Genomic DNA, 254,163 nt, shown 5'->3' with positions numbered 1-254,163 from the left:
AGCTGCCCTGGAGGGGTAGCCTCTCTTACTTCCCCTGCCCCTGCCTGGCCAAAGTGGCTTCTGAGGGCACAACTCTGCTTTGGGGTCACCTACCAACCTGGGCTGCCCCCCACCCAGATTCTGTGGGCTCCTCCCACCAGAAGATGTGGAAAAGGCCTCTGACTTTAGGATAACTGAACACAGCTACCCTGAGTAGCAGTGATCAGAACCACCCTACTGGGCCCCCGGAGGCACTCAGATTTAGGCAGGGTGACCAGGGTGCAGGCTGCCAGGGGCACACTGAGGGAGCGGGAGGACACGGCCCTCACCTGCAGGGCTGCGGTGAAGTGGCTGGTTTGGTGTCCCGGATGATGTGAAACTCGCTACTCGTGTTCATGGCCGACTGGATACCCCATCGCCACTGTGGGTAGGTAGCCCACCGGTGTTCTTGTCCAGGGTCCAAGCCAGGTAAGGCCAGGTCGGATTCCGCTCAACGAAACTGCAGAGCCCAGTTGGTCGTCACAAAGCTGGAAGGACAGGGGCAGAAAGGGTTCTGGGTGATGCCCGGCTCTCAGCTGTTCGTGGCCCCTTCCTTTCTGCTAAGACCCTGCTCACATCGCATCCATTACCTCTGGGCCACCCACAGCATGGAAAGCAGGAGGCCAAGCCTCTACATAAGAGGGAGATGGAGGGTGACTCAGTGGAGTCTTTCTGGCTGATCGCTCTCCATCCCACTCATTCCAACTGTGGCCACACCCAGAGAGGCACCTGAATGTCTGTTCCCCAGCAGGGGAGCCAGTCCGGCTGCAGGTTAGAATCACCTGGGAGGCTCTCATAGTGGGTCGCACACTAGAACCATCTAGAACAGGGGTTCTCAACCTTGGCTGCACATTAGAATCACCTAGGAATCTTTTTAAAATCCTGACTTCTGGGCCTCATCCTCCGGAAATTCTGTTTCTTTGTTATGGGGTGGGGCCACAACATTAGTAACAAAGAAACAGAATTTCCGGAGGATGAGGCCCAGAAATCAGGATTTTATTTTTTTAAAAATATATTTTATTGATTTTTTACAGAGAGGAAAGGAGAGGGATAGAGAGTTAGAAACATCGATGAGAGAGAAGCATCCATCAGCTGCCTCCTGCACACTCCCCACTGGGGATGTGCCTGCAACCAAGGTACATGCCCTTGACCGGAATCGAACCCGGGAACCTTGAGTTCAAAGGCCGATGCTCTATCCACTGAGCCAAACCGGTTAGGGCTAGAAATCAGGATTTTAAAAAGATTCCCAGGTGATTCTAATGTGCAGTCAAGGTTGAGAACCACTGATCTAGAAAATGCTGACAGTGGGCTCCTGCCCCAGGTGCTGTGGTCAGAGTGTTAAAAGCTTGCAGGAGACTAAATGTGCAGCAGAGTTTGAGACCCACTACCCAGAGCTCACCCCAGACAAATTAAGCCAGAATGTCCGGGTGGGGCCCAGGCAGGAAAAGTGCCCATGGGATTCTGATGCATATCCCCGGACTGAAGCTAGTTGAAAAACTGGTGCACAAAGTCCTCACTTAATGTCCTCGATAGGTCCTGTGACTCTTAAGCTACATGACATATAATGAAACCAGTTTAACCACAGGCTAATGGAAACAAACAGGAGTTAAGTTCCTATGGCATCTCCTTAGTGTTATAATGAAACAGTGGTGAAAGATGCAACCTTATGCCAGCACCTGCCTCACAGTAAGCCATTCCAGGAAGGCCTCTGAAGTTGTTTCCAGGGAGCCAGCCCCACCTTCTGGTTAAAAAGGGGTATTTCATTTCAATAGCAAGGAAACACACCACTTGACTCAAGGTGTTAAAAAGGAGAGCAAACAGGGTGTCATTGTTAACAGCCCCCTCCCCTCGCCGCCCCCCCCCCACTCCCCACACACACACACACTAGATTGCCTAAATTTAGTTTCTTCATCCTAAGCTCTGGAGGTGTCACTTTTGCAATTAAAATAATAAACGTGATAACTCTGATCATATTCCTACTCACAGACTTCCAATAGCTCCAAGGCAATTGAGTTAGCTCTACCCTCCCCAGGCCCCAACCCAACCTTTCCTCATTTCACTCCTCCTCAAGTCGCACCAGGAGGGCGACCAATGTTTCCTGCTTTAGTCACACTGGGAAGGGGAGTAGCAAGCAGGAAGAGAGATAATGTCACAGTGACATTTAAAAGAACCAAAATATAAAGAGCCAGATCCGTTTATTTTTATCCAGCATGTCCTAGAGACAGACTGGCAAGGCAGGCCTGCACAGGGAGACCAAGAACATTCCACAGAGCATTTCTGCCTTTCTCGGGCCGGTTCCACACCAATTTGGACTCACAAGGAAGTTGGCCCTGGGATTAGAGTACCCTAAGATCAGACACTGCACATTGATGAACGAGTGTCCTTGTTTATATCTTTAATCAAGTCTGCTAAACTGGAGGCTATGATGAAATTTCCACGCCTGCAGAAGCTGATGACAAGCTAGTCCTAGACCCAGGTGACCGCTCTGTGGGCACTCTGAGGCGCAACTAGAGGAAATGGCCAATGGATTTTCTTCAAAGAAGTGTCTCCTCGTGTGTTGGATCTTCAGAATGCCCTGCTCTGCTTGCTCAGACGAGGGGTTGGGGCAGGGATGTGCACTTTTAGTCAGCATCAGAGGTGACAACCCTAAGCAGACAAGGTCAGGGCCATGCCGACTTGTATAGAAGACACTGTTCACCTGATGCTCTGGTTAAAAGTATGAGTCCTCCCGGGCCAGTGTTGCTCAGTGATTGAGCACCAACCTATGAACCAGGAGGTCACAGTTCGATTCCCAGTCAGGGCGTATGTCCAGGTTGTGGTCTCAATCCCCAGTGTGGGGCATGCAGGAGGCAGCTGATCAATGCTTCTCTCTCATCATTGATGTTTCTATCTCTCTTCTCCTTCTCCCTTCTTCTCTGAAATCAATAAAAATATATTTAAAACAAAAAAATAGGTGGCATTTTTATACACCACTAATGAACTATCAGAAAGAGGCATTAAGAAAACAATCCTATTTACTATTGCAACAACGACAAAAAAGTACCAAGGAATAAACTTAACCAAGATGATAACAGACCTGTACTCACAGAACTATAGGATAATGAAGAAATAAATTGAGGAAGAAACAAACTAGTGGACACATATACCGTGTTCATGGATGGGGAGAATTAACATCATTAAAATGTCCATAATACCCAAAGCAATCTTTGGATTCAATGCAATTCCTATGATAATACCAATGGCATATTTCACAGATCTAGAACAAATATTCTAAAAATTATATGGAACCAAAGAAGACCCCAAATATTCTCAGCAATCTTAAGAAAGAACAAAGTTGGAGGGGTCACAATACCAGATATCAAACTATACTACAAGGCCATGTAATCAAAACAGCCTTGTACTGGCATGGGAACAGGCATATAGATCAATGGAACAGAACAGAGACCCCAGAAATCAACCCACATCTCTATGGTCAATTAATATATATCAATGGAGTAAAAATGATCTCTTCAATAATTGGTGCTCAGAAAATTGGACAGGTACATGAAAAACAATGAAACTAAATCACCAAATTACACCATACACAAGAACAGAGTCAAAATTGATAAAATGCAGGGCATGAGTAGGGGGGTTGGGGAGTGATAGGGAGATAAGGACACCTATGTAATACATTAATCAAGAAAAAAAAATTTAAAAAGAAAAAATAATAAATTTTAAAAATTGATAAAATGACTTAAATATAAGTCACAAAACTATAAAAATCCTGGAAGAAAACACAGGCAGTAAAATCTCAGACATCTCTCACAGCATTACGTTTGTTGGTATAGCTTCTAGGGCAAGGGAAACAAAGGAAAGAAATGGGACTACATTCAACTAAAAAGCTTCTGCACAGCACAGGAAACCTTCTAAAAGATGAAAAAGGAACCCACCTTATGGGAGAACATATTTGCCAATGATATATCTGATATGGGGTTAATTTCCAAACTATATAAAGAGCGTATATAACTCAACACCAGGAAGACAAACAGCCCAATTAAAAAATTGGCAAAGGACCTGAATAACACTTCTCTAAAGAGTACTAGTATATACAGATGTCAATAGACATATGAAAACATGCTCAAGGGGACTAATCATCATGGAAATGCAAATTAAAAGGACAATGAGGTATCACCTCCCACCTGCCAGAATGGCTGCCATCAATGAATTAATAACACCAAGTGTTGGTGAGGATGTGGAGAAAAGGGGAACCCTAGTACACTGCTGGTGGGAATGCAGAATGGTGCAGCAACTGTGGGGAACAGTATATGGAGTTTCCTCAAAAATTAAAAATGAAACTGCCTTTTCACCCAGTGATCCCACACCTGGACATATATCCTAAGAATCCTGAAATATCATTCAGGAAGAATATATGCACCCCTATGTTCATAGCAACATTATTTGCAATTGCTAGGATCTTGAGACAGCCCAAATGCCCATCCATAGATGAGTGGATAAAAAAGCTGTGGTACATTTACACCATGGGATATTACACAGCTGTAAAAAAGAAGGAACTCTTACCTTTGCAACAGAATGGATGGACCTGGAGATAATTATGCTAAGCGAACTAAGTCAGTCAAGTATCATATGATATGGTATTAATATGTGGAATTTAATGACCAAAATATACTGGTGAACAAAATAGAGCCAGAGGCACTGATACATGGAACAGCCTGACAAATGTCAGAGGGATGGGATGGGGGGACTGGATAAAAGAAGGTGGAGATTAGCCAAAGAACATATATGCGTAGCCCCTGGACCCAGACAACAGTCAAAGCATGCACACAAAAAGGTGTAAGACCGGGGGTGGAGGTGGGGGGAGGGGGAGTGGCTGGGTGGAGGTGTGGGCAATGCTGGTGGGGGGAGAAGAATGGGGACATCTGTAATAGTGTCAACAATAAAAAAAGAAAACAAGTGTTGAGGATGTGGAGAAATTGGAACCCTCATATGTTGCTGATGTAATATAGTGCAGATGCTTGGAAAACTGAAGGTTCCTAAAAATAATACTGCATAACCCAGGAAGCTCTCTCTTAGGTGCATAACCATGAGATAGAAAACATATCCACACAAAGACCTGTCCGTGAACATTAAGCACATTATTCATAACTAGAGGCCTAGCCTGCACCCTCTCCAATCCGGGACACTTTGGGGGATGTCTGACTGCTAGCAGTTGGACATCCCTCTTGCAATCCGGAACCACTGGCTCCTAACTGCTCACCTGCCTGCCTGCCTGATAGCCTCTAACCATCTCTGCCTGCCTGCCTGATTCCCCTAACTGCTCCCCTGTCAGCCTGATCACTCCTAACTGCTCTCCCCTGCTGGCCTGATCACTCCTAACCACCTCTGCCTGCTGGCCAGATCATCCCTAACCACCTTTGCCTCAGCCCCCACCACCGTGGCTTTGTCTGGAAGACATCTAGTCTATCTGGTCTAATTAGCATATTACCCTTTTATTAGTATAGACTAGAGGCCCGGTGCACAAAATTCGTGCACTGGGGGGTGGGGTTCCCTCAGCCCAGCCTGCCCCTCTCACAGTCCGGGAGCCCTCAGTGGATGTCCTACTGATGGCCACAGTCTGGCAGCAGAGGCTTGGAGCAGGTGTCCCGTGTGTGTGTGTCTGCTAGGGCCTGCCCCAGCCACGCCACGTAGGCTCAAAGCAGTTGCCGTGTGTGTGTGTGTGTGTGTGTGTGTGTGTCCCCACTGGGGGTCTGCTCCCAGCTACATTGGAGGTTCAGAGCAGGCACTGTGTGTGTGTGTGTGTGTGTGTGTGTGTCTGTGTGTGTGTCTGCTGGGGGCCTGCCCCTGGCCACACCATAGAGGCTTGGAGCAGGAACCCCTCTGTGTTGATCTCTCAGGCTCCAGGCCTCCACTGTGTGTTGTACTCTCCCTTAAGCTATGGCCAGGATGGGGGTGCTGCTTGCAAGCCAGGATTTCCTGCTTCTGGATCGCCATGGCAACTGGGGAGCAGGCCCAGCTGTGGGCTGCCCACGGGATGGGCTTTCCCTCTCCCAGGTCTTTATGGCAACCGGTGAGAAGGCCCAGCTTGGAGCTGCCCGTAGGCCGGGCTTGCTTTCCTGCTCTTGGATCCCCATGGTGACCGGGGAGCAGGGAAAGTTTGGGGCTGCCCGCAGGCCAGGCTTGCTTTCCTGCTCCCGGATCCTCATGGCGACCGGGGAGAAGGCACAACTGGGGGCTGCCCACAGGCTGAGCTTGCTTTCCTGCTCCTGGATCAGGCGCAGCTGGGGGCTGCCTACAGGCCGCACTTTTCTACTTACCGATGGCCGGATCACCACAGCGACCTGGGGCCCAGCAGAATTTCCTGCTCTCCAATAGTCATAGGGTCCCGGCTGGGGGTGGGGCTTAGCAGTGCGGGGCTTAGGTGGCATGGGGGGTACCGGCTGGGGGCTCAGGTGGCACACAGGGGTCCAGGCTGGGGGCGGGGCTTATGCCCTGCTATCCAGGGCTGCACATGGGGCCCGGATGGCAGCTCGCGCTGTCCCGCCCTGCCTGTAGTATAGGATAGAGGCCTGGTACATGGGTGGGGGCCGGCTGGTTTGCCCTGAAAGTGTCCCAGATCAGGGTGGGGGGTCCCGCTTGGGTGCCTGGCCAGCCTGGATGATGGGCTGATGGCTGTTTGCAGCTGGTCACACCCCCTTCAGGGTGGGGGTCCCCACTAGAGTGCCTGGCCAGTCTGGGTGAGGGCCTAAGAGCCATTTTCAGGCTGGAGGGCAACTTAAGCTCCCAGCCTCTCCTTTTTTTCTTTCTTTTTTAATTCTGGGATTTATTTACCTTCTATAGCTGTCACTGGAGCTGAGGGCTGGCTCCAGCTCTGAGGGCTGAAAGCAGGTTTCTGGGTCTGTTTGGCTTCTATAATTGAAACTCTGTTGCTGCCGGGAGCCGGTCCATCCTTGCTGTTTCAAGGGACCTGGCATATATGGCATACGGTTCTTAATATGTTTGCTCACCTTCTTGGCGCTGTGTTTTAACCAAGGTCACCTCTCTGAGAAAGGTTGTTTCCCTAGGTAGGGATTTTTCCCTGAAGTTAGGGAGGGGATGAAACTCCTTAACTAAGTGCCAGGCGGGTAGTTAATCAATTTAACTACAAACAATCATGCTTAAGCTACATAATCTTTACTCCCTGGAATGGAGATAAGAAACGCCCTAACCTTTATAATAGAAATTGACAGGATTAAAATCAACTGGTATAAATACAGATGTAAGAAGACAGAAAGACACAGAACTTAGAACACAGGGCTTGGAAGACAGGACCAAGAGAGACAGAGCCTAGGCACAGAACCTACACAGAACGTTCTCTAGGGACAGAAGAACTTCGCTGGCGAGAGCATGCCGGAGGATCCTGGACAGGGACTGGCCTCGGAGCCTGGAGGCGGAGCCTGGCAAGAGAGCATGGCAGGGGATCCTGGACTAAACCTGACTGCGGAGATTGGCAGGAGAGGCTGACTAGAACCTGGTGACTGGACCTGCCTGGAGAACCTGGACAGAACCTGGCTGGAGATCCTAAGCAGAACCTCTCTGGAGATCGAGACCCGAACCTGGCTGGAGATCCTGGCTAGGCTGCTGATCAATTGAACACTGTCTCCGTGTCCTTCCTTCTTCGCCGACTCCGTCCACACCTTTGGGAACCCCTGGACCCGCTGGGGTTGGACCCCGGCATGTTGCCATCACAGCAGCTCTAAGCTCTGAGGCTGAAGCTGGCTGAAAGCAGGTCTATGGAGCCTGTTTAGCTTCTATAATTGCAACATAGTTTCTTAGAGTGCAGCTCAGGGCTGGGCTGCGGCAGGCGGGGAACCTTGGCTTCCTCCATCACTGAAGCAAGCAAGCCTCCTGTTCTCTTCAGCTGCATGGCTGCCGGCCGCCATCTTGGTTGGCAGTTAATTTGCATATCCTGCTGATTAGCCAATGGGAAGGGTGTCGGGGTTATGGTCAATTTGCATGCTTCTCTTTTATTAGATAGGATAGCCAAAAAGTAGGAAAAAAAACCAAATGCTTGTCAACTCATGAGTAGATAAACAAGACACATTATGTCCACACAATGGCATTTAATTTGGCAATAAAACGAATGAAGTACCAATACCTGCTATAGTATGGAAAACCTTCAAAACATTATGTAAATGAAAAAAGCCAGTCACAAAAGACCACATATTGTACAGTTGCTTTTATGTGAAATGTCCAGAGTAGGCAAATCATAGAAACAGAAAGTTGGTTAGTAGTTGCCGAGGGTAGGGCATTAGGCATGTGGAGGAGAATGGGAGTGAATGATTGGTAATGTGCATACTGTTTCTTTTTGGGTGACAAAATGTTCTAAAATTGGGTTGTGGTGATGGTTGCACAACTGTGAGTATAATAAAACCCATTGAATTATACTCTTTACATCGGTAAATTATATGGTATGTGAATTATATCTTTAAAAAGCCATTGAAAGGGAAGGAGGGAGGGAAGGAGGAACTAGAGTTTTCACTCAAAGGAAATTATTTGAGGGACAAGAACAAAGTGTGTGTATTCTCAGTACCAGAGAACACCACAGACAAATAGACCCTGATGTGTACAAATAAGAGAAAGAACATTCATTAAATAAATGAGAATAATTAAATAGAGTGTTGTAAAGGTATAAAAGTGTAAATGTGTCCCACTTTACACCAGAGCACTGTAGATTGCTTTGGAAAATTAGTTTGGTATTCTGATGAATCTGGTTATCTTGTTCAGAATTGAGAGATCTGATATTGCACTTCTGAATCACCTTAGCATTTACTAAACACCTACTTACATTTTCAGCATAGCAAAGATGGAAAAACTTAAAAACTGGGTGTCTGTATTATATCTGATGAAAAAGCAAAAAAGCATTCAGTGGGGACCTAGCTACATACGCTGTCACCTATGCCACATGTACTTAAACTAGAGGCCTGGTACAAAAAATTCGTGCACTCAGGAGGGGGTGTCCCTCAGCCCAGCCTGCACTCTCTCGTAGTCTGGGACTCCTCGCTCCTTACCGCCTGCCTGCTTGTTGCTCCTTACCACTCGGCTCACTGCTCCTTAGCACTGCTGGAGGTGGGAGAGGCTCCCGCCACCACTGCTGCACTTGCCAGGTGTGAGCCCTGCTTCTGGCTGAGCGGCACTCCCCCTGTGGGGGTGCACTGACCACCAGGGGGCAGCTCCTGCATTGACCGTCTGCTCCCTAGTGGTCAGTGAGCGTCATAACCACCAGTCATTCCACTGTTTGGTCTATTTGCATATTAGCCTTTTATTATATAGGATACTACTTGTCATATACAAAGCACTGTTTTGAGTAGAAGAAGGCTGGGGATAAAGATAAAAATGGGTAAAACTTCATATTCCTTCATTTCAAAACATTCCAAGTCTATTAGAAAGTGAAAGCATGTACACAAATAGATGTAATACAAGGAATTGTGTGATAAATGCCTAAAAAGGTAAATATTTTCATGGAAAGTCAGAGAAGGGTAAAATAATCTGGGGCTGATGGGATAGAGAAGACACAAAAACTTTCTAGCTATTTATCTGATTCTCACCTTCTCTCTTAAAACAAAAACTTAGTATTTATGCATTTAACTTTATCAAAAGTAAAAAAAATTCAAATAAGCTCTACAAGGTTATCAAAATAATTGTTTGAGTCAGCCTCATTCCCACTGATGAATTTTTCCCTCCCAAAGACAACCAGTTTTATGTGACTGTTTTAGTATCCTTTTCTCTAAGTAAGACACTTATATCACTATGTCTTGCTTTTTCAGTTCTAGGCATTATCAATTGGCTCCTCACTATGAAAGAAGAGAATTTACCTTTATTTCTTTCCCAGGCCTTTATGACACATTGCTTCTTTCCCATTCCTTCATCCTGTCCTTAATTAATTTTGTAATTTTGCTTAGATGTATAGTCAGTGCTTACATTATTAAGACTCTGAAGCACTATTTATAATTGAGCCATCTGTAAACCTTGGTTAATTTTTCCCTCCCTGAACTGGTTTTTGTTTTTCCTATCTTGTTTTTCATTTGTTTGATCTCCTAACCCAGGGGTGGGCAAACTTTTTGACTCGAGGGCCACAATGGGTTCTTAAACTGGACCGGAGGGCCGGAACAAAAGCATGGATGGAGTGTTTGTGTGAACTAATATAAATTCAAAGTAAACATCTACACTAATAAAAGAGAAAAATGGTAATTGGCGTACGACGATACCCTTTTCATTGGCTAATCAGGGCTATATGCAAATTAACTGCCAACTAAGATTGGCAGTTAACTGCCAACTAAGATTGGCAGTTAACTGCCAACTAAGACTGGCAGTTAACTGCCAACAAGATGGCGGTTAATTTGCATATGTAGGCACAATGCAGGGAGGCGAAAGGGAAAGCAGGAAGAAGCCCCCTGCCACTGACAGTGATCGGAAACCCAGGGGGGAGCTAAGAGCTGGGGGTCAGGGCAAAGGCGGCCCTGGGGCCGCCTTTGCCCTGCCCCCCAGCCATGATCGGAGAATCAGGTGCCTTTTCCGCCCTGGCCAGTGATAGCAGGAAGTAGGGGTGGAGCCAGCGATGGGAGCTGGGCACGGTCGAAGCTGGCAGTCCCAGGAGCTAGGGGTCCCTTGCCTGGGCCTAAAGCGAAGCCCACGATCGCGGGGCCGCTGCAGCTGCGGGTCCCCGCTGCCCGGGCCGAACGCCTCAGCCAGAGGCATCCTGCAGGGGCGGGGGCGGAGCCCGCGCGATCGCGGCGCCCCTGCTGCCACTGCAGGTCCCCGCTGCCCGGGCCGGACGCCTAGGCCAGAGTCGTCAGGCCTGGGCAAGGGGCCGATCCTACGATTGGAGGGTGATGGGGGTCAACGCCTGAGGGGTCCCAGTATGTGAGAGGGAGCAGGCTGGGCTGAGGGACACCCCCCCCCCGCCCCACACCCAGTGCACGAATTTCGTGCACCGGGCCCCTAGTCATTACATAAAAGGGTACAGTCTTTTTTTTCCAATAGTTTTATTCATTTCAAACGGGCCGGATCCGGCCTGCGGGCCGTAGTTTGCCCACGGCTGTCCTAACCCATACCTGCTGAGGACTACCAAAACTTTTCTCCAGCCACATTTCCCCTCTTGAATCTCAAACCCATAGATTTCTGTATTAGTTCCACAAATAATAAATATATCTACTATCTACTCTATATCTGACATTGTACAGAGACTAAGTATTATAGGTCTATTATCTTGGTTAATCCACATGATACTATTTTAAGTTGGGTTCCATTATACATATACCTTTAACAGATGAGGAAAATAATGTAAAGCTTAAATGCTAATTTGATCAAGTACACAGCTAGGAAGTATGAAGACATGATGTAAAGTCAAGCAGCAGGACTCTAGAGCCTATGGTCCTAACCACCTATACGCTCTACTCTTTCAGTGAATATATGTCAACAAGAAGCCACCATGAGTCTGGCATGGTCTGTACCATGAAAAGTAATCAGTCTTTCATGAAGTTCACCGCCTAGCAGGTATGACTCACAAACAAGACCATACAATAAGAATGCAATGAAGCACACAGGATAAGTTATAACAAATAGAATATATAGAAATTAGACAAGAAACAGGAAAACTTTAATTTTTTTAAAAAAACAAGTATTTATTAAGCACATACTATGTGACAGGCACTGTGCTAGGTGCTGACAACGCATTTTTAGCCAAACAAGACTTTTCCAGGTTGGAAGGGAGACTGGGAGAGAGAGAAATGAGTGATCCAGGCAGAGGAAAGAGCATGTGTAAAGGTCAAGAGATGCAAGAAAATAAACTGTTCCAGGTATCAAACACAATTCAGAATAAATATATATTTGTAAAGTGGGTGGGGAGCAGTATGAAGCTGAAAAAAATTAAAAAATAAAGAACCAAATCAGACAGGTGAAGGCAATCCTATATAATAAAACCCTAATATACAAATCTACCAAACAGCAGAACAACTGGTCACTATAACACGCACTGACCACCAGGGGGCAGACACGCAATGCAGGAGCTGCCTCCTGGTGTCAGTGTGCTCCCATAGGGAGCCAGGCTCATGGCTGGTGAGTACAGTGGCTGTGGCAGGAGCCTCTCCCACCTTTGCTGCAGGTGGGTGGTAAGGAGCGAGGGGTCCCAGACTGCGAGAGCTACGTCTGCCTGCCAGCTTAGGCCTAATTTCCCGGGGGGAGCGGGCCTAAGCTGGCAGGCAGGCAACCCTCGAGGGGTCCGACTGCAAGAGAGTGCAGGCCGGGTTGAGGGATTCCCCACCCCAGTGCACGATTTTCATGCACCGGGCCTCTAGTGTTAAAAAAAGAGTTTGGACTTTAGTCTAATTTGTAAATTTGGTACTCACAGGCTACGTGTGCAGAGAGAGATGTGATCGTATTAGTGTTTTAAAACTACTACTTTGATTACAGTGTGGAGAACGAATTAGACCGAGAGAGTGAATAGGAGATTGTCATATCATTCTAGAGATTAAGATGTTACTATGGTTTGGATTAAAGTGAGAATAGAGAAAAGTAGATTATTTCAAAGATATTTAGGAGATACTATATTTTTTAGGAATTGGGTACAATTCGTTCCTTCATTTCAGGGTTGGAAACATCTATAAGGCCCAAGAAATGATTTGGTCAGGACCTGCTAAGGCATTAGGGGTGAGTTAAATGTTTGACCACATATAGTAGGCTAATTTTTAAGTTGATAATTTTGTATGGCCCGTTAATGATGTTATAAATACCCAAATGGCCCTTGGCAGGAAAAAGGTTCCCCACCCCTGCTTTATTTGTTCCATAAGTATTTATAGAATACCTAGTATGTACCAAGCATTGTGCTATATCCTAGGAGATACAATGGTGAAGACAGATATGATTCTTTGCCCTGATGGATTTTATAGTACAGAAGGAAAGACAGATATTAGACAAATAATTACACAAAAAAATCAATTACAACTAAAAGAGAAATACTAGACACTTTTGCAGGAGAACCTGACCCAGTCAGACCAATGCTAGGAGTCAAAGAAATTTTGAGAAAGTGGCTTTTTCATAAATTGTGGTAAAATAACAAAATTTAACATTTTATTAACTGTTTGAAATTGTACAGCTCAGTAGCACAATGCAGTACAACTATTCCCACTACCTAGTTCCAGGACTTATTCATCACCCAAACAGAAACCCTGTGCCCACTAAGCAGCCCCCACCAACCCCCATTGCCTCTGGCAACCACTAATCTGCATTGTCTCTATGAATTTGCCTATTTGAAGACTTCAAATGAATGGAATCACAAACTATGTGGGTCTTATCTCTGGATTCTTTCACTTAGCACAGTGGTTCTCAACCTTCCTAATGCTGCGACCCTTTAATACAGTTCCTCATGTTATGGTGACCCCCAACCATAAAATTATTTTCGTTGCTACTTCATAACTGTAATTTTACTACTGTTATGAATCATAATGTAAATATCTGATATGCAGGATGTATTTTCATTGTTACAAATTGAACATAATTAAAGCATAGTGATTAATCACAAAAACAATATGCTATTATATATGTGTTTTCCGATGGTCTTAGGAAATTCCTGTGAAAGGGTCGTTCAATCCCCAAAGGGATCGCGACCCACAGGTTGAGAACTGATGACTTAGCACAATGTTAAGTCATTCACAGTTATGACTGAGAATATTCCATCATAGGGATGTAACATATTGTGTTGATCCATCAATCAGTTGTTGGACATTTGGGTGGGTGGTTTCCAATTAGAGCTAATATGGATATTCATGTACAAGTGTTGTTTGAGCACATTTTCAGTTCTTTTGGGTATATACCTAGAAGTTGAATTGTTGGGTCATATGTTAACTCCATGTTTAACTTACTGAGGAACTGCCAAACTCTTCCACAGTTGCCAAACCATTTTATATTTCTACCAGCAATGTGTGAATTTCTCCACATCCTCATTGATACTTGTTATTATCATATTTTCCATTCTAGCCATCTTTCTGTGTGAGGCGTTATATTATAGCTTTGATCTCAATTACTCTAATGACTAATGACATTGGGTGTCTTTTCATGTGCTTATTAACCATTAGTATATCTCCTTTGGAGAATGTCTACCCAAGTCCTTTGCCCATTTTTAAAATGAGTCATTTTTTATGGTTGGTTTATAAAAATTATATATTCTAGATACTACACCATTACCAGATATATGATTTGCAAATATTTTCTTCCACTATTTGGTTGTCCTTCATTCACTTTCTTTGTAGTGTCTTTTGATGCACAGGTTTTTAATTCTGATGAAGGCCAATTTATCTATCTTGGAAGTTGTTTGTCATTTAAGTCATATTTAAGAAACAATTATGAAGTCCAAGGTCATGAAGGTTTGTCTGTATGTTTTCTTTGAATAGTTTAATAATTTTAGCACTAAAATGTAGGTATATATTTCATTTTGAGTTGATTTTTGTAAGTGGTGTGTGGTAAGGGTCCAGCTTCATTCTTTAGCATGTGGTTTTCCAATTGTCCCAGCACCACTTGCTAAAGGGACTGTTTTCTTTTCCCCCAGTGAATGGTCTAGGCACCCCTGTTGAAATCAATTGACCATGGAAGTATGGGTTTACTTCTGAACTCTCAATCTATTCTATTGATCCTTGTTTATCCTTATGTTAATACTACATTATTTTGGTAACTGTAGTTTAGCAGTAAGTTTTTGAAATTGTAAATGTGGATCTTCCAACTTTGTTCTTCTGTTTCATGATTGAGCTATTCTGGGTCTCTTGAAATTCCATATGAATATTATGATTGGCTTTTCCATTTCTGTGGGGGGGAAAAAGATGGACTCCATTGGAATTTCAAAATGAATTCTTTTTAATCTGAAGATGGCTGGGAGGAACATTGCCATCTTAACAATATTTGGCTCCCAGTCCATGAACACAGGATGTCTTTCCACTATTTAGGTTTTCTTTAATTTCTTCAATATGTAGGAGGAAGTGACATTTAGGTTGACTAAATTGTGCAGTGAGAAGGGAAGGGAGTGACTTTTAATGGCATCTGGGCTAAGGATTCAGGCATCTGACATAGTATCTATGTGGGAAACAAGGGTAGAGACTGCAAGAGGACGCATTGTTGAATTTAGTTTAGATGTACTGAGACTTAGTGCCTGTGAGATATTTAACTCACAGGGTTAACAATTCTCTTTCAAAACACCCTTACTTCAGCAAGAATGGATGTTTTGCATTAAACATGACATTTCAAAGTTGAGAGCTCTTTTTCAGATTTCTTTGTTATCAGAGAAAAAATATGTATTGTGCATTTTATTGCATTAGGTGATCTCAACCTTATCAATAGGTTAATATATATTTATATCATGTAACATGAATCTGATTTAAAATAATGAATGTCTTTAAATATAATTATAAGAAAAAATCTTTTCTTTGAGTTTAACATAGAATACAGTTGAGGTTTCCCTACCTTTGGATAATATTGGCCCCTTTATACTTACCAAATAATTTTCCTTTTAAATATTCGGTAACTAATGGCACAAGTCAAGTACAGTATACTTTTAATCAAGTATGGAAATATTTGCTTACATACTTCATTCTTATTTATCTCATGCCCTTTTCCCGACATACTGCCCTCCACATACAACATGTAAAGTATGTGTGACAGGTGACACTCAGCTCCTTGTCAGGTCATCTAGGAGGTGGACAGATTAAAATTAATGTTGTAATGACATAGTGCTCAGGTCATTGCATCACTAGCAAAGGTTAATTTTGCATATTTATTAATACATTATTTAATATTGGCACCAACAACTTTTTTTAACCAACAACTCTTTGTGTATTATTGTCTAAAATGTTTATAAAAGGACATCATATTTTAAATTATTCAATTTTTAAACCAATCTGTAATGAGAGTCTTAAATTAGCTGAATAAACCTCAAGGTTTTTAAATATCAAACTAAAGTAAATATGTAGTATGGCCTTATGGTAAAATATCACAGTGTTAATGATTAAACAAGACCTAAACCAGGGACCTATCCTTCATTACTGTAGTCATACTGAATAGTGACTGTATACAATGAGAAACTGTCTACATCCTATGAATACTATTAATGACAGATTTTTTAAAATAAATGGCAAGAATACAAACAGCTAATGTTAGTAAAATGCATTAGTGTTCAGACTCTTAATTCAAAATCAATGGACAGAAAAAGGAAGAGATTTAGGCAATTTTAGTGGAAATGAGGAAAGATCACTGGACTTACTCTATATAACGAATACCTACCACAGGCAAAAAATAAAAAATAAATAAAATGGCAATTAAGTTGATTGCAGTACTTTAATGTTTTAAAGTAAACTTATTAAAAATACAGATTTAAAAAAATCTTACATTCTTGACAGATATAGCATCACCTGCCTTTCTAAAAACAGTATGGGTAAACACAATTGCAGAAATGTATGTTAATCAGTGGTACAACATTATGGTTTTAAAAATCCTGACACACTCCTATTATCTGCTGCTTTGAAGTCAGATTATGGCCTGGAATTTATGTCAGGCTGGATCCAAAGTGGCATATTGGGACCCAGGCCAGGATCAGTAAACTGTGCCTATTTTGGCAAAACTTCTCCAGCCAAGAAAGGATAAATAACAAAGAAAAAAACCCATCCAATTATATGAGAGACCAAGAAAGGAAAGAAAATCAGTTTTGTAAAGAACACTTTTTCTTCTTTTTACAAGCTTCTTTATTTACTCCGGATAGTTAACATAACAGTGTTCAATAGTGAAGTAAGTGGATTTTACACTCACTATTACTGTATGGGTAGAAAGAGCCACATGCATTTTTGTTTTATAAGTCATCTCTGATCACTGCAATATGGCACATGAGAACAGAAATTCAGAGGCACAAAGTTAATATATACATTTAACATTGTCAAGGATTCAAAAGATAAATGCAATCATATAGCAAAAAAATCAGATTGACATTTTGACCTTTCCCAAGGATGTGAAGAATCTTTTCGCATATCAGAAATCTCTATAGCAAAGATTCCTATGAGAGAGAAGAAAATTTGTGCAGATTAACATTTTTAATTCCACGATTTCACCATGTATAAAATTAAACTCTAACATTACTTTGGCAATACTTATGATTTTTCTCCCAGCTTCTGTGAAGAAAAACAGATACAATGTGTTTTTTTGCTCAGTTTTTATAAACTGTAATACATCCATATCTTGGAATCATATCAATATTAAAAAGGAAATCAACTATTATTAAATACAACTTGAATGGATCTCATGGGCATTGTGTTAAATAAAAAAGTCAATCTCAAGAAGTTAGATAGTGTTTGTGATTCTATTTATATAACATTCTCAAAATGACAATTATAGAGGAGAAGAAGAAATTAATATTTTCTTGGGGGGACTGTATGTGTGTGCTTTGACTAACTATAAAGTGGTATCATGAGAGAGTGAGTTCCTTGGTGCTGATGGAACAATTAGGTGTCTTGATTGTGGCGGTGAAATATGGGTCGTGTATAAAAAAACACACACTATAAATACACATAAATGAAAACATGGAAAAACAAGTGAAAACTGAATATGAGTTAAAATTAACTGTATTTTACCAATGTTAATTTCCTGGTTTATAAGATATTACCTTGTAAGCTGGGGGAAGGATATGGGGAACTCCCTTTTTAACTATTTTTCTAACTCCAGGTAAGACTATAATTCTTTCCAAGTAAAAAATAATAAAACAAAACTGGTAGATCCCTACAGTAGAATACTTTTCAGTGGGTAAAAGGAATATTCAACAAGATCTGATGCATACAACAACTTGAAAAAATCTGAAATATATTATGTTGGGTGAAATTTAGCCACTAGAGGCTACATATGATGATTCCATTTTTATGTCATCTGGAAAAGGCAAAACTATAGGGACAAGAAACAGACCAGGTACACTCTTAAAGAGCCAATACACAAAATCTTGTTCACAGCTACACACCCTGAGCACCGAGAGAGGGAGGGTAAAGCAGACTAGAGTCCCATGAGGACAGACTGGGGTTTGTGGCTCTGGGGAGAGAGCTGAAAAGACAGCCACCAGGATCTCTGTGCTGAGTCCCTTTTCCACACTGTAGATGCCATCCTTCCTCAGGGGAGGACTCCTCTCCCTATGGCATCAGCCTGGGTGAATACAATAGCCCCATCCTCTGGATTTCCTGCTGAGGAGCATCTTTCTGGGCCAGGGTGCAGATGTATGAGCTGACTCAGGGACTGAGTTGTGTGGCTTTGTGGCGGGTCCATTCCCCCCACTTTCCCATGAAACTGACCAGTGCCTCCTCTCACAGCAGAAACATTAGCCCCACACTCTAGGCTCCAGGTGCTCCTACCCCCATGACTCCAGGCAGCTCCCCCCTGCCAAGGAGGTCTGGGTAGGATCTAGGACAGACTGTGTTGTGTGTCGCACTAGGACAGGGTCATTTTTTTCCCTTGCATGCCAAACTGGTGCAGAGCCCTTCCTTTAACAGCCAAATCTTGGTGTGTTTGGACCTGATAAAATCTACTATCCTCATGCTGATGGCTCCCTGAGACACCACCCCACCACAAAAGTCTATGGGTACTTGGCAGGGAATATCTAGGTTTAGTATAACCTGGGGCATTTGCCGAGCGGCCTCAGTCCCAGCATTGGCATGAGTTTTGACCTACATCAATATGGTGAGCACCACTCATCCCCACCGAGAGGCTCTTTTAGTGACTGAACCTAACAGGCAGCTGGCAGGTGAAGGCTGGCAGAGATGGATCTCTGGGCCCTTTATGCCATTTGCTGACCTGCCCCCGGGCTCAGTAGTGGTGGAAGCCAGACGTGGTGCACATACTGATCCATCTCACACACACCAAGGCCCAGCAGAGTTAGCCACAAACTGGATTGCTTTGTAGCTCTAAAAAGGTTGCCCAAGGCAGGTCACAGGCAGTGTCTGACATTGACCAGGGTACCTCCCAAAAGGCACCAGAATAGACATACCCAGTGGACAACTTCAGATAACATCAAAGCAGGATACAATTAGCTTAACAAGTATCATAACCAAAGGCAGATCTCAGTAGGCATCAGATCCTGCTGGTTCACATGGTCAGCACCTGCACAGCAGCTTGTACACTGGGGTCAAGATGAATATTCATAGTCATCAAACTTGAAGATAAAACACACACACAAATAGGACCATAGCAAACTCAACACTCAATTATGACAAAAGAGCTCACATAACATACACAAGAGATATTACTGGAGTACCCGGCTCACGTGATCAAGGAGACTGTGCCATTAAGTTCCACAGGACACCATCCTACCAAGATTGGGAGACATAGCAAATCTACCTAATACACAGAAACAAACACAAAGAGGCAGACAAAAATGGGGAGATAAAAAGACAAACTAAATGAAAGAACAAGAGAAATGCCCAGAAAAAGAACTAAATTAAATGGAAACAAGCATTGTACCAGATGAAGAGTTCAAAAAAATGGTTATAAGGATGTTCATGGAACTTAGTGATAACTTAAAAAAGAGATAGCTAGCATTAAAACAACAACAACAACAAAACATAGAAACCATAAAAAAGAACCAGTTGCAAAAGAACAATTTGATATCTGAAATTAAAAATACACTGGAAAGAATAAACCATAGATTGGATAAAGCTGAAAAGCAAATCAGCAATTTAGAAGACAAGGTAGCAGAATATACTCAATTAAAGGAGCAAAAACATTTTTTTGATATAAGGACAGTTTAAGAAATATTTGGAACAACATTCAGCTTCTCAACATTCGCAATATACAGAGAAGAGCAAAAGCAGTTTCAAAAACCTATTTGAAGAAAAAATGGCTGAAAATTTTCCTAAGCTGATGAAAAAAAAAATACATACAAGTACAAGAAGCACAGAAAGTACCACACAAAGTCAACCCAGAGAGGCCCACACCAAGACACATAATAATTTAGATAGCAAAGTTTAAAGACAAAGAAATAATCTGAAAACCAGCAAGAGAAAGACAGTTAGTTACCTACAAGGGAACTCTTATAAGACTGTCAGCTCATTTCTCAACAAAAATTTCAGGCCAGTAGGGATTGGCACAAAATATTCAAAATAATGACAAGCTAGGACCTTCAACCAAGACTACTTTACCCAGTAAGGCTGTCATTTAAAATTGATGTAGAAATAACGAGCTTCCCAGACAAGAAAAAGCTAACGTAGTTCATTACCACTATACTAGCATTATAATAAACTAGAGGCCCGGTGCACAAAATTCGTGCAATTGGGGGGGGGAGGGTCCCTGAGCCCAACCTGCATCCTCTCACAGTCTGGGACCCCTCAGGGATGTCTGATTGACAGCTTAGGCCTACTCCCCGGGGGGAATGGGCCTAAGCCGTCAGTCGGACATCCTTAGTGTTGCCACAGAGGCAGGAGAGGCTCCTGCCACCACTGCTGTGCTTGACAGCCGTGAGCCCAGCTTCTGGTGCTCACCACCAGTTGAGCATCTGCCCCCTGGTGGTCAGTGCACGTCATAGCGACTGGTCGTTCTGCCATTCGGTCAACTTGCATATTAGCCTTTTATTATATAGGATGTTAAAGGATCTTCATGAAGAAGAAGCAGAAGGAGCAGAAGAAGGAGGAGAAGAGGCACATAATAATAAAGAATAAAATCATAATAAATTTGTACCTTACAATAATCACTTCAGATGAAAATGGCTTAAATGCTTCAATCAAAAGACATTGGGTGGCTGAAGAAATAAAAAAAAATCCATATATATGCTGTCTACAAGATACCTCAGAATGAAAGGTACACAGAAAGCAAAAGTAAAAGAATGAACAAAGATTTGTCATGCAAATAAAAAAGGGGGGGAAACTTGGAGTAGCAATACTTATATCTGACAAAATAGACTTTAAAACAAAGGCTATAATAAGAGACAAAGGAGGACAATATAATGGTAAAGACGATATAACCCTGTAAACACTTATGAACCCAACATAGAAGCACCTAAATATATAAAGAAAATCTTGAGGGACATAAAGGGAGCAATCGACAATAATATGGTCATAGTAGGGGATTTTAATACCCTAATTACATCAAGAGATACATCTTCCAGACAGAAAATCAACATGGAAACAGTGACCTTCAATGACATAATAGATGGAGTAGATTTCATTGATATCATCAGAGCATTTCACCATAAAGCAGCAGAATATACATTCTTATCAAGGGCACATGGAACATTTTCTAGGACAGACCAAACAAGTCTCAAAACAAGTCTCAATAAATTTAAGAAGATTAAAATCATATAAAGAAAATTCTCTGACTATAATGGTATGAAACTAGAAATCAATCACCAACTGCCCCCCCCCCCGCCCTCCCTCCTCTGCCCAAATCTGAATAGCACGCAGAGACACAGAGGCAAAATAACGAATGGGTTAAAATGAAATCAAGGATGATTTCTTAAGATACCTTGAAATAAAAGAAAATGAAAATCAACAACCCAAAATCTATGGGACATAGCAAAAGCAGTCTTAAGAGGAAATTGCACATTACAAGCCTATCTCAAGAAATAAGAAACATCTCAAATAATCTAACTTTACACTTAAATAAACTTGAAAAATAACAACAAACAAAGCTTAAAGTTAGTAAAAAGAAAGGAATAAAGATTAAAATAGAAATTTTAAAAATAGAGTCATATAAAGGAACTCAAAAGATCAATGAAACTAGAGCTGCTTCTTTGAAATAATAAGCAATATTGACAAATCTTTAACCAGACTCATCAAGAAAAAAAGAGAGAGTACCCAAATAAATAAATTCAAAAATGAAAGAGGAGAATTAACAACTGACACCAAAGAAATATAAAAAAAGTGTAAGAAAACATAGACAACTATATGCCAACAAATTGGACAATCTGGATGAAGTGGATCTATTCCTAAAAACATACAATCTTCAAAAACTGAATCAGGAAGAATCAGAAAATCAGAATTGACTGGTTACACTTGATGCAACTGCAGCAGTAATAAAGAATTAAAAAAAAAAAAAACCTCCCATCAAACAGAAGTTTTGAACAGGAGGGCTTCATAGGTGAATTTTACAAAACATTCAAAAAAGAATTAATACCTATACCTCATAAACTATTCTAAGAAATTCAAGAGGAGGGAAGACTCACCAGCTCATTTTACGAGGCCAGCATTATCCTAATTCCAAAACTAGATAAAGATATTTCAAAAGAAGAAAATTAAAGGCCAATATTCCTGGTGAACATAAATGCTAAAATCCTCAACAAAATAGCAAACCAGATCCAGTAATATATTAAAAATTAAAATACATTAAAAATATCATACACCATGGTCAAGTGGGATTTATTCCAGGGATACAAGGTTGGTACTATATCCACATCAATAAACATGGTACACAACATTTTTAAAAATGGGTAAAAAACACATGATCATACCAATACATGCAGAAAAAGCATTTGATAAAATCTAGTACCCATTTATGATAAAACCTCTTAGCAAAGTAGGAATAGAGGGATCATACCTCATAATAAAGGCCACATATGACAATCCCACAGCCAGCATTATGCAATGGGCAAAAACTAAAAGCATTTCCCTAAAGGTCAAGATAGAGATGTCTGCTTTCACCACTCTCATTCAACATGGTATTGGAAGTCCTAGCAACAGCAATCAGACAAGAAAAAAATAAAAAGCATCCAAATTGGAAATTAAAACTACCACTCTTTACTGGTGACATAGTACGGTACATAGAGAACCCTTAAGATTCCACCAAAACACTACTAGAACTGATAAAGGAATTCAGTAAAATAGCAGGATACAAAATAAATATCCAGAAATCAGTTGCATTTTATACACCAATAATGAACTACCAGAAAGAGAAACTAAAACAAAAACAAAAACAAACAAACAAAAATACACACACAAACATAAATCCCATTTACTATTTCATCAAAAAATATGTATGTACATGTATAAAAATATGTATGTATCACCGATAAGGGTTTAATCTCTAAATTTACAGGGAACTCATATAACTTAACAAAAGAGAGATAAACAACCCAATCAAAAAATGGAAATGGACCTAAATAGATATTTTTCAAAAGAAGACAGAGGGAAGGCCAAGAGACATATGAAAATACGCTCAAAGTCACTAATCATCTGAGAGATGCAAATCAAAATGACAATGAGGTACCATCTCACACCTGTCAAAATGGCTATCATCAACAAATCAACAAATGACAAGTGCTGGCAAGGATGCGGAGAAAAAGGAACTCTCATGCTCTGCTGGTGGAAATGCAGACCGGTGCAGCTATTGTGGAGAACAGTATGGAGTTTCCTTAAAAAACTAAAAATGGAACTCCCATTTGACCTAGTGATCCCACTTCTAGGAATATATCTCAAGAAACTAGAAACACCAATCAGAAAGGATATATGCACCCCTATGTTCATAGTGGCACAATTCACCATAGCTAAGATTTGGAAACAGCTTAAGTGCCCATCAGCAGATGAGTAGATTAAAAGACCGTGGTACATCTACACAATGGAATACTACGCTGTGGTAAAAAGGAATTCTTACCATTTGCAACAGCATGGATGGAACTGGAGAGCATTATGTAAGCGAAATAAGCCAGTCAGAGAAAGATAAATATAACATGATCTCACTCATTTGTGGAATATAATGAACATCATAAACTGATGAATAAAAGCAGATCCAGAGACAGAGAAGCATTGATCAGACCATCAAACCTCAGAGGGAAGGTAGGGGAGGGTTGGAGTAAGGGGGAGAGATCAACCAAAGGACTTGTATGCATGCATATAAGCCTAACCAATGGACACTGACAACAGGGGGGTGAGGGCATGAGTGGGGGTGAGGGGGATAAGGACAAATATGTAATACCTTAATCAATAAAGAAATTTAAAAAAAGAAACCATCAACAAAATAAAAGGAGCCCACTGTATGGGAGAACATATTTTCCAATAATACATCTCATAAGGTCTTAAATTCCAAAATATATAAAGAACTTATATAACTCAAAACCAAGAAGACAACAACTCAATTAAAAAATGGGTGGTGTGGCTCAGAATTGAGTGTCAACCTATGAAACAGGAGGTCACAGTTCAATTCCCAGTTAGGGCACATGCCTGGGTTGTGGGCTCAACCACTTATGGGGGGTGTGCAGGGAGCAGCTGATCAATGATTTTCTCTAATAAATGATGTTTCTATTTCCCTTTCATTCTCCCTTCCTAAAATCAATAAAAACATTTTTTTTAATGGGCAAAGGGAGGATTCCTACATGGTGGCTGGCAGGACCGGAGTGGGGGAGAGTGTGAGTGAGTGAGTGAGTGAATGAGTGAGAGGGTAAGTGTGTGGATGTGCATGGGTATGTGCGTGTGTGTGTGAGGGACAATCCAATTGTGCCGGAGTCTCAGGGTGGGCTCTCCTGGCCAAAAAGCCCTTGCTACTGCCACAGGCACTCCCCTAGTGTGGTTCTGGCTTGGAAACCATGCCATCTTGAAGGGTTTATCAGGTTCTCCTGGGGAGGAGGCCTTACAAGATAGATCAGGTGAATCTAACTGATATTTACAGAACATTTCATCCCAACACAATAGAATATACATTCTTCTCAAGCACACAAGGAACATTCTCAAAGACAGACCACATTTGAGGGCACAAAACAAGTCTATACAATTAAAGAAAATTGATATAATATCAAGCATCCTCTCGAAAAACAATGGCAAGAAGTTAGAAATCAACTACAATAAAGAAACTCAAAAACACTCAATACATGGAGGCTAAATAGCATATTATTAAACAATGAATGGGTTACCAATGAGATCAAGCAAGAAATTACAAACTCCCTGGAAACAAATGAAAATAAACACACAACCACCCAAAACCTATGGGACATGGCAAAAGAAGTCCTGAGAGGGAAGTGCATAGCATGCATTTCCATAGCATTTATTTCAGGACTAGCTCAAGAAATAAGAAAAAGCACTAATAAACTATCTAACTCTACAACTAAATGAATTAGAAACATAGCAGCAAGAAAAGCCCAGAAGAAGTAGAAGGGAGGAAATAATAAAGATCAGAGTGGAAATAAATGATAGAGAGAGAGAGAAAAAAAAATAACAATACAACAATATAAAAGATCAATGAAACTAAGAGCTGGCTCTTTGAAAAAATAAACAAGACTGATGAATCCCTAGCCAGACTCATCAAGAAACAGAGAGAGAGGACCCAAATAAATAAAATCAGAAATTAAAGAGGTGATATAACATCAGATACCACAGAAATAGAAAGAATTGTAAGCAAATACTATGAATAACTTTATGCCAACAAACGGGACAACCTAAGCAAAATGGACAAATTCCTAGGAACCTATAATCTTCCAAAACTCAATTAGGTACAATCAGAAAACCTGAATAGGCCAATAACAACTGATAAAATTGAAGCAGTAATTTAAAAACTCCCAGCAAACAAAAATCCTGGACTGGATGTATTTATAGGAGAATTTTACCAAACATTCGAAGAAGAACTAACATCTATCCTCCTCAAGTTATTCCAAAAAAATTCATCAGGAAGGAATACTTCCAAGCTCTTTTTACAAAGCCAGCATTATCCTAATTCTAAAACCAGATAAAGACACTACAAAGAAAGAAAATTACAGGCCAATATCCCTGATGATATTGGACATACAATGGAGTAAAGACAGTCTCTTCAACAAATGGTGTTGGGAAAACTGGACAGACACATGCAAAAAGATGAAACTAGACTACCTTTATCTGAGAGGAGGATGAGGAGAAGGAGTAGGAGGAGGAGGAAGAGGAGGAGGAAGAAGAAGAAGAGGAAGAGAAAGAAGAGAAAAAATAAGAATAAAATGTCAACATACATGGCTATCAACAATTGAATCTAAAAATCAAATGCAAAATAAAGTGGAATCAGAAGCACAGGAGCATGGAGCAGACTGATAATCTCAGAGGAAAGCAGGGAGGGCAGAGTGGGAAGAGATTAACTAAAGATCTGGACACAGATAGTAGGGTGGTGAAGGCCTTGGGTGGGGCTGGAACCGGGTGGAGGGAGGTAATGGGGTTAAAAAAGGGGACATCTGTAATATTCTCAACAATAAAGATTAAACACACACACACACACACACACACACACACACACACACACAAAACACCCCAAGTGATGAAAAACAAGGACCTACAACCAATATTACTCTAGCCAGCAAAGCTATCATTTAGAATAGAAGGTCAGATAAAGAGCGTCACAGACAACAAAAAGCTAAAGGAGTTCATCACAACCAAACCAGTACTACATGAAATGTTGAAGGGTATTCTTTAAGAAGAGGAAGAAGAATAAAAAAGAAAAAAATAATATGAACAATAAAATGGCAACAAATACATATCTAACAATTGAATCTAAAAATCAAAATAGGAGAAACCAAGATGGCGGCATAGGTTAACGCTGGAGATTGCTGCCTCGAACAACCACTTCAAAAAACAACTAAAAGACGGAACGGACATCATCCAGAACCACAGGAAGGCTGGCTGAGTGGAAATTCTACAACTAGGAGGAAAGAGAATATCATACCCAGACTCAGAGGAGGCGCAGTGCTGAAGTGAAATACTAAGGTGCGGAGTGCGCACGGAGCGGGCTGGTGGTGGAGGGCGCGGTTGTTGTTTTCAATCGGGAGGGAGTTTCAGACTCTGAGCTCCAGATCCGGGCAAGTCTCTAGGGACCCAGACTCAAATGGGAGAAGCGGGACTGTCTGGTTTCGGTTGGAACTCGAAGGCAGCTCTCTCTCCGAGGTTTGCAGCGGTTGCTGGGACTCTGTGAGGCAGAGCCCCTAGGGACGGAACTGAGAGCAGCCATAACTGCCCGCTCCGGCCCGCCCTGTAGATCCCCGGGGACCCGCCCCACCCAAGCCCTGCACAGAGCCATTTGCCGGATAGCCTCAGGCAAACGCTAGATTAGCACCACCCTAGAGATCCAGCACAGAAGCTCTCCCACTGCAGACACAGCGGGACTCTCATAGCCAGTTAGCCTGGAGGTCAAATCACCCCCGGTATTGCCGACAACAATCAAGGCTTAACTACAACAAGACTGCGCACAAAGACCACTAGGGGGTGCACCAAGAAAGCATAAAAAATGCGGAGACAAAGAAACAGGACAAAACTGTCAATGGAGGATATTGAGTTCAGAACTACACTTTTAAGGTCTTTCAAGAACTGTCTAGAAGCCGCCGATAAATGCAGTGAGATCCTCAAGGAATCTAATGAGACCCTCGATGTTGTGATAAAGAACCAACTAGAAATTAAACATACACTGACTGAAATAAAGAATATTATACAGACACTCAACAGCAGACCAGAGGAGCGCAAGAATCAAGGCAAAGATTCAAATGCGAAGAAGCAAAAAACACCCAACTGGAAAAGCAAAATAAAAAAAGAATCCAAAAATACGAAGATAGTGTAAGGAGCCTCTGGGACAGCTTCAAGCGTACCAACATCAGAATTATAGGGGTGCCAGAAGATGAGAGAGAGCAAGATATTGAAAACCTATTTGAAAAAATAATGACAGAAAACTTCCCCCACCTGGTGAAAGAAATAGACTTACAGGTACAGGAAGCGCAGAGAACCCCAAACAAAAGGAATCCAAAGAGGACCACACCAAGACACATCATAATTAAAATGCCAAGAGCAAAAGACAAAGAGAGAATCTTAAAAGCAGCAAGAGAAAGAAACTCAGTTACCTACAAGGGAATACCCATACGATTGTCAGCTGATTTCTCAACAGAAACTTTGCAGGCCAGAAGGGAATGGCAAGAAATATTCAAAGTGATGAATACCAAGAACCTACAACCAAGATTACTTTATCCAGCAAAGCTATCATTCAGAACTGAAGGTCAGATAAAGAGCTTCACAGATAAGGAAAAGCTAAAGGAGTTCATCACCACCAAACCAGTATTATATGAAATGCTGAAAGGTATCCTTTAAGAAGAGGAAGAAGAAAAAGGTAAAGATACAAATTATGAACAACAAACATGCATCTATCAACAAGTGAATCTAAGAATCAAGTGAATAAATAATCTGGTGATCATAATAGAATCAGGGACATAGATAGGGAATGGCCTGACTATTCTTGGTCGGGGAAAGGGGTGTGGGAGATGCGGGAAGAGACTGGACAAAAATTGTGCACCTATGGATGAAGACAGTGGGTGGGGAGTGAGGGCGGAGGGTGGGGTGGGAACTGGGAGGAGGGGAGTTATGGGGGGAAAAAAGAGGAACAAATGTAATAATCTGAACAATAGAGTTTTAATTAAAAAATAAAGATCAAAATAAACAGACAAGGAATCTAATGAACAAAATAAACTGATAAATAATAAAATAGAATCAGAGGCATGGAAATGTGGAACAGACTGATGAATCTCACAGGGAAGAGGGAGAGGAGTGATGGGAAGAGATTAACCAAAGAATTTATATGCATGGACACAGACAATAGGGTGGTGAAGGCCTGGGGTGTGGGGGGAAGAGAAAGAGGGTAGAGGGGGGCAATGGGGGAATAAAGAGGGACATCTGTAATACTTTCAACAATACAGATTTAAAATTAAAAAATAGTCACTTTTCCAAATAGGATATGGCCAATAAACATATAAAAAAATTCTCACTGTCAATATTCATCAGGTATGCATATTAAAACTATAATGAGATATTATCTCACACCTATCAGATTGATTACCATCAATAAATCAACAAACAACAAATGCTGGTGAGGATGTGGAGAAAAGGGAACCCTAGTGCACTGTTGGTGGGAATACAGTATGGTGTAGCCACTGTGAAAAACAATATGGAATTTCCTCAAGAAATTTAAAATAGAACTGCCTTTTGACCCAATGATCCCACTTCTAGGAATATATCCTAGGAATGTCAAAACACGAATTCTAAAGAATGTTTGTTCCCTTATGTTCATTGCAGCATTATCTACAATATCCTAGGTCGGGAAACAGCTCAAGTGCCCATCAGTAGATGAGAGGATAAAAAAAGCTGTGGGACATTTACACAATGGAATACTATGTGGCTGTTAAAAAAGAAATTTTACCTAATGCAACAGCAGGAACAGACCTGGATATTATTATGCTAAGTGAAATAAGCCAGTCAAAGAAAGATAAATAAAACATAATCTCACTTATATGTGGAATCTAATGAACAAAATAAACTGATGAACAAAATGGAAACAGAGGCATGGATATACTAGTATGGAACAGACTGACAGCAGTGAGAGGGGAGGAGTTTGGGGGACTGGATGAAAGGTGAAGGGATTAAGCAAAAAACATACAACACAAAGATGCAAACAACAGAGTGGTGATAGCCAGAGGGAAAGGGAGTTTGTGGGTAGTTGGAGGTAGGTAAAGGGTGGGAAATTGTGGATAAAAAAAGACTTTTCTTGGGGTTGTTGGTGATGAAACAGTATTCAGATGATGTTTTATTGAGTTGTACACTTAGAACCTATATGGTTTGTGAACCAATGTTACCAAATAAAGTCAATTAAAAGCAAAAGAAAATAAAGATAAAAAATAAATAGTAAAATTTTAAAAATAAAATAAAGGTAGCCACTATAATAAAACACAGTCCTTCCTGAATATCCAAACAAATGTTTAAAGGCAAAGAAGTATAAACAAATTGAGAAATACAGTCAATGTCACATAATAAACACAATTATCCTAAGATGATATAACAGAGTTGAGACCAAATTTAACATTCATCTCAATAATGTGAAGGAGCTTAACTCACTTATTTTTTTTAAAAAAAAGAATTTCAAAATGGCCCAAACCGAAAATTCAAATCCATACTATCTATATAATAAAAGGGTAATATGCTAATTAGACTGGGAGACCTTTTGGACAAAGTCATGGTGGCGGGCTGAGGCAGAGGTGGTTAGGGGTGATCAGACTGCTGGGGGGGGGGCAGTTGGGGGCAAGCAGGATCAGGCTGGCAGTGGTGGGCAGTTGGGGGTTATCAGGCCAGCAGGAGGGGGGCACTTAGGGGGGGTGATCAGGCTGGAAGTGGGGGTAGTTGGGGGTGATCAGACCGGCAGCCAGAGTGGTTAGGGGCGATCAGGCAGGGAGGCAAGTGGTTAGGAGCCATCCCCCAAGGGGTCCCAGATTGGAGAGGGTGCAGGCCAGGCTGAGGGACAACCCCACCCATGCACAAATTTTGTGCACTGGGCCATTCGTCCTATATAATAAAGAGTTAATATGCAAATGGTTGTCACACCCTCATGCTGTTACACCATCATGCCGTAATAGCTCAGACACTCAACACTGGGGAGAAAGAAATGGGGACCAGCCAGGCACAAATGAGCTTGTGAGAGAGGAATGGGGACAAGCCAGGCACAAATGAACTTGCAAGAGAGGAATGGGGACCAGCCAGGCAAAATTAGCTCGTGAGAGAGGAATACAGACTAGCCAGGCTACAGTCTAAAAGAGGGACAAACCACCTGCCCAGCAGTCCCGGGAGCCAGTGGCTGCACCTGTGCCTGGAGCCCAGGAGAGGGACAAACCACCTACCCCGTGGTCCCAGGCACCAGCAGCTGGGGCTGCAGCCCGGGAGAGGGACAAGCCACCCGCCCAGCGGTCCTGGGTGCCAGCAGCTGCACCTGCGCCTGAAGATCAGGAGAGGGACAAGCCGCATGTCCCGCAGTCCCGGGCACCAGCAGCTGTGGCTGTGGCCCAGGGAAGGAACAAGCCATCCGCCCCGTGGTCCTGGAAGCCAGTGTCTGTGCCTGCACCTGCGTCCTGGGAGAGGGACAAGCCACCCGCCCCACGGTCCCGGGCGCCTGTGGCTGCGGCCTGGGTGAAGCTGCCCACCTACAGTCCCCTGTGGCTGCAGCCAGTGTGGGTGAAGCCGGCCCAGGTCCTGGGTGCCTGCGGCCTGCTAGAGGGAGGGAAGCCCGGGTCCCAGGTGCCTATGACTGGCCAGAGGAGGGAATCCTGGGTCCTGGGTGCAGGGAGAGGCAGAGGCAGTTAGGGGCGATCAGGCCAGAAGGGGAGCAGTTAGGGGCAATCAGGCAGGCAGGCAGGCAGAGGTGGTTAGGGGCGATCAGGCAGGCGAGCAGTTAGTAGCCCATGGTCCCAGATTGCGAGAGGCAGTTGGACATCCCCCAAAGGGTCCTGGATTGGAGAGGGTGCAGGCCAGGCTGAGGGGTCCCCTCACCCCGTGCACGAATTTCATGCACTGGGCCTCTAGTACTACATATAAGAGAGATACTTCAAATGCAGTGATTGAAAAACGTTAAAAATAGAGTTGGACAAAGCTTTACCAAGAAAATGAAGACAATAAGGATACCGGAGTTGTAACTCTAATAACAGACAAAGTAAATCTACAGTCCCTACCCCCTCCAAAAAATAAATGTATCAGAAAAGGACACTTCATAAAAGAACCACATTCCATAATGAAGGTATGATAGTTCAGAATATCTATGCAACAAATAACCACCTTGTTTTACACAAAATAATACAAAATTTGTAGGAGATACAAGAAAAAAAGTACAAAAAATAGATTTTAAAACACCATTCTTAGTGAAGCAGGTCAAGTGGACAAAAATTAAGCATCAATATAAAAGAGCTAAATAAAATTTAAAAGGTAAATCTTTTAGATATATACACACTATACATTGAGAAGAAAGACTTTATCTTTTTAAGTGAACATGAACTAGTCACAGAAATTGATCATGTAGTAAAGTACAAAGAACATATCAATAGTTTCCATTAAATAGAAATATTATAAACATATTCCCTAATCACAATGCAATAAAACTAGAAATTGAAAATGAAACCAAAACACAAAAACAGACCTTCTCAGTGGAGGGGTGGAATAGAAAGCACATCTGAGAGAGTGACACTTTGCGTATTACTTTTACAAAGTTTTGACTTTTGAAAGCATATCAACCTACAAACTCAAAAATTAAATCAAATCAAAGATACTAGGAAGAAAAAAAAATGAAAACAAACTGAAACAAAGAAATCTAATTATATTTCAAATATATATACCATATCCACAGAGAAAGAAAAAAAAGTAATTGAGTAATCTATTAAACCAACCAGAGGCCCAGTGCATGAAATTCATGGACTGGTGGGAGGGGTGTCCCTCAGCCCAGCCTGCACTCTCTCCAATCTGGGACCCCTCAGGGGATGTCCGACTGCCGGTTTAGGCCCGATCCCTGTGCGGGATTGGGCCTAAATCGGCAGTTGGACATCCCTCTCGCAATCCTTCTCATATCCCTCTCATAAACTGGCAGTAGGACATGCCTCACAATCCCTCTCATAATCCCTCTCACATCCCTCTCACAAACCAGCAGTAAGACATCCCTCTCTGAACCATTCCCCTGCCTGCCTGCTTATTTGCCCCTAACCGCTTTTGCCTGCCAGCCAGATCACCCCCTTACCACTCACCTGCCAGCCTGATTGACGCCTAACTTCTCCCCTGCTGGCCCAGTTGCCCCTAACTGCCCTCCCCTGCCGGCCTGGTTGCCCTCAACTGCCCTCCCTGCAGGCCTGGTCCCCCCCAACTGCCCTCCCCTGGAGTCCTGGTCCCCCCTAACTGCCCTTCCCTGCAGGCCTGGTCACCCCTAACTGCCCTACCCTGCTGGCCTGATTGCCCACAACTGCCCTCCCCTGCTGGCCATCTTGTGACCACATAGGGCAGCCATCTTGTGCGAGGGTATGGCAGTCAATTTGCATATCACCCCTTTATTATATAGGATATCAACACTAATAAAAGAGAAAAATGGTAATTGGCGTACGAGCTACCCTTTTCATTGGCTAATCAGGGCTATATGCAAATTAACTGCCAACTAAGATTGACAGTTAACTGCCAACAAGATGGCGGTTAATTTGCATATGTAGGCACAATGCAGGGAGGCGAAAGGGAAAGCAGGAAGAAGCCCCCTGACACTGACAGTGATCGGAAACCCAGGGGGGAGCTTTTGCCCTGCCCCCCAGCCATGATCGGAGAATCAGGTGCCTTTTCTGCCCTGGCCAGTGATAGCAGGAAGTAGGGGTGGAGCCAGCGATGGGAGCTGGGCACAGTCAAAGCTGGCAGTCCCAGGAGCTAGGGGTCCCTTGCCTGGGCCTAAAGCGAAGCCCACGATCGTGGGGCCGCTGCAGCTGCAGGTCCCCACTGCCCGGGCCGGACGCCTAGGCCAGAGGCGTCAGGCCTGGGCAAGGGGCCGATCCTGCGATTGGAGGATGATGGGGGTCAACGCCTGAGGGCTCCCAGTATGTGAGAGGGGGCAGGCTGGGCTGAGGGACACTCCCCCCAACACACACCCAGTGCACGAATTTCGTGCACCGGGCCCCTAGTTTAACTATATGCCTGCAAGACTTAGGCCTTAAGACATATGGGGATAGGAAGGAAGAGTTTCAAACAGATCCTGAACTTTTAAAATCCTCATCCCAGGATATTTTATTCCTTTTTTTAATTTTTTTTGAGAAAGTGGAGGAGAGGGAGAGGGAGAAGAAAAGACAGAAACATCGATATGACAGAGACACATCTATTGGTTGCCTTCTGCATGTGGGGCCTGAGGATCAAGCCTGCAACCAAGATATGTGCCCTTGACTGAAAATCAAACCTGCCAGCCTTCTATCTCTGGGCCAATGAGCAACCAGCCAGGGCCAGATCCTGAACTTTTAAAAAATGTTGGTCTGCTTATTGTAGTAACATAGGTGAGAAATTTTGAAACATTTTTTATGCATTCTGGGATTAAAGAAAGGAGTAACTATGCTGATATGGAGTAAATGTGTTAATGAGCCAGCGTACCGTATCACTGTAGAAGAAAGGACTTACAAATACAGAATGGAAAAAGGCAAGGTGAGGATGGTTTGGAACTTGAATTATTGTTTTTTTGGAAAAATGTGGGTATGGAGAGAGAGGGAGCATGTGCAAGAGTGTGAATGTGTGAGACAGCACATGTATTGTCTCCAAGACATAAAAAGCAAATTTGGTAAAATTTTAACAATAGAGAATATGGGTAAATGGTATACAGATGTCCATTGTATTATTTTATTTTTATTACTGCTTGTAAATTTGAAATTATTTCCAAATATAAATGTTATTATAAATTTGTGACATATAGAAATGTATCTAAAATCTTGCCTCTAATATTATTACTTTCATAAAGCATTCACATTTCAGGTGGTATAAAAATAAACCAATATTTTATTAATCAAAGTTAAATTATTTAATTAATTTATCAATTAAAATTAATACAAATTGATGTAGAAATAACAAGAAAATCAGATTTAAAATATATAATTATGTAATCAGGTAAAATAGAGATCTTTCACTTTAGAATATTTATTTAAAACTAATAGTCAAAATACTTTCTTTTTATGTGAACATAACTAATCATGTTTCAATAGCATTATTCCTGACAGACTGTTACTGAGTTTCCTTACATCCTCAAGTAGTCACTGCATATATTGCTATATGGTCCCCAGAGAATGGACCCTAAACCACTCACTCTTCTAGAGATCGATCCAGGCCTCGGTCAGGAGATCGGTGGTGAGCACGTTCCGGTGAATGACATTTTGTAATTGGCTTTATTGTAGAACTCAAATGATAAGCATTACTTGAGTAGTTCTGGCGGCGAAGTTCTTGCACAGCCCTATCCCTAAAGCAAAATGTTTAAAATAGAACTTCTTAAACTTTATATCCAGTGGCATTATTAATCCAGTGGCAAAACTGAAGTTCAATTCACACTTTAAAACCTAGCCATCATGGAATAACCAGCATCTGTTGTTATCTAAGAAAGAATGCTCCCAGCCTAAATACTGGATAGAGACCAACTTACCTTTCAAAGCGCTCGGTCCCTAGCTGTCTTTTGGTAATGTCTAAATCAGCTTCCAGTTGCGTGACGACATTCCTGAACTGGGCCACATCTCTACTCTGGATGGCCCTGTGTAAAAGAATGTAAGAGAGAGAGTTGATTAGACTTTTAAACGTCTAGAACTTCTGAACCATGTTGGCAATGTTCTCAGCTGGATCCAAGCCAAACTGATCTTTATGGACATATATGCCAATTTTAGGTGTAGTAAATGTACAAGGTAGCCTACTTGAAAAGCTTAAGGTGTGCCAATCACACTCAATTAGTTAAACTTTGTGTCAGTTTCTTTGTGCTTACATGGAATAATATTATCTATTATCAATCTCTATTACCTATTTACTGCACATCTATATATATATAAGTCTAAGGACTGGCCGACCAGCCGACCTTTCGACTGGCTAACCAGTGGCTATGACGCGCACTGACAACCAGGGGGCAGATGCTCAAAGCAGGAGCTGTTGAGTGCAGTGACTTGGCAGCTGCGGTTCTTGGGTGATACACCTGGAACCATAGAGGAGGGAGCCCGATTCTGGGGTGCATCACCTGTGACCCGCCCTCTCACAATCTAAGACCCCTCAGGGGATGTCAGAGAGCTGGTTTCAGCCCGATCCTCACAGGCCAAGCCGGCAGACCCCACCAGTGCATGAATCCGTGCACCAGACCTCTAAGCCCATTGGCTCCCTACTTCGGGTCTGGCTCCCCACTGGGCCTCTAGCCCATTGCAGAGGTCGTGGGTCTGACCCTTACAGTAACTTTTTGACTCAATTAGCTAAATAATGAGCTATGCAGGGCTTACTAGCTGTGGCCCCGACGTCTGGTGCCCGCACTGGCCCATGTGCTTAATATCGATTTCCAGTGGAAGCAGTGAATTTTCCCACTACCATTCTCAGCTGGGAAACTGGCTGCGGCTTCCCTCCTTCTAGGTGGACAGTAGCACCAGCAGGCAACCTCAGAGGAGGGAAGGAGGCGAAGGAGCAGCTCAGTTGGGAAGAAGGAGGTTCCCACCCCCACAGGACTCCACCTGGGCGGAAGGGCCAGGGCAGGAGCCTGACATTGAGCAGGGTCCTGCCCTAGGCTGACTAGATTCCAGGTAAGTAAATCCTGTTAGCTAAATAATTGCATTTTACAGCTAAATGCCCACAAGTTGTCAGTTACCAACAAACTTAGAGTAAAGTGAGATGAAAGAAGCGAGACAGATACAGAGAGAAAGTGACATAATATTGGGAGAAGAGAGGAGGGAGTCTGATTCTGGGGTGTGTCACCTGAGAACTGCCCTCTTGCAATCCGGGACCCATGGGGGATGTCAGAGAGTCGGTTTTGGCCTGATCCCCACAGGCCAGGTTGAGGAACCCCACCAGGGTACGAATCTGTGCACTGGGCATCTAGTTATTTTTATAGAAGTACTTTAAAGTATTGTACTCTTAAGTAATGGTATAACCATATAATCAAAACTGGAATTCACTAGCACCATGATTCATATGGTCTGTTATATATTAGATCAACCAAGTGCTTTATGTACACTCAGAATTAAATCTGATATTCCCACGCACACTCTCCTCCATTTAACGGGATCTCCTTTAGGGCTAAGCCATGCCATAAACACCCATAACACGGCGCCCTGTCATCAGGAAGATAACGACGGAGACGAATGCTGCCTGTACGGAGCGCTCCCCTCTCTGCTTGTTCCCAGGACAGCACTCTAGAACACACAGGCTGATCGCGTTTACCAGGGTAAGGGAAGTACTGATCAGCCGGTCTAAAACAGAAGGTAGTTTTTAAGGTTACATTCTTAAGAGATTTCCACCTCTGGCTTGAGAAAGTGACCTGGCAGAACTGGTTAAAGGTAGCACAACAGCCCAGCGGCAGTGACTAAGGACTCAGTGACAGCTGCCATAACCTGGAAACAGTTTCTGAAGGAACTGGCTTTGGCTTTACAGGTTGGGCTCAGTCAGGGGCTCCTGTGAGTGGCTGATTCCTGAGACCATGATTCCTGTCCCTCCCCAGACCCCATTCTCAGACAGGAGGGCAGAGTTGAGGCTGGATGAAAAAGTGTTATAGAGGAGACAGGTAAGAACAGAGGCTGGGGGTCCCCATGCCTCTGCTTTTGGTGAGAGGTGACCAAGTTTACAATAGAACATTCAACCTCCAGGCAGGCATTTCCACCCACCCTTCCAGCAGAGTCATGGAATAAGCTGCTAATGGTGCTGGGATGCAGCCACAATCATGCTCTAAGGGAAGTCTTCAGTATTCTGTGAATGCAGGCGTCCTTGCAGGTACCTAGTATGTACAATTATAGGTACACAAGCAAATAGAGTGTGACAAATGGAAAGATTAGGGAGCAACACCAGGTGGGTTCATATATAGAAAAATTCTTCTGGTTTCAGAAGTGTATATTTTTCTAATCTGGTTATAATATTTCCTAAAGACAGTATTTTAGACCAGACATCTTATTATACCCAAAGCTCTATTGGAAACAACCAACACAATGGTTAAACTTAAATTTAAATCAATTTAGCTAAACATATAATAGAAACTAGCACTAAATTTTTGGCAAATCACAATATTTCTGGTGCTCAGTTTAATTAATGGCTAATGATGGATGCTTAAATTATATAAATTCCAGCTTTAAAATCCTACTAACCAATAAAGTATCAAAAATGTAAGGAATATGACTTTGTTATTATACTGCTAACAAACTCACATTTTATTTTCTGCCAAACACAGGTGTTCTTTAAGCAGCTGAATTTCAGATTCTTTTTCTTGCAGCGCTATCTGAGACTGATATTCTTTGTCTCGATTGGCCACCAGCAAAGCTTCTAGATTCTGCATGGAGATTCTCTCATTTGTCATCTGACTTCTGAGGAGTTCTATTTCAGAACGAGCAGAATCTAACTCATTCTCCATCTGTACAATAATAGGAAGATATCTATAATTATTCCCATTCATCACTTAAGTAATAGATTATCAAAGACTTATATAATTTCTGTATTATGTAATAAGAACCCCCTTTAATTTCTTTCTTTTTCAAAATCGTCAACTGATATGTTTTTTATTGACTTTAGAGAGACAAATGTGAGAAAATGAGAGAGAGATAAACTTTGATGTGAGAGTGAAACATTGATCAGTTGCCTCCCATTTGCGCCCCACAGGGAACAAACCTGCAACCGAGGTATGTGCCCTGACTAGGAATCAAACCCACAACCTTTTGGTATATGGTATGATGCTCCAACCACCTGATCCACCTGGCCAGGGCCCTTTTAATTTCTTGAATAGAAATATTGTCCTCCTCTGTACAAAATACACATACACATACAGAGTTTCATTTCTTCCAACTTTTTGATCATATCAGAAAATTCATTAAGTAATGAGTTATTTACCTCAAACTGCAAACAATTTCCATTTCCAGCTTTGATATTTATTTATATATTTCTGCATGACTGACATGGTGATACCTGTGACTACTGCTTTTACTCTGTTAGGTGAGTTACAAACATCCAACTACATTATGGAGTGTCATTGCACTCCATTGTTAAGGAGGACAAGGTGTCATTACACATTCCCTCTCTTGCATAAACCCTTGGAAAGTTTCATTTTTTTGAAGGTTATCTTGAACCTGAAATACACTGTGTAAGCCAAATGTTTCTCCAAAAGAAAGAAAACCAGACATTACTATTTAGTAAAAAAAGTATTCCTAAAATTATCTCATAATACACATTATAATAAACTAGGGGCCCGGTGCACGAAATTCGTGCACTGGGTGTGTGTGTGGGGGGAGTGTCCCTCAGCCCAGCCTGCCCCCTCTCACATACTGGGAGCCCTCAGGCGTTGACCCCCATCACCCTCCAATCGCAGGATCGGCCCCTTGCCCAGGCCTGACACCTCTGGCCTAGGCATCCGGCCCGGGCAGCAGGGACCTGCAGTGGCAACGGGGGGCGCCGCGATCGCGCGGGCTCCGCCCCTGCCCCTGCAGGACGCCTCTGGCTGAGGCGTCTGGCCCGGGCAGCGGGGACCCACAGCTGCAGCGGCCCCGTGATGGTGGGCTCCGCTTTAGGCCCAGGCAAGGGACCCCTAGCTCCTGGGACTGCCAGCTTCGACCGTGCTCAGCTCCCATCGCTGGCTCCACCCCTACTTCCTGCTATCACTGGCCAGGGCAGAAAAGGCGTCTGATTCTCCGATCATGGCTGGGGGGCAGGGCAAAGGCGGCCCCAGGGCCGCCTTTGCCCTGCCCCCCAGCTCTTAGCTCCCCCCTGGGTTTCCAATCACTGTCAGTGGCAGGGGGCTTCTTCCTGCTTTCCCTTTCGCCTCCCTGCATTGTGCCTACATATGCAAATTAACCGCCATCTTGTTGGCAGTTAACTGCCAATCTTAGTTGGCAGTTAATTTGCATATAGCCCTGATTAGCCAATGAAAAGGGTATCGTCGTACGCCAATTACCATTTTTCTCTTTTATTAGTGTAGAGATTATATATGCATTTAAAAAGTTGAATGTGGCCCTAGCCAGTTTTGCTCAGTGGATAGAGCGTCGGCCTATGGACTGAAGGGTCCCAGGTTTGATTCCAATCAAGCACACATGCCGGGGTTGCAGGCTCAATCCCCAGTAGGGGTTGTGCAGGAGGCAGCCAATCAATGATTCTCTCTTATCACTGATGTTTTAATCTCTCTCTCTATCTCCCTTCTTCTCTCTGAAATCAATAAAAATATATTTAAAAAATTTAAAAAATGAGATTAAAGGAGGAGGGGGAGGCAGCTGGGGGGAAAACTTCCTGAACTATATACAATTAAAAAGTGATGTCTGACCAAACAAAAACATATTGATAGTCTATATAAAGCTTAAAATTTACAAGAAAACAACAGGAAGAAAAAAAACTCAGTAAATAAAATAAAGAGTTAACATCTTACTAATATAAGAAACTCATGCAAATTGAGAAATGTGAACAGAAACATAAAATATATCTAATTATTAAACATAAGGGAAATTAACTTTATGAATAATCAAAGAAATATAAATTAAAACAAAATGCTATTTCTAGTTTCTTAACCTTGACAGTAGCGACCTTTTGGGTTGGATGAGTATGTGGTGTAGGGAGCTGCCTATGCCTCACAGTGTGCTTACAGCACCCCTGACCTCTACTAGAGGCCAGTGGCATCCCCCACCCTAGCAGTGACAACCACAAGTGTCTCCAGACATTGCTGGATGTCCAGGGGGAGCAAAATCTCTGATCCAGTTTAACAAATTGGTAAATTTCTTAGTGTGTGTTGATTAACTTTAAAATGGGCAATAGTAATTTCATACACCCTGCAGGAATACAAAATGGAGCATCACTTTTTTTGGCAACAGCTTTATTGAAATATAATTCACATACCATATATATCTCATTTAAAAGGTACAATTCAATTTTTTTAGTATATTAAGAGAGTTGTGCAACCATACCATAACTAGAGGCCCGGTGCACAAAAATATCTGCACTTGGGGGATGGGGGGCGGTCCCTCAACCCAGCCTGTGCCCTCTTGTAGTCTGGGACCCTGCAGGGGATGACCACCTGCTGGCTTAGGCCTGCTCCCCAGGGGATTGGGCCTAAGCTGGCAATCAGACATCCCTTTGGCAGCCCGGCAGCCCTCGGGGAAGGTCCACTTGCTAGCGGGGAGCAGGCCTAGCTGCAGTCAGACATCCTTAGCGCTGCTGAGGCAGGAGAGGCTCCCACCACCACCACTGTACTGGCAGCCATCAGCCTGGCTTGTGGCTGAGCAGAGCTCCTCCTGTGGGAGCGCCCTGACCACCAGAGGGCAGCTCCTGCATTGAGCATCTGCCCCCTGGTGGTCAGTGTGTATCATAGTGACCAGTCATTCCCAGTCCTTCTGCTGTTAGGGTCAGTTTGCATATTACCCTTTTATTATATAGGATAGAGGCCTGGTGCATGGGTGGGGCCGGCTGGTTTGCCTTGAAGGGTGTCCCGGATCAGGGTGAGGGTCCCGCTGGGGTGCCTGGCCAGCCTGGGTGAGGGGCTGATGGGCGTTTGCAGGCTGGCCACACCCCCTTCAGGGTGGGGGTCCCCACTGGGGTGCCTGGCCAGCCTGGATGAGGGGCTGAGGGCCGTTTTCAGGCTGGTCAAGCCCCCCGGCGACAGAAGCTCCCAGCCTCTCCATTTTTTTTCATTCTGAGATTTATTTACCTTCTATAATTTAAGGTAAATTATAGCCTGAGTGGAGCTCAGAGCCAGCCAAGGCGGGCGGGAAGCTTGGCTTCCTCCATCGCCAGGGGCAACCCAAGCCTCCTGCTCGCTCCAGCTCTGTGGCCATGGCCGGCTGAAAGCAGGTATCTGGGGTTTATTTATCTTCTCTAATTAAAACTTTGTTGCCTTGAGTGGAGCTCAGAGCCGGCCGTGGCAGGCGGGAAGCTTGGTTTCCTCCATCACTGGAGCAACCAAGCCTCCTGCTCGCTCCAGCTCCGTGGCTGCCGGCCACCATCTTGTTTGGGTTAATTTGCATATAGTCGCTCTGGTTGGCTGGTGGGCATGGCTTAAGGTGTACCAAAGGTATGGTCAATTTGCATGTTTGTCTTTTATTAGATTAGATTGCACACTTTAGTGTTAGAATTTTTCATCATCCATAAATAAAATCCAGTACCCATTAGCAGTCTCTCCAAACACCTACTGTCCACCATCCCAGTATCTGCCTGAAACAATCCCTAATCTACCTTCTGTTTCTATGATCTGTCTTATTCTGGACATTTCATACAAATGGAATAATACAATGTGTGTGTGGTCTATTGTGACTGGTTTCCTTCACTTAACCTAATGTTTTCAAGAGTCATCCATGTTTTAGAAGGTGTATTTCTTTACTACACTTATTGCCAAATAATATTTCCTTGCATAGATGTAGGGACACTTGAGTTATTTACTTTTTCTGGCTATCCTACATAAAAAGAGCCTAATATGCTAAATGTCTGGTCCTCTGGTCAGCCATTCAACCAATCAAAGCATAATATGCTAGTGATATGCTAAGGCCACTCAAATCGCTTGCTATTCTGTGCACTGACCACCATTGGGCAGATGCTATGACTGGTAGGTTAGCTTGCTGCTGGGGTCCGGCTGATCAGGACTGAGTGACACGGGTTGGACATGCCGTGGAGCCCTCCTGCGGTCCCTTCCTGGCTGGCCAACCTCCCATGGAGCCCTCCTGCGGGCCCTCCCTAGCCCTGATTGTGCACTGATGGGGTCTTCGACCTGGCCTGTGCCCTCTTGCAATCTGGGACCCCTCAGGGAATGCTGGAGAGCCGGTTTCTGCCCAATGGCAGAATGACTGGTCGCTATGATGTGACTGACCACCAGGGGGCAGATACTCAACGCAGGAGCTGCCCCCTGTTGGACATCCTCTGAGGGCTCCTGGACTGTGAGAGGGCACAGGACAGGCTGAGTCCCCGCCCCCAGTGCATGAATTTTATGCACCATGCCTCTAGTTATAAATAATGCTCTAAGAACATTTATGTACAAGTTTTTGCACATACCTATGTTTTCAATCCTTTTCAATAGATAGGAGTGGAATGTCTGGGCTCTATGGTAATTCTAACATTTTAAAGAATTGCCAAAATGGTCTCTTTATTTTACATTCCCACTAACAATGTATGAATGTTCCAAAATCTCTAGATCTTTGCCAACACCTATTACTGTCTGTCATTATGTTTTTTTATTGTAGCCACTCCAGTGCTTGTGAAATAGTATTGTTTTGATTTGCATTTCTCGGACAATTAATGATGTTGAGCAGCTTTTCATGAGCTTATTGGCCATTTACGTATCTTCTATAAAGAAATGTCTCAAGATGTTTTGCCCTTTGCAGTTGGGTTATTATCCTATCTAATAAAAGACAAATAGGGTAATTAACCATACCTCCGATATGCTTCCCATTGGCTAATCAGGGAGATATGCAAATTAACTGCCAACCAAGATGGCGGCTGGCAGCCACGCAGCTGAAGCGAACAGGAGGCTTGCTTGCTCCAGTGATGGAGGAAGCCAAGATTCCCTGCCTGCGTGGCTGGGCTCTGAGCTGCACTCTAAGTAACAATGTTGCAATTATAGAAGCTAAACAAACCCCAGATACCTGCTTTCAGCTAGCCGGGCCTTAGCGGGCAGGACTGCAACAGTGTTTCAATTATAGAAGCTAAACAAACTGCAGATACCTGCTTTCAGCAGCCGAGGTCTCAGAGCTGGAGCTGGGCCTCAGAGCTAAAGCCGGCTCTCAGCTCCAGTGACAGCTATAGAAGGTAAATAAATCCCAGAATAAAAAAAGAAAAACAAAAAAAGGGGAGATTGGGAGCTTCAGTCGCCCACCAGCCTGAAAATGGCCATCAGCCCCTCACCCAGACTGGCCAGGCACCCCAGTGGGGACCCCCACCCTGAAGGGGGTGTGGCCAGCCTGAAAACAGCCACCAGCCCATCATCCAGGCTGGCCAGGCACCCCAGTGGGACCCCCACCCTGATCCGGGACACCCTTCAGGGTAAACCAGCCGGCCCCACCCATGCACCAGGCCTCTATCCTATATAGTAAAAGGTAATATGCAAACTGACCCTAACAGCAGAAGAACTGGGAATGACTGGTCACTATGACACACACTGACCACCAGGGGGCAGACGCTCAATGCAGGAGCTGCCCTCTGGTGGTCAGGGCGCTCCCACAGGGGGAGCTCTGCTCAGCCACAAGCCAGGCTGATGGCTGCCAGTACAGTGGTGGTGGTGGGAGCCTCTCCTGCCTCCTCAGCAGCACTAAGGATGTCTGACTGCAGCTTAGGTCTGCTCCCCGCTAGCAAGTGGACATCCCCTGAGGGTTCCCAGACTGCGAGAGGGCACAGGCCGGGCTGAGGGACCCCCCCCCCCCCACCAGTGCACAAATTTTTGTGAACCGGGCCTCTAGTTAAGTTATAAAAATTCTTTATACATATCCTTTATACAATTCTCTTAAAAGATAAATCATTTGAAAAATTTTTTTTCTCATTCTGTGTAATGCCTTTTTACTTGATTGATATCATTTGCAACACAAAAGTTGTTTTGATGAAGTCCTTTTCATTTATTTTTTTCTTTTGTTGCTATGCTTTCTATATGTATCTAAGGTCATAAAGATTTACATACAGGCCTATAATCTATTTTAAGTTAATATTTGCATGTGGTATGTGATAGGAATTCAACTCCATTCTTTTCCATGTAGATGTTCAGTTGTCCCAGTACCATTTGTTGGAAAAATTCTTCTTTCCCCATTAAACTGTATGGTCACCAATTTTTTGAAAATCATTTATCACAAATATAAGAGTTTATTCCTGGACTCTCGATTCTGTCCCATTGACCATTGTCTTTCCTTATGTTAGTACTACACTGTCTTAATTATTGTAATTTTATAGTGAGTTTTGAAATTGGGAATTGTTAGTCCTCTAATTTTGTTCTTCTTTTTCAAGATTGTTTTGGCTATTCTAAGTCTCTTGCACTGCACATTAACTTTATATCATTTTGTCAATTTCTATAAAGAAGCCAGCTGAGATTCTGATAGGCATCGTATTGATTTTTTTTTAATCAATTTGAGTTAGTATTGCCATTTGAACAATGTTAATTTAAGTCTTCTGATGAATGAATATAGGTTGTCTTTCTATTTATTTAGGTCTTCCTTAATTTCTTTTAACAATGATTTTTTGTCTTATAAAATACATGTGTTGCACTTCTTTGTTAAATTTATTATTAAGTATTTTATCCTCTCTTGACACCATCCTTTTGTATGTAATATCATTTGATGTATTAGTTTTCTTATTTCCATTTTTGAATTATTCATCCACTCATATAAAAATATGATTATTGTATATTAATCTTATATCCTGCAAACTTGATAAATGTATTTATTAATTTGAATGGTTTTTAAGTAGATTCTAGGATTTTCTATATGTAAGATCATCATCTATAAATAGAGATAGTTTTACTCTGTACCAATCTGGATGCCTTTTGTTTCTTTCTCTAGCCTTATTTCTCAGGATAGAACTTCCAGTACAATATTAGCTACAAGAGGTGAGGAGAGCATACCGTATTTGCTGTGTTACTGACAAAAACAAGGAAAAACATTCACTCTGTTACCATTAAGTATATGTCAATTGTGGGTTTTTTTGCAGATGCTCTTTATCAACTTAAATTCTCTTCTGTTCTTAGTTTATAATTTTTTTAAATCATAAAATGGTGTTGAATTTTGTCAAATGCTTTTTCTATATCTACTGGGATAATCATTGGTATCTGTTCTTTATTTTATTGGTATAATACATTTCATTAATTGTTTTTCAGATAATAAACCAACCTTGCATTTCTGGGGTAAATCCACTTAATCATGGTATAAATTCATTTTTAATGATGTTGGATTCCATTTTTAGAAATTTTTCATCTAAATTCATCTGCAGTTTTATTTGCTTATGAAAAGTAGACAGATATACTATATTTATTTAGAAGAAAAAAAACCTAAGACCTAGTTAAACTATGTGGAATATGAATTATATTTCTTCAAATATGTTAACAGAAAATAAAGGAGCCCTGGTTGTGTTGCTCAGTAGTAGAGCATTGGCCTATGCACCAAAGGGTTGTGGGTTTGATTCCTGGTCAAAGGCATGTACCTGGGTTGCAGGTTCAATCCCCAGTCCCGGTCAGGGCTCCTGTGGGAGGCAACCAATTGATGTGTATATTTCACCTCTCTCTCTCTCTCTCTCTCTCTCTCTCTCTCTCTCTCTCTCTCTCTCTCTCTCTCTTTCCCTCCCTCCCCCCCCACACACACTCCTTTCCACTCTCTCTAGAAAAATCAAGGGGAAAAAATATCCTTGTGCCCTGGCTTATGTGGTCAGTGGTCAGCCTGTCAGCCTGTGCACTGAACAGTTAAGAGTTTGATTCCCAGTCAAGGGAATGTACCTGGGTTTCAAGTCCAATCCCTGGCCCTTGTTGGGGCACATGCGGGAGGCAACCAATCAATGTGTCTCTCTCATATTGATGTTTCTCTCTCTCTCTTTCCCTCTCCCTCCCCCCTTCTACTGTCTCTGAAGAGCAATGGAAAAAATATTCTCAGATGAGGACTAAACTATATATATATATAATATATATATATAATATATATATAATTCTCATCTGAGGAGAAGATTAACAACAACAACAAAATCTCCTCAGATGAGGATTAACCAAAAAAAAACAAAGAAAGAAAATGAAGGCTGTTGATCCAAAATGGTGGTTGTGTAGGTGGATGATACACTCATCTCCTCCCAAGACAAAACTTGAGTAACTACTAAATTATTAAAAAAAACAACCTGAATAAACAACTGAAGACTAGCTGAAGAGTTTTACAACCAAGGATTTACAGAAGAAGCCTCAGTAAGACTAATAGGAAGGCAGAGATGCAAGAAGAGCTGGCCCTACTCCTAAGGTGGTTGCTGAGGTTCCAGAGGGATATGTCAGCTGCAGGAGATTCCCCATGAGAGTGTGGTTTCTAAATCCTAAGCCAGGCTCCCCAGCCCAAAGCACCAGAGGCAAAAAGTGGAACCCACATAGCACCTGGCTGTGAAAAGCAGCAGGGATTCTGTCTGCCACAGAGAGGGGCAAGTCTACTACAGACACAGGAACCCTTTTAAAGAGCCAACTCACAAAATTTCATTCACAGCCACTCAACTTAGGCTTCTGTGGAGGGAGGGTGGAATGGACTAGCAGGGGTGGGCAAACTTTTTGACTCGAGGGCCACAATGGGTTCTTAAACTGGACTCAGAAGAAGGAGCTGCGGCCGTGTTTCCCGACGTTGCCATGTTAGCACTGCTGCTGGTGAAGGAGCGGAGGGGAGAGCAAGAGAACCCTCCGCTCTTTTGGCTCCGCGGGCCGGATGGAACAGCTGAACGGGCCGGATCCGGCCCGCGGGCCGTAGTTTGCCCACGGCTGGACTAGAGTCTCGTGAGTAGAGTTTAGGTTTTGTGGCTCTGGGGAAGGAGCTTTCAGGATCCTTGTATTGAGTCATTCACCCAAAGCAGATGCCATCTTTCTTGGGTGGTTCACTCCCCTCATGCAGCATCAGCCTAAGGGAAAGCAATAGCCCTGCCCTCTGGACTCCCTCTCACTCCACCCTTTAAACCTCATGCCTTCCTGAGGAGTATAAACAGAGGCCCTTTTAATGACTGAGTCTAATAGGAAGCCGGCAGGCAGAGGTAGGCTGGATCTTGTCATGGTGGATCTTGTCATGATGCGTTGGGATTTTGCTGACCTGCTCTCTCAGGCTCGGTGCTGGTAAAAATAAACCTTGGTATGCAGCTTAGTCTTCCCATGCACACCCAGGTGCAGGAGGCAGCCACAAACCGTGGAACACTTATAGCTACAGACAGGTTTCCATAAGCCAGTCACAGGCAGCGTTTGACATTAGCCTGCACCAAGTTCTTCCCAAGAGGCCCAGAACCAACAAACACAGTGGCCAGCTTTAGACAACATCAGAGCAGAATGCAATGAGCTTTATAAGCAGCATATCAAAAGGGAGATCTTGGCAGGCACCAAACCCTGCTTAGGCAAACTCTGCTTCCTGTGGTCAGCACCTGTACAGCAGATTGCATGCTATGGTCAGGGTTGAGCCTCACAGTGAGCCAACCTGGGGTCGATCCCACCCCATACGTCAATAGCAACCAAGGCTCAATTATAACATTAGGGCCACATAACCACACAAAGCACATTCTAGGAGCACACAGCTTAGGTGGCCAAGAGACTGCACCACTGGGTTCCACAGGCCACCTACTACACAACGCCATCCCACAAAGACTGGGAGACATAGCAGTTCTATCTAATACATAGAAACAAACAAAAAAAGGCAGCCAAAATGGGAAAACAAAGAAACATGCCCCAAATGAAAAAACAGGAAAAAACTCCAAAAGAAAAGAGCTAAATGAAATAGAGGCAAGTAATTTATCAGATATAGAGTTCAAAGTAATGGTTATAAGTATGCTCAAAATCATGAAAAAGGACATAGAAATCATAAAAAGGACCAATCAGGAATGAAGAATACAATATCTGAAATGAAGAATACACTGGAAAGAATAAACAGTAGGTTGGATGAATCAGAGGACTGAATCAGCAATTTGGAAGACAAGGTAGAAAAAACACACACCCAATCAAAGCAGCAAAAAGAAAAAAGAATTTAAAACATGAGGATAGTTTAAGGGACCTTTGGGACAACATGAAATGTAACAGCATCTGCATCATACGGGTACCAGACATAGAAGGGAGAGAGCAAGGGATCAATAGCTTATTTGAAGAAATAATGACAAAAACTTCCTAACTGGAGAGGAAAAAGACACACAAGTCCAGGAAGTACAGAGTCCCAAACAATATGGACCCAAGGAAACCCACACCAAGACACATCCTAATTAAAATGGCAAAAGTGAAAGATAAAGAGAGAATATTAAAAGCTGCATTAGCCTGACCATTTAACAACCATGAGGATAGCTATTATAAAAAAAAAGAAAAGAAAAAACAAAACTACAAATAACAAATGTTTCAATTATTACATGTATTATTTTTCCAATTTGAAAACACCAACTAAAAAGTTTTTTTAAAGAAAAAAATGAGGACATATTATTTAAATTGTTACAGTGAGTATCTATGAGTTACTTTCATCATTAAAATGTTCTTGCTGAAGTCACTAATCATCCGAGAGATGCAAATCAAAACAGCAATGAGGTACCATCTCACACCTGTCAGACTGGCTATCATCAACAAATCAACAAACGACAAGTGCTGGAGAGGATGTGGAGAAAAAGGAACACTTGTGCACTGCTGGTGGGAATGCAGACTGGTGCAGCCACTATGGAAGACAGTATGGAGTTTCCTTAAAAAACTGAAAATGGAACTCCCATTTGACCCTGTGATCCCACTTCTGGGAATATATCCCAAGAAACCAGAAACACCAATCAGAAAGGATATATGCACCCCTATGTTCATAGCAGCACAATTCACCATAGCTAAGATCTGGAAACAGCCTAAGTGCCCATCAGTAGATGAATGGATTAGAAAACTGTGGTACATCTACACGATGGAATACTATGCTGCTGTAAAAAGGAAGGAACTCTTACCATTTGCAACGTCATGGATGGAACTGGAGAGCATTATGCTAAGTGAAATAAGCCAGTCAATAAAGGAAAAATACCTCATGATCTCACTCATTCATGGACAATAGAGACCATTATAAACTTTTGAACAATAATAGATACAGAGGCAGAGCTGCCTCAAACAGATTGTCAAACTGCAGCGGGAAGGCCGGGGAGGGTTGGGGGGCAGGAGGTAGGGGGGTAAGAGATCAACTAAAGGACTTGTATGCATGCATATAAGCATAACCAATGGACATAAGACACTGGGTGATAGGGGAGGCTAGGGGACTGTCTAGGGCGGGGGGATAAAATGGATACATATGTAATACCCTTTGTAATACTTTAAGCAATAAAAAAAAAATAAAAAAAAATGTTCTTGCTGAAATAAAAAAATAATTAAAAGAAGAGTCTGACAATACTGGCATATACTTCATTCATAAAATATAAACAGTAAATTCTTACAGAAACCAGCTGGCTACATGATTCTCAAATGCAACCTATTCTCCTAACAAACAGTAGACTAAGAAAACTAAAATTTCAATAGGATTTGAAAATAACAGAAATGTACACATGATCAAATTTGTTAATTCTTCAGTTACACTATGCAATTTGTATACATATACTTTAGGATCTGAGTTCCATCTCTCTCTCTAGATGCATCTCCAGCCATTTTCACCCATGCATGCTACACTGGCCATTGAAAATTACTTACTATTCACGCAAGAAATAGCTCTTACCTCCATTCATTCCCTATGTTGTTGTTCCCTCTGAATGAAACACCTCATCTCTTCTGTGCTCATTAGTATGTCCACTCCCGCCCGACACCCACAGACTGAATAGGATCTCCCTCTCTAAACCGTATTTCTTAGAACATTCATCCCAATGCCAATACTGAAAGGTCCATGAGAGCATCAGCCTGTATCTTTTGAACATTATAGTCACAGTGGCAAACACAATGTCAGGCACATGGTGGATATAATCAACTGAATTACAGTTTAAAAGAACCCAATTAGTAAATAAATTTAGCTAAAAGAATGTCATTAAAGTTATAATTTAGCTGGATGGACCTCAACCTCATGGTTCTTTACTGATTGGCATGTAAAGATGTTTTATAATTCTCCTAGGACCTAGACAAAAGTAAATATAAATTAAATGCTCAGAGGAACAGTTATGTTACTTACTTGAATTGTTGGAATATAGCTGTCAAATTAATCTCTGGGACTTAAAAAAAGAAATCTAAAGGTGAGAGACAGGCTTGATGTAATATTAAACACAACTTTTTTCTAATCCTGTAGTAATTTTATATACTAGAAATATGAAAAAATAAAACATTTTAAATGCATTACATACCATTTCAACTTCTTGATCTTTAGCAATCAGCTGCCTATTAAGAAGTTCCTTGCTTGAGTCAAGTTTAATACAAAGTTCCCTTGTGGAAGACAAGTCTGCAAGGGCAGACACCTTTTCAAACTGAACCTTCTGAAGCTCCTCTTCCATCTTCACAAGAGATTTATGCAAGGTACAAATCTGGGCCTTGTAAGACCTTTCTGCATTTAAGTGCTACAAAGACAAAATTATTATTATAGTTTTTAACTTGGAAAAAAACTACAACATAGAGCACAAAATGGGGCAAATCTTTTACTAGTAATGATAGTACACTTACATTATAAGGAACTTTAGATGCTATAGGTAGTAATATATGCACAAAACACTATGACACACACATTTGGGTTTCAAGTTTCTATACACAAAGCCCATGAGTAAGGTGGTCAACATATTTGGAAAACAACTATTCCCACTTAAAAGTCTCAGCCCCAAAGCTGGTTGAGATATATACATGTTTGGTCTATAGTTCTGTCTGTTTACCACAGTTTCTATTATTCTATAATAAAAATATTATTGTTGTCTTTAACAATAAAGTGACAAATGAAACAGCTACTATTTCCCTCATAATACTCATTTTCCAATTCTTAAAATATATGTTGATATTGATCATCCTATATAATAAAAGTGTATGTATGCAAATTGTCCCCTCGACCAGGAGTTCATCCGGGAGCTTGACCAGGGGACAGGGCTGGGCAGGGGAGGGAGGGAGGCTCTTGCCGGCAGCCAGCAGCTGCTAGGGACCCTACCAGTGCATGAATTTCATGCACTGGACCTCTAGTAATATAATAAAATGAGGATTAATAACTCTCTAGCACTTACTAATACCTTAGGGAAAAAGACTCTGGGCAAGTATAAATTAAGAATAAATCCACATTATGAGAAATAAGGGTATGTTTTAAAAATGGTATTCAAGTTATATAAATGAGATTCAAGTTATATAAATGAGATTCAAGTTATATAAATGCTTTCAAACATTCAAGATAATCTCTCCTTTTTCAGAAAAAAAATGTCTTAAACACACTACCATCTACAAAGAAGCATTTGCTATTATGTGAAGATAACAGAACTAAGAGGAAAATAAAGACACTTTTCTACTTTTACAACTCCTTTTAAATGTACAAAGCACTAAAATATTGCTCCTGGAAAAAATTATTTGGTTACAATTCACTTCTACCTTTCTCCCTCCCTTCCTTCTCACTCACTGTATTTCTCACTCATTCTTTTTTTTAAGTATTATTATTTTTTAATCCTCACCAAGGATATTTTTCCATTGATTTTTAGAGAGAGTGAAAGAGAGAGAAAAAGACAAAGAGAAATATCAATGTGAAAGAAACACATCGATTGGTTGCCTCCTGCAGGAGCCCTGACCAGGGTCTGGGTCGGGGAGGAGCCTGCAACCAGAATCAATCGAACCTGGGACCCTTCCATCTGCAGGCCAGCACTCTATCCAGTGAGCCAAACTGGTTAGGGCCTCACTCATTCTTTAAATCACCTCCAGTCAATGTGCTTAAATGCATATCCAATGGTAAGCAAAATGGTCTCTGCTCTGACAAAACTTTCAGACTATGGGGGAATCATGCATCAGTCAAATAACCAAATGAATATATGTAATTCATAGATAAACTTTTAAGGAAGAAAGAAAAATTCTCACATGCCGAAAACAAAGAGAAAACAAAGCCAGAGCAGGAAGCAAATGAAAGCCTAAAGCTAAGAGTTGGGGATTGAAAGAGCCACTAACAGTGAATGACTTATATTTAAACATTCAAGCAAGTATAGGAGACAAGATGTAGAATTAATGGAGAGTTGGAACTGAGACCTGTACATAATTTGGGGCCCTTGAGAGGAGGCTCTGAGGGGAAAAAAATCCACTCAACCTCACAGAAATATAAACAAAAATTTATCTTGACCTATTCTCTGGATATGGAGAAAAATGTCTTCTGTAAGAAACTGAAATCTTAGGTCTGAGTTCACTCAATTTTAAAGTTAGACTTTACACTACCCATCCAAATTCTAAACTTCAACATAAAGTTTGTCCCTTTGTAGAAGCCCACCCAAATCCCTGGCCATATAGGAGTCTATAGAAGAAACAACGTTCTTTTTAAAGAGATTACAGTCAAGTAGTGAGAGTCAGAGTAACATAGCACATAGCAGGATCAGAGTTCTAGAACTTCAAATTATTGAACAAAATATTTTAGAAGGCATAGGAAAATATGCTTAAAAGTTGTAAAGACATTAGAGAAAAATTAATAAGACACATGTGAAAAAGAATCAAGTAGGACTTCTAGAAAGAAAAAATAAATGAAAAATTAATGAATGCATCAAAGAACAGACGAATACAGTTTGCGAGGGAAGAACAAACTAAAAGACAGATCAAAGAACAGAGAGATAAACAAATGGTAACTATGATAAAATATTAATAAACATTTGGGCTAGAAGATTCAAAAAGTGTATTTTAAAAGTTAGAGGAAACAGTAGAGTAAATGTGGAGGCAGTAATATTCAAAGAAATAACACCTGAGTATTTTCCAGATTCATAAAAGGCATGGATACTCTAACTGAAATAGTGTAACCTAACCAAGACATTCCTCCCCAAAAGAATCCATACCTAGACATATAATAGTGAGACTACACACAAAGAAAAAGAGAATACCTTAAAAGGAACCAATGACAGGATAGACTTATACAGAATTACAATTACAATGAGAACAGACTTCTCGATAAGACAATTAGGTTTAAAATTATAATAGGGGAAAATCCTGAATCTTGAATTCTATATTCAGCTAAACTAATATACAAGAATGAGAGTAAAATAAAGCCATTTGCAGAAGAGACTAAGAAAATAAACTGACAGGTCAAAGAAAGTAAGTTTAAAGAAAGAAAACTAAACTTAGAAGGAAGAAATAGAATGTAAGAAGCAATGATGAATAAAAACTTCTGTAAACATGTGGGTGGATACAAATAAACATTGGCTGAAAAGATAATAAAAACAGTAATGATTAATTATTAAGGACATAAAAAGTATTTCAAGATGGCTGCAGGGCTACATTACAGAGCAATCAACCTGAAAAACCAATGGAAGGCTAGCTGATCTGAAATATTGTAACCAAGGCGCACAGAAGCCACATAGAGGCCTGGTAAGAAGGTGTGGCCAGGGCTGAGAAGCCAGAAGGATATTGTGACTGTGGAACTTCCTCCCCATAGGAGCTAGGGTCTCAACCCCACATAGGGATTCCCAATCCAGAGCAACACAACTGGGAAGAGAAGCCTGCACAGGAATCAGTGAGGATTTAGACTGCCTGGGAGATTCAGATCACACCCTCTTAGGGAAAGAGCACTCCTAAAGGTTCAGCACCAGCCTGGGGTGTTTGCTCCAAACAGACTCCAACTGCTGGTGATGCCATGCTGTGATACTCAGATCCTACAAAGGGGTCTGCTGGTCACACCCAGCAGTGATTTAAAGAGGCTCTCTATTTTGGGGGGAGGCTTTTGGAAGAGACATAGGTGAGTAAACTGTGTGAACTGGGAGAGAGGGTTGGTCTCCCACTTCTGAGCACTAACTCAGTGATTCCCAAAGTGGGCACTACCGCCCCCTGGTGGGCGCTGCAGCGATGAGGGGGGGGCGGTGATGGCCACAGGTGCATTTGTTTTAACTTTTTTTGTATTATCTTTCTATTCTGAGTTCAATAAATAGTTTCATAATTTCAAACTTCAATGTTTCTAATTTACACCTTTCTTAACTATATTTTACGAAAAAGGTAGAAACATTAATACATATATCTTTCTGTTTAATTGCTATTAAAATTTTAAAAAAATTAATTTCCAGGGGGCGCTGAGTAATATTTTTTCTGGAAAGGGGGCGGTAGGCCAAATAAGTTTGGGAACCACTGCACTAACTGGTGCCTGCCCCTTCACCTATTGAGCTGCTCAGCCTGCCTTGCGCTGTTTGGCGATGCAGGGAACCTGTCCTGATGGGTTTGGAGCCCATGCAGAGCTCCTGGGACTTTGGGCTCTGCTCTTCTGAGAGCAGTCGCATGGAGAGATCAGAGCACCACACAGCTGACCTTTGGCCCCATCCTGCCAAGTTTGGTGGCACAGAGGGGCCAGGGAGCCACATAGAGCTGTGATTTTTGTACCGTGTCTCCCAAGGAAACTTCTGTATGGGAACCAGATGGGCAAGGGGCAAGTGCTGGGCTGTGTAACTACATTTGCTGACACCACCCACAACAGGAGACTGTTTGGATCAGCCCTGACAAGTCCCAGATACCCGCAATGGGAACAGCTCCATGGGGGGGGGGGAAGAGAAGAGCAGCTTAGAGAGGGGACATTCAAAGTATGAGATCATCAGAGGCTATTGTCAAAGACCAGAACAAAATACTTAGCCCCCTCCTGTGGACAGGGCTGGCATCATGAGCAATGGAAGACTCTTTTGATCTATGGCCCTGAGCCCAAGGCAACTGAGTTTGCTCCTAAAGAGGGGACAGCTAGCTGTACCCAAACTGACCTGCACTGAGCCCCCCTAGGAAGAACCAGAGTTGGAGATACTGGTAGAGATGGAAGGGTTTGGCTTTGAAGCAGGGGCCACTTTTTGCACATTGAGTTTCTAACTGTATGATCACCAAGTAGGGGGCCCTAAAACCCTATTTCAGTTAGGATGGGCTCATCTAACAGTTCTCTTCAGAAAGCTCTGGAGGAAGACCAGGCAGCCCCTGTGGTAGGCAGAGTAGTTCTCAGGTGGAGGTGGACCTCGGGAAACCTCATTCCTTTTACAGATCTGCCCTCAGTTCCATACTGGAAGAAGCTGATCCTTTTATACTGATTGATCCCTCCAATGCACATTCAGGTCCAGTAGATGCAAACAGTGAACAGCATGGCAGCTACAGACAGATAGGCCAAAGCTGGTTATACACAAAGTGTGACAGCAACCTGTACCCGAATGCCACCCAAATTGACCAAGAACCAACACAACCAGCGATGAGCTTCAGACTACACCAGGCACAACTATCCACACAAATGACACACACAAAGGAGGATTCTGGCAGGCACCAAACCCTGCTGGGAACAACTTTATAATGGGGAAAGCCCTGCACAGCGTTTCATACACAATGAGCAAGGTTTACTCTTATAGCCACCCATCCTGAATGGTTAACTCGACCCATGAAAGAGCCAACAGCATTCAAGACACAACTATAACTGGGGGTTCACAGAACCCACAAGAACATTCTAGGAACATGGAACTCAAGTGATTTGAAAGATTATGCCACTGAGTAAAACAAGACACATCAAGACACACCTGCACAGCACCTTGCATGCTATGACTGGGGTTGAGTCTGTCAGCCAGTCTGAAGGTTGATCCCACCAATGAGTGGACCAAAAGTAACCAAAACAAATTACAACAGAAAGGCCCACATGAACCACACACGTGACATTCCTAGAGCAACCAGCTCAGGATATCAAGGAGAATGCATCACTGGGTCCCTTAGGACACCTAATACATAAGGCCACTGAATGAAGGCTTGGAGTCATAATAGTTCTATCAAATACATAAAAGCAAACACAAAGAAACAGCCAAAAGGGGATGACAAAGAAACAGTTCCCAAATGAAAGTTATCCAAAAAAGACCTAAATGAAAAAGAAAGGGAAAGAATTTATCAGATATAGAGTTCAAAGTAACAGTTATAAGGATGCTCAAGGAACTTAGTGACAATTACAATAGAATGGAAAAGGGCACAGAAACCATAAAAAAGAGTCTGTGAGAAATTAATACCATACCTGACATCAAGAATACACTGGAAGTAATTTAAAATAGGTTGGATAAAATAGGTTGGATTTGGAAGGCAAGGTAGAAAAAGAAAACCAACCAGAGAGGCAGAAAATAAAAAAATAAAAAATAAGGATTGAAAACTTTGGATGACATGATTGGATGACATGATATGTAACAACATCTGCATCTTAGGGGTACCAGAAAGAGAAGAAAGTGAACAAGTGAATGGCCGAAAACTTCTCTAACTCAGTGAAGGAAAAAGTCAAGTTCAGGAACCACAGAGTTTCGATCAAGATGAGCCCGAAGAGACCCACACCAAGACAAAGCATAATTAAAATGGCAAAGGTTAAAGACAAAGAAGAATCTTAAAGACATCAAGAAAGGGAGTTAGTTATGTACAAAGGATTTTCCATAAAGCTGATTTATCAACCGAAACACTTTAGACCAGAAGAAATAGGCATTAAGAATTTAAAGTAATAAAAAGCAAGGACAAGAAAACAAAACTCCTCTATCCAGCAAGGCTATCATTTAAAATTAAAGGCAAAATAAGGAGCTTCCAAGACCTAAAAAAGCTAAAGAAATTCATTACCATGACACCAATAAGAAATGTTAAAGAGACCACTTGAAGAAGAAGAAACATATAGAGAGGGACATAGGTATAAAGGAAATATGACAATAAGTAAATATCTATTTGTATAAAGAGCCAGGGTCCATAACGACCAAAGGCTCAACCAAGTGGGTGGGGACTGGCAAGCGGGCTAAACTCGATGTTCTTGGTGGCCCAGGGTGCAGAGTGGAAGTGCAAACGTGTGGGTGGGGGCATGAGCATGGACTCGAGCGGCATACACTCACATGTCCATACCCACATAGGGCCCTTGAGTGCACCACCTGCGCATCTCTGGACTTCACCCTCCAGCCTGGATCCTCCAGGTCCCGTGCCCCGGGGTTGCTCAAGTTCAGCAAGAGTTTGCGATTTGCCCAAGGTGTGTTGAACAGTTTTCTCTTAACCCGTTTGTGGGAGTGTAATCTGATGTAAAACCAATGGACTAAACAAACAGAAGCACTTTCAAGAAAGTCAATTTAGAAATGTGGATCAAAGTTCAAGTGAATTAGCTTTGGGCCAAGAGTTCCATGTCTGTGAATGTGTTCTAAGTAAACAGTCAAATAAGCAATTATGTTCACTGTAGTTGTTGATGCCAGGGAAAACCAGACACAACCTGCCCCAAATAAAGGGTTAGTGAGGTAAACCATAGTAATGCCAGTCAGGGGTAACACTGTAGCCATTAAAAACTATGTCTGGCCCTAAACGGTTTGGCTCAGGGGATAGAGCGTGGGCTTGCTGACTGAGAGGTCCCAGGTTCGATTTCGGTCAAGGGCATGTACCTTGGTTGCGGGCACATCCCCAGTAGGGGGTGTGCAGGAGGCAGCTGATCGACGTTTCTCTCTCATCGATGTTTCTACCTCTCTATCCCTCTCCCTTCCTCTCTGTAAAAAATCAATAAAATATATTTTAAAAAATTATGTCTGTACATCCAATTGGTTGACATGAAAAGAAGGCCATAACCAAATATTAAGTGGAGGGCAGGGGAAGCTCAGAAGAGGGCATGTATATTTATATGTAAGTATATTTTATATGTCAGGGAAATAACAGTTTTAAAAAAGGTGATTGTTCCTGAGCTCTGCAATTGTGAGTGTTAGCAAATTGTGTTTCAGGTGTGACAGGTGCCTTTGGTGTCCCATACACACAGACATCCTTGCCTGTGGTACAGTCTGAACCTTTGCTGGACCTGCCCCTCTCTGTTGTGGCAATGGCCCAATCAGGCATTCCCTTTTATTGGGCTGGTTTCCTTTTCTCCTTTGCCCAAACCATGACTTTCCAACAAAAGAATATTAACCAAGCAATCCTAACAACAAGTTTTGTTGCCAACTGCAACTTATGCCCTTTTACACAAATGTTGTTGCTTTCAAGCTTACCAGGTTGTATTTCAACACTTTTATTTTTCTGCAACTTGACCATTTTTTATTCATTTAAAATATTCTGGAGTATTTGAAATACACACAGGAAAGTAGAGAATAATATGACAAATACTTATCTATACTAATAAAAGAGTAATATGCTAATTAGACCAGACATCTTCTGAACATCCTTCCGGACATCCTTCCAGAAAAAGCCATGGTGGCAGGGTCTAAGGCAGAGGTGGTTAGGGGCGACTAGGACAGCTGGGGAGGGCAGTTAGGGGCAGCCAGGCAGGTAGATAGGTGAGCGGTTAGGAGCCAGTAGTCCCAGATTATGAGAGGGATGCCTGACAGTCGGACATCCCCTGAGGGGTCCTGGAATGGAGAGGGTGCAGGCTCAGCTGAGGGACTCCCCCGCACACCGTTCACGAATTTTGTTCACCGGGCCTCTAGTCCATCAATAATAACCTTAAATGTAAACGGATTAAATGCTCCAATTAAAAAATATAGGGTAGCTGAATAGATAAGAAAACATGATTCATGTATATATTGTCTACAAGAGACCTACCTTGGAGCAAAGGATATATGCAGCATGAAAATGAAGGCGTGGAAAAGAAAATATTCCATGCAAATAGAAACAAACAAACAAAAAATGCTAGGGTAGGAATACTTATATCTAACAAAATAGACTTCAAAACAAAGGTCTTACAAAGAGACAAAAAAGGCGACTACATAATACTAAAGGGATTGACCCAACAAGAAGATATAACCCTTGTAAGTGTATATGTAACCAATATAGGAGCATCTAAGTATATAAAAAACAAAATACAACTTGGTGGACATTAAGGGAGAGGGGGATTGTACCCTACTGTCATCACTGGATAGAATTTCCAGACAAAAACCAAACAAGGAAAAAGGATCTTATATGACACACTAGATTGGATGGATTTAATTAATATTTCCAAATCATTTCATCCTCAAATTGCAGAATATATATTCTTTTCAAGTAAATATAGAACATTATCAAAGATGGGCCACATGTTAGGACACATGATACGTCTTAACAAATTCAAGAAGACTGAAATCACATCAGGCACCTTCTCAAATCACAATGGCATGAAACTAGAAATCAACTACAATAAAAAACATTCAAACACATGGAAACTAAATAGCATGTTGTTAAACAATGAATGGGTTCCCAATAAGATCAAGGAAAACAAAAAAGAATTACCAGGAAACAAATGAAAATGAACATAGAGCTTAAAATGTATGGGACACAGCCAAAGCAGCCCTGATAGGAAAGTTCGTAACACTACAGGCCTACTTCAAGAAGCAAGAATAATCTGAAATAAATAATCTAACCTTACCACCTAAAATAATTAGAAAGAGAACAAAAATCAAAGCCTGGAGAAAGTAGAAAAAAGGAAATAATAAAGATCAAAGCCAAAATAAATGACATAGAGACTAAAACAACAATACAAAAGATCAATGAAACCAAGAGCTAGTTCTTTGAAAAGATAAAAAAGATTGATGAGACCTTCACTAGACACATCAAGAAACAAAGAGATAGGACCCAAATAAATAAATAAATCAGAAATGAAAGAGAAAAAGTAACAACTGACATCATAGAGCTACAAAGGATAATAGTAAAATGCTATGAACAACTATATGCCAACAAATTAAAAAAACCTGTGTGAAATAAATTACTAGAAACATACAACCTTCCAACATTGACTCAGAAAAAAAAAAACAGAAAGCCTGAATAGACTGATTACAACTAGTGAAATTGAAGCAGTAATAATAAAAAAATTTCCCAGAAAATGAAGGTCCTAGACTGGATGGCTCCACAGGTGAATTTGATAAATATTCAAAGAAGAACTAACATCTATCCTCCTTAAACTATTTCAAAAAATTCAAGAGGAGGAAATACTTTCAAGGTTTTTTGTTTTTTGTTTTTTTGTGTTTTTTTTTGAGGCCAACATTATCCTTATCCTCAAATTAGATAAAGAAACTGCAAAGAAAAGAAATTGTAGGCCAATATCCCTGAAACATAGGTGCAAAAATCCTGAAAAAAAAATCAGCAAACTGGATCCAGCAATACATTAAAAAAAATCATATACCATGACCAAGTGTGATTTATTCCAGGGATGCAAGGTTAGTACAATATTCAGAAATCAATAAATGTGATACATCACATAAACAAAATGAAAGATAAATATCACATAATTATATCAATAGATGAAGACAAAGCATTTGACAAAATCCAGCACCCATTTATGATAAAACCTCTCAACAAAGTGGGGATAGAGTGATCATACATCAACATAATAAAGGCCATATATGAAAAACCTATAGCCAACATCATACTCAGTGGGAAAAAACTAAAAAACTAAAAGTGTTTCTCTTAAGATCAGGAAGAAGATAGGAATGTATGCTTTCACCATTCTTATTTAACACTAGAGGCCCGGTGCATGAAATTCGTACCTGGGGAGAGGGGTGCCCTCAGCCTGGCCTGCGCCCTCTCACAGTCCAGGACACCTCAGGGGATGTCCATCTGCTGGTTTTCCTCTGACTACTTTTAAGATGTTCTCTGCCTTTGTTTTTTTGTGTAGTTTCCCTCTAATGCACCCAGGTATTAATTTTCTTTCTCCTCGCAGTCTTCGCAGTCTGGGACCCCTCACTCCTTACCACCTGTCTGCATGCTCCTTACCGCTCAGCTTGCTGCTTATTAGCAGCAGGCTCCTTACTGCTTGGCTTACTGCTGCGGAGGCGGGAGAGGCTCCTACCACCGCTGCTGTGCTCGCCAGCCATGAGCCCAGCTTCTGGCTGAGCGGCGCTCCCCCTGTGGGAGCGTTGAGCGTCATAGCGACTGGTCGTTCTGGTCATTCCACCGTAACAGTCACTGGGCTTTTATTATATAGATAATACTGGAAGTTCTAGTCACAGCAGTCAATAAGAAGAAGAAATAAAAGGCATCCAAATTGGAAAGCAGAATACTGTAGAACCAAGATGGCGGCATAAGGCATAAACCTGTGCGTGCTGCCTCCCAAAACAACACTGAAATTACATCTATAAGACAAAACAGCTATCATCCAGAACCATGGGAAAGCTGGCCAAGTGGAAGTTCTACAACTAGAAGGAAAGAAAAAAGCACATTGAGACGGGGAAGGAGCTGCAGACGCGCCAAGAACAGAGGTACGAAGGCGTGCGCGCAACGGCTGCACCTTGGTGCGTGGTTTTTTTTCAATCGGAAGGGGATACAAGCTCTTGAACGCACTGAGCTCGTTTAAGGCGAGATTCTAAGGTCCCAGACTCCTACGGGGAGTAACTGGACTGTCTTGCAGCGGTTTGGAAAGTGAGGGAGGCTTTCTCACAGAGCTGCTTGCAGGGATCATTGTTGCTGTGGGGGCGCAGGACTACAGAGACGTGGGTGCCGGGGTCCAACCCCAGCAGGTCCAGGGGTCCCCAAAGGTGTGGACGGAGTCGGCGAAGAAGGAAGGACACAGAGACAGTGTTCAGTTGATCAGCAGCCTAGCCAGGATCTCTAGCCCGGATCTCCAGCCAAGTTCTGGTCTGGATCTCCAGAGAGGTTCTGCTTAGGATCTCCAGAGAGGTTCTGTCCAGGTTCTCCAGTCAGGTTCAGTCACCAGGTTCTAGTCAGGCTCTCCTGCCAATCTCCGCAGTCAGGTTCAGTCCAGGATCCCCTGCCATGCTCTCTCGCCAGGCTCTGCCTCCAGGCTCCGAGGCCAGTCCCTGTCCAGGATCCTCTGGCATGCTCTCGCCAGCGAAGTTCTTCTGTCCCTGGAGAACGTTCTGTGTAGGTTCTGTGCCTAGGCTCTGTCTCTCTTGGTCCTGTCTTCCAAGCCCTGTGTCTGAAGTTCTGTCTTATAAGTTCTGTGTCTTGCTGTCTTGTTACATCTGTATTTATACCAGTTGATTTTAATCCTGTCAATTTCTATTCCAAAGGTTAGGGCGTTTCTTATCTCCATTCCAGGGAGTAAAGATTATGTAGCTTAAGCATGATTGTTTGTAGTGATTAACTACCCGCCTGGCACTTAGTTAAGGAGTTTCATCCCCTCCCTGACTTCAGGGAAAAATTCCTACGTGGGGAAACAACCTTTCTCGGAGAGGTGACCTTGGTTAAAACACAGCGCCAAGAAAGTGAGCAAACATATTAAGAACCGTATGCCATATATGCCAGGTCCCTTGAAACAGCAAGGATGGACCGGCTCCCGGCACGTGGGGGCGCAGGACTACAGAGACGCGGAGTCTCGGAGAGGCGAGGAATTGCAGATACACTGACAACAGTCACCCTGCCCTGGTGATTCTCTGAGACCCCACCCCACTCAATTTACATCCCCTCCCAACCTGTGCTCAGTGGTGCAAAGGAATCACCTTGGCTTTTACAGCCTAATTTAACTGCAGCTGGGTTAGAGAGCTCCAAAACTTCCAAATTCCAAGCAAACAGGAGAAATCTGCTGATATCGCTGTAGTTCCTGCTGGGTGGACTCACACAGTGGTTGACTTGTAGATCCAGGAGCCAGGGTACCCCTGGTCAGATACCAGATTTCAACTCCTCACATCCATAAATGACACACTCAAGAGGCAGACTCAGTGAGGACCAAAGCCCCACTGAAGCAAGTCCTGCCCCATCAGGGTGTCTCCAGCACAGCAGTTCTTCTTATAGACACAGCAGGTCCTCACAGTCAGCCCAAAATGCGAAGACAAAGAAGCACGTCACAAATGAAAGAAATGGAGGAAAGCAATCTAATGGAGGACATAGAGTTCAGAACCACAGTTATAAGGTTACTCCAGAATCTTCTACGAACCTCCGAGGAACTTAGTGAGTGAGACCTTCAATGATCTTAATGGGAATGCCAAAAAAATGGAAAAGGATCAGTCAGAAATTAAACATACACTGACTGAAATAAAGAATAATATACAGAGATCCAACGGCAGACAAGAGGATCCCAAGAATCAAGTCAAAGATTTGAAATATGAAGAAGCAAAAAACACACAACCGGAAAATCAAAACGAAAAAAAGAATCCAAAAATATGAAGATAGTGTAAGGAGCCTCTGGGACAATTTCAAACGTACCAACATCCGAATTATGGGGGTGACAGAAGAAGAGAGAGAGTAAAATAGTGAAAGCCTATTAGAAGAAATCATGACAGAAAACTTCCCCTACCTGATGAAAGAAATAGACTTACAAGTCCAGGAAGCGAAGAGAACCCCAAACAAGAGGAATCCAAAGAGGACCACACCAAGACACATCATAATTAAAATGCCAAGGGCTAAAGACAAAGGGAGAATCTTAAAAGCAGCAAGAGAAAAACGGTTAGTTACCTACAAGGGAGTACCCATACGACTGTCAGCTGATTTCTCAACGGAAACCATGCAGGCCAGAAGGGAGTGGCAAGAAATATTCAAAGTGATGAACAGCAAGAACTTACAACCAAGATTACTCTACCCAGCAAAGCTATCATGTAGAATTGAAGGTCAGATAAAGAGCTTCACAGACAAGAAAAAGCTAAAGGAGTTCATCACCACCAAACCAGGATTATATGAAACTAGAGGCCCGGTGCACAAAAATTTGTGCACTCGGGGGGGAGGGGGGGTCCCTCAGCCCGGCCTGTGCCCTCTCCCAGTCTGGGAACCCTCGGGAGATAACGACTTGCTGGCTTAGGCCTGCTCCCGGGTGGCAGAGGGCAGGCCCAATCCCTAGGTGCAGCCCCTGGTCGGGCTCAGAGCAGGGCCATTTGGGGAGTTGGGGCACTGCCCCATGTCATGCACAGAGCAGGGAGGATCAGGAGGTTGCGATGCCACCCTCAGTCACGCTCAGGGTAGGGCCGATTGGGGGATTGGGGCACCGCCCCCTGTCACACTCAAGGCAGGGTCGATGGGGAGGTTGCGGTGCAACCCCCTGTCACGCACAGAGCAGGGCCAATCAGGGGGTTGGGGCTCTGGCCCCTGTCACTCACAGAGCAGAGCCCATCAGAGGGGTTGGGGCACCGCCACTCTCACACTCAGGGCAGGGCCGAAGGGGAGGTTATGGCTCTACCCCGTCACACACAGAGCAGGACCCGTTGGGGGGGGGCGGAGGGGGGGAGGGGGTTGGGGCACCACACCCTGTCACACACAGAGCAGGGCCGATCAGGGGGTTGGGGCACTGCACCCTGTCACACACAGAGCCGCAGAGCGATCAGGGGGTTGGGTAGCTCCCCCCTATCAGGTACAGAGCAGGGCTGATCAGGGGGTTGGGGCGCCTTCCCCTGTCCCAAACAGAGCAGGGCGGATAGGGAGGTTGTGGCCCCGCTCCCTGTCGCACACAGAGCCGCAGGGCGATCAGGGGGTTCAGGGGGTTTGGGCACTGCCCCCTGTCACACTGATGCCGGTGCCGGGAGGCCTCGCGGCTCTGCTGATCCCCGTGCACTGGGTGTGTGTGTGGGGGGGGAGTGTCCCTCAGCCCAGCCTGCCCCCTCTCACATACTGGGAGCCCTCAGGCGTTGACCCCCATCACCCTCCAATCGCAGGATCGGCCCCTTGCCCAGGCCTGATGCCTCTGGCCTAGGCGTTCGGCCTGGGCAGCGGGGACCCGCAGCTGCAGCGGCCCCACGATCGTGGGCTTTGCTTTAGGTCCAGGCAAGGGACCCCTAGCTCCTGGGACTGCCAGCTTCGACCGTGCCCAGCTCCCATCGCTGGCTCCACCCCTGCTTCCTGCTATCACTGGCCAGGGCAGAAAAGGCACCTGATTCTCTGATCATGGCTGGGGGGCAGGGCAAAGGCGGCCCCAGGGCCGCCTTTGCCCTGCCCCCCAGCTCTTAGCTCCCCCCTGGGTTTCCGATCACTGTCAGTGGCAGAGGGCTTCTTCCTGCTTTCCCTTTGGCCTCCCTGCATTGTGCCTACATATGCAAATTAACCGCCATCTTGTTGGCAGTTAACTGCCATCTCAGTTGGCAGTTAATTTGCATATAGCCCTGATTAGCCAATGAAAAGGGTAGCTCGTACGCCAATTACCATTTTTCTCTTTTATTAGTGTTGATGCTGAAAGGTATCCTTTAAGAAGAGGAAGAAGAAAAAAAAGGTAAAGATAAAATCTATGAACAATAAAGTGACAACAAATAAATACCTATCAACAAGTAAACCTAGAAATTAAGTCAGAATAAACTGGTGAATATAATAGAAGCAGGGGCATAGAAAGGGAGTGAACTGACAATTCTTGGGGGGAAGGGAGTGTGGGAGGTGCGGGAAGAGATTGGACAAAATCTTACACCTATGGATGAGAACAGTGGCGGCGGGTAAGGGCATGGGGTGGCGTGGGAACCAGGTGGAGGGGAGCTATGGGGGGAAAAAAGAGGAACACCTGTAATAATCTGAACAATAAAAATAAAAATAAAAACAAATTGGAAAGCAGGAAGTAAAACTGCCACTATTCACAGATGATATGATATTGTTCATAGAAAACTCTAAAAAGACTCTACCAAAAATTACTAATCTAATGAATTAATTTGGCAAAGCAGTAAAATACAAAATTAATATTCAGGAATTGGTGGCATTTTTATAGACCAATAATGAACTATCAGAAAGAGAAACTAAAAAAAGAATCCCATTCACTATTGCAACAACAACAACAACAAAAATAAGGTACCTAAGAATAAATTTAACCAAGGAGATAAAAGGCCTATAACTCAGAACATTATAGAATATGAAAGAAAGAAACTAAGGAAGATACAAGCAAGTAGAAGTATATACCAAATCCATGGATTGGAAGAATTAACATCATTAAAATCTCCATACTATAGATTCAATGCAATAGCTATTAAAATATCAATGGCATCTTTACAGATCTAGAAAAAATATTCCAAATATTTATATGAAACCAAAAAAGACCCTGAATATTGTCAGCAATCTTGAAAAAGAAGAACAAAGCTGGAGGTATCACAATACCTTATATTAAACTATACTGTGGAGAGTGGCTACAGCGTTTGGACAGGGTCAAGCATCGGACTGATGAGAGGGCACAGTCCTCTTGTGGCAAAGCCACATACAAGTCCCAGCTTGGAGGGGAAAGCCCTCCTAGCACAATTATAGCCAAAGGCTATGGTTGTCAACTCGATCTTATGGTCTGACCCTGTGGTCCTAGGGGGCTGAGGGCTGTGGGCTGTGGGAGGTGTAGCAAGTGCTGCCAAAACAATGTTTGATAGCGTTCATAGAAGTGCAACAACAGGAAAGAAGTAGATTTGAAATTTGCAAGAACATTGTAAACATCTTGACCACTCCCTGTTTTGCTTTGTGTAATTTGACTATAAAATAAAGACTTGGCTTACAAGCTGTGTCACTGTTTCCTCATCCAGACACAGTGATCCACCTAGCCCCAAATATATTCTTTTGTCTGTTTTCTTTAATCCTTCACTGCCTCTCCTCAGGTTCACCATTGGCCATGCTGGACGCAGTTCACTATACTACAAGGTCACTATCATCAAAACAGCTTGATACTGGCATAAGAATAGGCATATAAATCAATGGAATAAAACAATAGCCCAGAAATCAACCTAAGCCATTATGGTTAATTAATATTTGACAAAGGAGACAAGAGCATAAAATGGAGTAAAGACAGTCTCTTCAATAAATGGTGTTGGGAAAATTGGACATGTACATGCAAAACAAACAAACAAACAAACAAACAACTTATACCATACATAAGAATAAATTCAAAGTGGATGGATAGAAGACTTAAATGTAAGTCACTAAACCATAAAAATCCTAGAAGAAAACATAAGTAGTAAAATCTCAAGACATCTCATGTAGCAACTGTTTTGCTGATAAAGGGTAATATGCCTCCCAGCACCGGGATCAGCAGAGCCACGAGGCCTCCTGGCACCGGGATCAGTGTGACAGGGGGCAGCGCCCAAACCCCCTGATCGCCCTGAGGCTCTGTGTGACAGGGGGCAGGGCCACAACTTCCCTATTGGCCCTGCTCTGGTCCTGACAGGGGAAGGCGTCCCAACCCCCTGATCGGCCCTGCTCTGTGCCTGATAGGGGGGAGGTCCCCAACCCCCTGACCGCCCTGCGGCTGTGTGTGTGACAGGGTGCGGCGCCCCAACCCCCCCACCCCCACGGGCCCTGCTCTGTGTGTGATGGGGTAGAGCCATAACCTCCCCATCGGCCCTGCCCTGAGTGTGACAGTGGCAGTGCCCCAACCCCCTGATCAGACCTGCTCCGTGGGTGATAGAGGGTGGTGCCCCAACCCACTGATCCGCCCTGCTGTGTGTGTGACAGGGGGCGGTGCCCCAACTCCCATCGGCCCTACTCTGTGAGTGACAGGGGGGAGCTCCTCAACCCCCTGATGGGCCCTGCTCTGTGCGTGACAGGGGGGAGCTCCCCAACCCCCTGATGGGCCCTGCTCTGTGCGTGACAGGGGGTGGTGCCGCAACCTCCCCATCGACCCTGCCTTGAGGGTGACAGGGGGCGGTGCCCCAACCCCCCAATCGGCCCTACCCTGAGCGTGACTGAGGGTGGCATCGCAACCTCCCAATCTGCCCTGCTCTGTGCATGACAGGGGGCGGTGCCCCAACTCCCCAATCGGTCCTGCTCTGAGCCCGACCAGGGGCTGCACCTAGGGATTGGGCCTGCCCTCTGCCACCCGGGAGCAGGCCTAAGCCAGCAGGTCGTTATCTCCCGAGGGGTCCCAGACTGTGAGAGGACACAGGCCGGGCTGAGGGACACCCCTCCCATCCCCCCCCCCCGAGTGCACAAATTTTTGTGCACCCGGCCTCTAGTTTGCTAATAACAAAAGCATGGATGGAGTGCTTGTGTGATCTAATATAAATTCAAAGTAAACATCATTACATAAAGGGTACGGTCTTTTTTTTGTTTTTAGTTTTATTCATTTCAAACGGGCCGCGGGCCATAGTTTGCCCACGGCTGGATTAGCCAAAGAACATACATACATAATTCATAGATAAAGACAACAGTGTGGTGATGACCAGTCGAAAGAGGGGAGGAGAGCGGGCAGTGGGGCCTGGGTGGAGATTGACATAGGGGACAGGAGGAGGATATCTGTAATAGTGTCAGCAATAAAAAATAAAGTTAAGAAAAGGATATTTAAAAACAGGTGAAACTAAAATAGTTATAAAAATATCATAAAAGTTTGGTGTGTATTTATGAGAGGGAGAATAAAAGAGAGTACACATGCACTAGTAAGCAGGGTGTTGTACTCAATTTTCATATATTCCTAGAACCATATATTGCTTAGGAGGAGGGTTGGAGAGACTAACAACAGACTTTGTTAACTATGCACATTATAATTTTAACTGCTAAAAGATTAGATTGAGAATGTGTAACTTCAAAACCAATGAGAAAGTGGGGGTAGGAAGTGTGTAAGGAAACAAACACATAAAAGACAGATAAAAGAAACATCAAAGGATCATGACAAGTAGAGAGAAAAAAGTAAATCATTAATAGTAAACCTAAATGTGCCAGCAATTCAAACTAATACAAATAGATTAATCTTATTAGTTAACAGAAAGATATTCTCGGATTGAATTTTATAAAACTCAACCAATATTATTTTTATTAGAGACAAACAGTTGAAAAGGATTTTTAAAAAGTTATATAATACTTCTGTTTCCAGCTATCACAGGTATAACTAAAATTGAATTTATATTCTTATTATTAAAAACTAGAAAACTTAGGAAAGATGGAGAAAGGGAGGTTGATGGGGGAGTAGGAAGAGGGGAGAGGAATGGGGGAGAAAGGGAGGATGGAAGGAAGAGAGGGATGGAAGGAGGAAAGGGAAAGGAGGGAGGGAGGGAGGAAGGAAGAAAAGAAGGGAGGGAGGCAGGGAGGAAGGATAAAAGAGAAAGGAAAGAATTGCTTCTAGTCATTGGACAACAGGCAGCACAGGACTGTGAACATCATGAGAAGGAAAGGAAACAAGATGAGCCCTATGATCATCCCAGCTTCTGTCTGGAGACACTTTCTAGTCTCTGGTTCAGGAAAAGAGCTTCAATGAGAGCATAATTGTTTTTGCTGAATTGAGGAGATAACAATAAGCATCTGAAATATGCTGAGTGGAGTTCCAGAAACAAGGGATCTGCATAAAAGAGATACCCAGAAATTTGCCTAGAAGTCTTCTTGAGATGCTGCTGAATACTGAGCCATGAATATATGGAGTGAACTCCACAAGCCTGGGAAAGATCCATCAGAGAGCTCTAAAGCAAACAATCCCACAGCTGATAACACAGTTGGGGAAATATCAATGTTAGAACCTGCCAAGTGAAGAGTTGATAATGAACGCTCTGGGCTGGGCATTAAATAGAGAACCCTACCACACAGCTTAGTGGTAGACCTAAACTAGTCTTAAAGAAAAGGCCACTTTATACCTGCCCTATCAAAGCTTAAAAACAATCTCTAAAGTATCTGTTGATCTGCAAGTAATTTAACACCCACCAGAACAAATCCAATACTCCTTTAAAAATATAAATATACTAGAGGCCCAGTGCACAAAAATTTGTGCACTCGGTGGGGGTCCCTCAGCCTGGCCTATGTCCTCTTGCAGTCTGGGACCCCTCTGAGGATGTCCACCTTCTGGCTTAGGCCCACTCCCTGGGGGGTCGGGCCCAAGCTGGCAGTCAGACATCCCTCTGGCAGCCCGGCAGCCCTCGGGGGATGTCCACTTACCAGCAGGGAACAGACCTAAGCTTCAGTTGGACATCCTTACTGCTGCGGAAGTGGGAGAGGCTCCCACCACCACTGCTGTACTGGCAGCCATCAGCCTGGCTTGTGGCTGGGCAGAGCTTCCCCTGTGGGAGCGCACTGACCAACAGGGGACAGCTCCTGCATTGAGCATCTGCCCCCTGGTGGTCAGTGTGTGTCATAGTGACCAGTCATTCCCACTCGTTCTGCTGTTAGGGTCAGTTTGCATATTACCTTTTTATTATATAGGATAGAGGCCTGGTGCATGGGTGGGAGCCGGCTGGTTTGCCCTGAAGGGTGTCCCGGATCAGGGTGAGGGTCCTGCTGGGGTACCTGGCTAGCCTGGGTGAGGGGCTGATGGTTGTTTTCAGGCTGGCCACAGCCCCTTTAGGGTGGGGGGGTCCCCACTGGGGTGCCTGGGCAGTCTGGGCGAGGGGCTGAGGACCATTTTCAGGTTGGCCAAGCCCTCCCTGCGATGGAAGCTCCCAGCTTCTCCTTTTTTTGTTTTTCTTTTTTTATTCTGGGATTTATTTACCTTCTATAATTGAAACTTTGTAGCCTTGAGTGGAACTCAGAGCCGGCTGTGGAAGGCGGGAAGCTTGGCTTCCTCCATCACTGGGGCAACCAAGCCTCCTGTTTGCTCCAGCTCTGTGGCTGCTGGCCGCCATCTTGGTTGGGTAAATTTGCATATAGTCACTCTGACTGGCTGGTGGGCATGGCTTAAGGCATGGTGAAGGTATGGTAAATTTGCATGTTTGTCTTTTATTAGTGTAGATTTTACTGATTTCAGAGAGGAAAGGAGATGGAGAGTGAGATAGAAACATCAATGATGATAGAGAATCACTAATCAGCTGCCTCTTGCATGCCCCACACTGGGGACTGAGCCTGCAACCCAGGAATGTCCCCTGACTAGGAACTGAACAATGACCTCCTGGTTCATTGGTTGAAGCTCAACCACTGAGCCATGCCAGCCGGACTCCAGCATTCTTTTTAAAAAGATAACAAAATCTAATGTACAACAAAGTAAAATTCACAATGTCTATTATTCAATTAAAAAAACAGCCATGTAAAGATGCGTGAAAATGTGATCCATAAACAGGATAAAGGTCAGTTAACATAAGCAGATGCAAAAATGATAAAGATCATGGTAGTAGCAGACAGGGGCTTTAAAATAGCTATTATCCAGACAAGAGAAAATAACAAGGTCTGATACCTGTTGCCACAAAGAACTAGAAAAAATAGACAAAATATAGGAGAGAAAACCTGTTTTCAGATGGTGGAGAGCAAGTAGCACAGAACAGTAGTTTCTGACAGAAGGGACGCAAACAAGGTGTACCCTATGGTTGTCAAAGCATTTGTAAAGGTAAACTGGTACCACAATGAAAGGAAAAGAAACAAAACATAGTTCAGTCATTGCACTAAACTTAAAGGATAAAGATCAAAGTTCAAGCAAGTTGAGGTGGCTAGAACTTATGGAGCAGAACACCAAACAGAAGGATGCTATGCAGAGCAATTCCAGAAATCTGAACATGCACAGGTATAACTCCAAGAGGTCAGACAAAGAACAAATTCCTAGGAAAGAACAATTACCAGGATAATTGTGAACCAAACCCACATCTCATATAAGGTCAGGAATCATTCAAGATCTCAGCCAGAGTGGAGGCACATTTGACACTCATTGACTATACAAGGCATTCACAGAGACCTAAAAAGGGTCCCACCTTAGCTGTGGGGATAAACTAGCTCCAAAATAAAGAGCATTCTAGAGGTATCCTAAAGAACTTGAAAAAATAAACCCAACACTTTTAAAATCAGCCTCAACAATGTAAAACTAACAATGTCCAGAATACAGTTAGAATTTACTAAATGGGCACAGAAAAAGGAAAGTAAGGTCCATAATCAAGGGAAAAATAGGTCAATAGACACAGAAGCAAATGTGGCAGAGATGATGGAATTAGCAAACAAGGACATTAAAATAGCTATTATAAATGCACTAGATATGCTCAAGGATTTAAAGAAAAAATTAAAATAATGAAAGAGAAGTGGAAGACATTCAAAAGAACCAAATGCAATTTTTGGAGATGAAAATATAATCTCTAAAATTAAAATTTCACTATGTGAAATAACAGCAGATTAGACACATTAGAACAGTGGTTGTCAACCTTGGCTGTATATTAGAATCACCTGGGAATCTTTCTAAAATCCTGATTTCTGGGCCTAATCCTCCAGAAATTCTGTTTCTTTGTTATGGGATGGGGCCACAACATTAGTAACAAAGAAAAAAAATTTCTGGAGGATGAAGCCCAGAAATCAGATTTTAAAAAGATTCCCAGGTGATTCTAATGTGCAGCCAAGATTGAGAACCACTGCATTAGAAGAATAGATCAGTAAATCCAAAGACACAAAAACAGCAATTATCTAATCTAATAAAAGACAAACATGGTGAGGAAGCCCAGAGGTCAGAGTGGGACCATCCAGTTTGCAGCTCCATGGAACCATAAAAGACACACTCAGGGGGCAGACTCAGTGAACACCAAAGCCCCATCGAAGCAAGTCTAGCCCCAGAGGGGTGTCTCCAGCACAGAAGTTCTCCGACTGCAGACACAGCTGATTCTCACAGCCAACTGGCCTGGAGGTCAATTCCTCACAGTGATAACTACAACAATCAAGGCTTAATTACAACAAGACTGTGCACAAAGCCCACAAGGGGGTGCACCAAGAGTGTCTACCTCAGGTAATTGGGACACTTAGCACAGAAAGGCACTCTATCGACACAGTGAAGCATAAAAAATGACGAGACAAAGAAACAGGACACAAACGACAGAATGGGAGGAAAGAAAACTGCTGGGTATAGAGTTCAAAACCACACTTTTAAGGTCTTTAAAGAACTGTCTAGAAGCCGCTGATAAACTGAATTAGGCCCTCGAAAAGACTGGTGAGACCGCCGATAAATGTAGTGAGATTTTCAAGAAGACTATTGAAACCCTTGATGTTGTGATAAAGAACCAACTAGAAATTAAGCATACACTGACTGAAATAAAGAATATTATACAGACTCCTAACAGCAGACCAGAGGAGCACAAGAATCAAGTCAAAGATTTGAAATGCGAAGAAGCAAAAAACACCCAACTGGAAAAGCAAAACGAAAAAAGAATCCAAAAATACGAAGATAGTGTAAGGAGCCTCTGGGACAGCTTCAAGGGTACCAACATCCGAATTATAGGGGTGCCAGAAGAAGAGAGAGAGCAAGATATTGAAAACCTAGTTGAAGAAATAATGACAGAAAACTTCCCCTACCTGGTGAAAGAAATAGACTTACAAGTCCAGGAAGCACAGAGAACCCCAAACAAAAGGAGTCCAAAGAGGACCACACCAAGACACATCATAATTAAAATGCCAAGAGCAAAAGACAAAGAGAGAATCCTAAAAGCAGCAAGAGAAAGAAACTCAGTTACTTACAAGGGAGTACCCATACAACTGTCAGCTGATTTCTCAACAGAAACTTTGCAAGCCAGAAGGGAGTGGCAAGAAATATTCAAAGTGATGAATACCAAGAACCTACAACCAAGATTACTTTATCCAGCAAAGCTATCATTCAGAATAGAAGGTCAGATAAAGAGCTTCACAGATAAGAAAAAGCTAAAGGAGTTCATCACCACCAAACCAGTATTATATGAAACGCTGAAAGGTATCCTTTAAGAAGAGGAAGAAGAAGAAAAAGGTAAAGAAACAAATTATGAACAACAAATACACATCTATCAACAAGTGAATCTAAAAATCAAGTGAATAAATAATCTGATGAACAGTAAAAAAAAAGAAAAAAGACAAACATGGTAATTAACCGTACCTCCGACACCCTTCCCATTGGCTAATCAGGGCGATATGCAAATTAACTGCCAACCAAGATGGCAGCCGGCAGCCATGCAGCTGAAGCGAACAGGAGGCTTGCTTGCTCCAGCGATGGAGAAAGCCAAGATTCCCCGCTTGCCCCAGCCAGGCTCTGAGCTGCACTCTAAGAAACAATGTTGCAATGATAGAAGCTAAACAAATCCCTGATACCTGCTTTCAGCAGCTGAGGCCTCAGAGCTGGAGCTGCAACAGTGTTTCAATTATAGAAGCCAAACAAACCCCAGATACCTGCTTTCAACAGCAGAGGCCTCAAGCTGGAGCCATCCTCAGAGCTAAAGCCGGCTCTCGGCTCCAGTGACAGCCATAGAAGGTAAATAAATCCCAGAATAAAAAAAGAAAAAGAAAAAAAGGGGAGGTTGGGAGCTTCAGTTGCCAGGCAGACTGAAAACGACCCTCAGCCCCTCACCCAGACTGGCTAGGCACCCCAGTGGGGACCCCCACCCTGAAAGGGGTGTGACCAGCTGCAAACAGCCATCATCCCCTTATCCAGGCTGGCCAGGCACCCAAGCGGGGCCCCCACCCTGATCCGGGACACCCTTCAGGGCAAACCAGCCGGCCCCCACCCATGCACCAGGCCTCTATCCTATATAGTAAAAGGGTAATATGCAAACTGACCCTAACAGCAGAACGACTGGGAATGACTGGTCACTATGACACACACTGACCACCAGGGGGCAGATGCTCAATGCAGGACCTGTCCCCTGGTGGTCAGTGCATTCTCACATGGGAGGAGCTCTGCCCAGCCACAAGCCAGGCTGACGGCTGCCAGTACAGCGGTGGTGGTGGTAGCCTCTCCTGCCTCCTCAGCAGCGCTAAGGATGTCTGACTGCAGCGTAGGTCTGCTCCCTGCTGGCAAATGGACATCCCCCGAGGGCTGCCGGGATGCCAGAGGGATGCCTGATTGCCATCTTAGGCCCAATCCCCCGGGGAGCAGGCCTAAGCCAGCAAGCAAATGGTCATCCCGAGGGATCCCAGACTGCGAGAGGGCACAGGCCGGCCTGAGGGGACCGCCCCCTGAGTGCACAAATTTGTGTGCACCGGGCCTCTAGTATAATATAAAGAAAAGAAGGCTAGGGAAAATGTACAGAGCCTTTATGGTCTATGGAACAATATCAAATGATCTAACATATTGGAACTGAACTTCTAGAAGGGGAAGGGGGAACAAAATATTTTTAAAGAGCACAGCTGGCATAGCTCAGAAATCATTGAAGTTTAACATCTGGGTGTGGTCAGGAAGAGTGTCAAAAACCCTGTGATCATATGAACAAAATGAAAAGACAACCTACTGAATGGGAGAAGACATTAGCTAATGATACATTGGATAGGGGTTAATATCTAATGTATATAAGGAACTGATACAACTTAACACCCCAAAAATAAACATGCCAATTTAAAAAATGGGCAGAAGGCCTGAATAGGATTTCTCTGAAGAGGTCAAACAGATGCCAATAGACACATGAAAAGATGCTCAATATCACTAATCATAAAAATACAAACTAAAAGCAAAATGAGCTCTTCCCTCACATCTGTCAGAATGGCTATCATCAATAAATCAGAAAAGGGAACTTTTGTGCACTATTGGTAGCATTATAGATTGATGCAACGACAGTGTGGATGTTCCTCAGAAAATTAAAAATAGAACTACCAGATGATCCAGAAAACCCACTTCTGGTTATTTATCTGAAGAAATCCAAAACATTATTTTGAGAAGACTGTGCACCCTTATGTTCATTGCAGTATTATTTATAATAGCCAAATTATGGAACTAGCCTAAGTGTCCATCAAGAGGTGAATGGATAAAGATGAAATACATATATGCAATGGAATATCACTCAGCCATAAAAAAGAATGAAATCTTGCCATTTTAACATGGATGGACCTAGAGGGTATTACGCTAAGTGAAATAAGACAGAGAAAACAAATACCATATGATTTTGATTGTCATATGAGAGGGGCACTGGGGGGGGATGAGTGAAAAAGGTGAAGGGATTAAGAAGTAAAAATGCCAGTTATAAAAATAGTCATAGGGGTTTAAAGTAGAGGATGAAAAATAAAGTATGTATATATATATATATACATACATATATATATATATACACACACACACACATACATATATATACATATATATATCCTATATAATAAAACCCTAATATGCAAATCGACCAAATGGCAGAACAACCAGTCACTATGATGCACACTGACCACCAGGCGCAGACGCTCAATGCAGTAGCTGCCCCCAGCCCTCAGGCCCCAGGCCAGCCAAGGTGGGTGCGAGCAGGGGCCCCCACAATCACCCTACTGGTTGCCCTGCAGAGGGAGGTGACCAGAGATGGCAGTTGGGAGTGGGGCTTGAGAGCGGGCGGTGCCAGCCTGGCCAAGGCGGGTGCCTATGGGAGCCCCCCAATTGCCCTGCTGGTTGCTCCACAGGTTAGCCCTGATTGCTGCCAAGCCTAGGGACCCTAACTATGCATTAATTTCATGCACCAGGCCTCTAGTATATATATAAAAAGCCAGTGACCATAACTCAGAAATGACCATAACGACTGGTTGCTATGACGCCCACCGTGGCCAGCAAACTGCCCGATCAGGTACGTATGCCTCCTTTTTTCCCCATTGACCCAAGAGCTCTCTATATGATTCACTGAGGCTGATACCTGGCCAGCATTGCAGCTTTACTTATCCTCTGCTCAAACCTGCTCTTTTCCCATTCTTCCCAGTTACTGTTCTCAAAAGTATCCTTTAATAAGTACTGCCCACTACCAGACTCTCCCACCACAATCAGTGGCGGGGCTGGCTGGCCAAACGCCCCATACTCTTCCCCCCAGCCAGCCCCGCCACGATCAGCTGGCCCCACCACAATAGGCCTTCAGCCACTCCCCCCAGTTGCCCTGCCCCTGATCACCCCCCCCACCCAATTCAGGAGCGGGGCTGGCCGGCCCACCACCTACAGCCTCTCCTTATGGCTGGCCATGTCTCCAATTGGCCTCCCGACCCCAATTGGGGGAGAGGCCTGCTGGCCAATTGCTTGTGGCCCCTCCCCTCAGCTGGCCCAGGCCTGATCAGCCCAATTGGGGAGGGCTGGCCAGCCAACCTCCCGCCATCTCCTCCTCTCAACAGGTCCAGCCCCGATCCACCCCGATTGGGGCCGGGCCAGCTGGACCCCACCTGTGCACAAATTTGTGCACTGGGCCTCTAGTATTGTAATAATTATGTATGATATCAGCTGGGTAATAGATTTGTGGAGATCCCTTCATAAGGTATATAAATGTCTAATCACTGTATTGCATACTTGAAACTAATATTATGTCAAGTGTAATTGAAAAATAAATTTAAAAAATGAGCTTTAATCATCTTACATCATATACAAATATTAATTCAAAATATATTTTAGATGTAAATATAAAAAGTATACTATTTCTAGAACAGAAGAAAACCTATGCACCTTGGTATTTGCAAAGATTTATTAGATACAACAAAGACGTGCAAATTATAAAAGGAAACTGATAAGCTGGACTTAAAATATTTTTTTAAAAATATATTTTATTGATTTTCTACAGAGAGGAAGGGAGAGAGATAGAGAGTTAGAAGCATCGATGAGAGAGAAACATCGATCAGCTGCCTCCTGCACATCTCCTACTGGGGATATGCCCGCAACCCAGGTACATGCCCTTGACCGGAATCGAACCCGGGACCCTTCAGTCCACAGGCCGACACTCTATCCACTGAGCCAAACCGGTTTCGGCGACTTAAAATATTTTAAACCTACTCTTAAAAAGAATTCATTACGTAAATAAAAAGGCAAGCCAATGATTAGAAAAAAAAATTCAAAAATACACAAAGGAACATCTAGAGTAATAAAAAAAATTCTTAAAACTGAACAAGAACCCTAATAAAATATGGGCAACAGATTTGGATACTTTATAAAGGAAGATATATTAATGATCATATATACGATACAGAATGGGAAGCTGCTCAATATCATTAGTCATGAAGGAAATGCAAACTAAACCTACAACGTGATAACTGCACACATCTATTAACAATACCATGTGCTGAGAAAGATGAAGAGCAACTGGAACTCTCATACAATGCAAATGCAAATGTAAAGTGATACCATCAGTTTGGAAAACAGTTTATTGATTTCTCGCAAAGCTGAGAACAATTGCCACAGCGGTTCTCAACCTGTGGGTCGCGGCCCCTTTGGCGGTCGAACGATCCTTTTACATGGGTCGCCTAAGACCATCCTGCATATCAGATATTTACATTATGATTCATAACAATAGTAACATTACAGTTATAAAGTAGCAACGAAAATAATTTTATGGTTGGGTCACAACATGAGGAAGTGTATTTAAAGGGCCAGAGGTTGAGAACCACCGAATTACCATATGATCCAGCAATTCAACTCCTATTTATCCAAGAAAAGTAAAAACATATGTGCACACAAGGACTTACATGCTATGTTCACAGCAATTTTATTCATAATGGTCCAAAATAGAAAGAACCTGTCCCCTCAAAAGTCATATGTAGAAGGCTAACCCCAAATGTAATTGTATTTAGAGATAGGGCCTTTAAGGGGGCAATGAGGGTTAAATGAAGTCATAAGGAGGGGGTCCTAATCCTATCTAATAAAAGAGAAACATGCAACTTAACTGCACCTCCGCTACATTCACCAGCCACGCCCACCAGCCAATCAGAGAGACTATATGTAAATTAACCCAATCAAGATGGCGGCTGGCAGGCACGGAGCTGGATCAAGCAGGAGGCTTGGTTGCCCTGGCGATGGAGGAAGCCAAGCTTCCCACCTGCCCTGGCCAGCTGTGGCCTCTGCTCAAGGCAATGAAGTTTCAATTATAGAAGATAAATAAATCCCAGATACCTGCTTCCAGCCAGCCTCGACTGGGAGCTTGAGTGGCTGGGGGCCGTGGCCTGCCTGCAAACAGCCATCAGCCCCTCACCCAACCTGGCCAGGCACCCCAGCGGGGACCCCCATCCTGAAGAGGGTGTGGCCAGCCCACAAACAGCCATCAGCCCCTCACCCAGGTTGAGCACACCCTCATGGGGTGAGGGTCCCTGCTAGGGGGCTTGGCCAGCCTGAAAACAGCCATCAGCCCCTCACCCAGGCTGGCCAGGCACCTCAGCGGGGACCCCTACCCTGAAGGGGCTGTGGCCAGTCTGAAAACGGCCCTCAGCCCCTCAACCATACTGGCCAGTCACCCGGCAGGAACCCCACCCTGATCCAGGACACCTTCCAGGGCAAACCAGCCGGCCCCAACCCATGCACCAGGCCTCTACCCTATATAATAAAAGGGTTATATGCAAATTGACCCTAACAGCAGAATGACTGGGAATGACTGGTCACTATTACACACACTGACCACCAGGGGGCAGACACTCAATGCAGGAGCTGCGCCCTGGTGGTCAGTGCGCTCCCACAGGGGGAGCTCTGCTCAGGCACAAGCCAGGCTGATGGGTGCCAGCACAGTGGTGATGGTGGGAGCCTCTCCCGCCTCCTCAGCAGTGCTAAGGATGTCTGACTGCAGCTTAGGCCTGCTCCCTGCTGGCAAGTGGACATCCCCCGAGGGCTCCTGGGCTGCCAGAGGGATGTCTGACTGCCAACTTAGGCCTGATCCCCCAGGGAGCTGGCCTAAGCCAGCAGGTGGACATCCCCCGAGGGGTCCCAGATTGTGAGAGGGCACAGGCCGGGCTGAGGGACCCCCTCCCCAAGTGCACAAATTTTTGTGTACCGGGCCTCTAGTCCAATATAACTGGTGTCCTTACGAGAAGAGAGAGAGACAGCAGGGATGCACACACACAGAGGAATGTGTGAGGACACAGAGGTAAGGCATCCATCTGCGGACCAACTTGAGAGGTCTCGGAAGAAACCCAACCTGTGGCACTTTGGTCTTGGACTTCCAGCCCCCTGAACTGTGAGAAAATAAATCTCTGTTGTTTAAGCCCTCCAATCTGTGGTATTTTGTTATGGCAGCTCTACACAAACTAACTGTCCATCAACAGGTGAGTAAACAAATTGTGATATAGCTAGGCAGTGGAATATGATGACAATATGAACTAATGAAAATCATTGTGCTGAGTGAGAGAAGCAAGAAACAATGAGTACCGACTGTGTGATTCCATTTACATAAAATAATAGGGAAAGCAAATCTAATCCAGAATGACAGAAAGCAAGCCCATAGTTGCCTAGGAATTGGGATCGATTAATTGCAAAAGGGCTTGAGGGAATTAGGGAGATGATAGAATGTCCTAAACTTGATTGTAGTGATGATTGTGCAAGTGTGTTCATTTGTCACAATTCATCAAATCACACTCTTAAAGTGAGTTCTTTTTATTTCTTATAAATTGTACTTCAATACAATTGACTAAAAATTAGATATACCAGTACTTTATCAACAACAAACAAAGTAGGTAGCTATATTAATATATAAAACATACTTCTAAGTAAATAGTGTTAGTTTTTCAAGTGAGTCCTTACACAAAGTTAGAATATTTTCATTAGAAATATATAAAATACTAAACTGGTATGAAACTAATGATTGTCTCAGAAATAAAGCAAAAACCAAGAAAATCATTCAGAGAAAAACGTACAAATCCACATTAATAGAAGAGGATCTTAAAACAGTACTTCTACTAACTGAAAGATGAAAAATACAAACTTAGTAAGGATTTATAAGAATTGAATGACACTATTCACAAACATAATCAGATATATAAATATATAATGTTTTATATATATATATATATATATATATATATATATATATATATATATAGCTTACAATAAGTGAATACAAATATTCACCAAGCTAGTCTTCAAAGACACCAAAAAATTATTATCACATAAGGTATTTTATCTGATCATAATATACAACAAAATAAAAAATAGAAGAATCATCTTAGGTCCTCTATACATTGAAAAATTTTAAAATAACTTCAGGGATAAAAAATAAATCATAATAGAATTAGGTGATATTGAAAACTGAATAGCAATAACAGAATTACCTCAAAACTTGTGGGATACAACCAAAGAAATATTTAGATAGAAATTTCCAGTCTTAAATGCATATAAAAGAAAAACATATGTTCAATCATGGAATGTGATCAACTTATTCTAAAATTCACTTAAGGGTTTAATAAGGGAAAAATATAGTCAATATATTTTGGGGAACATGAATCCAACCAGATATCAACACTGAACAAAACTATAGAAGCTCCAAGAGTGCATTGTTGGGAAGCAGATAGATAGATTGACCAATGGAGCAGAATGTATGGGGAATTATTTTTATGACAAAGTAGACATAATTCAGTGAAGAAAGGTTGGCAGAGATTCACCCTCAAAAATATAAAATTTTAAGCTATATACAAAATCAACCTCAAGTAAATTAAAGATCTAGATGTGAAGGGCAAAATTTCACATATTTTTAGAAAAACTTTTAAATGAAATTATAAGAAAACATCTTTCTGGTCTTGGGATAGTAAAGAATTTCCAAAGAAGACATAAAAGCATAAACCACATGGTAAAAGGTTGACTAATTCTAGTAGCACAGGAATTTAAAACTGTGTATATTGCAAACACAGTGAAAAGACAAGCTACAGATAAATGTTAATGTATTTAAAAGGATTATCAAGAATAGATTATGCTTTTAAATCAATATGAAAAAGATAAACAACTAAATAAAAAATAGGAGAGTTTAAGAAATTCATGTCAGAAAATCAAGAGAAAATTCATAAAAGAGGAATCCTGAATGGCTAAGAAATATGAAAAGACCTTCATTTTCATTTGTAATCAAGGAAACACAAAACAAAAAGTATGAAAAAAATTAAATGTCTGATAATATCAAGTACTGATTTGTATTTGAGAAAATGATAACTGCATGATTTCTGATGGAAGAGTTATACTTTAGAGAGCAATCAGACAATACAAAGAAGAGTTAAAATTGCACATTTCTTGGATCCAGTTATTCCACTTTTAGTCATCAACCTAGAGAAATATATATCCAAAGAGAAACAAAAAGGATGTTGTAGTATTTTATATTAAGAAAATGAAGACAATTAAACTTCCTTTAATATAAGAATAAGTTTTAAAAAGAAAATATTTATATAATGAATATTTATATAATGAATATAGTGTTTAGATATACACTGTATAAAAATTAATAAATTTAAAAATAATATTGAACAAAAAATGCAAGTTGCCAACGGATACCTATAATATGTAATATATTGTCACTTTTTAAAAACTTACAGCACACAAAACAACTTTATGTATCATCTGAGGATGAGAGCTATGTAGAAAAATATAAACATATGCAAGAGAGCTATACAACCGGGAATCTTATACACGCCAACCACTAGAGAGAAAAAGGGGAAAGGATAAGGAGTTGGATACTTAATGTTTTGTTTCTTTAAATAAAGAGAGACTTGAAGTAATTATGGCAAAATGTTAGCATCCCTAAACCTGTAAGGAGGGGTATACTAGTTAGCATGTCTTTTAAATACTTGTTTTTTGCACTTCTTTATATATTTGTGATAGCTCCTAATTTTTTTTTAAAATGCTAAAGATTGTTCTATTGGTAGGGCAGGTAATAGATTAGAGGAGAACCAGAGTGAGTACAAGAACAGTTATCAGGCTACAACTCACAGTATCTGGTATAAAAGGCTAAATGACTGGTTGACTGGCAGACCGGCTGACAACTGGCCGGTAGCTATGACATGTGCTGATCACCAAGGGGCAGACACTCAATGCAGGACCTGCCGAGTGACAGCAACTTTGCAGAGTGCCCTCTTGCACTCCGGGACCCCTTGGGGGATGTCAGACAGCTGGTTTCGGCCTGATCCCTGCTGGCCAGGCTGAGGGACCCCATCTGCGAGTCCTTCAAGCCCCAGGTGCGGGCCAGCCAGGGAGGAACCGCAGGAGGTTGGCTCCAGGGCGTGTCCGGCCCCTCTCGCTCTTTCCCATCCCTCTGGCCACCTTCAAATTAATTTCCTTTCAATATGCACCAATCCGTGCACCAGGCCTCTAGTATTTAAATAATTTAAGTGTTTGCTTATATATTTAATTTATGGAAAGCCAAACTACAGTCTTCAACATGATGCAGGACTTACTACAAGCACACTTTCCCAAACTCACCTGCTCGACCTCTCTACTGAGGGCATCTACCTTTTCTTTTAATCTGTTACCCTCTGCCTCAGCAGTGATAAGTTCTAATTTGAGGGTATTGTTATCTGCCTCTGCTTGCCGTGCCTTATTTTCCCAGTTTTCAGCATCTTCATTGGCTTTTCGGAGTTGGTCCATCATTTGTTGGTTCTCAGATTCCTGAAAAGCAAATCTTAGGTAGCAGAATTATGGGTACAGCCTCTCCTAACTTCTTTCTCTCCTTCTGATTTTCTTACCCTTCTGATTTATTCTTCCTAACATCTCCAGAATAATCTTTCTAAAAGGTAATTCTTCAAATAACTTCTGTTTAAACAAAAGCTTCCTGAAAATGGCGTTCAAACAAGTCCTTCTTACCTATTATCACCCGCCTATACATGCCACTCTAGCTACAGGACCTATTATTTCCCCTAACACCTTTGCTGATGTTGTCCCCACTGCCTGGGGTGCCATTCTGTTTCCTTTCAGTTTTCATCTCTGGCACCTCTGCACCTAGCACACTGCATGCTGAATGGATGAGTGAATGAAGAATGCACCTGACAATTCTTACTAGGCTATCAGTTGTGCTTTGTGTTGTCTAGGGCCGTGGTCGGCAAACCGAGGCTCACGAGCCACATGCGGCTCTTTGGCCTCTTCAGTATGGCTCTTCTACAAAATACCACGTGCGGGTGCGCACGTACACTGCGATTGAAACTTCGTGGCCCATGCGCAGAAGTCGGTATTTTGTGGATGATGAGCCGGTATTTTGTGGAAGAGCCACACTGAAAGGGCCAAAGAGCTGCATGTGGGTCGCGAGCCACAGTTTGCCAACCACTGGTCTAGGGCAAGCGTTGCCTGAATCTATCCAATGGTGCTGTGAAATGAAACCCAGTGAAAGAACTCATACTCGCATGCTAAAAACTAAGAGAAACTTGATGTGTGATGTCTGAAAACACAACTCCAGAATCTAAAAGCCCCAATCCTTAATGGTGACATTTCAGGTAACCTGACAGGGTAGGGAGAAAAGGGGAACTGTCTTACACTAATTCAGCATTAACTATGTTCAATGTTGCTAAGATGTTCATTTATTTATATTCTGCCTATTCCAGAATAGACTTAAATGGATCATTGTGCTAGATCTGCTGACAGACTTGGGTGTTCTTCCCAGTTACAGAGGGGACACTGAGACTCAGAGAGGTTGAGTATCCTACCTAAGTCCATGCCATTAAGGAGAAGAGGAGTCAGACCTATCTGATTCCAGAGCTTCTGTCCATTCATGATATTACATGCTGGCATCTTAAAATCAAGAAGTGTGGGAAATGCCTGCTTGGTCAACGTAAGCTCACTGCTTTATTGCCTAAAAGCAAGGATTGCAATTTAGAAGTCCTTACACTATCTATCAACGTCCTAAACAATCTAATGAACACCATAAATAAATGCGCTACATACGTTTGTAGACTGATATGAAATATGTTAAATAAGGAAAACAGTTGTTTTGGGGAAGAGCGATTCCTATTAATGGTTTCAGTGGTATGTAGGTAATAAACACTACACCTATTATAATCTAACCATACTTTTTAATCAACAAAACTATACTATTTTAGATAGCATTTTACTAAATGAACATATCTAACATCATTCATCAAGGTCTCTGTTTATTCCAGGATTGTCACACATGCACTGAAATTTACTTTAACCATCCATGCACGTGGTCAAATGGTTACTGACAGAGCAGTGCTGAGGAGAGCCATCTGCCTTCTGATCCTAAGAAACAGATAGCCTCACAATAGCATGATCAATTCTGATCTGCTACGCAACGTGGAGCTTCTTTTGTCCAAGTTTGTACTTAGAAGCTCTACCATTTTCAAATATGAATGAAAGTTGAAGCTGGGCCCCTGTCCTTACCCAGTTAGGCGGATTCTACATATCTAGAATGGCTGAGTAGCAAGCTAAAAGGGGGCATATTCTTGAGTTACCTTTCTGAACATTGGTGATGTTCTAAATATATAGTTAACCCAACAATGAGAACACTAAATGCTATGCATTAAAAGAAGACTTGATTCAGCTCTCCCCATGAGTGTAACTGATCAGGAACTTTATTGAAAACTCAGTTATTATGAGAAAGGAGGGAAAAATGTATATACGTACTTCAGACTTTAATATATTCTTCAGCTTGTTAACCTCCAAATTAGTATCTTGGACCTTCTGTTTTATATCATTAAGTTCATTATGAGTATCTTTCAATTGTTTAGACAGGGCCTATGAGAAAAAGATAGCTAAATTTGACTAAAAAAATAAAAAATGAAAAATTCTATATTTCTAAATCACCATAAATTTTAAAATAATTATTACAGTTAATATGCCTAATATATAAAGCTCATATAAAAACAGGGAGAAAATGTGAGTCCAAACTGTAAATAGGCAAAGAACCCAAACAGATAATTCATAAAAAGGAAGCACAAGTGGATGATAATACTTTAAAAAGTTAAAAATTTACTAGTAATCAAAGAAATGCTAATTAAGACAATAAAATACTATTTGCCTATAAATTAACAAGGATTTGAAGCTATTCTGTTATGGCAAAGAATGGGCATTTCCACATATCATTGGAGTAAATGTAAATTTGCATAAGCAAACCTGTGGTCTGCTATCTGGTGATGTATCAAATATGTTGTTTTTTGTTGAAGATGGGAGATGTATACGTATGTATTCATTATTTGAAAATGTCCACCTAATTTTAAAAAACTTCATAATCTGTGATTCAATTTGAAATTAAATCTAGCAAAATGTAATGAAAGGAATGTTCATTAAGGCATTATTCGTTATAGCAACAATATTTTATTCACATTAAGTGAATGATGCAGCAAATAATAGTATCTACATAATGATATAACTACATAGATATTATGCCTCCATAAGAAATGCTTGAAGTAACTTTTAATAACAGAGGAAAATGTCACCCAATAGTTAGTGAAAAAAAATCAGAATAAAATACTAAAAATACCTCATCCCAATTTGTTAAAAATTGTGGTACTCAGGGTGAAATTTTTTTAAGGTTTCTGTTTTCCACATCTTCTGTGATAAGGGTTCTTAATCTGTGGTCCACAAAGGAATCCATCTTTTACCCTTGGGCCCATGACCCAAACGAAGGAAAAAACTATCTTGAACATATGGAAATTGTGATGCCAATTTTCTTCTGATTATAAAAAATGTTTATAAAACTTTAACAAAGCAGGTAAATGCTTATAGTGTCCCTACAAAATATTTATCAAGTGATTATGCTGGACTCTCTGATAAGTGCTTTCTAGGCATATTCTCACTCCCTGTGTTTACAGATGATGAACTGAGATTCAGAGAAGTTAGTGATATTATCACACAGCCAGGCAGGGGGATTCAAACTCATGTGAGTCCTAAACTGAGTCCACTCTACTGCCCCCTCATGTAGAAAACCCATGGTGTAAAGGGGCATGTGGTTTTATTCCTACACATAAAAAGATCATGTAAAATAATACATATTTTTAAAATACATTGAAAGTCATTACAAAATATTTTTAAAAACACACTGAAAATCAGTATAAAATGAGTTTTTAATTTAGTTTTTCATAAATATAGGTCATATTTTCCTTTAGCCTATTTTCTCTAGCTTTAGAGTACACAAAATTATAAATTCACAAATTAGTTTTCATTTTTATTCATTAACTTTTAAAAATAAAGTTTATTCTGGAATAGTTTTAAATATATAGAAAAGTTGTGAAAATAGTAAAGAGAGCGCACATATACCCTATATTCAGTTTCCTCTTTTATTAACATCATACATAAGTATGGTACACTTATCACACACAATTAATGAACCAATATCAACAAATAATTAACTGAAGTACGTATTTTATTCAGATTTCTTGCACTTCTTCCCTTACTGCTTTTTTTTAGAGAGAGAGAGAAAAGGGAGAGGCGGGGGTGGGGAATATCAATTTGTTGTTTCACTTATTTATGCATTCATTGGTTGATTCTTGTATGTGCCCTACCAGAGAACAAACCTGCAACCTTGAACTATCTGGACGACACTCTAACCAACTGAACTACCCAGCCAGGGCTCAGACTTCTTTCATTTTTATGTGCCTTCCCTTTTTTGTTCCAGGATTTCATTATTCATTAACTTTTGAAAACAGTATATTAACATATCAGGAAATTTTTTGTAATTAACAAAATGTATCTTTATACCTATTTATATAAATTTAAAATGTTTAACAGTTAAAATACAGACTTTTATGATGCAAGTAAACATTGAGAGTGACAGTACATGGGGGATATCATTTGGACTTAAGAATTTTCAGGGGGGAGGAAATCTTCCAAATAGAATGTTTTTAATGGTCAAATTAAAATAATGATATTGGAAATGAGAAATGTGGATAAAGTATATTGGCATAGAGAGGAAGTAATTATAAAAGAAATTTTCCTGAAAAGAATTAGTACTAAAGAGAACCAAAAAATGTGGCATAGTTCATACACTCATACTTAGAATAATAGTCCCTGAAGTAAATCTACCATTTTCTTAAAAGTTTCTGAAGCTTTTATCTTCATTAGTTGAGTACTTCTAAGGTTGAATATACATCTACTAGAGGCCCAATGCACGAAAATTCATGCAAGAGTAGGCCTTCCTTCCCCTGGCTGCTGACACCAGCTTCCCTCAGGCACCCGGGACGCAGGCTGCCAGCACCAGCTTTCCTCCAGTACCTGGAACCCAGGCTGCTTTCCACCTCCGGCCACCGGCAGGCACCCGGGACCGAGGGTGGCTTCCCTCCAGCCCTGGCTTTGTCAGGAAGGACATCCAGAATGACATCCGAAGATGTCTGGTCTAATTAGCATATTGGCCTTTTATTATTATAGATTATATTCCCTGTTCCCTCTTTCCGTAATATTTAACATTTTATGTCTGAGAGTTTCATTTAGAAATTATGTGGCATATTGTGTAACAGAGGTAAAAAATAGTTGCTTCAAGAGCCTGAGCTTTTCTACAAAATGAAAGGAGAACACCGCCTAAGAGGAAATACATATTTTCTTGGAGAAAAAGAGACTAGGACAAATATACCTGGTTCTCTTGTTTAGCTTTAGAAAACTGTTCTTGGAGATTGTCATTCTCATGAGCCAAGATATCTCTTTCCCTGGCAATTTGAGTCAGTTCATCATTTGTTTCATCCAACTGCCGGCGCATCCTGGAAATGTCTTGTTCACACATAATTAGCGCTTCAGTAGACTGTCTATTGCACAAATCAAATAGTATGTCAGAAGAGACATTTTACCAAAACAGAATAACAAATTCTCACATGATGGAATATGGACAGTTAGCATAAAAACATTTGAAGAAGTTTTAAACACATTTAAATTTATATGAATAAATACTGTAAAATAGTGCATTCGAGTTTCTCTGTGGTGCCAACATTTCACTATGAAAAAGATGCTGAATATACATAATAGTCAATGATTAGCTAAGTATTTCAAAACTTCTGACATTCAAATACGGCTTAGTCTCCTTTGCAGGTTCCCCTTCCTCTGCCCTCTTAAAACCTAAGGGTTCTGAGGGCTCAACTCTTAGTCTCCTGTTTCTTCTTACTCTCTGCCTTCCCTCAGACAAATACTATTCATACCAATGGCTCCCAGCCCCATCTATACCCTGAAGACTCTGAAATCATTACCTCCAGCCTTGGCCTCCTCCTTACACTCCAGACTCTTATATTTAACTGCTATGAGACATATATGCAAGGTCTCAAAGGCTCTTCCAATTCAGAGGAAAGCCATCGCTTTCCATACTTTCTACACGTCCAGTACTCATCCTCAAAACCTGGCATTTTCCTAGATTTTCTTCCTCATAAGTACCTCACCACTGACCACACTCCCCAACCCCAATCTATCATCATTCTTCAACGTGGGTAATCTTTCTAACACAAAATTCCTTAATGATTTCTTATTTCCCAAAGGATAAAACCAAGACTCATTTGTCTATAACACAGGCCTCTGTGCTTAGCCTTTCCTCCCTCACACCTCCTCTCTCACTTTGGGTTCCAACACTCACCTACTTGCATTCACGAGGCTCTTGAACATTACCTGTGGTCTTCCGGTTCTCTGCTGTTTTTCCTTCCCTTTCCTTGGCAGATGCCATATCCTCTTTTACTTTCCTACACAGACTTAGGCCTCCTTCCAACATTAGAAAGTTACCACCCTCTATGTAACACTAAGCCCCCGTTTACTATCTTTGTACCTAACATAGTACTTTGCCCCTAATAAATATGTACTCAAATTCTTGTTGGACGAGTGGTTTACCTTGATGCCTGTTCCATCTCAGCAATGATATTCTTCATGCCTGAAATGGTCTTTTCCTTGAAAAGTAATATAAGTATGACATAAAAAATTATCTTAAACTGTTATTTCTGTTAAAACTGAATGAACAAAAATCAATTTCCCCACCCTTTTCATTTACATTTGGGTTTAAACATTTATGCTCTATTCATCTTTCCTACACTTTAAAACTAAAGCCTAGTATATCAATGTCAAATATTTGTACTAGACAAAAACTATCAATGATACTCATGAGAGTTAAGACTACACTTGGGTGTATGGATATGAGATCAGTGTGTCAAATGCTCTGAGGCTTTGTGCAGTCCCCCAGCAACACCAGAGCCTCCAGAGCACTGTTACCTGGAGGCAAACCAGTGGTTTGCATTAGGGTGTTCTCCATGGGGAGTAGTCTGATTCACCTCTCTTCACATTATGAAACCCAGGAAAGTGAATATTGAAAATAACTTTAGCTCTAGCTGATTTGGCTCAGTGGATAGAGCATTGGCCTGCAGACTGAAGGGTCCTGGGTTCCATTTAGGTCAAGGGCACCTGCCCAGGTTGTGGGCTCGATCCCCAGTGGGGGGAGTGCAGGAGGCAGCCGATCAATTATTCTCTCTCATCATTGATGTTTCTCTCTCTCTCCCTCTCCTTTCCCTTCTGAAATCAATAAAAATATTAAAAAATAACTTTAATTACATGTATTATTCATATTAGTCATCAATAGCATCTTCCAAAGCTGCTAAAATGGAGTTACTTATAAAAGTATATTTTTATTTAGGTGTAAGTTAAATAAGGAGGTAAATATTAGACCTAGAGCAAAAAATGAATAAACTATTGATATCCTCCCTTTTCAAGGGTGTGGTGAGGGAGATTAATGAGTCATTCAAGGCTGAAATAGGTGTGCTTATCTTCACGCCATCAATACTATTCCCACACTTCCTCCTTTGAAAGTTCTTGTTGAAGGTGAACTAAAGATTCTATTCACAGATACTTAGGCCAACATTAGCCCTGTTCTTTCACTACATAACTAGATTTCACTTTGCTCTTTGAAGTTTGAAATCTTAAGTAACACAGGCAAAAAGATGAAAACCTAAACCTATATTTCCAACCAGTTTTGTTCCTGTTCATCAGGACGGTTTAGTCATGTGTGCATGGACATGTGCATGTGTCATCTCCCTTTATTCATGTATTCCTCTCCAGAATGTTTCTTTCAAAATAAGAATTTAATTGTAATGCTTTGTTGACTTTTTTCATTGATTTACTGTATCGATGATGATATTCTACAGTTACCATTACATATTTAAATTTGTTGCTTACCTATCCCGTCTCATTTTTTGCCACCTATCCTTACCCCATACTTACCTCTTTGCAATCTATGCTCTGGACATTATAAACTATTAAGAAACCCTGTAACATTCTCTGATGAAAGCCACTGGACTCTCATAAGTTGCTCTACCTGTCTGGATCCCCTGTCTCTAAAAGGTATTCTGTCTGTCTGAACACCCTTCCTCTCACTGTAGCCTTTCTCTAAGTCTTTTCCAGGCTAATTCCTAGTCAATTTTCAGGGCAGTCCAGGCATTATCATCTTCTCGAAAGCTTTCTAGATCTTCTCCTCTCCTAATCCAATCTGCAGGTGAAATCAACTGTGCTTCTGCCAGACTTGAACCACACATTGTGTATACACTCAGCACATTCTATCATAAAAGTACCTTTATTTATCTTTCTCCCAATTATGCTACAGGCTTTGGAAGGCATGTCCACTCCTCCTCAATTTCTAATATAATATACCTGGTACATGTCAATAAATGTTTGTTTTATGGGTGGATAGATGAACAAATTAGTTCCCTTAGAGAGGGGCAAGGTCTTATTCCAATGATGCTGCTTTGCTTATGACATCTGTGGAAAAAAATTTTGGAATTGCCTTCCGAACCACTTTATAAGCAAGAAAAGGGTATGAATATTCCCCTGCCATTTTGGCAACAGCTTTTATGTTGTTGTTTGAACAGTAAAAAATGAGGGAGGGAGATTATCACCTAGCTTTACTTACCAACTCCATATAGTCTAGTCTCAATGGCTAAGCACGATGTAAAAACCTGCATCTAGTTCTGAACACAATTACAAAGGCAGTTTTAATGGAATAAACATATTGCCTCCCAGTGGCTCCCTGGAGATATAAGTTTTGGTGTGCTTTTAAAAAGAAATCAATCTCACTGCTTTCTTTTTAATTCGAATATTTGATATTTGAATTAGTTCTTGTCAGCGCATGTTAACCACACATTGATGAGAGAAAGAACACATTTTGAAGACTATTCTAAAATATTTCAAAATCACATTTTAAAGTTTCAGCTCTCTAGAAAAAAATTTGAGAGACTCCTATTATTTTATTCAGATTCCAGTGCAAACACTTCTTTTAAACCACAGTTCTCAGAACATACTTTCATGGCCAAACTCTCTCCAAGGGATGCAATGTTCTCAGACTTTTTATCCAAGCATGCTTGCAGGCATTCCTTTTCTTTAACCAGATCGTTGAGGGTTGCGCCAAGAATGCTGATTTCTTCTCGCTGGGCAATACTCTGCCTTGTAAAATTATCTAAATATGTAATCATAAAGGCATTTTTAATCAAGATAATTTTTTTCAGTTCAAGTGCATTGAAATACTTTTCAAAGTAATTTTTCCTATATTACATTCAATGCCTAAAAATAAGTATAGTACCCCAAAGAAAAATATGGCTTTTGTTGTGATTAAAACCTAAGATGAATCTTGAAATTCTAAATTACTCACAAATGTAAAAGCACAATTAACACATTTGTATAAGAATATCAAGGGAAAGCTCTAAATTACAAGTTCTCAAAGATTTACATGCCTGGTGGGGTGGGGGGCAGACTGTAGGTGGATGAAGTTGGGTGGAATACTGAAACCAGCATTCCCCCCCAATTTCCCCCCTCTCTCTGAACTAGAATCATTGTTGTATATAAGTTGGTAACAGATCTTAATAAAATATTCAATTAAGTCATGTTCAGAGTCAAATGTCTTCTACTCTGATCTCTCTAAATTTTTCCTAAAAATTCCTGGAAAAAAAAACCCATCCCAGGACGTCTGATTTGATTGTGGAAACACTGACAAGCCAATGTCAATGCTGAAGGCCTAAATGACAGCTATGCAATTGGTTCTCAAACTGTGGTTTCCCACCAGCACCATCAGCATCACCTGGGAACCCCAGCCCTACTGAATTAGAAATTCTGACTGGACAGCGCAATTATGTCTTAACAAGCACCCGCCCATGTGACTCTAGTGCACAACAGCTTGAGACCCACCTGAGCAAACTGGAAAAGACACAAGAGCCCTGGCCATCTGCTACTCCAGGAGCTGACCCCAGTGGTCTGCACTAGCCCTCCAGGGGGTTCTGACCACACCCAAGTCTGAGAACCTCTGGTCTAGAGCCCTACTAGGGAAGCTCTGCTAGGCTGGACCTCTAGGTTACTCCCTGCCAATGACCATCCAGGGCAGCATAAGAGAGGCACTATCCCATGCCAAGAGGATGATCTAAAGTACCTGAGAATAGATAATTCCCTTTTCCAGGCTACTATCTTTCAGGCAAACACATGTTTTGGGTGTTTTGATAGACGAGTTCATTCCCATTGGCATAAAATAACGAAAGCTCTGACAAAGTTCTAGGAGTTCCTAGATTTTAAAAATACCCTCTACCTCACATTCTACTCATGCTACCACCCCATTTTTCTGCTACACTTGGTAGCCAAACTTCTTAACAGACTTCTATTCTCTCCTGTCTCTACTCCCACCTACAGTCTGCTCCCCACCCCACCAGGCATGTAAATCTACTTTGAGAACTTGTAATTTAGAGCTTTCCTTTGGTTTTCTTATTCAAATGTGTTAATTGTGCTTTTACATTTGTGAGTCATTTAGAATTTCAAGATTCATCTTAGGTTTTAATCAGAACAAAGGCATGTTTTTATTTGGGGTACTATGCTTATTTTTAGGCATTGAATGTAATATAGGAAAAATTACTTTGAAAAGTATTTCAATGCACTTGAACTGGAAAAAATGATCTTGATTAAAAATGCCTTTATGATTGCATATTCAGATAATTTTACATTTATTCCTCCGTCTATCCCATCTTCCACGTCCAACACTCTATCCAAACTTCGTCAGTGTTCCCAACACCTTCAAAGTACCAAATCCAATCAACATTTCTTCATCCCCATCTTACTTAGCTTCTCGAAAGTATCTGATAGTTGATACTACCCTCCTTAAAACATTTTGCTTGCTTGCCTCCTCAAAAACTAAACAAAAAAAACACACTCACTGATGGATTTTCTTCCTAATTCTTTGGCTTTTTAGTCCTGGATCCTCTTCTCTTCATTCTTGGTTTTAATATCATTTATTTGCTGATGTGTCCCAAATGTAAATCTTTAGCTTAGGTTTTACTTCTGAGATAAAAACTTATCTATTTAACTGCTTACCTTACATTTTCACTTGGACTTACAATATTCAAAATGAGTTCTTTAATATCCCTTTTAATATTTATCTTTTAATATTTCCAATCTCAATAAAAAGCACCTCCACTCACCTAATTGTTTATGCCCGATTTGAACTACATTACAGCTAATGTTAACAATATTCCATTTTAAAATGGGCTCTGCTCTAGTCTTAATCAAAATTTTACTTAACAGTTTTAAAAATGAGTAAATTATGACCATATTTTCATAGAGATCACTGGCAAGTAACATAAGTAGGAGAATTTATAAAAATAATTTTCTCTATAAATCCAAGAAATATCATAGATATAGCCAAATACATGAACACTTTCTAACAAAAGTAATATATATGTGAACTCTGTTTCATTACAGTAGCTTAATATCACATAAAAACTTGTCATTTTAAAAGTGACCATAATAAATTATGAAGTATTGCTGCTTTGTTTAGCTTTTTCTTCACTGAAAAATTTGAAGTCATGTCTAAGTATTTATGGTCCTAAATATAAGTAAAAAGTTTACTATCAATGAAAAACATATTTTTTCATGATTTATTCATATATTTTTAATTTAGGGGCCTATCTCCAAGTTTATCTATATTATAACTGAGAGAAGAAAACTTTTTTCTAACAGACTAATGAAAATGTAATATTAGGGGGAAAAAACTCACCAATTTTTTCATCCAAGCACATAATTTTCTCCTGAGTAAGCTGAAGCTCATATTTTTTCTTAGCAAGGTGTCGCTGAGTATCAGAAAAGTCTTTTTCTGTATTTTCATATAAAACTCTGTAAACATTTTAATAATAAAAACTAACTCTGAAATTTTTATGTTTTAATCAACTTCTTAGTGTATTTAAATCTAAAAATTTTTAAGAACACTAATAAACTTTTTCTTTTTAGTATCTTCCTAAAGCCACATTATAGGAAGTATAAAGAATAAAGGGTAAAAAGGGACCCTCAATCCACCACTCCAACATAAACTGCTATTAGCATTTTGGTGTTCATTATTCAGTGTTTTCCCATATTTTTCATATCCAGTGTTATAATATTTTAAAGTTACCATAATATAAATTCAAAAAATTTAATCTGATTTTTTCACTTACATGTAATCTTTAATAACTTTCAATCTATAACACAGTCCTCTAAATCATTATTTTCTGCCTAAAAAATATTATATGAGCAATAGCCATTTACTTTTAAGTAAATATAAACATTTACTTCAGTATTTTCCTACTATTAGGCATTTAGATTCATTTCAGTTTTTCACTATTATAAATAAATCTATACTGAACAGCATTTCATTCATTCCACATTTACTAAGTGGCTAATATATATCAGGAAGTAGATGTTGAGGAACCTATAGTGAACCTGGTGGACATCAGTCTTGCCTTCATTGAATTCAGTCAATAAAGAACTAAACAGAATATATAATTTATGGCATTATGGAGACTAGATAATCTGAAAGTCTTCTAATATAAAGAAGCATCCTTTTAAATGTGTGGCTAAACTTGTAAGAAATTGTAAGGGAAGCCCCTTGGAGCCAAATTAGAGCCATAAGACTATGAACTGATGTTATGCTAGATATGATTGGGGTTTGCCTGTCCCAGTGAGGAGGAATATAGGGGGCAACCTGCGGGGGAGTTGGGGGGGGGTAGCAATCTGAATCTGTGCCATTGACCAATGTCTAGTGCACATTCTTCTTAGCCTATAATTAAGTCACTGCCCCTTCCTTAGGCGATAATCTGTTTTCCTAAATACTCCCAGTTTACAAGGGCTACAACCAAGAATTTAACAGCTTAGCCAGAGGGGAGGTCACTAGCACCACCCAGGCCAGGCCTTTAGCCTTAATCTTACTTCCCCATTCTAACTTAGGTAGGGGTGCAAAAGCTGGGAAGTAAGGAAACAAAGAATTTAGAAATATATGTAAGGAATAATCTCATTGTATAAGTTGTTTAGGCTTTGGATCTTCGAATCCCCTGAGCCAGCAGCGCTGCTTTAAATAAAGGGTTTTTCCTGAATCTCCGAGCACTCGTGTATTTCCCAGTCGCCTGGTAAATTCTGCAACATCAGTAGTCTAGGGTCTTGTGTTTTAATTCAGAAACAAAAGATGAGACCATAGAGATGCTTGCAACACAAGAATTAGAACTAAGGCTCCCCCACTGAGGGCTGTAAGTGATAAGGTCAGACTAGACCAGGGGTGGGCAAACTTTTTGACTCGAGGGCCACAATGGGTTCTTAAACTGGACCGGAGGGCCAGAACAAAAGCATGGATGGAGTGTTTGTGTGAACTAATATAAATTCAAAGTAAACATCATTACATAAAAGGGTACGGTCTTTTTTTTTTTTTTTTTTTAGTTTTATTCATTTCAAACTGGCCGGATCCGGCCCGCGGGCCGTAGTTTGCCCACGGCTAGACTAGACAAAATCAGCTTGTCAACCAACCACTGCTATGCTTAGGGTAATAATAACAACTAAAAGTGTTCCTTGGGAATTCTTAATCTCAAGATAAAACATCAAAATAAAATCTGGTTCTAGGATGGTCATATATATAATCTAGAGCACTCGACAGAAATAAACACAAAACTTCACTTTACCCTCAATCCAGGCTAAGAACTAAACCTCAGATAAATGCGTGTTGAAAGTCAGCTGACAATTCAAATTTTAAAAACACTTTAAGTATTAGCCCAAACTTAGTGAGAGTCAAACTAAATTAGATCCCCCAGGATTTCAGATTGTAGTGTTCTCAAATAGAAAGTTAAGAATACTTGTGTTGCCCTGACCTATGTTGTCCCATGGACTGAACGGCTGTGGGTTCAATTTCTGGTCGGGACACATACGTAGGTTGAGGGTTTGATCCCAGTTGGGGCGCGTACAGGATGGCAAGCAATTGATGTTTCTCTCTGACATCAATGTTTCTCTCTCACATTAATGTCTCTCTCTCCCAACTTCTCTATCTCAAGCTCCCTCTCCCTTCCCCTCTCTAAAAATCAATGAGGAGAAACCAAGATGGTGGCATAGATAAACACCAGAGATTGCTGCCTCGCACAACCACTTCAAAAATACAACTAAAAGATGGAACGGACATCAGCCATAACCACAGGAAGGCTGGCTGAGGGGAAATTCTACAACTAGAAGGAAAGAGAAAAGCATACCAAGACTCAGAGGAGGCACAGTGCGGAAAATACAAAGGTGCAGAGGTGCATGCGGAGCGGGCTGGCGGCTGAGGGCGCAGTTGTCTGTTTCAATTGGGAGGGAGTCTCAGGCTCTGAGCTCCAGTTCCGGGCGAGTCTCTGGGGACCCAGACTCAAATGGGAGAAGCAGGACTGTCTGGCATTGGTCGGAACTCGAGGGCAGATTTCTCTCCAAGGTTTGCAGTGGTTGCTGGGACACTGAGAGGCAGAGCCTCTGGGGACGGGACTGAGAGCAGCCATAAGTGCTCGCTCCGCCCGCCCTGTTGATACCCTGGGACCCGCCCTGCCCAAGCCTTGCACAGAGGCATTTGCGGGATAGCCTTAGGCAAAGGCTAGATTAGCACCACCTTAGAGATCCAGCACAGAAGTTCTCCCACTGCAGACACAGCTGATTCTCATAGCCAGTTGGCCTGGAGGTCAAATCCCCTCCAGTTTTATCTACAACAATCAAGGCTTAACTACAACAAGACTGTGCACAAAGACCACAGGGGTGCACCAAGAAAGCATAAAAAATGTGGAGACAAAGAAACAGGACAGAAATGACAGAAATGGAGGATATAGAGTACAAAACCACACTTTTAAGGTCTCTCAAGAACTGTCTAGAAGCCGCCAATAAATTTAGTAAGGCCCTCGAAAAGACTGGTGAGACCACCAATAAATTTAGTAAGGCCCTTGAAAAAGACTGGTGAGACTGCCGATAAATTTAGTAAGGCCCTCGAAAAGACTGGTGAGACCGCCGATAAATATAGTGAGATCCTCAAGAAATCTAATGAGACCCTCGATGTTGTGATAAAGAACCAACTAGAAATTAAACATACACTGACTGAAATAAAGAATATTATACAGACTCCCAACAGCAGACCAGAGGAGCGCAAGAATCAACTCAAAGATTTGAAATGCGAAGAAGCAAAAAACACCCAACCAGAAAAGCAAAATGAAAAAAAAATCCGAAAATACGAAGACAGTGTAAGGAGCCTTTGGGACAGTTTCAAGAGTACCAACATCCACATTATAGGGGTGCCAGAAGATGAGAGAGAGCAAGATATTGAAAACCTATTTGAAGAAATAATGACAGAAAACTTCCCCTACCTGGTGAAAGAAATAGACTTACAAGTCCAGGAAGCGCCACAGAGAACCCCAAACAAAAGGAACTCAAAGAGGACCACACCAAGACACATCATAATTAAAATGCCAAGGGCTAAAGGCAAAGAGAGAATCTTAAAAGCAGCAAGAGAAAGAAACTCAGTTACCTACAAGGGAATACCCATACGACTGTCAGCTGATTTCTCACCAGAAACTTTGTAAGCCAGAAGGCAGTGGCAAGAAATATTCAAAGTGATGAATACCAAGACCCTACAACCAAGATTACTTTATCCAGCAAAGCTATCATTCAGAAGTGAAGGTCAGATAAAGAGCTTCACAGATAAGGAAAAGCTAAAGGAGTTCATCACCACCAAACCAGTATTATATGAAATTCTGAAAGGTATCCTTTAAGAAGAGGAAGAAGAAGAAAAAGGTAAAGATACAAATTATGAACAACAAATATGCATCTATCAACAAGTGAATCTAAGAATCAAGGTATAAATAATCTGATGAACAGAATGAACTGGTGATTATAATAGAATCAGGGACACAGAAAGGGAATGGACTGACTATTCTTGGGGGGTAAAGGGGTGTGGGAGATGCGGGAAGAGACTGGACAAAAATCGTGCACCTATGGATGAGGACAGGGAGTGAGGGTGGGGCGGGAACTGGGAGGAGGGGAGTTATGGGGGGAAAAAAGAGGAACAACTGTAATAATCTGAACAATAAAGATTTAATTAAAAAAAATAAAAAATAAAAAAATAAAAATCAATGAGTATGTCCTCGGGTAAGGATAAAAAAAAAATAGTTATGTTTAAATAGTGAGACATAAAATAAGCAATAGAATACATCATGAAAAGGAAAAAGTACCAAAAGATTTTAAAGAGAACTTCAAAAAATTAAACTAAAATAACTGAAACAATTAAAAAACACATAAATAGACAAGTTTAAGAACACAACAGACACAATGGAAGAGATAATTAGTAAATGGAAAACAAGCAGATCAGTGGAAATTATCTATGATAGAGCATAGGAAATAAATAAAAGAGAGGGGTTAAATGCCATTAAAAAACAGAATGAGAAGGTTCAATATTCACCCAATCAAAATACCAGAAGTAAAGAATAAACACAATAGTCCAGTGGTTCTCAACCTGTGGGTCGCGGCCCCTTTGGCGGTCGAATAACTCTTTCACAGGTGTTGCCTAAGACCATCCTGCATATCAGATATTTACATTATGATTCATAACAGTAGCAACATTACAGTTATGAAGTAGCAATGAAAATAATTTTATGGTTGGGTCACAACATGAGGAACTGTATTTAAAGGGCCAGAAGTTTGAGAACCACTGCAATAGTCAAAGAAATAACAGCTAACATAATATATAAAATCGTAGACTAAAGAAACATCAATGAAAAATTTGAACACTAATATTAAGGGAATTGGGAGAACCAAGATGGTGGTGTAGGTAAATGCCATTACTCGCTGCCTTTCACAACCACATCAAAATTACAACTAAAATACAGAATAAGCATCATTCAGAACCACCTGAAATCTGGCCGAATGGAAGTCCAACTAGAGATGTAAAGAAGAAAGCACACTGAGATTGATAGGAGGGGTGGATGAGTGAGCAGGCTGGTCTGACACTGATGTGTGGTGTTTGTTTTTTTTTCATTGGGAGGGATATCACAGCTGCAGAGACTTCCCATGAGGAGCAAGGGGTATGAGTCCCACTCCAGACCCCCCAGCTTAGGGTTCCAGAGCAAGGAAAAGAAGAGCCCATAACTTCAGGCTATAAAAACTAGTGGAGATTGTGGCTCAGTGATGGAGGCTGCTGGAGACACAGGTAGTTCCTCTTAAAGCAGTGGTTCTCAACCTTGGCTGCATATTAGAATCACCTGGGAATCTTTTTAAAATCCTGATTTCTGGGCCCCACCCTCTGGAAATTCTGTTTCTTTGTTATGGGGTGAGGCCACAACATTAGTCACAAAGAAACAGAATTTCCGGAGGATGAGGCCCAGAAATCAGGATTTTAAAAAGATTCCCAGGTGATTCTAATGTGCAGCCAAGGTTGAGAACCACTGTCTTAAAGGATTAGTGTACAAACTTACTCAGATTCCCTCCCTCCCTCTGAGGTCCAGCAATAGGGCAGCAGCTTGGGGCGGGGGGGGAGGGGGGGAGGTCCAGGGACATATGGGAAGGAACTGGATTGTCTGGCATTGGAACAAGAACTGGGGGGGCAGCTTTTTTCAAGACAGGGGAGCTCATAGGGGTCATTGTTCTTATGCTGAGACCTCCCTCATCACAGAGCTTACTGGCAGCCGTATCTGAGTTTCCATAAACCTGGCTCATGCTGTATGCTCCATCCTGGTGATTCGAAGACCCTAACCCATCCAATTTGCAGCCCACCCACACTTTTCTTAATGAATGACCTGTCCTGGCTCATGCTTCAGATTTTCCAAAAATCTCTCAAACAAGCAGCAGCTGACATCAGCATGCCCCATATCCTATATAATAAAAGTATTAATATGCAAATCGACCAAATGGAGGAACAACTGGTCGGTGGGGGGCAGAGCCGGAGAGGAGGCAGCGCCAGGCCAGCCAAGGCGTGTGCCAGCGGGCAGAGGGAGGGACCAGTGATCAGGGGTGGTGGCAACCAGCTACGGCGGAGGGGTAATCAAGGAGGCAGGTCCAGCCGCTCGCCGGGCAGGCGCTGTCCCCTGATCAGCCCACCTGGTCGCCTCCTGCAGAGGGAGGCAGCTGTTAGTCAGACATCCCCTGAGGGCTCCTGAACTGTGAGCGGATGCAGGCTGGGCTGAAGGACCGCCCCCCCCCCCCCCCCCCCCGAGTGCACAAATTTTCATGGCACCAGATTTCTAGTCTATCAATAATAGGCCCAAGACAGATTGGCTTTGCCTGGGCACTTCCAAGCCAAACACAAGTAGCAGCCATCTGAGATTGCTCTGCAGTTTGTGCTGAGTGCTCCCAGGCAGTGGCTGACTTTGCACCTCCTGGGAGGCCCCATAGCCAGTGCACCCAGTAGGCAGCTTCAGACCATACAATCCTCACTTCAGGTTTTATAGCCTGAAGTTACTGGGACTTCTTTCCGGCATTGGAAACCTGGGTTGAGGGGTATGGTGTGGTGCTGGGACCCCTTGCTCCTCACAGGAGGCATCTGCAGCTGTGATATTCCTTCTAATTAAAAACATGCCACACATGGCTGTTGGACCAACCCGTTCTGTGCCTCTACCACTCCTACCAGTTTCAGTGTGCTTTCTTCTTTAATTCTCTAGCTGTAGAACTTACATTCAACTAGATTTCAGGTAATTTTTTTTTTTTTTTTTTTTTTTTTTTTTTTTTTACAGAGAGGAAGGGAGAGGGATAGAGAGTTAGAAACATGGATGAGAAACATTGATCAGCTGCCTCCTATACACCCTTTATTGGGGATGTGCCCGCAACCAAGGTACATGCCCTCAGCCGGAATCAAACCTGGGACCCCTCAGTCCGCAGGCTGTCGCTCTATCCACTGAGCCAAACCGGTTAGGGCTGATTTCAGGTAATTTTGAATGATGGTTGTTCTGTATTTTAGTTGTAATTTTGATGTGCCTGTGGGAGGCAGCAAGTACATTTACCTACACTGCCATCTTGGTTCTCAAGGTTTTAAAAAAATATATTTTAACTAACAGTCTTTTATTCAATGTGTTTTATACAAGTATTTTCTCCCAGTCTGTGGCTTGTCTTCTCATTTTCATTTGCAGAGCAAAAACAAAACAAAACATTAATTGTAATGAAGTACAGTTTATTTTTTTCATGGATTGTGCCTTTAGTATTGTATTGAGTCATCACCATGCCCAATCTCATCTCCTATACTATCTTCAATAAATTTTAAAGTTTTGCATTTCCTTTAGGTCTATGGTGCATTTTTAGTTAATTTGAAGGGTATGATAACTGTGTCTAAGAGTTATTATTTTTGCACATGGATGTCTACTAGTTGTTCATCATGACAATACTGAGTTTTCCTATCCATAAATATAAAATATCTATAATTTATTTAGTTCTTTGATTTTATCCATAAGAATTTTATAGTTTTACACAGATTTTACACAAAGTTTGTTAGATTTATACTTAATTATTTCTTTGGGGGGTGCTAATATAAATGATATTGTCTTAAATTTCAAATTCCAGTTCTTCACTGCTGGTATTGGAAAGCAATTGACCTTGTATATTAACCTTGCATCCTACAACCTTGTTATTACTGCTTATTAGCTCCAGATTTTTGTGGTAAGTTCTTTTGGATTTTTTACATAAAACTAGAGGCCCGGTGCATGAAATCTGTGCACGGTGTGTGTGTGTGTGTGTGTGTGTGTGTGTGTGTGTGTGTGTGTGTGTGTCTATTAGCCCAGCCTGCACCCTCTCCAACCTGGCACCCCTCAAGAGATGTCCGACAGCCCGTTTAGGCCCGATCCCACCTAAACAGGCAGTTGGACATTCCTCTCAGAATCCAGGACTGCTGGCTCCCAACCGCTCGCCTGCCTGCCTGCCTGATCACCACCTAACCACTCCCCTACAAGCCCGATCGATGCCTAACTGCTCCCCTACTGGTCTGGTCACCCCCAACTGCCCTTCCCTGCTGGCCCAGTCACCCCTACCTGCTCTCCCTTGCCAGCCTGGTCACCCGTAACTGCCCTCCCCTGCCAGCCTGGTTGCCCCCAAGTGCCTTCTCTTGCAGGCCTGGTCCCCCCCAACTAGTCTCCCCTGCAGGCCTGATTGCCTACAACTACCCTCCCCTGCCGGCCATTTTGTGGCAGCCATCTGATGTCCACTTGGGGGCGGCCATGTTATGTGTTGGAGTGATGGTCAATTTGCATATCACCTCTTTATTAGATAGGATATTATGTTACCTGGAATAGATTTTAATATTGAAATATTTTTTAGGCTCAAACACCCAAACTCAAATTAAACTTGTCTGGGAATCACTCAACACACAGACCCAAACTAACTTTTTATTAACAGACTAGAGGCCCAGTACACAAAATCTGTGCATGGAGGGTAAGGGTCAGGGTCCCCCTCAGCCCAGCCTGCACCCTCTCCAATCCGGGACCCCTTGGACATCCCTCTCACAATCCAGGACCGCTGGCTCCTAACTGCTCACCTGCCTGCCTGCCTGATTGCCCCTAAATGGCCCCCCTGCCAGCCTGGTTGCTCTTCACTGCCCCCTCCCTGCCGGCCTGGTTGCCCCCAACTGGCCCCCGCCACTGGCCTGGTTGCCTCCAACTGCCCTCCTTGCCGGCCTGGTCACCCCATGCAGCCTGCTATTCAATCATTTGGTTGTCCCTCACTAATGCCACTGCCAGCTTGGTTGCCCCATGCACCTGCTGTTCAGTCATTTGGTCATCCCTCATTAACTCCACTGCCTGCCTGGTTGCCCCATGCAGCCTGCTTTTTAGTCACTTGGTTATCCCTTGCTACCCCCCCTGCCAGCCTGGTTGCCCCACACAGCCTGCTGTTCGGTCATTACTGTTACTGTGATGTTGTCCCAGACAATTTGCATATTCCTCTATTATTAGTATAGGTAGCTCTGTCAGTCATTCAACTGTATGGAGAATTCTTACTTCTTGGACCTTGAGATGTTTGATGTACAGGTGCAGAAACATGAACTTTTTTTGTTTGTTTTTGTTTATGATCTGCTTCTAGGAAGTATTCTGAAAACATGCCAGCTTTTCACAAGTGTTAATGTATCTGACATGGAAACCCAAACAGAAAAATTCTGCTACTAAAATACTATACCTATTTAGAAAGTTTATTTAAGCAGTATAGAAACACAAATACAGGCAGTACTCGGGTTATGTTGGACTTGATGTATATCGTTTTGTGGTTATGGTGCCATCTACCATTTACAGTATTTATTTAAAAAAAGTTCTGTCATTTCGATGTATGTACATATGTGCTTTAAGTTTTTAATTTAGTTACCACAAGTAAAGGTCAGGAATTGTTATCTTTCTTTTAATTTTTTTTTTTTTACTGTTTCACTTCATTACTGCTGTGTATGTGCTCCATGTGAGTGACGTAGGTGCTTATGTAGGTGGGTTCCGACTTACGGTGAAAATCGCATTACGTCACATCATAGGAACAGATCTCTGATGTAACCCAAGGACCCACTGTAATGAATATTGGCTTTGAAACCCTGTGTCCATATTCTAAAAATTAGAATATGGGGATTTTGTTATCAGCAGTGAAACCCAAACAGCAATGGATACACTTCATTTTGGCTGACTTGGCCTAGAAAATGTACTCAATTTAGAGATATTGAAATCTAGACATGTTTTGAACTGTTCTCAGGACTCAACTTTTAATAAGTAGAGTATACAAATAGAATAAAACTAGTCATTTTCTCATCAATTGACAAAATGGAGAACAGTATTTTAACTATATTGAATGTAGTTGGATTTTACAGCTCCTAAGTAGGTTCTTTGTAATTCTTTGTCTTTTGTATAAGTAAATAGGAAACATATGATAAATGTGAGTGCATTATAAAATATAAGCTATTGATATTTGAAAAATAAATTTGGAGCTGACTTCTCAGCAGAAAGAATAAAAGTCAGAAGACAGTGGCAGAGTATTATCAAAGTGTTAAAATAAAAATAATTCCCAACCTTTAGCATTCTCCACCTACCAAAATATCTTTTAATATCAGCAAGGTTGTAACAGAAGTGGTAGAAATGCTCAGCTTCAGATACATTTTGAAGTCAGGATCTACTAGATTAGATATGGGTGTATAAAAATACAGGTTTTAGGCCAAAAATTAAATGAACAGAGGAAATTTTATGGCCTTAAATATACATATGAGAATAAAGAAAGCCTGAAAAGTAATACTGTAAGCATTAATTTGAAGAAATTAGAAAAAAATAAAAAGGTAATAATAAAGAACAAAAGTTAATAATAAAACAAACAAGAGGGAGGATCACCAAAGCAAAACATTGGTCCTTTGAAAAGACTATTAAAAACAACAGACTAGGAAAAGAAGAAATCACTACAGATTCTGTGGACATTAGAATGTTGAAGGATAATGTAACATAAACAACATTATGTTTTCTAATTTTTAGAATATAAAACACGTGCCTCAAAAAACACCATACTGAGCCCTAACTGGTTTGGCTCAGTGGATAGAGCGTTGGCCTGCGGACTGAAGGGTCGCAGGTTCGATTCCAGTCAAGGGCATGTACCTTGGTTGCAGGCACATCCCCAGTAGGGGGTGTGCAAGAGGCAGCTGATTGATGATTCTAACTCTCTATCCCTCTCCCTTCCTCTCTGTAAAAAAAATCAATAAAAATATATTTTAAAAAATACATACTGAATGGCATAAGAAGAATTTTCTAAATGTTCCTTCATTCATTCATTAAGTAAAATCTTCCCTCAAAGAGAAAGTTCAGATTCAAATGGCTTCACTGTTTAAGTACTAAAACTGCAATATTATATAGATGGTTGTAGGTATTGAAAGAAAATGAATTGGAAAGATTATCATAAGGTTTACATTACTTGATACCAAATTCTCATTTTTAAAAACCCCAATAAGGCAAATTGTTGGCCAATTTCAATCATAAAAATAGATGTGAAAACGACGTACATCAAGTCCAACATAACCCGAGGACTGCCTGTATTTGTGTTTCTATACTGCTTAAATAAACTTTCTAAATAGGTATAGTATTTTAGTAGCAAATATTTTGTATACTGGGCCTCTAGTCTGTTAATTCCCCCGGCCTGCACCCTCTCACAATCTCTTTAATAGCTTTGTTAACTTAAACAAAATGTTAGTTAACTGAGACCAGAAATTTATAAAAATCATGGTATACCCCAATTTGACAAAGGACATCCATTCCTGAAAAAAAACAACACAAAAATAAACAAAAAACTCTAATTAATTTAGGAATAGAACAAAACTTCTTCAACCTGATAGAAGTCATCTATGAAAGATGAAAGATGTATAGCTAATATCACATTAACTACTGAGAGTCTGAACGCTTCCCCCTTGGATGTGAAAATACATTTCTATTCAACTGTGAACTTGATATTCTAGCCAGCACAACAGGTAAGAAAAGAACAAAAAACATGCAGATTGAACAAATAAAATTGTTTTTATTTGCAGATGACCTAATTGAGTGTGTAGAAAAATCAAATGGAATCTACAAAAAGACCACTAGAACTAACAGGTAGATTTAGCAAGGGTATACAATACCAGATAAATATATAAAAATAAATTGTAAAACTTCTGGTTTCAGCCCTGACATGTAAAAAACTTAGAAGACATCATCCCCATTGTTAGAAGAAAAAGATGACTAAACTAAAAATCAAAGACTTTTTGTGAAAATATCAGGATAGTGAGGTGCAGAGTGTGTTGGCACCCTAAAGTACGAGAAGAAAGGCAAATCCAGAGTCACAACTGAGGTATGCTCACCTGGAGCAGAAGCCTCTTTAATCATAAATGATTGAAACATTTAAATGATAATGTTCATGCAATGCTGGAAGCTGAGTGTGCATTAACATGAGAGGGAGAAGATCCTGGGGGCCACATTCTTAGAGGGCCCCCATATTTACCTTCAGGAACCCCACTTGATTTTCACAGTGAAGATCTGAAAAAGGATCCCTTTTGTCTCTGACAGGAAAAAAGTATTTATTGTAAAATATACCCAGAGCATTCCCCATAATAAGGCTTACTCTTCAAGTGAACAAAACTTTACCAGAGCTTATCCCAGTTGGGGAAGGGTATTCCTTCCACTCTATCACCTCTAGCCTTCCGGTTCCACATTAGTAGTTACAAAAATAAATAAACAAACAAAAAAATTAACGAAGTTATATCATTGAAAAACACAGGTAATATCAGAGTCCAGAGATACAGATGCACTAAGAGACTGAGATTTAAAGTACATGACTATAGAACACTAGAGGCCTGGTGCAAAAAATTCATGAATGGGTAGGGTCCCTAGACCTGAACGGCAATCAGGGCCTATCAGGTTCCCTGCCTCCCTGCCTCCCTGCCTCCCTCCTTCCCTCGCCACCCACACACTGCCACTGTGTGGTTACCTCCCTCCCCCAGCCTCCCCATGTCCCTGCCTCCTCCTCCCCTTGCTTCCTCAGCAGCCCACCGTCACTGCCGCCAGTTGCCCGCCATGTTTCATGCCGTCCCCTGGTAGTCAGCACATGTCATAGCAAACAATCAAACTCCTGTTCTCCCAGTTGAACTCCTAAGGGGATACTTTGCATATTAGCCTTTTATATATATATAGAAGACTAGAGGCCCGATGCATGAAAATTCGTGCACTCAGGAGGATCCCTCAGCCCGGCCTGCGCCCTCTCACAATCTGGGACCCCTTAGGTAGGGTCCCTAGGCCTGGCCTGAGATCAGGGCTTATTGGGGCTTTCCTTCCCCCGGCTGCAGGCAGTTGGCCTCACTCCCGCTGCTGTTACTGCTTGCCATCTGTGTAGCACTGCCTACCTGATCACCCCTAACCACTCTGCCTGCCTGCCCGATCATCCCTAACATCCCCCCGCTTACTTGGGGGTGGGGCCAGCCGGGCAAGGGGCTGTGGTGGTTCTGGTCTCTGGTCGTTCTGGTCATTACGCTTACAGTGGCTGGCCTTTTATTATATAGGATAGTCCTTCCCCCTCTCCTAACAAGCACACTAACAGGATTCCAGGATAATCACAGTGAATTACAACTGAAAAAGCTCAGGTTGCAGTCTTATTGAGGAGGAGTAGGTAGGGAACCTAAAGTCAAGAGGAGATACAAAAAATCAGGACAATCAAGGAATCTGAAGCCTCTGGAACCTACAGCTACAACAAACATTGAACACAACTCAACTCCTTTAGCAAAGTAACATAAACATTCACATTAAAGGCCTCTTTAACCTCAATTAACCAATACCCACTACAATCTGATTCACCCTCAACAAAAAATTATAAGACATGAAAAATCAAGCGAAAATAGAACCATGAAGGGTCAGAATCAGACTCAGATATTGCATGGAATGGGAAGTATCCAACAGAAAATTTTAAGTAACTATGATTAACTGCTTAGGGGAACTAATGGAAAAAGTAAACAATATGCAGTAACAGGTGTATAATGTAAGCAGAGAGACAGAAATCTGAGAGAATAACAAAGAAAGCTAAAAAAACAACAACAACAAAATACTGTGACATAAATGAAAATCGCCCTTGATGGGCTGATCAGTAGATTTGACAAAGTCAAGGATAAAACACTGAGTTTGAAGACAGGTCAATAAAAGCATCCCAAATGGAAATACAATGAGAAATAAAAGAATAAAAAACATATAGAACAGAATATCCAAGAAGTGTGGGTATAACTGAAATACCAGAAGGAGAAAAAAGAAAATAAACGTGAGAAATATTTAAAGTAATGTCCTAGAACTCTCCAAAATTAATGCACACTATGTGCAGAGAACTGTAGAATACTGATGAAAGCAATCAAAAATCTAAATAAATGAAGAAACATTCTACATTAATGGATTGAAACACTTCATACTGATAAGATGCCAATTTTTCCCAACTTGATCTAAAAGTCAATGCAAACCCAATTAAAATCCCAGGAAGTTATTTTTAAGAAAGCAATAAACTGATTCTATAGCTTACATGGAAAGGCAAAAGATCCAGAATAGCCAATACAATATTGAAGAAGACAAAGTAATAGCAACTCCTTCAGACAGCATGGTATTGTAAAAGAATAAACAAAAATAGATCAATGGAACAGAAAGAAGAGCCCATATATAGGACCACACAAATATAGGCAACTGAACTTGAAAAAAGAGCAAAGACAACAGAGAAAGGGCAGTTTTTCAACAAATGGTGCTGGAACAAATTTAGGATGACCTTATGCAAATTAGTGAACCTAAATACAGATTTTACATCGTTCACAAAAATTAAACTCAATATAGATCACAGACCTTAAGTCCAGGAAGTGCTGCAGAGAACCCCAAACAAAAGGAACCCAAAGAGGACCACACCAAGACACATCATCATTAAAATGCCAAGAGCAAAAGACAAAGAGAGAATCTTAAAAGCAGCAAGAGAAAGACAGTCAGTTACCTACAAGGGAGTACCCATACGACTGTCAGCTGATTTCTCAACAGAAACCATGCAGGCCAGAAGAGAGTGGCAAGAAATATTCAAAGTGATGAATAGCAAGAACCTACAACCAAGATTACTTTACCCAGCAAAGCTATCATTCAGAATAGAAGGTCAGATAAAGAGCTTCACAGATAAGAAAAAGCTAAAGGAGTTCATTACCACCAAACCAGCATTATATGAAATGCTGAAAGGTATTCTTTAAGAAGAGGAAGAAGAAAAAGGAACTCTTACCATTTGCCACAGCATGGATGGAACTGGAGAGCGGATAAATACCACATGATCTCACTCATTTGTGGAATACAATGAAGAACATAAACTGATGAACAAGGACTGATCCAGAGATGGAGAGGCATTGATTGGACTGTCGGGCCTTGGAGGGTAGGTGTGGGGGGGGTGGGGGTAAGGGGGAAAGATCAACCAAAGGACTTATATGCAAGCATATAGGCCTAACCAATGGACACGGACAACGGGGGGGGGGGGGGCAGGGGGGGTGAGGGCATGAGTGGGGGGGGGGGCGTGGGTAGGGGGTAACGTGGGGATAAGGACACATATGTAATATCTTAATCAATAAATAATATATTAAAAAAAGAAGAAAAAAAAATAAATGGAAAAAAAACAATTGTACACCAAAAATATCTCCAATTACAATCTATCTGTTAGAATATTTTAATAATCTACTCAAATGCTTTCAAAAAACTTCTAATGACCTGGGAAAATGCTTATGGTTTACAATTAAGTGAAGTGGTTCAAATATATAACTTAATATACAATGATGTCAATTACATCGAAAGGTTATATACACACATATAAAAATATTTCTGGTTAGAAACAGATGTATATTACTAAAAGTCTTCCCTGGGTTATGGACTCATGGGTGATTTAAATTTTCTTTACACTTTTCTCTATTTCCCAAGGTTTTCTTCGTTGATGTTGTTTTATTTGATTTATCATTTTTTAAAATATGTTTTTATTGATTTTTAGAGGGAGAGAAAAGAGAGGGATAGAAACAACGATGAGAGAGGTACAACATTGATTGGCTGCCTCCTGCATGCCCTCTACTGCGGATCAATTCCATAACTCGGGCGTGTACACTGAGTGGAATCGAACCTGGGACATCTTGGTTCCTGGATTGACACTCAATCAATGAGCCACACCGGCTGGGCTTGATTATTATTTTTATTTTACCTGAGATTGCCAATGTCTTTTTATGCAGGAAATTAAAGAAAAGGTGAAGGGAAGAATTTGAGTGATTATCTATCCTGACAACTGATTCCAATATAGGCATCACAGACCCAATATATTCTGGGTTGAAAGATCAAAGAGAAGACTCTGGGAGCTCATGCGAATCAAGTATTATCTGTAACTTAGTAATTTGTTTCAAACTCACATGAACTATTATTTTTTCAAATAGATCCCCTGAAATTCAACCTTACTGAATCTCTACAACGTCTATTTTTCACATCAATAGGTACCAAAAGTAAAAAACAAAACAAAAACCTACTAGCACAGAGGTCCTCAAAAACTGATTCCCTTCTACTTATTGCCTGCAGACTGCTTTACTGGAATGTCTTCTGCTACTGCACCGTATGTAGGATGGGCTCAGCAGTGTGGTTCACATTCAGTTAATAAGTTCCATTACATGTTCCTATTTCTCTGCTATGACTTTTTCTTATATTCTAAGCTGCTCTAAAACCTGTGCTGTGTGTGTTCTTACACTGTTCAGACCCCAGAACATAATTTGAGTTATAAAGGTAAATTAGTAATCAAATGCTAAAGTGAAACATGCACTGTGCCCAGAATGGCTTTGTAAAAGCTGTTTTAGTTAAACATTCAGGCTTTCTCCATATGTAAGACAGAGATTACTAAGTTTGAGTCCTGGTTAGGTGTGGCATTACCAATCTGCGATTGATCTTGGGGAAGTCATTTAATGTGTGCTGAGGCTTCTACAACTGCTCCGTAATAATCCTCCCCAAAATTAAAGTCAACAAATAACTTAATTACCATTATAAAATATACTACAAAAAGCAGAGTCATTAATAATAAACCATTCGTTGTTCAAAGGCAGTTTAGTTTACCTCAAAGAATTATTCTCTGCTTTTTGCCTGCCAAGTTCACTTTCGGTATCCATTGCCTTTCTTGCTAGTGATTTCATTTCTTTCTCCACAGTGGTTATGGTCTCCTTCATCAAAGTCATATTTGACATTTGCTCCATACGTTCATCATCAAGCTACACAAGTAGAATGACAAGATTACTGCTCCCCTCTCTACTGCATTTTTTACTCATTATAAAAACATAGTACAGATGAATTTATAAATGCATACAATTAAATTTGGTAACAGAAAGTCAAATTCCATTAATTCTGTTCATATAGTCATAATATCTCAAATATAGCATCTCAAATCCTTCATTAATAAAAAAGGTGATGCCACACATTTAAATTCAGTTTACATATATTTTTCTCATTAGTTTTCATTTCTCCATCATTTTCTCTACCCTACTTACTCTTTAGGTAGAATAATCCAGTTTTTCTGTATCTGGAAATGTTCTCTTTAATGAAATACAGAGATGAAAATTGTGCTAAAATCCCTGAGAACGCATCCCTAATGTTTTTTTTAAAGTCATTTTGCAACCTAACATGAAAAATATTATACTCACATTTTTAAAAGGAATAAACAGTTTACAACACACATATATATATATCACCTTCAATATTTTAGGATTAGAAACCCTATCATAGAAAAATAAAAGAACCTCTCTGGACATAGTAAAAAAGGAAAAGGGAAAGTCACTGACAGTTTATGGCCAAAAGTGCAAAAGTAACTTTTCTTTACATTATGAACTGTACACTCCAGCTCCTCTATCCTCTGTTCCAAGTGAGCTTTCTCATTAAACGCTGTCTCTTGAGCAATCTGGTTAAAAAAAACAAAAACAAAACAAAGCACTTTCAGTGTCACTGTGTCGTGTTTCACAAATGTTCACATAGATAAAATTCTCTCAAACCTTTAGCCTTTCCCTCAGACTATCTCGTTCTGTGGTCATTCTTCGTAAATCAGTGAAGGCTACATCTCTTTCAGTCTCCACCCGCCGGAGGATGGCATGTGCAGTTGTTGATTTAGGAGACTTACAGCTTTTCATCATTTCTCGGCGAAGCCGGGCAATTTCTTCCTGCGCCTATTATTTAAATACACAGACAGACTCCTGTTTAGAACAGACACAAATACAGCTTTATATACAGTTGTTGAAATCCAAACCTATTACCAACAGCCATGGAGTAGGATAATGTTATAATTTTGACTTTATCCAAATAAATGCAAATGATGCCCCCCAAATGCAAATGCTGTATACAAACAGAATTTTGCTTTCCAAGACCTTTGACAAAAATTTTTAAGAAATTAATTTGGGGTCAGTCAATGCAAGAGGAATATTTAGTAAGTAATATATATATGGTATACACCATCCATTTTGTGATATAAACATAAATTCAGCATATATTACAGAATTCAGGTAAAATACTGGTTTAATAAATATTTATCATAGTGATACAGTCTTTCTCTACATAAATGTATATGCACAGTTATGAACTAGATACCTTTACCTTGACAGAAAAGCCCATTAATCTTTAACGACAACCCAACATACTCTCTACATGCTGTTCAACCATCCTTGGTTCTAAACCTATTCCATGCCTTTAGATGATTTCATATCCTACTTTGGCGTTTAAGCACGTATCTTCCTTCCTCTCTATTGTAATCACTATCTATTCAGCTAGTCTCCAAGTCTCAGAGGAAAATATGTTACTTTCCAATTTCCAGAGATAAGCCTTCACCAGAATCCTGGACCTCATCTCCTGAAGTGTCTTCTAAGATATCCCTGACTCAACTATAATCATTTCCTCTCACTTCGAGTAGCACTCTCTGCACTGGCTCTTTCTCCCCTGCCTTCAACCATGCACAAGGCTCCCATATCTTGAAAACCTGGCACTTAATCCTGTTGTGCCCACTTACCAACCTTTGACTCTCTCTTTCTCTCCTTTGTTTTCAGTGTCTGTACCATGGCCTGTTCCTTACTACCCACTTTCTCACCCCATTGTAACCTGGCTTCCACATCCACTATTTGCAGAATTTCAACTAATGACCTGAACAAATCTAATGGCCTTTTTTGGTTTTTGTTTTTGATACTTTGGCAACATTTGACATTGTTTTGAACTCCCTTCTTGATATAATTCCTTCCCTTGGTCTTTTAACATTGTTCTGCCTTAGCTTCCTATCTTCTTTCTCTCTTTCCAATCCAATAAAACTTCCCAAGATCCTCTGTAGATAGCTTTCTCATTCAGAGACCTCACCCACTCTGACGGCCCAAAACTCACCTCTAGGCAGATAACTTCTAAATTGAAATATTCACCTCTTGCTTTTCTCCCTACTCCTATCCTACATTTCTTGTTGCCTGATGGCGATTCCTACCTGAATGTACTCCATCTGTCTGAACCAAACACATCTTTTTCATCATATTACCAATGACTTCCCTATTTCTCTTTCTATTACCACATTTCTTCAGTCATTCAAAACAGAATGTCAGACATTTCCATTCCTCCCTCCATTTGGCTCGAATCAAATCTTGTCAAGTCTTCTTTGGCAGCATCCTAGCCCAGTCCATAAATGCCTCATGCATGGACCACTACAACAGCCTTCAAAAGAGTCCATGGTTTCTCCCTCTAGTTCTCTTGAAGGAGAAATCTACATATATAAAAGGCTAATATGCTAAGTGTCCCTCCCTCCATCTGACCGATCACTATGATGCACACTGACCACCAGGAGGCAGACACTCAATGCAGGAGCTGCAAAGCTGCAGTGACTTAGCCGCGGCAGTTCTTGGGTGACGCACCCCAAAACCAGAGAGGAGAGAGCCTGATTCCTCTCGGGGCCACGATTCCACCTTCAGCCATGGGTTATGATGTTGCTGGGGCACTGGTTTACTGCACACTTGTGTTTGCGTTACACAACCTGTACAACAGCAACTTTGCAGAGTGCCCTCTCATTCTCCAAGACCTCTCAGGGGAATATCAGAGAGCCAGTTTCGGCCCAATCCCTGCAGGCCAGGCTGAGGGCCGCCCCCCCCCGCCCCCCCCCCCCCCCCCGCCGCCAGAGGGACCCCACTCATTCAGCAGACGCTGGGGAGCAACCATAAGGGGTTGACTCCAGGGCATATCCAGCCCATTTCACCCAGTCCCACCCCACCAGCCATCTTCTAATTAATTTCCAATGTGCACAAATTCATGCATCAGGTCACTAGTTGTTATATAAAAAGGTAACATATAAAGATTGTGTATGAGATAAAGAAGATAATATAAAATTCTTACCAGATTAAAAATGTAAAAATGAGGCTTTAGTTACATTTCTTCTGCTTTAAAAAAAATAAGCTGCCCATTGCTTATAAAACTAAGTATAAACTACTTGTAATGCCCTTGAACAGGCTCCACCATATAGTCCAGAAGCTAGTAAACTACACCAAATCTCACAGGCCAAATCCAGCAAGTCTCCTGTGTTTTGTAAGTTTATAAGCTGATAATATTATTACATTTTTAAATAGTTGAAATAATCAAAAGAAGAAAAACATTTCATAATGGGTAAAATAATATGAAAATCAAATTTCAGTGTCCATAAATAAAGTTATATTGTAACAGAGCAAACATATTCATTTGTATATCATGTGTGGATGCTTTTGTACCACAAAAACAGAGCTGAATAGCTATGACTGAGATCATGGCCAGCAGAGCCCAAGATATTTATTACCTGAGACTTCACAGAAACGTTTGCAGACTGCTGCTCTAGTTCAATCTACCTCACAAGTGTCAGATCCCCCGTACTCCACTGTCACATACCTTTGATGCTAGTCTTTGACTGAATCACTTGCCTGTGATTTCCCTGTCTTTATCATGTGCCTCACATTATTTCTTTAATCTAAATGTTCCTTCTTATCCCTTTCAAGATAATAGAAACCCCATTCGTACATCCCTCAGGACTCAAACTCTACATAGTCTAGTGAAGATTTCCTTGATCACCATAAAGAAAAATACCCACTTATTTTATTTTTCAATATCTTTAAACTACTTATGCTATGCTAAACTAACAAAAAATAGCCACCAATACAACAGTATACTTTATCTCCCCAATAAGACTGCCAACAAAGAAAACAGTGTCTGAATGTTTTCAAACTGTACTTCCTGGGTTAATGAGGCAGTGCAGTAGCTCACATTAGCTTCTTATTAACTAACTAGAGGCCCAGTGCATGAAATTCATGCACAGGGGAAGGGGTCCCTTAGTTCAGCCTCACCCTCTCCAATCCGGGACCCCTCAGGGGATGTCTGACTGCTGGTTTAGGCCTGATCCCGCAGTGATTGGGCCTAAATCAGCAGTTGGACATCCCTCTCGCAATCTGGACTGCTGGCACCTAACCGCTCACCTGCCTGCCTGCCTGTCTGTCTGATCACCCCTAATCACTCTGCAGGCCTGCCTGACCACCCTTAACCATCTCTGCCTACCTGCCTAATCACCTCCAACTGCCTCTGCCTGCCTGCCTGCCTGCCTGCCTGATCACCCCTAACAGTCTCTGCCTGCCTGATCATCCCTAACTGCCTCTGCCCCCTTGCCTAATCACCCCTAACCACCTCTGCCTCAACTGTCTGTCTGCCTGATCGCCCCTAGCCACTGCTCTCCCCTGCCAGCCTGATTGCCCCTACCTGCTCTGCCTGCCTGCCTGATCGCCCCTAACCACCTCTGCCTAGGCCCCCGTCACTGTGGCTTTGTCTAGAAGGACGTCCAGAAGACATCTGGTCTATCCAGTCTAATTAGCATATTACCCTTTTATTAGTATAGATTTACACTTCAAATTTCAATATAAAATTGTTTATGCCCAGCCGGCCTGGCTCAGTGGTTAATTGTTGACCTATGAACCAGGAGATCATGGTTCAATTTCTGGTCAGAGCACATGTCCATTTTGGTGGCTCGATCCCCAGTGTGGGGTGTGCAGGAGACAGCTGATCAATGATTCTCTCTCATCATTGATGTTTCTATCTCTCTAATCCTCTCCCTTTCTCTCTGAAATCAATAAAAATATATTTAAAATAAAATAAAATTGTCTGAAGAGAAGGAATATAGCAAAAATTTGAGGATCACTAACAAAGTATGCTTATGCAAGTATAGGATTTTTCTATCCAGAGGTTTCAGTAAAATCTCACATCTTACACTCATACGCACAGAGTTCTCATTAAAGGACTCTCCTGCCCCTCAGCAGTTCTGACCCTTTAATCATGTGTACGTACATTGACTCAGGTTTCATGGTACAGACACAGACACCAGGGAATTCTAATCAAAGCCAAGTAATCACCCCACACACTTAGAAGTGGTAGCTGCTATTTAAACTGCCCAAACTAAAAACAAGAAAGCTAATTAGGGAAGCGAACATCATGTGTCATCCATTAAATAGCTAATATAATGTTTAAAACTTTATAATAAAAGATAATGCTGAGAAAGAAAAAAGTTAATAAGATTGAGATTAGAGTGAAAGGAAAGAGTACTGTGATTTAACCAAAAGGATTCTATAGTACACTATATACTCTGGGCATTTATTTTATATATTAAGATATATGCCCAGACAGATCCATTTCCCCCTGGGCCAATTCTCCTATAACAAGCTTAATTAAATGGCAAATAGCAGACCCAAATAGGGGTCAGATAATCTTGACTGATTCCTGCTGTTTTGGGGCAAAATAGTTAACCTTATTAGCCCTGCCTTCCCATATTAAATGAAGCAAACAGGCCAAATAATCATGGTATCCAAAGTCACTGTAGTTATTTAAAAAGAGATGAGTGCCCTACCTGGTTGGCTTAATGGTAGAGCATCAGCCTGTGGACTGAAAGGTCCCAGGTTCAATTCTGGTCAAGGGCACATGCCTGGGTTGCAGACTTGATCCCCAGGAGGGGGCGTTCAAGAGGCAGCCATTCAATGATTCTCTAACATCATTGATGTTTCTATCTCTCTCCCTCTCCCTTCTCTGAAATCAATAAAAATATATTCAAAAAATAAAATAATAAAATAAAATAAAAAGCAACGAGTAAGCTTGACTTTAAATTAAAATACAACCCACTAAGGTGAACTCTAAAACTTCAAAAAAACCAACTGCAATGTTTACATCCTATGATTATTTTTTTCTCTTACAGCGGCAAGCCCATCACCCTGCGCAAAACTGCTGTAATTCTTGCCCTAACCGGTTTGGCTCAGTGGATAGAGCATCGGCCTGCGGACTCAAGGGTCCCAGGTTCAATTCCGGTCAAGGGCATGTACCTTGGTTGTGGGCACATCTCCAGTGGGAGGCGTGTAGGAGGCGGCTGGTTGATCGATGTTTCTAACTCTCTATCCCTCTCCCTTCCTCTCTGTAAAAAATCAATAATATATATATATTTTAAAACTGCTGTAATTCTTAATTGAATTTGATATTTTTAAAATATTATGCTGGTAATATATTTTGTTTAATATTTGTGGAATAAAGAAACTATTTGGTTAATAGAGGTATTAATTTTAAGCTAAAAATAGAGATAAACTGATTTTACTCTCTGAAATTAAGTTATATGGGCAGTTTCTAAAGTGATTGATAGTACATTAAAATAATGTGTTACAATTTTTTAATCTCCAAACTCAAATATTTTTACCTTAAACTCAACATATCTTTCTATTTAATGTTTTCTCCATTTCGTATTCCAAAAATCAGACTATTTCTATGCATGTATATGACCTTTTATGGGTATGGAGATAACATATGTATGTGTGCACACATATACTGTATTGGAAATATATTTCATTAAAAATATCTTAAGAATGAAGGTAATTCCTAACTGGTAGTTAAAGTAATTCGATTGGCAGATTTAAGCATACCTAAAGAATTACATAGCTCTAGAGTTAACTGTTATTACTTACATATTTTGTTTCCTTGTAAACAAGTTTACCTGTTCATAAAGAAGAAAGGTCTTGTCTCTCTCAGCTGTAAGAACCTTGACATTACCCTGAATTTCTGCCAAATGACGCTCATATTTTTCCAGCATGCACTTAAGTTCTTCACGGTCTCGTGTGGTCTTCAAAAGCTCTACATCACAGTGTGTAGCCTACAATTATGAGACAAGAAATGTGAAGTACTTCTTTGATATGATGGCAGTTCACAGCCTTTACTTAAGCAATCATGATGGTATGAAGAAAGGAAATGATGGAAAAAAGTTTAAAAATCACCTCGCTTTTAAACAGCTTCATCCCAAATTGCTCCACATTTATCTGATTACCTCTAACTATGACAAATACTGGGGATAAAGAACCAATTTCAATGGTCCACTGTCCATCAAAGAGACCTCTGTCTCCCAACATCTTTGATATACCAATTCATGCCAATCAACCTGAATTGTTTCCAGATTAGGTAAATTAAAGAATAAAAGTCAGTGTTTGAGCAATAAGCTCCAAAATATTTATAACTTTCCAAAACTTACCCGGGAAGATGGTGACAGGCGTCTTGGACTTTTGGATCTACTTCTGATCATCTTTCTCAAGTTTTGAGCTTCACTCTTGTAGTGATCTTTGTCTGCTTCTAAGGTCTTGATAAAGGAATCGAGTCTGGAAGGAGATTTATTTTGTGATGTTTTAGTCTCTAAAATTATCTTGCCAGAGAGAAAAAAATCAGGCCAATATTTCCAGCTAAACTACAGCAACATTTTCTACATGAAGTTGAACACACACAGGATCCTTAAAAATAATAAATGTGGTCTTTTTTAAAAATATATATTTTTATTGATTTCAGAGAGGAAGGCAGAGGGAGAGAGTGACAGAAACACCAACGATGAGAAAGAATCATTTGATCAGCAGCCTCCTGCATGTCCCCACTAGGGATCGATCCCTCAACCTGGTCATGTGCCCCTGACCAGAATTGAACCCAGGACCCCTCAGTCCACAGGCCAATGCTCCATCCACTGAGCTAAACCAGGTAGGGTAATAAATGTGGTGTTTTAAAAATAACTTTGAAAAATCACACTTTAAAAAGAGCAGTTAGTTTTCATTCTTTCCCAGCATTTCTGAATGTTCTATATTTTGATTTAACTAAAAGTACTCCTAAATTTACCCAATAATTTTGAAAAGAAAAAAGAAAATAAAGAAATTTTAGAGAGGCCAGAAATGTCCAAAGGATAGTTACAAATCCTAAAAATAAAATTAATTTGCTCAGAAAAAAACTTGTATAGCATCTAAGTTTTGTGCAATAATTGTTCAAGGAATGAATAAATTAAAGGAATACTGGATATTCTATAGTTATAAGAACTTTCAAGTGCATTCCCATTCACTTTAGCATATTTAGAAACATTTATTTTACATTTATTTTACCAATGCTATAATGGGAGGAAATAACAGATATACTTACAGAGAAGATGTTTCAAATATTTTAAATAATAAAATGAAAAGGTCTAAACAGAGCAGTTTTCATTTCACATTGTTAAAGAAAACATATTACCTAGAACTAAACAACAAAACTTGACATAACAGATATTTCTTACTAGGAAAAAGAAAATATGTAGACAAATGCATCTTACATGTTGAGAATTAAATTACTCACAGTTATCATTTTAAGTCAGTTAACAGCGAAGGGCATTGATACTTAAAACTAACCAAATGTTCTCTCTAGGAGAGCAAGGAGTAACGATGAAATGGAGCAAGAACAGCATTTTTCTTACACATGGGAGTACCCTGTGCAACAAGCAGAGGGCTGCCTGTAGAACAAACATTTTTCATTGTTCACAAAATCACGAGAGTCAAAACATATGTACAATTTTTTATAGTTTTACTAGTATTAACAAAAATAAAAATTATTACCTAACATATAAAAGGCACTTACAGATCTAAGTCTTTTTCTTGTATCTTTCAATACTATTATTATATTATTTTGCTGGGAAACGAGTTCAATCTGAAAATCAAGCCAGAAAAAAAGTATTTGGATTTTAAATATGTAAATTGATTTAACTTGGAAAAGAGAATATAAAAAGCAAGCCACTTAAAAATAAAAACATGCAGTGAATATTTTACAAAAGAAACAATACTCCACCTCTTTGTTTTCCTACCTTTGATGTTAAAAGAACCTAGGATGAAGTATAATAGTTTCTTTTTTTTAAAAAATATATTTTATTGATTTTTTAGAGAGAGGAAGGGAGAGAGATAGAGAGTTAGAAACATCGATGAGCGAGAAACATCGATCAGCTGCCTCCTGCACATCTCCTACTGGGGATATGCCCGCAACCCAGGTACATGCCCTTGACCGGAATCGAACCTGGGACCCTTCAGTCCGCAGGCCAACGCTCTATCCACTGAGCCAAACAGGTTTCGGCAAGTTTCTTTGAAATAGCTAATGTCATCGCTTCTCGGCCTTTTGGCTAAGATCAAGTGAAATAGCTAATGTCTTGTATAAAATATTGATATTTTTTAAATTACTCCCCACAAACTAGAAAAAAATGTCAATACTAATTATAATCCTGAAGATAATAACATGGAAGAAATAAAAGTTAAAAGTTTTCCCATATCACCCATGGTCAGAAATGATTGTCTTTTCCTTTGAATTCTTAATAGCTTAGTTCAATCCAACCCACAAAATCTTTTTGTATAAGATTTATGACATCAAACATACCCAGTCTCATAGTATAGTTCCTCATAGTTATACTTTAGTTTAGTATATAACTAAATTGTATGTTCCTAGAGGCCAGTGACTATGTTTTTATGCAAAGCTGTAAAGCTCTCTGCTGAAAGTTGGCAAGCTAGTTTATTTCTCAATTCATAAACCTCTCATTATTCTAAACTAAAATGTACTATATTTTAAATGTACTATATTTTATTTCTTTAACTGTACTATTTTTAAATATAATCTAGGACTACTGTGCCTCATTTGTTCTTTTGACTAAAGTACTTTTCTAAGATGTCTCTGGAAGTCATACTTTTATGAAATATTAAGGGATTTTATGGTATGAGACATAACATACACAGTTTGGGTAAGCTTATGTATGGGTAAGTTATTTAGGTCGACAATTTTCAGTGCTTTAATTATACTACTATGTAGACACTAAAATAAAAGGATAAATATTGAGTAGTGTGTACAGATATCCATACTAAATTAGTATTAAAACTCCACAAGGCCAAAAGTTTTTAGTATGACACATTCTTGTAAAAAATAAATTTATATACAAATATCCTATATGCAGATGGAAGAAAATTTACACACACACGCGCGCGCACACACACACACACACACACACACACAAAAAGAGGTAATATGCAAATTAGGCCAAGATGCCTAATGGGTCACGACCAGATAGGAGGAGGTTGCGCTTGCAGCTCGCAGGTGAGGCCCAGAGCAGAGATGGAGACAGAGACGGGAGGGGGTGGGGGTGGTGGGGGGGGGCCTGCCCAAGCTGGTGCAGTGGATCTGGATCTGGCTGCCGGAGCAGACCTAGGCAGGGGGGCACGGGAGGAGCCTGGGGCAGAAGTCAGGCGCAGGTCCAGGCTGCCTGTGGCTCTAGTCAGGCCTGACTCCCATGGCTGCCAGCGCTGTGCGAGTTAGGCTCGGGTCCTGGCCACCCACGGGGCGCCTCCTCGCAGGGTGGGAGGCGGGGCGCCACTGGTCCTCCAGTAACATATAAACTGAGGAAGATGGATTTTGTCTAGTTATTACAATGTATGATTACAGTAGATGTTATTTTATATAGGTGAAAATTTTTAATAATAGATATGTATTACTTTACATATAAAAAACATAATGCTGATTCCGCTCTGAAAAACAAATAAAAAGATGCTAACCCAGTTTGTTCATTTATTTGACAACTGTTTAATGAGGACCATTTTCCTGACATTTTGCTATATGCTAGATCTAGTGGTAAATAAAATAGACAGAAATCTCTGTCCTCATGAAGCTGACATTCTACTTAAAAAGAGAAAAACAAAAGATATTAGGTAAAATATATGTCAGATAGTGAGTGTGTTGTTCAAAAAATATATATTGAGCACTCACATCTGTTCTTTGCACTGGACATATAAAAAAGTGGACAAAATAAATTAAGATCCCCGCCTTTGGGGATGTTATATTCCAGCTGGGTAGACAATTAAAAACAAACCTAACAAATAAATTATATAGTACAATAGAAAAAAAGAGCAGAGTTAAGGCTATTGGGGTGTTTATGAAGGAACAGGTTAGAATTTTAAATAGAGTGATTAGGAAAGTCCTCATGAAAAGGAGCCCTTTGAGCAAAGACTTAAAGTAGGGAGCAAGTCAACCATATAAAAATCAGGGCCAGCACTCCAGGCAGAAGATACAGCGTACAGCAAAGGTCCTAAAGGCAAAAGATGTCAGCTAAATTCCAAGAAACAGTAAGGAAGCTAGTGTGGCTGGAGCAGAGGGAGGGATAAAGTAAGTAGGAAAGTGCTACAGAGAAAAATAAAGCAAGCAGAGGAGAGAGAGAGAGAGTTGTGCATATTTGTGTGTGTCTAATAATGGCTTCTAAGTTAATTAAAAATATAAATTGTATCAAAAGAAACTAGTACTAGTAATGGAGAAATTGCAATTCTGCTTCTCCATATTTAAAAAAATTGTATTTTTAATTATCTGGGAAACACTGTTTTAAGATATAAATGGCAAACAACTCAAAATGAGAAGATAAAAGGAAGCATATAGTTGTGGTGGTTTTCAAATGTCCACGAACTCTAATATTCCTTCCTTCAAAAAATGGAGCTTACCTGCCCTCCCCTTAAGTGTGGGCTACACCTAGTGACACACGTCTAATGAACAGGATGTGGCGGGAGTGCTGGTGCACAGCTTGTGGGTCATCACAGGCATTACCCATTCCTCCTTGCTGTCTCTCTTGGATCACAGGCTTGGAGACAAGCCAGCTGCTGTAAAGACTATATCAAACGACCCGAGGGAGAGGTCAACCTGGCGAGCAACTGAGGCTTCCTGCCAAAAGCCAATGGCCATCTGAGTAAGGCATCGTAAAAGCAAATCTTCCAGGACAGTCAAGCAATGACCGTGGCCTAACCATCATCTTGATGATAATTCCTAAGAAAACATGGACCAGAACCACTCAGCTAAGTGGCAATTGAAACTGCGAGTTATAAATGTTTGTCATTTAAGGCCATTAAGGTTTAGGGAAAATTTGATACATAGCAATAGATAACACAATAGTAAATCTTCAAAACATTTTTATGGAATAAATAATGGAAGAAGTTACTCTTTAAAAAGTTGACCTTTAAAAAATGACTAAAAGTGGATTCCAAGATGGCAGAATAGGTGGAAGCTACATTCACCTGCTCCCAGCCCTAAACCAGACTTACAGCTAAATTGTAGAGCAATAAACTTGAATAACCAAATGAAATATTATAACCAAGGATTTACAGAATAAACCACCTAGAGACTGGTAAGAAGGGCAGAGGTAAGGAAAGGGCTAGCCTCCATACCCAGATATGGTGGGTAAGAAGACAAAGGGTATTGTGCTACAAAACTCTGCGCCACCCTCCACAGGGATCCCAAACCCAGAGCAACAGAGATGGGAAGAAGAGCACCTGTAGCATAGCATCTGGTGGTGAAAATCACTGGGGATTCAGTCTGCCTGGGAGACCCAGATGCCATCTTCCCAGGACTGAGAACTCCTATGGTCACAGCACCAGCCTGAGGAGTACACTGTCTGGCCCCAACTGCTGGCTAGGGCAGTTTGCCAAACTCAGGTCATCTGGAGGTGTCATCCCAGACTTTCCTGACCCTCTTTTTCTAGGAAAGTTCTTAGCGGAGACTCAGACAGTGACTAAAATGTACAGCTTTGGAAAAAGGACAAGTCTCCCCCATCTCGAGTGCAGAGCTGGTGAATCACTCGGTGGGTCCTGTCCTGCTGAGTTCACCTACATAGGAAAACAGGAGTGCCATGCAGAGCTGGAACCTTCAGAGTATGTTTCCTGTGGAAGCTTTTGTACAGGAACCAGACAGCCAGGTGCTGTGGTACACACCACATTGCCAGGGCAGGGGGCACTCCTTTCTCTTTACTAGCTCAGCCTGCAATATCCTTTAGCTTGCACTACCCTGGGAAGGTGAAAAAGTGCCTTCCCCCTCCTACAGGCTTGTGGGCAACACCCCAACAGGAGACTGTTTGGACCAGCCCTACCAAGTCCCAGATACCGCGCCCAGCTAGTCTCAGTTCTGATGGAGGAAGGGAGAACGGCTCAGAGCTGGAACATTCTAGGTGTGAGGCACTTGGAGGCTATTGTCTGGGACCAAGATGATGTGCTTAGCTCCCTCCTGTGGACTATGCTGGCATCACCCCCAATGGGAGACTTTTGATCTGTCCCCCTGAGCCCAGGATGGCTGAGTTTACTCCTGTAGATGGGCGGGCGTGCTGGCTGTACCCAACCTGAACCTGTGGCATGCCCCTCCTTAGGAAACTAGAGTTAGAGACTCTGGCATGGACTGAGTAGTTTGGCTGTGGAGGAGGGATCACTTTCCCCTCATTAGTTGCCTGACCTTATGACCCCCAAGTAGGAGACCCACTGGCCCTGACCTCCCAACCCCAGATGCCCCACCACCATACCAGGCTTGCAACCTATGGAAGGGCCTCTAATTTGTGGCCAACCTGAGCCCACACTACAGTCTTTCTTTGGAAGGAGGAAGACAAGGCAACCTCAGGAGTAGTAGGAGTAACTGACAGGTGGAGATAGACCTCAGGAAGCCTCGAGCCTTTTACAGATCTGCCCCCAACTCTAAGCTAGAGGTCGCCAAACCTTATACACAGATTGGACCCTCCAATGCACACCCAGACCCAGTAGACACAACCACAAACAGTGAACTGGGTGGTAACTCCAGACAGGTAGCCCAAGGCTGGTTATATAGTACTAGGGGCCTGGTGCACGAAATTCGTGCACTGGGTGTGTGAGGGGGGAGTGTCCCTCAGCCCAGCCTGCCCCCTCTCACATACTGGGAGCCCTCAGGCGTTGACCCCCATCACCCTCCAATCGCAGGATCAGCCCCTTGCCTAGGCCTGATGCCTCTGGCCTAGGCGTCCGGCCCGGGCAGCGGGGACCTGCAGTGGCAGCGGGGGGCGCTGCGATTGTGCGGGCTCCGCCCCTGCCCCTGCAGGATGCCTCTGGCTGAGGTGTCCGGCCCGGGCAGCGGGTACCCACAGCTGCAGCGGCCCTGCGATCGTGGGCTTCGCTTTAGGCCCAGGCAAGGGGCCCCTAGCTCCTGGGACAGCCAGCTTCGACCGTGCCCAGCTCCCATTGCTGGCTCCACCCCTACTTCCTGCTATCACTGGCCAGGGCAGGAAAGGCACCTGATTCTCCGATCATGGCTGGGGGGCAGGGCAAAGGCGGCCCCAGGGCCGCCTTTGCCCTGCCCCCAAGCCCTTAGCTCCCCCCTGGGTTTCCAATCACTGTCAGTGGCAGGGGGCTTCTTCCTGCTTTCCCTTTTGCCTCCCTGCATTGTGCCTACATATGCAAATTAACCGCCATCTTGTTGGCAGTTAACTGCCAATCTTAGTTGGCAGTTAATTTGCATATAGCCCTGATTAGCCAATGAAAAGGGTATCGTCGTACGCCAATTACCATTTTTCTCTTTTATTAGTGTTGATACCATGTCTGACCTGTACTGGTATGTGAACTTTGCTCGAGTGGATCCAGAACCAACACAACCAATAGTGAGCATCAGACTACACCAGAGCAAGACCCAACTAGCCACACAAGTGGCACACACAAAACGAGATTCGGGCAGGCACCAGACCCTGCAGGGAACAACTTTATTTTGAGAGGGACACTTCTGCAGAGTGTCTCACACAGGATGATTGAGGTTTCCCCTTATAGTCAGTCAGCATGAAGAATTAACTCCACTCATGAATGGCCTAAAAATATTCAAGACAAGTGGGTGCACATAACCCACAAGAAACATACCTGAAACATGGAGCTCAGGTGATCTAAAATATTGTTCAGAGGAATTGTTCCACTGAGCCAGTTGGGGGCAGTTCATCACAAAGCCATCATAACAAGTTTGGGACCCATAACAAATCTACCTAATACACAGAAACAAAATGGAGAGACAAAGAAATATGTTTCAAATGAAAGGACAAGAGAAATCACCAGAGAATTAAATAAAAAGAAGCAACCAAAACATTAGATGCAGAGTTTAAAACAACGGTTACAAGGATGCACAAGGACCTTAGGGGGAGAATGGATGATCTCAGTGAGAACTTAAATAAAGAGATATAAGCATTAAAAAGGACAAGGAAACCATAAAAAAAGAACCAGTCAGAAATGAAGAATATAATTATCTGAAATAAAGAATACACTAGAAGGAATAAACAGCAAGTTAGATGAAGCAGAGTATCAAATCTGTGATTTAGAAGTTAACAGTAAGCACCCAAGCAGAACATCAAAAAAAGAGAGAATTTTTTAAACGAGTAAGTCTAAGTGACCTTTGTGATAACATCAAACATAACAATACCCACATAATCGGGGTACTAGAAGGATAAGAGAGTAAGCAATGGACAGAGAACCTATTTGAAGTAATAACAGCTAAAAACTTCCATAACCTGGTGAAGGGAAAAGTCACACAAGTTCAGGAAGCACAGAGAATCCCAATCAAGGTGAACCCAAAGACCCCCACACCAAGACACATCATAATTAAAATGCCAACTATTAAAGACAAAGAGATAATCTTAAAAGTCAGAAAGATCTACAAAGGGACTCCCATAAAGCTGTCACCTGATTTCTCAACAGAAACACTTCAGAACAAAAGAGACTGGCATCAAATATTCAAAGTGATAAAAAAACAAGGACTACAAAGAAGACTATTCTATCCAGCAAGGCTATCACTTAAAATTGAAATTAAAATAAAGAGCTTCTCAGACCAAAAAAAGTAAAAAAGTTCATTACCACCAAATCAGTATTATAAGAAATGTAAAGGGACTACTTTAAGAAAAAGGAAAAAATTCAAGAGAGGAGAAACATAGGTATCCTATCTAATAAAAGAGAAACATGGTAATTGGCGTACAACCACTACCCTTCCCATTGGCTAATCAGGGAGATATGCAAATTAACTGTCAGCCAAGATGGCGGCCGGCAGCCAGGCAGCTTGAAACTAACATGAGGCTTGCTTGCTTCAGTGACAGAGGAAACCAACGTTCCCCGCCTGCCACTGCAGGCCTCTGAGCCTGCAGTTTGAAACATTTTAACAAATATAGAAGCTAAAAAAAACCCCTAGAAACCAGCTTTCAGCGAGCTGGGATCTCAGAGCTGGAGTCAGAGCTGGAGTTATACATTGTTTTGAAACAAACCAGATACCTACATTCATAGCGGAGGCCTAAGAGCTGGAGCCTCAGAGCTAAAGCTGGCCAAGAATTAAAAAGAAAAAAGAAAAAAAGGAGCGGTTGGGAGCTTCCGTCACCCGCAAGCCTGAAAACAGCCCTCAGCCCCTCACCCAGACTGGCCAGGCACCCCAGTGGGGACCCCCACCCTGAAGGGTGTGTGACCAGCTGCAAACAGCCATCATCCCCTCACCCAGGCTGGCCAAGCACCCCAGTGGGGACTCCCACCCTGAATGGTGTGTGATCAGCTGCAAACAGCCATCATCCCCTCACCCAGGCTGGCCAGGCACCCCAGTGGGGAACCCCACCCTGATCCAGGACACCCTTCAGGGCAAACCAGCCAGCCCCACCCATGCACCGGGCCTCTAACCTATATAGTAAAAGGGTAATATGCCTCCCAGCACCGGGATCAGCGGAGCTGAGAGGCCTCCCGGCACCAGGATCAGCATGACAGGGGGAGGCGCCCAAACCCCCTGATCACCCTGCGGCTCTGTGTGTGACAGGGGGCAAGGTCACAATCTCCCTATCCACCCTGCTCTGTTCGTGACAGGGGAAGGCACCCCAACCTCCTGATCAGCCCTGCTCTGTGCCTGATATGGGGGAGCTCCCCAACCTCTGATTGCCCTGCGGCTCTGTGTGTGACAGGGTGCGGCGCCCCAACACCCTGATCGGCCCTGCTCTGTGTGTGACAGGGTAGAGCCATAACCTCCCCATCGGCCCTGCCCTGAGTGTGACAGTGGTGACGTCCCAACCCCCTGATCGGCCCTGCTCTGTGGGTGATAGAGGGTGGCGCCCCAACCCCCTGATCCGCCCTGCTCTGTGTGTGACAGGGGGCGGTGCCCCAACTCCCCTATCGGCCCTACTCTCTGAGTGACAAGGGGGAGCTCCTGAACCCCCTGATGGGCCCTGCTCTGTGCATGACATGGGGGAGCTCCCAAACCCCCTGATGGGCCCTGCTCTGTGCGTGACAGGGGGGAGCTCCCCAACCCCCTGATCGACCCTGCTCTGCGTGTGACGGGGTACGGAGCCCCAACCCCCCTGATGGGCCCTGCTCTCTGTGTGACAGGGGGCAGCGCCCCAACCCCCGGATTGGCCCTTCTCTGTTCGTGACAGGGGGTGGCGCCACAACCTCCCCATCGACCCTGCCTTGAGGGTGACAGGGGGCGGTGCACCAACCCCCCAATCGGCCCTACCCTGAGTGTGACTGGGGGTGGCATCGCAACCTCCCGATCCGCCCTTCTCTGTGCATGACAGGGGGCGGCGCCCCAACTCCCCAATCGGCCCTGCTCTGAGCCCGACCAGGGGCTGCACCTAGGGATTGGGCCTGCCCTCTGCCACCCGGGAGCAGGCCTAAGCCAGCAGGTCGTTATCTCCCGAGGGGTCCCAGACTGCAAGAGGGCACAGGCCAGGCTGAGGGACCTCCCCTTCCCCCGAGTGCACAAATTTTTGTGCACCGGGCCTCCAGTAAAGAATAATACTGCAATAAATAAGTGGCTATCTTATATAACAAAAGCCCAGTGACTGAACGGTGGAACAACCAGAAAGACTGGTCAACCAGTCACTACAACGCACACTGACGAGCAGGGGGAAGACACTCAATGCAGGAGATGCCCCCTGGTGATAGTGCGCTACCACAGTGGGAGCGCAGCTCAGCTGACCAGGAGGAGTGGCTGCTCCCGCTGCAAACCCCGGGCCAATGGGCAGGAACCCAGGCTGCAATCATGACCTCCTTGCCCCAGGCTCCTCCTCCTTGCTCCCTGCTGCCTCCTCCGGATGCCCGCAGGCTGTGCTGTGCTACCACCAGGCTCGCAGAGCTCACCCTGGAGGCTGGGAGGCGGATTCATGGCCACTATGGGACTGAAGCCTACTCCGCCACCTCTCAGTGCTATTGTCCCTGGGCCCAGCCCTGACCGGGTCCCCTGGAGAGGCAAATGCTCTGGCTCCATGGAAGATGCCGGACCAGGGAGCAGCCGCTCAGAGGGTGGGTCCACAGCCGCTCAGCTGACCAGGATGAGCTGTGCTCCCATAGCAGGCTGATCCCTGCAGGTCACACCCCCCACCAGTGCATGAATCTTGTGCACCGGGCCTCTAGTCAATAATAAGCTCAAATATAAAAGGATTAAATACTCCAATAAAAAGATACAGCATGTCTTTTACTAAGAAAACATATATGCTGTCTACAAGAAACCCACTTTAGAATAAAAGTAACACAGACCAAAAGTGAAGGGATAGAAAAAATATTCCATGCCAATAGAAAAAACACCAACACAAAACTGAAGTACTTATATGTGACAAACTAGACTTCTAAACAAAGGGCATAAAAGAGACAAACAAGGTCATTACATAATACTGAAGGGATCGATCCAACAAGAGGATATAACCCTTGTAAACATATATGCATCCCAACATAGGAGCACCTAAATATATAAAGCAAATCTTGGTGGACATTAAGGGAGATATTGATAGCAATACAGTCATAATAGAGAATTTTTAAATCCCACTATCAATTGATAGATCTTCCAGACAAAAAATCAACAGGCAATAGCAACCTTAAATGATACACTAGATCGAATGAATTGAATTGATATTTACAAAGGAATTCATACCAAAGCAGCAGAAAACACAATCTTCTCAAGAGCACATGGAACATTCTCAAAGATAGAGCACATGTTAGGACACAAAATAAGTCTTAACAAGTTAAAGAAGGTTGAAATCATATTATGCATCTTTGAAGCAGAAATAAAAACCAAACAAACAAAAAAACTCCCAGCAAACAAAAGTCCTGGAGCAATTGGCTTCACAAGGGAATTTTATCAAACATTCAAAGAAGAACTAATACCTATCCTTCTGAAACTGTTCGAAGAAATTCAAGAGTAGGGAAGTCTTCCAATCTCTTTTTATGAGACCAGCATTATCCTAATTCCAAAACCAAAGATACTACTAAGAAAGAAAATTATAGATCAGTATCACCAATGAACATCGATGTTAAAATACTCAACAAAATATTAGCAAACTGGATCCAACAATACATTAAAAAGATCATACACCATAGCCAAGTCAGATTTATTACAGGGGTGCAGACAGGAACAATATTTGCAAATCAATAAATGTGATACATCGCATAAACAAAATTAAAAATAAAACTTACATGATCATATGAATAGATGCAGAAAAAACATCTGATAAAATCCAGCACCCATCTATATATATAAAAGGTTAATATGCTAAGTCTCTGTCTGGGTAATGACATCAGGAACTAGCCGCCTTGGAGTTTCTGCAGCCCAGGAACACAACTTGCTTCACAGCCAGGTGGAAACATTTAACACTATAACCAAATGTCTGTGAAGCGTTTTCCCGTGCCTCATCTCATTTGATCCTCACAGAAGTCTTGGAGTAGGTAGATAGGAAACTTGGTGGAATCCTATTTTCTTTTCATTAGCCAGAAAACAGAGATTTAGAAAGCTTAGAAACTTGACCCAACTGAAAAGAAGTAAGGAATGGTGAACCTTGAAAATGACTTCAAGTTTTCTCACTGTGCAGAATATAGTCAAACACTGCTGCAGTTAAATGTTACCCTTTGTTCTCCCTGCGTAATCTACAATAATAATCTGATTCGTGTTGATATTTACTGCTGTGTTGCTGACAATTACCTGAAAGAGAAGTTGGGGTGCTTCAATGGGCTGGAAAAAGTTTAGCTAAATCAGAAAGCAGGTCTAATTAAGCAAGTTTATTCTATATCTATGGAAGGCTAAGTTGACTCATGCATGCGTGATACATATAAAGCTCTTGCTGACACCAATCTAGACAGAGTAGGAATATTCCTACCTGAACCAGTTTTTGGACATGGCCAGTTATATGTTGCTATATCTCGAGATCGAAGAACTGGAACATTAAAGTTATAAATACTTCATCACAAAGGAAATTAGTCAAGTACTCTGAAAGTGTTTTTACTCTTGATGTGGTATTCAGGGAGATATTAGAATAAGTTTAATCAATTTATCAGTCATTGTTTTTATCAATGTTATTTTTATATCATGTTTTATTGTTTTTATATCATGTCTTTGTGTTGTTATAGCATGTTGTTATTGTTTATTAATCAATTTATATATTATTTTTATATACATTTTACTATTTTTCTTTTATCTCTGACACTTCTATTATAGAGAAAGGGCAAATAGCAATATTAAAATATTTCTTCTAATTGATTTCCTTTCAATGTGCATGAATCTGTGCACCGGGCCACTAGTTTATGATAAAAACACTCAGCAAAATGGGAAGAGGAATCATACCTCAACATAATAAAGGCTATATATGACAAACCTACAGCCAACATCACACTAAATGGGCAAAAACTAAAAGTGTATCCCTTAAGATCAGGAACAAGGCAGTGATTTCAACTTTCACCACATTATTCAACATATAACTGGAAGTCCTAGCCATAGCAATCAGACAAGAAAAAGAAATAGAAGGCATCCAAATTGGAAAGGAGGAAGTAAAACTATCATTATTTGCATATGAAATGTACACAGAAACAATTCCACCGAAAAACTACTAAATAAAATAAATAATTTCCCAAAGTAGCTGGATACAAAATTAAAATTCAGAAATTAGGAGCATTTTTATGCACCAATAATGAACTACCAGAAAGAATAATTTAAAGAAAACCCACACATTTACTACTGCAACAAAAGAAATAAGATACTTAGGAATAAACTTAACCAAGGAGGTAGAAGACTTGTACTCACAAAATTAGTGCAGTTTTAGGTTTATAGAAAAACTGACAGGGAATTACAGAGATTTTCCACATACCTTTTGTTTCTCCACCTCAAACATACACACTCACTCTGCCCTCTTATTTACATCTTGATACAACTGATAAGCTAACATCAATACATTATCATTAAATAAAGTCCATAGCTTAGATTAGTGTTCATTCTTTGGGTTCTGACAAATGTATACTGACATGTATCCATTATTGTATCATACAAAATAGTTTCACTGACCTAGAAATCACCTGTGTTCCATTCATCACTCCCTCCTCCCAAATCACTAGCAGCGGGTGCTCTTTTTTTTTTCTACTTCATTTTTTTAAATTAAATCTTTATTGTTCAGATTATTACATTAGTTACTCTTTTTTTCCCACCATAACTCCCCTCCACCCAGTTCCCACCCCACCCTCTGCCCTCACTCCCCACCCACTGTCCTCATCCATAGGTGCACGATTATTGTCCAATCTCTTCCCTAACCCCACACCCCTCCCCCCGCCCAAGAATAGTCAGTCCATTCCCTTTCTATGTCCCTGATTTTATTACAATTGCCAGTTCATACTGTTCATCAGATTATTTATTCCTTTGATTTTTAGATTCACTTGTTGATAGATGTGTATTTGTTGTTCATAATTTGTATCTTTACCTTTTTCTTCTTCTTCCTCTTCTTAAAGGATACCTTTCAGCATTTCATATAATACTGGTTTGGTGGTGATGAATTCCTTTAGCTTTTTCTTATCTGTGAAGCTCTTTATCTGACCTTCTATTCTGAATGATAGCTTTGCTGGATGAAGTAATCTTGGTTGTAAGTTCTTGCTATTCATCACTTTGAATATTTCTTGCCACTCCCTTCTGGCTTGCAAAGTTTCTGTTGAGAAACCAGCTGACAGTCGTATGGGTACTCCCTTGTAGGTAACTGATTTTCTTTCTCTTGCTGCTTTTAGGATTCTCTCTTTGTCTTTTGCTCTTGGCATTTTAATTATGATGTGTCTTGGTGTGGTCCTCTTTGGATTCCTTTTGTTTGGGGTTCTCTGTGCTTCCTGGACTTGTAAGTCTATTTCTTTCACCAGGTAGGGGAAGTTTTCTGTCATTATTTCTTCAACTAGGTTTTCAATATCTTGCTCTCTCTCTTCTTCTGGCACCCCTATAATTCGGATGTTGGTACCCTTGAAGCTGTCCCAGAGGCTCCTTACACTGTCTTCGTATTTTTGGATTCTTTTTTCATTTTGCTTTTCCGGTTGGGTGTTTTTTGCTTCTTCACATTTCAAATCTTTGACTTGATTCTTGCGATCCTTTGGTCTGCTGTTGGGAGTCTGTATAATGTTCTTTATTTCAGTCAGTGTATGCTTAATTTCTAGTTGGTTCTTTATCACAACATCGAGGGTCTCACAAGTCTTCTTGAGGATCTCACTACATTTATCGGCGGTCTCACCAGTCTTTTCGAGGACCTAATTAAGTTTATTGGCGGCTTCTAGACAGTTCTTTAAAGACCTTAAAAGTGTGGTTTTGAACTCTATACCCAGCAGTTTGCTTTCCTCCAATTCTGTCGTTTGTGTCCTGTTTCTGTGTCTCGGCACTTTTTATGCTTCACTGTGTCGATAGAGTGCCTTTCTGTGCTAAGTGTCCCAATTACCTGAGGTAGACACTCTTGGTGCACCGCCTTGTGGGCTTTGTGCACAGTCTTGTTGTAATTAAGCCTTGATTGCTGTAGTTATCACTGTGAGGAATTGACTTCCAGGCCAATTGGCTGTGAGAATCAGCTGTGTCTGCAGTGGGAGAACTTCTGTGCTGGAGACACCCCTCTGGGGCTAGACTTGCTTCGATGGGGCTTTGGTGTTCACTGAGTCTGCCCCCTGAGTGTGTCTTTTATGGTTCCATGGAGCTGCAAACTGGATGGTCCCACTCTGACCTCTAGGCTTCCTGGCCCCTGGATCTCTAGAGAGGTGCTAATCTAGCCTTTGCCTGAGGCTATCCAGCAAAACCCTCCCTGCAGGGCTTGGGTGGGGCGGGTCCCACAGGATCAACAGGTCGGGGTTAGCTATTATGGCTGCTCTCAGCCTTGCCCTCAGAGGCTCTGCTTCTCAGTGTCCCAGTAATCGCTGCAAGCCCCAAGGAGAGAAAGCTGCCCTAGGGTTCTGAGCGATGCCAGACAGTCCCGCTTCTCCCGTATGAGTTTGGGTCCCTAGAGACTCGCCCGGAGCTGGAGCTCAGAGCCTGAGACTCCCTCCCGATTGAAAACAACAACCACGCCCTCAGCCGCCAGCCTGCTCCGCATGCACTCTGCACCTTAGTATTTTACTTCAGCACTGCGCCTCCTCTGAGTCTCGGTATGCTTTTCTCTTTCCTCCTAGTTGTAGAACTTCCACTCAGCCAGCCTTCCTGTGGTTCTGGATGATGTCCGTTCCCTCTTTTAGTTGTATTTTTGAAGTGGTTGTTCAAGGCAGCAAACTCCGGTATTTACCTATGCAGCCATCTTGGTTTCTCCTCAGGTGCTCTTTCTAATGTCTGTGTTTTGTCTTTTCCAGAAGGTCATATAGTTGGAATCAGAGTATGTAACCTTTTCAGATTGACTTTTTTCTCCTAGTTATATACTTTCAATGTTCCTTTATGTTTTATTGTGGCTTAACAACTCATCTCTATTTATTTATTTATTTATTTATTTATTTATTTATTTATTTATAAATATATATTTCATTGATTTTTTTACAGATAGTAAGGGAGAGGGATAGAGAGTTAGAAACATCGATGAGAGAGAAACATCGATCAGCTGCCTCCTGCACACCTCCTACAGGGGTATGTGCCCGCAACCAAGGTACATGCCCTTGACCGGAATCAAACCTGGGACCTTTCAGTCCACAGGCCGATGCTCTATCCACTGAGCCAAACCGGTTAGGGCAACTCATCTCTTTTTATAATTCCATTCTATGGATGCATGACAGTTTACTTATCCATTCACTTACTGAAGAACAACTTGGTAATTTCCAAAATTTCCATTTGGTTCTTCTTTATCTCCATTTTCTTTTGTGTGCTTTACAAATAATCAAAATTGCTTGCTGAAACACTCATAAAATTCTTGCCTGATTTAAAATCCTTGTCAGATCATTATAATATCTAACTTATCACTGTGTTGTCACATCTTGTCTTTTCTCATTGAAATTGAGATCTTCCTGATTTTTAGGATGAGGAGTCATTTTTTCTTTTAATTGAAACTTGGTATTCTAAGACTCTGGATCCTGTGTTTCAGTGGGCTTCCTGTGACACTGCTCCAGCTAGGGAAGAAGGACACTGCTTTGTTCCTGCTTGCGGGGGGAGGGGAGGAAGTCAAGTCCAATTTTACCTGAGGCTTCCATGGACACCTGGAGAAGGTGAAGCTCCTTGTTCCTGCTGGGCAGGGATGGAAGTTCAGGCTCCTCGCTGAGCCTCTGCTGATACCACAGCAGCAGGAAGAGCAGAGGTGCCTCGCTACTGCTCTCACGTGTCCACCACTGCCACCGTGGGTGGGTGGACTTGTTCGTGGTGGGTCCTGGTAAAGCCCTAACTCTGCATATTCTCCTCGGACACCACTCCAGCAAGGAGGAAAGGAGGCACTTCACACCACCCGGTGGGGGTAGCTGCTTGTAGGCTCCCCATGTGCTTCACACACACAATGGGGCTGGGAACTTCCCTTACCGCTTGTGGGCACAAAAGTCTTGGTGTCCAACTCAGCCTTCTTTGACACCACCTTGTGGGGATGGAGAAGCCGGTGGGGGGAGAGGAGGGTATGAGGTGCAGCTGGGGCTTCTTGTTGCAGCCTGGCAAGGATAACCGGCTAGGCTCCTAGTCTTTGTGGGCAGAAACGGGGCTATAGGTTTTCCACTGTGTTGCTTAGAGCAGGCAGTTACTGTCTAAAAGTAGTCTTCCTTGCTAGGCTGTCCCTTTCCTAGTCCTCTGGCCAGAGACAGACCGCTTTTTTGAGACTGTTTTTTGTCTGCATCCATTGTTGTTTCTGAGCATTCTGGAATATATGGAGAAAAAAAAATCTAGGAACTCACTAACGTGTCATTCTTAGTGTGTTGGGGTCCCTAGTCAGTCTTCCTTCCTCCTCCTGCCTTTCAGTGCTCTATGCTTGTTTCATACATAATGTTCAGGGTTTTTAGCTGTACTTAGTAAGAGGATTATGGAAAAGTAAGTCTACTCCTTCTTCCTACAAGAGGCGATTTCTTTCAATGACCTTAATTAATAGCTACCCCACAGACTTAGGCACCAGGAGAAGAGAAACAGTGCTGAACTTGGAGTTCAGAGAACTGCATTCAAATCCTAACTAACTTGGGAATTCCAATAAATCCTAGCTCTGTCATTCATTAGTCCAGTATCATAATTCTTTAACCTCTTGGAATTTCAGCTTTCATGTCTGTAAAATAGAAGTTTCACAAGGTTGGGATGAAGTAAGATTATGTACTTGAAAGCACCTCATAAAACACATGGCACACAGTTGGCACTCACTAACACAGACTCTGTGTATCAAAATGGTTAAGATAAAAATGAAATGATTTTACACCCAGAAAATAAAACCATAAGCCAGCACTGAATTAATGTTCTCTGCCTTCTTATTTTAAAATAGGCCCCAGCCAAAATTAATTCAGGGAAATAAATACATATGTAAATTAAATGTAACCTGTAATTTCAGTGTAGAGATGAATTTATCTTGAGTTCTCACTTGTTGTTCTAGCTGGAGAGTATTCTGGTATTTTCCAGCTTCGGAAACTGGAGCCCCTAGGCCAAAATCATGTTCTTTGGTGGTAACCTAGTGGAAAGAATAGGAATAATACCAGGACATTCTTTTTAAAACAGCTTTGTGGTTTCTCGCAACAGTATATAAACTTTTTAAATTAACCACATCCTTAGATACATTTTCAATCAGTTTTAACCTTGTCACACCAGCAAAGAGTATTTCAGCAAGCTTTACTTTCTTAACATTTTATGTTATAAAACTTTTTCTGTGTGCTTTCCAAATATAAAACTACAATATTGAACATGCTTTTCCAAAGAGACATACCCCATCCTATCCCCTTGGTAATCACTGTACTAAGAAAATATTGGGTCAGCAGCAAATTAAGTATCTATCTCTAGGCCTGTGTTTTCCAAAAAGGTTTGCTATGCATATCATAAAGGGCTGACTTCTTTCTAATATATTAATAATTCCTATAAATAAGAAAGGAAAAGAAATACCCTGGTAGAAAAAGTGGCAACGAATATGGATACTTCATATACGTGGCTTTTAAATAGATTTAAAGATACTCAATCTCTCCATTTAGAGGGATACACATTAAAACAACATTGAATACCATTTTTTAACTCACCTTGGCAAAGATAAAATAGTTGGCTATATAATGTAGCATTTTTATATATTATTGGTGGCAGTGTAAATTGGCACAATATTTATAGAGAACAATTATATAAAATCTAGCAACATAACAATAATTTCATTTCTAGAATTTTTTCAAGTGTGTACATTTTTTCATGTGCAAAATAACCCAATATTTTACATTAACATATTATACATACTACAATGCACTGTGGTTTTTTTACTTGACAATGTATCTTAGAAATTGTGTAATTTAGGAAAATAATCAGTTCTTTTCCTGAATCAAGGCTGCCTGTATGTTAAGGAAGAGAGAATTTGCTACAACTGTCCTAGATCTCTCCTACCAACACAGCTGTTATTCTCTAAAACAGTGGTTCTCAACCTTCTGGCCCTTTAAATACAGTTCCTCATGTTGTGACCCAACCATAAAATTATTTTCGTTGCTACTTCATAACTGTAATGTTGTCACTGTTATGAATCATAATGTAAATATCTGATATGCAGGATGGCCTTAGGCGACCCCTGTGAAAGGGTCATTCGACTGCCAAAGGGGTCGCGACCCCCAGGTTGAGAACCTCTGCTCTAAATCTAGTGCTCCAGATATGATAGGATCAGGACTCCCCAGTCACCGACCTTGAGTCACACCTTGTCTAATCTAACACTTAGCAATGTGACAGATTAATCTTCCTTCTTCTCTTTCCTAAAGCAAAATATGTCGGTTTTTTTGGTTTTCATTTCAGCAGTTACCGCCTCATTTGGAAATTAAGCATTAGCTCCCACAGAGTATTTCTAATTATGAATCATTTAGGCCAGTGGCTCTCAACCTTCCTAATGCCGTGACCCTTTAATACAGTTCCTCATGTAGTGGTGACCCCCAATTTCATTGTTACAAATTGAACATAATTAAAGCATAGTGATTGATCACAAAAACAATATGTACTTATATATGTGTTTTCCGATGGTCTTAGGCGACCCCTGTGAAAGGGTTATTCGACCTCCAAAGGGGTCGCGACCCACAGGTTGAGAACCTCTGGTTTAGGCCTTTATGGCATAAGCTGAAACCCTAATTACTATTCGTTACAGTTTCTGTTGAAAAATATGTTCCTAGTTATAAAAATTTCACTTAGAATAACAGAATCAAATGACTCCTCACTCTAGCAGTATTTTTCAGTTTTTAGTGAATATACAAGTCACTTGGGAATCTTGTTAAAATGAAGATTTGTACTCACAACTAGAGGCCCGGTGCACAAATTCATGCACGAGTGGGGTCCCTCAGCATGGCCTGCAGGGATTGGGCCAAAACCGGCATTCCACCGCCACCTGCCGCTCCTGCCTGCCACTCCTGCTTATCCTGGCCCCGCTTCTTCTGTCGCAGGCCCCTGCCCAGTCAGTTCTGATTGGGAGCGGCTCATGCCATGGCAGCAGTGCTCACCAGCCTTGAGCCCTGTGTCTGGTACCCATCCCAAGGGGTTGAGTGGGAGGTGGGGGGAGGAGGAAGGTCTGGGATGGGATCGGCCCTCCAAGCGGGTGGTGAGATACCCTTGCAGGCCCAGGATCAAGATCTGTCCCGCTGACGTTTGTGCTTGTTGTCGGGAGCCACCTGGTGGCTGCTTTTATATCGTTTCTTCCTTGTGGAGTGTCTAGGGAGGGGAAGTGGCAGTGGTGCCCGAGGCCGACAGCGCTGTTGGGATTGTGCTGGTGGCGCTGACCCATCAATGCCTGGCCCATTCTCCAGAGATTGGACCTGCAGGACTACTGAGGGAGAGAGTGTCTACTGCTGGGCTGGTGGGCTGCCTGAATGGGTTGGTTAGCTGAGCAGCACTCCTCCTATGGGAGCACACTGACCACCAGGGGGTAGCTCCTGCGTTGAATGTCTGCCCCCTGGTGGTCAGTGCACGTCATAGCATTTGGTCATTTGGTTGGTTGTCCGCTTAGGTTTTTATATATATAGAAGATAGGCCTGAAACACTGCATTTCTTAAATGCTGCTCAGCAATCCCTATTTGGCTAGTACAGAGACTAGAAAAGGGGTGGGCAAACTTTTTGACTCGAGGGCCACAATGGGTTCTTAAACTGGACCGGAGGGCCAGAACAAAAGCATGGATGGAGTGTTTGTGTGAACTAATATAAATTCAAAGTAAACATCATTACATAAAAGGGTACGGTCTTTTTTTTTTTTAGTTTTATTCATTTCAAATGGGCCGGATCCAGCCCGTGGGCCATAGTTTGCCCACGGCTGGACTAGAACCATAAAAATTCCCATGAAATAAGCACTGAATTAATATTTACTCTTCTTATTTTAAAATAGGCCTCAGACCCTGGCTGGTTTGGCTCAGTGGATAGAGTGTCGGCCTACAAACTGAAAGGTCCCAGGTTTGATTCCTGGGAAAGCACAAGCCTTTTTAGGCTCTATCCACAGTAGGGGTCATGCAGGAGGCAGCTGATTAATGCTTCTCTCTCATCATTGATATTTCTGTCTCTCCCTCTCCCTTCCTTTCTAATATCAATTATACACACACACACACACACACGTATATACATGTATATATTCAATATAAAAGCCTAATATGCAAATTGACTGAACGGCAGAATGACCAGTGGAACAACCAGTCGCTATGATTCACAGTGACCACCATGGGGCAGATGCTCAACGCAGGACCTGCCCCCAGCCCCAGGCCCTAGGCCAGCCAAGGCAGGTGCCAGTGGGGCCCCCTGACCACCCCGCTGGTCGCCCCACAGATTGGCTCTGATCTCCAGTCAGACCTAGGGAACCTACCCATGTACAAACCTTGTGCACCAGGCCTCTAGTATGTATATACTAGGGGCCCAGTGCACGAAATTCGTGCACTGGGTGGCGGGGGGTGGGGTGGGGAGTGTCCCTCAGCCCAGCCTGCCCCCTCTCACATACTGGGAGCCCTCAGGTGTTGACCCCCATCACCCTCCAATCGCAGGATCGGCCCCTTGCCCAGGCCTGACGCCTGTGGCTGAGGCGTCCGGCCCGGGCAGCGGGGACCCGCAGCTGCAGCGGCTCCGTGATCGTGGGCTTCGCTTTAGGCCCAGGCAAGGGACCCCTAGCTCCTGGGACTGCCAGCTTTGACCGTGCCCAGCTCCCATTGCTGGCTCCACCCCTACTTCCTGCTATCACTGGCCAGGGCGGAAAAGGCACCTGATTCTCTGATCATGGCTGGGGGGCTTGTATTTCCGATGGCTGGGTTTCCGATCACTGTCAGTGGCAGGGGGCTTCTTCCTGCTTTCCCTTTCGCCTCCCTGCATTGTGCCTACATATGCAAATTAACCGCCATCTTGTTGGCAGTTAACTGCCAATCTTAGATGGCAGTTAATTTGCATATAGCCCTGATTAGCCAATGAAAAGGGTAGCTCGTCCGCCAATTACCATTTTTCTCTTTTATTAGTGTAGATGTGTGTGGTATGTGTATCTCTCTCCTCTCTCTCTCTCTCTCTATATATCATATATACTAATACATATATATATATATAGACACACATATATACATACACACATATATATATATACACATATATACATACACATATATATACATACAGATATATATAATTACACACACACAAATAGACACATACATATAAAAAAATATATAAATATTTTCAATAGGCCTCAGCCAAAATCAATTCAGGGAAATCAAGTAAAGTCTAAACCTGCCTAACAGTGAGTTCTTCATAACTTGATCCCTTTCCACATCTCCAAATTTATCTCCTCTAAGAACTGCCCTGTTAAAGACAAACTACTCCAAATTACTCCACATATTCTTTATACATTAAGAAACAGGTCATCTTTTATTCATAAGCCTTACTCTCACCCTTTTCTCCATTTAATTCTATGGTTCAGCTTGAATTCCATATTTTCTAGGTTTTCTCTATCTTCTCCATTGAATAGTGATCACGGTCTTCAATGACACTTTTGTATATAGTCGTTATAGAACAACTTATGTAGCTATTTGGTTTTTCTGGATGTACATCTCCCTCACATGGTCATTAGAATGTTAAGAACAAGCAATGTTCTAGAGCTCTCTGTACTGCCCCAGCCTGCACAGAGCTGTCTGTGTAATAGGAAGGTATCATAAAATTTAGTAGATGTGACAATGAAGCAGTGTACCACAGCAAATACAACTGAATATTCTTTCTTCTCTTTGGGAATCTCAATAGCCAAGTGGGGGTTCTATCAAATAACCCATCAGACTAATCTAGAAATTAAAAGTAGGAAGAGGCCAAGAGACTATCACATTAGAGCTGCTACTTTCCCCGCACTGGCTTTGGAGGCAGCAAAAAGGGAGATAAATCAATTTATCTGAAATGCCCTTGTCAAGCCTGCCACCAGAATATTCTCCACATGCCCATGATCTTTAAATGGATTATGAATGAAACTTGTGTTCCTGTACAGATCTCAGACAATGCAAGTAAAAGTACTGTGTGAGCAGCAAACTGTTATCATAAACATCCAAGTGAGAACCACAATCATTCTCAACTGGGAAGTAACATAGCATAGTGGTTAAGCGTGTGTTCATTAGCATCAGACTGTTCATATTCATTATGATAGTTCTGCCGCTTCTTAGCTGCATGGCTAGAGGCAAGTTACTTCTCTGGCCAAGCCTTCACCTATAAAATGGGAATGATAACAGTACTCGCCTCAAAGAGCTGCGATGAGGATTCATATAAGCAAAGCACTTAGAAAAGTGCCGGACTAAGCAAGTCTATATATATAATTATTATTATTAACCATTACTATTATTCCTAATTCTTCTCAGTGACTCAACTTATCTAATTGGCCATCAAGTCCTACTGATTTTTCACTAAAATCTCTCTCAAATTCATATCTTCCATTTCTATCACGGTTTCAGTTCATATTATCAGACTGTAACAGTCACATTTATTCGATTCTCAAATTTATAAACAGAGTAATGATGACCCAATATTAGATTTTGGGCACAGAAATATGGAAACCAAATAAAAAGCTATAATTTCAACCCGCAATGATCTAGGGAACTCCAGAACTAATAAATCTGAAATTAGAGTACAGCAGGATTAGTGCACACTAGAGGAATGAATGCACATGGATGCTAAGGGAATATAGAGAAAAGGACTACAAAAGAGTATTTCTGAGTTCTACTTTCCTCCAAAAGACATAGCATGGATTTTACATGTTCCCAAAAAACTATGAACACACCCTATCGGAGCACATTATATTGTGTTTATTGGGTGTCCACAGCCATTGCAACTTAACTTGTGTAAAACAGACCTCTAATTCTCCCACCTGCAGTCTGCTCTCAGCACACCTCCACTAGGCTCCTTCCCAGTCTCTCCCAGGTCAAATGGCAGTGCCTAAGGCAGTGCCAGAGGAGTCACCTTTGTCTCCTCGTTCCCTGATCCCCATCAAATGCATCAACAAGCCCTGTTGGTTCTAACTCCAAACCCACCCACTTCTCTACACTTTCATTACCACTTCCATGGTTCAAGTCACCATCATCCACACATGGATTACTGCACGTTTCCTAACTGGTCTTTCTGCTTCTATGTTGCTCCCTGCAACTATTTTCCAAACGGAGATCAAAAGAATCACTTTAAATCAATGAAATCCTCAAAAACACTCCAATGGCTCCCCAATGCAATTAGAGTAAAACCCACCATTTTAGGGTCCTGTGTGATTTGGGCCCTGCCTTCACTTTCCTAAAGAGACCTAGTACTCTCTTTGTTGTCCACCTGCCAGCTTTATCCGTTTTCTTTTTGTTCCTCTACTGAACCAGTATCATTCCATGTTAAGGCCCAGCCCACAGCTGACCCCCAGCTCAGCTCTTGGGCTGAAATGTCAGAGGCTCTTCCTTGAGCCTCTGCCGCGATACCTAAAGTAGCCTCTCTCCTAGTCACTCTTTTATTAGGTTATTTACACTTATATCATTTGAAATTACATCATTTATTTCTTCACTAATTCCCCCCGCTCCCACTAGAACAGAGGTTCCCAAACTTATTTGGCCTACCGCCCCCTTTCCAGAAGAAATATTACTCAGTGCCCCCTGGAAATTAATTTTTTTAAAATTTTAATAGCAATAAAACAGAAAGATATATGTATTAATGTTTCTACCTTTTCGTAAAATATAGTAAAGAAAGGTGTAAATTAGAAACATTGAAGTTTGAAATTATGAAACTATTTACTGAACTCAGAATAGAAAGGTAATACCAAAAAAGTTAAAACAAATGCACCTGTGGCCATCACCGCCCCCCCCCCATCGCTGCAGCGCCCACCAGGGGGCGGTAGCGCCCACTTTGGGAATCACTGCACTAGAAGGTAAGCTCCAAGAGATCTAGGCTCTTATCTGCTGCTCACTGTTAGCGCTGTAATGCCTAGAAAGGTGCACAGCACAAAATTGGTACTCAGTAAAACATTTTCAATATAATCAATGTTGATGACTGGAACAAAGTAGTTTTAATGGTAAGGATGGGGTGGAAGCAAGTTTGATGAGGACTAATAAATGAGTTAGTACTAAGGAAAAGGAAGCATGATTGTGAGAAAAGAGGTAGAGTGAAAGTTAGAAAAAAACCAAGGTTGTTGAAGGGTCATTACAAAGTAGAAAATCTTGTTTCTTTTTTTTTTCTCTCAAATATATTTTTATTGATTTCAGAGAGGAAGGGAGAGGGAGAGGTAGAGACATCAGTGATGAGAGAGAATCATTGATCAGCTGCCTCCTGCCAGCAATCCAGGCATGTACCCTTGACTGGAATAGAACCTGGGCCCCTTCAGTCCACAGGCCCATATTCTATCCACTGAGCCAAACCAGCTAGGGCTAGAAAATCTTGTTTCTTAATTCTCTTTACATCTAGGAAATCTTCCAAAATTAAACAAAAGCCCTGGGTTCTCTCCTAAATGCAAGCACACACACAACTTCACAGTTTCAGGGGATTCAAGAACCCCCTAAATTCTTGTACTCCGGGTTAAGAAGCCCTGCAGTGTGAACACAATAAAGATCCTAGGACATAGGTTAATGCTAACTAATGGAGCAAGGCCAGTGGGCTAACAAGGGGAAACCCAGATATAAGCTGTGCACTGTCCTCTGAGACAGGAAAGAGAAAAGGAGATTCAGGTGAAGGGTTAGATAAGGGGTAGAAATTTTTCTTCTTAAACAAAAAGAGAGAAAAGCAAAGTCAGGTGAAGATTAAGATAGAGGTAGAAATTTGAAGAAGTTTCTGCCTGGTAGAATTTTAATTTTCCAGTAAAAAAGGAGGTAAGATCATGTGCTAAAAAGTATCATCAGTGCTAAGCAAAATATCAGGTATATAATATGTGCTCAATAAATCTCTACTGAATATTGTGAAAGAATTAAAAATACCGGAGTATTTTATATGAGATTTTGAATTCTGATTCCACTAAAGGTCAACTTGGTGTGGGTTTATTTTTTATAAAACTGTCCCCAAATGTTTATATAGACATTTTGAAGTAGGAAGGAATAGCCTTACTAACAGAAAGATATAGAGAAGCACGTAAAAATTTATGACAATTTTGAGACAGGTATTTGTGTTTATAATAAAAATCCATGAGTAAACGTTTTGGGAATTCACCTCAAACAAAATAGGAAAGCCACAAGAGTTAACCTTTCTTATGAAAAAGAAATAAACTCTCCTAGTCATTCCATTCAAATCCAAAGTTCTAACTTCTCTTCAAATCAAACTATACTTTAAAAAAATAACTTGTGTTTTAAAAGTTCATAAATAAAGGGCTTTCAAGGAGGTACCACTTATCAAGATCTATTCAAAACATAAAGGGTTAAAATAGCTGTTTTCAAAAGGCTTTTCTGAACTGAAAGAATTTAATAACAAATAAAGTGATTTTATAGCATAACTAAGTTATGGAACTGCCTTACTAACAAGCTCACTTCAAAAGATTACCATGGGGAAATAAAGAGGGCACCATGGGGGACATGTATAAGAAACTTCACAATAGTGTTCTTCACATTCACCAAAACTGTAAAACCTTTAATGTCCACCCAAAAGAAGATAAATTCTTACAATAGAACACTAAACAAACTATAAGCAACAATAAGTATAAATCTTAAAACAATCTCCAGTAAAGAAACAAAATGCAAAGAAATAGGGCATTTTCATTTATATAAAAGTTCATAAACCAAACTAGAATGTTCACCTACAAAGATGGAGGAACAATAAGGAAAAGCGAGGAAGTGGATATCATAGAGGCTACATCAGGGGAGAAGGGAAAAGGGAATAAATTTAGTAACACCTGCTCTAACTGCCTCTGTACTGCAGGACTTCAAGAGCAAATTATCCTACAACAAACTGTACCAAGCAACTGGAGAAGAGACAGAAAGACAGCCGGGAAAGCTCTACAACTGATTAGATGCTGGGCTAAAGCAGTGGTTTCTTTCTCTTTCTTTCTTTCTTTCTTTTTTTCTTTTTTTTTTCAGAAGAGAAACAAGATATATTTTTGAGAAGCTGCCATTAAAAGTGCCAAAGTTTATTATTTAAAATAAACACTGTATTAATGTACCTCCCTCATTTTCCACTAGTTAAGACTGATTTAGTTCATTAATTAGTTCATGGGTTAATTAAAACACAAACAAAAATAAGCTTTATCCTGGAGGCAGGTTTGAATGATGTGACACACTCCTTTTACATTTATAACTAACCTATTTTCCTCTACTTACAGACCTACTGTTATTTATTTCCTTACAACCACAAAAGGCGTAGTTGACATGCCAGTAGAGGGCATTTAAACGCCGAATACCGGGAGGTACGAGGGCGTGGGGGGAAGAAGGAAAACTCGGACACCGTCATCTTTGCAAACTTTTCCTGTTGCCGCGATCCTTGACTTTGTTTAAAGGGAAAAACGTATTCCTGTGCGTATCTGGGTATCAGGCCCATGACTGCCTCGGCTCTCAACTGCCTCCACTAGTTCCAGACAAAAGCCCGCTCACCCTGCCTTTCCCGGGCACTGAAATTACATGGTTTTCAGGAGGACGCCCTTCCTCTCGGCCCTTCGCCCCCGAAGTCTGCCAAGAGCTCAGAAGTGAGAGGCTGGGAGTCGCGAGCCGCGCTGGGCTCCCCGATCTGACTTCCCAAGGCTCAGCTCCGTCCGCGGCGTCTCTAAACCCAACAGCCCCCCGCAACCCAGCGCAGGGCGGCAGGACGCCCAGCTGTCACCATGGGAACTGGCCAGCCCTGCGCTCCCGAGAAAGGGCGGCGGGAGCAGGGCGGCTCCCGGAGGGCTTCCCGGGGCCGAGCTCCGCCGCCACTGCCCCTCACAGCAGCTCAAGCCGCGAACCCCTGCCTCGGGGTCACCACGCCCCGACCCCACACACGCCCCTGGCCGCTGCCTCCTCAGAGGCCTTCCGGCCCAGAAACTGCTGGGCCCCCACCGGGCCATCGCCGCGGCTTCTACCTGGGGCGCCAGGTCCCTCCCGGGACTTCTCGGCGCAGCCGCCGCCTCGGAGCTCATCCCGGCGCCTGCCAGGCCGCCGCCTCCCGCAGGGACTCAAGTCCCACCCCATCTCCATCCTCCGCCCTCTTCCCGCCCTTCCCATCCCCAAATGGACCGGGCCCCGCCCCGCTGGAGGTGCAGGTGGTGGAAGACGACACCTGACGGGAAGGAGGCGGAGCGGTTAGCACCGCCCCGCGCCGCCGTCGACTCCGCCCTCACGCTCTGTACCTGAGGGGGGCTCGTCCTCCATCTTCCTGGCGCCTTCGCTCTGCTTTGGTCTCACGCGCCCCCAGTCCCTGTGCGCACGCGTACCTGGCTCGACGCTCCTCGCAGGGATTACGAGCCCTGCGCGCGCACCCACGCACGTGGCGACGCGTCCGTTCACGTGCCAGTCCTAGCAGACGCCTAGGGAAGGCCTCCTCTTGGTCCATCCGCGCCGCGCAGGCGCACGCCCCACAGCGCCGAGTTTCCACAGGAGTGTCCGGTCTCCTAGTAACAGGGGCTAGCCCTTTTCCTTGGCAGCGGTACCTGGATGGAATGCGCATGCGCATGCGCATCCCGCAGCTTTCCCAAAGCTTTGAAACACCTGCAGCTTTGCTGCCAAGAGGTCGTACCACTTTCCCCATAGATCAGGCGCCGATCTGGACCCAGTGAACTCCTTATCCCCCTGAGCTGCTCGTGGGTCCTGGGAGGTTGGCGGGGTCTCCTCCCGCAGCCGAGTGTCAGGGAGCCTCTCAGGCCGGGTCCTGCCAGAGCACCCAGGGAGAGGGCCGGGCTGTTCTATGGGCGCCAGGGACCTGCAGTCTGCGAGGGTCAGCTCTGTCAGGGTTGAATTGGGAAGTGGCAGCACTAGCAGTGAAAGCGTAGATTCCTGATTGGTATCCCTTCTCCACACGCCGGTCCCTTTCCAGAAAAACTGGTGGTTAACCAAAAAAAGGAAAGGGTACACTCCGCAATTGATATTTAATGTTGTATCGACTGTTTTCCTGTCCAATTCTCTTATTTAGGGAACACTATTTTAACTTAACCAGGAATAATATTGTTGGCCATCCAACTATGTTAAAATTAACCCCATTACCTAAAAGTGGATAAGTTAGTTTTTGATGAAAATGGCATTTTATTCTGGTAAATTTTTGATCCCAGCTTTAAAAAAACACCTTTGTAATATTTCTTAATGTTTAACATGTACCACGTTCTCTCCCCCAAATTTTTATTTGTATATCGTTGACAGTATTACAGATGTCCACCATTGCCCCCCTCCACCCAGCCCCTGCTTGGTACCAGGCCTTCTCTAAACTATAGTCTTTGTCCATGGGCTATGAATATATGCATATATGTTCTTCGCTTAATCTCTTTCCAATCCCCACAACTCCAGCCCTCTGAGATTTGTCTGTCTGTTCCAGGCATCCATGGCTCTGGATCTATTCACCAGTTTATTTTGTTAATTAGATTTCACATATAAGTGAGATCATTTGATATTTGTCTTTCTCTGACTGGCTTTTTCACTTAGCATAATAATCTCCAGGTCCATCATTGCTGTCCCAGAGGGTAAGAGATGCTTCCTTTTTAAGGCTGCAGGGAATTCTGTTGTTTAAATGTACCACAGCTTTTTTATCTACTCATCTACTGGTGGGCACTTAGGCTGTTTCCATATCTTAGCAATTGTAAATAACACTGATATGAACATAGGGGTGCATATATTCTTTCTTATTGCTATTTTGGGATTCTTAGGGTATATTCGCTGGGTCAAACAGAAATTCCATTTTTAATTTTTTGAGGAGACTCCATATTATTTTTCTTAGTGGCTGCACCAGCCTGCATTCCCAGATGGTTTATTGATGGCAACCATTCTGGTACATGTGAGATGATACCTCATTGTAGTTTTAATTTGCATCTTTCTGATGATTAGTGACACTAAGCACTTTTTCATATGTCTACTGGCCATCGATATGTCCTGTCCTGTTGCTGTGTTCTATGAATGCTTTATATATTTTGGAAATTAACCTCCTATCCAATGTATCATTAACGAATATTTCTTCCACGCAATGGGTTCCCTTTTCATTTTGTTGAAGGTTTCCTTTGCTGTGCAGAAGCTTTTTAGTTTGATGTAGTCCCATTCGTTTATTTTTTTCCTGTTTTTCTTGCCCTTGGAGATGTATCCATGAAAATAACTGCTCCATGAGACATCTGAGGTTTTATTGCCTATGGTTTCTTCTAGGATTTGTATGGCTTCATGACTTACATTTAAGTCTGTTATCCATTTTTTGTTTATTCTTGTATATGGTGTAAGTTGTGGTCTACTTTCATTTCTTTGCATGTACCTGTCCAATTTTCCCAATTCCATTTATTGAAGAGACTGTCTTTACTTCATTGTATACTCTGGCCTCCTTTGCCAAATATTAATTGACCATAATGTCTTGGGTTGATTTCTGAGTTCTCTGTTTTATTCTATTGATCTATATGCCTGTTCTGTGCCAGTACCTGGCTGTTTTGATAACAGCAACTTTGCAGTATAATTTGATATTCAGTTTTGCGATCCCTCTAACTTTGTTCTTCTTAAGATTGCTGTGGTTATTCAAGGTGTTTTTTGGTTCCATATAAATTTTTGGATTATTTGTTTTAGATCTGTGAAATATGCCATTGGTATTTTAATAGGGATTGAGTTGAATCTATAGATTGCTTTAGATAATGTAGACATTTTAATGATGTCAATTCTTCCAATCCATGAGTTGAGTAAACTTAAGATTTTGGTAAATTAAACATATTGTGTAGATTGTTTAAGAAATATGCCCTTTCCATCTCTCTCTTTCTCATTGTTAATGGTTTGAGATTATTAATGTTCAGGAAGCACCTTATAAAATACCATTATTCATTTTCATCTTAATGTCATCACAGAAAAATTTTAATGTGAGAAGTAATCACCACTGAGTATGAATGCAGTTTAAGACAGCGTTCTGAGTAGAATATAACAGAATATTTTACCTCATTCTTCTGTAAAATGTTGACAAGTACTTCATTTGTCCTTAAATGTCTTCTTTTTTAGAAAACAACTTTATTGAGATATAATACAATATCATAAAATTCCCCCAATTAAAGTATACATTTCAGTGGTTTGTAGCATATTCACAGAGTTCTGTAACCACAGCTTTGTGGTTACACAATGTAATTTTAGAATCTTTTTATCACGGGCCATTCACACTTACCCCAACCCCTACTACATCCTGGCAACCACGAATCTCCTTTGTGTCTCTATTGATTTGCCTATTCTTAATATTACATGTACTAGTATATAGAATCATGTAATATATGGTGCTTTGTGACTGGTTTCTTTCACTTAGAATAATGTTTTCAAGGTTTATCCATGTTATATGTAGCATATATCAGAATTTCTTTATTATTTCTGAACTAGAGGCCCGGTGCATGAATTTGTGCACCAGTGGGGACCCTTGGCCTGGCCTGCAAGATAGGGCCAAAACTGGCTCTCTGACATCCCCCAAGGGGTCCTGGATTGCGAGAGGGCGCAGGCCTGGCCGAGGACCCCCACTAGTGCATGTTCAGGGCTGGGGAGGGATGCAGAAGGTTGGCCAGCCAGGGAGGGACCACAGAAGGGCTCCAGGGCATGTCGGGCCCATCTCACTCAGTCCTGATCAGCTGGACCCCAGCAACAAGCTAACCTACTGGTTGGAGCGTCTGCCCCCTGGTGGTCAGTGCACATCATAGCAAGTGGTTGAGCAGCCTTAGAATATCATTAGCATATTATGCTTTGATTGGTTGAATGGCCAACAGACAATCAGACACTTAGCATATTAGGCTTTTATTTTATAGGACTAGAGGTCCGGTGCACAAAAATTCATGCACTTGGGGGGTCCCTCAGCCTGGCCTGTGCCCTCTCACAGTCAGGAGCCCTTGGGGGATGTCCACCTGCCAGCTTAGGCCCGATCCCCCAGGGAGCAGGCCTAAGCTGCAGTCAGACATTCTTAGCACTGCTGAGGAGGTGGGAGAGGCTCCTGACACAGCTGCTGCACTCACAGACATCAGCCCGGCTTGTGTGGCTGAGCAGAGTTACCCCTGTGGGAGTGCACTGACCACCAGGTGGTAGCTCTTGCATTGAGCATCTGCCCCCTGGTGGTTAGTACGTGTCATAGAGACCAGTGGTTCCTGGTTGTTCTGCCAGTAAGGTCAATATGCATATTAACCTTTTATTATATAGGATAATAGTTCATTGTATGACAATACCACATTTTCTATCCATTCATCAGTTGATTGCCATTTGGATTGCTTCCATTTTTTGCCTATTGTGAATAATGCTGCTGTGAACATTTGTGTTCAAGTTTTTGTGTGGACATATGTTTTCATTTCTCTTGGGCACATACCTACAAGTAGAATTGCTGGGTCATATGGTAACTGTTTAATCTTTTGAGGAACTGTTTTCCAAAGTGACTGGACCATTTTTACACTCCCACCAGCAGTGTATAAGGGTTCCAATTTCTTCACATCTTTGAAGTTTTTAAAGGGATAGAGATAGAGAAACATCAATGAGAAACATCGATCAGCTGCCTCCTGCACACCCCGTAAAGGGGATTGAGCCTGAAATCAGAGAATGTGCCCTGACCAGGAATTGAAGGAGGAACTCTTGGTTCATGGGTTGATGCTCAATCACTGAGAAACACTGGCTGGGCTAAACTTATTTTAATCAAAGAACTTTAAAGCTAGAGAGGGATTTTGAAATCATTTCGTTCTAACCCAATTACAATTTGAAGTAAAAGTGCAAAGAGTTCATAGTTCAAATATCTCCCCTGAACTCAAGATTTATTTCTAGCATGTGTTTATTCTGGGCATTAATTTTAAGTATCTTCTTTGGATATTTAATTATGAAAATGGAAATGTTTTAATAATTTTATTGACTGTTTAGCAAATTTTTATGCTGTAAGCCCTTTTTAAAAAATTGACTTGATGATAAAATCTTAGATAATCACATAGAATAAAAATCCTAAAGACAGTTTTAAATGTGGTGAGAAATGTGTTAATTATTCTGTGAATTTTGGAGCAATAGATGTGTTTGGCGATTGTTACTACCTTTTCTTAGAATTTTTTGTTCTGCTCTCAGTACCTCCCCTCCCCACCTTCACCACCTACTAGAATGGTGTGATAGAATAAGACTATAGTAGCAGCACCCTTTACCAGAAAGTTACTGTACCCAATATTTGTAATTATAAAGTCTTTTTGGTTTAGTAGAGTCAATATGTGCATTTATAATTTATGTAAATAAATGTTTTATAATACTACTTTTTATCTATGGTGATATTCAAAATTGTCTGAAATTAGAAAATTAAAAATCTAATCATCACTACAACTTTTGGGGTTACTTAATTAGCTGTTTTTGGAACTGTTACCATAAATGGCAGGAACAACTCCGAGGTCCTGGTGTATGATACCAGCAATGACACTATAGCAGGTTCCATGGCACTTCCCAAGGTCTCTCCACATCACCTGGATGGCTTCTAAATGTTTCTATTGTTAGCTACATTTTCACTGATGTTGAAACATACTCATGAGCTGCATAGTCATCAAGGATTGATAGTTGAATGAAATGTTTCATTTTCCTTAAAGCATATTAAAATCTAAATGCATATTAAAATCTAAATCAACTTCTTGTTTATTTTAAAAAACTATTACAGATAGAAAATATATATGTACTTTTTCCATATTTATGTATCTTAAACCTGAATTATTAAACCATCCTATGTAATAAAGAGCTAATATGCTGATGGAGAAACCAAGATGGTGGCATAGGTAAACACCGGAAATTGCTGCCTCGCACAACCACTTCAAAAATACAACTAAAAGACAAAATGGACATCATCCAGAACCACAGGAAGGCTGGCTGAATGGAAATTCTACAACTAGAAGGAAAGAGAAAAGCACACTGAGACTCAGAGGAGGTGCGGAAGTAAAGTGCAGAGGTATGGAGGCGCATGTGGAAAGGACTGGAAACTGAGGACACCGTTGTCTTTTTCAATTGGGAGGGGTCTCAAGCTCTCAACTGCTCTGAACTCCAGTTCCGGACGAGTCTCTGGGGACCCAGACTCATACGGGGAGAAATTGGACTGTCTGGCATCGGTTGGAACTCAAGGGTGGCTTTCTCTCAGAGGTGCTTGCAGTGATTACCGAGGGACACTGAGACCGGGGCCTCTTAGGGTCGCACTGAGGATCAGCTATAGCTGTTTGCTCCGCCCTGTAGATTCCCTGAGACCCTGCCCCACCCAAGCTGTGTGCAGAGGCTTTTGCATATGAAAGGCCTGGCCTTTTGCAATCTGAAAATTACCTAACAATCTGCAGTTGGGTCAGAGAGACCCAGAACTTCGAAAAGAAGGCCCAAGGCCCCACAGCAGCTTGCATTGCTTCACAGCTGGGCCTCATCTAGGCACCTCCAAACCCCAAACAAAGAAGAGGAATCTGCAGATCTCTCCATAGCTCCTGCTGGGTAGCCTCAGGCAGAGGCTAAATTAACACCTCCTTAGAGATCCAAGAGCCAGTGTACCCAGTGGTCAGAGTGGGACCATCCAGATTACAACTCCTCAGATCCATAAGGGACACACTCAGGGGGCAGACTCAGTGAGCACCAAAGCCCCACTGAAGCAAGTCTTGCTCCAGAGGGGTGTCTCCAGCAAAGAAGTCCTCCCACTACAGACACAGCTGATTCTCACAGCCAATTGTCCTGGAGGTCAATTTCTCCCAGTGATACCTACGACAATCAAGGCTTAACTACAACAAGACTTTGCACAAAGCCCACAAAGGGGTGCACCAAGAGTGTCCACCTCAGGTAATTGGGGAGGCTGAGTCACTGGGCCCTATAGGACAACTAGCACAGAAAGCCACTCTATCAACACAGGGAAGCATAAAAAATGCGGACACAAAGAAACAGGTTACAAATGACAGAAATGGAGGAAAGCAAACTAATGGATATAGAGTTCAAAACCACGGTTATAAGGTTTTTCAAGAATTTTCTAGAAACCGCCGATAAATGTAGTGAGACTCTGGAGGATATGAAAAAAGAAATTAAGCATACACTGACTGAAATAAAGAATATTATACAGAGATCCAACAGCAGACAAGAGGATCGCAAGAATCAAGTCAAATATTTGAAATACAAAGAAGCAAAAAATACCCAACCAGAAAAGCAAAAAGAAAAAAGAATCCAAAAAGATGAAGATAGTGTAAGGAGCCTCTGGGACAACTTCAAGTGCACCAACATCCGAATTATAGGGGTGCCAGAAGAAGAGAGAGAGCAAGATATTGAAAACCTCTTTGAAGAAATAATGACAGAAAACTTCCCCTACCTGGTGAAAGAAATAGACTTACAAGTCCAGGATGCACAGAGAACCCCAAACAAAAGGAATCTAAAGAGGACCACACCAAGACACATCATAATTAAAATGCCAAGAGCAAAAGACAAAGAGAGAATCTTAAAAGCAGCAAGAGAAAAACAGTCAGTCACCTACAAGGGACTACCCATACAACTGTCAGCTGATTTCTATACAGAAACTATGCAGGCCAGAAGGGAGTGGCAAGAAACATTCAAAGTGATGAATAGCAAGAACCTACAACCAAGATTACTTTATCCAGCAAACCTATCATTCAGAATTGAAGGTCAGATAAAGAGCTTCACAGATAAGAAAAAGCTAAAGGAGTTCATCACCACCAAACCAGGATTATATGAAATGCTGAAAGGTATTCTTTAAGAAAAGGAAAAAGAAAAAGGCAAAGATAAAAATTATGAACAGCAAATACATATGTATCAACAAGTGAATCTAAAAATCAAGTGAATAAAAAAATCTGATGAACAGAGTAAACTGGTGAATATAATAGAACCAGGGGCATATAAAGAGAGTGGACTGACAATTCTTGGGGGAAAAGGGGTGCGGGGTGCAGGAGGAGACTGGACAAAAATTGTACACCTATGGATGAGGACAGTGGGGGGTAAGGGCAGAGGGTGGGGTGGGAACTGGGTGAAGAGGAGCTATGGGGGGGAAAGAGAGGAACAACTGTAATAATATGAACAATAAATATTTAATTAAAAATAAAAAAGATAATAATTCTTCCAATCAACCCCAATTCTATTTCCTAAAAATCCGACTTAAGTGTAATAATTCTACCTGTGAGCTTATATCCCGTTATTTTAAAATTTAAAAAATATGATAAAGTAGGTTTCCATTCCAACCCCACAATTAATTATCTATAACACTTAAACATCATATATAAGTAGGAAACTGCCATGTTCCAATAGAAATTTTTTAAAAACTTGACTTCCTGATTGGCAGACAATTAATGAGTGTGTTAGAGCCTTTTTTATTCATTTGTATGAGTTGCTGTGACCCAGTGATGCCTCCCTGTGCACTAGAACATCTGTCCCCTTTGTTGACCCTTAGTCTTCTTTTTAAAGAACATGTAATTCTGATATTTTAGCAATTTGTTTGAAATGTAACTTGAGACTTACCCATTTGTAGTTTTCCTAAAATATTTATGTGGAGATTTGGAAATGCATATGTAAATTTTTCTTGTATAAACTTTGGCTGAAAAATGTTGCACTGAGGAATATACAAATACTATGGCGTTAGTTAATTAAAAACCAAGAGGTGTTCTATCAAGAAAATGTTAACCAGAGATGCTGTCTGCGGAAATGCGTGTAATATCTTAGGTGCTACTCAGAAAGCACCATGGGGATGATGACTGTTTTCTAGTTGTATAATGCTTTGTGCGCATTTATTCTTCAAATCCATCCGTCCAGCTTAACAATAACTCACAACCTTCGGACCAACTTAAATTCCATCCTTTCAAAGACTGTGAAATGCTCAGCATCTCTCTGCTGCCAGGTTCCTTGCCCAGACTCTGAAGCCCATACAAATCATCTTTTTCTAAAGATCGTTTACTCTCACTAGTGAAAGGATCTTCTTGTTTTATTGAAGAAGAAGGGAATGTTCAGAGAAACTTAAGAAACAATGCACCCCGTGGGCCTGATGTTTGGGCACTTCTTGCACATAGAAGCTCTGAGCTTTTACAATGGACATGGCACCTCCCTCCAGAGCCAGGGCTGGCTTATTTACAGGTTTGGAAATACAGACAGTGCTTCCCTCTGAGTGAAGGAAGACAGGCTTGCTTATTCTCTAAGGCAGTAAAGACGTCCCCCTCTGAAGTAAAGGGTAGACTTGCTTACCACACATTAGACAGATTCGCGTTTCCTGCGTTCCTGTAGCATAATCATAGGGCATATTCCTTTTCTACACCCTAACCCATGGCATGTGAAGGCACCTGTGTGGGCCCATCTCTGTCCCCTCATAGGACATGGGCATAGAGAGAAACAGGGAGGAGCTGAAGCCCTATACAGGTGGGGGCTGAATGGGAGAGTAGGTAGAGGAGAATGGTGACAGGGGCAAGTACATGCCAAGTCACAGAGGAAATTTCTCAGGTCTCAAGTCCTTCAGGTGCTTTCATGGAAGAATAGGGAAATCATGTCCATTATACAAGGTTGAGTGAGGTAGGTCCGCCTCACAGAAGCATGAGTGGCAGGAAAGCTCAGGCTATCTGGAGTTCTAATGACCCCAATGACCCTTGATCTTATATAATATCCCCCTTGAGTGTGAATAAACCTGTAACACAATGAGATATCAATGCCTAAATTATGTCATGTCATATGGCAACGGGATGCCTGAAGATACGATAAGGTGACTGTTCAGTTGACTGTGAGTGACTAAAAAGTGAGATTTCTGGGTTATGACTGAAGTGGGCCCATCTACGCACAGAAGCCATTCAAACACAATTTTCTCTGATTGGTGACATAGGGAAGTCAAGAAATTCAAAGCACCAGATAGACTCATTGTGCCATTGCTGGCTGAGGAGATGACGGGGCCTCACGCCGATGCCTGCAGCCCAGAGTGGCACCTAAGCTGACAGCCAGAGAAAGGGGCCCCTGCTGTTGTCTACTGTGTGGTCTCAAGGCAATCAGCAGACCTCTTCTTAAGCGATCCCAGTACTAGCCGGGACTGGGCTATGTTTAAAAGACTTTATGAAGAGGTGAGAAGGGTAGAAAAAGGAAGATTAATTACCCTGAGACTTGGACACCCTTGAATCTGAAAGCCCAGACCACAGCCATCCCCTGCCTGGTCCACAGCCTGATGTCATGCATCAGGAGTCAGTTTATCTCACCAAAATGTCAGTCCTCTAGAACAATGCTTCTCAAACTTCAGTATGCACTTAAGTCACTTGGAAATCTTGGTTAAATGAATATTGTGATTCAATTGGACCTAAAACGCTGCATTTCTAACAGGCTGGCTGGTGATGCTGAAGACCTTATTTAGAATATCAAAGCCTGGAGTAGGCCCTTCTCACTAAGAATGCCAGGTCAATACTAAGAGAACTGGAGAGAAGAAGGGAGTTCTTTTCATGTCAGCATTTTATATATATTTATCCAACTCTAGTACACATGTAGCTTTGTTTCACATTGCTATCCTGCATTTTTGTGAGAATTAAACTTACCTACTAGAGTACAGCATGTAGAACTTTTGTCTTTAGCCTTTATAAGTATCCAGTCCAAACTATTGTTTTCCAAAGTTACTTACATCAGCTTATTTTTTCCAACCTCTTCAGTATGGTTGTGTGATTCATTGTGAAAAAGTTAAATTCATTTGGTGCCATTTGCATTCTATCTTGGGATCCTTTCAATTTTATTGAAATGTCATGCTGTACATCTTAAATATATACAATTTTTATTTGTTGATTATACCTCAATAAAGCTAGGAATAATAGTTTTTATAAGGCTATTCAATGGATAGTCTTTTAAGAAATGGTACAGAAACAATTTGATTTCCATATGCAAAATAAATTAGCCTTGGCATCTTACTAAAAATGAAGTTAAAAATGGATTGTTGATGTAAATATATAATGCAACATTATAACACTTGGAAAAAAATATAGGGGATAATTTTGTGACCTTGAGTTAACCAAAGATTTTTTTAAAAAATTATAAACTATATTAGAGAATAAATGGATAAAGTTGAACACGATCAAAATGAAAGTTTTTGCTTTTCATGGGACACTGCCTTTTCATATGAAAATATCTCCAAATATTTCCAAAGAAGAAACTTTATCTAAAATACATAAAGACCTCTTATAGCCCAATAACAAGACAATTTAATACAAAATGGGCAAAAGATTTCACCAAAAAAGATACACAGAGGCAAATTAGCACATGAAAACTTTCTCAACATCATTCATTATTGGAGAGAGGCAGATTAAAATCACAATGAGATATCACTGCACACCTATTAGAATGGCTAAAATTTTCAACCCATCTTTTAGGTTATTATTAAAACTGAATTTACCTTGCAATCTATTGATAGGTACTTCTCCCAAATAGAGATACAAAAACAAGCACACAAAAACTTGTAGCCAAATGCCTAATAAGCTGGCCACCCTATTCCTTTCTTTGAATTTCACACATTTGCTTACATAGACTTGGAAAATCCATGCAGTAAGGAAACCTGCTTAGCTTTGCATAACTTAGTGTTTTCTTTTTTCCCCAATATATTTTTATTGATTTTAGAGAGAGAAAGGGAGAAGGATAGAGAGATACATTGATGAGAGAGAAACATTGATCTGGGGGTCAAGCCCACAACTAATCCTCACCCAAGGATGTTAGAGAGAGTGGAAGGGAGGGGGCGGCGAGAGAGAGAGAGAAACATTGATGTGAGAGAAACACATGGTCTGGTTGTCTCCTGCATGCTCCCTGACTTGGGCCAGGGATGCAGCCTGCAACTGAGGTCCCTGCCCTTGACCTGGAATTGAACTCATGACCCTTAGGTCCTTGGGCTGACACTCTAACCACCTAGCAAAACCAGCCAAGGCAGGCTGCCTTTTCTTAATTTAACTATTAAATTAGTATTTCCAAAGCATATATAAGCAACAAAATTAAACAGGAAGGAGAGAGTAATCTCACTTTCTTTCTTTGTTCTTTCTTTCCCTAGTCCTTCATGAGACTCAACTATATGCCCTAATCTTTGATGCATTGAGATAAACTGTGTCTTTCCAAAAGCATTCCATTTTGCTTTAGTGAGTTAGAATGCATGTCATCATTTTATATCCACACAGCTAAGGCAACCTAAAAGAAGCCTGTGCCCTATCTCAGGTACCTTTGAGGTACCTTTGAGCTGCCAGTAACCCAATAGGAGTATGGACGCTAGAAGAGGAAATTATGGGGAATTCAGATATTATATATAACAGGAAGTTTCTCATACAAGTTTTTAAAAATTGGGTGCTCCTACAAATTGTAGTACCTCCACCTTCTCTCTCAAATTGAGGAAGAGCAGTTTTCAGTGAGAGAAAATAAGAGATTACAAGTACTAGGCGACAAGAATATTTTTTATCAAACGTGTCAATAGAAGTAGAGTCCTGACTGCTTGGAAGGCATTAAATTATGGAGGGTTCAGTGGGACTGAATGGATACAGGGGGAGGAAAATAGAGACTGCCTGTCTACCTCTGTTCTAGACTTCTAGGTGGAAAGGTTCATGAGAATTCATCAGGTGGAGTAAATTTATAAAATGGTTCAAGACAGAAAATGGTCATAAATAATGACTATGAATTTAGCAAATTATCCTCTGTGATCAGTAACTCAAAAACTTAAGTGTGACTCTAGGTATAGTAGACAATGTTGATTGACTTGACAAGAGCTATTTCTTTAAAATTCTCCTAACAAAACCTCAATTTTTTATGAAAGGCAATAATAAACCCAGTCCCAAGAAATAAGTCCTGATTGAAAGTAAATTATGGCAATCTCAATCCCTTCCTAGTGGTTGAATAGAGACTAGAACTGCAAACCGTCTTTGGCCAATGAGATGTAAGATCATAACAACCATAATGTTATGAGAAAAAATGTTTCTCCATAATAAGAGTGTATGAAACATGAGAAGGAAGCCTTTTTTAGCTCCCATTCCCCTGTTCACTGCATTGGAAATTGTCAGATGATGCCCAGGGTCTGTGGTTATTTTGTGTCAATGAGGGAAAGGTCAAGACAACCAGGCAGATGTCAACCCAGCGTCCGGTCATGTCTGAGCTTCTGGTCCACCTGAAAAGTCCTGTTGCCCCAATTCTTAAGTGAATAAATGAATCTCTGTGTTATTCAAACTGCTTACAGTTGGATATTCTGTTATAGCCAAAAGTATCATAATTGATACAGCAGGGAAGCAGAGACAAATCTAGAGAAGGAAAGGAAAGCCCTAGAAAGACCAAAGTCATACATTAAGCAAAATGGCAGAAGGTGCTGGGATTGAAGGTCACCCAATATAAATGTTCAAGATTGGAGTCAACAATGGTTTGTATGAGCAAATCAAGGGAACTAGGAACTGTTTGCACTTGAGTTCCTGCGCTCAGCATTGTGCCGGATTGGGGTGGGGGTGATGTGCTATTCTTGAAGGCATAGTTGAGTTTCTAGTCATTTCAAAAGCATGATTTGAATCAAGCATATAACCTTATGGTGAACTCCTAAATCTGTTTAAGTGAACAAATGAGTGCAGGTTCATTTATGGTATGGTCTGATGGTACTAGGCAAATCGCTACCTGGTTGAATACTTCCTGGATCTGTAATGCAGAATGTTAACATTTAATGCTTTGCCAAGCACTTTTTGTTGTATGTTTTATACTATAGAGTGTTAGAGATAAGAGTGTCATTATTTGTAAGTTAATCCAACTAGGAAAGCACATAAAACACTTAGTGTGGAGATAGCAGGAATAGAGTTCAATGTTTAAATTAAGAGCAAAAATCTTGGAAGTAGTGGAAAACAAGAACAAAGCATTAACAAAGCTAAAATAAGAAACATCTGGATGGGAAGGAGAGGTTTGGGGAAATCGCTTGAATACCTGCTGGTGTTCAATACCTTCCTGGTCTAAAAGGGGTATTGAGGTTGTTTCATTTAAGTAATGGGGGGTAGCACAGATACATAGCTAAGAAGAGGCAGAGCAGAAATCAGAATCTGGTTTACCAACTTCTGGTCCAATTCCTTTTCCACTGATAGCCATTGTTCAGTTACAGCTGCAGCCAAGGAAACTAATGGTGAGGAAAGGTGGTTCCAAACTCAGAGTCAGACCCCTCGGCTTCCCATACCAACCTGCTGATGTGCTCAAAATTCCTCTTACTTGGCTTCTCTTAAATGACCTTACAGCTAAACGCCTCGGGTGCACAAACCATTAGCCCACCTGGCAAGATAATGCAGAGAACGAGAACTCAAATTGACAAAGGGACCTTATCTGGGGAGATTTTATTTCCTATTAAGTCACCGACTTCCTATTTTTATTTTTTTTTTATAAAATTGCTGAGAGTGAAATGAGAGCAAGGGCAACTTCAACAGAGGGGTAAAGTTTACCTGTTGCCTACTGGCTCTCCTATGGGTGTGGGCCTCTCCTAGAGAATATCACTTTTAAAATGCTAATTAAATTTTTAACACCAAGTAGTTGAATGAATAGCTGTTTGATTTTTTTCCTCTTTTCTTATATTTAGGAAAAATATGTCAATTTATTTAAAAATATTTCAATGCCCTCTTCTCATTCCTTCAAACACAATGAATCTCAACCCCTCCACCCATGCAAGAAACTTTAAAGACAATGACTAACGAAGACCTGGGTTTGCTCCGATGGACGGAAGGAGAAAGAAGCACTGGGCGTGCTTGCTGAGCTACGGAAATGGCCTGGGACTGCTGCAGTTGCATGTGCTCACTTATTAGGATAACACACCATAGACCTATCTTCCCTCACTGGACTTTCTCGGTATTGGGGAATGTAGTCACTTACGCAGCCCAGAGCCCTGCAAGGAACATTGCCACTCTGTGTTTGTAAGACACACTCCCAGGTCGGCAGGCGGAGGGTTGTCCTTTTCAGTCACCCCGTAAAGCCAGTGAAGGAGCTGGACTGCCAGGTGCCCAGGACTATTGTCATTGTTTTTTTTCTATCCTGCAACTCCTAAATGGGCTTCTCCTCCTTCTCCTTCTCCTTGTCCTTCTCCTTCTTCTTCTCCTTCTCCTTCTCCTTCTCCTCCTCCCTCGCCTCCTCCCCTTCCCTTCCCCCACTCCCTCCCCCTCCCCTTCTTCTTCTTCTTCTTCTTCTTCTTCTTCTTCTTCTTCCTTCTTCCTTCTTCCTTCTTCCCTCTTCTTCTTCTTCCGCTTCTTTTCCCACTTCTTCTTCCGCTTCCTCTATTTTTAAATGGCTGGGCTTGAAAAATTGCTAATAATTTTAGAGGAAATTAAGACAAGTTTGAAAGTCCTACTATAATTACTAAGCAATTTAATCTATATATCTTTTTTAAATCTCTTAGGTCAAGAGAGTTTTCAGAAGACTTCTACCAAAGTCCCCAAAAATATACATTTTCCCATAAAAATATACATAATCCCATACAAACTGTCTTAGAGAATAAAGAGGAAATAGTCCCTAACTGTGACAGATAATAATAGAAAAACATTTTCTACATGAAGGGCTAGATGTGCTTCTAGTTACGTTTCAGATGTAATTGGTGGTCCTCTCTCTTTGGAGATAGGCAGCCTATCCCAGAAAGGGTACAGGAAACTTACCGAACATCAGTTTAGAAAAGTAGATACTAGCTATTCATTTCATCTATTTATTTGAGAATGAAAACTTCACATGTAGTATAGTCAGATTTGCCAATATGCAGTATCTGCCAGAATGAGCAAAGATGTAATATTTGGTATATACTTATACTAACAGCTTATTTGTTATTAGACATTCAACTTTAGCTCAGAGTCCTGTGTTTTATCTGGCAACCCTACCTAGGCAGAAATGCTGAGTTGCTCCAGGCCCATTTGAAAAATTTTGGCCAAGGTCCCATCCCCCTTTCAGATGAGGGAATTGACCAAATACTTTCTTTTTACACAACTTATGAGGCTGCAAAGGTGACAACAGTGAGGTAGTGATAGTATGATGATCTAAAAATATTTTGTTTCATTAAAATTCTCCTTCACTCGCACAAGTGGTGCTTTTCAAATAAAATATCACCTATTCAGTTTTTTTGTTCATTCAATTACTATTTATAGAAATCCTGCCAGATGTTAAGTCTTCCCAAGGGCAGTCTTGATTGAGGCCGGATTGTCTCCAGGCCCCAGCACAGGAAGCCCTCTGAGACCCTTTCTCTACTAGTACTCAGGAAATTCATTCCACTCAGCAGCCTTAGGAATAAAGAACTAATCATCTAGTCTATGCAATGGTGTGGTTCTCACATTGTTATTGTCTGGTCTATGGTAAGATAAAGATGGAAAGCAGAAATAAGATTTTAGAAAACTTTATAACAATTTGATAGATGAATTTGTCTATGGCATTTAAACTTCTAAAAATGAGTTTGTAATATATACACTTTTTTGTTTTATATTTTGTTTTTAGTCATTCTTTTTAAAAAAAGACTAACTTTTAGGATAGTTTTAGGTTTACAGAGTTATGTGAATGTGGAGGAGCTCCATAAATTATTTGGAATTTTTCTGCATGAAATACTGGTCTTTGCATACATTATTAATAGATTAATATAATATTATATATTATTATAAATATTGTCATAAATAAATATTAATACTATATTAACATGTAAGTAATTATATCCTAATTGATTCATGGATATTTGCATTGTATTACAATCCAATACTATGTGATTTCTTTTGTTGCTGAATTACTCCCAGCTTTGGTCCTAGGGAGTGCTTTCAGTTGGCCCCTCTGTTCCATTGACACACAACCCCAATATTACATTTCCTTGCTTTCTTCCTTTCTGGCACACTGAGACGCTCCATTTTTATTTTATATATTACCTTCTGTCTTAGGTTCAACCATTTCTTCAAGAAGCTCTTGTTCCGTTTATTGGAGAATGACATTAGAACCAAGGCCAAGGTACACGGGATGTCCCAGTTTTTGAGTTTTATATTCCTCTTCCCCCAGATTTATGGAGGTATAACTAGTATACCAAAATGCACGTAACTAATGTTTACAATTTAGGAGTCTGGACGTATGTAAACACTTAGGTTGCTATCACCAGGCCCAAGTTATTAGATATTCCCATCACCTCTGAGAGTTTCCTTGTGTTCTACTATTTGTTTATGGGTTTTTCTTTTTGTGCTAACAACACTTAAAATGAGAGCTACCCTCTTAACATATTTAAGTGCACAACACCTTATTTGTTAACTACAGGCGTAATGTTGTGCCAACGATTCTCAGAGCTTTTTCTTCATCTGTTGATAGGAGTGAGGAATTTTTGGCCTTTATTCTATTTATGTGGTATATGACATTGGTTGTTTTCCATATGTTGACCCTTCCTTGCACCCCAGAAATAATTCCCACTTGTCTTGCTGTATGACCCTGTTAATGTCCTGTTGAAATTGGTTTGGTAACATTTTGTTGAGGATTTTTACATCTGTAATTATCAAGGTCATTTACATGCAGTTTTCTTTTGTCGTGGTGTCTTTTTCTGGACAGATTCAAAATGATTATTTTTCTCTTCATCAAAAGAATCTGGTGGAGTTTCAGAAGTAAAACCCATGAAAGAGTAGCAACCTCCCTAAGACTGCAGCCTCCTGCAGTTTCTCACTCTTAACCCCAATCCACACTCAGCATTCCGCAATGTGTCACAATTACCATTTTATGCACCTAAGAGCTCAAGGCTCCAGCAGCTCCAGCTCAGCAGAAGTGAGAAGGCCCTGTGCTCTGGAGCCTCAGCAGGTGTCAGGGTGATGAGTGCAGGAAAAGTTGTTGGCTTTCAAATTGTTCCGACTTTTTTCTTTACTAAGAGTAACAACTACTAATGCTCTACATTTCAGCTGTTACCACAGTCCAAGTGGTTAATATTTTATAAAAGTTATGGTCCAATTTAGATTGCAAATTAAAGGAAACAACCAATGCTCTTGACCAGTAATGTCGGAAGTGCTGTTATAAAGGGTGTCCCAAAATTCACGCAAGATTTGAATTTAATGGTGCTTGCTATCACGACATGATAATCCAGTTTTTTGTGCCTAAATTGCAAGATATGGATGTGGACGACACGTGGTTTCAACAAGACGGTGCCACATGCCATACAGCCCGAGAAACAATTCAATTACTACATGAGTCATTTCCTGGTTGTGTAATTTCCCATTTTGGTGATCAGAATTGGCTGCCCAGATCATGCGATTTAACACTGTTGGACTTTTTTCTTTGCATTTTTTTGAAGTCAAAGGTTTATGCCAAAAAGCCCACGACCACCCACACCTTGAAGGAGGAAATTGAGCGCTGTATCAACAAAATTCAGCCACATTTATGCAAAATGGTCATGAAAAATTTCAACAAAAGAATGCATATGTGCCAGCAAAGCCGTGGAGGCCATTTACCCATTATCCTATTCCATACATAACCCTATATTATATACTTTATGAATCAATGAAAAATTTACAATTTTTAATTATAGACTTGTGTTTTCTATCAAATTACTTCTTGTGTGAATTTTGGGACAATCTTTAGTAGCACCATCGTGGGCTAACAGTAACCCCCGATGCTGTTGGTGCCACACCATCAGGAGGCAGGGGCAGCAGAGGGTGTGGAGACCAGTTTGTCTGCACACGATGTGAATCCTTTGTGAACAAGGCCGACATCCTCATCACAAATGTGCTGATGGGCACGTCCCTGTGGGCATTGTCCCAGGAGCCTGAATGAAACGGAACAAAGGCAGCACCTAAATTTTCTCCCTCACCCACTGACTCCTCAGTCTTGCTATGAGACTGGAACACAAAAATGCACAAGTATTGAATAAAATTTTTATTATTACACTCTGAGACTTCAGGCCATTGGAAACAAAGAACGCCTGAAATGAGGGCAAGGAGGAGGGAAGGTCAAAAAGAAGAGGCTGGGTTTGAGGGTGTGCAAAAATATTCCTTTCCGGTGGGTTCTCACTTGGTCCCAGGATGAGCTGCATCCCAAACTCAGGCTGCTGGCTCCCACTGACCTGATTCTTTTCCTTCTTTTTTAAATTGATTTCAGAGAGGAAGGGAGGGGGAGAGAGAGATAGAAACAGCAATGATGAGAGGGAATCATGGATCAGATATCTCCTGCATGCCCCATACCAGGAATGAAGCCCGCACCTGGGCATGTGACCTGACTGGGAATCAAACTGTGATCTCCTGGTTCATAGATCAACGCTCAACCACTGAGCCATGCCCGCTGGACTCACCTAATTCTTGAACTTGCAGATATAGGGTAACACCTGATTACAGTTATAATCTTTCCATTTCAGATATCCTAGAGAGAGAGAAGAGCTTAAGTGAGTGGGGCTGGTGGAGCTCAGGGCTCAAAGGAGAGACATCCCAGACCTGCCTAGGACTCAAAGCCCCGCCCTCATCATCACCAGGGACCCTCTCCAAGGGAAGGAAACTCACAGAAAGGAGAGATGAAAGGAGATGGGAGAAGACAAACCAACGCTGCATTTCCCGGCTCAGGAGAGTTCCCTGAAGGTGAGGCCCAGGAACGGGGATGAGGGGATGGAAAGGTTGGCCAGAAGGTAGCTCTTCCTTTCTTACCTGAGCTTCGTGACAGGCTCCCGCAGTAGCCAGGATTTGAAATGGTGGCAGGATCTTTCTCCCAGGCAAGGTAATCCATCACATGATTATTACTCCACTCCCATCCACCTGCATTGGCTTCATAGCCCTACTGAGTAGAGTTGGAGGCAGGTGAGGTTGAGTGGTCATTAGAGGTCTCCATGCATGATTCCCTCAGGTGAACACCTGATCCCCCCCTCAGGATCATGGAATTTGGTCTGCTATTCCATTTGCTGTCACTGAGCTTTCCTCTTTCCTAATTCCTTGCTCCTATTGGTAAATCCAAAAGTCAATAACCATAAAGACCAATGGAACCACTCAGAGTAACATGTTACTGGCTGGACAACAATTGGCAGTGAATTCATAATTACACCCTGAACCTCAAAGGCAATGGCTATTCTACAAGGAAAAATGCATCTCATCTTCATGTAGGATTCCTTACTGAAGCTCAGAGAACTGAATTACAGGGTGTCATGTCTGAATGGTATACAAATCTGGACAAGAGGCAGATAAACTTCAGCTGCAGACTACCGACCTTCACAGAACTCAGCTCTTCACCTGGCCTCCAGGTCCTCCCTTTCCCCCAAATGTCCCTGCAGATCTCTAAGCTCTGGAGTTATCTGGGCAGGCACAGGGACAGGGAGTGGGCCTGAAGGGCCATAGCAGCTTCAGAGATAACAGACAGGTGATGCCATCGCACCTGTGTGGGATCATGAATCCCAATCCAGATGTTTTGGTAGCTGATCGAACTGCTCTTGACCAGAGCTGCCAAGAAGGATGCTTCAGCCCCACTGAGCACAGACACGAGGTATCCCGAGGGTCGCTTCTGGCAGGCAATCTGTGTGGGGAAGAGACAGACTGAGGAGGAGGTTGAGACGTCCCTGGGGCAGGGCAGGGCTGAGGGGTAAGAAGAGGTGTGTGTGTAAAAGATGAGAGTGCTCATTCTCACTCCCAAAAAAGTCTGGAAAATGGAGACCATCCCCTCTCCCTCCTGTCTCTAATGTAATACTTCTACCTGTAAATGCACATACTCACATTTGCCTCAGACCAGGATTTTGGAGTCTTAAACAAAGCATAGCAGTAGAAGCGATGGTAATAGGAGCCTTCGGGACAGGTGCTCGGTAGAGCTTCAAGTTGCTTCTTGGACTCTTCACCTGGGGTGGATGGACGTAAGAGAGAGAAATGGGATGAAACAAAGTGTGGAAATGGGTGGTGGAACTGTGGGAATATTTGTGAGCCAGTGCTTGGGGGAACGAACACCAAACTCTTGCCTACCTCTCATCATTTCCAACACTTTCAGGATTTCTTGATCTTGAACTAGCTCCCTTATTAAATGAAGAAGCATCCATTTTTGTTCTACCCTCCCCCTTTATTACAAAGTCCAACACTTCCCCACTCTGAGCTGACTGTTCTCAAACCAAATCCTCCAGTCATTCTCCTGCTTCTCTCACTACTGACCCTTCCTGCTTTCTCTCTTCATCCTGCCAAAGTCCAAAATGGAAACCATCTCATTTCACTGTTAATGGACCACCGTGGTCCCCCCCTCCACCCCATGAGTTACCCTGAAGGAAGGAGTGACGGTGGAGGAATGGCAGGCAGTTTCATTGTGTGAGGAGATACCTCACCATGCCACATGCATCACACAGGAGGCTTCCTCCACCTCTTGGCCCTGAGCGTTCACAGGGAACCCAGTGCTGGAGGCAGAGAAATCTCACCTTGCACCTGCGATAGGAGCATCAGGCAGGAGAACAGCATCCAGAACACGCTGGGCAGGGCCATGGGAGGCAGCATTGTACAATGTCTGTGACTTGAAGAAGCAATCAGAGATCTTTAAAGAAGTGCGGTCAGAGAGAGGGCATGTAGGGATCCCTGTGTTCTCCCTCTTATCTTTTCCTTTGACAACCCTCCTTGGAATCAATTGATCTTGGTGACAACTATCTCCTTTTATAATCCTGGAAATAATTGGAGAATCTGTACACCCTCTTACCCCTAAGACTGATGTTCTTTGAAGACCAGAATCCTCCTATAGCCTTTCCCCAAATGTGTGAGGTAAACCCCTGCCATGGCTCTCACCTCCTCTCAGCTCCCACTTACCTGTTTGCAGGTAGCTGGATGGTTGGTCACGTCAGAAAAGACTCGGCTTTTATAAGGGAGTCTGAGGGTGTGGCCTTGAAATGAATAGCAGGCATGTGGACCAGGACAGGGATACCGGGAAAGATCTTGGCATTGGTTCAAGGAGGTTTGTGCCATGGGTAATAGACTATTGGGGGCAATGGCTGGTAATTGCCCCAGATATCATTTCTTTTCAGTTAGCAGGCCAGCACTTTCCTTAGGAACAGGTGCAGTTTGGACTTTATCATCCTATGCCCAGTTTTCTTTTTCTGAAAACTTCCTGGAATGAAGGTAGTGTGGCACAAATTCTGATGTTATGTGGTTTAGAAAATGTGGCATTGAATAGATAAGAAAAACATTGATAATGTTTGGGTTTTTTTGTTTTGTTTTTTTGTTGTTGTGTTTTTAGCAATCTGCCAAGTACTGGTCCCTCTAGGCATGTGTATGAATAAGTTTTATTTTTTCCTGTATATATATATATATATATATATATATATTTCTTTTAACCTTGTATTTTAAGAATAAATAAAAGTAAATCACTAAGTAAAAGTCAGGTGCGTATAGAAATAGGAATGATTGCTGAGAAATAAATATTAGTTGAGGGAAAAGAAACAATTAGAACCAAGATAAAAAGCAGTGGTTCAGAGCTGCTGTTACAGGGTCTTGTAACTCCGTGGGAAACCAGGAGGGAACAGCAGATGAATAGCCGTGCCTTCCTCCATGGGGGAAGCCTGAGACCAGTTCCTCAGCTCCGTCCAATTCGGAGACGGCCATTTGACACTTCCAAACGGCATTCTCAGATTGTGACCTGGGGACCCAAGGGGTCTTCAAGACACTTCCAGGGAGCCCGTGAACTTGTAACTTTCATAATGATACTAAAATGTTATCTGTCTTTTTTACTGTGTTGACAATCACACTATGGGATGAAAGCAAGGTGGGTAAGTTCTGATGCATCAGCATTAATCAAGGCAGTAGCATCAACCGGTGTTCTCCATATCCAGGCACTTGCAAGAAACAAGACATTTTTACTGAAAAACTGTTTTGGATGAACTTGATGAAACAGTAAAAATAATTAATTTTATTAAGTCTGAAACCTTGGATATATTTCTTTTGATGTTCTGTATATCTATGGGAAGTCTGCATAATAAAATACAGCGTTTGTCTACAGAAAAAGCATTTGTAACAGTTTTAATCTACAGTTTTCATGAAACACAATTCTTACTTGAAAAATGGATGGAGAGAAAAACTTGTCATTCTCATATGGGCATTTTTGGAGGCAGTTTTTTGAAAATGATCAAAACTAGTTAGTAACTAAATATTTTTAAAATAGTTTTAACATCTAATATCATAAATATCAATAATTCATATGAATAAATATTATTTGGGGTCTTTAATAATTTTTAAGTGTAAAAGTGTCATGAGGTCAAAACATTTTGAGAACCTCTGATTAACATCAGGCTACCAATTTTCAGGAAATACCGGGGATGAAATTATTTTGTGTTACATCAGAGCAATATAATCAGCAAAGTAGAAGGTGGGACACTATAGGACAAATGACCCCATTTCCTTAGCAAATGAATTTTTAAAAATAAAGCAATATTACATTCTTATCATTTGAGAAATGTGTCATTCAAATACACAGTATGGAGCCTGTTTAGATCCTGATTTGAACAAAGCAAATGGGCAAAAAATAAATACGGTGCTATGGACGGGGAGCTCTCTGCGTCCCCACTCGTTGCCGGTGAAGGTGGGGCTCTTGCGATGTCACAAGAAAAGGAACTTTCTGAGACTCCCCTGGGAGAATGGGTGGCATTTATTTGCATGAAATCACATCCTTGAGTTCCCAGAGTCCCATTTCCCTTCATCTCACCAAGGGAAAAGCCCAGCTGTGTCTCTAGCAGGGCTAACGCGTTGTCCAGAGGTTCTGTTCCATATTTGCATGTGTTCCCAGCTGCAGCCATCAGCTCATTGTGTGTGGGGTCTGCATGGTGTTAGAAAGAAAAGGAGCCCCAAAAGCAGGGGTCCTGGCAGAAGACAAAGGATACTCAGGAGCCAGACAGCCAGGCAATACCTTTACTCCTGCAGGAGGTGTGCACTCATAGGGCCTGGCAGCACGGACACTGAGCAGGCCATCCCCTCAGGGTTTTTTGTCTGACATATGTCATCTGTCCCTCAGTCTTGATTGGTCAGAGCTCAGGCTCACATTTTTGTGCCATTGGCTAATTTAAAGTAAAAAGGGATGGTTTGACCTTGCCGCTTCAAATGGCGGCCCCAGGGAACTGAAAATCGCCTGGGCCAAAATGGTGGCTGCCTAAAATACCTTCTTTACAGAAAAGATTACTTATTTATACCCACAATTCCCCACTTTTCTTATTTAACTCTTCTTCAAACTCAGCTAACACTCCTTGACTTTCCTGCTCTGCAGTGTTTAGGAGGAGATTATATTGCTGTTTGGTCAACACAGTTTCCATTAACACCTCATGCATGGGATGATACACCATCCCATCACTGTCTGTAAAGAGAAAGAGTTAGTAGTCTAAGGTTGTTCCTTTCCACGATGTTGATCAATGGACGTGCAATCAGAACACAAACAAGGTTTTGTTGATAATTTCATGAACTAATTTAAACATTCAGAGGGAAAAACAGAGGACCAAGAATAGGCAACAGATTTCTGAGGATAAACAATGTGGTAAAGTATTTTGTTTGACCATATATAAGGCTTTTTACTATAAAGTAAAACAGACATGGGGAGAGCAAATTTGACCAGCATGAGCGATGCAAGTGAGAGCAAGGCAAAAGCTGAAATGTCATTTAAAACCTAACCTCACCCGTTGCATGGCCATTTCTGCAGCATCATATTGATTACATGGGTCCGCCCTATCTGGCAGGGCATGGAATTACACAAGCATAAGAGTCTGAGCACCAGGAAGCAGGGACCGTTGGTGGTATTCGTCGCTTGCTACCTGAGTTGGAACCTGGTACTTTATCAGTCATGGGTCAGAAATTCTGTGTAAGGGTATTGGTTCTTTTCTCTCCCTCTCCCTCTCCCTCTCCCTCTCCCTCTCCCTCTCCCTCTCCCTCTCCCTCTCCCTCTCCCTCTCCCTCTCCCTCTCCCTCTCCCTCTCCCTCTCCCTCTCTCTCGCTCTCTCTCCCCCCTCTGATATCTTCAGAATCTATGGGATAAGTATCATATGCACATGGGAGGAGGAACATCACTCAGTTCCAACCAGTAGCCCCCAAACCTCAAATAAACTAGAATGGGTATGAGAGCAGGGGACAAAGTGTTTATCTCCTACTTTCTAATTAGTCTGATGCCCGGGGCCCTACCTATGCAAAGTGTTCAGTTATGAGCTGAATTATTACCACTCTCCTGTTTAAATGTTTCAGTGGTTTCTTTATTAGCTGGTCGTCTGATTACCTAATGCTGCACAATTAGCTCTTTTAAAGACAGTGGCTTAAAATAACAATTTATTATTATTTCTCCTGGTTCTGTGAGTTGACTGGGTTTACTTATGTGGTTTTTCTGTGGGGTTTCTCATGCAGATAGTGGCTGGAGCTTTAGTCATATGGAGGATCATCAAATGAACTGGACCTCAGGGGTGGAAGTTGAAGCTAACTATTGGCTGAGGGCTCAGTTGGGCTGTTAAATAGAATGTCAGTCAGCACAGCACCTTTCCATGTGGCTTGGATTTCTCATCACACAGAGGTGTTAGGATAGTAAGACTTCTTTCATTGTTGGTCAGGGTTCCCAGAGGGCAAAGCAGAAGCTGCCATTCTTCTTTGAATAGGTTGAGAAATGGCATAATGCTGTTTCCACCACACTCCATTGGTCAAGCCTGAGTTTGTATTCATGAAGAGCATGAAGCGCACCATCATGTTTATTTATTCACAATGGTTTAGCTAATTACAGTAGTTGCCTTTAATTGTATAATGCCTTAGAAGACTTGGATTTTGATTTATTTCCTCCATTTAACGTGTTATTTTGAGTAACTGACTTTATCTTCCCCTCCTTGCATCTGTGCTTCTCAAATTTTCAATGAGGATTTTGGACAGAGTGGTCTCTGAGGTCCCTTCTATAATCTCCCTATTGTTGGCTGGAATATCATGAAGGTGGATCAAGAGACCTCTGGAAAATAGTTACTGCTCCCATATTAAAGTCTCAGATCATCTCTGAGGCCATCATTTTTCTCCTATTGCACCAAAGGGGTCATTTGTGAGCAAGCTTTGAGAAAAGTACACAGTCAGGAAACCTGTCTGGAGACAGAGCTATTACGGAGAATTTTTAACTCTATTATTTAGTCGGTTACTATGTGGCTATTAGAAACAATTGATTTCCAAAATGAGAACACATAGACTAGGAGCTCCTTGCATATTTGCATAAGAAGATTATACTTAAAGAATCAGCACATAGTATTTTCAATTAAATATCTTTATTTCAAGTGTAATAATTTGTTAAATTTTGTGATCTTGGTTCCTATAGTGCTTGAGAAGAGCATGTTGCTTAAAGTACTTCATATGGCTACTGGCATGTGTATGAAAAATGACCAGGGAAGAATTCAGTTTCTAAAAGGACATATTCTTTCAGAAAATCTTTCAAAAATTAGTAAAGTTTGGTGAGTGCTGTTTCTAACTACTCCTTGCTCTATGGGTTAATTTTAGCCTAGTAGAGAGACAGACCATACACATCAACACACTGAAGTTTTAGCTAAATCAAAGACCAGAGTAGGGTCACTGGTTGATGCAGAAATAGGTTCTATGAAAGAGAATATTCTGAAGGTAAATGTCTAGAGATAAGATTATTAAAAGATAAAAATAGAAAAAGAAAAAAAAGTATTAGGAGCAGAAAGGAAACATCAGATAATCTGAAATTCCTCAGAGATCTGATCTTGTGGGTGAGCTGGAGTTAAGAACTTAGAGTAAAAGAAAGTTTTTCTCCTTATCCTCACGTTTTTATAAACATATATTTTATTGATTTTTTACAGAGAGGAAGGGAGAGGGATAGAGAGTTGGAAACAACGATGAGACAGAAGCATGAGAGAGAAACCTGTATCAGCTGCCTCCTGCACACTCCCTACTGGGTTAGCACCCACAACCAAGGTACATGCCCTTGTCTGGAATCAAACAAGGAACCCTTGAGTCCACAGGCCAACACTCTACCCACTGAACAAACCGGTTAGGGCAACCTCCCATTTAATGGTCTGAAATGGGAAGAAGAGAGATGAAAGGAATATTATAGGAAATACTATTCAAAACATAATGCATAATAGCCAAGGTTTCTCTTTTTTTATACTTCCTTTTCTCTTTGTGTTTCATAGATTAACCTTTGCTGCTTAGGGGAGAATGGAGATATGAATAAAATTCTATTTTAATTGAAGGGATGGCCAAGAGTTAGGACAGAATCAAAATGCAGACAGCAACCTGCAGGATTAGGTAGAAATGGAATTCCAGGTTAAAAAGATAAAATAACCAGATACACCAAACACAGTTCGAGGCAGAAAAGGAATGGCCTATTTCAAAGCTGAGATTGACCCGAGACAACTGAGGAGAGTCAAGGAGCAGAACATCCCAAAAACAAACTCAAGAGGACACACTCTCAAGAATGGTAAGAATGCTGGCTCCAGGCCTCAGGGGTACCAGGATAGGGAACCTGGGTGTGTGGAGTAGAAAAAACATGGGGTTGGGGTTCTCAATAGGATTCTTAGGCTGGAAGTGATCTGAGAGAGTATGAACGCTTTAAAGTTATGGTGCTCACTTTCCTACTCAAGATGTTCCCTGGGCCTCCAGATACCCATGTGTAGTTGTCCCCATGCCAGCCCAGATGGTGAGTTAGTGGAAAGGATAATTAGTGATTAAGGATTGGGCTCTCAAATCAGATGGACTCATCTTAGGATGTTGGGTGGAAATTAAATAAAATAATGAATGAATATCCTTAAGCATGATGCTGGCATATAATCACACAACACATGACAGCTAATTAGAATGTTTTCTTCAGTGTAGAGCTGTGTCATAACAGTGCTTAATTATTAACAGTGGAATTACATAAATACATAAAAATGGTCTGCAGATGTAAATTATAGAGAAATGACTCATGGAATAATTTGTGTAGCTTACCTTTTAGTTGATCTGACCTTTAACAATATTGCTTTGAGGACATCAAGCCAGCAATGCTGTCCATCCATCTATATTCTCTATATAGCTTTAAATAAAATGAAACACTATTTATTTTTAAAGGGTGTTCAGATGTTTCTAATTTAGGAAAAAACTTTACTCATAAATTCAGTCATCAGGGAACTGCCAGACTAATTTGTGCAGGAGCTCATCTGATTGGAGATACCACTTGCTCAGCACTAATTTTGTGCTTGGCACTGTGCTAAGAGCTCTACGTAAATTATTATTTTGAACATCCAGGTCATCATTATGAGGCAGATAAGCTTACCTTGTTTTTCACACAAGAAAATGAAACCTTGGAGAAGTTGGATAACTTGGTCGTGCTTCCTCAAAAGTAACAGAAAGAGGACTAAAACCCAACACAAAAGCTATGGTCTTAGTCACGGGTACTCATTTCTGGAGGAAGTAGATTTTTTTCCTTTAAAAATAGAGTCTTGGCCTTTGCTGAAGGACCATTAACGTCTGCACCATGGGAGAGGAAATATTTTTTCTAAGGTATTTAATTTGCCATTGGGATGGACCTGACATTTAGAAGACCTGAGCCCAGAAAATCAGATTTCTGATAGATATACATGGAGAAGACTGAAAACACTAGGGAATTCTGTGAGCAGCGGCCACATGTGGTTATTTGCTAAGCTACATTAACCTACTGGATACTAAGAAAAAGAATGTGTTCAGTGGAGTTAACAGATTCTCTTTACTTGCACAAGTACAATATTAACAATTCCTTGTCTCTAGACAAGCACTGATACTGCTCATGCACCTATAATAAATGCTGTGAGCGCCAACTCCCCTTTGATTTAGACAAGTGCCTAAATTGCCAGACCTGTCCAATATTTCTGGCATTCAGAAGCAATGCGTTAAATTCTGAAAAGACCCAATTAATTGCTCTGTGACATGATAGGGTTTTGGAAGACTTCACCTGAGTTGATGGATTCATTAATTTCAGAAAATGTTATTTGCTCTCTGGAATTTTCATGCAGAGTTTAAATGTCATTATATAAAAATGTATTTACTGCACAGAATATTCGTCTGATTCATTTTAGAGTGCAAGTAGGAATTGCTCGAATTGTCTGCGGCTGCACCATTGGCCTTGAACCTGTCTCATTGGGTTTCTCGGTGATGCACCCACACATGTGAATTTAGGTGCACATGTGTATGAACATAGGTTCAGAATGGTGATTATGCTTTGCAAATCTTAACACACGTGTTTCAAGATTTTTTCAGGTGTAGCCTTTCCCCACAATTACTCCAGCTGTAGGTAACACGAGAGCTTGACTGCAGCGTATTTCAGAAAATCCCTCTGGAGTGGGAAGCTATGCTAATCAGCACACCTGAAGAGCTCAGAGAACACTCATCAAGAGGACAGCCTTCCGAATTCAGAAGGTAAGTGCGGGGGATGGGAGCAAACAGAAGTGCATTGCAGGCAGCTTTCTTCATGCAAAAAATGAGCTGAGGATAAATGTCAAGTTCTGGGAACTGCAATGGTTTGAGGCCTCAGCAGTTTGTATAGAACTGGGGCGGTGGGGGGATCTGAGACAATACAAGGACATACCAGCAGTCTTGGGGAAAGGTGCTGTCAGTCGTAAAGGGTAGATTTAAAAACTGGACCATAGGCCCCTATGAACTCAGGTGCAAACCATGAAACAAAGGCTGAAGCTCCGGCCAGCTGAATAGGCTGACAGTGTGAGAGTGATTTGTCTCAAGGGCAACCTGAGGATCTCGTCCAAGTTCAGCAGTTTCTAGGCTGGACGCTTGAGGAGTAAACTCAGATTCTATAAGTTAGTGGGTAGATCTACTAAATCACTGGCCACTTTGGTTTGATGGGCTGTGTGGTTGACATGAATGGAACCAGCGTGGAGGAAAATGGTACTTTGAGCCCACCGTGTGTTCTCCAGCTTCCTGGAGAAAAGTCAGATAAGTTGAGTAACAACTTCTCTGCACCTGTTTCCTCAGTGATTAATGGAGGCACTAATGAAGTTCCTTTGGGGAGTCAAGGAGAACATGGACTTACTGGCACAGCACGAGGGCAACGAGGCTGGCACAGCCGTTTAGGTGCAATTATCCCAAAGTTCACACTCTAGTTCACTCTCAAACAGTGGTCTTATACTGTCCATGTTATCTCAACCTTGGTTTTATTTTTTTTCCTCCATAAAATGGTGATAACATTTACCATGCAGGCTCCTTTTTAGGATGAGCAAATATTTGCCACTTATAACAGCTTCTGCATCATGGTCCATTCCTAATGTCCCACACCACTCTTCCTTCTCTCACCCCTGTTGCCCGTAAGTGTCAGGTACCGGTGCTGCCTCACCAAGGCCCACAGCCATCTGTCCACGTTCCACATTCTAGTCCAATCTTCTCCAGCGAAATTCAGCCCCTGGACAGTAATTTCTTTCTTCCTTGTCTAAGTCCCTTTTAAAGAATAAAGATAAAAATTGACTGTTTAATGAGATTTTATAAGACTAGCAAATTAGACAGATCTTTATGGAGACATCACCCTTTATGCACAAACAGGGTGGAGGAGGGCAGGATGGACCTGCCCATGTTGTGTTATATCCTGTGAGAGGATTTCCACAGCAGGGCCAAGGCCCCTTTGTTTTGGGATCCCTCGTGCCTGAGCCCCACTGTGCCAGTGCATTTTCACTGAACCAGCTCTTTCTGGCTTTGGCTGGACAACCATTGATCTCTCTCCTACAGAGCAGAGGTGGATCTGAGCCACGGGGCTGGGGCAGGTGTTGAGTGAAGGTAATGACACTGTTTTCGGAATCATTTCTCCTCTTTTACGGCTCAGGCTTTGTGACAGAGTGGGACTTGCTCGCCCATTCCTCTCGTCATGGTAAGTTCTCATACAAAACATTCCTCAGTGTCCTACAAATAAATATGATTGTGATTAGCTGGAGCACTTCCGGGTAGTTGCTGAAATGTATCTGAACCCAAGATGTAGGCACAGCTGAGGCTCAGTCTGACACTTGGAGGGTAACAATGAACCCAGGAATCCAGGATAAGCTGTCTGGGCCCACCTTGGTAGCGGAGCAAAGTACATAAAGCTACAATGTGACAGGGATGCTGGAGATGGGGGACCAGTTAGCAGCTCATTATTCAAAATGCTTTCAGTGGTGGCCAAAGTATAGGCTTTGTTTGTGACTGTAATGTGACATTTAATTCCAAAAATTATAAATGTAATAAAATATTATTAGTTAAGTCATTAACAAAAAAATGCTATAGGAACAAAAGAGATTGTGAACTCAAACTACTATCACAATATTAGTGATATTTGCTACTGGCATGTGATTTCATCATTTTATTTTTTTCCATTGGTTCCTTAGCATGTGGATGAAAGGAGAAAGAGGTGGGGAAGGATGTTAGTAGCACAAATTTCCATGTTGGAAACCGAGTCTGAGAGATGACACGTGGGCTGTCCACGTGCACAGGTCTGGTGAGATACAAAGCCGGTTAGAGTCTAGACAGCAGTAACACATGCTTGGAAGGACAGTTTTGATTATGGGAAGCTGAGAGCATTTTGACGGGGGATATGTTGGTTTAAGCTGCTGGAAGGAATTCCAAGGGGAAAGGTGAGACGGAGATGAGGAACACGGTCAGGTTTCGTTTCACAGTGAGGTTTTATCTGAGAGAATCCCCAGATTCACCTGTGAGGGGACAGAAGGACAGAACTAACCAAGAGCGGTGCCAGGCCTGAGCCCGAGTCTGTGCGAAGGCGTGGGAGACGCAGTCCAGCCGGAGGCAGGGTCTGTACCCTCTTTTCCACATTCATACCGCGCTCTTCATACACGCCCTGTGCCTGTCTCCCCAACACCGTGAAGACTCCTCAGGGGCAGGAGCTGTGTCATGGATCCACAGTACCGCGCGCAGGGCTGGATACAGAGGACTTCAAAGTGAGGGGTGAGACATCCAGATAACTCCTTGGTCCCAGAAATTCTCTAGACCAACTGTCTGTGACAAGTAAAATCATACAAATAATTATAAATGGGGTGCGATGTATTGCTCCTGTCATGCTACAAATAAAATCTTCAAGTATTAAAAAAGATACATAAGGAAAAGGGAATGTAAACCATCAGCAAAAATGAGGAAATACTAGGAGAACTTGAAGGTAGACTGTTGCACATGTAACAAGGGAGGTGGGGAACAATAGGGCCCTCACCTGTTCTCTGTGTGTTCAGCTTCAGGCTGATTTCCTTGGAATATTGATTGACCTTTGAAGTTACATTGAAAACCTAGTTTCCTGAACTAGTTATCTCTTTTGAGTTCTCTTATCAGCACTGACTGTTTACCTGCCTGAGCTGCTGCATTCGCCATCAGCCTTTGAGACCTAATTATTCCAGAAGCAGGAGGAGACACAGCACCAAGGGGTGGTGGACTCAGCCGCTGTGGATGGAGGCAGAAGGAGGGGGAAACGGATGGGACCACCGACTGGAAGGAGGGTCTAGAGTTTCCTTCCTCTGTGGAGTTCCTTTGCCATAGAATTATTGACTCTTAGGGTAGAAGGTACCTTCAGCTTCATCCACACCAACCCTGCGTAAAGGCTAAGTCCTCCAGTGATGGCGAACTCTCTCTCCTTGAGCCAAGATTGCAGCCCCAGGCTTTTTCTGCCCCACACTCTGGTCTCACCCTTTCTATGTGACAGGACGTTGTGGGTGTTGGCCAAGGATGCAGGACACAAGGGGTGACTTTGGGATGGGATGGCAGCAGCCTAATCCTCTCTCCTCGCTGTTACCAGGCAGGGGCAGCCGGTGGCAGGGGAAGCAAAGCAGAGTCCCTGAGAGCAAAGGCGACATGTGAGTGATCGGCCTCTGCCAGGCTTGGGAAGGGCAGGAGGGCTTGAGGCAAAATAACCGGACAGTCAGCCAATAGCCAATCTATTTTCCCTGAAGAAGAAACTTAAATAGGCGGTGAGGGGCAATGAAAAGGGGGGAGGTGTTGCTACAACAGAGCTTTCTTTACCAGTGCTTTCTGTCTGACTGTCCCTCAGAACGATTCCCCCGGCATAAAGAGCCCCTCTGAGCCCCAGAGCAATGAGATTTTTAAAATCTTTTCATCTGTTTTTGCTGTTCCAACCTAAAAAGCAAAAAAAAATACTGCTTTAAGGGAAACACCAAGTTTTAGAAAAAGAGCTTTGTGTTCAAGTTTGCCTGTCTGAGTCCCAGTCCATGTTTTGTCCAGAGAGGCTGTTGTCCTTGGGTTTCTACAGGGAGGCGGGGTTCTGTGGTCAGCGCTCAGGATCTGTTTTGGCTGGTAACTGTGAGATGAAGAGCAAATTGCCAACCTCAGTTTCATTTTTTAAAATGGAGGAGTAATGAGCAATTCGGTACAGATGAAATGACTATTAAAGTACCTGAACGAGGCACACATCTCTCTATCAGCACTGTCCACTAGAATGAAAATGCAGACCACATGCAAATCTTTAAATTTTCTGGTAACCGCATAGAAAAGTAAAAGAAAATAGGTGACATTAATCATTTTATTTAACTGATAATATCCAAAATATCATTGCAACAGGTAACCAACATAGAAATTAGTGAGTCATTTTACAGCTTTTTACACTGTCTTAAACTCTCAGTTTGTATTTTATATCTACAACACACCTCAATTCAGACTAGCCAGCTTTCAATCACTCAATAGGCACATGGAGCTAGCGGCTACAACATGATACAGCATAGCTCAATATAGTTATTAATTGTGTGCACTGTTTTTTGTATTTTTTTAAAAACATGGCAGGGAGCTTCAAAGGGATGAAATGTTGCCACTACCATGTGGAAGTTTGAAACAAAACCCTGTCCGGTGCAGTTAGTAAGTCCTACTGCGGGAGAAGAGTTATGAGGTCATTTGAGAGGGACAGTATGCTAAGCCATTAGCAGCTCTTACTCTGTTAGGAATGAGCATCTCAGAGCTCTCCGGGCAAATGGGTTTTGAGGGACAGAAGGTGAGCCCCGTGCATTAGCAATGTCATGTCTCCCCTTGTCAACAGGTGTTGGTGGTGGAGATGGTGATGGGGTGCCTGCTGGCTGTGAGGAGGGCTGCCCACGGGTGCCCTGCAGCTAAGAGGGTCCAGGTGCCTGCTCCCCTCCCACACCTGGAGCACCAGCCGCTGCTGGGATCACACAGAAGGGATTGTTCCCCTCAGATTCTTCAGGTTCCCACAAATGGGAGGAAAAGGAAATTCCTCTTTGATAGCAGGAAGGCTCCAGTCTGACCCCTTGGCTTAACTCACCCCAAACAAAGGAACATCAGAGAAAAGCCACTGGAGAGGCCTGCAGTGGGGTTCGAGGGCGCTGGGCTGGGAGGTAGTGGGGAGGCAGCCTGGGCAGTGGCACTCCTGCCTGTGGGCACAGACCCTCCTAGGAAAGGATAGCTGCTTTCCTCAAGTAGCAGCACAGCCCTGGGTGACTGCCATGCACCCAGCACCCAGCAGGAGCCAGGGGCGGGAGCATGAGTCCTTTCCCTCCCAGATCCCAGGGAACCTGTAGCCACATCCTGTGTGCTGGAGCGTTCCCAGTATGGGTTTGTTCGTGTTCTCTCTGTTTTTATTTATATCAATATCTTCCTTTAATTTTGGGGAGAACTGATGTTTTAAGCCATCTCTAACCATCCTTGGTTTTTTATTTTAATGTTACTGTTGTGTTTGTCAAGTTCTACCTTACACTTTATATGGGACCACTCAACTGCTTCATTTCCTGCTTTCTTTAATTGAACTCTTCATTCATCTTTTTAAAATATATATATTTAAGGCTATGAGTTTCCCTTAGCTATTTTTGTTGCGTTCATTGTTGTTCAATACAAAATATTTCATATTTCAGCCCAGCGGCGTGGCTCAGTGGTTGAGCGTCGACTATGAACCAGTGGGTCAGGTTTCCATTCCAGGCCAGGGCACATGCTCGGGTTGTGGGCTCGATCCCCAATAGAGGGCGTGCAGGAGACAGCCGATCAATGATTCTCTCTTATCATTGATGTTTCTCTCTCTGTCTGAAATCAATAAAAATACATATTTTTAAAAATATTTCATATTTCAAATTTACTTTTAAAACATACTTAGAATTATTTCCACAATAAGAATTCTGTAAATAAACCATATTCAATGGAAAATCAATGACTAATACAAATAATAAAGAAAGTAAAAAAAATCCTAAATTTCACCATTGTAAAATGACCGTCTACAGTTGATGATCACTCTTCATGAATGTCCTTCATGTGACCCTATGCACATATGTGCACATACACATTATTATGGACACTGATTTTTTTAAAAAAATTTCTTTATTGGTTAAGGTATTAAAAATGTGTCCTCATCCCCCATTAACCCCCAACCTCCCCCTCCCCAATTCATGCTCTCATCCCCCTGTTGTCTGTGTCCATTGGTTTGGCTTATATGCATGCATACAAGTCCTTTGGTTGATCTCTTCCCCTTACCCCCACCCTCCCCTACTTTCCCTCTGGGGGTTCATAGTCTGATCGCTGTTTCTCTGTCTCTGGATCTGTCCCTGTTCATCAGTCTATGTTGTTTTCTATATTGTACAAAATGAGTGAGATGATGTGGTATTTATCTTTCTCTGACTGGTTTATTTCACTTAGCATAATGATCTCCAGTTCCATCCATGCTGTTGCAAATGGCAAGAATTACTTCTTTTTACTGCAGCATAGTATTCCATTGTGTAGATGTACCATGGTTTTTTAATCCACTAATCTGCTAATGGGCACTTAGGCTGTTTCCAAATCTTAACTATGGTGAATTGTGCTGCTATGAACATAGGGGTGCATATATCCTTTCTGATTGGTATTTCTGGTTTCTTAGGATATATTCCTAATAGTGGGATCACTGGATCAAATGGGAGTTCCATTTTTAGTTTTTTGAGGAAACTCCATACTGTTCTCCACAGTGGCTGCACCAGTCTGCATTTCCACCAGCAGTGCAGAAGGGTTCCTTTTTCTCCACAACCTCTGCAACACTTGTTGTTTGTTGATTTGTTGATGATAGCCATTCTGACAGGTGTGAGATGATATCGCATTGTCGTTTTGATTTGCATCTCTCATATAATTAGTGACTTTGAGCATGTTTTCATATGTCTTTCAGCCTTCTGTATGCCCTCTTTCAATAAGTGTCTATTTAGGTCCGATGCCCATTTTTTGATTGGATTGTTTATCTTCCTTTTGTTAAGTTGTACGTAAATGTTGGAGATTAAACCCTTATCGGTGATATCATTGGCAAATATGTTCTCTCATGCACTGGGCTTTCTTGTTGTTTTGTTGATGGTTTCCTTTGCTGTGCAAAAGCTTTTACTTTCTTTCTTTCTTTCTTTCTTTCTTTCTTTCTTTCTTTCTTTCTTTCTTTCTTTCTTTCTTTCTTTTTCTTTTTCTTTTATTTTATTTTATATATTTTATTGATTTTTTTACAGAGAGGAAGGGAGTGGGATAGAGAGTTAGAAACATCAATGAGAGAGTAACATCTATCAGCTGCCTCCTGCACACCCCCTATTGGGTATGTGCCCACAACCAAAGTACATGCCCTTGACTGGAATGGAACCTGGGACCCTTCAGTCTGCAGGCCGACGCTCTATCCACTGAGCCAAATCGGTCAGGGCAAGCTTTTTATTTTGATGTAGTCCCATTTCTTTATTTTCTCTTTAGTTTCCATTGCCCTAGGAGCAGTATCAGAGAAGAAATTCCTTCAGCATATGTTTTCAATTTAGCTGCCTGTGGATTCCTCTAGTATTTTTATGGTTTCCCGTTTTATGTTTAAATCCTTTATCCATTTTGAGTTTGTTTTTGTGTATGGTGTGAGTTGGTGGTCTAGTTTCATCTTTTTGCATGTATCTGTCCAATTTTTCCAACACCATTTATTGGAGAGATTGTCTTGACTCCACTGTATGCTCTTGCCTCCTTTGTCGAATATTAATTGGGCATAGTGGTTTGGGTTGATTTCTGGGTTCTCTGTTCTATTCCATTGATCTATATGTCTGTTCTTGTGCCAGTACCAAGCTGTTTTAAGAAGAGTGGCTTTGTAATACAGCTTAATATCTGGTATTGAGTTCCCACCTACTTTGTTCTTCTTTCTCAGGATTGCTGCAGCTATTCGAGGTCTTTTCTTTTTTTTAAATTAAATCTTTATTGTTCAGATTATTACATTTATTCCTCTTTTCTCCCCCCATAACTCCCCTCCTCCCAGTTCCCACTCCACCCTCCGCCCTCACTCCCCACCCACTGTCCTCATCCATAGGTGCACGATTTTTGTCCAGTCTCTTCCCGCGTCTCTCACATCCCTTTCCCTTTCTATGTCCCTGATTCTATTATAATCACCAGTTCATTCTGTATATCAGATTATTTATTCACTTGATTCTTAGATTCACTTGTTGATAGATGCATATTTGTTGTTCATAATTTGTATCTTTACCTTTTTCTTCTTCTTCCTCTTCTTAAAGGATACCTTTCAGCATTTCATATAATACTGGTTTGGTGGTGATGAACTCCTTTAGCTTTTCCTTATCTGTGAAGCTCTTTATCTGCCCTTCAATTCTGAATGTTAGCTTTGCTGGATAAAGTAATCGTGGTTGTAGGTTCTTGGTATTCATCACTTTGAATATTTCTTGCCACTCCCTTCTGGCCTGCAAAGTTTCTGTTGAGAAATCAGCTGACAATCGTATGGGTATTCCCTTGTAGGTAACTGAGTTTCTTTCTCTTGCTGCTTTTAAGATTCTCTCTTTGTCTTTTGCTCTTGGCATTTTAATTATTATGTGTCTTGGTGTGGTCCTCTTTGGATTCCTTTTGTTTGGGGTTCTCTGCGCTTCCTGGACCTGTAAGTCTATTTCTTCCACCAGGTAGGGGGAGTTTTCTGTCATGATTTCTTCAAAGAGGTTTTCAATATCGTTCTCTCTCTCATATTCTGCCACCCCTATAATTCTGATGTTGGTATGCTTGAAGCTGTCCCAGAGGCTCCTTACACTGTCTTCGTATTTTTGGATTCCTTTTTCATTTTGCTTTTCTGGTTGGGTGTTTTTTGCTTCTTCGCATTTCAAATCTTTGACTTGATTCTTGCGCTCCTCTGGTCTGCTGTTGGGTGTCTGTATAATATTCTTTATTTCAGTCAGTGTATGCTTAATTTCTAGTTGATTCATTGTCACAACATTGAGGGTCTCATTAGATTTCTTGTAGATCTCATTAAGTTTATCGGCAGTTTTTAGAAAATTATTGAAAGACCTTAAAAGTGTGGTTTTGAGCTCTATATCCTCCAATTCTGACATTTGTGTCCTGTTTCTTTGTCTCCGCATTTTTTATGCTTTCTTGGTACATCTCCTAGTGGTCTTTGTGCGCAGTCTTGTTGTAGTTAAGCCTTGATTGTTGTAGGTAATACTGGGGGGGATTTGACCTCCAGGCCAACTGGCTGTGAGAATCAGCTGTGTCTGCAGTGGGAGAACTTCTGTCCTCTAGGGAGGTGCTAATCTAGCCTTTGCCTGAGGCTATCTGGCAAATACCTCTGTGCAGGGCTTGGGCGGGGCAGGTCCCAGGGGATCTACAGGGCCGGCGGAGCAAGCAGTTATCGCTGCTCTCAGTCCCGTCCCCAGGGGCTCTGCCTCTCAGAATCCCAGCAACCGCTGCAAACCTCAGAGAGAAAGCTGCCTTCGAGTTCCGACCGAAGCCAGACAGTCCCTCTTCTCCCGTTTGAGTCTGGGTCCCTAGAGACTCGCCCGGATCTGGAGCTCAGAGTCTGAAACTCCCTCCCGATTGAAAACAACAACCGCGCCCTCCACCACCAGCCCGCTCCATGCGCACTCCGCACCTTAGTATTTTACTTCAGCACCGTGCCTCCTCTGAGTCTCGGTATGCTTTTATCTTTCCTCCTAGTTGTAGAACTTCCACTCAGCCAGCTTTCCTGTGGTTCTGGATGATGTCAGTTCCGTCTTTTAGTTGTATTTTTGAAGTGGTTGTTCGAGGCAGCAAACTCTGGCGTTAACCTATGCCGCCATCTTGGTTTCTTTGAGGTCTTTTTTTTATTCCAGAGATCCCTCTGGAGTGTGTTGAAAATCAGAGCCCCCAAGCGTGCGCCAGGAGTCAGAGTTCCCCAAGAATCCAGTATCAGAGTCTCTGTTGCTTCGCGCAGCCTCGCATTGAGAATCAGGGTCCCTGTGTGCACATGCCCCAGGAGTTGGAGTCACTGGCTCTTAGTGTGAATGCACTGGGAATCCTGGATCCCAGGCTCAGGTGTTAAGAAACAGAGTCAAGTCACTGGTACTTGGTGCTGCCTCCTGCCCGGAGAATCTGGGTCCCAGAGCCTGTGCTGCTGGGAACAAGTTTCCAGCGTTCATGTGTTAGCTCCCAGGCTAAGATTCCTGTAGCCTGTGCTGCAGGGAACAAGTTCCCAGTGTTTGCGCATTCCCAGACTAAGATTCCTGTAGCAGCACTGAGTCCAGGGTGAGGGGTGGGTCTATCAGTTACTATGGTGCTGCCCGAGAGCCTGTGGGAGGGGGATGGGCTCTTGTTACTCACAGAGATCTGCCACTGGTATGTCTGGATTCTTGGTGTCTGTGGGTCTGTAGCTGTGGTCGAAGGTCTCTGTCCCCAGTGGCTACAGGGTCCTGGTTTGCGTCTGAGACCAGACTGGTTGGTTCTGAGGCCAGGATCCTCGTCTCAAACAGCTCTGTTTCTCAAAATGGCGTGGTCTCTGTGCCTGTGCTGGCCGCCTAGGAGTGTCTGCACTGGGAGCAGGACTTCGCTGTCTAAGACTGCCCGATTTATCAGCCCCTTAGAAGACCTGCAGAATCTAACTATCCCTAGCTCATACACACACACAACACACACGTCCACACACTCCTCTATCGCTCCCTCGTGCTCTCACCACTCTCTCCCTCCCTACCTTCCTGCCGGTCACCATCTTCATGACACTGATTTTTTTTAAACAGTGTAAGTTTAATTTCCAAATGTATGATTTTGAGGAGCATAGGTAGTTTTTCATTTTGTCTATAATGTTGTTAGCAATGATGGTCTTTACTATATAAATTCCTTGGTTTAATTGAGAATTCCTTTGTGGCCCAATTATAAATAATGTTTTAATCTTCTATTTATCAGTGAACATGTTGACTGCACATGTGTGTATATAATCAAGATTAGCTGTATTATTTAAACAGACTATAACTTTCCTTTTTGTCCACTTCATCGATCAGGTTCTGTGAGACCCTTGGCCATTCTGGTTATGGATTTAGCAATTTCAACCAGTAATTCTATTGAGTTTTGCCATATATTTTATAAGATTATAAAGTTAGGTGCACACAAATTTGTAGTAAAATGTCTTTTATTACATAATAAAGTAGCTATTTTAATTTTGTTTCAGCTAATATTTTTCTGGTATACTTTTTTCATAATTTTCATCCTCATGTCATATTTAGTAATTGTGTTTAAGTATGTCTTATACATGAATAAAGCAGGTTTTCTCAATATTAAATCCTTCTTTCAGACAAAATGTAAGTGGATTTTATGTTTTCAGTTACTGTGATTACGGATATAGGTCTACCACCTTATTTTGCATTTTCCACTTAATGTTCTAAAGTTTTTATTTGATTTCTCCTTGTCTGCCCCTGCTAGATGGCTCTCTACATCCCTATGTTTCCTCTGCGGGCTTGGAAGTCTTCTATTCTATTCTATTCTATTCTATTCTATTCTATTCTATTCTATTCTATTATTTCAGCAATTCCCTTTATACTTTTTAACTTGCATTCCTTTAGCATTTTTTCTCACAAAACATAAATTCGGTCAGTTTCCATACACCCCCTCCCAATAAAGCAGTGGTTCTCAACCTTGGCTGCACATTAGAATCACCTGGGAATCTTTCTAAAATCCTGATTTCTGGGCCTCATCCTCTGGAAATTCTGTTTCTTTGTTATGGGGTGGAGGCACAAAATTAATAACAAAGAGACAGAATTTCCAGAGGATGAAGCCCAGAAATCAGGATTTTAAAAAGATTCCCAGGTGATTCTAATGTGCAGCCAAGGTTGAGAACCACTGCAATAAAGAAAGACTTATGAGCCCAGTCTTTCCCTGTACTCTCCTCTCCCAAGTCCCATGTTTTCACTGGCTAGTCCTTTCCATACCTCCTGCTTTACAATTCTGAAAAGTACCTGCGACATTTTCATTCCAGCATGATTTCCTTACGTCTGTAATCACCGCTGCTTCTCTCTGCCGATTCTTCCCAACCACACCCGGTTCTTCTCGCTGAAGTACCGCCTTTACAGGTTTAGTAGGACCTGTGTCTGTCGAAAACACCTTCAGGTGCCCTCACTTGGAATGCTAGTCAGCATCTTAAGTAAACTGCTACCTGTCTCAAGCCTCTGAAGACATGATCACATTGTCTTCTACCCTCTGTTTTTGATAATGAGGGAATGGCTTTAATCTGTATTGTTATTCCTTTGCAGCTTCTCACTCGCGCGCTCCCCCTCAGATTTTAAGATTCTCTTGGTCCTTAACATTCTAACAGGGTTCCTAGGCACCCTGTCCTTTTGATACCACGTAGATTCAGAAGGTGTGAAGACACATGAGCTTGCCCACCACCATCCCTGTGGTCCTGCTGTGAGGACAGTGTTGGCATTGGTCTGCTGGGACACACTGCCTACGCTCCCCACAGTGGGCCTTCCTCCAAATGGGGGTGGAGTGACATCCCAGTATTTCAGGGAGTCGCCTTTATTTCTTGCAGGACTTCAGGGTGAGGTGGGGCCAGTATAGTGGGGCTTGGAGCCCTTGAAGAACTAACTTGTCAGAGTTCTCCTTTCCTGGGCCACCCATTTTCAAATGTGCAGTGAGAGGAATATTTGATTGTTGCCAGGAATATTTTTTTGCAATTTTTGCTTTTCACTTTTACATATTTCATTTGGTATTGGGACAGGATTCCAATAGTTAGCTTCCCACCATCATCTTCAACTTGAACCTCCCTGTGCTACTTTCATAGTTTAACAAAAAGCGAGTGTTCTCTTTCTCCAGCTCCTCTGGTAAAGCCTCATGGGGAGAGAGGCCACCTCCTGTTACCTGTGCGTCTCCCTGCCAGCCCCGCCGCAGGACCCGAAGGAAATCAGGCACCCGTGGAACGTGACTACCCAGCAGAAAGCACTCCTGGGATGGAGGTGCCTGGGTCCCCGCATGGCCAGCAGGCATGAGCAGAGGACAGCGGCAGTCACCTGTCCCGTGGGCGCTGGCCTGTGGGAATCAGCGGAGCTCAGAGAGAAGAGCCGGCACCCAGACCTCAGCCATCCATCTCTTTCTATCCAGAATCCTGAGCCACAGCTCGGTTCTCCTGGGGTAGGAGTCCCTTTCCCAGAGGGCGCAAGAGGAGTCGGCCTCATTCACACCACTTCATTCATGCCCATCACTGACCTCTGGCGCCTGACCTAGCCCTGCTGGGTGAGAGGGATTCAAGTACGTCTGTGCAGCATCACATCAGATGACCTGCCAAGGGTGTGACGATTGGGATAAAAATGGAAGACAAATCCCTGAAAGTTGTGCATTGGTGAGAATCGAAAATAATTCTGAATCTTTGTAAGGCAATATATACACACATGTGCGTGCACACACTTGCACACACACAGTGACGCCTGCACACACACACAATGATGCACATGTGCACCCACACACACAGGCAAACGCACACACACACGCACCACATTCTCTAAGGAGGAGTTTCAGGAGCCAGACATTCGCTGTCATACTCCTGCTGTTCTGTCGCATGGATCCCACGCCAGCGGTGCTCGGTCTCCACACCTGCTAAGTGCAGCGCGTGTCCCAGTCCACGTCTCTGCGACGGGAACACAGCTGGGACACGGCACTGTCTGTCCACACAAGCCCGGGCACCAGCCCACAGCGCCATCCCTCCCTCCGTCAGGCAGCCTCAGTGGGAAGGCGCTTGTCCAGGAGCCAGAGCTCTGAGCTCCTCCTCCTCTCTCTGGGCCATGGTGTCTCTAGCAGAATGTGGGGTCCTTGGCCGGAGACTCCCCTGGTCCCCTGCCCCTGGGGCTAACACTCTGACAACCTGCTGCCTGGCCCGGGGCCATGGAGATGAGAGTAAACTCGAAGGTCCCTGGTCCCAGCCGTGAGCCGGAGTCCCTGGTCATGGAAAACACGGTGCCTGTTCACGGATGTCTCGTGTTTCTCTTCCAGCGACAAGGATAACTGCAGCAGCACTTCCTCCTCCTGCGGGTGCTGACTGAGCGCCACGGAGCACACATCGTCATAGCAACACGCCCCTCCATCTTACCCAACACGCCCATTTACCAGGAGAGCAGTGATGCCCTGGACACGGGCTGGTGGGCCTGGGGCGGCCCCTGCTATGGCGGAACCATCGTGGTTCTCTCGCCCCCTCCCCGGGTGTCCCTGACTTCCTGCAGGAGTCGGCGGTGGGTGAGGAGGGCAGCCATTGTCAGTCGGGACTGTCACTCAGAGCGTGGCCTCACCCTGCAGGAACGCGCAGCCCAGAACATGTGCCCATGGGTTGATCCCGGGCCTGCAGCTCCAGAGGCCCTGTGAGCAGGAGAGGTGAAGGTCCTGGTGGGCACAGAGGGTGGGGACGGAGAGCATCCGGGCAGAGAGGGCACTGCCTGGCAGAGGCAGGGGTGGAGGCGAGTGAAAGCTGGTCGTGGCCCTGACCGGATTGGCTCAGTGGATAGAGCGTCGGCCCGTAGACTGAAGGGTTCTGGGTTTGATTTCGGTCAAGGGCATGTACCTGGGTTTCTCGCTTGATCCCGTATAGGGGGCCTGCAGGAGGCAGCTGATAGATGTTTCTCATGGATGTTTCTAACTCCCTATCCCTCTCCCTTCCTTTCTGTAAAAATCAATAAAATATGGGGAAAAAGCTGTTCGTGGACACTCTGAGCTCCAAGGTTTGGGGGGCTTGTGTCACACACAGTCAAAGTGACCTGCAGCAGCGGGAGGCAGTCAGCGGACTCCCTCTTCAGGGGCAGGAGCAGAGCCGGATCCCCACCCCCGCCCCCACCCCCACGCAGGAGCTGGGAGCCTGTCCATCTAACCTTGCCTTTCCTCACCTCCAACCGGGACAGCAGCGGTTGCAGAGGATGCAGTCCCAGAGGGAGGATGCTGCTGTGACCACAGAGACGTGACCCTCAGAGCAGGCTCTGGGCAGCGGGCACCTAAGGGTGGGTGACAGGCAGACGGGAAGGCGATTCTGCGAAGGAGAAACGATGGAGCGTTTTCAGGTATTCACACTGTCCATACAATCGCTACTTCCGGATCCTTGCCTTCTACAGGTGCCAAATACATGTCAATGTGACTGATAAATGCGGTCGTCATCAGTTATAAACCTAAACCCTGGAGTTTCACAGCAGCCGTCTGAGAGCTGAGGAGAATCAGAGCTCTGAAGGGTACAGCACAGCAGGTGAGCAGCAGGTGTGCGGGAGGTGTGGGGCAGGTGTGGGGCAGGTGTGGGGCAGGTGTGCGGGAGGCGTGGGGCAGGTGTGGGGCAGGTGAGTGGAGTGTGGGGCAGGTGAATGGAGTGTGGGGCAGGTGTGGGCAGGTGTGGGGCATGTGAGTGGCAGGTGTGGGGCAGTTGAGTGGCAGGTTTGTGGCATGTGAGTGACAGATTAGTGGCAGGTGTGGGGCAGGCGTTGGGGAGGTGTGTGGCAAGTGTGTGGCAGGTGAGTGGCAGGTGTGAGGCATATGTGTGGCAGGTGTGAGGAATGTGTGTGGATGGTGTGGGGCAGGTGTGGTGCAGGTGTGGGGTATTTGAGCAGCAGGTGTGGGGCAGGTGAGTGGCAGGTGTGGAGCAGATGAGCAGGAGGTGTGTAGCAGGTGTCTGAGATCTTCGGGCTCCAGGCCCGGTCCTCACTTCATCGCGACACGGCTGCTGGACTTCAAGAGCATGGGGTTGAACGATCTCGGGAGGTTCGTTTCTTTTTCAGAGAAGAATAACTAACCACTCTGCTTCCTGACCTTCCTACAGTTCTGACACTTGGATTGTCTCAACGTTTATCTCAGACGCCAAGTGCCGTGGCATTAAATAAGCCCGTGATTACCACAAACTGCAATCAACTTTTTTGCCCTCTGAGACCCTTTCTGTACTAGTACTCAGGTAATTCATTCCACTCAGCACACTAGGGATAAAGAACTAATCATATAGTCTATGCAATGGTGTGGTTCTCAAATTGTTATTGTCTGGTCTATGGTAAGATAAAGATGGAAAGCAGAAATAAGATTTTAGAAAACTTTATAACAATTTGATAGATGAGTTTTGTCTATGGCATTTAAACTTCTAAAAATGAGTTTGTAATATATACACTTTTTTAAAACAAATTCACATTTTATTTACGTCGAAATAAACTGTACAAAATTGACTTTCTTCACCAAAAATAACAGGAATATTTTCTGTATTATTCCTAGGTAAACTACAAAACGCATTTTTGTAGGTTGTCTAGGTTTTGCTTATAAATCAAGACGAGGCAGTAGATATTATCATGGAAAAAGACAGAATAAAACAGACCAATCTGTTGTCAGTATCCATAGCCTCTGATCCTGTCTTGACCATGAAACAGAAGTGTTTGACATATACTCGCTAAAAAGCTTATGAAGATATAGGCTCAACAAAGGAATGTAAACAGCAACACCCAGATGTGGAACAATGGCAGGTTCTTCCTTCAATGTTTAACAGCAACTTGTTTAAGATTATCGAATAAAGACAAAATCTACACTGAAATCCTTGTTTGGCAAGCTCATGTTTCTTTCACTATCTGGTAATTTAACTGTTCATTAAAGATTTTTAATAGTAAACTTAAAACTCCTGCTATTGAAAAGTTAGTCATGAACGTCATTGTAAAATTTCATGAAACATATTCCTCTCACACCTTCTCAAAATTTATTTCTTCAAAGAACTGGTAACTCAATACCCAACAACAGGATCCACAGTGATAATAAATGTTATGTCTAACTTGACTTAGCTAAAACAATTTCAAAGTGCCATTAGCAGAGACCACGCAGAAGTGCAGCGTGGCACTTTCAATGCTACCCTCTGGAAGAACAGTTAGTTCTCCAAAGCATGAGAGTTCAAACGGGCCATTTAAACAGTCAGGTTATCAATGGCTAATGTACTCAAGATATTCAGTGATTAAGTGGCCTACATATATCTTATAGCTTTTCTATATTTTCAAATTTCTTAGATTTTTTTTCAATATCAAATATAAGAGAAAACCCATTTTAAAAGTCTCTCAGGTATTTTCGATAGTTTCAGAATTATCTGTAGGAAGCTCTGACTTAGTTGTATAGAGTTTGATATATGTGTCCACCATTAAATCCAAATCATGTTTTATATCAAAATTTATGTTAAGCAAAGCTAAGTTACTTGACCTTTGGTCTGTCAAAGTGTTCCTCAGGTATGCTTTGAGACGCTTTCGCCCATTTTCATAGCGTTCATTCTCAACCTTCATCACAGGAAGAATACATAGGACCTTCAACAATGCATAAACATTAGGAAAAAACTTGATGTCTGGCAGATGGAGGGCTTCACAAATGGTGGATGGAAGCTCTATATCTTTTCCTCTGTGTTTCCACTTGATTCTCCAACAATGCAGCTCAGCTGAGAGTGTATCAGGATTGGGTAAGTCGCTTCTGTACATGTCAGCCTGGTGCTCCTCCGATGTATTGAATTTGAGCTGTCCCATGACAGAGGGGACCAGAGATAAGCATTTAAGAGCTTTGAGGTGCTGTTCTGAGAATATATCTTTCAGTTCCTGAATAATGTGTTCCACTGTTGGAACACTTAGAGCTTCTTTATAGTAACTCTCAGAGGTCAGCTGAGATTCCAGGTTCCCTTGCTGAGCTCTGCGGAATTTCCCAGGGAGCTTCATCTGAATATCAAGTTTGGTTGCCAAATTGGTGGCTTCCTCAAACCAAAATTCATGATAAACTTCAATATTTTCCATCACTTCATTTAGTGAATGCAGCACCGCAGTCAAGCTACTGGCTGCAAAAAAGACATCAGAGGTCTGACCCTGGAGATTTTTCCCAAAGGCTCTTGTAAAAGATAGAACATTTTTAAGAACGACAATGGTAACAATGAAATCAAAATCTGTTACTGCACTACAGAGTACAAATGCTCGGCCCGCAATAGTTACTCCATCTAATATTTGTATCATGATTTATACCATCTAAACATAAAACAAGTGCTTGTAGGAGGTCCACTAAAATTTCAAAAGCATCATGCCTGCCTGTCCACTGAGAATGGCAAATTTCCTTCAGTTCTTTACCCCTTTCTTCATTGTTCTGAAAGAGGACAGAAATTACATTGTCAAGCTCTAAAAGCAGTTGTGGTGATCGATGGAAAAAAGAACAAACTTCCTCAATTGTTCCTAATGCAACCGACACTCCCATAACAGGCACCGATTTTGCCAACCACATATTTAAGGCACAGGAAGAGCAGAGTATGTAGACAGCTTGGGGATATTTCTCCAAAGGTCTAGAAGCAACAACTTTCATTTTGGAAGAAAATCCACTGGACACAATGTAAGTCTGGCCACGACAATATTCCATGTTTAATCCCCACTTCTCAGTTATCGTGGTGTGAAATTTCATAGCCAAAATTTCGGCATCAGCTTCATAAGGCAGAAAACCCACACATTCCTCTCGTAGGTTATGAGCTTTGTCAACAAACCTCACCAACATGGGCAGGTGCTCTTCCCTTGCTATGTCCACTACGTCGTCAGTGATAATCGAAAAGAAGTGAGAGTCTCTCACTTCCCTGAGCGTTTCTTCCCGAATGCAGCTCTCACAGATCTCTAGCATCTGTTTCTGCTGTGCTTTTGAACAGAACAGTGTGTTGACTGCTGTTGTCTCAAAGCGCTTTCTCAGAACCTCTTCACCAGAATTTATCCGGCACTCCAACAGTGCCTGGAAGTTATCAGGAGTAAAGAGACCTTCTGGGATTTCATCAGCTTCATGTCCATCTAGAGGTATGTTTTGTTTTCCCATAAGAATCAAAATTTCAAATAAAGATTTTAAGTATTCCTTGTTTTCCTTCTCCTCAAGGGTTAAAGGTAAAATGTCTTCATCCTGTTCTTCACCCCCTTCTGTATTGGAGTTCTGAGCATTGGTGTTGTTGATCTCTTTATGTTTTTGTTCCTGTTCAGAAGTTCCATCAATTTTTTTCTGTTTTAGTGTCCTGAATTTCATCTTCACTCGTTCTACAGATCATAGAGGTCTCAAAGTGTTTGGCACATAATCGATAATGTTTATTTAGTTGCTCAGGTGTTTTATCTTCTAAGTCTGCTCTCCTACAATTTCCCACCCACTTCTGGCGTCTGGCCGGATCCCTCGGGAACCGGAAGAAGGCCAGATCCGACTGCGTGCTCTTCCACGTGCAGTTGGGGGCGCGCAGAAGTGCGGCGTCCTCGCCCGCCCATGGGCCTGCCTGGCGCTCCCCTCCCCGCCTCCTCAGGGCAGCCCGCCCGCCCTTCCGGGCCCCGGAGGGGGGCCTGCACACTTTTTGTTTTATATTTTGTTTTTAGTCATTCTTTTAAAAAAAGACTAACTTTTAGAATAGTTTCAGATTTACAGAATTATGTGAATGTGGAGGAGCTCCATAAATTATTTGGAATTTTTCTGCATGAAATACTGGTCTTTGCATACATATTAATAGATTAATATAATATTATATAGTATTATAAATATTGTCATAAATGAATCTTAATACTATATTAACATGTAAGTAATTATATCCTAATCGATTCATGGATTTTTGCATTGTATTACAGTCCAATACTATGTGATTTCTTTTGTTGCTGACTTACTCCCAGCTTTGGTACTAGGGCAGAGGTGGGCAACCTTTTTGTGAGTGCATGCCAAAACCAGCAAAATCTCTGACTCAAAATTCTTCTGTGTGCCAGCCCTAATTTTTTGAGAACATGCTACGCCTATTTGATATCTCTTAAGGTGTACGTATGTGAAGAACCTTGAAGAAATAATAAAACTCATTCGAGCAACAGAAACACAGTATATGATGATGAAAAATACATTTATTTTTGTTTTTCCCAGTATATTGGTGTGTTTTTTTTTTATTGCTTAAGGTATTACAAAGGGTATTACATATGTGTCCTTTTTTTCCCCCTCCCGCCCTTGACAATCCCCTGGCCTCTCCTACCCCCCAGTGTCTTATGTCCATTGGTTATGCTTACATGCATGCATACAAGTCCTTCAGTTGATCTCTTACCTACCTCCCTCCTGCCCCCCAACCCTCCCCGGCCTTCCCGCTGTAGTTTGACAAACTGTTTGAGGCAGCTCTGCCTCTGTATCTATTATAGTTCAAAATTTTATAATGGTCTCTATTATCCATGAATGAGTGAGATCATGTGGTATTTTTACTTCATTTGACTGGCTTATTTCACTTAGCATAATGCTCTCCAGTTCCATCCATGCCGTTGCAAATGGTAAGAGTTCCTTCTTTTTTACAGCAGCATAGTATTCCATCATGTAGATGTACCACTGTTTTCTAATCCATTCATCTACTGATGAGCACTTAGGCTGTTTCCAGATCTTAGCTATGGTGAATTGTGCTGCTATGAACATAGGGGTGCATATATCCTTTCTGATTGGTGTTTCTGGTTTCTTGGGATATATTCCTAGAAGTGGGATCACAGGGTCAAATGGGAGTTCCATTTTTAGTTTTTTGAGGAAACTCCATACTGTTCTCCACAGTGGCTGCACCAGTCTGCATTCCCACCAGCAGTGCACAAGTGTTCCTTTTTCTCCACATCCTCTCCAGCACTTGTCGTTTGTTGATTTGTTGATGATAGCCAGTCTGACAGGTGTGAGACGGTACCTCATTGTTGTTTTGATTTGCATCTCTCGGATGATTAGTGACTTTGAGCATGTTTTCATATGTCTCTTGGCTTTCTGAATGTCCTCTTTTGAAAGGTGTCTATTTAGGTCCTTTGCCCATTTTTTGATTGGATTGTTTATCTTCCTTTTGTTAAGTTGTATGAGTTCCCTATAAATTTTGGAGATTAGGCCCTTATCAGATATGACATTGGCAAATACGTTTTCCCACGCAGTGGGTTTTCTCATTGTTTTGTTGATGGTTTCTTTTGCTGTGCAGAAGCTTTTTATTTTGATGTAGTCCCATTTGTTCATTTTCTCTTTAGTTTCAAGTGCCCTAGGAGCTGTGTCAGTGAAGAAATTGCTTCGGCATATGTCTGAGATTTTGTTGCCTTTGGATTCTTCTAGAATTTTTATGGTTTCCTGTCGTACATTTAAGTCCTTTATCCATTTTGAGTTTATTTTTGTGTATGGTGTAAGTTGGTGGTCTAGTTTCATTTTCTTGCATGTATCTGTCCGATTTTCCCAACACCATTTATTGAAGAGGCTATCTTGGCTCCATTGTATGTTCTTGCTTCCTTTGTCAAATATTAATTGAGCATATTGGTTCGGGACGATTTCTGGGCTCTCTATTCTATTCCATTGATCTATATGCCTGTTCTTGTGCCAGTACCAGGCGGTTTTGAGAACAGTGGCTTTGTAATACATCTTGATATCTGGTATTGAGATCCCACCTACTTTGCTCTTTCTCAGGATTGCTGCAGCTATTCGGGGTCTTTTTTTATTCCAGATGAATTTTTGGAGAGTTCGTTCTAGATCTGTGAAGTATGCCGTTGGTATTTTAATGGGAAGTGCGTTGAATTTATAGATTGCTTTGGGTAGTATGGACATTTTAATGATGTTGATTCTACCAATCCATGAACACGGTATGTTCTTCCATCTGTTTATGTCTTCCTCTATCTCTTTTTTCAACGTCCTGTAGTTTTCTGAGTAGAGGTCTTATACCTCTTTAGTTAAGTTTATTCCTAGGTAGCTTACTTTTTTTGGTGCGATGGTAAATGGGATTGTTTTTATAATTTCTCTTTCTGAAAGTTCACTATTGGTGTATAGAAATGCCTCAGATTTCTTGGGGTTAATTTTGTATCCTGCTACATTGCCAAATTCATGTATTAAGTCTAGTAGCTTTTTGATGGAATCTCTAGGGTTTTGTATGTATAATATCATGTCGTCAGCAAATAAGGACAGTTTTACTTCTTCTTTTCCAATTTGGATGCCTTTTATTTCTTCTTCTTGCCTAATTGCAATGGCTAACACTTCCAGTACTATATTGAACAGGAGTGGTGTGAGTGGGCATCCCTGTCTTGTTCCTGTTCTTAGGGGAAATGCTGTTAGTTTTTGTGCATTGAGTATGATGTTGGCTGAGGGTTTGTCATATATGGCTTTTATTATGTTGAGGTATGATCCTTCAATTCCCACCTTGCTGAGAGTTTTTATAAAAAATGGGTGTTGAATTTTGTCAAATGCTTTTTCTGCATCACTTGATATGACCATGTGGTTTTTTTCTTTCAATTTGTTTATGTGATGTATCACGTTTATTGATTTGCGGATATTGTACCATCCTTGCATCCCTGGGATAAATCCTACTTGGTCGTGGTGTATGATCTTTCTGATGTACTGCTGGATCCGATTTGCTAAGATTTTGTTGAGGATTTTGGCATCTATGTTCATGAGGGATATTGGCCTGTAATTCTCTTTCATTGTGTTGTCTTTACCTGGTTTTGGTATTAGGGTGATGCTGGCTTCATAGAATGAGCTTGGAAGTGTTCTTTCCTCTTGAATTGTTTGTAGTAGTCTGAGGAGGATAGGTTTTAGTTCTTCCTTGAATGTTTGGTAAAACTCCCCTGTGAAGCCGTCTGGTCCTGGGCTTTTGTTTGCTGGAAGCTTTTTGATGACTGCTTCAATTTCTTCCATAGTTATTGGCCTATTGAGATTTTTAGAAACTTCTGGATTGAATTTTGGAAGATTGTATTTTTCTAGGAATATGTCCATTTCCTCCAGGTTGTCTAGTTTGTTAGAGTTGTTCATAGTATTTTTAATAATTCTTTGAATTTCTGTGGGGTCTGTTGTTATTTTGCCTCTTTCATTTCTGATTTTGTTTATTTGAGTCCTCTCTCTTTGCTTCTTGGTGAGCCTGGCTAGAGGCTCATCAATCTTGTTTATCCTTTCAAAGAACCAGCTCTTGTTTTCATTGATTTTCTGTATTGTTTTTTTTTTATCTCTTTGTCATTTATTTCTGCTCTGATCTTTATTACCTCCTTCCTTCTGCTCACTCTGGGGTTTTCTTGTTGCTCTCTTTCTAATTCTTTGAGTTGTAGAGTTAGATGATTTACTACCATTTTTTCTTATTTTTTTGAGGTAGGCCTGTAGAGCTATAAACTTCCCTCTCAGGACTGCTTTCATTGTGTCCCATAGGTTTTGGGTTGTTGTGTTTTCATTGTCATTAGTTTCCAGGATGTTTTTAATTTCTTCTTTGATCTCATTGTTAACCCAATCAATATTTAATAACATGCTATTCAGCTTCCAAGTGTTTGAGTGTTTTGGGTTGTTTTTATTGTAGTTTATTTCTAATATTATGCCATCGTTGTCTGAGAAGAGGCTTTTTATGATTTCAATCTTCTTGAATTTGGGGAGACTTTGCTTGTGACCCAATATGTGGTCTATTTTTGAATCTGTCCCATGAGTACTTGAGTAGAATGTATATTCCGTGGCTTTGGGGTGAAGTGTTCTGAAGATGTCTATTAAGTCCATCTGATCTAGTGAGTCATTTAGGATTGCTATTTCTTTGCTGATTGTTTGTCTAGAGGACTTATCCAGTGCTGTCAGTGGTGTATTAAAGTCCCCTACTATGATTGTATTGTTATCGATCTCTCCTTTGATATCTTCCAGGAGTTTTTTTATGAATTTGGGTGCTCTGGCAATGGGTGCATATATGTTTACCAGGATTATATCTTCTTGTTTTATTGATCCTATTAGTATTATGAAGTGGCCTTCCTTATCTCTTGTTATGGCCTTCACTTTGAGGTCTATTTTGTCAGATATAAGTATTCCTACCCCAGCTTTCTTTTCCTTTCCATTTGCCTGAAAGATATTTTTCCATCCCTTCACTTTCAGTCTGTGTGAGTCCCTTCTAATGATGTGGGTCTCTTGTAGACAGCAGATGTATGGGTCATGTTTTTTTATCCATTCAGCCACTCGATGTCTTTGGTTGGAGCATTTAGTCCGTTTACGTTTAAAGTTATTATTGAAAGGTACTTGTTGGTAGCCATTTCTTTTTTTGTGTGGCTGTTTTCTTTCTGAGCTTTTTATTTCTTCTGTTTACACCAGTCCCTTTAGCATTTCTTGCATTGCTGGCTTGGTGGTGATAAACTCCCTTAGCCTTTTTTTTTGTCTGTGAAGCTTCTTATTTCCCCTTCAATTTTGAATGATAGCCTTGCTGGATAGAGTATTCTTGGATTCAGTCCTTTGTTTTGCATCACTTTGTAAATTTCCATCCATTCTTTTCTGGCCTGATGTGTTTCTGTTGAGAAATCATTTGATAATCTAATGGGAGATCCCTTGTATGTGACTTTCTGTCTCTCTCTTGCACCCTGTAAGATTCTCTCTTTGTCTTGAACATTTGCCATGGTAATTATGATGTGTCTTGGTGTGGGTCTTTTCAGGTTCACCTTGTTTGGGACTCTCTGGGCTTGTGTGACTTTTTTATTCCCCACCTCAGGGAAGTTTTCTGATATTATCTCTTCGAATAGGTTTTCTAATCCTTCTTCATCTTTCTGTTGTTCTGGCACCCCTATTATTCGTATGTTGTTTCGTTTCATGTTGTCCCTAAGCTCCCTTAGGCTCTCCTCCTGTCTTTTAATTTTTTTCTCCAAGTGCAGTACAGTTTGGGTGTGTTTTGCTTCCTTGTCTTCTAATTCACTAATTCGGTCCTCCGCTGCTCCTAGTCTACTGTTGATACTTTCAGTGGTGTTTTTAATTGCAGCTATATTGCTCTTCATTTATTCCTGGGTCTTACTTAAGTTGTTGATTTTTTCATCTGTTTCTTCTTGCTTCTTGCATAAGTTGTTGATTTTTCCCTCCATTTGGTTTATGCACTCTCGTACCCTTAGTCTGAGTTCTTTCTCTGTCATGTTGCATGCCTCTGTGTCACTTAGCTGCTTTTCTGGTGAGTCCTCCTTTTCTTTCCTTTGGGGGTTTCTTTGTCTACCCATGTTTGATCTCACTGACATATCTAGACGTTGAGTCGTTCAGTGGCTGCTCCCTGGGTGGCGGTGGCTCCTTGGGCTATGGTTGCTCTTTGGGCGGTTGCAGTAGCAGCTGCTCCTCAGTTGGCAGCAGCTCCTCTGGTGGGTGCTGTTCACAGCTGTGGTGGTCTCCTGGCTGGTGGGGGAGGCTTCCCGTAGAGCTGCTGTTCCTCAGACAGAGGGTGTGGTGCTCAGGAGGCTGCTGTTGCTTGGATCTGTTGCGTTGATTTAAAGGCACAAATACAACACAACAAGGCACCACGTACCAGGCACTAAATACAAATATATTCACGATATTAATAACCCCAAATAAAGGTGACCACCTGAATTAAGAAAATTAGGGGATAAGGAAGAAAGAATAGAAAAAGATAAAAGAGAAAAAAGAAAAGAAAAGAAAAGTAGGGGGGAAAAATAGTGCAAAAATGAAATTGGGAAAAAGGAGGGGGGGAAAAAAGAGAAAAAAAAGAGCGAAAAGAGAGAATGAAGTAGAAGAGGGGAAGAGTCTATTTATATGAGGAGAAAACTCCTATAGAACCGCCACTAATCCAAAAAATTCCAGCAACAGCTCCCTGGAGATGAATGCAAACTAGAAACAACCAATAATATCAAGAGAGGCAAAGGAAAACAGAAGCACAAAAATAACCAGGGGGCGGGGGGTGGAGGGAGGGGAAAAACCAGCAGAAAAAAAGAAAAAGAAAAAGCAAATCAGCCTCACAACCAGTCCTAAAACACACACACACACACACAGACACACAAAAAACTAAGAAATGAACAACAACAAAAAACAATATACTCAACAATCAAGCAAACAGCAACAAAACAATAGAAAGATAAAAGAAGGAAAAAAAATTTGGATAGTGAAGAAAGATAAGGGATATGTGTATAAGGATTTAGAGCAGTGGATTGGAAATAGGATATAGAAGTAGGGTGAAATTTTGACAGGAGGTAAACAGAAGGAATAGGGAAAATCTAAAGCAGGAATAGGGTAAGAGAAACAGGACAACAAAAGGGGAAAAGTGAGGGAGAGGGCTTTAGCATAGAGGTAAAATTGAGGTAGGGAAAATTGATGCTAAAGGAACGATGAAAATAGAATGGAGAACACTAATCCCAAAATAAAATAAAGAGAAAATAAAATGGCACTTTAAAAAATGGTAAAATGGTAGCAGTAATAATACTGGTTAAAAATAAAATGTAGTAATTAAAAGGGTAAAATCAGGTGATGGAAAAAGAAGAAAAAAAAATTGGTTCCTTAGTTAAAAGGTGAAAAAAGAAGAAAAAAATTTGCAGTAGTGAAGGTCCTTCGGTTCTTCTACTCGTCAGTCTGGCTCACCTTAGTCCTGTCAGGTATTCAGGAGAGTGTTGAGTTTCCCTGCGATACACTGTTCCTCCGTGTTGTAAACCATAGTCCTGATTTTAAAGCAGGCCATATTTGTGTCCCAGACTGCCTTAATTTGTATTTAGCTAAGAGTCAGTTTGTGGCTCAGCCTCTGGGTGGCAGTGTTTTTGGGTTGGCCTCTGAGGCTATACGGCTTCTCTATCCAGTAGCAAGGGTTTATTTTCTCTATTGCACTTAAAACTGGTTTGGGGAGGTCAACAGTCCAGAGCTGGTTCTTTAATCATTACCCTGCTCTGTGTTGTTGCTGGGACTGAAAATCCCTCTATAGTCCAGACCCTGTTAACTCCCAGGGACTGATCAGATTATTTTAATCCTTGATCTCGTTCAGGGTGGAATCTGGGTGTGGCTGTGTTCCTTGCCTGGGGGCTAGGTAGAGGAGTCTCACTCTCTGGAGAGAATGGCTGCCCCGATCCTGGGCCCAGGGGTGTCTCAGCACTCAATTCGCTGCCACCTCTCCCGGCCCCCCCTCTCTCCTCAGCCTCTCCCCAGATTCCATTCGTCCGCACCTTCTCCCTCTCTTCAGCACAGGTGAGTGTCTGTATCCGAAATGTCTTATGAACAGGGTTCAGTGAAAACAAACAAACGACGGCCGCGGAAACGGGGAAGGCTGAGTTTCTGTAATCTCTTTTCTTACTGGCACTGCATGGTCTGGTCAGCTCTTCAGGCTGCCCCCTTTAGGCTCCGTAATCACAGAGCCCATACCTCAAATCCCTTGGCACCAAGAATCCCTCGGATCTCCTTTCCCCAGACAGGGGCTGTGCCTGTCCCAAGGGACATGGCTGTCTGCCACGCTGTCTCCCTTTGACCCTCTGGGCTCAGAGGTCTGGCACACTTTCCTGCCCAGATCCCTGGATTTTTTACCTTTCCAGGGGAGTTCTGCCCTTCCTGGCTGCAAACCGTCTCACCTGCTGAGTAATTTCGCCAATTCGGGGTGGGTGTTATTAGTTTCAGCTGCTTACTCCATTTGCTCCGGGACACGACCTGGGACACTTCTGCCTATATTGCCATCTTCAGAATCCCTATTTTTTAATGTCTACATGTACACTGATAGTCCGACAGAAAACTTTATGACTCCGTTTGATATTATCAGTGGGATTTTTGCTGCTGCATCACTGATGACAGAGATTTTACACCAGGTTTATATTTGTGACCTTCAGAGATATGCATGAGCTATTACTCTCATCCATCAGGTTACTCCTATTATGAGACTTAACAAAATTCATCACTGAGAACAAAGATTCACAATTGTAAATGGAAGATTATAAGAGAGGGTTTCGTGTGCCAGCAAAAGTTACTGGCATGCCATGTTTGGCACGCATGCCAGGGGTTGCCCACCCTTGTTCCATTGAGACAACCCCAATATTAGGTTTTTAATTTTACATTTCCTTATTTTCTGGCACACTAAGACGCTCCACTTTTTTTAAAAATATATTTTACTAATTTTTTCCAGAGAGGAAGGGAGACAGATAGAGAGTTAGAAACATCGATGAGAGAGAAACATCGATCAGCTGCCTCCTGCACATCTCCCACGGGGGATGTGCCCGAATCCCAGGTACATGTCCTTGACTGGAATCAAACCTGGTACCCTTGAGTCCGCAGGCCGACGCTCTATCCACTGAGCCAAACTGGTTTCGGCAAGACTCTCCACTTTTAATTTATATATTACTTTCTGTCTTAGGTTCAACCATTTCTTCAATAAGCTCTTGTTCCTTTTATTGGAGAATGACATTAGAACCAAGGCCAAGGTACACGGGATGTCCCAGTTTTTGAGTTTTATATTCCTCTTCCCCCAAATTTATGGAGGTATAACTAGTATACCAAAATGCATGTAACTAATGTTTACAATTTAGGAGTCTGGACGTATTAAACACTTAGGTTGCTATAACCACACCCAAGTTATTAGATATTTCCATCACCTCTGAGAGTTTCCTTGTGTTCTACTATTTGTTTATGGGTTTTTCTTTTTGTGCTAACAACACTTAACATGAGGTCTACCCTCTTAAGATATTTAAGTGCACAACACCTTATTTGTTAACTACAGGTGTGATGTTGTGCCATCGATTCTCAGACCTTTACCTTCATCTATTGATGTGAGTGAGGAATTTTTGGCCTTTATTCTATTTATGTGGTATATGACATTGGTTGTTTTCCATATGTTGACCCTTCCTTGCACCCCAGAAATAATTCCCACTTGTCTTGCTGTATGACCCTGTTAATGGTCTTTTGAAATTGGTTTGGTAAGATTTTGTTGAGGATTTTTACATCTGTAATTATCAAAGTCATTAACATGCAGTTTTCTTTTGTCGTGGTGTCTTTTTCTGGACAGATTCAAAATAGTTATTTTTCTCTTCATCAAAAGAATCTGGTGGGGTTTCAGAAGTAAAACCCATGAAAGAGTAGCAACCTCCCTAAGACTGCAACCTCCTGCAGTTTCTCACTCTTAACCCCAATCCACACTCAGCATTCCGCAATGTGTCACAATTATCATTTAATGCACCTAAGAGCTCAAGGCTCCAGCAGCTCCAGCTCAGCAGAAGTGAGAAGGCCCTGTGCTCTGGAGCCTCAGCAGGTGTCAGGGTGATGAGTGCAGGAAAAGTTGTTGGCTTTCAAATTGTTCCGACTTTTTTCTTTACTAAGAGTAACAACTACTAATGCTCTACATTTCAGCTGGTACCACAGTCCAAGTGGTTAATATTTTATAAAAGTTAAGGTCCAATTTAGATTGCACATTAAAGGAAACAACCAATCCTCGGGCCAGTTATGTCAGAAGTGCTGTTATAGTAGCACCAGGGGCTAACAGTCACCCACGATGCTGCTGGTGCCACACCATCAGGAGGCAGGGGCAGCAGAGAGTGTGGCGACCAGTGTTTTGTCTGCACACGAAGTGAATCCTATGTGAACAGGGTCCACATCCTCATCGCAAATGTGCTGATGGGGACGTCCCTGTGGTTATTGTTCCAGGGGCCTGAATGAAACGGAACAAAGGCAGCACCTAGATTTTCTCCCTCACCCACTGACTCCTCAGTCTTGCTATGAGAATGGAATACAAAATACAAAAATGCACAAGTATTGAGTAAAATTTTTATTATTACACTCTGAGACTTCAGGCCATTGGACACAAAGAAAGCCTGAAATGAGGGCAAGGAGGAGGGAAGGTCAAAAAGAAGAGGTCCGGTTTGAGGGGTGCGAAAAATATTCCTTTCCGGTGAATCCTCACTTGGTCCCAGGATGCGCTGCATCCCAAACTCAAGCTGCTGGCTCCAACCTGACCTAATTCTTTTCCTTCTTTTTTAAATTGATTTCAGAGAGGAAGGGGGGGGGAGAGAGTGATAGAAACAGCAATGATGAGAGAGAATCATTGATCAGATATCTCCTGCATGCCCCATACCAGGAATGAAGCCCGCACCTTGGCATGTGACCTGACTGGGAATCAAACTGTGATCTCCTGATTCATAGATCAACGCTCAATCACTGAGCCATGCCTGCTGAACTCACCTAATTCTTGAACTTGCAGATATAGGGTAACATCTGATTACAGTTATAATCTTTCCATTTCAGATATCCTAGAGAGAGAGAAGAGCTTAAGTGAGTGGGGCTGGTGGAGCTCAGGGCTCAAAGGAGAGACATCCCAGACTCTGGCCTAGGACTCAAAGCTCTGCTCTCATCGTCACCAGGGACTTTCTCCGGCGGGGGGGGGGGGGGGGAACTCACTGAAAGGAGAGATGAAAGGAGATGGGAGAAGAAAAACCAACACTGCATTTCCTGGCTCAGGAGAGTTACCTGAAGGTGAGGCCCAGGAACGAGGACGAAGGGATGGAAAGGTTGGCCAGAAGGTAGCTCTTCCTTTCTTACCTGAGCTTCGTGACAGGCTCCCGCAGTAGCCAGGGTTTGAAATGGTGGCAGGATTTTTCTCCCAGGCAAGGTAATCCATCACATGATTATTACTCCACTCCCATCCACCTGCATTGGCTTCATAGCCCTACTGAGTAGAGTTGGAGGCAGGTGAGGTTGAGTGGTCATTAGAGGTCTCCATGCATGATTCCCTCAGGTGAACACCTGATCCCCCCCTCAGGATCATGGAATTTGGTCTGCTATTCCATATGCTGTCACTGAGCTTTCCTCTTTCCTAATTCCTTGCTCCTATTGGTAAATCCAAAAGTCAATAACCATAAAGACCAATGGAACCACTCAGAGTAACATGTTACTGGCTGGACAACAATTGGCTGTGAATTTATCATTACACTCTGAACCTCAAAGGCAATGGCTATTCTACAAGGAAAAATGCATCTCATCTTCATGTAGGATTCCTTACTGAAGCTCAGAGAACTGAATTACAGGGTGTCATGTCTGAATGGTATACACATCTGGACAAGAGGCAGATAAACTTCAGCTGCAGACTACCGACCTTCACAGAACTCAGCTCTTCACCTGGCCTCCAGGTCCTCCCTTTCCCCCAAATGTCCCTGCAAATCTCTAAGCTCTGGAGTTATCTGGGCAGGCACAGGGGCAGGGAGTGGGCCTGAAGGGCCATAGCAGCTTCAGAGATAACAGACAGGTGATGTCATCGCACCTGAGTGGGATCATGAATCCCAATCCAGATGTTTTGGTAGCTGATCGAACTGCTCTTGACCAGAGAGGCCAAGAAGGATGCTTCAGCCCCACTGAGCACAGACACGAGGAATCCCGAGGGTCGCTTCTGGCAGGCAATCTGTGTGGGGAAGAGACAGACTGAGGAGGAGGTTGAGACGTCCCTGGGGCAGGGCAGGGCTGAGGGGTAAGAAGAGGTGTGTGTGTAAAAGATGAGAGTGCTCATTCTCACTCCCAAAAAAGTCTGGAAAATGGAGACCATCCCCTTTTCCTCCTGTCTCTAATGTAATACTTCTACCTGTAAATTCACCTACTCACATCTGCCTCAAACCAGGATTTTGGAGTCTTAAACAAAGCATAGCAGTAGAAGCGATGGTAATAAGAGCCTTCGGGACAGGTGCTCGGTAGAGCTTCAAGTTGCTTCTTGGACTCTTCACCTGGGGTGGATGGACGTAAGAGAGAGAAATGGGATGAAACAAAGTGTGGAAATGGGTGTTGGAACTGTGGGAATATTTGTGAGCCAGTGCTTGGGGGAATGAACACCAAACTCTTGCCTACCTCTCATCATTTCCAACACTTTCAGGATTTCTTGATCTTGAACTAGCTCCCTTATTAAATGAAGAAGCATCCATTTTTGTTCTACCCTCCCCATTTATTACAAAGTCCAACACTTCCCCACTCTGAGCTGACTGTTCTCAAACCAAATCCTCCAGTCATTCTCCTGCTTCTCTCACTACTGACCCTTCCTGCTTTCTCTCTTCATCCTGCCAAAGTCCAAAATGGAAACCATCTCATTTCACTGTTAATGGACCACCGTGGTCCCCCCCTCCACCCCATGAGTTACCCTGAAGGAAGGAGTGACGGTGGAGGAATGGCAGGCAGTTTCACTGTGTGAGGAGATACCTCACCATTGCCACATGCAGCACACAGGAGGCTTCCTCCACCTCTTGGCCCTGAGCGTTCACGGGGAACCCAGTGCTGGAGGCAGAGAAATCTCACCTTGCACCTGTGGTAGGAGCATCAGGCAGGAGAACAGCATCCAGGACACACTGGGCAGGGCCATGGGAGGCAGCATTGTACAATGTCTGTGACTTGAAGAAGCAATCAGAGATCTTTAAAGAAGTGCGGTCAGAGAGAGGGCATGTAGGGATCCCTCTGTTCTCCCTCTTGTCTTTTCCTTTGAAAATACTCCTTGGAATCAATTGATCTTGGTGACATCTATCCCCTTTTATAATCCTGGAAATAATTGGAGAATCTGTACACCCTCTTACCCCTAAGACTGATTTTCTATGAAGACCAGAATCCTCCTATAGCCTTTCCCCAAATGTGTGAGGTAAACCCCTGCCATGGCTCTCACCTCCTCTCAGCTCCCACTTACCTGTTTGCAGGTAGCTGGATGGTTGGTCACGTCAGAAAAGACTCGGCTTTTATAAGAGAGTCTGAGGGTGTGGCCTTGAAATGAATAGCAGGCATGTGGACCAGGACAGGGATACCAGGAAAGATCTTGGCATTGGTTCAAGGAGGTTTGTGCCATGGGTAATAGACTATTGGGGCCAATGGCTGGTAATTGCCCCAGATATCACTTCTTTTCCGTTAGCAGGCCAGCACTTTCCTTAGGAACAGGTGCAGTTTGGACTTTATCATCCTATGCCCAGTTTTCTTATTCTGAAAACTTCCTGGAATGAAGGTAGTGTGGCACAAATTCTGATGTTATGTGGTTTAGAAAATGTGGCATTGAATAGATAAGAAAAACATTGATAATGTTTGTTTTTGTTTTGTTTTGTTTTGTTTTTGTTGTGTTTTTAGCAATCTGCCAAGTACTGGTCCCTCTAGGCATGTGTATGAATAAGTTTTATTTTTTCCTGTATATATATATATATATATATATATATATATATATATATATATATTTCTTTTAACCTTGTATTTTAAGAATAAATAAAAGTAAATCACTAAGTAAAAGTCAGGTGCGTATAGAAATAGGAATGATTGCTGAGAAATAAATATTCGTTGAGGGGAAAGAAACAATTAGAATTAAGGGAAAGAGCAGTGGTTCAGAGCTGCTGTTACAGCGTCTTGTAACTCCGTGGGAAACCTGGAGGGAACAGCAGATGAATAGCCGTGCCTTCCTCCATGGGGGAAGCCTGAGACCAGTTCCTCAGCTCCGTCCAATTCGGAGACGGCCATTCGCCACTTCCAAACGGCATTCTCAGATTGTGACCTGGAGACCCACGGGGTCTTCAAGACACTTCCAGGGAGCCCGTGAACTTGTAACTTTCATAATGATACTAAAATGTTATCTGTCTTTTTTACTGTGTTGACATTCACACTATGGGATGAAAGCAAGGTGGGTAAGTTCTGATGCGTCAGCATTAATCAAGGCAGTAGCATCAACTGGTGTTCTCCATATCCAGGCACTTGCAAGAAACAAGACATTTTTACTGAAAAACTGTTTTGGATGAACTTGATGAAACAGTAAAAATAATTAATTTTATTAAGTCTGAAACCTTGGATATATTTCTTTTGATATTCTGTATATGTATGGGAAGTCTGCATAATAAAATACAGCGTTTGTCTCCAGAAAAAGCATTTGTAACAGTTTTAATCTACAGTTTTCATGAAACACAATTCTTACTTGAAAAATGGACTGAGAGAAAAACTTGTCATTCTCATATGGGCATTTTTGGGGGAAGTTTTTTGAAAATGATCAAAACTAGTTAGTAACTAAATATTTTTTAAAATAGTTTTAACATCTAATATCATAAATATCAATAATTTATATGAATAAAAATAGTTTGGGTCTTTAATAATTTTTAAGTGTAAAAGTGTCATGAGGTCAAAACAATTAACATCAGGCTACCAATTTTCAGGAAATATCGAGGATGAAATTATTTTATGTTACAACACAGCAATATAATCAGCAAAGTAGAAGGTGGGACACTATAGGACAAATGACCCCATTTCCTTAGCAAATGAATTTTTAAAAATAAAGCAATATTATATTCTTATCATTTGAGAAATGTGTCATTCAAATACACTGCATGGAGCCTGTTTAGATCCTGATTTGAACAAAGGAAATGGGCAAAAAATAAATACGGTGCTATGGATGGGGAGCTCTCTGCGTCCCCACTCGTTGCCGGTGAAGGTGGGGCTCTTGCGATGTCACAAGAAAAGGAACTTTCTGAGACTCCCCTGGGAGAATGGGTGGCATTTATTTGCATGAAATCACATCCTTGAGTTCCCAGAGTCCCATTTCCCTTCATCTCACCAAGGGAAAAGCCCAGCTGTGTCTCTAGCAGGGCTAACGCGTTGTCCAGAGGTTCTGTTCCATATTTGCATGTGTTCCCAGCTGCAGCCATCAGCTCATTGTGCGTGGGGTCTGCATGGTGTTAGAAAGAAATTGAGCCCCAAAAGCAGGGGTCCTGGCAGAAGAGAAAGGATACTCAGGAGCCAGACAGCCAGGCAATACCTTTACTCCTGCAGGAGGTGTGCACTCATAGGGCCTGGCAGCACGGACACTGAGCAGGCCATCCCCTCAGGGTTTTTTGTCTGACATATGTCATCTGTCCCTCAGTCTTGATTGGTCAGAGCTCAGGCTCACATTTTTGTGCCATTGGCTAATTTAAAGTAAAAAGGGATGGTTTGACCTTGCCGTTTCAAATGGCGGCCCCAGGGAACTGAAAATCGCCTGGGCCAAAATGGTGGCTGCCTAAAATACCTTCTTTACAGAAAAGATTACTTATTTATACCCACAATTCCCCACTTTTCTTATTTAACTCTTCTTCAAACTCAGCTAACATTCCTTGACTTTCTTGCTCTGCAGTGTTTAGGAGGAGATTATATTGCTGTTTGGTCAACACAGTTTCCATTAACACCTCATGCATGGGATGATACACCATCCCATCACTGTCTGTAAAGAGAAAGAGTCAGTAGTCTAAGGTTGTTCCTTTCCACGATGTTGATCAATGGACGTGCAATCAGAACACAAACAAGGTTTTGTTGATAATTTCATGAACTAATTTAAACATTCAGAGGGAAAAACAGAGGACCAAGAATAGGCAACAGATTTCTGAGGATAAACAATGAGGTAAAGTATTTTGTTTGACCATATATAAGGCTTTTTACTATAAAGTAAAACAGACATGGGGAGAGCAAATTTGACCAGCATGAGCGATGCAAGTGAGAGCAAGGCAAAAGCTGAAATGTCATTTAAAACCTAACCTCACCCGTTGCATGGCCATTTCTGCAGCATCATATTGATTACATGGGTCCGCCCTATCTGGCAGGGCATGGAATTACACAAGCATAAGAGTCTGAGCACCAGGAAGCAGGGACCGTTGGTGGTATTCGTCGCTTGCTACCTGAGTTGGAACCTGGTACTTTATCAGTCATGGGTCAGAAATTCTGTGTAAGGGTTTTGGTTCTTTTCTCTCCCTCTCCCTCTCCCTCTCCCTCTCCCTCTCCCTCTCCCTCTCCCTCTCCCTCTCCCTCTCCCTCTCCCTCTCCCTCTCCCTCTCTCTCTCCCTCTCTCTCTCTCTCCCCCCTCTGATATCTTCAGAATCTATGGGATAAGTATCATATGCACATGGGAGGAGGAACATCACTCAGTTCCAACCAGTAGCCCCCAAACCTCAAATAAACTAGAATGGGTATGAGAGCAGGGGACAAAGTGTTTATCTCCTACTTTCTAATTAGTCTGATGCCCGGGGCCCTACCTATGCAAAGTGTTCAGTTATGAGCTGAATTATTACCACTCTCCTGTTTAAATGTTTCAGTGGTTTCTTTATTAGCTGGTCGTCTGATTACCTAATGCTGCACAATTAGCTCTTTTAAAGACAGTGGCTTAAAATAACAATTTATTATTATTTCTCCTGGTTCTGTGAGTTGACTGGGTTTACTTATGTGGTTTTTCTGTGGGGTTTCTCATGCAGATAGTGGCTGGAGCTTTAGTCATATGGAGGATCATCAAATGAACTGGACCTCAGGGGTGGAAGTTGAAGCTAACTATTGGCTGAGGGCTCAGTTGGGCTGTTAAATAGAATGTCAGTCAGCACAGCACCTTTCCATGTGGCTTGGATTTCTCATCACACCGAGGTGTTAGGATACTAAGATTTCTTTCATTGTTGGTCAGGGTTCCCAGAGGGCAAAGCAGAAGCTGCCATTCTTCTTTGAATAGGTTGAGAAATGGCATAATGCTGTTTCCACCACACTCCATTGGTCAAGCCTGAGTTTGTATTCATGAAGAGCATGAAGCGCACCATCATGTTTATTTATTCACAATGGTTTAGCTAATTACAGTAGTTGCCTTTAATTGTATAATGCCTTAGAAGACTTGGATTTTGATTTATTTCCTCCATTTAACGTGTTATTTTGAGTAACTGACTTTATCTTCCCCTCCTTGCATCTGTGCTTCTCAAATTTTCAATGAGTATTTTGGACAGAGAGGTCTCTGAGGTCCCTTCTATAATCTCCCTATTGTTTCCTGGAATGCTGGAATATCATGAAGGTGGATCAAGAGACCTCTGGAAAAGAGTTACTGCTCCCATTTTAAAGTCTCAGATCAGCTCTGAAGCCATCATTTTTCTACTGTTGCACCAGACGGGTCATTGGTGAGCAAGCTTTGAGAAAAGTACACAGTCAGGAAACCTGTCTGGAGACAGAGCCATTACGGAGAATTTTCACTCTATTATTTAGTCGGTTACTACATGGCTATCAGAAACAGCTGATTTCCAAAATGAGAACACATAGACTAGGTCGGGTGGGCAAACTTTTTGACTCGAGGGCCACAATGGGTTCTTAAACTGGACTCAGAAGAAGGAGCTGCGGCTGTGTTTCCCGACGTTGCCATGTTAACACTGCTGCTGGTGAAGGAGCGGAGGGGAGAGCAAGAGAACCCTCCGCTCTTTCAGCTCCGTAGGCCTGATCCGGCCCGCGGGCTGTAGTTTGCCCACAGTTGGACTAGGAGCTCCTTGCATATTTGCATAAGAAGATTATACTTAAGGAATTAGCACATAGTATTTTCAATGAAATATCTTTATTTAAAGTGTAGTAATTTGTTAAATTCTGTGATCTTGGTTCCTATAGTGCTTGAGAAGAGCATGTTGCTTAAGGTACTTCCTATGGCTACTGGCATTTGTATGAACAATTATCAGGGAAGAATTCAATTTCTAAAAGGACATATTCTTTCAGAAAATTTTGCAAAAATTAGTAAAGCTTGGTAAGTGCTGTTTCTAACTACTCCTTGTTCTATGGGTTAATTTTAGCCTAGTAGAGAGACAGACTGTACACATCAATACACTGAAATTTTAGCTAAATCAAAGAACAGGGTAGGGTCCACAGGTTGATGCAGAAATAGGTTCTATGAAAGAGAATGTTCTGAAGGAAAATATCTAGAGATAAGGTTATTAAAAGAAAAGAAAAAAGAAGAAGAAAAAAGGATTAGGAGCAGAAAGAAAACATCAGCTAATCTGAAATTCTTCAGATATCATATCTTGTGGGTAAGCTGGAGTTAAGAACTGAGAGTAAAAGAAAATTTTGCTCCTTAACCTCACATTTTAAAAAAAATATATTTTATTGATTTTTTACAGAGTGGAAGGGAGAGGGATAGAGAGTTAGAAACATTGATGAGAAAGAAACATGAGAGAGAAACCTGTATCAGCTGCCTCCTGCACACTCCCTACTGGGTATGCGCCCACAACCAAGGTACATGCCCTTGACCGGAATCAAACCTGGACCCTTGAGTCCGCAGGCCAATGCTCTATCCACTGAGCCAAACCGGTTAGGGCAGTGGCCGGCAAACTTATTAGTCAACAGAGCCAAATATCAACAGTACAAAGATTGAAATTTCTTTTGGGAGCCAAATTTTTTAAACTTATACTACATAGGTAGGTACATTGTTATTAGCTTAATTAGGGTACTCCTAAGGCTTAGGAAGAGCCACACTCAAGGGGCCAAAGAGCCACATGTGGCTCAAGAGCCACAGTTTGCCGACCACTGGGTTAGGGCAACCTCACATTTAATGGTCTGAAGTGGGAAGAAGAGAGAGGAAAGGAATTGTATAGGAAATACTATTAAATACATAATGCATAATAGCCAAGGCTTCCCTTTTCTTATATTTCCTTTTCTCTTTGTGTTTCATAGATTAACCTTTGCTGCTTAGGGGAGAATGGAGACATGAATAAAATTCTATTTTAATTGAAGAGATGGCCAAGGGTTAGGACAGAATCAAAATGCAGACACCAACCTGCAGGATTAGGTAGAAATGGAATTCCAGGTTAAAAAGATAAAATAACCAGATACACCAAACACAGTTCGAGGCAGAAAAGGAATGGCCTGTCTCAAAGCTGAAATTGACCCAAGACAACTGAGGAGAGTCAAGGAGCAGAACATTCCAAAAACAAATTCAAGAGGACACACTCTCAGGAATGGTGAGAATGCTGGCTCCAGCCCTCAGGGCTACTTGGAATTAGGTGACTCAACCAGAATAGGGAGCCTGGGTGTGTGGAGTAGAAAAAACAAGGGATTGGGGTTGTCAATAGGATTCTTAGGCTGGAAGTGATCTGAGAGAGTATGAACGCTTTAAAGTTATGGTGCTCACTTTCCTACTCAAGATGTTCCCTGGGCCTCCAGATACCCATGCGTAGTTGTCCCCATGCCGGCCCAGATGGTGAGTTAGTGGAAAGGATAATTAGTGATTAAGGATTGGGCTCTCAAATCAGATGGACTCATCTTAGGATGTTGGGTGGAAATTAAATAAAATAATGAATGAATATCCTTAAGCATGATGCCGGCATATAATCACACAATACATGACAGCTAATAAGAATATTTTCTTCAGTGTCTAGCTGTGTCATAACAGTGCTCAACAATTAACAGTGGAATTACATAAATACATAAAAATGGTCTGCAGATGTAAATTATAAAGAAGTGACTCATGGAATAATTTGTGTAGCTTGCCTTTGAGTGGATCTGACCTTTAACAATATTGCTTTGAGGACATCAAGCCAGCAATGCTGTCCATCCATCTGTATTCTCTATATAGCTTTAAATAAAATGAAACGCTATTTATTTTTAAAGGGTGTTCAGATGTTTCTAATTTAGGAAAAAACTTTACTCATAAATTCAGTTATCAGGGAACTGCCAGACTAATTTGTGCAGGAGCTCATCTGATTGGAGATACCACTTGCTCAGCACTAATTTTGTGCCTGGCACTGTGCTAAGAGCTCTATATAAATTAGTAGAGGCCCGGTGCACAAAAATTTGTGCACTCGGGGGAGGAAGGGGGGTCCCTCAGCCCGGCCTGTGCCCTCTCGCAGTCTGGGACCCCTCAGGAGATAATGACCTGCTGGCTTAGGCCTGCTCCTGGGTGGCAGAGGGCAGGCCCAATCCCTAGGTGCAGCCCCTGGTCGGGCTCAGAGCAGGGCGGATTGGGAGGTTGTGATGCCACCCTCAGTCACGCTCAGGGTAGGGCCGATTGGAGGGTTGGGACACCACCCCCTGTCGCACTCAAGGCAGGGTCGATGGGGAGGTTGTGGCGCCACCCCCTGTCATGCACAGAGCAGGGCCAATCAGGGGGTTGGGGCGCTGCCCCTTGTCACTCACAGAGCAGGGCCCATCAGGGGGGTTGGGGCTCCATACCCTGTCACACACAGAGCAGGGCCCATCAGGGGGGTTGGGGCTCCATACCCTGTCACACACAGAGCAGGGTCGATCAGGGGGTTGGGGAGCTCCCCCCTGTCACGCACAGAGCAGGGCCCATCAGGGGGGTTGGGGCTCCATACCCTGTCACACACAGAGCAGGGTTGATCAGGGGGTTGGGGAGCTCCCCCCTGTCACGCACAGAGCAGGGCCGATCAGTGGGTTGAGGAACTCACCCCTGTCATTCACAGAGTAGGGCTTATAGGGGAGTTGGGACACCGCCCCCTGTCACACACAGAGCAGGGCAGATCAGGGGGTTGGGGTGCCACACCCTGTCACACTCAGGGCAGGGCCAATGGGGCAGTTATGGCTCTACCCCGTCACACACAGAGCAGGGCCCGAGCGGGGGGTTGGGGAGCTCCCCCCTATCAGGCACAGAGCAGGGCTGATCAGGGGGTTGGGGGGCCTTCCCCTGTCATGAGCAGAGCAGGGCAGTTAGGGAAGTTGTGGCCCCACGCCCTGTCACACACAGAGCCACAAGGCGATCAGGGGGTTTGGGCGCTGCCCCCTGTTCGCTGATCCCGGTGCTGGGAGGCATATTCCCCTTTTACTATATAGGATATTGGCCTGGTGCACAGGTGGGGGCCAGCTGGTTTGCCCTGAAGGGTGTCCTGGATCAGGGTGGGGGCCTGGCCAGCCTGGGTAAGGGGCTGATGGCTGTTTGCAGCTGGTCACACACCCTTCAGGGTGCGGGTCCCCACTGGGGTGCCTGGCCAGTCTGGGTGAGGGGCTGAGGGTCGTTTTCAGGCTGGCAGGTGACTGAAGCTCCCAACCGCTCCTTTCTTTCTTTCTTTTTTTTAATTCTGGGCCAGCTTTAGCTCTGAGGCTGCTGAAAGCAGGTATCTGGTTTGTTTGGGTTCTATAATCGAAACAATGTTTCATCTCCAGCTCTGAGATCCCGGCTGGCTGAAAGCAGGTTTCTTGGGTTTTGTTTAGCTTCTATATTTGTAATAATGTTTCAAACTGCAAGCTCAGAGGCCAGCAAGACAGGCGGGAACATTGCAAGCCTCCATCAGTGGAGCAAGCAAGCCTCAGGTTCGCTTTAAGCTGCCTGGCTGCCGGCCACCATCTTGGCTGGCAGTTAATTTGCATATCGCCCTGATTAGTCAATGGAAAGGGTAACAGAGGTACGGCTAATTACCATGTTTCTCTTTTATTAGATAGGATTGTTTTTGAACATTCTGATCATTATTATGAGACAGCTAAGCTTACCTTGTTTTTCACACAAGAAAATGAAACCTTGGAGAAGTTGGATAACTTGGTTGTGCTTCCTCAAAAGTAACAGAAAGAGGACTGAAACCCAACACCAAAGCTATGGTCTTAGTCACGGGTGCTCATTTCTGGAGGAAATAGATTTTTTTCCTACTAAAAATAGAGTCTTGGCCTTTGCTGAAAGACCATTAACTTCTGCACCATGGAGAGGAAATATTTTTTCTAAGGTATTTAATTTGCCATTGGGATGGACCTGACATTTAGAAGACCTGAGCCCAGAAAATCAGATTTCTGATAGATATACATGGAGAAGACTGAAAACACTAGGGAATTCTGTGAGCAGCGGCCACATGTGGTTATTTGCTAAGCTACGCTAACCTACTGGATACTAAGAAAAAGAATGTGTTCAGTGGAGTTAACAGATTCTCTTTACTTGCACAAGTACAATACTAACAATTCCTTGTCTCTAGACAAGCACTGATACTGCTCCTGCACCTATAATAAATGCTGTGAGCGCCAACTCCCCTTTGATTTAGACAAGTGACTAAATTGCCAGACCTGTCCAATATTTCTGGCATTCAGAAGCAATGCGTTAAATTCTGAAAAGACCCAATTAATTGCTCTGTGACATGATAGGTTTTTGGAAGACTTCACCTGAGTTGATGGATTCATTAATTTCAGAAAATGTTATTTGCTCTCTGGAATTTTCATGCAGAGTTTAAATGTCATTTTATAAAAAGATATTTACCTCACAGAATATTGGTCTGATTCATTTTGGAGAGCAAGTAGGAATTGCTCAAATTGTCTGCGGCTGCACCATTGGCCTTGAGCATGCCTCATTGGGTTTCTTGGTGATGTACCCACACATGTGAATTTAGGTGCACATGTGTGTGAACATAGGTTCAGAATGGTGATTTTGCTTTGCAAATCTTATCACACGTGTTTCAAGATTTTTTCAGGTGTAGCCTTTCCCCACAATTACTCCAGCTGTAGGTAACACGAGAGCTTGACTGCAGTGTATTTCAGAAAATCCTTCTGGAGTGGGAAGCTATGCTAATCGGCACACCTGAAGAGCTCAGAAATCACTCATCAAGAGGACAGCCTTCCGAATTCTGAAGGGTAAGTGCAAGGGATGGGAATACATAGAAGTGCATTGCAGGCAGCTTTCTTCATGCAAAGAATGAGCTGAGGATAAAAGTCAAGGCCTGGGAACTGCAATGGTTTGAGGCCTCAGCAGTTTGTATAGAACTGGGGCGGTGGGGGGATCTGAGACAATACAAGGACATACCAGCAGTCTTGGGGAAAGGTGCTGTCAGTCGTAAAGGGTAGATTTAAAAACTGGACCATCGGCCCCTATGAACTCAGGTGCAAACCATGAAACAAAGGCTGAAGCTCCGGCCAGCTGAATAGGCTGACAGTGTGAGAGTGATTTGTCTCAAGGGCAACCTGAGGATCTCGTCCAAGTTCAGCAGTTTCTAGGCTGGACACTTGAGGAGTAAACTCAGATTCTATAAGTTAGTGGGTAGATCTACTAAATCACTGGCCACTTTGGTTTGATGGGCTGTGTGGTTGACATGAATGGAACCAGTGTGGAGGAAAATGGTACTTTGAGCCCACCGTGTGTTCTCCAGCTTCCTGGAGAAAAGTCAGATAAGTTGAGTAACAACTTCTCTGCACCTGTTTCCTCAGTGATTAATGGAGGCACTATCTGAAGTTCCTTCGGGGAGTCAAGGAGAACATGGACTTACTGGCACAGCACGAGGGCAACGAGGCTGGCACAGCCGTTTAGGTGCAATTATCCCAAAGTTCACACTCTGGTTCACTCTCCAACGGTGGTCTGATACTGTCATTTTATTTTTTTTTATTTTTTTCCTCCATAAAATGGTGATAACATCTATCATGCAGGCTCCTTTTTAGGATGAGCAAATATTTGCTACTTTTAACAGCTTCTGCATCATGGTCCATTCCTAAGGTCCCACAGCACTCTTCCTTCTCTCACCCCTGTTGTCCATAAGTGTCAGGTACCGGTTCTGCCTCACCAAGGCCCACAGCCATCTGTCCACGTTCCACATTCTAGTCCAATCTTCTCCAGCGAAATTCACCCCCTGGACAGTAATTTCTTTCTTCCTTGTCTAAGTCCCTTTTAAAGAATAAAGATAAAAATTGACTGTTTAATGAGATTTTATAAGACTAGCAAATTAGACAGATCTTTATGGAGACATCACCCTTTATGCACAAACAGGGTGGAGGAGGGCAGGATGGACCTGCCTATGTTGTGTTATATCCTGTGAGAGGATTTCCACAGCAGACCCAAGGCCCCTTTGTTTTGGGATCCCTCGTGCCTGAGCCCCACTGTGCCAGTGCATTTTCACTGAACCAGCTCTTTCTGGCTTTGGCTGGACAACCATCGGTCTCTCTCCTACAGAGCAGAGGTGGATCTGAGCCACGGGGCTGGGGCAGGTGTTGAGTGATGGTAATGACACTGTTTTCAGAGTCACTTCTCCTCTTTTACGGCTCAGGCTTTGTGACAGAGTGGGACTTGCTCGCCCATTCCTCTCGTCATGGTAAGTTCTCATACAAAACACTCCTCAGTGTCCTACAAATAAATACGATTGTGATTGGCTGGAGCACTTCCGGGTAGTTGCTGAAATGTATCTGAACCCAAGATCTAGGCACAGCTGAGGCTCAGTCTGACGCTTGGAGGGTAACATTGAACCCACGAATCCAGGATAAGCTGTCTGGGCCCACCTTGGTAGCGGAGCAAAGTACATAAAGCTACAATGTGACAGGGATGCTGGAGATGGGGGACCAGTTAGCAGCTCATTATTCAAAATGCTTTTAGTTGTGGCCATAGTACAGGCTTTGTTTATGACTGTAATGTGACATTTAATTCCAAAAATTATAAATTTAATAAAATATTATTAGTTAAGTTCATCAACAAAAAAATGCTATAGGAACAAAAGAGATTGTGAACTCAAACTACTATCACAATATTAGTGATATTTGCTACTGGAACATGATTTCATCATTTTATTATTTTCCATTGGTTCCTTAGCATGTGGATGAAAGGAGAAAGAGGTGGGGAAGGATGTTAGTAGCACAAAGTTCCATGTCGGAAACAGAATCTCAGAGATGACACGTGGCCTGTCCACGTGCACATGTCTGGTGAGATACAAAGCCGGTTAGAGTGTAGACAGCAGTAACACATGCTCGGAAGGACAGTTTTGATTATGGGAAGCTGAGAGCATTTTGACGGGGGATATGTTGGTTTAAGCTGCTGGAAGGAATTCCAAGGGGAAAGGTGAGACGGAGATGAGGAACACGGTCAGGTTTCGTTTCACAGTGAGGTTTTATCTGAGAGAATCCCCAGATTCACCTGTGAGGGGACAGAAGGACAGAGCTAACCGAGAGCGGTGCCAGGCCTGAGCCTGAGTCTGTGCGAAGGCGTGGGAGACGCAGTCCAGCCAGAGGCAGGATCTGTACCAGCCGTGGGCAAACTACAGCCCGCGGGCCGGATCCAGCCCGTTTGAAATGAATAAAACTAAAAAAAAAAAAAGACGGTACCCTTTTATGTAATGATGTTTACTTTGAATTTATATTAGTTCACACAAACACTCCATCCATGCTTTTGTTCCGGCCCTCCGGTCCAGTTTAAGAACCCATTGTGGCCCTCGGGTCAAAAAGTTTGCCCACCCCTGGTCTATACCCTCTTTTCCACATTCATACCACGCTCTTCATACACGCCCTGCCTTTGTCTCCCCAACACCGTGAAGACTCCTCAGGGGCAGGAGCTGTGTCAAGGTTCCACAGCACCGCTCGCAGGGCTGGATACAGAGGACTTCAAAGTGAGGGGTGAGACATCCAGATAACTCCTTGGTCCCAGAAATTCTCTAGACCAACTGTCTGTGACAAGTAAAATCATACAAATAATTATAAAGGGGGTGCGATGTATTGCTCCTGTCATGCTACAAATAAAATCTTCAAGTATTAAAAAAGATACATAAGGAAAAGGGAATGTAAACCATCAGCAAAAATGAGGAAATACTAGGAGAACTTGAAGGTAGACTGTTGCACATGTAACAAGGGAGGTGGGGAACAATAGGGCCCTCACCTGTTCTCTGTGTGTTCAGCTTCAGGCTGATTTCCTTGGAATATTGATTGACCTTTGAAGTTACATTGAAAACCTAGTTTCCTGAACTAGTTATCTCTTTTGAGTTCTCTTATCAGCACTGACTGTTTACCTGGCTGAGCTGCTGCATTCGCCATCAGCCTTTGAGACCTAATTATTCCAGAAGCAGAAGGAGACACAGCAACAAGGGGTGGTGGACTCAGCCGCTGTGGCTGGAGGCAGAAGGAGGGGGAAACGGATGGGACCACCGACTGGAAGGAGGGTCTAGAGTTTCCTTCCTCTGTGGAGTTCCTTTGCCATAGAATTATTGACTCTTAGGGTAGAAGGTACCTTCAGCTTCATCCACACCAACCCTGCGTAAAGGCTAAGTCCTCCAGTGATGGCGAACTCTCTCTCCTTGAGCCAAGATTGCAGCCCCAGGCTTTTTCTGCCCCACACTCTGGTCTCACCCTTTCTATGTGACAGGATGTTGTGGGTGTTGGCCAAGGATGCAGGACACAAGGGGTGACTTTGGGATGGGATGGCAGCAGCCTAATCCTCTCTCCTCGCTGTTACCAGGCAGGGGCAGCCGGTGGCAGGGGAAGCAAAGCAGAGTCCCTGAGAGCAAAGGCGACATGTGAGTGATCGGCCTCTGCCAGGCTTGGGAAGGGCAGGAGGGCTTGAGGCAAAATAACCGGACAGTCAGCCAATAGCCAATCTATTTTCCCTGAAGAAGAAACTTAAATAGGTGGTGAAGGGCAATGAAAAGGGGGGAGGTGTTGCTACAACAGAGCTTTCTTTACCAGTGCTTTCTGTCTGACTGTCCCTCAGAACGATTCCCCCGGCATAAAGAGCCCCTCTGAGCCCCAGAGCAATGAGATTTTTAAAATCTTTTCATCTGTTTTTGCTGTTCCAACCTAAAAAGCAGAAAAATACTGCTTTAAGGGAAACACCAAGTTTTAGAAAAAGAGCTTTGTGTTCAAGTTTGCCTGTCTGAGTCCCAGTCCATGTTTTGTCCAGAGAGGCTGTTGTCCTTGGGTTTCTACAGGGAGGCGGGGTTCTGTGGTCAGCGCTCAGGATCTGTTTTGGCTGGTAACTGTGAGATGAAGAGCAAATTGCCAACCTCAGTTTCATTTTTTAAAATGGAGGAGTAATGAGCAATTCGGTACAGATGAAATGACTATTAAAGTACCTGAACGAGGCACACATCTCTCTATCAGCACTGTCCACTAGAATGAAAATGCAGACCACATGCAAATCTTTAAATTTTCTGGTAACCGCATAGAAAAGTAAAAGAAAATAGGTGACATTAATCATTTTATTTAACTGATAATATCCAAAATATCATTGCAACAGGTAACCAACATAGAAATTACTGAGTCATTTTACAGCTTTTTACACTGTCTTAAACTCTCAGTTTGTATTTTATATCTACAACACACCTCAATTCAGACTAGCCAGCTTTCAATCACTCAATAGGCACATGGAGCTAGCGGCTACAACATGAAACAGCATAGCTCAATATAGTTATTAATTGTGTGCACTGTTTTTTGTATTTTTTTTAAAAACATGGCAGGGAGCTTCAAAGGGATGAAATGTTGCCACTACCATGTGGAAGTTTGAAACAAAACCCTGTCCGGTGCAGTTAGTAAGTCCTACTGCGGGAGAAGAGTTATGAGGTCATTTGAGAGGGACAGTATGCTAAGCCATTAGCAGCTCTTACTCTGTTAGGAATGAGCATCTCAGAGCTCTCTGGGCAATTGGGTTTTGAGGGACCGAAGGTGAGCCCCGTGCATTAGCAATGTCACGTCTCCCCTTGTCAACAGGTGTTGGTGGTGGAGATGGTGATGGGGTGCCTGCTGGCTGTGAGGAGGGGCTGCCCACGGGTGCCCTGCAGCTAAGAGGGTCCAGGTGCCTGCTCCCCTCCCACACCTGGAGCACCAGCCGCCGCTGGGATCACACAGAAGGGATTGTTCCCCTCAGATTCTTCTGGTTCCCACAAATGGGAGAAAAAGGAATTTCTCTTCGATAGCAGGAAGGCCCCAGTCTGACCCCTTGCCTTAACTCACCCCAAACAAAGGAACATCAGAGAAAAGCCACTGGAGATGCCTGCAGTGGGGTGTGAGGGCCCTGGGCTGGGAGGTAGTGGGGAGGCAGCCTGGGCAGTGGCACTCCTGCCTGTGGGCACAGACCCTCCTAGGAAAGGGTAGCTGCTTTCCTCAAGTAGCAGCGCAGCCCTGAGTGACTGCCATGCACCCAGTACACCAACAGCAGGCAGGAGCCGGGGCAGGGGCCTGAGTCCTTTCCCTCATCGCAGGGAACCTGTAGCCACGTCCTGTGTGCTGGAGTGTTCCCAGAATGGCTTTGTACATGTTCTCTCTCTTTTTATTTAAATCAGTATGTTCCTTTTAGTTTTGGGGAGAATTGATGTTTTAAGCCATCTCTAACCATCCTTGGTTTTTTATTTTAATGTTACTGTTGTGTTTGTCAAGTTCTACCCTACATTTTATATGGGACCACTCAACTGCTTCATTTCCTGCTTTCTTTAATTGAACTCTTCATTCATCTTTTTAAAATACGTATATTTAAGGCTATGAGTTTCCCTTAGCTATTTTTGTTGCATTCATTGTTGTTCAATACAAAACATTTCATATTTCAGCCTAGCGGTGTGGCTCAGTGGTTGAGCGTCGACTATGAACCAGGGGGTCAGGTTTCCATTCCAGGCCAGGGCACATGCTCGGGTTGTGGGCTTGATCCCCAATAGGGGCCGTGCAGGAGGCAGCCGATCAATGATTCTCTGTCATCATTGATGTTTCTCTCTCTCTCCCTCTCCCTTTCTCTCTGATATCAATAAAAATATATTTTTTAAAAAATATTTTATATTTCAAATTTACTTTTAAAACATATTTAGAATTATTTCCACAATAAGAATTCTGTAAATAAGCCATATTCAATGGAAAAGCAATGACTAATACAAATAATAAAGAATATAAAAAAATCCTAAATTTCACCATTGTGAAATGACCGTCTACAGTTGATACTCACTCTTCACAAATGTCCTTCACGTGTCGCTATGCACATATGTGCACACACACGTATTTATATAACAGGATCATATCATGGACACTGATTTTTTTTTACCAAATGTAAGTTTAATTACCAAATGTATGATTTTGGGGAGCATAGGTAGTTTTTCATTTTATCTATAATGTCATTAGCAATGAAGGTCTTTACTATATAAATACCTTGGTTTAATTGAGTATTCCTTTGTGGCCCAATTATAAATAATTGTTTTAATCTTTTACTTATTAGTGAACATGTTGACTGCACATGTGTGTATATAATCAAGATTACCTGAATTGTTTAAATAGTCTGTAACTTTCCTTTTTGTCCATTTCATCAATCAGGTTCTCTGAGACCCTTGGCCACAACTCCCATTCTGATTATGGATTTAGCAATTTCAACCAGTAACTCTATTGAGTTTTGCAATATATTTCATAAGATTGTAAAGTTAGGTGCACACAAGTTTGTAGTAAGCCACTGATAGACTCTTCTTTAACAGTTTTATCCATATTTTCCCCCAAATATATATTATATTCCATAATAAAGTAGCTATGTTAATTTTGTTTCAGTTAATATTTTCCTGGTATACTTTTTTCATAATTTTAATCCTCATGACATATTTAGTGATTGTGTTTAAGTATGTCTTATACACACATAGAGCAGGTTTTCTCACTATGAAATCCTTCTTTCAGACAAAATGTCAGTGGATTTTATGTTTTTAGTTACTGTGATTACTGATATAGGTCTACCGCCTTATTTTGCATTTTCCACTTAATGTTCTAAAGTTTTTATTAGATTTCTCCTTGTCTTCCCCTGCTAGATGGCTCTCTACATCCCTATGTTTCCACTGCGGGCTTGGAAGTCTTCTATTCTATTCTATTCTATTCTATTCTATTCTATTCTATTCTATTCTATTCTATTCTATTTCAGCAATTCCCTTCATACTTTTTAACTTGCATTCCTTTAGCATTTTTCTCACAAAACATAAAGTCGGTCAGTTTCCATACACACCCTCCCAATAAAAGAAAGACTTATGAGCCCAGTCTTTCCCTGTACTCTCCTCTCCCAAGCCCCATGTTTTCACTGGCTAGTCCTTTCCATACCTCCTGCTTTACAATTCTGAAAAGTACCTGCGACATTTTCATGCCAGCATGATTTCCTTACGTCTGTAATCACTGCCGCCTCCCTCTGCCGATTCTTCCCAACCACACCCGGTTCTTCTCGCTGAAGTACCGCCTTTACAGGTTTAGTAGGACCTGTGTCTGTCGAAAACACCTTCAGGTGCCCTCACTTGGAATGCTAGTCAGCATCTTAAGTAAACTGCTACCTGTCTTAACCCTCTGAAGACATGATCACCTTGTCTTCTACCCTCTGTTTTTGATAATGAGGGAATGGCTTTAATCTGTATTGTTATTCCTTTGCAGCTTCTCACTCGCGCGCTCCCCCTCAGATTTTAAGATTCTCTTGGTCCTTAACATTCTAACAGGGTTCCTAGGCACCCTGTCCTTTTGATACCACGTAGATTCAGAAGGTGTGAAGACACATGAGCTTGCCCACCACCGTCCCTGTGGTCCTGCTGTGAGGACAGTGTTGGCATTGGTCTGCTGGGACACACTGCCTATGCTCCCCACAGTGGGCCTTCCTCCAAATGGGGGTGGAGTGACATCCCAGTATTTCAGGGAGTCGCCTTTATTTCTTGCAGGACTTCAGGGTGAGGTGGGGCCGGTATAGTGGGGCTTGGAGCCCTTGAAGAACTAACTTGTCAGAGTTCTCCTTTCCTGGGCCACCCATTTTCAAATGTGTAGTGAGAGGAATATTTGATTGTTGCCAGAAATATTTTTGCAATTTTTGCTTTTCACTTTTACATATTTCATTTGGTATTGGGACAGGATTCCAATAGTTAGCTTCCCACCATCATCTTCAACTTGAACCTTCCTGTGTTACTTTCATAGTTTAATAAAAAAGCAAGTGTTTTCGCCCTAACCGGTTTGGCTCAATGGATAGAGCATCAGCCTGCAGACTCAAGGGTCCCAGGTTCGATTCCGGTCAAGGGCATGTGTAAGGTCTGGGGCTGGGAAAATAGGGTCTTTCCTGATCCCACCCGCTGAGTTGGACAAAACAACCCAGAACTGCCGAGCCACATCCTGCTGGACAATAGCTGCCACCCCGGGACCCACCAGAGCACCCTGTTGTGCTGATGGCCAATAAATAACCACCGGAGACGTCTCAAGATGGCCAGGGGGCAGCTGCACCAACTTCCCGCTCATCAATCGCCCGCCACAAGCTACCTCAGATAAACCTGATTGGTCCAACAGCAGCATAAAAATCTCTGCCAGGCATAGGCGGGGGTGACTCCCCCGGCCTGCACCTCCAGACCCTGGGACCTCACCCGAGAGCTTCCAATAAACACGATATTTCGCTCTTACCCTGCTTGTCTTAGTCAATTTATTGGCTTTGGTCAGATTAAATCTCACATCTCAGATTAAACCTTACCTTAAACCTAACAGCATGTACCTTGGTTGCGGGCACATACCCAGTGGGGAGTGTGCAGGAGGCAGCTGATCGATGTTTCTCTCATCGATGTTTTTCACTCTCTATCCCTCTCCCTTCCTCTCTGTAAAAAATCAATAAAATATATAATAATAATAATAATAATAATAATAATAATAATAAGCAAGTGTTTTCTTTCTCCAGCTCCTTGGGTAGAGCCCTGCGGGGAGAGAGGCCACCTCCCGTTACCTGTGCATCTCCCTGCCAGCCCCACCCCAGGAGGTGCCTGGGTCTCCGCATGGCCAGCAGGCATGAGCAGAGGACAGCGGCAGTCACCTGCCCCATGGGCACTGGCCTGCGGGAAACAGCGGAGCTCAGAGAGAAGAGCCGGCACCCAGTCCTCAGCCATCCACCTCTTTCTGTTGAGAATCCTGAGCCACAGGTCGGTTCTCCTGGGGTAGGAGTCCCTTTCCCAGAGGACGCAAGAGGAGTCGGCCTCATTCACACCACTTCATTCATGCCCATCTATGCCGGGGTTCTTGTCCCAGCATCAAGAAGGGTTCAGGAATCTGGAAAAGGCGTTGTGCATAGATGACATAGGAATCCAGAGACTAATAAAGAGTCCGGAGACGAGATATAATTTTGAAAGGCATTGGGGGTCAGAGGACCTTCAGCTAAAAGAACTGAAGACTCCCTCCTTGCCTAGGACCCTTGCTTTTATTAACACAATTTGTCCTAAGGCAAGGTGGAGATAAAACACTTTAAAGGGTAAGGTTTCAAAGGGTACAGAAGCATTGTCAGAATGGGGGAATTAGCCTATGGCTGTTCAGGTGTTTGGCCAGTAGGAGGCAATAACATGTAGATTAAGATGCCCTTTAACTGTCTGGCAGCCACAATCAGTTTCCTATTCAGGTTTGGGGAAATGCCTTTAGCAATTCCCAACTGGTGACTACATGTGTGACTCAACCCTGTTGAGCCCCCAAGTTTAATCAACCTTTTGATGAAATTCTTGAAATTATGACAATTACGCTGGAATTGGTGCCCGGCACCCATCAGTGCCTTCTGGCGCCTGACCTAGCCGTGCTGGGTGAGAGCGATTCCAAGTACGTCTGTGCAGCATCACATCAGAAGACCTGCCAAGGGTGTGACGATTGGGGTAGAAATGGAAGACAAATCCCCGAGAGCCTGAAAGTTGTGCATTGGTGAGAATCGAAAATAATTCTGAATCTTTGTAAGGCAATGTATACACACATGTGCACACACACTTGCACACACACAGTGACACATGCACACACACAGTGACGCCTGCACACACACACAATGATGCACATGTGCACCCACACACACAGGCAAACGCACACACACACGTGCCACAGTCTCTAAGGAGGAGTTCCAGGAGCCAGACATTCGCTGTCATACTCCTGCTGTTCTGTCGCATGGATCCCACGCCAGCGGTGCTCGGTCTCCACACCTGCTAAGTGCAGCGCGTGTCCCAGTCCACGTCTCTGCGACGGGAACACAGCTGGGACACGGCACTGTCTGTCCACACAAGCCCGGGCACCAGCCCACAGCGCCGTCCCTCCCTCCGTCAGGCAGCCTCAGTGGGAAGGCGCTTGTCCAGGAGCCAGAGCTCTGAGCTCCTCCTCCTCTCTCTGGGCCATGGTGTCTCTAGCAGAATGTGGGGTCCTTGGCCGGAGACTCCCCTGGTCCCCTGACCCCTGGGGCTAACACTCTGACAACCTGCTGCCTGGCCCGGGGCCATGGAGATGAGAGTAAACTCGAAGGTCCCTGGTCCCAGCCGTGAGCCGGAGTCCCTGGTCATGGAAAACACGGTGCCTGTTCACGGATGTCTCGTGTTTCTCTACCAGCGACAAGGATAACTGCAGCAGCACTTCCTCCTCCTGCGGGTGCTGACTGAGCGCCACGGAGCACACATCGTCATAGCAACACGCCCCTCCATCTTACCCAACACGCCCATTTACCAGGAGAGCAGTGATGCCCTGGACACGGGCTGGTGGGCCTGGGGCGGCCCCTGCTATGGCGGAACCATCGTGGTTCTCTCGCCCCCTCCCCGGGTGTCCCTGACTTCCTGCAGGAGTCGGCGGTGGGTGAGGAGGGCAGCCATTGTCAGTCGGGACAGTCACTCAGAGCGTGGCCTCACCCTGCAGGAACGCGCAGCCCAGAACATGTGCCCATGGGTTGATCCCGGGCCTGCAGCTCCAGAGGCCCTGTGAGCAGGAGAGGTGAAGGTCCTGGTGGGCACAGAGGGTGGGGACGGAGAGCATCCGGGCAGAGAGGGCACTGCCTGGCAGAGGCAGGGGTGGAGGCGAGTGAAAGCTGGTCGTGGCCCTGACCGGATTGGCTCAGTGGATAGAGCGTCGGCCCGTAGACTGAAGGGTTCTGGGTTTGATTTCGGTCAAGGGCATGTACCTGAGTAGGGAGCCTGCAGGAGGCAGCTGATAGATGTTTCTCATGGATGTTTCTAACTCTCTATCCCTCTCCCTTCCTCTCTCTAAAATTCAATAAAATATGGGAAAAAAAGCTGTTCGTGGACACTCTGAGCTCCAAGGTTTGGGGGGCTTGTGTCACACACAGTCAAAGTGACCTGCAGCAGAGGGAGGCAGGCAGCGGACTCCCTCTTTAGGGGCAGGGTGCAGAGCCCGGATCCCGCCCCCACCCCCACCCCCGGGCAGGAGCTGGGAGCCTGTCCATCTAACCTTGCCTTTCCTCACCTCCAACCGGGACAGCACCGGTTGCAGAGGATGCAGTCCCAGAGGGAGGATGCTGCTGTGACCACAGAGAGGTGACCCTCGGGGCAGGCTCTGGGCAGCGGGCGCCTAAGGGTGGGTGACAGGCAGACAGGAAGGCAATTCTGTGGAGAAGGAGAAACGATGGAGCATTTTCAGGTGTATACACTGTCCACACAATCGCTACTTCCGGATCCTTGCATTCTAAAGGTGCCAAATACATGTCAATGTGACTGATAAATGCGGTCGTCATCAGTTATAAACCTAAACCTTGGAGTTTCACAGCAGCCGTCTGAGAGCTGAGGAGAATCAGAACTCTGAAGGGTACAGCACAGCAGGTGAGCAGCAGGTGTGCGGGAGGTGTGGGGCAGGTGAGTGGCAGGTGTGGGGCAGGTGTGGGGCAGGTGAGTGGCAGGTGTGGGGCAGGTGAGTGGCAGGTGTGGGGCAGGTGTGGGGCAGGTGTGGGGCAGGTGTGGGGCAGGTGTGGGGCATGTGAGTGGCAGGTGTGGGGCAGGTGTGGGGCAGGTGTGTGGCAGGTGTGTGGCAGGTGTATGGCAGGTGAGTGGCAGGTGTGAGGCATATGTGTGGCAGGTGTGAGGCATGTGTGTGGATGGTGTGGGGCAGGTGTGGTGCAGGTGTGGGGCATTTGAGCAGCAGGTGTGGGGCAGGTGAGTGGCAGGTGTGGAGCAGATGAGCAGGAGGTGTGTAGCTGGTGTCTGATATCTTCGGGCTCCAGGCCCGGTCCTCACTTCATCGCGACGCGGCTGCTGGACTTCTGAGAGCATGGGGTAGAACGATCTCGGGAGGTTCGTTTCTTTTTCAGAGAAGAATAACTAACCACTCTGCTTCCTGACCTTCCTACAGTTCTGACACTTGGATTGTCTCAATGCTCATCTCAGAAACCAAGTGCCGTGGCATTAAATAAGCCGGTGATTACCATAAACTACAATTAACTTTGCTTTGCAAACTTCCAACAGCTCTGGTTAAGAATCACTTCTGGGGCCCCAACAAATTCTCCCGGAAGGTGTGACGGGCAGACGATGCCTTCGATCATCTTCCCCAGGGCCTGGGGTATCCTCTGAGGTTGCTGCCTCTCCCTCTCTGCCAGATCCCTGCTCCACGCTTTGGTCACTTTGTGAGTGACCCTGCTGCAGGACTGTGGGCGTAGGACCGGCCAGACAAAAGGACCTCAAATTCAAAGACAAATAATCGCCACCCTCACAGATGTGTCTTGGAAGTCCGCCCACCGCTGACTACACACAGGTCTCACTCAGCAACATCTTAACCTTATTGGAAATGTCACCTTTTAGATACTAGAAACCTACAATCTGCTGGTAATATAATTTTTTTAAAATACAGAATTCTGAGAGCTGACTTTAGGCTGCTAAAATGGTTCCTTTGGTCTCTTGTCTGTCTATAGCTGTTTTTTCCCTTTGGTGCAGCCTGGTGCACTCCTGGTGTCCTGAGTGGCCTTTCTGTCTGGGGTGTCCATGTCACCCTCAGGCAGGCCTTGACCCAGGACAGCAGTGGTGAGGGCGCCCTGAACTTGTGACGTTAGGTCTGAAGGAGAGGCCTGTAGCCTGCTGGCAGGGGCAGCATTCCTGGTGCCCAGACACATTTATAACCTCGTGTGAGGTGAGCAACTTCCTCGGGTCCTAGCCGAGTGGGAACAAAGTGCTCCTTTCCCCCCTCCTCTCTCTTTTCTTCTGTTGAGAGATAATTTTCATAGAACGTTGAACACTGAGCTACTGGTCTCCACTGAAGGGGTCTTCTCTTGTCCCACTCTTACATCAGGGGTCTAATCACGGACAAAGCCAGGCCCGCAACATGGAGACCTGTCCTTAGGGCAACGTCTGAGCCTTTGGGTCCCCCGGTGCCCCCCGAGGAGGGCACTCAGCGCTGTGTCCCCAGTGGATGTCCGCACACACTGGGGCCCAACCCCGCCTCCGCCAGGGACTCCTCCTAAAAGGGCAGGCCATGGGGTCCCTTGCCCGCAGAACGGAGAGGGCAGGTAACTCAGGGAGCGCCCACCACGCTGCTCCTGGGCACTTGGCCGCTGGCTTGTCTGAGTCTGTCCTCCGAGCCCGGGGAACAGCAGGCCTGCCTCCTCCTGTCAGTCCGCGTTGATTTCTGTTCTTTCAGGCCTGGCAGATACTTACTCTTTCACTGATGTTCCGAAGATACTGAACAAATATTCACCCCCACCACAAATCCCTGGAGCACAAGTGTTTCTTATATTTATTATGCATAGAGCTATATTATTGTGTAGAGTTCGCACAGAGCTCGGCTCTAGGCTTTTAGAGAGATTTGATGAATCAGTGACTAAAGGAAGACGGAGGGACTGAGAGACGGGAGGGTGAGCAGACAGAGGGAGGGAAGGAGGAAGGAGCCGCCTTTCTGGTGGGTCCCTTCTACAGGACAAGAGGCGTTTGGCGCCCTCTGCTGGACGCTCTGCAGTCCTGCACAGGACGGGGGGGGGGGGGCGGAGGGCAGGGCTCCCATCCGGCGCCAGCCCATGCCTGATGGTTTCCCAAAGAGTTTCACCAAAAGAATAAAGTCTCAGCCAAGATCCCCTGGCAGATAGCTTCAAGAACAAATCAGAATCGCCACTGCACAGGCAGCTGGCTGTGGCGCTCAACGCTTCCGGGGCCCTCGCTCGCCATTCCTCCTCATTTTCAGAAATCCGAGGCAGAGTTGGACTTGCTTTATGGGAGAGGCGGCTGGAAAACGTCGGTCATGTATGCAATTCTGTTTTTCCTCTGATCTATATTGTGACGTATTTCCAGTTGATCTTCAATTAGCAGTAACATAATCCAGTTATTAAAAATTTATTTTTATTGTTGAAAGTATTTTTTCTCTCCCCTTTGCCCCACACCACCAGATCCCACCCTGTTGTCTGTGTTCATGGGCAATGCATATATGCATGTCAGTTCTCTGGCTAATCTCTTTCTGCCCTCCCTCTGAGATTCCTTAGTCTATTCCATGGTTCCATGCCTCTGGTTCTATTTCATTCATCAGTTTATTTTGTTCATTAGATTCCACTTATAAGTGAGATCATATCAGTAGATGAGTGGATAAAAACAGGGTACATTTACAATGGAATACTGTGCAGCAGTAAAAAAGAAGGCTCTATTACCCTTTGAGATAGTATGCAGTGGTTCTCAACCTTCTGGCCCTTTAAATACAGTTCCTCATGTTGTGACCCAACCGTAAAATTATTTTCGTTGCTACTTCATAACTGTAATGTTGCTACTGTTATGAATCGTCATGTAAATATCTGATATGCAGGATGGTCTTAGGCGACCCCTGTGAAAGGGTTGTTCGACCCACAGGTTGAGAACCACTGGCATAGAGGGTCCTGGAGATGATTATGCTAAGTGAAACAAGCCAGTCAGAGAAAGACAAATATCACATGACCTAGTTTTAAGTGCCTCTGTCTCTGGGCCATCTTGTCAACTAGTTAATACTTTAAAATATTGTGTATTTAAAAATTCTGGAGACCTCCAGTAAAAGGAACTCCGGATGAGTTCTTTTATGAATCCACGGGCCTTTTTGCAACGCAAAAGGATTTATCTATGTTATACATTTACATGTTTGTTTGTTTTTTAAAAAAAAGTTCTGAACCCAACTGCACAAATAGTAAAAGATGCCGGGCGGATGGGATGTTAAAACAAAACAGCCCAGATGCGTGTGGAAGGTTCGCCGTGAGATTATAAAGCCAGCAGCAGGGCGGAAGGAGGAGGGTCTGGGCAAACTGGCTTATTGACGCGCAGGCCGAGCTGTGGAATGTTCCGCCCTCCCCAACCGCGGTGGAGGCCGCAGTGCACCCTTCTCCCCACGTGGAGGTTCCCCGTGGCTTCTCACCACCTGCAATTAAGAACCAATGATGAGGACGCCCCAGAGCAGCTCTGAAAGCTGCCCTTGGGCAAAGTCCCTGGGCCAGTCCTGAGGTTCTTCCCCTTCCACTGGCGCCATAATGTTAAGACCATGGATTTTAGGTTCAGATTTCGTCTCCAACACTCACTAGCTATAGTGCAGGTAACAACCCCACGAAGCTCCCTTTTCCTCCCGGTGCAATGGGAATAGCGAATGGGTGCAATGGGAATAGCGAATGGGTGCAATGGGAATAGCGAATGGGTGCAATGGGAATAGCGAATGGGTGCAATGGGAATAGCGAATGCTAGCGGCAGGGTGATTAGGCGGATACATGGGAGAGCAGGCGTGAGCACACAGTGCTGTTATCACCACTGGTCACTGACGCTTCTAGCTGTCGACATCCTCATTCTCCCCCTTCTGGGACTGTTCCCCGCTTACGAGGCCGCAGTCCTGAGCTTCCTTCTCAGGCGGGGATGGCCGATAAGAGAGAAGGGAGTTATTGGAAAATAGGAACAGCTAGGGAAAAGGAAGCCTAGGCCTCTGGCAAGCGAGCTTTGCCTTTGTCCCATCGTTATTGTCCTGCCTGGAACTCGGACTTGATGGGCTGGGCTCTAGCAACCACGCTGTGACCCTGAAGTCACCTTGTGGAAAGAGGTGAGCTGTAGGGCTGCCGAGGCAGAAGGCAGAGCAGCTGGGTCTGAGCTGACACTGATCCACCTAGCAGCCACCCACCTATCTCCGAGGGGCTCTGGGTCACATGAGAAAAACCTGCCCTTACGTTACTTCAGCTACACGACTCAGCACATCCTAACAGCATCCGCGTGCAGTCTCTTGTTGGGTGGTTTTAAGGAGAGACCCCCTCAAACTTCTGGCCCTGACTTTTATTTCTAAAATGAAGGATTGGCTTAGATAACCCGTATGGGCCTTTCCAGCTCTCACATAACATTGCTGCCTTGCGAGTTTACACCGAAGCAGTTTCCTTGTCTGCCTCTATCTTCTCTCTAACACGCAGCAGCCTTGTTGAGGGAGGGGAGGCGAGAAGCAGGGCGGGTGGAGGGGGAAAAGGAGGGCAGCAATGGGCCTAGAGGTCAGCTGTGCTGACCCCCGTGTTGCGGACTCCCAGGCGCTGCTTTAAGGGGGTGCTCTCAGCCCACCTCCTGAGCGCAGGTCTGTGGTCAGCAGGCCAGAGGGATGTCTGTCCCAGCAAGTCCACCTACTCTTCCAGTCAGGGCTGCTTCCCACTTTCCTCCTCCTCGGAGAGATGAAAGCAAAACTTCTGACCAAAGAAATCAACCCCCAGCAAGTGGTTATACTGGGAAATGGCCACATGGGGTCGCCGCACACGCAGGAATGAAGGGCCTGTGAGTTTGGATCTGAGAAAGGAGCTGCCGGTGGATGGCATGGCGACACCCCCTTTCTGCAGAGCTGAGCTGCCTGGACACCGGGGAGCCCCTCCCCACACTCAGGAAGGAAGAGTCTTGGGACCATCTTTGACCAGAAAACAGGCTGATAGGCATTACTTTCATTGTCACAGGAGCTGGGCTTCTCACGGAATCTTTTTTGGCTGGCAGCTGATGAGAACTATCGACCCTCTCTCTGAGAAGGTCAAATAATACGATAATCATGTCAATGCCTGTGCCTCCAAGTGTCCCGCTGGTGAGTGGGATGGTGCCAGGCAGCGTGGGGTGGGCGGTGCAGGCAGGGCTGACTCCCGCTGACTGCTGAGCTGGGGGCGGGGCGCTGCTTCACTGCTCAGAGCCTTGACTTCTTAATTTATAAAATGGGGAATCTAATATCTCCGCGGCTTGGAGTTCCCAGGCATAAAGCGCCTGCCTGTGAGCGGAGGCATTGGAGGCTGGTCCGCAGGCTGTTGGCACTGGGCTGTGGAAGGAGAGACGGGCAGCGGCTCGGGCAGCACACCAGGCTCTGAGGCGGTTCGGCTGCTACTGGCTGTGGCGGGGCAGGTGTGGGTGCGGCTGTTTCCTCCTCCTTCCTCTCTCACTGCAGGACTTGGGGACTCAGGGTGCCCCCTCCACCTCTCCTGGAGGGACCGGCTCCTCTGGGCCTGGCTGCAGAGAGGGGTGTGGGCTCCAGGCTCTGCCGGCCCCTCTGCTGGCCCCTGGAGCGCATGGCTCTCTGTTCCCCACACTGTGTTGACGTCCCTGCCACGAGATGGGGTTGCAGAAGGCACACGTGCAGTCAGTTTGCCAAGGTTCCTCATTCTGCGAGTTCTGATATAGTTCCCAGCCTCTGCTTGGGATGGCAAGTGGCAAGTTGTCAGATCTAGGGACGGGTTTTTTAATGAAATATTGCGGAACACGGAGAAATGCTGAGAATATTCCACACCATTGGCACCTCAACGAAACCCTGACAGGTTTCCATACTTGGTTCATATTTATTCGTAAGAAATGAGAATGATAAGGAATAGGGTGGCCTTGAGGTGCTGGTGTAGCCTCCCTCCACAGCCTGCGTGCGCACACATGCATCACATACACACACACACTCACACACTCACATGCTCACACACATACGTGCACGCACTCACATGCACTCTTGCGCATACACTCATACACTCACATGCTCACACACTCACACACACACTCACATGTTCACACACATACGTGCACACACTCACATGCACTGTTGCACATACACTCACACACTCATGCTCACACACACACTCACATGTTCACACACATACGTGCACACACTCACATGCACTGTTGCACATACACTCACTCACACACACACACACTCACACACACACGCACACACACACACACTCACACGCTAACAAAGCGGTGAGCACTAGGATCCGGCCCCTCTACTTTGGCAGACTCGCGCTCCGTGCCGGCCGCCCAGCCCGTGGGCTGCGGGGCTCCTTGGGAGAACTAAGCAGGTAAAAAGGCATCTCAGCGGCTCACTTTGCCCTTAAGCTTGGGTACGTCCTTTGCACTGTTCCTCTGTTGTTTCTCAGCAAAGCAAAAGCAAGTAACCTGCACCGAGCACGAGCCCTCAGACGCAGGCAGCCCTCGCCTTGTCCTCCAGGCTCTCACAGCCAAGCTCAGCCTAAGGGACGATCCGGCTGTGTGGCTGCCTCCGTGTTCAGACCCCTCCTCTCCGGGTACCTGTAGGCCAGTGGTTCTCAACCTTCTGGCCCTTTAAATACAGTTCCTCATGTTGTGACCCAACCATAAAATTATTTTCGTTGCTACTTCATAACTGTAATGTTGCTACTGTTATGAATCGTCATGTAAATATCTGATATGCAGGATGGTCTTAGGCGACCCCTGTGAAAGGGTCATTCGACCGCCAAAGGGGTCGCGACCCACAGGTTGAGAACCGTTGCTGTGGGTTAAGTATATCAAATGCCACGTTTAGTTGGCCCGTGTTAGCCTTTGAGTTTGACGTGCTTGGTATAGGTCCTTCAGTTACATGCACTACAGGAAGCTGTAATTAACATAGTTTACCAGCACCAGGCACTGGGCATTGTGTGGTGTTTCTTTGTTTTTGTTTTTTCCAAAAATGTCTTTATTGATTTCAGAAAGGAAGGGAGAAGGAGATAGAAACATCAATGATGAGAGAGAATCATTGATCAGCTGCCTCCTGCACACCTCCTACAGGGGATGGAGCCCACAACCCAGGCATGTGCCCTGTCCTCCTGGTTCATAGGTCGACGCTCAACCACTGAGGCAGGCGGCCAGGCATTGTGAGGCGTTTTAACCTCAGGCGACCTGAGGGGACTGAAACGATGCCTCGCTGCTGTTGATTTCTCCTGTTGCGGGTCTCCTGCCCTCTTCCGTGCATTGCCTGGCATGCCCGCGGTGGGGAGTTTCTGCCCGTGGGCGAGCGGCCGCAGTCATGTTTCTGTCCCAGAGGGGGCTGTGGGAGAGGAAGGAAAGACACTGACTAAGGGTGAAGCAAAGACCCCAAGGAGGCAGAGGAGGCAGGACTCAGAACCTCGGAGAGGGATTAGACCTGGGACAGAGAGAGGGTCGTCCCTCCAACAGGCAGGGAGGGAAGAGTGACAGTTCACCAGGTGGAGGCGGCCGATGGGGAATGGAGGAAGCTCCTGCCCCGGCCCCCAGGAAAGCCCGCGGGCACGGGCGTGTGACTCCCGGTGGAGAGGGCTGTCAGAAGAGGGCCACCGGCTGTAACTGACTGGGTGACGGTCCGCAGGCTGGGCTGGCTTTCAGCTTCAGAGCGCACGTGTGCCCCTGACATGGAATAGAGACATTGGAGAATCTGCCAACGGGCGTCTCCCCAGCAGAAGGAGGCAGCCGAGGAAGCATTCACCGAAGGTGAAGACGGTCCCAGCAGCCAGAGGGGTCTGTCCAGCCGCTTCCTCGGGCTCCTCTGCTTTTCCTGGGTACCTTGCCCGGTGGATGTAACCGACCGGCGCTCAGCCTGCGTTCAGTCACAGCGGATCCACTGAACACGTCCCCTGGAACCTTCACGGTGAGGCCGGCGTGTATTTTGAAAGTGAACGTGTGTATTAGGACATTGTGTTCATATAAAACTGTTTGTGTCCATTCCCTGAATGGCCGCCATAGCAAATGACCACAAAATGAACAGCTAAAAATCAAGATTTTCTTTTCTGCTGTTCCGGTAGCCGAAGTCCCAAGTCAGGGAATGGCAGGGCTGGGCTCCTTCTGGCGGCGGCGGAGAGTGTCTCTTCTTCATCTCTTTCAGACCCGGGGGTGGGGAGGGGGGTCGTGTCGGATTCCTTGGCTTGTGGCTGCGTCACTCCAACGTCTGCCTCTGCCTTCACGTGGCCTCCCACCTGTGTGTCTCATCTAAGACACTCGCCATGGATTTAGGGCTACTCAGGTCATCCAGGACGGTCTCATCTCAAGATCTTTACATCAACTTCAGCTGCAGAGATTCTTTTTCCAAATAAGGTCACACGCACAGGTTCTGGGGACCAGGATGGGGACGTGTCTTCTGGGGCCACCATCCAGCCGCTACACGACTTGCCCAGGCAGACCTTCCAGAAGCAGGTGTAACCAAAGCATCCAAGACGTGTGACTCAGGCTGAGCTGTGGGGTCTCAGAGAAGCCCCCGCACCAGCCCATCGTACAGAGGGGACGGTGAGGCCCCCAAGGGGCAGTGGCTGCGCCCGAGACAGATGGTGACAGTCCTCCTGGAACAAAGCCTGCGCCCGGAGTGGCATCTACTCGCACTTGCTGCAAACAGCAAGCCCCTTGCCTGGGAGCCAAGGTCAGGGGCAGACTCCATGGCACATACGCAGGGCAGAGCAGAGGGTGCAGTAACCTAATGATTTTGGATGAAGCCCTTAATGCAGTCCTTCTCTTTGATAAATGCCTGGAGCTCAGGTGAAGTTTCATGTCATCTGTTGTAAACATCTGTGGCTGCACTGCTGTAGGTTTCAGGACAAAGGTTTATATGTCCTTGTGAGGTTTTTATGGAGGGAAGAGTGGAAGGTTGTATGACAAGCTAGAGGAAGGGCCTGTGAAGGAAATCATTGCTGATCTTTTAACTACTAAGCTGTGTGACCTGGGCCAATGAACTAACCTCTCTGAACCTCTGCTCACTTATGAAATGGGGCCAGTGGTGGCTGCTCTCAGAGTTGGCTCAAGGATTGGAGAGATGGTGGTTGTGAAAGCACCTGGCATATAGTACTTATTCAATGAGTAATTTTGAATTTTACCTTTAAATGAAAGTGATGTAGAGTCTAGAAGGTAAGATTTGGTGCAATGCTTACATAATAGCTAAGACATATATACTAGAGGCCTGGTGCACAAATTCGTGCATGGGTGGGGTCCAGCCAGCCTGGCCCCAGTTGGAGTGGATTGGGGCCAGGCCTGCTGGAGGGAAGGGACAGCAGGAGATTGGCCAGCCAGCCCTGCCCCCGATCTGGCCGGTTGGCCAGCTGCAGTGGACAGCATAGCAACTGGTTGTTCTGGTCATTCAGGTTGTTCTGGTGTTCCAGTTGCTGGCTTTTTATATATATACTAGAAGCCTGGTGCACAAAAATTTGTGCACTCGGGGCGGGGGGGGGGGAGGAGGCGGGGTCCCTCAGCCCGGCCTGTGCCCTCTCACAGTCTGGGACCCCTCAGGAGATAATGACCTGCTGGCTTAGGCCTGCTCCCTGGTGGCAGAGGGCAGGCCCAATCCCTAGGTGCAGCCCCTGGTCGGGCTCAGAGCAGGGCCAATTGGGGAGTTGGGGCACCGCCCCCTGTCATGCACAGAGCAGGGCGGATCGGGAGGTTGCGATGCCACCCTCAGTCACGCTCAGGGTAGGGCCGATTGGGGGGTTGGGGCACCGCCCCCTGTCACACTCAAGGCAGGGTCGATGGGGAGGTTGCGGCACCACCCCGTCACGCACAGAGCAGGGCCAATCAGGGGGTTGGGGCACTGCCCCCATCACACACAGAGCAGGGCCCATCAGGGGGTTGGGGCACCGCCCTCTGTCACCCACAGAGCAGGGCCGATCAGGGGGTTGGGGCGCCACACCCTGTCACACACAGAGCAGGGCCGATCAGGGGGTTTGGGCGCTGCCCCCCGTCACGCTGATCCCAGTGCCGGGAGGCATATTACCCTTTTACTATATAGGGTAGAGGCCTGGTGCACGGGTGGGTGCCGGCTGGTTTGCCCTGAAGGGTGTCCTGGATCAGGGTGGGGGTCCCCAATGGGGTGCCTGGCCAGCCTGGGTGAGAGGGTGATGGCTGTTTGCAGCTGGTCACACATCCTTCAGGGTGGGGGTCCCCACTCGGGTGCCTGGCCAGCCTGGGTGAGGGGCTGAGGGCTGTTTTCAGGCTGGGGGTGACTGAAGCTCCCAACCACTCCTTTTTTTCTTTTTTCTTTTTTTATTCTGGGCCAGCTTTAGCTTTGAGGCTTGGCTCCAGCTCTTAGGCCTCCGCTGCTGAAAGTAGGTTTCTGGCCTTTGCTTACAATGTTGCGATCCTGCTGGCTGAAGCCCGGCGGACTAAAGCAGGTTTCTGGGGTTTTGTTTAGCTTCTATATTTGTTACATAGTTGCTTAGAGTTGCAGCTCAGAGGCCTGCAGCGGCAGGCGGGGAACGTTGGAGTCCTCCGTCACTGAAGCAAGCAAGTCTCATGTTAGTTTCAAGCTGCCTGGCTGCCGGCCGCCATCTTGGCTGGCAGTTAATTTGCATATTGCCCTGATTAGCCAATGGGAAGGGTAGCGGTCGTACGCTAATTACCATGTTTCTCTTTTATTAGATAGGACTAGGGTTCTGGTGCATGAGATTTGTGCATTCAGGGGGGTCCCTCAGCTAGGCTTGTGCCCCCTCACAGTCTAGAAGCCCTTGGGGGATGTCTGACTGACGGTGGGGAGTGGGCCTAAGCCATCAGTTGGACATCCTTGGTGTTGCTGTGGAGGCAGGAGAGGCTCCCCCACCACCACTGCACTCGCCAGCCATGAGCCTGGCTTCTGGCTGAGCAGTGCATTGACCACCAAGGGACAGCTCCTGCGTTAAGCATCTGCCCCCTGGTGGTTAGTGCATGTCATATCAACCAGTTGTTCCGCCTCTAGGTTGATTGCATATAAAGGTTTTATTATAGAAGATATGCACATATATGTACATATGTGTATGTGTATGTGTATGTGTATGTGTATGTGTATGTGTATATGTATATGTATATGTATATGTATATGTATATGTATATGTATATGTATATGTATATGTATATGCATATGTTAGACCTCATCCCAGGGCACGGCATGTATTCACGCATGTAAACCTTGCGGGCCTGGTGAGGCCGGCACTGTCATTCTCACTTTGCACTGGGATGCTGAGGCTTCGCGTGGCCACGTGGCTGCCCCAGGCACAGAGCTCTCCATGTCAGAGCTGGGAGTGTGCTGCGGTGAATATAGCGGAGCTGCTCGCAGTCCCGCACAGCCCCTCGCACAGCCTGGGCTGGCAGCTGGCTCACTGGTGAAGGTCCAAACCAGAAGGACGAGCTGATGAGGGGACGTCACGAACCCCAGTGCTGGGCACCCGGGGCAGCGAGGGCCCCTCACCTCCTGGACACGGCGGGACAGGCCCCGCAGCCCTCGCTGTTTGGAAATTAGGAAGAAGTCACAGCAAAACACCTCAAACCTAAACTGTCCACTGAGAAGGGACTTTCTCACTTAGGAAAGGGAGACACCACAGGGTTGCTATTTGAGTAACTCGGGCAAAAACACCCTAATTACTAGAATAGCCCGGGCAGGAATAGCCTGTGGTTGTTTTTCTTCTTTTCACCAAACGAGCCCTCGAAGGGTTTGTGGTGTGTCCCACTACACGCTGCGTCCCCAGAACTCTCGGTTCCCCTTGTCACGCTCCCCAGGGAGTAGAGGCGCCTGGGAGAAGTGGCCCTGGGCCCAGACCGCTGCTCTGTCCCCCAGCATCGGCCCTCAGAGGCCCTGCCGACGGCGATGACGCTTCCTTTGTTAAACACGCGTGTGTCCTGGAGGGGAGATGGGCGCATTGGGGCCCTAAGGGGACGGGTGAAGACAGGGCAGTTTTGTTGAAACACAGGTAGGGTGGGGCACAAGCGACGTGAGGAGGTAGAGATGATAAACACCCCTTCCTCTCACCAGGACCCAGCCGGGGCTGCTGTGGCTGTCACAGCACCGCTGAGGGGCTGGGGAGCAGGTTCCCGGAGCGGCCAGTGCTGTGAGCGGAGGATGGGCAAGGCCTAGGGACACCTGTGACCACCTTTCCCGCGTGTCCTCACCCACCGAGCCCTTCCTGGGACCACACTGCAGTGTGACTGACACACCAAGCGCCTGGGCATCCCACAAATTTGCCTTGTCTCTGAGGGAATCATTAACTAGCGTTAGTATGATACCAGCAACTTGCTAATTGTGGTGATGAGCTAACACAGCAGCTGGGAGCAGTGGAGATACAGTTAGTGATGACAGGAAAGAAAATATCTGACTGTTCTGCGCTGCACCCAGGTTCTCAGGAGGAGGAAAGAGATGAGGCGTGGCATGGTGCCAGGCGTGGAGGCCCTGGCCCCCGAGTCTGTTCCCATGAGAGTTTAGGGTGGAGGCGCTGGCTGGGAAGTTCAAGCCGATGTGAGGAGTGAGGACGATTAGGAGGCTGTGTCAGTGGGATCTAAAGCCCCAGGTGGGACTGGGTGTCACCTGTTCCCACCCCAAGCTCACAGTCTCATGCTCACAGTTACATACACTCACATGCCCACTCACATATCATACACATTCATTCACATGTATTCATACTCATAGACAATCTCAGACATCTCATTCACATACACTTGCACACTCACTGTCAATCAGACATTCACCTGGTCTCACACACACAATCCACATACACTCGCACACACTCCACATCTCATATACACTCATGCACACACACACAATTCACACACACACACTCCACATGCTCACATACACTCATGTACACACACATAATTCACACACACTCCACATGCTTACATACACTTGTGTACACACACATAATTCACACACACACACTCCACATCTCATATACACTCGTGCACACATACACAATTCACACACACATACTCCACATGCTTACATACACTTGTGTACACACACATAATTCACACACACACACTCCACATCTCATATACACTCGTGCACACATACACAATTCACACACACATACTCCACATGCTTACATACACCCATGTACACACATATATTTCAAACCTAATTAGAGCTCCCTTCCTGGCCCCCAAAGGTGTTCTGGGTTAGAAACCTTGGGTTAGATCCCAAACGGACCTTGCTACCTTGAGAGAGTAACTTCTCCACCTTCCATATTCTCTGGGTGTTGAGAGAAGGACTGAGCTCCAGGGACAGAGAACATGCTAGAGGTACGGGGTATAAATTCTGCTAAGACTTAAACTCGAGTAAATGTTAGTATAAACAGCATTTGCAAATTAGTGCAAAGAAAAAAACTCCCTACTGACTGCACATCCTATCTGGTGGATCCCTGTGGTGTGTGTGCGGGGGAGAGCGTGCTGCATGTGGGAAGGCCCCTGGACACAGGAGCCACCCACCAGCTGCAGCCGACATCCAGGTGCTTCTCACGCGCAGGTAGGGTGGCGAACCACTGCAATCGACTCAGTGGCACCCACACTTTGCTGCTCATTAAATTACAAATCCGGATGCCCTACCAAGCATCTTGGTTGTTAATACCATTCCCCAATACAGGAGCCAGGGCTCATTGCAGAAATGTCTGACTCTAGGGCTGGGGCAGGTGAGACGCAGGATGGGCCTGGAGCACCTTGCAGTGCCAGAGAGTAAGGAAGTGCTCAGAGACACAATGACATGACCAGGCCCGTCAAAGGGCACAGCAGCCGGCTGAGGGGGCTCCAGCAGCTGAACCTGGACAACCGGGGCAGTGAGATGTTGGACCATAGCTGTATAAAATAAAGATCGTGAGTCCACACTGATATAAAAGATTATCGAGTAAATAAACACCTGGGGAGAATAGGCAAACCTCTCGGACAGAAGAATTCCACATAATTTGTGTAGATAATCCTCCCTCAGGGAGGCGGAACACAGCTCCCTCCCCCTCAGCGAGGGCTGCACATAATGAGTCCCAAGGAGTATAGAATGGACAGAGGGAGAAAGGGTAACTTCACAGTGAGGAAGCTGACAAACCCAACCTCAGCCAGGTGAGCAGGGTCAGTACCAGCAGTTGTAAGTCATGAACCCCTGATTGATGGCCACTTCTGAGGTCTTCCTCCCAAAAACCCACTGGGCCAGTCTAACCATGAGAAACGCATCAAACGAACCCAGATCGGACAGTCTACAAAACACCTGAACAGTGCCCCTCAGAACTGTCAAGGTCGTCAGAAACAAGGAGAGTCTAGGAGCCTAAGGAGATGTAACAACTGAACGTCATGCCCTATCCTAGATGGGATCCCAGGACAGCAAAGGACATTCGATAAAAGCTGCAGATCCCTGAAGAAAGGACGAACCTTAGTTAATAACAGTGTGCCCATGTGGGTTCATTAAGTGTGACAAAGGCACCAGAGGGCTGTGAGGTGTTAGCAGTAGGGGAGACTTGCTGAAGAGCCTGTGGGAACTCTCTGTACTGGCTTCTCGACTTTCCTGTAAACCTCAGAGCAGTCTAAAACAAGAAGTTCACTTATTAAAACCCTGGTTCCCAGGACCCCCACCAATGGAGACGGAGGGTCTGGAGCGGGAGCCGGGCTTTAGGACCACCTTAAGTGCCAGGATGAGTTTGAGGGGCAGCCAGAGAGAGACGTTTCAGGCCAGTTTGTGCTGCAGCGACAGGGGAGTCCAAAGTCTCAGGTGCTTAAAACAATGGATTTTTTTTTTTGCTCCCTCCAGCCTCACAGCTAGTGCAGGTGGGTAAAGGGATGTTATTTTTCATAAGGGGACCCGGGAGCTGTGGAGATACAGTTAGTGAAGACAGGAAAGAAAATATCTGACTGTTCTGCGCTGCACCCAGTGAATGTGAATTGTGTGTATACACGAGTGTATGTAGGCATGTGGAGTGTGTGTGAATTATGTGTGTGTACACGAGCGCATGTGAGCATATGGAGTGTGTGTGTGTGAATTGTGGGGACCGAGCTGCTGGGGCAGCCACCATCTCCAATGTTGCCATGGGGGACATCGGGCCAGAGGAAGGGCAGACTCCTGGGCCCTGTAGCTGCCATTACTGGCTCTGACAGAAGGGACATGTGCCACTTGCTCTTACAACTGATTGGCCAGACTAGTCACATGACCCCATCCAACCATAAGAGGGCAGGGACGACAACCCTATTACGTCTTCAGAAGGTGGAGAGCTGGAATATTTAGCAAACAGCTGTGATGGCTACCACCAAGGTGCAGCCAGAGCTTAGCAAGGATTTAAACCAGGGGTCCTCAAACTTTTAAAGCAGGGGGCCAGTTCACTGTCCCTCAGACCATTGGAGGGCTGGACTATAGTTTAAAAAAAAACTATGAACAAATTCCTATGCACAGTGCACATATCTTATTTTAAGTAAAAAAACGAAACTGGAACAAATACAATATTTGTATTTGCATGTGGCCCGCGGGCCGTAGTTTGAGGACCCCTGATTTAAACAGAAACCTTGCTCCTCTGATATGAGGTGTTGATGAGGGCCTGGCTCTGCCTCAAGCCTCATCTCTCCTCACACCTCAGTGATGTGCAGTCAGAAAAAAACTCCGTACTGACTGCACATCCTATCTGGTGGATCCCTGTGGTGTGTGTGTGTGCGGGGGGGGTGGGGGGGCGGGGGCCCGGGAGAGTGCTGCATGTGGGAAGGCCCCTGAACACAGGAACCACCCACCAGTGACCATAGAGCAGTGGTCGTCTGTCTTCTGTCCTGTGCCCCTGTCTCTGTCCCAACACCCAATCCAGGGCTCCAGTCTCTCTAAGAGTAGGGACTCTGAGTCCCACCGAGCCACTGCCCCACCAGCTGGGGGCTGAGGTCTTGCCAGCTGCTGACCTGGTTCCCTAAGGCGCCTGGACACTCCGCTTCTGAAGAGGGTCCGCTCTGACTTCCCGTTCCCTTGCGATTGTAGCTAAATAGGCTCGGGGAGAAGTGCACTCAGCTTCTCCTGGGGAGGGGGCCACTAGATTTAAGAGGAGAACCAGGGTAGTGTTTTAGGTTTTAAAATAGTGTTTTCTTAAGCCGGCCGTCATTGTGCTAGGAGCAATAAAACACACTCCTAACTTGGAACAAAGCACAGTGGACCCTTGAGCAACTCAGGGGTTAGGGACGCCAGCCCCTTGCTCATTTGAAAATCCACGTGTAACTTCCGACTCCCCCAAAACGTAAGTCGTCCCTAGGTATGGGAACTGGTCCCAGGACCCCCACGATACCGAAGCCCGCAGATTCTCAAGTCCGCTAGGTAAAGTGGCGCAGACCGATGCATACAGTCCGTTGGTCTTCCGTATCCACAGACTCTCAACCTGGATCAAACAGTGCAGGTGTTTCTTTTTAAAAATCCATGTGTAAGTGCACCGGTGCAGCTCAAGCCTGTGTTCTGCAAGGGTCAGCTATAGCTCCTTTGAAAGAAGAATTAAGGGACGCAATCGTATTTCGGTCAAGAAGTGCGGATTTTCAGGTCCTGGCTGAGTAGCTCCGTTGGTTAGAGTAGCTCAGGGCACATACAAGAATCAACCAATGAATGCATGAATAAGTGGAGCAACAAATCGATGTTTGTTTTTCTCTCTCTCCCTTCCTCTCTCTAAAATAAATTTAAAATAAATAAATAAATAAAACCAAGTAAATAAAAGAAGTGTGGATTTTTGTACTTTATAGAATAAGAATTAGAATTTATTTTAAAGTAACGGACCCTTAAACCAATGCAGCTAAATTAGTGATTATATATTTGCTAAGCTGACTTAAGGGTTCGAAACATTATATCAAGAGTTTCACTTTTGGACTCCAAAGCCTTCCTAATAAAGCCTTTTTATATTTAAAAGAAGAAGAAGAAGAAGAAGAAGAAGACGTGTGGATTTTCCACTTATTGTGTTGGCTTAATTCATCAAAAACAAGCATTTCCTCTTTGAGCTGAGGAACCGAGAGGGTTGGAATACATCTGGAAGACTGAGTGCGAACAAAAGAACAAAACAAAGTCCAGAGGAAGCCGAAGGAGCCCTGCGGTTCGCTGGCCTCTCCACGTCCAGATGTGTGTGAGGCCTTGTGCCTCAGGGCTTGGGGCCTGAGATGGGGCCTCCCTAAAGCAAATGAATGAAGGTGGGGAAAGGGCCCAGTCCCTCCAAGCAGTGAGCTGCCCCTGCCTCCAGGTGGCACTCTACAGCCACCGTGCCTGTCTGGGTTGGAAAGGCCTTCAGTCCCTGTGGGCGCCGCAGGGGGCTGAGCCAGCCGAGGCGGTGAGGAGACCAGGCTTCCCCAGTGAGGGGCGAAGAGGGCAGGAAGGCAGCCTGCCCCCGCCCAGAGGTCTCAGGGAAGCACCCAGGCCAGGCGGGTGCCCGCTGAAGCTTTTGCCTTGAGTTTTTCTCTTCTTGAAGCAAAATAATTCACATCTCTTTCGAGGCAGCGGGACTGGAACATTTATAGAAGGGTGAGGCCTGAGCACTGCTCTCCTCTCCTGCTGCCCCATTTTGGATCACTGGGCAGAAGGCTCTGGGCTGGGCCAGGGGAGGAGGCTGGCTGCCTAGCGGGACCTTCCCCTGTGTCATCCCTCCTGTCACCTCCTCAAGATCTTCCCAACAGTTCACTGCACCTGGCTCCCCGAGGTCTGAGCTGGCACCACACACGCCCGGCATGGCGGCCTCCACCCTCTGCAGCTGACAGGGCTCAGGTAGACAGTGTCAGTGAATCAGCAGGGCCCAGGGCGGGCGATCTGAGTGCGGAAAGCCAGGCGCCTGCAGGTGCTCCCTGGGGACCCTTTCATCTCAGGCAGCAGTCAGGAGGCCACTCTTCCCTGCAAAGAAGCAGAGGCCGTGTCCCTCCTCCTCTCGATGGCAGGTCGGCTGTGTTGTGATCAGCTCGGAGCTGCCAGGCTCGGTTGAGGCCTGGAGGGAACCACTCCTTCCCTGAGACCTCTGGGCTCAGCTTCAAACCTGCTCCTAGAAATGACATAGCAGCACTGACTTGGCAGGGAAGCAAAATCCAGGGAACAGAAAAGGCAGAACCCGAGAAGCCTGGACCGGCTCGGAGCAGACCACCTCCGCTGCGTGTGGTTAAAGATGGTCCTTGTTTGGCGGGCTGAAGAACTGAAAAATTAACACCAGACTCTCTCGTGTTACCTGGAGACAGTTTTAGGCAGCTCTGCTGGAGTTAACAGTGCGGTGAACGGTCTTTTGGCCTCATCCTAGAGCAGGGCCAGCTAGCTCTGCCTTTCGTTGTCTTTATGAAAACCCATGTTAATTGAAGCGCTTCTGGGGTTTGCAAGGATGGGTTTCTAGGTTGGGTGCCCAGAGGAGCAAACTGAGCCAACGATCATGCTCACAGTGTCCCTGCAAGAAGCCGCCTCCCTCCCGGCTTCGCCAGGAAATGCCATGTGCAGTGGGACACTTAGCAACAGCCTGTCTCCTCCTGGTCCCCCAAAGCACATTCTGAGGCAAGTGCTGATGTGACTGGCTCAGTTAGGGCAGGAGCGAGGGACAGAACCACCGGGGAGAGATGTGGTACCGGGTGCAGTGCAGGGTCACTGGATGGTCTCTCTGGGGAGCTCTGGAGAATCAGGGGTAAGACTCAGAACCGTCCATCTGAGCAATGAAAGGCAAGCACCCCCCTCTCACCCCAACACACACACACGCAGGTGAGTGGGTGCCTCACAGGGCATGAACTCGGCAACTCCAGGTGACGTGTGTGTGTGTGTGTGTGTGTGTGTGTGTGTGTGTGAAACAGCTCCCACCAGTGCCCCACACCTCAGCATCGCAGAGAAAGCCTGACACAGGTGTGCAAGGCACAGGCAGTTACACCTGGGTGAAGTTGGCTGCAGCCTGCAGAGACCTGGTTCCCACGGCATTGCCTGGACTAGGAGGTGAGGATGATGGAGCTGAGTGATGCCCAAAAGGGTCCCCCCGACAGGCATGGGCCCAGCAATGTCGAGTAGATGGGTGGTGCTCAGGCCACAGCTCTCCATAGAGCATGGGGGATAAAAGGAGGCCAGCTCACACTGTGGGCCAGCCGCAAACAACCAGAGTCCCAATCTGGTTGGGTTGCCTAGGGCCTAGGGCAGTGAGTCTCAATTTTCTTCATGCCTCGACCCTTTAATACAGTTCCTCATGTTGTGGTGACCCCCAACCATAAAGTTATTTTCGTTGCTACTTCATAACTGTAACATTGCTACTGTTATGAATTGTAATGAAAATATCTGATATGCAGGATGTATTTTCATTGTTACAAATTGAACATAATTAAAGCATAGTGATTAACCACAAAAACAACATGTAATTATATATGTGTTTTCCGATGGTCTGAGGCGACCCCTGTGAAAGGGTCATTCGACCCCCAAAGGGGTCGCGACCCACAGGTTGAGAACCGCTGCCCTAGGGCCTGATAATGACATCCAGACTCTGCTAAGGAAAACAAGAGAAAAGCATCTCCCTGGGTGAGACAGTCATGGGGAAGTTCCTCTTGTTTGACCGCTTGCGGAAGGCAGCTCTCCCCTCCGTGGAGAAACAGGACGTGGCCGTCAGAGACTCATGGAGACGGAGAGGCCCCTCCGGCACCTCCTAGAGCTTTGGAGATGGAGGGCAGCGAGCTCCCTGTGGCAAACGCGCTCGGACTCACTTGGATCAGCAGCACCACTTTCGCATCAGTCACCCCTAATTTTTGCTCCCAAATGTAAAGAAGAGAGAGTTAAGAAGTGGGCAGAGATTTCCCTGGAGAAACTCCATGGGTTGCAAGAGAATGAGAAGGAGGAAGAGGTTGGAGAGAATATGGAGGAGAGAGGGAGAAGTGCACTGTGGGATTAGCTAGTTCTGTATAACTATTTGCTGGACACTTAAAGACAACAGGACAAGGAGGGAGGGAGGGCTGGAGCGAGGTGCATGAGTTAGGGACCCTCTGGAGCAGGAGGCAGGGAGGCAGGGAGGCAGGGAGGCAGTGTAGGAACCTGGCAGGGACTCTGTGGGCCAGGAGAGCTGGGCTGTGGGTGGATGGGGTGAGTGGCGCAGAGCTGGGGCCAAGCACAGTAACTGCTCAGGTGCGGGTGCAGGTGTGGGAACTTGCCCTTTGGGGATGTTGTGCTCACAACTCCCCGCCGGAGGAACCGCTGGGGTTTCTGTGGATTCTAGGTTCCATCCCCCAAATGTCCTCCCGTTAGCACTGACAACCTGCGCAGAGGAGGCTGTGACAGCGGCGATGCCTCTTTCCTGTTGTCAAGCACACCAGTGGATCTCACAAACAGACATGGGAAATGAGGTTTTTTTCTGCAGAATCCATGTCTTACAAGATGTGATTCCACTGTGAGTAAGAGAGTTGCTGCCTCAGCCTTGCCTGGCTCTGCCCCACCCTCCCTCGTGGGGGCCCTGCCTTGGGGACCTCGCTGTGCCCCTGACCGGCTGAGCAGGGGAGGCTCGCACCGGCTGCTCCCGACTGGGCAGGCGAGGACCGAGCAGAGTATTAGTGACAGTTCAGACCGAGGCCTCAATCTTATCTGCGCTGGAAGGAGTCGGGCTCCCGGCCCAGCCTGCGCCCTCGCCTTATCTGAGGAGCCGCACAGGCGGACTTCACCCTGCGGCTCCGGGTCCGGGAACTGCCCTCGCGGAAACCGGAGACCGGAGAAGGTGCGCTTCAGACAAGCCCTCGGGCCCGCGATCCCGTTGGCCCGGCTCCCTCAGACCCTCTCCCCCCGAGTCTGGGAGTGGGTCCCGGCAGCTGTGGTAACTCGACCCGCACGGCCAGCTCCTTTTCTTTTCCGGGACCAGATTTTTGTGCAGGGTTTAGTCTTACCGCAGACATTCCCAGGGGTGCACCCACCCACCTCCCGGCCCCTCCAGCTGCACCCCCCTGCACGTTAACTTCAAGATGGGCTGGGAGACGAAGTCCGGAGGGTACTTCAGGAAAATGGAGCTGGTGTGTGACGGAGAAAGCACTTTAGGCAGCCTGATGGTTGTGCTCACCCCTGGGGGACGGGGAGGGCTGGGGAGAGAAGCCTCGCCTACCACCTCCACCTGTAGGTGCCTCGCCTACCCTGAGCCCGCGTGGCGTGGCGCAGTGGGCTGGGGCTTGGAGTCAGACACCAAGGGCCTGCAGTCCTGGCTAGTCACTGGCTGGCTGTGTCACCTAGGGTAGGTTACCCAGCCTCTCTGTGGTCAGTTTCCTGACCTGCAAAACGAGGGTAAGAGCTGCACAGGCTTGTTGTGAAATAATGAGTAGTCGGCAGTCCTGGCCCAGAGAGGGCAGTCACTGCCTGGTAGCTATCTGAGTACTTCATTTAGTCACTTAGCCGATTCTTTAAGCCACGGCGCCAGCGGTTTCACTGTTGTTTGATATGGGCCATTATTGACAAGGGGACAGTGTCACAAACACAGAAGCCAACACCCAGGAAACAGTGACCCAACCAAGGCCTAGACGCCGGGCTGTGATTAATCCTCGCCCGACGCTGCGTCCAACAGGCCAGGCACTTGGCTGCCAAGGATGCTGGGGAGGGGAGAGGTAGGGGTGCTCCGTGACACCAAATCGTAAGTTACAAGGTGCCCAGCGCGCCTGTGCATGTGCGGCGGGACACTCCACACGCTGTGCCAGCGGAGGTGCAGGCACCCCCTTCTCCCCCCGCGGGACTAGGGAGGGGCCGTGCCCTTTGCCAACGCCCTTTCATTTACCTGGCGAGGCCAGGTCCCCACAGCCCGGGCCGGCTGCTGGCCCGAGTAGTAACCAGCTTCTCCTGTCGCCCTGTCTCGACAAGAACCAGGACACGAATGGTCCCTCCCTCCCTCCGGGAGGCGCAGCTCCCCAGTCTGTGCTCCTGCGCAGCAGCCGGGGATAAGGAGACTTTTCCAACTTGGCTGACAGTTTCACCTAAAAAACAAAGCGGAAGGAACACTTGTTTCTCTGGCCACAGTGAGTGGCCATTTGTATTTTTAAACGATAACTCAAAATGATTTTCTGTGGAACCTCTTTTATTTTGTTCGTTTTTAAAGCCATCCCAGAAAATGCCTGAAGTCTATAGATCGGTAGTTCAGCACCCCAAGTGATTGTGACAACAGCCCTGCACCCCACTTCCATGCACAAAGGGGGTGCTTTGGAGGAGCCCCGTGTATGAAGACACCCAAGAAAGGATCTTCTAAGAATGGTTTTATGTCAATGTCCTTGACATTGGGCCCAGCCATTCTTTCCCTTCACTATCTATTTGCTGTGTGCACAGCTGGACAGGTTGAGGCCCTGCCCTCAGGGCTTCTGCTCAAGGGAGGCTCTGGAAGCATCATCATGCGGGGTGTTGGGGTCCTTCCTGCTGCCCAGGCCCCGCTGTCAGCCCTCCCGGTGGCCTCTCCCCGCAGCAGGTTGTGGTAGGAGCACAACCCAGGAAGCCAGGTGAGGTGCCCAGTGAGCAGTTGGGAGACAAGGAGGCCCCGGCTCAGGGTTGCTTGGGCCTCTCTGTGGGCTGCTGCCTGCACCCCACCTGTCACCCAGCCCTGGGGAGACACAGCATTGCTTCAGGGACTTGTGGAGAGGTTTCCATTCCTGCAATTAAATGTATTCCACCAGAGTGTTTTCTTTGCCGCCGTCTAATTGGTGCAGTCATCATGTCAGAGCGGATGCTATTATTTGAGTCAAGAGCAGTAAGCTAGAGGAGCCTTTCTGATTGCAGCTCTCCTCTGTCCTCAGGCTAAACCCTTAGGGAAGAGCCAAGGAAACCTGATGGGGTACTGTCGCCACCAGCCCAGACCTTCAAGGGGCCTCAGAGAACAGATAGAAAACTGGCCTGTTGGGTTTGGACCAAATAATCTAAATGAGGCGGGGAATATGCATGTGTGCAGACTACCTCTACATAGATAGAAAAAATAGCTCTGCTCACACTGTTTTCCTTCCAGGATTGTCACTCTACTCTGTGGAATTCCTCACCATGGAGTGCGTTTGTTGAATGAATGAATGAATGAATGAAATACAGTATGCAGTGTCCATGTGTGGGACACTGGGCCATGCTCCTACTGCACAAAACAAATTAAACACCAGCTCCAGCTTTGGTGAGCTTGTGTCCTGACTGCCTGTTGGGTGTTGGTGACATGGACCAGTGATGGAAAGAAAAACAAAAGGAATTCATGTGTATCCTCTCACCCAGCAAGATGCATATCAGATCACAGGACAATCAGGATGTCTGTAGGCAAAACTGCAGTGCAAAGTTTTATACAGTCATCAAGGTAAATCCGATTTTGCAAAATTGCCATAAAATTGTGTGTGTTCCCTTGGCCCTAATTCAGAATACATTCCTTAAGCAGAGAACATCTTGGTTTGGTCCCATTTATTCTGGAGTGCATAGTCTCTGGCTGTGTTGTTCAGAAGCTATAAAAATGTAAGCACGGTGAGTGAAAAATCAGATCATGGTGTTACATGCATAGATTTCCAAGTGGCAATTATATAGAGGACTGAAACACGGTTTAATGGGGCCAATATACATTTAATCTAATTATCATTTAATATTTGGGACTTCATGCTTAGGGTATCAGCTCCCTGGTTTTTGTACTTTAAAATCTGCCAGTTAGGACACAAATACCTCCTGCAGGGGACACGATGCCACCAACATGCAGAGGTGGTTTGGGAAGGTTTCCTGAGAAGTGAGGGAAATAACACAGAGGCCCTGTTCCTATTTTGGGTTGAGGCACGTGACTCTGGCTTTGCTGTATTTTAATATGTAGCTTCACACCTGAGAGCTGCTGTAAACTGACCAGGTTTCACTTTACAAGAACGTTGAAAATGAGCTGGTGTGTTCGTTTGCTGGGGCTGCCATAGCAAAGCGCCGCAGACGGAGTGAGGGCTGAAGCAGCAGAAATGTTTCCTCTCACAGTTCTGGAGGCCGGAAGTCCAGGACCAAGGTGTCTGCAGGGTCAGTCCTCCTGAAGGCGGCAGTGGGGTCGGCATCTGCTCTAGGCCCCGCTCCTGGGCTTGCAGATGGCCGTCCTCACGGTCACATGGCATTCTCCTCCTGCCTGTGTCTGTGTCCCAATTTCTCCTTTAAAGAAGAACTCTAGTCGTATTGCATTAAGGCCCGCCCTACTCGGCCATGACCTCATCTTAACTAATTACATCAGCAATGACCATATTTCCAAGTAAGGTCGTATTCTGAGGTGCTGGTTAGGGCTTCAACATAGAAAGCTGGGGGGATATGGAGAGTTCTGCCTGTGCTACATGATTTCAGAAACTGCACCCCCCCCCCCCGGCCCCCGCAGCCACTCTCCTTCCTGCCCCTTCCTGAGCCTTTCCCACAGGTGTCAGAACCCCCTTGGAGATGTGTCCCTTTGCCTCTTG

The 254,163-nt window shown here is 43.5% G+C and overlaps 3 protein-coding genes across 6 annotated transcripts; all 3 read right to left on the bottom strand.

Moving 5' to 3' along the window:
- Positions 1 to 16,608: 16,608 nt before the first annotated feature.
- LOC132213023 (testis-specific gene 10 protein-like) lies at positions 16,609 to 147,475 on the bottom strand. Its single transcript, XM_059658991.1, has 19 exons — positions 147,356 to 147,475; positions 136,979 to 137,107; positions 120,079 to 120,147; positions 118,688 to 118,811; positions 118,160 to 118,315; positions 112,161 to 112,331; positions 111,992 to 112,069; positions 111,235 to 111,386; positions 94,419 to 94,534; positions 91,690 to 91,844; positions 89,240 to 89,295; positions 88,011 to 88,179; positions 85,070 to 85,180; positions 82,919 to 83,104; positions 50,409 to 50,618; positions 37,649 to 37,851; positions 34,915 to 35,019; positions 34,585 to 34,734; positions 16,609 to 17,077 (listed from the first exon to the last, which is right to left on the bottom strand). Exons 4-19 carry the CDS (start codon positions 118,736 to 118,738, stop codon positions 17,053 to 17,055), a joined length of 2,094 nt encoding a protein of 697 aa, XP_059514974.1. The 5' UTR covers positions 118,739 to 118,811; positions 120,079 to 120,147; positions 136,979 to 137,107; positions 147,356 to 147,475; the 3' UTR covers positions 16,609 to 17,052.
- Positions 147,476 to 165,932: 18,457 nt separating this feature from the next.
- LOC132213754 (lithostathine-like) lies at positions 165,933 to 168,868 on the bottom strand. Of its 2 annotated transcripts, XM_059660695.1 has the most exons (7): positions 168,818 to 168,868; positions 168,439 to 168,524; positions 167,759 to 167,877; positions 167,424 to 167,561; positions 166,706 to 166,832; positions 166,360 to 166,427; positions 165,933 to 166,146 (listed from the first exon to the last, which is right to left on the bottom strand). In XM_059660695.1, the coding sequence occupies exons 2-6, from the start codon at positions 168,512 to 168,514 to the stop codon at positions 166,360 to 166,362; spliced, it is 528 nt and encodes a 175-aa protein (XP_059516678.1). In that variant the 5' UTR covers positions 168,515 to 168,524; positions 168,818 to 168,868; the 3' UTR covers positions 165,933 to 166,146. The 2 variants fall into 2 exon arrangements, with proteins under 2 accessions (XP_059516678.1, XP_059516679.1); XM_059660696.1 differs by lacking the exon at positions 168,818 to 168,868 and having other exon boundaries at positions 166,356 to 166,427.
- Positions 165,933 to 208,521, bottom strand: LOC132213752 (lithostathine-like). Of its 3 annotated transcripts, none has more exons than XM_059660694.1 (7): positions 208,464 to 208,521; positions 208,085 to 208,170; positions 207,404 to 207,522; positions 207,069 to 207,206; positions 206,351 to 206,477; positions 205,990 to 206,061; positions 165,933 to 166,146 (listed from the first exon to the last, which is right to left on the bottom strand). In XM_059660694.1, exons 2-6 carry the CDS (start codon positions 208,158 to 208,160, stop codon positions 205,994 to 205,996), a joined length of 528 nt encoding a protein of 175 aa, XP_059516677.1. In that variant the 5' UTR covers positions 208,161 to 208,170; positions 208,464 to 208,521; the 3' UTR covers positions 165,933 to 166,146; positions 205,990 to 205,993. The 3 variants fall into 3 exon arrangements, with proteins under 3 accessions (XP_059516677.1, XP_059516675.1, XP_059516674.1); XM_059660692.1 differs by having other exon boundaries at positions 205,994 to 206,061; XM_059660691.1 differs by lacking the exon at positions 165,933 to 166,146 and adding an exon at positions 205,568 to 205,783 and having other exon boundaries at positions 205,994 to 206,061.
- Positions 208,522 to 254,163: the final 45,642 nt, after the last annotated feature.

Source organism: Myotis daubentonii, chromosome 12 (assembly GCF_963259705.1).
Source record: "Myotis daubentonii chromosome 12, mMyoDau2.1, whole genome shotgun sequence".
Classification (NCBI taxonomy): domain Eukaryota; kingdom Metazoa; phylum Chordata; class Mammalia; order Chiroptera; family Vespertilionidae; genus Myotis; species Myotis daubentonii.
The sequence above is the reverse complement of the archived record's forward strand: the minus strand, read 5'-3'. Positions and strand labels throughout refer to the sequence as shown.

Coding starts and splice junctions, on each gene's coding strand:
- LOC132213752 (XM_059660694.1), bottom strand. CDS start 208,160: ATGCTGCCTCCCATGGCCCTGCCCAGTGTGTCCTGGATGCTGTTCTCC. Junction 207,523..208,084: donor GCTCCTACCACAGGTGCAAG/GTGAGATTTCTC, acceptor CATCCACCCCAG/GTGAAGAGTCCAAGAAGCAA. Junction 206,478..207,068: donor GGATTCATGATCCCACTCAG/GTGCGATGACAT, acceptor TCTACTCAGTAG/GGCTATGAAGCCAATGCAGG.
- LOC132213754 (XM_059660695.1), bottom strand. CDS start 168,514: ATGCTGCCTCCCATGGCCCTGCCCAGCGTGTTCTGGATGCTGTTCTCC. Junction 167,878..168,438: donor GCTCCTATCGCAGGTGCAAG/GTGAGATTTCTC, acceptor CATCCACCCCAG/GTGAAGAGTCCAAGAAGCAA. Junction 167,562..167,758: donor AATCCTGGTCTGAGGCAAAT/GTGAGTATGTGC, acceptor TTCCCCACACAG/ATTGCCTGCCAGAAGCGACC.
- LOC132213023 (XM_059658991.1), bottom strand. CDS start 118,738: ATGATCAGAAGTAGATCCAAAAGTCCAAGACGCCTGTCACCATCTTCC. Junction 50,619..82,918: donor TCAGTAGAGAGGTCGAGCAG/GTGAGTTTGGGA, acceptor TTGTCTTTGTAG/CACTTAAATGCAGAAAGGTC. Junction 34,735..34,914: donor GGGACCGAGCGCTTTGAAAG/GTAAGTTGGTCT, acceptor ATTTTGCTTTAG/GGATAGGGCTGTGCAAGAAC.